This window comes from Rousettus aegyptiacus, unplaced genomic scaffold, assembly GCF_014176215.1.
Source record: "Rousettus aegyptiacus isolate mRouAeg1 unplaced genomic scaffold, mRouAeg1.p scaffold_m13_p_7, whole genome shotgun sequence".
Classification (NCBI taxonomy): Eukaryota; Metazoa; Chordata; class Mammalia; order Chiroptera; family Pteropodidae; genus Rousettus; species Rousettus aegyptiacus.
This window is the reverse complement of record NW_023416310.1, coordinates 90588880-90842882: the sequence shown is the minus strand read 5'-3', so window position 1 is coordinate 90842882 and position 254003 is coordinate 90588880. Positions and strand designations below refer to the sequence as shown.

Genomic DNA, 254003 nt, shown 5'->3' with positions numbered 1-254003 from the left:
TGAGACACACGTGGTGGCAAATCTGAAATGAGTGGTCCGTTCTGGATAAAGTCATTTCCAGGTATGTAGCAATTGTAACATCCGAGAGAGATGATGATGCCTTCAACCAGAGTGATAGCGGTGGAGGTGGTGAGAAACGCTCAGGTATTTTATATATAATATACATATTACATATATAATACATATTATTGATTAATTATATAATTTAATTATATAATATATAATAATATATATATAACTAATGAAGAATACATTAGTCAAGGTTCTCCATAGAAACAGAACCAATAGCATATATCTGGTTCCAGAAGGCACTTCTAAGGAGAAGCCCCACTAGTCTTCAGGAAATGAGGAACACGGTGTAATGTTCTCTGGTGTGTGACCAGACATTCTGATTTGTCATGGGAACCAGACATCTAGATTTAGAGGCGAAGTTTCCAAACTTTTAATTGCTTACAAACTAATTCATAAAATCTTCCCAAGCACTGCGTGGGCTAATACTCAAGGCAGACAAATATGCCTGCCAGCCAAATCCATCGCAAAAGCAGCCAGATTGCCCCTTCGGATGTAAAATGGAGTTGTCTTTCTTAAAAAATTTATAATCTAGATACACTCTTGAGCACTACAATTCAAGGGAGAAACTGAAAGACCATGTCATGAGTAGAATTGTGCTTCCCAAAAATGATATGTGGGAGAGTTACCCTCCAGTATGTCAGAATGTGACCTTATTTGGAAATTAGATTGCCAAAGATGTAATTATTTAAGTTAAGATGAGTTCCTACTGGAGTTCAATTAGGGTTAGGCCCCTAATTGAACAGGACTTGTGTCCTTATAAAACAAATGAATGAACAAATAAACAAACAACACCCTGTGAAGAGGTAAGTACAAAGAGAAACCCATGTGACAATGAAGAGGCAGAGCAGAGAGATGCATCCGCAAGCCGAGAACGGCGAGGACTGCCAGCAAGCCACGAGAAGCTAGAAAGGGGCCAGGAGGATGCTCCCTGCAGATGGCCTGGGGAGCGTAGCCGTGCAGACACCTTGGTTTTGGACTTCTGGCCTCCAGAATACATCACAATAAATTCCCGTTGTTTTAAGCCACCCAGTTTTTAGTACTTTGTCAGGGCAGCCCTAGGAAACAAATGCAGACCCCATGACAGATAAGAACATGTAACTTATTCATCCTCCACTGGAAACATAAACTTGGGACTTACCAGTATATAGAGATAATATTGGAGATATGAAGAGAAAGTGAGCACATCCCAAAGGGAAAAGCAAAGAAAGCTTCATGGAAGAGGTGGCATGTGACCGGGGGCCTTGAAACATGGAATTTGGACAGGAAGAAAGAAGTGCGAAGAGAATCCCAGACTGAGGAAAAGCCATTGTCAAAAGTGCTAAGAATGCATTGGAGACAAGTTTAGGAACAGTATTGCATTTGAATGAGCTGTAGGAATGATGTTGAATTAAACCAGTGGCTGAGAGGTAAGCCTTTTAACTTCTGGTTCATTCATCATTTGTCAATGTTTTCATCAAGCATTATAATAAAATATTAATAATAATAAATGCTTACTGAGCTTTTATTATGTGAGCATACGAAAAGCCTATATTTTAATCTTCACCCAACTACTTAAAGATAAGGAAACTAAGAGTCTGAGTGACTTGTCCCCAGCTCGCTCAGCTGACAGCATACAACAGAGTCGTCGTGGCAGCCCAGGCAGTGTGACACCAGGGCCGTGGTCCTTCCCACTGCAGTGAGTGACACTGTCAGGAGGGCCCATCCAGCACCTGTGGCCCTGTCACCTGGCAGCCGTCAGAAGGCGCAGATAACCAGGCCTGAGGCAAGGGGTTCTCCAGACTTTGCTCTGCAAGAAATGGGAGACCTGCCCCGCCAAGGGTCAGCTGAGGCACTGGCCCTGCAGCTCCAGGGGCGGAGGTGGGGCTGCTGACCTGGGCAGAGGTCACCAAGCTGCTGGCTCTGACCTCACCCGGAAGAGCCAACCGCTCTCTCCGAAATGTCAGCTTCCTGTGTCTTGGCTCCCACAGCAAACCCGGGGTCAAGAGCAGGCAAATGAAACCTCAGCCTGGAAGGTTAGCAGTAAAAGTGTCCTTAAACAGCAACTCGTCCCCTCCTCTACACACTGTTCTCCTCCCAACCCACTTTAAAGGTAAGGAAACCGAGGCTTATAAACACAAAGTCGTTGATTCACCACTTGTGGGCGATTGCATGGCAAAGCCTGTGTTAGAACTCAAACCTCAGGACCTCAGTTCGGCGCGCTCCACAACTCATGCTAACGGGTTCGTGTTCTAAAATTCAGTTCCCTGGTGAGAGGCCAGGATGGGTGTGCGTGTGTGTCTGTGCGTGTGTGTGTGTGTGTATGTGTGTGTGCACGCGTGCCTGTGTGCATGCACGCGTGTGCCTAGTCATGGATACTAGCCCAGGACTGACGCTCCCTGCCACTCCCAGGGAAAGGAATTTCTCTCAGCCCATCTTCTCTTTCAAGAAAATTCGGGTTTTCGGGCATCTGACCCAGTGAATGGGACAGGAAGGAGGAGCCTCCACCCAGCGAGTCCAGCTCAGCTGTCTTTCCTGGAGACGCTCTCGCCTGGGCAACGGGAGGCCTGGGCAAGCAGCATGGCTGGAACTAGTGAGAAATGGAAGGGACGTGAACACCCATCGCTTTGGGAGCGGTCGAGCGATGACGGTGTATTTAGTCAGCAGTGATAAAGAATAAAGCGATCTACTTACAGAGTCAAGGAAAGATCTCTAAGACATATCATGAAGCAAAAAGTAGAGAAATATATATACGGTACATACAGTATGGTCTCATTTATGTACAAAAGTGAACTATACACATGACTTTGAATTTATAAGGAATACCTCACATCAGCCTGATGATGGTGATGCATTTATCACACAAACTGAGCGCCCCCTCTGTACCGCTGGAGTGGGGCTGGGTGAGGGATCAGCAGAGAGCAAAGCAGACAGCATCCCTGTCCTGCTGCAGCAGGTAAGGGACGCGGTGGGAGGAAGGAACATGCATATATATATGGTGGTTTTATAAAAAAAAAAAAAAAAAAAGTGGTGTTGCCCCTAGACCTTTTAGGAAAGACAGGCCGTTCCCAGCAGATGCTTTTGAAATCATCTTCCAAAAACATCTGCTTAGCTCTGGCCCAGGGCGGAGAAGTAGCCCCCGTTGGGAAGCAAGAGGCAGTAAACATGTTGTTTTTTTTCCAAACGAAGAATTGGATAAAGAGGCTATGGAGAAGGCACTTGCCCAGGGTCACAGAGTTTGTAAGCAGCCTGCTTCTACTTGAGCCCCGGCTTCCAAATGACCCTGCTGTGAGCTGAGCCTCCAAGGGGCTCACTGGCAGACATGAGAAGGCCAGCACATCTAGTTGGAGACCCGAGGTGTATGGGACACATCTGATCCTTCCATCGCTCCACCCAGGCCACCCTCTGGACTGCACAACACCATGCTAGAGTATGGACGAAGGGGCTTCCAGAGCCACAATTCCGCTTGGTCCCTTCTCATCCCAGAGGCCTAGGGGCTTCTTCCTGAGTCCTCAGTTCCTTCCTGCCTTCTTCATCTGAAATCAGACATCTGGACTGGAGCAGACACCTGCCCCACTCTCACCTTTGAGCCTGAGCTGGTCATGGTGGTCCTTTTATATGCATTTAAAATGAGAAAACCAAGGCTCAGAGAGGTGATCACACAGCTATTAAGTGACCGAGTCAGAATTAAGACCCACAGCTGTCTGAAGTCTCTCAAAAATGACCTCTTCCCACCAGTTGAAGGCTGCCAGTTTGGTTTCTTCCCTGATAAGGATGGATGTGCAGATGGGAAGATGGAAGGGTGAGGAAAAGCATCCCTGAGCATGCAGTCTGTGCCTGGCCCTGGATTCACCGCGAGGATACAGAGAGATATGAAACATAGTTTGTACCCCAAGGAGCCCAGTGCTTCTCAAACTTCTGTACCCAACTACCGCAGATGACTGAACTTTCCCTACATAACCCCAAGGCCTTGGGGAAGCCTGTGCATTTGCCGCATGTGAGAAATTTCTCAGAAGTCTCCACTTTGAGCTTATAATTGACCTAAATTGTAGGTGTTATTCCATAGCTCCCACATATATATGTGTATGTATATATATGTATATATATACACATACATATATATATGCACACACACACACACACACACACACACACACACACACAGTGGTTTTTATAGTGTTTCCCCTGATCATTTAGGAAAGATAGGCCGTTTTCAGCAGATGCTTTTGAAAACATCTTGTGACCCTGGGCAAGTGCCTTCTCCATAGCCCTTTTATCACTTTCAGATTAAAGAAAAACAACACATTCACTGTCTCTTGCTTTCCAACAGGGGCTACTTCTCCACCCTGGGCCAGAGCTAAGCAGAACTTCTTGGAAGATGTTTTCAAAAGCATCTGCTGGGAACGGCCTGTCTTTCCCAAAAGATCTAGGAGCAACACCGCCTTTTTTTTTTTAAATAAAAACCATCATATATATATATATATATATAGGTGTATATATATACATGGGAGCTATAGAATAACACCCTCAATTCACGTCAATTGTAAGCTCAAAGTGGAGACTTCCGAGAAATTTCTCACATGCGGCAAATGCACAGGCTTCCCCAAGGCCTCGGGGTTATGTAGGGAAAGTTCAGTCATCTGCGGTAGCTGGGTACAGAAGTTTGAGAAGCATCGGGCTCCTTGGGGTACAAACTGTGTTTCATTCCTCTCTGTATCGTCACGGTGAATTCAGGGCCAGGCACAGACAGCGTTCCCAGGGATGCTTTGTCCCCCCCTTCCATCGTCCCATCCGCGCATCCATCCTTATCAGGGAAGAAACCAAACTGGCAGCCTTCAACTGAGGTCATTTTTAAGAGACTTTAGACAGTTGAGGGTCTTAATTCTGACTCTGTCACTTAATAGCTATGTGATCACCTCTCTGAGCCTCGGTTTTCTCATTTTTACATACATATAAAAGGATCACCACAACCAGGCCAGGCACAAAGATGAGGGACGGAGAGGTATCTGCTCCTGTCTAGACGTCTGATTTCATATGAAGAAGGCAGGAAGGAACCGAGGACTCAGGAAGAAGCCCCTAGGCCTCTGGGATGAGAAGGAACCACGTGGAATTGTGGCTCTCGAAGCCCCTCCGTCCACACTCCAGCAAGGTGTTGTGCAGTCCAGAGGGTGACTTGGGTGGAGCGATGGAGGGATCAGATGTGTCCCATACACCTCGGGTCTCCAACTAGACGTGCTGGCCTTCTCATGTCTGCCAGTGAGTCCCTTGGAGGCCTCGCTCACAGCAAGGGTCATTTGGAAGCGGGGGCTCAAGCACAAACTCTGTGACCCCGGGCAAGTGCGTTCTCCATAGCCTCTTTATCCAATTCTTCGTTTGGAGAAAAACAACAACTTCACTGCCTCTTGCTTCCCAGCAGGGGCTACATGTCTGCCCTGGGCCAGAGCTAAGCAGAATTTTTATGTGCTTCTTTGTTATGACAAGTTTTTCAATTTTAGTATATGTGCTGCCAAAGTAAGCACTGATTTTTCAGCTAGAATGTTTCATGATGATGTCATGATAAATACAGAAATATGTGAACACAGATTAGAAAGTGAAAGAAGGTAAAGAGGAGGAGAAATGCATAGTAAGCACACTATGTCCAGGATTCTCGGGGAAGGGTGCCCAGGTTGCCATTCAGGTTGTTACTCTGGGACTTACTTGGGGGATGGTCTCTTGCACCGAGTATTGCAGAAAGTTGCTACCAATTAGATAATGTCAGACACAATGTCTACAGTGTCTTAGACAGGAAGAAGGCATATTCCAGGAACAGAAGGTCCCACGCCTCCCCACAGTTTCTTGATGGTCCTTAGCGAGCACTGCCTGGAGCTGGTTACAGCTTCTAGAGGAGGCAACTTTTAACAGCAGGATCATCTTCTGGAGCTGATGCCACGAATATGGCTGCACTGTCTTCTGTGAATGTGGCCTTCCAGACATGACCCTTATACCCTCCTCCCCAGACCCAGTGCCTCCATCTGACCAGCGTCCTGTTTAGAGGAGGCCCTCACTCTTGCTGGGAATTCTGGGTAATAGCAGAGGAAGCCTCTTCTTGAAGGTGCCACATCTCCACTCAGACAGTTTAACCAAGAGCAGATTGCACAGTTACACAGGTTACACCAAAGGACACACCTTCCCTACTTCAGCACCTCCCAGCCCCTGGGCTTGTCTTCTTCTCTGGGCAAAAAGGTTAGCAAGACAAGCTATTGGCCAAGAGAGTAACAGAAATCTTACCACCACTCTGATGTGTCTCAACCTCTCAGTGGTCAGTTTGGGCATAGATTTGTGGTCAGAAGATCAGAGTTCAGATCCTGGCTCTTTTCAAGTTGCATGCTCTTTCTCATATTTCCTCCTTTGTAAATAACAATAACAATGATTAAATGAAGATACCAAAAAACTTCGTCCTCACAAAATGGTTGTGAGGGTTGACGAAGTTTTTATAAGTGTTTGTTTTTCTTTTTTCTTTCTTTCTTTCTTTCTTTCTTTCTTTCTTTCTTTCTTTCTTTCTTTCTTTCTTTCTTCCTTTGTTTAGTTTTATTGAGAAATAATTAACACATATCACTGTATAAGTTTAAGTCATACAGCATGATAGTTTAATTTACATATATTGTGAAACGATTACTACAATAGGTTTGGCTAAAATCCATCTTCTTGTATAGATACAATAAAAAAAAAAAACAAAGAAAAAGAGGGGAAAAATTCTCCTTTTGATGAGAACTCTTAGGATCTACTTTTTTAAAAATGTTATCTTATTAGTTTAAGTATATGGTACATTAGTTAGACGTTTATATAGTTTATAAAATGAATGCCCTAATCGCTCCTTTTCTCGTCTAGTTCTCCGCCTGGCCATTACATTACGGCTGCCTGCATTCCCTATGCCGTGCTCCCCATCCCCGTGACCATCTATCAATTTGTACTTTTTTGACCCTTCTAGATGTTTTTCATTTGCGCAATTCTTGCAAGTGTGTGTGTGCGTGTGTGTGTGCAATCTAGTCTTCTTCGTGCATCCAGAGCTTGCAGGACTCCGAGGAGGAAGGGGCATCCTAGGTGAGCAAAATGTGCCTGTCGGCCATGACAGAGACAAAATCTCAGTTCCAACCGGAAAGCCTACAAGGAAAGGTATCCTAGGAAAACGAGACCCGCTTGTCCTCAGAGGTAATCAGAAAGGCCCCTTTAGGTTTCCTCAGATGAAGGCATCCAGCCCACGCCACCCTAGCTGCACTTCCGTCCTTATTCCTCAACCGGCCAACAGTTTCAAAGACATAAGTTTTGTAACCTGTTTACTTAAGAAAGAAAGATGAAATCTCATGCTCAACCATTTTCATCATTACAGTATTTGGCTTCGTGATCTAACAAATCCGTTTAAAGCGACAGGAAATGCTGTGTCTCTCTTTTCTTTCCTAGTGTTTTCATTGATAAATGGCGCTGGGTGGCCTTTGGCAAGTCAGCCATTTCCCCATCAGCGTTTTCCCCTCTTCCTTACGTAATGTAGCTCTGCGTCCCCACACTATTCTCGTCTCGCTCCTGCGAAGGCTTTTTTGAAGTTCCTCTGGAACTGGGGTACCCAGATCTCCATCCAACTGTCCAATACAGCTGTGTAATCTGCTCGCAGCTCTCAGGCACCCTCCCCTCCTTTGTTCCACTTACTATACTTCTATTAATGGATCCCAACCTTACATCAGCCTGCTGAGTCAGGAGGTAGCTCATATTCTATTCACTTGGAGAGATTTATCAAAATTATTGCCCAGCCCCAATGACTCGGAATCACTGGAGGCAGAATCCTTGGAGGTCTTCTTTCATACCCATACCAAGTGATTCTAATCTGCATTCAGATTTTGGAAAATAATGCCCCAAAGGTTTCCTTTGCAGGGATGAGGGACAGGCCCAAGTGTAGATTTCGGGGGTCTAACCGTCCAGCTCTGCCTTCTTAATCTTCTGACCCACAGATGATTAAAAGCCTTAACCACAAGGGGGCAGCACATACAAGCACATTCCAGCTCTCTTAGTGAAAGGACTCTGAGATGTCTCTTTCATTCCTCAAGGTTCAGTATCCACAAATAACCAAATAATGACCTATAATTTTACAAGAGTTTCCTATTGATGAAATCCTTCATGTCACTATATCCTCACCCCATATCTGTGACATCAGAGTTGGACCCACCATTTCGTAAGTGATGAAAAGGTTGCCTGAGAGAAGTCGAGTGACTTCTCTAAGGTCTTGTCACTAGTAACTGGCAGAGGTGGTTTTTCTCAAACATTCCAGCCTGCACCAGCTTATACAGTAGCGTTTACCAGTTAAGAGACCCAGGAGGACATGAAACAGATCCGTACACACAGTGCCCCAATTCCCCACCCCGACCTCAAGCGACATCTGCCTAATAATAAAGATCGGAGTTATTTTAACCTACATGGAACCACACATGTTACCGCAGCATCTGGAGGCCTCCGTGGAGGTCGGCCTGCGACGGCAGCACTCATCCTGCAGACCTTTGACTACACCCGAGCATCTGCCCTGCCCAAAAACGGTGTGGACCTCTCAGCAGTCTCACTCTCAACATCACCTGTTCTGAGAGGCGGCCCTGACATTCCCTACGTCTGCCCCTGTTTATTCCCTTCACAGGCTGTGATCATAAATCTTGGTGTTTATTTACCGTCTCCCTCCCCGTTTCTGCTGCCCACAACTGTGTGAATCAATCGATTAATTAAAAATTAGAGAATCAGTTAGTTCCTTTTCGAATAAATGCCTACCAAAATCTCTCACACCTTGTATTTGTGCAATTGAATTTTTTTAAGCTGCATAATCCAAAAGTTTACATTGATCCAAGGAGATTAATCTTCCCAGACGGGACTCTATGTTCCAAGCAGATGAAATCAACCCGAATATTGATCTTTCCCATCCATGTTCAAGATTTCTCCTCAAATATGAAAAGCCTCCTCAGATACGGTTAGTTCCCAAGGAGCGGACTCTGAGGCGAAGATTTGCAGGCAAGAAGCTTACGGGGATGAGCTCCCATGTTACATTCATGGGGGGGGGGGGGGGGACTGTTAAATCGAGCTAAGCCAGGATAGAGCTCTGTGTCACCAACATGGACTAGGGGAGAACAGACCAAAGGGGCAAGAGAGAAGAACGATGCTGATGCAGAAGAGTCTGGAGGGAGGAAAACCAGCGGATTTGAGGCTGTTCTGAGGTGGGCCGGCAGGGGAACGTGGTGTGGGAAGGTGCAGAGAGCACGGAGGAATGCGGTGTGCACCTGGGGCAGGTCACGGGTCTGGGCCACAACGTACACAGGGAGGGAGAGGGGAAATAGAGGAACACAGGGACAGCGCAACAAGAAGCCACTCAGAAAGAAACAGGGGGATCGCTGGGCACGGTAAGGGACAGGCTGGACTGGCCGTCAGGGGTTCGGCAAGGTCCCGGTTGTGAGAGTTTCTGTTTTTCTTCCACCAGCCTCAAAACGGAGTGGGGACAGCAGACAGTTCAGAGCTGGCAGCGCAGGTATGGCAGGGGGACCTGGGGTGAGAGAATCCAGGGGCGGGTGAGAGAGTCCCTGAAATGGGTGACTTCAGAGTCAGGCTGGATGAGGCCACAGCGGCAGGGAGGGACACGAGAACAGGAAGGGACCCTGACACAAGGTCATAACGAGGCAGTGGGAGAGCGCAAGGTGGAGGGCGCAGGGGGAGTTTCATGCTTACGGTGGCGGGGGCCGCGGAGGAGCCCTGAGGAGGGTGGCGAGGGGAGGACTGTCCCGCAGGAAGGCCAGGTGTTCTGCTCGAAGTGGTGTCCTTACGGCAGTGACGTACCGCGAAGGAGTTCTGACTACATACCGAGTAAAAATGCACGTTGAATTCCAAACCGCTTCCCCCTACCCAAAGCTCAGGCCCCTCTCTGAAGGCAGCCACGGCAATTTGGGGTATCCTTCCAGAACTCTGGCTCTGCATGCCAGACACAGGTATATGTGATCTCATTTCTGTAAGAAAGATTACATATATATAATCACATACATATATATATATACACACACACACACACACACACACATATATATATTACATATATATTACATACTCTGGATCATATTATACATATATGTATATAAATATATGTGTGTTTACATATATAAACACACACACGCACATATAAACACATACATTAATTGCTCACTGCTTCACCCAACACCAGAATTGCCGCACATCATGAGGATGACAACTGTGACTTGGCCTGTTTCACTTGACTTGTGGCTGGATCTTCAAGTAAGAAAGGTGGGGGCTCTTGGGGAGAAAAGAGCCCTAGTGAGGCAGCCCAGGCAGCAGCCTGTGCCAGGTGAGGGGACAGCCACGGGTGAAGCTGGCCTCTCTCCCCGGGATAAAGGAAGAAGAAGCATGGCCCCTCAGGTTTGGCCACATGGTTTTCCAACATCTAGGAATTTTTTCCTGTTTCTGGGTGAGAGCTGTTAATCTTCCTTCCTGGAATCTAAACAAAGTTCAAAACAAACTTCTAAACAAAGGGATCCTCTGCTCCCCAGGTCTCGATTCCATTCCCTTAAGAGGAATGAGCCAAGATCCTAGTCTGACGACTTTTCCAGCCGAACCCCACAGAGCGCCCTACCTCGGGCTTCCTTCTGCACCCTCCCGGTAGCCACCGATTGTTCTGCACGTCCTCATGGCTGTAGCATTTCCTTTCTATGGACCCCATTCTTCATATTTTCATAATTATCCAAGGAAAAAAGATTATTTTCCCAATAGAAGTTATTTGGGGCTTTTAAATGGCCCAAGGTTCAACGGTCTCTCCTAAGAGTTTAATTCATCAGCATCCGGCTGGACAAGGTGAGAAGGATCTTAGACATAGAGAGATGAGGGGCTCCACATTCAAGCCAGATGCTGCCCCTGCCTCCATGTGAGGCTGAGAGGCTGAGCAGCTGGGCCCCGGGAGGTGCTCAACAGCTGTCAAATGGAAATGCAACCTGCCTTGTGGGCTTTGTAGACTGATTGGCAGGGGGAAATTAGAAATATCCCTGGAAGAATTTTGTTAATTGGGAGGTGCTGGGAGGGGCTGGGTGTGTTTCATCAAACTGAGTTCACACAACTGGGGGAAATGTTTGGTCATAGACAGGAAAATCCATCTCAGCCTGGAATGGAGGGAAAGGATGCAAGACCTTGTTGCCTTCGTATGTGAATTTATGCTGAAAACGCTTTCATTCAGATCCTCACAGGCCTTCAGAAGATATTGGAAACATCCAGAGTCAGATCCTCAGACCTGCCACTTTCTGCACTTCACGCTGGAATGCAGTTGGAGACCATCAACCCTTATTCTGCATGGCTGAATCTCATTGGTTCATAATGCAGACCCGCTCCCAAGTAAGAATTACTGTGACCAGCTCCTCAGTGCAGAGCCAGGCTAATTAGGTAAGAATGAAACCCCTTCTCCCCCTAGTTCCTTCTCTCATGAAACAGGGCATAGCCCTTTCCTTAACCCCATCCCTTGAGACTGCATGGCTCCCACTGTCATGGGAAACATAGAAGAGGTTACCATAAATGTAAAGGTTAGAGTGGGACCATGAAATAAAATTTCTTTATAGTTGGGAGATTTTAGCAAAAAATCTAGGGAGAGATGACACAATATTGAGAAATCATGAAGCCAAGCTGACTCTAGTCAGAAGGAAGCTTGTACAACTGACAACAAGTTCATTGTGAATCATTAAGAAAAGAATAGAATTGCTACGGGATGGGAAGTGGGGTTGATGGAATGTCAGGGGCTGGAAGAAACGGCCATAAACAATAGAGATCTTTATGCCCACCCTGCCAGGCGTAAGCCAGCTTGGCTAAAACTAACTTTCCCACTGTAAAGTTGACGTGGAAGTAAAGAATTTTTAAACTAGAAGTTCTTTTAGCAAGTATCCAGGCTAGAATGTAATAGGTTTTAGCCCCAAAGGTGATTTGCAAGAATTAAAAAATCAGAAACCATAATGAAGGAACAGAGCATTATAGGAAAAGGAACAGACAAATTTGAAGTATAACCAAGTAAAACTCCTGAAACACACACACACACACACACACACACACACACACACACACACACACACACACACACAGGACTCACTGGATAAGTTAAACAACAATTCAGCACAGGAAAAATTAATGAACCTGAACACAGATCTGCAGAAATCACCCAGAATGTAATACAGAGAAACAAAAAACTATGGAAGAATTAACCAACCAAGATGTGAGATAGGATGAGATGTCCAATATAATCTAATAGAATTTCCAGAAGGAGAGACTGAGAATCAGTTTTCACAGGGAAAATGAGAATATTCCAGAATCGAAGACATAAATATTCAGACTCAAAAAAAAGCACACTAAGTTCTAAAGAAGCTAAATAAAAATAATAGATTTTTTAAAACAAGATTTCTATTTTTAAAAAGGTTTTATCTGTTTAAGTCTTTCTCCTAATCCTTTCTTGATTTAATTTCTATTTCATCTAAATGTTCAATTTTATAGGATGAAAGAATTCAAAATATAAAAACAGAAATTTAAAAAACAAAAACAAAGAATCTAGAAAGAAGGAAATAATGATGCTGAATGACAAAATTAATTAAATATTTTTATGTTTTATGAATTTGTTTCTGAGCTGCTGCTGTAGAATTAGTTACTGACGCTGGCCTCCGCTTGCTTCCCAACAGACAGGCTACTTTCCCATGTGCAGATCAGAAGTCCGCTTCTGGGGTGATTTCACTCTCAGTATTCTTCTCTGTGGTCAGTAAAGCCTTCCAGAGAAGATATATCAAACAGGGAGGGATGGAGGATGGAGAAGAGGGTGGAGACTTCAGCAAATGCTGGACCAGCTTCAGAAACCAGATACCAAACAAACACAGACCAAGAGTGACACCCAGTGGCTGACCATTGCATAGCACACAGGAATGATTCCACACCTTGACTGCTGCTTGTGTCCAGGTTGTTTGGGGGTGGGGGGGTTTCCTGACTGCTGTGTTTTGGGGATGTCTGCAACCTGGAGAGTGCTTTGTGGAGGTGCAATGAGCCAGTTACTCTCTCTTCTCCTCTTCCACCCCTCCCTGTTTCCTGGAGTGTGCAATCTCTAGTGCATTGTGTCCCATAGGTGACCAAGTGTAAGCCAACAGATGACACTGTGGAAATAGGAGAAGGTCCCTTGCTACCACTCTGATTCAGAGGCTGATCCAACTAAAACAGGATAAGTTAATTTAATTTTTTAGTTAAACGAGCAGTTGTTCTCCCTGGGGAAGGCAGACGAACCGTTACCCACCACAGCAGTCTGTGCTCTGTGTACAGACAGCATGTACCCTAGCATCCTTCTGGGTAAATCCTGCAGCTGAAGCCTGCTGTAAGCAGATAATTCCCCCATTTCCTTCCCAGATCTGTGGCATAGAGTGTCTGGAAATTTTATACTTTGAACAGCTTCTTTGCTCTTATTCAAGACTAGTTTCTTATTTTTAAAAACCCATCAATTATACATCTATTTCAGTACCCTGCATTTAGTAAGTGACCGATAACTGTTTACCAGTTTTGTTTGGTTATCTAATAAAAGAAGGGTCTCCCTGGAGACATAAAAAAAAAAAGCCAAATTTTCCCATGGCATTTTGGAGCAGGTTAATGTTTGCTTTGGATTTGCAGGAAATTTGAGATATTTCAAAAGCCAACCATCCACGTCCTCTTCGGGGATTTATTCATGCAATTTTTAGAGCCAGATTAATTCCTTAATATCAAGTCCTACAGATTGGCTGAGCTGGGACGTGGCTGTCTCTTTACTTGCCTGCTCCATGCTTGCCCAAACTTCTGCTTTTGACTGTAACTAGCCATCGTCCAAATGTCCTTTCTCTTCATGGTGAGATCGTTTCAACGAGAATCAGCTAATAGAACCAGCACGTGATAAGCGACATTCACTGGAGCTCAGAAAAGAGAGGGCAACAGAGAGAAAGAGAGAGCAAGAACCTTCAGCTTTAGTGATTGGAGGATAGGTACACCATGAGTTGAACCTTGAAAGATGCAACAGGTTCTGAGTGAGGATGTGAAGGAGGGCAAAAAAAATAAAGTAGTGGGAAAGAAATGGATGAAGACTTGGCAGTCAAACATGTAATGTATGTTTGGCAGGTAATACAGAGTCCATATCCACTATGGCCCCCCAAAACTATATGAATAGAATATTGTAAGTCATGATAATGGGGGTGGTGAAAAATGGCAGCCGGATTATGAAGTATTTTGTATGGCGGCCTGAAGAGATTTAAATTAACTTTTTAATCAACGGAGAGTGACAGAATATTTGTAAGCAAATAAATGGTGTAGTCAAAATTAATGTGTTTACAAAGATGTATTTGGTTGTGGTGTCTAGACCATCTGCAGATGAGGTATGAGTTTAAGCATGGGTCACAGTCTTCCACAAATGTGGTCTATCTTGGTAAATGTACCACAAAAAAAAAAAATTTCTACTCTATAATTATAAGACATAATGCTCTATAAATATCAATTATGTGAAGATGATTGTTTTCAATCATTGTTTTCAGATCATTTTTATTTTTACTGACTTTCTGTGTTCTTTCAGTTGTGTGATTTTCTTGTTCTTTTAATTGCCAAGAGAGAATGTTAAAGCGCCCAGCTGTGATCATAGAATTTCTGTTTCTCCCTTTAAATTCTCTCAATTTCTTCTTTGTATATTTTAAAGATAGATTATTCCGCACACATATTAATGATCGTATGTCTTTTTTGTGTACTACTAGGGCCACTCCAGCCTTCTTGTGCTTAGTTTTACATTTTTTCCAATCCATTTACTTTTGACCTATCTTTATATTTGAAGCATATACCTGGTGAAGAGCATATAATTGGGTCTCGCTACTTTTAAAATCAATTCTGACACTCTCTCCCTTTTAATTAAAGTGTGGTTTTACAGTCTTCTGGCCCCCATGGTTTGTGATGAGAAGTCAGAGGTCTTTGGACTTGATATTTTTTTAAAGCTAAGTTTTACATGATACTTGTTAAAGATGATGAAGAAGACATTATTCAGTAAGGACTACTGCAATGGCATTTTGCAGTGGCAGGGAGAGATCAGGCTCAACTCAGAATACGACAAGGATAAGTGGAGATCTAAAGCCAAGGGGCGTGATGGGTATCAGTAAGTGGAAAATTACCAAGAGGAAACTTCAAGGATAGTAAGACTCTTGCTAGACCTGCTCGAGAGGATTCTTGCTGAAGGTAAGCAAGGGTGTTAAGATAGTAAGGATGTGGGGGGTGAGAAATTTGATCAGATATAAAGAATGATCAGATACTGAGCGGGATTTTTTAGCTAAACTGACTTAGCAGGATTCTTGCAAAAACTGGACTAAGTGGTCCACGACAGAGCCCAAAGTCGGGACCTAGTCAGAAGGAGGACTAGGAAGAGCTTGATTCAAGTTTGGTCTCACAGGGAAGAGGATGGAGGACCAGAAATATTAAAGTTACCGATGTGCACAAAAAGCTGGTCACACGGATTAGCCTCGTTTCCATTTTGGATAGTCAGCAGAGCAGGAGGATGCAGTTGACATCATAAACTGACCTTTAGAAAAGCCTCCATGAGATCTTACAAATACTATGAAAAAAATATGAACTGAATGCAAGTAAGGCTGGGCAGATTGATGACTGATAATGACCACGAATAATTTACGCAATGCTTCCTTGGATGCTATTTTACAAGCAGGTTCTCAGTCTCAGGTCTCATTCTAGTTCAACCCCAAATTTATTAAAGTCTTGGATGAAGCCATGAATTCACTCCTTTAAATAATACTAATGAGCACTAGTAACATTGCAAATGAAAACAGCCCCACCCTCACAGAACCCACAATGCACTAGGGACTTAGATGTCAATCCAAGTATCACACAAATGATTTTTGCAGTAAGGGCTATGCCAGCAAAGAAGGTAAGTAGTATCATAGCACATAAAAGAGGAGTTTGATCTAAGTGGGAAAATCAGGAAAGGCTTTCCTATAGAAGTGACTCTTAAGCTAATTTTTGAAAAATAAGTAGGAGTTACATAAACAAAGACAGGAGGTAAAAGAATTCCAGAGAGAGGAATCGGCTTGCCCCTCAGGGGCCCTGTGCCAGGAGGGACCAGGACTAGTGTGAGGGAATGAAAGGTCAATGAGCAGAGGGTGCAGGAAGCCACAAGGAGCTGCAGTCATCTGCTAGAATGTAAGCTCCATGAGGATCGAGAATTTTTATTACTTTGCTCACAGCTATATCCCCAGGGCCTAGAACTGTCCTAGCACATAGGAGGTACTGAATGAGTGAATGAATGCTGATGTATGAAGCTGGTAGAATATATAGGGGCTATGAACAATAGAAATGTTGAAAGGTTTTAGGTATTGGGATGTTGTAAACAGATATTATCTGTTTTGTAGAGATTCCCCTGGCTTTAGTGTAGTGAGAAGACTGGAGGGGTCAGGAATAGATTTGTAGTACCAGCTAAGGTGAGCATTCCATTTCTGGATGAAGGAAGCTCGAACTAAGCTGTGGTATTGCACAAAGAGCAAAGTGAAGAGTATCGAGAGATGTTTAGGGGACTTGGTGAGGGACTCCTGGACACATAACGGTCCATCATTGGTGAGGGAGGACAATGAGTGCATAGGAAAATAGAATCAGAATTCATCATTATCTCAAAAAGCTGGAAGGAAATGTAATAAATGGGGAGACAGTAAGACAAGCAAATGAAATAAATGGGGAGAATGGCTGAAAATAATATACATAAGAAATACATTAGAATTTTAGGCACCTTCAAGCTTCAGGCATGAATTATCCATAAATGAGGCTGCCACACACTAATGCAATTTAGGCCTTACAAGGAGAATTATTGCGTAAGAAAACAAGATGGCAAATCCTATTGTACTCTGGGTTGGCTGATGGGACCATGCATTCAGCTCTAAGTGACAGATATTAAAATAGACATTCATTGACTGGAACTCACTGAGAAAAGGGCAAGTAATAACACAGTAGAGCAAGTCAGTACATGAAGGAATATCTAAGTTAACAGAGGACATTTAGCAAACACCAGAAAAAAACTCAGAGGGAACAGTCACCTTTAAGTGTTTAAAGGCTCTTATGAGAATGAGAGATGGTTCTTCTGAGGACTCTGGGAGCCTAATCGAGGGTGGGTGTTATAGGAACAAAGTTTTCCACTCAGTGACAGAAAGAGTTTTCTAAATCAATCTGACCCGAAAGAGAAGCCTCAGCCAGCCTGGGGCCTCCCTTGGGGACAGTAAGCAGATGAAAGCCAAAGAAGTCAGGGCCAGGTTGTGAAACACAGGGCCTGTGTTGCCGCTGCTTTGAGACTGAACTTGATCCCCAAAGCTACGAAGCTTATGAGCATTTCAAGGAGGGCAGCAAGCAGCCTGATTCCACTTACATTCTGGAAGGACCTCTCCAGTGTTGGGGACGGCCTGGGCGTCAGCCTGTCAAGAGTGGTTATGAGAGTCCACAGCAGGCACTAGCTCATGCCCAGGTGCTGACACTTTGATTGGGATGGCACTGAAATCAATTTGGAAAGAATGTGATAACTTGACAAAACATCGAGTCTTTGAATCCATAAACACAGAACATCTCTCCATCTATTTAGGTTTAGTTCAATTTCTCTTGTCAATGTTTTATAAATGTGAGCGTGTGATTCTTGCATGCATTTTGTTAGACTTATCTCTGCGTATGTTTTTGGTACTGTTGTAATATGTTGTTTGTAGATTCTTTAGATTTCCTACATAATCATGTCATTTGCAAATAAAGATACTTTTTATTTTTTCCTTTCCAACCTATACACCATTTATTTCTTGTTCTTTTCTTCAGTACAATGTTGAACAGTAGTGAGAGTGGATATCCTTTCCTTGTTTCTGAATTTAGGGATAAAAGTCTTTCAACATCAAGTATGATGTTAGCTATTTTCATACATGACCTTTATTAGGTTGAAGAAGCTCCCTATTATTTCTAGTTTCTTAAGAAACTTTATTATTAATAGATGAATTTTGCTAAATGCTTTTTCTACATGTATTTACATAATCATGAGGTTATTTTCTTTTCTCGTCTGTTGATATGACTAATTATACTGATTAATTTTCAAATATTGAACTAACCGTGCATTCCAAGGATAAACCCACTTGTTCATTATGAGTTATTCTTTTTTTATATATTGATGGATTTGATTTTCTGATATTTTGCCAAGGACTTTTGCATTTATATCCATAAGAAATATTTGGGCTATAGATGTATTTTCCTATAATGTCTTTGTCTGGCTTTGTATTAGGGCAATATTGGTCTTAAAAAAAATGAGTTAGAATGTGTTCTGTTCTCTTCCATTTTTTGGAAAAACTTCTGTGGAATTGGTATTCTTTCTTCTGGAAGTATTTGGTAAAATTCATCACTAAACTTACATGGGCCAGGAGTTTTCTTTGTTTGGAAAGTTTTTTGACTACAAATTTAATTTGTCAATAGCTGTGGCATTGTTTGGACTATCTATTTCCGACTGAGTAAAAGTTGAAGTTTGGGGTTCAAGCAATTTATCTATTTCATATAAGTTCTCAAATTTGTTGGCATGAAGTTATTCCTAATAGTCCCTCATTAATCTTTTTAAAATATTTTTTATTTAGTTTCAAGTATTCAGTACATTGGTTATACATCTATACAGTTCATAAATGATCCCCCTAAAGGTCGTCTTCCTCCCCTGACCCTCCACTTAGCCAACGTATTAATGTTAACTGCATTCCCTATGCCATGCTCCCCATCCCCGTGACTACTAATTTGTACTTCTTTAGCCCTTCACCCCATTCTCCCAGCCCCCCAATCCTCCCTCTCCTCTAACACCAAATTGTCCACTATATTTGTGGGTCTGTTTTTAATTAGTTTGTTCTTTTTTTTCCCTTCAATTCTGCATATAAGTGAAGTAATGTAGTGTTTATCTTTCTCTGTCTGACTTAAATACCTTCTAGATCCATCAAAGCAATATCTTTTTCCATTCCCTTCCTTTTCATATGTAGGGGTCTTGTTTTCTTATCTTTTCAGCCACCCTATCTTTTAGTTGGAGCATTCAATTCTTTTCTATTTAAGGTACTTATTGATAGGAATGTAGTTGTTACCATTCTTTATTCCTGTTTTTGGTACATGTTTTTTCTTCTTAAAGAAGCCCCAACATTTCCTGTAATATTGGCTTGGTGGTGATAAATTCCTTTAGCTTATTTTTGTCTGGGAAGCTCTTTATCTGTCCTTCAACTCTAAATGATAGCTTTGCTGAATAAATTATTCTTGGTTGTAGATCCTGGGTCTTCATCCTGTTGAATATTTTTTGCCAAGACCTTCTGTCTTGCATAGTTTCTTTTTAGAAATCAGCTGCCAGTCGTATGGGTGTTCCCTTATCTGTGATTATTTGTTTTTCTCTTGCTTTTAAAATTCTTCGTATTTAACCTTTGGCATTTTAATTGTGTGTCTTGGTGTGGGCCTCTTTGGATCCATGATTTTTGAAATTCTCTGAGCTTCTTGGGGTTTTATGTCTATTTCCTTCATCAGGTGAGGGAAGTTTTCCATCATTATTTCTTCAAACAGCTGTTCAACATCTTGATTTTCTTCAGTTACGCTGATCAGTAGGATATTTGGAGCCTTAACAGTGTCCCATATCTTCCTTAAATTATTTTTATAGTCTTGGCATCTTTTTTCTTGCCATTCTGATTGAATGTCCTGATTGGTTTTCCTGTCCTCTCAATAGGGCATTTGATCCTTTTCTTTATTCACTTTGTTTATTCCATTTACTATATTTCTCATCTCAGATAATGTGTTCCTCATTTCAGATGGGTTCCCTTTTATAATTTCCATTTCCATTTTTATGTTTTTTATCTCTTTGCTGAATTTATCTACACTTCCCAAAAGTTCATTGAGCATCTTTACAACCAGTGTTTTGAACTCTGCATCTGTTAGATTACTTGACTTTATTATATCTGGATCTCTGTTCTGTTCTCTCCTATGGTTTCTGCTTTTTGTCTTCCCATTTTGGCTGCCTTTCTGTGTTTCTATGTGCTAAGCAAAGCTCCTAAGTCTCCCAGTCTTATTAGTGTGGGTTTGTGAAATAGGTGTCCAGTGGCACAGTCCTGAGAGAGGTTCAGCTGCAGGCCAAACTTAGCCCAAGCCTCTACCCCTCCAGGGCCACCTGTTAAGATTCAGCAAGCAATCCATAGATGCTGTGCTTATAGTTGTCTCAAAAGACCACACCAGACACCGAGGCCAGCTGCCTCCACCAGTGCATCTCAGCAAGGAGCACTTGACTCGCCAAGGACGCACCTGGATGTGGCTTGGCTGGGCCCAAGTTGGGGGAGGCAGGGTTTCAGGGAATCCTCTGGGCAGAGCGACCTCTGTTATGCAGTTTGATGACGTCACAGCTATGGCAGCACTGTATCCGGTGTGCTGGTAGCAGGGAGGGCTCAACAGGGAACAGTGGATTCTGCCAGCACTTCTGTACAGAGCGAGTCTTGCTTCGGCCCTCACTTCGACAATGTCTCCCTATAAGTCCCTGGTGCCCCCTGCATGCAGCCAAATCAGCACTGATGCTCAGAGCGAAAGGTCCGTCGTGACAAAAACCACTCGCGGACACAGCCCCTTTAAAAGGCATCGCCGCCGCCTCTACTGCAGCCTCCGTCTCACTCAGCAGCTCAAACCCGGACAGCCCCACGTCCTCGCCCCGTCCCACCTCCTCCTGTTGCAGGGCGCTTTCTTGGACTTCTCCCTAGTTGTATGGCTTGTTTCTCTAGATCCCAGGCAGTTTTTCCTTGCTGCTTGCTGCTCCTCGTTTCCATCACAACTTTGATTTGGTCGCCAGAGGGATGAACAGAGCCTCTGTCATCTACACCATTTTTTTTCTCCTCAACCTTTTAATTTCTGTAGAATCTGTAGTGAAGTCTTTTCTTTCATTTCCGGTATTAGTAGTTGGCATTGTCTCCTTTTCCGTGATTATACTGGCTAGAAATTTATAAATTAGAGTTTCCTCAATTTTCCTCTACTGTTTTTGTTTCCTATTTCATTGATTTCTGCTCTTTATTTCCTTCTTTCTATTTGCTTTCTGTTTAGCTTACTTTCCTTTTCATAATTTCTTTAGGTGGTAGCTAAGATCATTGTTGTGAGATTTTTCTTCTTTTGTAAGAAACTAATGCTTTATATTTTCCTCTAACCATCTCTTTAGCTATATAAGGCATATTTTTATATGTTGTTTTTATTCATTTAATTCAAAACACTTTAGCATTTCCTTTACGATTCCTTCTTTGATCCTTGAGTTATATAAAAGTGTAGTTTTTAAATTTCTAGTCATTTAGAGTTTTTCCCATATTATTCTCTTATTTATTTCTGGTTTAATGCTAGAATGATCAGAGACCATGCTTTGTATCATTTCAGTCCTTATAAATTTGTGAAGATTAGTTTTGTGGTTCAGAACATGACTTATCTTGGTGAATGTTCCATGTGTATTTGAAAAGAACGTTTATTTTGCTATTGTTCAGTAGAGTGCTCTATGCATGTTGATTAAGTCAGGGGGTTGAGAGCGAGCGCCCTTCAGGTCTTCAGCCACAAGTTGATTGATAGTGTCCCCAGTACGCTCCAGTCCTTCAGTGCCCTTCTGGAATTCTTCGGGATTTATATAATCATAAATATGTATGAACTCAATAATAGAATTTGAGAATGTGTGAAGCGAAACCGATGTAACTAAAAAAATAAAAAGACAATCCATAATTAAATTTGGAGATATCAATACTAATTGCTAGAACAACTAGATAAAGAAGAGAAATTACAAGAGAAAAGAATAAAAGAAGCAGAAATTCCACTCATATTTCTCCATCATTAGTGTTGTATCATCACTATCAAAAATTTATTGCTCCCCTGGTATATATTAACTGTCAGGGGTTACAAACTTCTAAGTCTACAAGGGCCAACCAGGAGAGTAAATAGTTGGAGGTGGCTGGGTAACACCCAGTTTTCAAGGGTGTCAGGGAAACAAGAGGGAGAGGTATAGCCCTGCTGGACAGGAGAGGACAAGCTTGGTCTAAGGAGGAAGGCCCCACTCAGCTGTTAGAGAATGAGAAACATGATGTAGAATGTGACTGGACCTTCTGATTTGGCATGAAACCAAAACGCACATCTTCAAGTGAAATATCTTCACGCTTTAATGTTGGAAAGATAAATCAAAATAATATTCGACACCCCATATAGGCCACTATTTTAGTGCAAACAAACTTGCCTACAGGCCAAGTGCAGCCAAGGGCCTCTGCTTTGCAACTTCAGGTATAAATGTTAATTCTTTCTCTTGGAAATCTCACAATTTAGTTGGAATAGTAAGATATGCACTTGGGTTACACATTTCAAGGGAAAACATGTTGGGATTCATTGACATTTAAGAACAAAATGGAATATATTCTAACTTTTATTCATTCAACGAACATGTACTTATCACCCACCATATGCCAGGCATTATTCTGGGTAGTAGAGATTCATCAGTGAAAAAACAGGTGGAATCTTTGCCCTCAAGGACCTTATAGTCTAGAGAAAAGATAAAGATGGCAAAAATCACAAATAAGTAAATAAGATAGTTATTTATAAGATGATAAATATTATTTTTTTAAAAAAAGATTGCAACTTTCAGGGTAAAGGGGCTGCAATTTTTATCAGGGCAGAGAGAGATGTGGTTACTGAGATGGTCACAACTGATCAATAAGGACATGAAGCAGAGATCCACGGACATCCAGAAGATGAGCTACCAGGAAAGGGAAGAGCCAGTGTGAAGGCCCTGAGGCAGGAGGGTGCCCAGCATGCTAGAGGAAGAGGAGCATGAAAAGTTTTGCTTGAACAGAGTGAGCCCGGGTGAGGGATCGATCAAGGTTGGGCAGGAAGCTAAGAGCACCCTACAAAAGGAGTAATCGAAGAGTGTTAAATAAAGAGACTATTTAAATCTATGGACAGAGTTAAGGTAAATCAGCAAGGTTAGGCCCTGGAGAGTTAACAATAGCTAGACATCTTCAGCACTCCTAAGCCAGCAGGGTCCAACAAAGAGCAGGATCACTGGAACCTGGAGAGAACTGGCTGAAAGGGAGGTCTGTTGACAAGAGATGTGGTCTTTGTTAAAGGAACACAGTCATGACCACGACCAGGCTTAACAAGGAAGAAAACAGAGGACTAAATATCCTGGTCTCTCTCAGCTCCATCTCCTCATTCTGTACCATCAACTGATCCAACTGCAAGCCAAAAGGCAGAGGAACATGTGGGAAGATTCCTGTGGCCAGTCCCCTGGGGAAGACAGCAGGATGGAAAAGGCTGGAGCATGCATCTGGAAGGACAAAAGGAGACTGTCCAAGACAGAGAGCTGTGGGAGATGAGGTCAGAGAGGTACGTGGTTTTGTAAAGACTGCCAGACAATTTTAAAAACATTGGCTTTTACTCTAAATGAAATGTGGAGCCACTGAAGAATTTTTAGCAGAAGGTTAATATGACTGACCTGTATTTTACAAAGATTTACTCTGGCTGCTCTGCAGAAATGGACTGGATGAGCAAAGGGCAGGGGTGGAGGCTATTGGCCCTGACTTGGAACATGGCGATAGCTATGGAAGTATTCTGATTCTGGATATATCAAAATAGATACTACAGGATTTCTGGCTGGATTAAGTATAGGATATAAGAGAAAGAGAAGCTTCAGGATGACTAATGTTTTGACCTGAGGCCCTGGAAAGATAAAGCTGCCTTTGGCTGAGATAAGAGAGTCAACAAATGGAGCTAACTCAGCTGAGTAGGTGGGTGGGCAGGTGGTGGATATATTAAATCTGAGTCTATTAGACGTCCAAATGGAGATACTGAGTAGATAGTTAGATATACTTGTTTGGATTTCATAAGATTTGGACTAAATTTAGGAATCAGCAACATAGAAATACATTGGAAATACGAGAAAGAAGCACTTCCAAAAGGGGAAACATAGAAGCCTTCATGGTGGAGGTGGCATGTAATTTGCATGTTAAAAGATGGAATTTTGACAGCAGAAACATTCCAGATGGAGGAAAAGCTACTAATACAAATGCTAGGATAGGAAAGTGGAGACAAGTTTGGGGAAGGCCGGTGAAGCTGGGAGGGGCTGTGAGCTTGCTGTTAAGGAAAGTCAGAGGCAGAAATGGAAGTAGAACAACTAGAACCATGTTCCTCAGTTCATTTATGCATTTGTCATTTACTCATCCAACATGTACTGACCACGTACTTAGTCTAGGGGCTACGCTCTGTTCTGAACATTAATAGTAGAAACACTTATTGAGCACCGATTATGCATTCAATGAAAAAAAAACTTCGCATCAACAACTTGAAAAGGAAATCTATGGAATGGAAGAAAATATTTGCAAATCATATATCTGATAAGGGGTTGATATCCAAAATATATAAAGGATGCATACGACTCAATAGCAAAACAACAACAACAAAAAACCCAAATAATCCAATTTTAAAAGTGTGCAGAAAAACTGAACAGACATTTTTTTAAAAACGACATACAAAAGGCCAACAGGTACATGAAACTTGTGCTCACCATCACTAACCATCACGGAAATACAAAACAACAAGAATAACAACACACACATACACACAACGTGACCTCACCTCACACCTGTTAGAAGGGCTATCGGCAAAGAGTCTAGAGATAGGTGTTTGAAAGGATGTGGAGAAAAGGGAAAACTGGCGCACCGTTGGTGGGAATGTAAATTGGTGCGGCCACTAGTGAAAAGAGTATAGAGGTTCCTCAAAAAACTGAAAACGGAACTACCATATGATCCAGCAATTCCGCTTCTGTGTATGTATCTGAAGTAAATGAAATCACTATCTCCCGTGGTCACTACAGCATTACTTACAATAGCCAAGACACTGAAACAGCTCAGCGTCTACTGATGGATGAATGAAGTTATGGAATATATATGTGATGGAATATTATTTAGCCATTAAAAATATATATATATAAGGAAATCCTACCACATGACAACATGCTTTAACTTCGAGGGCACTTTGCTAAGTGAAATAAGTCAGAAAGAGAAAGACAAATACCATACAATCTTCCTTATACATGCAATCTAAAAAAAACACTCATAGAAACAGAGAACAGATTGGTGGTTGCTAGAGGTTGAGGACGGCGGTGGGCAAAATGAATGGCGGCCAAAAGGTGCAAACTTCCAGTTATAAAATAAAGTCCTTGGATGTAATGTGCAGCACAGTGACTGTAGTTAATAATGCCATATTGCATATTTGAAAGCTGCTAAGAGAACAGATCTTAAAATTCTCATCCCAAGGAAAAAAGTTTTGTAACTATGTGAAGTGATAAATGTTAATAAGACTTATCATGGTAATCATTTTGCAATATATACATATATCAAATGATTATGCAGTATACTTTAAATTAATACAATGTTGTGTGTCAATTATATCTCAATAAAGCTGGAAACAGAATAAAAAAGATGGAGATTATAAGAACAGTGAAACAAACAAACAAAAAACCCCCCAAAACATTGCATGCTTGACACTGTTCCAGACACTAGGGGTAGAACAATGAATGAAATGGACTGAGGTTCCCACTCTTGTGGGACTTCCAGAATGAAGTTTGTCCAGCCTTAGCAAAGACCCACCTGGCAGGTAAGGTTCCCTTCTGGAGACTCACCTACTGCCTTAGTCCAAGAGGCTCTTAACTCTCACCCTATTTTCTGCTCTGTCCTCTATCTCATGACTCCCAGATGCCAATTCTTTGGTTTTTGATAACCAATCCTTTCTTTCAAATTTTACATTTTCATTAGGAATCTTCTTTTTATATTATGTGTACCTCCGGAATAAATTTTCTGTCAATGAAGTAAAAAACAAAAGAAAAAGAAAAGAACTCCATTTCATCCTTACAACATTCACTAAGGGCCAAACTAAAATTATCCCTAGTTTAAAGATAAGGAAACTAAGAGTCTGAGTGACTCGGCCCAGCTCGCTCAGCTGACAGGACACAGCAGTCATGGTGTGAGCCCAGGCAGTGTGACTCCAGGGCCACCGTCCTTACCACTCTGGTTAGTGCCTGACACTCTGTCCAGAGGACCTATCTAGCACCTGTGGCCATGTTTCCAACAGCCATCAGATGACCTGGCCTCAGGTCAGACTTTCCTCTGCAAGAGATAGGAAACCTGCCCCGCCAAGGGTCAGCTGAGGCACTGGCCCTGCAGCTCCAGGGGCGGAGGTGGGGCTGCAGACCTGGGCAAGGTCACCAAGCTGCTGGCTCTGACCTCACCCGGAAGAGCCAACCGCTCTTTCCAAAATGTCAGTTTCCTGTGTCTTGGCTCCCACAGCAAACCCGGGGTCAAGAGCAGGCAAACGAAACCTCAGCCTGGAAGGTTAGCAGTTAAAGTGTCCCCTTAAACAGCAACTTGTCCCCTCCTCTACACGCTGTTCTCCTCTCAACCCACTTTAAAGGTAAGGAAACCGAGGCTCATAAACACAAAGTCGTTGATTCACCACTTGTGGGCGATTGCATGGCAAAGCCTGTGTTAGAACTCAAACCTCAGGACCTCAGTTCAGCACGCTCCACAACACATGCTAACGGGTTCATGTTCTAAAATTCGGTTCCCTGGTGAGAGGCTGGGATGGGTGTGCGTGTGTGTCTGTGCGTGCGTGTGTGTGTGTGTGTATGTGTGCACGCATGCACGTCCGCGCGCACACGGACACATGTGTGTCGAATCATAGATACAAGCCCAGGACTGACGCTCCCTGCCACTCCCAGGGAAAGGAATTTCTCTCAGCCCAGCTTCTCTTTCAAGAAAATTCGGGTTTTCGGGCATCCGACCCAGTGAATGGGACAGGAAGGAGGAGCCTCCACCCAGCGAGTCCAGCTCAGCTGTCTTTCCTGGAGACGCTCTCGCCTGGGCAACGGGAGGCCTGGGCAAGCAGCATGGCTGGAACTAGTGAGAAATGGAAGGGACGTGAACACCCATCGCTTTGGGAGCGGTCGAGTGATGACGGTGTATTTAGTCAGCAGTGATAAAGAATAAAGCGATCTACTTACAGAGTCAAGGAAAGATCTCTAAGGCCTATTATAAAGCAAAAACTAGAGAAAACATATATACGGTACATACAGTATGGTCCCATTTGTGTACAGAAGTAAACTATGCATATGACTTTGAATGTACAGGGAAAAGATCACATCAGCCTGATGATGGCGATCCATTTATTCATCCCACACCCGAGCGCCCCCTCTGTACCGCTGGAGCGGGGCTGGGTGAGGGATCAGCGGAGAGCAGAGCAGACAGCATCCCTGTCCTGCTACAGCAGTAAGGGAGGGGGCAGAGGAGGGAGAAGGGAACTATGTCTTTTTTTAAAGTTCTCTGTATTATCTAAAGTTTTAACAATACCTTATTGGTGAATGTGCCATTATAAATATGTAACTATGTACATAAACCAAAGAAGAAGGTAAGGACGAAGAGAAGGAGGAAAAATTCCTGACCGAGTTCCCTGTGTCCAGGTACACACAGGAAGGAGGCTTGGCATGCCTCCTTAGGCTGTTACGTCACAATAGGCGACACCAGTTCCCGTGCACAATGGCCACAGTTGCCTTGGAAGGAAAAGGAAGCAAATGAAGTAATATTATATTTTCTGCAACAGGCGTATTCCAATGACTGAAGATTCCACACCCACTGTGGTTTCCTGAGGCCCCACACAGAGCACTGCCTGTAGCTGGTGACAGCCCTGGAGGGGCTCCGTGGACCAATCTCATGAAACTCTGCGTTGTCTTCTGTTAACATGTTCACCTGAAGACATGGTCTCCACACTGTCCTCTCCCTGATCATGCATCTCCTTCTGCCTACGTCCTCCGTAGGGAACCAGCCATTTAGAGAGCTACCTCCCCAATCTCCCATCTTGATGGTGCATTCTGCTGCCCACACAGACCCGTCAAAAGCAAATTATAGAGAATAACACAGATTCACGGAACAACACACCCTTCCACCCTGACCCCCACCCTGTCTTTGTACTTGTCTTCTGGTCTACAGAGAAAAACGCAACAAGACAACCATTGGCCAATAGGGTAGCAAAAATCGTGCTCCCAATTTGATGTGCTCTTTCCTCTCAGTACCAAATTGGATCATTAGATGTGGAGTCAGAACCCTTGGTTCAAATGCCAGCTTCAAGCTATATTGTCTTAGGCATACTTATTCCTATGTTTAAAAGAAAATTATTCCTATTAGTATTATAATTCAATGGAGAAAATGAAAAGACTTACTTCACAGAATAACTGTTCAAATTAAAAGCAGCATTTAAGGTGTTTTGAGTTTTTTAGCCGTGCAAAGCTTGCACACATGTGCGTGCGTGAGCATCTCCTGGCTCTGCCGGTTTTTAGGCCTTTCCACGCACCTGGAAAGTGCAGGGCTGGAGGAAGAGGGACCCAAGTGAGCAGAATGTGCCTGGCAAAGATAAAATCTCAGTTCCCACCAAAAGGCCTACGAAGAAATGTATCCAAGTAAAACCAGACCTGCCTGTTCTCAGAGATGATCGGAACTGGTGAGCTTGGCTGCCCCAGACCAAGAGCTCCTCCCTGGCTGAGTTCTCTCCCCTTGCTCCTCAACGGGCTGGCATCTTCAAAAGACTTGAGTTCTGAAAGCTATTTACTTTGAGTAAATGATAAATTTGTTGTCAATGATAAATTACAGAGGGTGACCTTGAGAAAAATCGAACATTTCCTCTCTCAGACTCTTCCCCTCTTCCTTACATGCCAGTCTTGCTCCTTCTGACTTTGGCCAGTCTGTCTGGAAAAGGCATGCCCAGGTGTCCTGTCCAATATGCGGTCCGGAGGCGCTGGTCCCTTTCTTATTTCACTCACTATCCTTCTACTGTAACCCACATTTACATCAGTCGATAACTCAGGAGATGGTTCTAGGATCACACTTTGAGAAATATGCTACAGATCACAGCTTCCGAAACCCAGACGCACACCCAGCTGCGCTTCCGACTCAAACAGATTTCTCAAAATGCAGATTCCCAGACCTTGCCTTAGCCAGTGAATCATCAAAGCCTGGAAGGATGGTCCCTGAAAATTTTTAAAATACTTCCTAGATGATTACCTGAACTTTTTGGAAATACTGCCCCAGGGATTCCTTTCCAGGGATGAGGAAGGAACAAGGTATAGACTTCAGGCGTCTTCAATGCCAGGCTCTTCTTTCTTAATCTGATCCACACCAAAATTGATGTAAAGCCTTAACCAGCAGGGGGCAGCACAGGCAGGGCCTTTGAGCTGGAGAGAAAATAACATGTGGTGACCTTTTTGATTCTGGTGCAGTGATCACAAGTAACAACCTATAATTGTACCGGAGGCGCCTGTTTATAGAGTTCCTCCAAAGTCGTCGACTCCCGGGACCTCTGTTCCATGCCTGTGAAGCAAGAGGCCTTTGTGTAAGGGAGAGAAGTCAGGTGACTTTTTAGGGTCGATTTCTAATAATCGGCAGAGGTGGGTTTTCCTGCACATGTGTTGGGCGAGAGGGGGATGACAGGGAAGGGGTCATATACAGTAGTTTCATTTCAAACTTAGACGAGAACAAGTACCAGACACACACATGCACACGTGCGCACGCACGCGCGCGCGCACACACACACACACACACACACACACACACAGAGTGCAACCTTCACTCCCTAACCTCACCTCCACTTCAGCAATTCTGCCTAAAAATAAAGTCCAGATGCTTCCAACCTACGCAAACCACATTCCTGCAGTGGTTAAGCAAATAAGTAGAACTAACTTACACATGTACGTACATATGCACAGTTGGCAAAAGTGAGAGTGAGTGAGAACCACCTAAACACATAGGCTAGCTCGTCTCAATCCTTAAAGTATATTTTAATACCATAGACTACTACCTCTCAACTGTTAAAGTGCTAACAAGCCACCTAGCGATCTTATTAAAATGCAGACTCCGATTCTGTAGGCCTGAAGCAGGGCCTGAGTTTTGTATTTTCTAGCAAGTTCCCAGGTGATGTGATGGCCGCTGGTCCAAAAACCACCCTTTGAGCAGTAGTGGCCTATGTCACTCGCTGCCTTTCCTTTCCATGGACGGAGGCCTCGGCGTAGCATGAGGAGGGAGCGACGGGGCTGCCACGCCCTCGGTTCCTGGCCTTTCGCTGTGTGCCCATCTCTCCCCCACCGGAGTAACTCGAGTGTCTAAGGATACATATTGTTCATGCACAGCCCCTAAAGCAAGCTCATCCGTTAACTTCAAACTTACGTGAACAAACTACGATCCTACCATAGGCCTAGGCACCTGAGTCCTTCCAGGAACGATGTTAAACTGAGGCGCTAACCTCTGATATGGTGTGAGTCCCACGCATGCAACACTATGTCGACTTGGAGCAAAGGAGAGGTTTTTTGTGAATGTTTCATTTGTTTTGTTTTAATTTTTTATCACTCAATTCCAGTGATTCTCAACCAGGGGCAACTTTGCCTCTGTGGGGACACTCGATGACATCTGGAGACATTCCTGGATTTCACATACTACCTTCTCATGCGTAGAGGCCAGAGATGCTGCTAAACATCTTGCAATGCATAGGACAGCACCCACGACAACGAATCACCCAGCCCCCAATTTCAGTGCCACCGTCAAGAAATCCTTGCTCTATATAACTCATACTGATCCGAACCTTTGGCAACTTATTGAATAATTATTGGAATATTTCCACAGATCATGAGAAAGAAGAATATTCCAGGCAGCCATTCAAATCAGACACCTTGCCTTCCGTTCACCGGGAAAGTTTAGTGGCCGAGGGGTCCAGTGGCTGGATTTGAATGCCCGTTCTGCTGCTGACAAGCTAGAGGAAAGTGAACAGGTTATACAAAACCTCTCAACTTTAATTTCCTCAGACAGCAAATGACCATAAGCCCCACAAGAGCAGGGACTACTTCTATTGGGGGCAGCAAAGTATATGCATCCTGCTGGCACATAGCAAGTACTTACTGTTTATCGAAGAAATAAATGGGACCTGACTTCCTAATAACAATCTTTTTTTTTTAATCTGACGTTGGTCGCTACTTTTAAAATCTTGATGAGAGACTTAAATGTTAGAGGATTACCTTGTCCTGGCAGGGCCAGGCTTGTGCTCCATGCCATGTATGGCGACCTGTACCACACATGTATCAGCACTGGTGGTGGGAAAAACTGTAGGCTCTAGCGACACACCAACTGGGTTAAAATCTTAGCTCCACCACCACATGCGCTTAGACATTTATTTGACTTACTCTTTCTAAGGCTTAGTTCCTGCCTTTAAAAAACAGGGGTAATAACAATTCCTATCTCACAGTGCTCTCAGAAGAATTACAGTTAAATGAGATAATGGATGCAAAGTCCTCAGCACAGTGCCCGGCACACGGCAAGCCCCCAATAAAAGGAGGCTTTATTATGCTTCTGGCCTCGAGCCTCCAAATCAAGGGCACCTGCTTCGGGGTTACCTCTCCGAAGTAGAGACACAGCACTGAAATCAGAACCTGGCCCCGGACACCAAGCTGAACAGGCTCCCTTCTGCTGCATGGAAAGCCAGGCGCTCACCCCTCTTACTTCACATTTCACATGCCTACCAGGGGGGCTTGCAAAAAATATTCCACACTCTTCTGCACACCCACTTACTCATATTCAGAATACAGCCCCAGTGACTAGATACACACAGCATTTTCATGCTGCTCAGGGGCCAAAGGACACCAATAAAGATGTCAAAGCTGAAAATTGTTTTGAGAGCGAAGAAACAAATGAGGAGAGAAAGCCGCAGCCTTTGATTCAATACTGAATTTTGCATAAAGGCTCTGTGTGACGGTACACAAGAGAACATGCTGCCTCACACTCTGTATTCCATTTTTTATAAGAAAGATGAAAATGGAAAAAAAGCAAACTGATATTAGCAGCATATTAAAGAGAGTGTATTCAAGCATATATCTTGATTTGAGCACACGAACCCATACCATTTATATTTTATAACGTAGTAAAAGCTTGGAGCTGAAAGGAAGCATCTAATCCAATCCTTTCATCTCTGAGATGAGCGCATTGAAGCATCTGGGCATTAAGTAACGGGGCCACACCTTCAGCCTCATAGTGACCAACTTGGGAAGAGGAGCCATGGGCCTTGTCCACTCCTTCAATTCTGGCTGATTCAGGGATTTGATCCCTGAGTGCAGGGGACCGACGGGGAAACCTGGAACCCTTCTTCTCCAAGAGCCCCCCTTCCACTGGCTTGTGAAGTTCACATGTTCATTCGAGCAATCCTTACTGGGAGCTTACTGTGCACCAGACACCCTAGTTCTTGGGCAACAAAGGAGAGCAGGACAGATCCCCATTCTTAATGCACTGAACTTCCGGTGGGCAACACGGCCAATAAACGTGCACAAATAAAGTGTCCAACGTGATTTGCAGCAGTCGTCCATGCTCCGAGGGAAATAAAAATGCACGCTGTACAGAGAGAGACTGACAGGGGAAGGGGAGCTTGGGAGGCCTCACTGAGAACCAGGCCTCACTAGTTCTGTGTCAACCGTGCTGCGTAGGCTCTTCGTGTTAAATCACCAGGTCATTTACGGGAGGCCCGGCCACACTGGCCTTGGCCACACTGTGCCTACTCCCAGGACCTAGTATGGGACAGGCCTCCAAAGGTCAAAGGAGCCCCCAGGAGCAGAGTGGCCAGACAGCATCAGAACGGAAAGCGGACCCCTCCCTTCCCTTTAGTCACTGTGATTCATACAAAGATCATGAGTCAGCCCTTCCAGCCCAGAGGAAGGGCTCAATACAGTCTAAGACTAGATTTTTTTTATCATTATTATGAATTTTTAATTACATAAACACACTCATAAATACTTTTTCGTTATTTAAAAAATAATAATAATAAAGAAATTAAATGAAATAAAAATGGTCCTTAAGGCTAATGTCACTTAAACTCCTCTCTTCCGATCTGGTCATTTGTCAGCCCCCTACCTCTATCCTACCTAGAGCTAAATACTGTTATTATTAATTAAGTGAACAGTGTTTCAGACTGTTTCTTATGCCTTAGAAAAAAACGGTGTGATTTTTATGGGTTCACCTTCATAAACGGTAGCATACTATATGTAATGTCTGCAGCTTCGCTGTGCCCTCATGAGACAATAGGTCTTGAGTAGCTTAACCAGGTGATTACATTTTGCTAATTGCTGTGTAATATTCCCTGATACAATATGCCACCGTTTATATCCCCATGAATTATAAAATGTTCGATTTTCTTTGTATTACGAAATAACACTGTGACGAAATCTCTTCCCTGTCCACTTTGTGAGTGTCCCGCTGTGGCGGATGAAGGACTTCACTCTTAGATGCCATTCCCAGAGGGAAGCAGCATCAGTCACAGGGCTCTCTAAGCACCTAGTGGTTGTCCAGACCCCAGCGCCCTTCCTTTATCATCACCGCCCTCACCATTGACCCACTGCACGATGTCAGGCAAGTCCGTCCGAATGCCCGTGGGACTCTGTGGAGGGAGGAACCTGTTTTCGATGACCTCCAAGAACTCTCACAGTGATGGCAGTCTAGAACTCCCTGATTCCAGGTAGGGAACCTGTGGGCTTTTCTCACAAGGAGAGGTTCAGTTCCCTCTCATAGGTTATAAGGTGCTTGCAGGAGGCCTGCAGATCGCCATGTGTCACCCAAGCCATGGAACACACTTCACTGGTGTTCCTGGAGAAATGACTAGTGCGCACATTCCACTGACTTCTGTTTGCCCTTCTCCATGCTCTTCCTGGATATAAGGGGATATGACGTCACTTTCTGCAAATTTTGCATGAATTCCTGAGTTTGAATCTCTAATTTTTCATGAGATGAGGGAAAAATAATCACCACCTACTTTGCATAGACTTTAGTTTTACAAAGCCACGGTTTCTCATTTCATTCCTGGAACAACCCCGAGATAGCCACAGGAAAGGGATAATTATAATACGTATGATAATGATGTTTAATAGACACTGTTATTCATTAGAGCTGAGTAGACTGAGCCAACAAGAATTAATTGGTTGCCTAAGGTCACATAGCGAGGAAGTGAGGGCAAACCCGGAGCCCAGGTCTTCTGATTCCCAGCACTTTCTCCCGTGTGGGGCAACTAACACCTGTCTTCCCGGCTGTGTGACTGCGAAGACCCATTTGAGATTCTAATAACTGAGAGAGACGTGCATTCTCAGCAGATCTTAGAGGATCTGGTGGAAGACCATACTCAGAGATAGATTTCACATTTTAAAGAGCCAAGCGAAGAGGGAAGGGAGCCAAGTTTATGGAAAGGGGGCATGGGAGTTAATTCAACTGAACTCTAATAAGAGATGAATAAATCCATGTGTCTGAAAGGCTTTTATTCCACTCATTAATTAAAGACACTCTCTGGGATACTTTAGTTAGCTGGTCATGGAAAGCCCCCTGAGGGAGGTGGCACCCAAGCTAAGATTTAGAAGATGAGAAGATTCTAACTTTGCAAAACAAACAAACAAACAAACAAAAAACCATAGGAGAAGAGCAAACCAGGTATAGGGAACAGCATGTTCAAAGTTGCCAAGCTGGGCAAACCCACCGGGAGGCCAAGGAATCCCCTGAGCAGGGAGCCAAAGGGAGAGGCGGCATGAGATAAAGGGGGCCCCTAATGACTGACCTGGGCAGTCAGTGCTAGAGGCGCTCAGAGGGTGTCCCAGAAGAGGATGGGACTTGAAGGAATCTTGAGGAAATGACTGGAAGTAAACAGCTTTCTTCAAGAGAAGCACGGCAGAGGAGGGCACTCTCAGCAGAACTGTAGGCAGGAGACAAATTATTGGTGAATAATGAGTAAGACTCAGTCTCCTAATCTGCAAAATGGGAGAGCAGGATAGAAGGCTCACTGGGGTCCCTTTTAGATACCAATATGGAAACTGAGCCAAGGGCAGCCTGGCCGAGAGACTGGCAAGGCTGAGCCCAGCTCTCAGATCTCCCAGATTCCCATCCAGAGCTGGCTCCACCCCCACTTCTTGCTTCTTCTGGCAGGGAAGACGGTCAGGAAGGAGGCTCGGGCTGTAGTCGGATGTGAGCGCAAGGCTCCAGCAGAGCCCAGCAGCGGGACGGACTGCCCGGAGCTCCCTTGCAGCCCCCAATACTCTGATCTCAAAGCCAGTTCCTTTGTTCCCCCAGGAGCTTCCCAAAGATTTTGGGAACCCCTTTGATTTTTTAAAAAATATTTCTCCACGAAACAATGTAAGGAACAAGAGGAAAAGCATGGCCCCATCACAAAGCTGTTATAGCCAGAAAAACAGGCCTGTGTCATGCGAATTCCATCTTGGTCTCAGGGCTTTCCAGGGAGGCCAGGGGTGCAGACTTGGAGTTAGGGAGCATCACGCGAAGCGCCAGCTCCTGGCGGGAAGTACACTCTTTGCCCAGGACCTGGGTTTCAACCCACACCAGTGGTGCCCTGAAGGATCAAAGGTCCCTGCACTGGCCTAGCACGTGGTCAGACCTCCTGCCAATCTTCAACCACAGGACACTCGGAGCCAAGTGAAAGGAATCTCGAGACTCGTATAAAGGAACTCGATCCTCCATCATAAATGTTGGAACTCAGGCCCAGAGTGGGTCACCTGACAGGCCAGTCATTTGTTCCAAGGCACATAATAGCTAAAGTGTATGAACACTTACTAGATGCCCCATACCGTACTCAACTGTTATCTCTGACATTACTGTTGACACTCAAAATGAGGTTGGCACTGCTACGATCCCTGCCTTACACGCGGAACCTACGGTCCTAAGTAGTTAAGTCACTTGCCTAAGGTCACACAGCTGTGAAGAGCAGAGCCAGGACTCTCTCCAGACCATGTCACCCCACTGTTCTGGGCTTCTTCACACCCTGCTGCCTCAGGACTGTCACAGGACCTCTGGATTCCCAGCCCAGCACAGCCACTTCCATCCTGGGCTCAATCTTGAACATGGTCCTGACTATCTGCACCCCACCAAATTCTTCCACGAAGGAGCCACAAGACCCAACGCCTGTGTCCGGTCCCACCTGCCCTCACACCTGTGATTCTCTCCTTGGCCACTGAGTTCTGCACCCTCTCCTTCCCCCAACCCCAGATGCCACGCCAACTAAGAATAGCTGTTCCTTCTTCTTCCTCAGCTCAAATGTCACCTGTTGAGAGAGATATCCCTGTTTTAGCGTCTTGTACTGCCCTTTCTTTGCTAACTTCACAGATTGTCATCACACGCCTATGTGTTCATTTACGTATTATCTCTTGCCCCATGTTTCTGCCAGGCACCACGCGTAGCATGGAATAAACACTCAATTAGAAGTTGCTGAATAAATGAACGAATGAAAGAATGTGCTAAAAAAAAAAACATTTCTTTAAAATAAAATAAATGTTTGCCAAAATCCTGTACTTGTTCAAGGGATTTTGTTAAAGCCTACATAATCCCGAAGCTTACCTTGACCCAAGGTAATTAGGACCGTGTCCTTCCTGGTCTTTTCTGTGCATTACAGATATAGGTATATGTAATACCCATGTGGGATCTCATTTGCAGCAAAACGACTTAACTATTTTATATACGTATTCTATACGTTCTCTCTGATATACTACATGGATTAGGTCGCACAAACTAATATGTCCACAAATACACATGGTCCTAAAGGATATACCGTATATATTTTTCTGCACTTTTCTTTCCTTAATCATGTACCATGAAAATCTCCCCCCACTACCACATGTAGATCTGTCTCCTATTGTTAAGAATGGCATATTATTTTTCAAATTAAAAGTACTCACTTTTGCTGGGATATTCAAATAGTCTAGGAATAACAGGTAGAAACTATGGGAACACAAGCATCTCATCCCACCATTCCCACGCCTCATAGGCCAGAAGGGTTTTGTATTCAAGATGAGGATGAGTGAGAGTGTATTCACGAATGGACAAGAGTAACAGGGGAGCGGGGTGAGAAGGGAGCAGGCGATGTGGAGGATAGAGCGTAGGATGGAGCTGGATGGGAACAAGAGAAAGGCAACTGGAAAGAAAAGGTGGGGAACTAGACCTGTTAGTCGATTATAGTAATGATGAGGGCAGAGAGTGGGGAAAAGAGCTAGAGGTGACTTCGGTTAGGGACAGGAAGTCAGGAAAGATGGGGGCTCTTTGCGGAGAAGAAAAACATCACGAGGTCAGCTCAACAGCAGACTGGGTGAAGTTGGCCCCTCAAGGTTTCCTCTTTCCCCTTGAAGAAGGTGGAAATTTAGCCCGCCTGGTTTTCCAACATCCAGGAGCGTTTGCCTGTTTATCTCCATTCTGGAGTCTTAAAGTTCAAAACAAACTTCCAAACAAAGGGGCCCCCCGCTCGGCTCCATTCTCCTACAAGGACAGAGCCAAGATTCTGCTTTTCTGATGACTTTCACAGCTGATCCCACTGAGAATCCCACCCCCAGCTTCCTCCTGCGTCTTTCCGTCCTTCCCGTCTGCCTACAATTGTTGTAGACATCCTCACGGGCATAGCTTTTGAAGCTTCTTTTAACCCTTTTCTTCCTATCCTTATAATTATGCAGATTGTTTTCCCCAACAGGAGCTATTTGGGGCTTTTAGAGTGGTCCAAGGCTCAATGGTCTCTCCAATGAGCTGAATTCACCAGCAGCCAGCTGGATTTATTATTAAAAAGTACCCTAGACAAAAAGAACTGGTTAATTCAGCTCCCTGTAGATGGAAATTCTGAGTCATATTTTCATGGACACCACTCAATGGAAAGGCCCACAAGTCTACACAAATAGAAAATGACAAGAGTGTCTCTGAGAGTAGATATAAGTGAGGGATGATACTAATAATTAGCATATGTCATTTTCATTCATGATACATTACATTAAGTATTTAATACACCTAACAATTCACGAGGTAGGTATCATATTATATCCATTTCACAGATGAAGAATTCGAGGCTCATAGAGGCTGAGTATCTTGCCCAAAGTGACATACCTAGTAACTGATGGACCTGGGATTGAAAATCAGCCAGGCTAGAAATCATTCCTGGCCTCTTAACCTGCCCCTATGGGGTTTATCTAATATTAATGCTTTGTTTAGTTAATTATTGTCTACCTCCTGCCTCTCCTCCCACCCCACCCCCAACCAAAATAAAACTTATGCTCCAGGAGGGTATAATCTTTGTCTGTCTCATTCATCATTATATCTCTAGCAGCCAGCACAGGGCTTAGAACTAAGTAGATTTCAATAAATGATTGCTGGGTGAATAAATTAATGAATGAATACTAAGCTTTTATTTGACTATGTCCTATAATCTTAAAGTTTCTGAACACTGAAGCTTTGGGTGATAACTAAATATGCTCACTGAACAGTCCTGTTAATTTTACATATTTAACTTACCCAAATTTTCTCCCAGAAAAAAAAATATATATTTTCCCAAGTGTTAGTACCTAGCAAGTTGCATGCAACAAGGGAATCAAATAAGAAACCCTACCCTAAAAAGGTAGGGAGGTCTCTAAAGAGATGTTTCAGAATGATTTAAATACTTATTAATCACTTACTATGTTTAAAAGCTAGTCTGGGCCTCTGCCTTTTTCAGTAGCAAAAAGTGGAATGCGAATCATCTGGGATACTTGTTTAAAAGGCAGACCAAGGAATCAGAAGCCTGGGAATCTGCATTTTTGCAGGTCTCTCAGGTGATTGTTGCACATATGAAACCTTGAGAACCACTGTGAGGAGGTTAGGGCTACTCTCCTTCCAATGGAAACAAATTTTGTTAAGCTATCAAAATGTGTTTCAAATGCACTGACCCTTCAATTTCTCTAAAGATTCTTTAATCATTATCACACCTTGGGGTCATGGTCTATCAACATTTTTCGCCCTGCATAAGGTAGAAACATTGTAATTACCTAAAAGATGTTCTTTCCGGGTTTTCAAAGGGTTACTGGCTACCTACTTTTTCCCCGCCATCTCAGAGTCTGGTGCACTGGGTCACTCTCACATTGGACAAGCTAGAAATGAGAAGATCTGGTCCAGTTCTGCCATGAGGTGCTGTGTGTCCTAGGGCAGGTAGCTTGGCCTCTCTGACTCACTGTTTCCTATAAGTTGGGGGTATGAGTGTTCACAGCTTTTGAGTCAACACATGCTCTAAACAGAGAGATTTTATATACAAGGATCATGTGTCCTCTCAGTCTTGTTTTTCAACACTCAAAAGTCATGCTTCTGCGATCACGAATTAGGTTCAGAAGATGACAGGGTAAGTAGCTGGGAATGTAAAGAACCCCACCCTACTGAATTAATCATAACCAAAATAAAATCAGAATATAGGTTTCTGTAATAAACACCTACAATAACTAATTTAAAACAAACAAACAAACAAAATGCAACACTTTTGGACAAGAGCTAGTTGCCCATACAAAAACTGGGTGAACCTGTGGGATTGAGTCATAAGGCCACATACCTGCTGTTTGCCTCAGACCAGGAAGTGTTTCAAGGTTGGGGTTCCTAGACCTTCGGCGCTGAGCACTGCATAGTATTAGACCCAGTAGAGACCTGGGGCATTCTGTCAACAAATATTTACTTACACCTACTGTTTGCTAAGCATTATTCTAATTATTGGAGGCTCAGTGGTGAGCCCTATTGGTGAACTCTATTGACAAGACCCATTCTTTCATTGAGCTAACATTCTAGTGGGGAAGAAGGGTGATAAACAGTTGTAACAAATGAATCGGTGACTAGGGGCCTAAAGGAGTAGACAGGGACTTACGTTAGGAGGCTGGGAGGGTCCCCCAATGTCTCATCCACTTGTCGGTGAGATGAAGCAGACAGTTGTGACCTGGCCAAGACCAAGCTAGTTAGAAGCAGGGTTGGAAGTCTTTCTACAAAGCCAATCCTTTCCCCACAGCCTCTCCCAATATTACTTTATTTTCCTGTCACTGTCTAATCTTTAGAGCCCAAAGCCGAGGAAGGGAGACATGAGCTCAAGCACCCCTGTGAAGGCCCCAAGACATGAAGGTCCCTCCACCTCCCCATCACAGTCCAGGACCCAGGGAGAAGCCCGGGCGGGGCGGGGCCTGGACACGTGTCGGCGCGTCCAGCAGGTGGCAGCAGCGAGCAGCCGCCCCCCCCCCCCCCCGCGCTGCCACCCCGCGAGCCCGCATCATGGATGTCGAGCTCTCCTATTTCGCTTTGCCCGCCTTGGAATTCGAGACCCCAGACGAGCATTGGGATTCATGAACCGTTCGCAGGGGCCCGGGCAGGGGCCTCTGGCTCCCGACGCTGGCCGAGAGGTGGGTCCCGGGGCTGGTCGCTGCTGCCCGAAGCCGGGCGGAGACGCGCTGCCCAGCGGAGCCGGCGCCCCGCGCGCTGCCCCCGCCCTGCCTCCCTGTGGTCCACACCCCCTTTGGGCTCCCGAGCCGCTGGGCTGGAGTAGTTGGGGGCGAGCGTGAGCAGGCGCTGCCAGTCCCGCTTCTGCCCCGGGTTCGGGTGTGAGGGGCAGCGGGACCGGGGCGCTCGTGTCCTCCCCGCCGCCGCCTCCTCCTTCCTGCTCTCACCTGCGCGTATTAGTCCACTCGCCTTCAAGGCCAGTGGCTACGACCCAGACTGAGAGGGGACAGCAGAGGGAGAGAGCGCACCTGAGAATACAGAGCTGGCACTGGACTGCCTTTTCACCCCCCAGGTGATGAGTGAGGTCGGAAGATCGGAAGATTTTAAAAGCAACCGGGGCTTCCGTATTGAATGAAAGACCCAGTGCAAAGGCATCACCATGAACACGAGCAGTAAGTGGGTCCTCCTCTCCTTTGCCATGGGAACAGGGTGGATGGAGGCGGAGGTGCAGGAGCCTGCTCTGGGGCTGCCTGAAAGGAGGAAGGAAGCCTGTCATCTGGGGGGACACATGGCCCCCAGGCTCCTTCTTGGTCCTTTCTGTGCTTCCCGGCAGAGGAATACGGGTCTAGCTTTTCATGATAATTTTGCTAATGTTTTACCGGCAGTGCCGCTCGCCTCTGCAGGGAAGGCTGCCTGTCTCCTTCTAGCTATGCCTGGCAAGGCCTCGGAAGCAGTAGTGTGGCCATTGTCTGACTGTGGGGGCTCTGAGGAGACCTCCCTGTGCACAGCTGGAAAGCCATGGAAGGCTCCACTTGTCCTGGAGCTGTGAGGAGCAGGCAGGCTGGCCCTCAGTGGGCGGACGTGTGTGGGCAGGTAGTGGGAAGGGAACCAGCAGTTTGATAAACAAATCATCACGAAGCCACCTTTGGGTCTGGAAATTGTAAAATAATCCTCTCCTTGAGCGCCTGCAACCCCATGGGCCCAGAGCTAATTTCTCCACATAGCTATAGGCTGTTTACCCAGCCATCCCTAGAAGGAGAGAAAAGAGACAAGCCCGTTGGCCAGGTCCCTTAACATGTCAGAGGCAACAACTGCTTTGCAGAGCTGGGACCAGACATTTTGCTGCTGGGCTGGGCCCCAGCTGCTGAGAAATGCAGTCAGAATATAAGGAGGCCCAGTCCATTTGTTTTCAATGTAGTTGGTCCTTTTGACCATGGGCACCTGCTGGGGCAAGTGGCCTAAGCAAGCTGTGAAGGGGAGCTCTGGGTCAAGTCACCCCTCCCGCTTCCTCGTTAGCTGTGCTTGTCTGGGTCATTCCAGCAGCAGGTGGGGTTGTTGAACTGGGGGACCCCAAGGAATATTCACTTCCTTGGGTCTATGACTTTCCCATCAGCCTCTTCTCTGAATCCCAGATTGCTCCTCTGTAAAATGAGAGGGGTTGGATTAGAGACCCTTCTAATCTGAGAATCGACAAGTTGGTTCTAAAAAAGCTAGAGCTGAGCAGCGAGGCCAGAAAAATCAGTACCTTCTGAGGCTACGTCCAGACCAAACCCACTATCTCCCCACCTTCCCTCCATTTCAAGGCTTTTGGCACGGAAGAAAGGGAAACAGCGAAAGCTACTGAGATGGAAATGAAATATATTTATTTACTATATATTTGTATGACTCATCTCTCTGCTGCCTTCCTTTGTGTATTACATAGCCATGCTAGGCAAGCGAGCGAGGCTGGACTCCCTCTGCCTCTTACAGCCAAAGAATTTGTCTCTTGATTTTGCCAGTCTGGAACAGTGCTTTGGCTTCTCCCCAGGCTCAGGGAAAGAGCAAAATTCTTAGTGGGCCACATGTTTGCATCTGGTGCTTTCAGACGAATAAAGATGTGAACAGCCTGTCATGTCTCACTATCTCTAGGAAAAAATTGTGTTTATCGGAGTCCTTTCTCAGTAAATGACGGAAGAGAAAGATAGCCCATCTATTTTCAACAAACTAAGAAATTAAGTAACAATGAACTGACCCTGCCTTTTTCTCTCTCTAGTATCATAAGGAACACTTGTTCTATTAGCAACACTGAGTATCTTGAAAGAGAGAAACAGGAGATTTTACTTTTTTTTTTTTTTTTTTAAGAAATAATGACCAGTAAAGCTGAGTACTGTAGAAGATAAGGACCGACAGAAATGTCATTCTAGCCCATACGTAGGGAGAGTGTTTTGTGTTCCAGGAGTGATGGAAAATAGAGTAGAACGACTTGGGCAGCCTTGGGGGGCCCTGAAGTCCCCATAGAGGAAGTGCTTCTCTAAAGGGCTACTTGGGGGGACACTGTGGAGAGACTCACTCAGGGGTTGGGGCTGGGCTCCATCATCACTGAGGCTCCTCCCAACCCTGAGATTGTGAAGACAGAGAAAGAAGAAATCAGACCACATGGGAGTGAAGGAATGACAGGGTCACCAGGGCATGGGCACAGGGCGTTAGCAGGATATCCCTGGGGCGACCTGATCTAAGCAGAAATGCTCTCCTCTTCCTCTTAATACATCCTCATGCCTGAGATTTAACCTGAGAAATTCTTACTCAATTTTCCTCTTACTTCCATCTAAACATTCCACCTGCACGATCTCCCCATAGTCTCACACCCAGCCCGTGAGATGGGCGTTATTATTCTGGTTTTATAGGTGACACCTTTTGGCTAATGTTCACTAACTTCTTCACGCCATGGAGTTAGTTGTTGGACTATGAAAGGCATTTGTATGCATACCATTTTGACAGTGCATGCCGCTCCTGATCCATGGTTCAAATGTCACTACCGAAGTGGGGGCAAAGCCTGAGCTTATAATTAATTTCCTAATCACTTCATGTGGAGAAGGGGAGCAAAGGGCTGCAGACCTGGGGCAGCGTGTAAGAGGTGACAGAGCTCGGGCCCTGGAACCAGGGGGTTCCAGGTTCCGGTCCTCCTTTGTTCACTGTGGTCTTCAGCATGGTTAGGTCGTCTGCAGCGTGGCAGTGGTGGGACCTCCCTCGGCGTGGACTGGAGAAACGTGATAACGCTGTTGTGTAACATACGGAGTGTGGCACCTAGGACGTAGCCGGCATCGCATCGGTGATGGTGGTCAGACTGTCGTCGTCACCGCAGTGGTAGTTGTGACTTGTCGTTGTTGACTTTGTGACATTAGCAAGCCGGTCACTCTACCTCTCTGACATCATACCTTCATCATAAATTTAGAAGAATTCCAGAAGCATGATTTCGAGGATTCAATAGGATTAGAGAAAAAGCTTTGCAAACATATGTAAATTGTTTTTATTAATAAGAAACACGCGTCTCAGATGGCAAAAACGAGGGAGTGCTCAGTCAGCAATGCCTCAGTGTGCATTTCGATTTCATCAGAATTCTTTCTTCTGATGAAATTTAGCTGAGCTTCAGAACACCACAGAGCAGGGATTTGAGAGAAAGGGGTAATTTGGGAGATGATGGAGTAGGGTGGTGGTTCAGACCTGGCAGAGTGTAACAGGTGGAGCCTGGCCCTTGGAGCCGATCGGGAGGGGAAGGAGAGCTCCCTGTAGAGACAGAAAGACAGCAAAGGCATGAGCAGGACTCCCGGGGCCCAGGAGCCCCGGGCTGGCACTGAGCCAGCATGCTCCTGTGGGCAAAGAGCTTCAGGGCAAAGGAAGGGGAAACAGCTCGGCCTCTGTGGGGCTGGGCCACCAGCCAGCCTTTCCTTCCCCCTGCCCACACCCAACTTAATTCCAAGAATCTGCCATTTGTCTCCTGACCTACCGAGGCAGCCCCCTAACTGGTCGGTCTCCCTTCGTCCGTTCCAACCCCCACCATTCTCCCCCATCCACCCTCTGCATCATGCTCGGCTTAAAATACAGATCCCATTGCTCTTCAGATGTGAGAGGAGACCCCTCAGCGAGGCCTGCAGTGCCCCACGTGGCCTGGCCCAGTCTCGCTCACGCCCATCTCATCCACACTGCACCATTCTTCCCGTTCCCATCGCATATGCTCCTCCCATGCCCTTTAAAGGCCCGGTCCTGCCAACTCTGCACGTGCTGTTACTTCCTCCTGGAAAGCTCTCTCCCTCCAGCACCAAACCCTCTGTGCACCACCCCCCTTCACCCAGACTGCCATCCTCATCCAACTGAGCTGCAGAAGCCCTCTCGCCCTCCCCCCGCCCCCAGTCCAGCTAACATCCCCCTGCCACAGGCTCTCCATGCACCCTGGCCTGGTTCCTTCACAGCCCTCACACTCATCCATGTGATCGCAGGCTATTTTCCTGAACCCATAAAGCAAGGAAGGAGCTGACCCCAGACCCTTCGCTCTCACACAGTCCCCAGAGCCACGAGGACGCCACTGCCTAATGTGCGTATTCTTAGACAACAATACATGTTTGGTTGTTCCCTGTCAGAGTCTCCCATTGCCATGCTGGCCCCGGCATTTCCCAGAGCCGGGGGAGACTGTGTTGACCCGAGCATGCCAAAGGCCCTGAGCACTGGAGTCAATTCTGTGTCCCATAAATGCTGTGCCCCTCATTTGGATCGGGACTCCCAGAGTTCCTGAGAGCTGTGGCTTTCTTTGGCACCAAACCCAGCGCCAGCTCACCCCTGAGGCTGGGAGCATCACGCGTACGACGTGTGTTGGTACCAAAAGCCATCCTCCCTCATTTCGTTGGCCTCCTCCTGCTCTCGGGCCCCCTCCTGGGTGCCTATCATGCACTGGCAAGCCAACAAGTTTTGTTCAAGACAGCACTGAGGGGTCGTACAGCTCCCACAAAGGTGTCATGCGATAAGCAACACCATCCTGGGGCAGTAAGAACCTGAGCTTTGGGGTATGGATTCCTGAGTTCAAATACAAGATCTGCGATAAACTCTCTCGAGGATCTTGGACAGGACGGATCACGTCTCCGAGCCTGAATCTTGTCATGTATAAATGTGAGCAGTAATGCCAGCGCGCAGGGTTGTTGTGAGGATTAAGTGAAATAACATGAGAAACTCCCTGGCACTAGGTCTCAGGGAATGGAATTGAACCTGAAGTTAAGTTGACCGCTGAGTAGAGCAAAGTTCTGGAATGACGGTTTCATAGGAGCCAAACCATCTGGTTGAAAATGAGCCAGTTTTGCTGGTATTGTAGCCAGCACAGTTTCTGTACGTAGGAAAGCCACAGCTTTCAGGAAGCCTTCAGGAAGATTATTAACCTAGTGCTTGCTGTCTGTGGCATGGGTCAAAACGGGCAAGACAGGAAGTTAGGGTCCTGGGGGAGAGACAATTACCCTAGTTCAGGAAAAGTCTGAGGGCCACAATTTTGATGGTTGTAAGAATAGAAATAAGGGGAAAGATCCTTTAGAAAAGAAAGTCTGCACAGCCTAGCACCTGACTGAATTACAGGATGAAGAAGGGGAGTCTATCAGTTAGGGTCTTGGCAGGAAACATGGGAAATTTGAGGGGAATTAAATAGAAAGAGTCTTTGCAAGTGTACAAGAAAGGTGTACAGAAATGAACAAGGAGAAGCCAGGATGGGCCAGCACTGGAAGGCCCATGACCACTCTTACCACAAATGCCCCCAGGCCTGACGGGCCAAAAATTAAAAAGTAACCCAGAGATGCAGTAAGCTGAAGGTTGAGGACTGCCTGCTAGGAGCTATGGCCCCTGTCTCCAGAAAGGCAGCCAGCCCATGGCAACACCCCAAGGAAAAATCCCTGGCCTCTCTCTACTCCTCCCTTGGATCTCTTAAGGTGCCCCCCATTGGCTCAATCTAGCCAAGAGCCAGAGAGCAAGGAAAGGAGTTGGCGGTCCATCGTGGTCAGCCTCCCGGGGACACTTCAGGGTAGGGAAGGGGAGCAGAGTGATCTGGAGAGGCAGGAGTTCAGCCCTGAAGAGACTCAGCTCAAGGAGCATGATGACCTTCCTCTGCTAACGCCGTCATCCAGGTCAGGAACTCTAAGAATTCCTTGAAAAAAGGTTCCATTACAAACACAAGCACAGTAAGATTCTAAATTTGCAAAGCAATTCTAAATTCGTAAAACGGATAAAGCAGATTGTATACTTTATAAGGACAGAGATTTTTTTTAAAAAAACATTGCTTCCCAAATGAATGAAGCAGTCGTTGACAAATGATTGCTTGAGGCTAGAGGGGGTTAGGGGAATAATGTAAGGAACAATTTAAAAACCATGTATCAATCTGATGACTATAACACAGCTCTGAAAATCGCAATGCGATTTCCAGAGCACTTGCGTTGCGTAAAGGAAGTGGTATCGGTTCTGAACGTCAGCTTTCCTATCTGGCAAACGCTTTATCTCGCTGAGATAACATCTGCTGTGGTGAACGGTCAACAACGGGCCGATACCCAACACCAGCCAGATACCATTGTACAAGAACAGAAAACAACCAGAAGTATGTAAGCGCCTTTTACTTTGTGGGTATCTCGCCAGTTAAATTGTTCTCCTGCAGTTCTTAAGGGCTCAGAACGAAACTAAACAGCTGGATTCAAATTCCAGCCCTGCCCTTTCCGTGCTATGTGTCCTTGGGCAAGTCACTTCCCTTCTCTGCACCTGAGCGCCTCATCTCAAATGATAATCACGAGGAGCGTGATAGCCTCTGTCATAGAGTTGTTATAATGGATAAGTAAGTCTGCAGTTGTGAATTGCTCAAAACAGTGCCTAGCATATGACAAGTATCTATATATAACCAGTAGAAATAGTGTATATGAGTTTGCTAGAGCTGCCGTAACAAAGTATGGCAAACTGGGTGGCTTAAACAACAGAAATGTATTGTCTCACAGTTGTGGAAGCTAAAAGTCCAAAAACAAGGTTTTGGCAGGATTGGTACTCTCTTAAGGGCTATGAAGAAACAATCTCTTGCATGCCTCTCTCCTTGGTCCACGGGAGACTGAGCTCACCCCAAGGTGCCAGAGGCCCTGAGCACTGGAGTCAATTCTGTGTCCCATAAATGCTGTGCCCCTCGTTTGGGTCGGGACTCCCAGAGTTCCTGAGAGCTGCGGCTTTCCTGGGCACCAAACCCAGCGCCAGCTCATCCCCGAGGCTGGGAGCATCACGCGTACGACGGGCAGCGGTACCAAGAGCCATCCTCCCTCATGACATCGGCTTCCTCCTGCCCTCGGGCCCCTTCTCGGTCTTCCCCCACTGTCTCTTCGTGTCACCTGCCCTCTTTATGTGTCTGTGTCCAAATTCCCCCTTTTGATAAAGACATCTGTCATACTGGATCAAGGCCCACCCTAATGGACCTCGTTTTAACTTGTTTACTTCTGCAAAGACCCTATTTTCAAATCCTTGGATACTGGGGGTTAGGACTCCAACCTAAATTAGAGGGGAGGAACATGATTAAATTCATAACATAGCGTTTGTCAAGTAAATGCCACCCCCTCCCCAAGGAGAAGACCTCCGCATGGACTGGCTTCCTCTAAATATCAGCCACTCCCCAGGGCTAGTGTAGGGTGCTGATAGTTGATTATTAAACGCACATGTCACAAAGGTGATCTGCCTAGTCTTGATGTTTAAACCCTAATTTCACCACCTCTGACCAGCGGAGATGGAGCCTCTCCCTGAGAACCTGAAAGGAAGAGTTCATACGTAGGGGGTCCCCACAAGGGAGAACTGCAGTGGCTTAGTAGCCCACGGTCGGTCTGCCTGCAGAAAACACTCCCCACCTGACCCCCGCTTACGCACGACTGTCACATATCAATAGCGTAATGGAATTTACAGTCATGGTATTGGTTTTCAATCTGCTCGGTTTCCGGGAATGTCCAACGTGGGGAATAAGAATTGGATTGCTCATTTGTTCATTCACTCGACAAATATTTACTGGCCAGAAACTCTTCTGCACTGGGCCTGATGCTGGGCACACAGCAGTAAATATAACGGACGTGGCCCTTGCCTTTGTGGATCAAACGGGCCTGGCAAAACGGGCCCGCTGGTGGCCAACATGATAAGACATGTTTTATCTGCCCTACACCAGGTTTTCAATGAATTTGAATTATTTGCCACTTGGGAAATTGGGAGATGAAAATTGGGATTTATAGCTTCTCTTTGAAAAAAAAAAAAAAAAAAAACCGCTGGAAGATCTTGCATCCCTGGCCCTGTTCTCCCGTGTGACAACAGTCAGGATCACCTGCTTTCAGTGGGGCAAGTCCTGGTCTCCAGTGTGCCACAGTGGCCGCGACTTCCTATTAAGTTGCACAAAGACGGCTTAATATTTTTAAGTTACCTTGCTACTGTAAGCTTTAAAATTTTAAACCCCTGTCTAGCAGATGATCAATATAACATCAAACATGGAGCAGTATATCAAACACGCAGATGGGGAAACTGCAGCATATCCGTCAATTATTTCGACAGAAAGTCCTGTCTGGAGTTAGCAATTGACGAACACTGCCATGCTATTAAAGTCTTCCTGAAGGGAGCAAAGCTCAACCACACGTCCTTTTCTGCTCCAGCTGAGCCATTGCCAGCAGGGAGATATCTATCCTGGTGGATACAGTTGGGTAAACGATGGTCCACCCCCATCTCCTAGAGGTCAGCTTTGCTTCGAGGGGAAAGTGGGTGTGTGGGTGGAGGCACAGACCAAAGAAAGGAAATTCCAGATCATTGGGCACCTTTTCCAGACCAAAGGAAGGTACCCTGGGAAGCTGAACTGTTCCAGAGATTGTTGTGGCATATGGCACATGCCTGGTGCAGTTGAGGCCATCAAGTCCAGTGGTCCTCAGCTTCTCTGGTATCAGGGACCAGTGTTCCTATGAGAATCTAATGCCTGATGATCTGAGGTGGAGCTGAGGCGGTGATGCTAGTGCTGGGGAGCGGCTGCAAATACAGGTGAAGCTTCACTCGCTTGCCTGGCGCTCACCTCCTGCTGTGTGGCTGGTTCCTAACAGGCCACGGACTAGTACCAGTCTATGACCTGGAGGTTGGGGAGCCCTGATCTAGTCAAGAGCATGCATCCTATAAAAGTAAGGTCAGTTTATATACCCACCCAGCTCAGGAGCGATTACTGAAAGACTACTCATTGAACCCATGTGGCCACTCAAGACCTCTCCTGCTTGAGAAAGAAAGGTAAAACATGGATAATGCCAACATCATCTCCTTCATTCCTCTGGAAGAATTCAGAGTAGCCAATACTTCATCAAAAGCAAACCACAGAGCCTGACACATAGTAGGTGCTCAAAATATATTTGGTGAATTAGTTTATTCATGAAGAACTTGCTCTTTTTCTTTACAATAAAGACTTCTCTACTAAACTCTAGGTTCATCTCTCTGACTATCTGCTAAATTTCCCATCCAGATATTCCAAGGTATTTAAATTCAACCTGAAATTTAATAAATTTGTTCCCTTTAGAGAGGATAAGGGGGAAAAGCTGCTTCAATTTTACGGTTTTGGCTGAGCACTAGAACCTCCATCTACCCAGTCACTTAAGTTAGTAACTGACAGTAGTCCTAGTCTACCTTTCCCTTTCATTCTCCCATGTCTAGTCCATGTCCACATCTGGTCAGTCGAACCTCCCAGGAATGACTTGAACTCTTCCTCTCCTCAATTGCTATGACTTCTCAATGTCTGTGACACCAGGCATGGCAGCCATTGGAGTAAAAGATTGGGGGAGGGATGGGTAGATTTCAAGTTCAGTAGGTAACAACAGAGCCATGTGTGATCCCGGATGATGTGACTCCAGGTTGCATGGACAGAAAGAGGTCGTAACGACACTCTGCAGAACGGTGATCAGGCTGCGTCTGAAGCATTGTGTTCAGAGTGGACCGTGATCGTGTGGCGCACGCTCAGGGAAGAGCGGCCAGAGTGGTGGAAGGACTTGAATATGCCAGGGAAGGAGAACTGAAGGAGCAGTGGGGGGATGCCAGAGCCAGCGCCACACGTTGGTTTTGAGTTCGCCTGAGAGTATAGGTGATCCCTCGACAATGTGCACGATGCTATTAGATTGTGACCTGCAACCCAGAAGTCTCTAGCCTGTTTCCTAAGTGTATCGCCAAGCAGACAAGGGCTCCAGACAGGCTCCACCTTGCCGCCCCCTTGCTCCCAGCGCTGTGGTTCCTACTGTGCGCTCCTGCAGCAGCCCCACCCCCTCTCCTGGCAGAATTCAGAATTCCACGCTCTAGCGCCTGTGTCATTTCCAAAGCTGCTTCTTCGCATCTGCTTAATTTTGTGCAAAGCACAGGTCTTTCTCCATGGGCTGTTATCTCTTGCCCTCACTGGCACCAGCAGGGCCAATGAAACGACTACGTTGCAATAGTCGAATGACACAGTTGATCTATTTTAAGCACCTGAAGCACCCTCCACGAAGTGCCAATCTTCCCACAGCAGGCTGCTCTCAGCATGCAGGAGCAAGGGCAGCCGGAGGCTTGTTTCTGCTTTTTGAAATCTGGGGAAACAGCCCAGGGATCCAGACCCTGCTCATCCAAGGACAGTCTAAGGCAACCAGAAAATTAGATATTTTCACAGTTAGCATATGTTGTTCTGGAAGAAGAACTGCCTGTGATGCCAGGCCGATATGGTGCAGGAACCTAAAGTGACCATGAATCCCACTTTCAAAGGGCAGAGACAGAGCCTGGGCCCATTACATGAAGGGAGAAGGGACGTAGGGGAAAGTATTTTAGGAACAAAGAGAAGCCCAACCCCCGTCTGAGATGCCCTAGCCTCAGATCAATTTTTTTCTCCTCCTCCTAATCAAGAGACATTCTTTTCTAGCTAGAGTCTATCTTAGTGTATAAGTTTTACATATATTATTTTTTAATTCTTGCAACAATCCTACCTGGGCCTTGCCGGCATTCTGTATCCAAGGAAGGTCCCCTTGGATACAGGGGGACCTTCCCAGAGCTTGCCACAGCGGATAACTGTTTTATCCAATAGCTTGTTTTCGTCGTTTCTGTCTCTTATCCTCTTTGACTGTAAGTTACATTATAGCTCTGTGACATGCTGTTTGTTCTGTTCACTGCTGAATCCTCCAAACACATTACGGGACTTATAGCAGAGTGATGACGGCTAATAACAGTTCACGTTTGTTGAGAATTTACTGTGTACCAGGCACAGTGCTAAGCTCTTTACAGACAAAAGCTCACGTAACCCTCACAAAAGTCCTAGGGGGTAGACACTAATATTATCTTCATTTTATAAAAGAGGGAACCGAAGCTCAGAGACGAGGTCGTTGGCCCTATATCTCACATTTAATAAGTAACGATGCCTGGAATGAATATGTGAAGGGATGAATTTAATGAGGAATATTTATATCCCCATATTGCATAAAAGGGAAATGAGGTTCAAGGGTAGTTACCCGGCCACAGTCACACCAGACGGGAAGTGGTGGGGCAGGTGTTTGAGACCACGTGGATTCGATTCTGACGTTCCCTGTCCCTCCTCCTGCTCCCCCCTTTTCATTCGTTCCCTAGTTCACTGTAATGAAGGTCGTGAGGGGCAGGGAAGAGAAGTGCGGATTGGAGATTGGAGCGGCTGGTCTCACGGTCTCCTATCCGATACTCCAGCACTGTTCTCCCACTCACTGGGGCAATGACACAAGTCCCTGTGCTGTGTATGACGACATGCCGGGCGCCGTGAGGTCGAAGCTGCACGGAACAGGGAGCGTGACCCCAGACTGCCTCCGTCCATCATCACCGAGGGGAGGGCACAAGTATGCGTGACTGACATTCTGGGGAAAACATCACGGGTATTCAGAGGGAAAGGAAGAGTAAAGCGGAAGACGGGCCACATTCCTCTGGAAGGCCCCGGGGGAATACTATGTGGAGAGGACCTTGAAAAGTGAATAAACTTTTGTTAGGTAAAGTAGAAGGGAAGGAAAGGGCATTCCAGATGGGCTTAGTCACTCGTTCTCCCAGGCAAGCATTCCACAAACCCTTGTTGCACAACTTCTGCATCCTGGGCTCTTGGCTCTGGTGGAGGGCAAAATAAACAGACAGCGAGTGTTTGGGGAAATGTCAGGAAGTCCAGCTTGTCTACACTCTCTAGAGTATGAGTAGGTGGACAGCGAGGAAATAAGGCTGGCGAGCTGGTGAGGATCAGATCTTTGAGAGTTTTAAATGCCAGGCTAGAGAGTATTTGTTACAGGCTATGGCCAGTGAGGAGCCATGAGAGGTTTTGAGCTGAGCAGTGACCCGACCAGAGCTGTGCATTATTTAGGACGGTCTCCCCGGCAACACACACCTGCCGGACTGGAGAGCCCGGAGGCAGCGAGAGGCAGGCTAAGTGCGGTGGTTGCAGGTGTGAGTGGAAGAGATGGGAGCGCGTCATGCAGAGAGGGAGGCGGTGGTTCTGGAACCTGCTGCCCACCACTGTCAGCATTACTGTTCTCCTGCCCACGGGCGGGCCTGGTATCCGATTCCGATTTCTGGGATCGTGCGAACTGATACTTAGAAAACTAGGTTACTAACCAAATCGAGATGCCTTGAGAGTGTATTTGAGAAGCACCAGAGCTGTGGAGTCGGGCTGTTGGGTTCAAATTCCAGCTTGGCCACTTACTAGCCGTGCGGCCTTCAATGACTTGATTTACCCCCAAAGCTTCAGTTTCCTCCCAAGATGGGAATATTAGGGGTGCCCTGAGTGAGGGAATGAACATAGATGCCTGGCACATGGAAGACACACAGTCATGATTAGTAGTGGTAAAATAATGAAATATATGAGAATGTGTTGGGAAAACCCCCTTTAAACATACAAATTAATCAACACGTGGTATTGTTAGGATACAGTGGCCTCTTGATCATTCCACTGGGAGAGGGGAACAGAGGTATGTGTTGATAACTCAGGACTTTTGTTTGGTTAACATTTCAGGAGTGCTTATTAGATGTCAGACTCCATTCTAAACTCGCCACGCATCGCCTCTTTTGACCCTAGATGTGCGTCAGAAGTGAATTTAATGTCGTGGAGGGCATTTCAGAGTAGGGAACTGTCATACATAGACCAGGGTTGGCTTTTCTGGCAAAGGGTCAAGTAGTAAATATCTTGAGCTTTCTAGGCCATACAGTCTCCATAGCATTAAAGTGACCCTAGACATGTATCATCAACTGCATGAGGCTGCAGTCCAATCAGAATTTATTTACACAAATAAAGGTGGAGAGTGACTTGGCCTGTGGGCCCAAGTTGGCTGAGCCCACTACTAGACGACCTCTAAGAGCTCTTCCAACCTTGACATTTCAGTCTAAAACAGTGACATGAAAATGCCTAATTCTTCTTTAGTTCATCTTTGTAACTACAAGGGGAGTTCACCTAAAATATGATAGAGAAGATGCACTAAAAAGATAGACTCAGCAAGGACTGTACAAAGCTGTCTGTTCTCTGTGTCGCCTTCACAGTCAGCACACCCCTAAGTCACACCCTGGTGTTATCTGACTCTTCTCAAGAGGCCACTGAATGCCAGGCTGCTCGGGCTGCCCTGGGTTCTTTCAGTAGACAGCTCTTGGGCTGCAGAGAATGATACTTGGGCCAGAGACTCTACTAGTTGGGAAAATACACACATTCCCGGCCTCAATATCCAGGACAAAGTCTCCTGCTTTGCTCACCATTCACATTTCCTACTCAAAGCCCACATTCCCTTTTTATGAAATACAGTAGCCATATTGTCTGTCCAGCACGTTTTATCACCCCTCCTGATTCTTTGCAAGAACTTCACCCCTCAATTCCATGTGGTACTAATGGGCTGTCAACTGTGGTGTCCTGCACCTCCCCCAGGATGGCACGTGACCTAGACTAGCCAATGAGAATTTCCTATTTACTTTAGCCACAAGGATTTGTTCATCAGTGGACATTAGACTCATGAGAGGATGTGAGGGCAATCTAGCTGTGACATCTGTCACCCCACTGATTGCCAGGATTGATTCAGCTGATCTGGCTGGCTAGGCGGGGTGTCCCCTTCCTCCCTTACCGTTCCATGTGCATCTCTCCCAAAGCTGTGTGCTCAGTCAAAGAGGACAACCTTCCCCGATAGAGGAGAGGACCGTTTTTCGGTCAAGGATATATGAGTAGCTGTGCTCCCCTGCTAGAACCTCCAAACAAGCTCTCAAACCCAAACCCTGAGTATTTCCTGAAATTGGATAGGGAGATACTGGAATTTGATTGAGGTTGCCCAGCTGAGGAGATGAGGGTTGGGGAATAATAGCGATGTGTGAGAAGAAGCTGTCTGACAGTAGAGAAAGTCATAGCTCTGACCATATAGTAAAGCCCTTGCATCCAGCCAGACCTGAAGCACCCTACCACACCGTACCCCCAGACCTCTCAGTCACAAGGACCAAAAAAATTCCCTTTTTGCTTAAACTAGTTTCAGCTGGATTCTAACTAAGGCACTTATATTTAACCATTCTTCCATTCGCAGTTACTTCCTATAATCAACCCCATTTGTCAAAATCCTAGTCATCTTTAGGCTAAAAGGCTCCTCCATTCCAACTTCCTCTCATTCACTCTCGAAGTGATGTTATTCCTTCTTCTGCAGTTTCTGGCCCTTGGTTTAAAACAGTCTTAGGGTTACGGGTCATTTGCTGTAAGTCAGCATGGTTTTTCATGTGCTTTTCCTAGCATTCTTCTTAGCTTATAAGCTCCTTGAGGACAGGAGCCATGTGTCAATGGGGTATAGTGTATTTGTTCCCCAACTACAAGCCACAGACCACTGGGCAGCCAAGGAATTATTGCTGGAGCTTACAAAACCATAGTGCACCAGACTTCAAATGCATAGTATTCTGTCAAATGCAAGTGTTTGAAAAAATTCAATATCGTAAAAAGCTACCATAACTATTATTGAAATGTAATACTAATACAGAGAGGTTACAAATATTTCTGACAGTCAGATGGAGTCCTCGAATGATCTCAGCACAGCTCCATGGATGTATACATAAGTAAAAAATTGTGAGCTTTACTCTTAAGATTTGTGCATTTGACTCGATGTACATTATACCACAATAAAAAGTAAAAATAAAGGAGTCCTCATACTTGACAAGCTTGTCCACCACTAGTCAATACACAAAAATTAATATAAGATGAATCATAGACCTAAATAAGCTAAAGCTAAGACTATACAGCTTCTAGAAGAAACTACGGGAGACTATCTTATGACCTTGAGGGACGCAATAACTTCTTAGAACATTTAGAACACTTCAAGCAGCAAAAATGGGCAAATAATTCTATCAGACACCTCACAGAAGAACATATACAAATGGTCAATAAGCACATAAAAGTGTTCAACGTCATTAGTCATCAGGGAAGTGCAAATTCAAACTACCTCTTTATAGCTACCAAAATGGCTAAAATTCCTCATACATTGTCGTGGGAATATAAAATGACATACCTTTGGAAAACTGTGAGTTTCATAAAAACAATATACACCTACCTATGATCCAGCTCTACTTCTAGGTATTTACCCATGAGAGATGAAAACATATATCTGCAAAAAGATTTGTGCAGGAATGTTCCTGGCAGCGTAATTCTTACTATCCCCAAGCCATAAGCGACCCAGTTGTTCATCTATAGACAAATGGATAAACAAATTGTGGTATATTTACACAATGGAATTCTACTCTGCAAAAAACAAACAAACAAACAAACAAACAAAAACTGTTGATCATGCCATAGAGTGAATGAATCTCAAAAGCATGCTGAGTGAAAGAAGCCAGACGCAAGAGAGCACATCCTGTGTGATTCCATTATCTGAAGTTCAAGAACAGGCAAAATTAATCTATGTGTATAAAATCATAACTAGAGTTTGCCTCTGGTTGCAGGAAGGAGTGATTGATTGCAAAAGGTGGCAGCAAATTATCTGTAGTGATGGAAATGTACCCTATCTTGATTGAAATGTTTACATGAGTTTATATATTTGTCAAAACTCAAGTCTATATATTTCATTGTTTGAAAATCATATGTGTGTATATATATATATGTATATATATGTGTATATATATGTATATATACATATACATACATACACACACACACACATTATACACACACATGTATATATATGTGAAAGAGAGAGAGACTAAGAGATTCCCAGGCTTAGAAACAGAACTGACTCCAAATCTCAGCTCTCCTATTAACTCCGTGACATCTGCTAGTATCCTATCGATTCAGCGGGCCCATCCTATCAGCCTTGCTTACCCCAAAGGGCTTTTTCAACTATAATAACACCTGGGAAAGTGCTGGGTAAATTTTAAGCATTGTACATTTCAAGAGCCTCCTTTCCAACTTGTATAGTTCAGGTCTCTCCCCAGTCCTGATGTTCCAGCTACACTGGCCTCCTTTAACTCACCATGCACTTTACAGCCTCAGGGCCTTTGCACACGCTGTTTCTCTACCTGCATTGTTCTTGCCACTAGGCTTCCATGGCTGGCTTCCACTCCTCTGCAATTTCGGCCGAAATGTTTTACTTTCAGATTTCCTGTCCCCACCCTTTAGTCCATTCCTTCATTCCACTTGTCATGGTGTGTAAATATCTAGTTACTTACTCACTGTGTACCTTTCCCACAGAATTGTAAATACCTGAAAGAGAGGAAACATGCTTATTTTATTTACCAGTGTATCCCTAGCACATAGAAATTAACCAGTAAATATTGCCGAATAAATAACTGCACCAATGACCATAAGCTTTAGTGCATGGACTTTGTTATCTGTTTGTGCTGACTTGGTACTTTCCTCTCGGAGCCAGGTCTTCCCTAGGGTTCGGTGGGTGCCAGAAAAGTGACACCAGGATAATGCTGGTACTGTGCTCACGCAGGAAAAACTTTTTGTGTCGAGGGACTCAGGGAACCCTAGAGTATCTTGTCCTCAGGAAGGCTGGTACACCTTCTGTGTATAGCTATGTTTCATGGTCCCTCTGCTGAGCTGTAACCTAGGAGTTCTGTATCTATCTCCAAATTGAAAAGAATCTGAAGCACAAACAGGCTGTCTAACGTGCAAGAGTTGTCCTCCATCTCGAGGGTCTTCCACATTTCATGCCCAGCGCTGGGCCCAAGAGCAAGTAGAATGAATGCCTGTGTCCATATCCATCTTCATACTGGCACTTTTCAGACCTCTGGCCTGTCATGTGGGCTTTTACCCTAATCCCCTTCCTCTCTCTCCTTCAAATAATCAAACCACCTTCTTTTGGGTGTTTTCTGGATCTGAATGCCATTGCCCTCACTGAGGCCATTTCTCTCTTTGGAGTTAGGCCCAGACCAAGCGGCTGCTCCTGAGCCCAGGGCACCCAGTCAGTCATCACCCACAACTAATCTGCCTGCAGGAACTCTCTGAAACCTTCTGTTTTACAACTGGAATATGCTGACTGGCCCAGATTATTTTGGCTTCTGTGACATCTGTCTTTGGGGAAACGCTCTTTGCCAGTTGCAAAGTCCACTTGAGGGTGTGAACTTTGGGAAGCTCTGGTGAAAATGTTAAGGGGCTTTGAAATAGGGAAGATGTGTACCCTTTCTCCCGCCTACTTCTTCCATAGCCAAAATTCTGCTTTCTCTCTGCCTTGCTGTCTCCGTTGAAATTGTATGCTTTCAACAGATAATGTCAATAAGCCCCTTATGTGAGTGGGATTTGGGGCTTCTCTGTTTCTCATCTGAGAATCTGTACTGTGCCAATGAGTTTGGGCCTCTGGCCACATGTTAATTATTGTACCAGGGTTCCTGGAGTCGAATGGGGACAGAATGCTTCTTTGGCTAGAAGAGCGGTATTCTGGTAGGATTTTTTTTTTTTTTTGAAGTATTAATCTAGCTTAGAGAGGCTGAGAGAGTGAAAATGCTTGTATGCTTCACTGATGTTTGCTCGTTCATGTCTGAGCTCCATACTTCACTGGGGTTTAGGAATCAAATGTTAATGAATCTCTTGAGATTTCTTGAAGTTATATTGGCAATCATCATTTTTTGCTGACATTAGTACCAGGAAATAAAAACAATATTTTAGGATGCAGAATGGAAGGAAGTCGTGTGTGTGTGTGTGTGTGTGTGTTTACAAGTGTAGGGGAAAAAGCTCATTGAACTAGGTATCAGAAGGCATGTATTGGAGTCTGGGCACATCTCTTCAGTTCCTTAAGCCTCAGTTTTTTCATCTAGAAAACAGAAGAATGATCCTCATCTGACTCATATGTTCAATAATGATCAAATAAGGCAATGAATGAGAAATCCTTTCAGTTAACCTGTTTTGCTAATTAAGTAAATGCCTTCCCATCTTGGCTATTCTTTAAAAGAGAAGACAGCATATATTTGAATTGGTTTCTTATGGTTGTTATTTTGTTTGCTGGCTATGTTTCTCCTAATCATTAAAATTTAATACAATTCTGCACAGAAATTGAGCACCAGGCAAATCCAGCTTTATTTGGGTTATAGGTAAATGGGGCAAGGTAGAAAGAGTCAGTTCATTGTGAGTCCAGTGTCCTTATGTACAACTGTCCTAATTTCAAATATTTCATCCCGTTGGTAGGCCGTGCATCCAACCATGCATTTTAGTATCTCATTCAGAAAGCATGGTCTCTATAATTAAATAATGATAAAAAAAAGAGATGCAGGACAGTGACCACAGGATAGAGGCTTTGCTCTTTTATTTGTGTCTAGAAAGGCAGTGAGCAGCCCAGACCAAAAAGAAAGAAACCTTTCATCATGCCCAGCAGAGCAGGTGACTCATTTTGGCCGGCAGGCCCAGAATGTCACCCTTCAGCTCCTTTTACAGTTCCCAGGTGAATGGTGCCCGTCACCAGGATCCACTCGGATGTAGTCTGGGGAGAGCATCCTGCATACCACTTGGTAGCTGCAACTCCCCTTGCTCACTGCCCTGACACTCTTCTGCTGCTCCTTAGACAGTTTCTGCCGGTGCTAAGCCAACAAAGGCAGGGGCATGAGCAGTCAGGGCTTCTTCCTGCTGAAAGCCATCTGCCTCAAGATACGTTTTCCAGGACATGTAACACATCTGAATGTGGAAGAACCTCTGGTATGTCTGTTTTCGAGTGGGAATCTCCCAGTGTTAAGAAGGAGCAGGATATATTTGTGGGAAAAGAAAGCAAGCCAGTGTGGCTGTCGTCTACTGTTGGAGGGAAGGCAAGTCTGAGAAGAGATGGGGGAAGCTTGCAGGGCACAGGCCATGCAGGGACTCATAGACCATGGCAAGAAGTCTGGCTTTGTCCCAAGAGCAAAGTGAAGCCAGTGAGTGGTGTTAAATGCTGCTGAAGGAGGTGGGATCAGGGTTAAGCATCCTAGGATTTGCATCATCATCGGATTTGCATTTGAAAGCATCACTCTGGCGACTGTGTGAAAAACAAGTGGGCAAAGGAGGCCAGTTAGGACGTGTTGGGATCCTCCGGGCGGGAGACGACTGGGCTGAGACTACGGTAGATGGGTAGATGGTACGAGGCATCTTCTACACCAGAAGCGCAGTATGGTCCTGAAGCCTTGGCAGCTTTTATACCATTAATACTATCGAAAATACTTATTTGGTGTCTATATTAGGGCTATTGTTACAAAATACCACGGACTGGGGGGCTTAAACAACGGAAATTTATTTTTTTGATAATTCTGGGGGCTAGAAGTCTGACGTAAGGTGTCAGAGGGTTGGTTTCTTCTGAGGGTCTCTCCTTGGCTGGCTTGTGGATGTCTGTCTTCTCTATGTCTTCACATGGGCTTCCTTCTGTGCTTATCTGTGTCTTGACCTCCTCTTCTTATAAGAACACCAGTCATATTGGATTGGAACTCACACTAATGACCTCATTGTAACAATTATCACTTTAAAGATCCTATCCGTAAATATAGTCACATTCTGATTCCCAACATACTTTGTTTCTTGGATTCCCTATAAAGAGTACTGAGATAACCTCAAGCATTTCTATTATTTGTTATTGTCCACTCCCCACCCCCCACCTCCCACACACGCATACACACACCCAATAACCGCATTAGGTATAGGAAAAGTTGCATAACCATTTGATGGATTTCATTTGGGTTTTGGTCTTCCACTAGAATGTTGAACTTGACTGTGTTGCGATTTCTATAACAGCATGGTTTAGCCACAGAAATTTCCTGTACTGTTACTGGTTACTTCTTGGGAATAAGTCTGTTTCATTTGCCTTCCTTGTGGGCTCAAGAAATACCTATTGTAGGAAATAGCTGTCACGTTCATTCTGACCAAAAACTTAACTCTTCATCTCATCCCATGGGGTGTCTAAATGTTTGTTGAGCGCCCCAAGAAAACTCCAGGATATACAGACATTGAGTAGCATCCCTCCTCAAGAAATTTACGATCCACTAGGGAAATAAAGCAAGCACAAAAGTGATGATATTATAGGGTAGACTATGTTCTAGGTCAGTGGCTCTCAAAATGTGGCACCAGACAAGTAGCATAGCATCACCTGGAAATCCAGCCCCCACCCCAGAGCTACTGAATCAGAAACCTTGGATTGGGGACAAGCAATTTATGTTCTGTCAAAACATCCCAAGATTCTGATGCATGTTCAAGTCTGAGAAACATTGCTTAGCGATAAGAAGTACATGCCATGAGGTTTCAAAGAAAGAGAGCTCATATTCGGAGGGAAGTAAGGGGAGAATCTGGAAATATTTTTAGAAGTATGTTGCATATGAGATAGGCCTTGAGGAGTGGGTTGGATTTTGATATTTATATGTACATGATCATATTTACTATAAATGCCATCTGTATGTTTATGTATTTCTTTTACAAATGTAATTAACAGCCTGGACTCTTACTCGAAAGATCTGCTAGCTGTCCCTTTCTCGCATTTTAACTGGCTCACTGTGAGTTGAGGCTTCCACCAACATATGCTCAGTTATAGAACTGGTAATTATGGTTGGAGGAGGCATTTTGTTGGAGGATACTTGTCATTCAAAACATTGCTTGAATTGGAGATGGAGATTCTACTTCTATATCCTGAGACAAAATCAAGCCAAAGCATTCTTGAATCTCATGGTGAGTAGGGATCATCTAGTCTAATAACCCAGCCATGTGACCTCTGAGCTGGCCTTAAAAGCTGGGTGTCATCAGGACACTCAGCATAAACACACACTTCTTCTGTCAATGGGGGTGGGGTGGGGGGGAGCGGCAAACTATGTCTCAAAGCTCAATTCTGGCCCACTGCCTATTTTTGTAAATACATTTTTATTGGAACATAGCCATGCTCATTCATTTACATATTGTCTCTGGCTATGTTTGTACTATAATAGCACAAAATTTTAAGCCTTAAGACTTTGTAAGAACTCTCAAATTGCAAGGGACCAAAACTCAGTATAAACTAGCTCAAGTTTATACAGACCTCTAAAGTTAAGGGAGGGTCTGGGTGGAGTAGCTGCTCTCAAGAGCCAGATGGACTGTCCTCTCTATGTATGCTGCTCTAGTCATGTCTACCGCACTTCCAGCTGCTGAGCTCTTTCCCTGTTCACTCAGTCCGATTAACTCTTCTGCCTTCACGGCCTATTTCCATTCCATTCTACCCAGTCCACTCTGCTAAGTACAGAACTTTGTTCTGGTGCAGTGGATCCTGCAGCCATAACATAAACACTAGACTTGGCATCAGAAGTCTTGGGTTCTAGTCCTCACTATGCCGCTGAATATAAAAACATGAGATAAGATGTTAAGACTCTGAAAATAAAAAATCCCTCAATAAATATAAGGGACTGCTTTTATTCTCTTAGATTCAAAGCATATTTTAGTTGGCAAAGGCATGAAAGGTCATCTTATCCTGGTTGTCTGGGTAACAAAATGATCCTTAAATCTATTTTATTTGACTCACATACTGTTCTTTTATATTTGCTTAATATTTGGACAAGCTATAAAAACTGGGAGATTATACTTTAAAATCCAGATTTCTGGTTTCACTGAGCTCATATCCATCCCCACATGGCAGGAATCAGTTGTAACCAAGTAGGGGCCATGCCTGTTTGGCCACATCTACTCTCTTTGTCTTGGCCCAGGCCTTTTACTCATTTGCATGACCTACTCCCATAAGCGCTGAGTCTGAGTTCCCTCATTTAACACAGTTATCTATCTGGTTCCCAAAGATGTGATTCCTATCTGTTGAGCCTGACGATCATGCAGCCCCCACCAGCTTCCCACATGTGGGGAGTTTGGAACATAGGAAGGCAGCCCATTTCATCTCTGGGCAGCTCTGACTGCTGGGGAAAGTTTTCCCTGTATAATCCATCCTCCTGAGCATCCTCAAATGGGTCAGTGACCTGCCCCAAGTCTCCCACTATGGTGGAGGATTAGAAATCAAAGGCATCTGTGGCTTACCCAGCTAATGATCTTTTTACCTCACCTGATGGAGGTATTTCTTTCTCTTCCTTACTCACTCACTAACATCCAGTCCAATGTAGGAGTGGGCAGGTACATTAAAAAAAAAAAAAAGTCATCAGACATCAAGTTTATTTTTGACTGAAAGATTTGCCTTTGTAAATATTCTAAAGAATGAGAGTTGGCAGATTTTCTCAGGAAAGGGCTAGATAACAAATATCTTAGGCTTTGCAGGTCATGCAGGCTTTGCTGGTGTAACTATAAAAGAATGTATGCTTCTGGTTTTTTGTTCTTTAAAAATTCTCAGATATGATTTCTAATGCGATGAATATCAATAGATGAAATTCACCTAAACAAAAGCCCTTTCATGTTCACAATAAAGTTTAAGTATGTTTGAAGAGTCCTGAGACTAAACAGTTTTACAGCTGCTGCCAATGCGCTTTTCTTATACGGTAAAACGCTTATGTTGTAATACGGATTTTTCGAGTAGTCCCTGCAAGAACGTAATTGTCTTGCATTCTATGCTAATTATTGTGTTTTATGATTGCACATGAATTTGTACAATGTACTTTTTAAAATGTTTATAGGAAACCTGCAATGGGCCAGACATAATGCTCGGCATTAGGACTAGTAAAGTGAGCTTACTAGATACCATCCCTGCCCTCATTAAGCTTAGAGTCTAATGAAGGAAATGGAGATTAAGGAAATAATCACAACTGATTATATCAGTATATACTGAAAAATGCAATCAAGGGAGAGTACCCAGAACTGTGAGAACCAGTAACAGTAGGGAAACCTGTGAAGGGCCTTTGACCTGAGACGTGTGGGATGTAGGGGTTCCATCTCTCAACCTGGGCACTGTTGACATCTCGGACCAGATTGGGAGAGGGGAGGAGCTATTTTTGTGCATTGTAAGAGGTTTAGCAGCAGCCCTGGCCTCTATCCACTAGATGCCAATAACACACACACACACACACACGCACACACACACACACACCCTTAGTTTTGACAAAAAAGTCTGGAGGCATTGTCAAATGACCCCTAGTAGGTAGGGTTAGGGAGGATAGGGAAATTGCCTCTGGTTGAGAGCCGCTAGTGGAGATAGAGAGAAAAAGCCAAGCTTTAAAAAAGAAAAACCAACTATCAGGGCTGAGTGAATTAAATGTGTGTTTAATCTACCTGTATTAGCACATTATTTCATTGCCAGCCAACTTTTAAAACATTTATGAAGATAGGCAAACACACTGGAGAAAAAATATTTTATAATACTCAGAAGGATATTAGTATGTTATCTGTGACAGCACTTTTGATACACATTTGTATGAGATACCAAGATTTCTAAAATTCTCATCTCTGTTCCAAAGACTGTATGAGCCTTCTGGTCACTCCCCCAAGGGCTCCCAGCCATTAGCGAACAAAAGACTTTCCATAGGAGCCTCTTTAAAATTTAAAGTCTGATTCAATAATAGGCGTGGGGTAGGGCTCAAGAATCTGCACTTTGACAATTCATACCTCCTCCCCAGGTGGTTCTGAAGCAGGTGGTTAACTGATCACTTTGAGAAACACTCATGCAGCAAAAGGCACCGCCATGAGGGAATTTGTTCCCGTTTTACTTACACCAATGAATCACCTTCTCACCCACCTCTCCTTGGCTAACTTTGTTCATTTCTAGAGTGGCTCCCCTAGCGTGGCACCCTTGGTTCCTTGGAGTGCCTGCGGCAGCAAGTGACTAAGAGCAGCTTAAACGATCTAGACATGTGGAGTTTACAGAATAGTCCAAAAGAAGGGTAGATCCAAGGCAGATTAATTCTGAGCCTCAGCATCGGCCTCAAGCACCCGGAACCTTTCCAGTCTAGGCGGCCCCCCTAAGAGTTATCATGGGCAGCAGGGCTGTAGCACCAGCATCCCTGGTGGACAGCAGCCTCCAGGGGCTGAGAAGAGCAAAGAAAACCCTCCACCCCATCTCCTCTTGTGTCTCATTGGCCAGGAGTGTGTCACATGCCTTTGCCTAAGTCGATCAGTTAGCAAAGAATGAGATTGTTAGAATCGGTTTCACCAATCAAGATTCCCTCTCCAAGTATAGGAAAGGTCACAGCCTTTCCCGAAAGACATGGCCGCTCAGGGGAGGTTAAAACGAGAATGAGTCCTCTCCACGCCAGGGCGGTCGTATTAGCAGGTGAAAAGATAAAGGGCTGTTGGGAAAGCAGCAATAGTATCTGCTGCCATACTCCTCTTCCTCTCTCCTAGCACTTTTCCCACCATTTAACCTGCTGGAGCATGAGTCCCTTGAGGGCAGGGACCTCTTCACCTCGTACATCACTGTGTCCTCAGCTAGATGCTATGGGTCCTGTTAGATACATGAGGTCCAGCATGAAGTGGTCCCAGAATATTTGTTTAATTTAAATCGATAGCAGATTATGATTTAGATGGAAAACTGTATTTAATTAGGACATAAAGTAGTTGCTCACAAGTGATAAAACCCCAACTCAAACTAACTCATTTTTAGAAAGGAGCTATACTACATTAGTTAGGAGATTAGGGAAGTTCAGAAGGGCGGGGGCTTCAGGCCCATCTGGATCCACACAGTCAAGTGATGCATTCGGGACCTATTCATTCTTTCCATCTCTAATAGACTTTCTCAATGTGGGTGGCAAGATGGCACCAGGCGCCCCAGACTACCTCCTTCTGGCTTAGAAACCCAGATGGCTTCTCCAACAGCTCCTGTAGAAACAAACACCCCAGAGAGGACTAGGTCACGTGCCTGCCAATCACATGGGAAGACTGGGGTTCTCAGATTGACCAGGCCTGGGCTACTCCCAATTCCGTGTTGGAACAGGGTCAGCCCACCCAAATCCCATGGAATGGTTCCCCACGGGAAAGAGAGGTGCTCTTGCCAGCAGAAGCAGAGAGCAGATGCTGAACAGGCAAAACAACAGATGTCCACTACATGTATAGATGAAAAAAGCTGTTTGCAGGGCATTATACATGGACCAAACAATAATTGAGAACTACTTGCTGATACACACAGAAAGTAAACATTTTCTCCTACTCCCCCAGAGTACACCAATTCAATTTCAAACTGAACGATGCTTTGTTTCCTAAAGATAAAAAAAGCAACTTTTGTCCTTTGATTTTTTTGTGGGAAGATCTTTGTTTTTTATAAAAATCTTTTATTTCAAAAGGAAGTGTGTTCATTTTTCTCCTATTGTCTTTTAGTCTTTTTATTCTTTTTTCTTGATTACTTATCATGTCTTGACTTCTTCGTCCCATATGTATCAAAAACCTACTAAAAAAATGTAAAAATGCCATCTCTCTATGGTGTTTTCCTCAACTTTTTTTCTTTTTTTTTCTCTTCCCCTTCGTAATCAGAAATAATTCATAAAAATCTTAGCACTCCATGTTTAGACCTCCTTGATTCCTTTACCAAACGCTACCTTAGACTGTTGCATTTAGGGATATATTTTCATCATTCATTCATTTGATGAGTATGAATGGAGTGCCTACAAGTACCAGGTACTGGGTACAGCATTAGAGAGGCAATAAAAAATATCCTGGAATTCCTTGCAGTAGGAGGTATGTTTATTTTATCTTTGTATCTCCACAATACTTAGCTTCCTTTTATTATTGTTGCTGTTGTTACTATTGTCATTATCATTATTATCATAGCAAGCTTTGGCATGACACTTACAATATACCAGACAATGTGCTAGGTGCTTTATGTACATTACTTCTGCTTCTTTCAAAAATTGTGAACGGTAAATACTATCATCTCTGTTTTACAGATGGGGAAACTAACACTTGGTGGCATGGCACGTTGCTCAATCTTATAAAGCCTATGAGAGAATGAATCTAGATTTGAACTCAGGTCTGATAGGTTCCATAGCCTGTTCTCTCTCCAGCTCACAGAAGCTGCTCAATAAATACCCCCTATGAAAACTTGTTCCTGCTATTCAGCGAGGGTTAAGGTTCTGATCCATTGCTTTGTGTGTGGAATGCAGGATATGGACTTTGAGTTGTGAATCCTGTAGTGAGAATAAATCTTCAAGAGCTCACTCTTCACCCTAATTCCTCTTGTGACCACTGGCAGACATCTTTGAGGCTACGTCCATTTGTCACCAACCCATACATCCACAATTTCAAACATATCTCTTTGAAGGGCCTTGGGCCTTGGTTTCTTCATTGGCAAAACTGAAGCTTGTTATAGATCAAGGATATCAAATAGAACATTTTACAACAATGAAAATGTTCTATTTCTGTTATCCAATGCAGTTGCCACTAGCCACATGTGGCTACTGAGTACTTAGAATGTGGCTAGTGTGACGGAGGAACTGAATTTTACATTTTATTTAATGTTACTCAGTTTTAATTTAAATAGCCACATATAACTAACGGCTACCATATTGGACAGTGCAACCCTAGATTACCATTCTTTTCACCTCTGATCTTATGTATATTATGGGGTTGCAAACAATATTTTTTAATGAAATGGCATTAAATATTTTGATGGACTTGACAGAAAAAAATATCAGGACATATCATATATACTAAGAATAAGTTTTGCTTGTGAAACTTTTGTTTCACATTTGTATACTAGATCATTTTGCAAAGTTAATTTCCAGTGGGTCATAGTCGAAAAAGGGTTGAAAACCATTGCCTGTCCCTGAGTAATGTCACCGAGGCCCTGAGAGTGACAAGCTTATAGGGTATTCTCTAATCTAGCCTGGGGCTCTGCAAGACCTCATTTCAGGAGTATTCTGTTCTTCTGGATCCTACAGGCATGTGGTGAGCATGTGACTTCTCTTAGATGGTAACTGGAAGTGACTCTGTGGTCATCTATCTGTCTAGATGCAGAGATCCCAAACCGGTGGCCCACAGGCAGAATCCAGCCCCCACAAATAGGCTTCTATGGGGCCTCAATGTGTTTTTGCAGGACATTTATCTGCCGAGGCCCAGTAGTTTCTTCCCCTTTCAGTGGGCCAGTCTCACCTGTTTGGTCCCCTGGGGTAGATTTTCCACTGACATTACCTGCCTGTCCCCTGAAAGTATTTTATGTTGCAACCACATTTAATGTGCATAGAATTTTGGATCTGAAAGGAAGCTGAAAGATCACAGAATGTGACCCCTTTATTTTATGGATGGGAAAACGATGACCCAGAAATGGGGAATACCCTGTCTGAGGCCACACAAAAAGTTAATGGCAGAGTAAAGACTAGAAGAAACTGGCTCCCTCTCGGGCACCAGGGAAGAACCAGATATTAATAGAAAACTTAGTAGGACAGAGCAGGAAAGAAGAAAGGAAGGGAGGGAGGGAAAGGAGGAAGGAGATGGGATGTAGTAGAATGCTGCTAAGCAAACCTCTGAGTCCTGGTGAAGAGAAGGCCTGGATGGCAGGTCAGATTTCTATGAGGCAAACCCCTATTGTGGTGTAATCACACTGCAGGAGCTTCCAGTGAGTGGGCGACTGCAGAGGCCATCAAGGAGAGTCCTGCAGAACTTTGGGCAATGAGACAAGCACTTTAGACACCAAAGAGCGGGCCTCCAGGAGACCTCTGCCCTCTGAGAATTGAGGCTGCTTGGGATGGCTTCGAGAATTCCCTGACTTGTGTCACCTATACCTCATTTTAGCCTGCCCTCAGGCAAACTGTCCGAGATCTGAAAAGAAGGTATTTTCCTGCTGGTCCTAGAGCGGCCAGCACGGTGGGAACCCTGAGCAAGTTTGTCCCCTCACTGGTCCTCAGGGCTGCATCTGTAAAGGAGGGAATATGGAAGAGATGAGTAGAAGGGGCCCTGATTGCTATTGTAGGGAGGAAGGGGGTTGCAAGTAGATGGCATGCCAAGCCCTACCCCAGGTCAATCATAGCATCTCAACGAGCTCTAGGCAGGAATCACAACTTCAGTGCCTGAAAGTGCCTGGCAGTCCAGGAGAGAAGTTGGCCAGGGGCGAGGCCAGAAGGAGATATAGGAACCATGGTGACCTGGAAAGACTTGAAAACAAACATTGGGCCACCCAAATAAAATGTGTCTGGGAGTCGCATGCAGTGCAAGCAACCCCAGTCTAGGGGACTTCCCTGAATGACCACCAGGTCATCACGTGTCTGCATCCCATGTGTGGGTCACAGCAGAATCAGAAGAACCTGCTGTTTAAACTGTATAACCTGGAATCCATATAACCTGAAGCCATTTCATCATTGCAAGAAAGGGTTCATAGCTTTTTAAAAAAAAAAAAATCAGAAACCTCTAACCTAGGTGCTTTCTATATTCTCTCCACTCTAATACTGAAAATGTGTAAGTCAAAAGGGAGCCCGGGTGACAGCTGATGTCTTGGATTTCCCCACAATATATCAGAGCTTGATGGCCTGCCAGAGTCTCAGGAAGAAAACATTGTATAAGTATTAAAACCTCTGGCTCAGAGGCCAAGGGACTGAGTCACTCAGCACAAAGACAATTGCTGGCTTCCTGAAGTTCCTCTATTTCCAACATGGTTTCCAGGGCCCCAGACAAAACCCAAATAGGATTTTTCAGATAAGCTATAGAGATGCTGGAAAGGGTGCCACAAGGCCCCAGTGCAAGGCAACCCCATTCTCCCTGTTAGGGATTCTTGGGAAGGTCCCCTCTTTTCCCTCAGGATACAGCGGGCAGGAGGAGGTCCCCTAGGACAGAGAGGGGAGGAGAGAAAATCTAGCCTCTCCTAGACCTACCGAAGCCTGTCCGAACCCTAGCTCTAACGTTTACATGTGGGTGACTTCAGGCAGATTAATTAACCTACCTCTCTGTGCCTCAGATTCCCCATATTTAAATAAGGATGATGGAGTGTCTGTCTCATAGAGTTATTGTGAAAATTAAATGAGATGATAGGTGTGAAGCACTTCTTGGCACGGGGCCTGGCATATAGTAATTACCCAATTAATAGTAGCTGTTTTTAACTTTTATAGCTCTTTCATCTGTAAGGTGCTGTCTGGGAGCTTTGTAAAGGACAGAGCAGTGACAAAAGAATTGGTGTTGATTGACAAGGGCCACTCCGAAGTGGAAGAAATGTCAAGACTGGCAGATGCCCTTGGATTTTCCCCTTCTCCATCAAATCTTGTCTACTCCTCAGCCATGCTTACACAGCTCTATGTATCATATTTTTAAAACCCCATGACCACATGTAGCGAGAAGATATTTTTAAAATATTCACTGGTATTTCCTTCACCCACCCCTCTCGCCGCCTTCCCTCTATTCAGTGAGTGAGGCCTCAGGGCTGGGATGGGCGGCAGATGACAGAGACAGAAGGGGGTCACTTCCTGGCTTTTGAGTTTCAAAAGTCTATGTCCTCAGAACAGGAAGGATTTATTACAAAGCTAAATTCTGGAGACAGCATAAATTAGAGAAGGCAGAAAGGGCTCCTTTACCAGCAGCTGACAGAAAGGATTCCCTGGCCCAAAGGTGGAGAGAAGAGCCCCAGGGAAACAAATGAGCGCTCGGATCTATCTGAGTCCCTAGAAAGAGACCCTGTGCAGGGCACAAGCCCAGGGAACAGCGGAGCGGAGGGACAGAGGGCCAACTGGCTGGAACTTAGTTTCTGCTTGTCCTGAAATAGGAACCAAGTTGAGTAATAAGAAAGAAATGAAGTTCTTTTTATAATTGGAAAGTCCTTCATTGATTACAATCAGAAATACACATTGTTTTTAACAATTATAAGATTAATATAGAAGTAAGTGAAAAGTTAATTCTATGACATATCTGGACCAGCTTTCTGAATTCGCAAAATGAATAATATACAGCTCTCATGTCATCAGGCGACTTCACTAACAAGTGCGAACACATCATTCCTTTCATGGACGGCAGCTCCAGCCTCCTTGTCCATGATGCCTGCTCTATCGAAGGCCCATCTGGGTTGAGCCCAGACCCTTCCTGCTGTAGTTGTAGCGTGGCAGCTGGCTGTCAGGCGAGATCAGTCTGTCTGGCCAAGATCGTGCCGTTCTGACACATGTTCTAACAACACATTTCTGGAGAAGGCAGCACAAGCCACGTTGCCAGCTACACGCCATGACCATGGAACAGGCTGATGAGTCTGGCAGAGAGAGGTTGTGGAGCAGTTTCAGTTGCAGCAAAGATTTTACAATACCGTCTTCGGGTGACAGACTGTATTACTGACCTGCTGACATGAGAAACTGTGGCCAGGCCAGGGCCATCTGTGCAGGGACCAGGGGATTCCCAGGGGATTCCTACCTCTGCTCTACTGCAGCTGCCAGCACCTGCAGAGCCTGCCTCTCTCAAGGGCCAGGCACACACACCTGTCGGGCTGTACCTGCCCATGCCGGGGAAGCTGCTCAAGGCTGACATGCCGGGCCCTGGTGGGCAGGAATCGCTGCCATAGATGCCGAATTACTGTTCCCAGCTTCCCAGTCTGTTCTCTAGTACCCTCCATCATTATTCTTAAATCTTTGTGAAACTTATACACACACATATGCACATGTACATTTTAAATCAGCTGGATAGTTGATTACTATTGGCAGAAAAATTAGATACCTTTCCTTAGTCTCCCCCAAGCTCAGTTCCTCCCCAGAGACAACCATGGTTGGCACTTTTGTGTGGCAGGCAGTAGAGCTTACTGGTGAGAACACAGGTTCTAGAATTGGACCTGGATTCAGATCCTACCTCTGCTATTCACTAACTGTGTGATCTTAGACAAGTGACCTCAGCTCTCTGGGTCTCAGTTTCCTCATCTGTAAAATAATAATAATAATAATAATAATCCCTCATAAGTTATGCAAACTCAATGAGATGACATATGTAAATTGCTGAGCACAGTTGCTGACAGAGTAACCACACTCTAAATACTATGTCTTATCCTTCTAGACCTTTCTTTATGCATTTACCTCACCTATTTCTTCATGCATGGCTTCATTAAACTCTACTACGTGCCTCCATCTTGGAACATTGACCCCCTAGCCTACCTACTCTAAAGCTAAACCTTAGCATGACTCCAGATCTATGGTAATGTAGTCTTTTGTGAATTCTGGCTCCACTTTTCATGACCCTGGGGCTCTGTCCCAGCCCAGCCCACCTTCCAGGTTTGCCCTCTCTTTCATCCTGTTATTGTAGAACAGATACTTCCATGCACTGATGTAAGCAGAAGTTGTCATGTTAGCTCAAGTGAATCCTTCTCCCTCTGGGCCTCGGCTTTCTCATTTGTTAACTGAAACCACTGGACTTGTTTTATTCATTCCTTTATTTATTCATCAAGTACCTATTGAGCGATTATTATATGCCTGGTACTGAGGGTGCAGTGGCAGACAAGGTGGACATGGTCCCTGCCCTCGTGTTGCTCACAATCTAGCGTGTGGATAACCTCCCAGTTCCTTCCTGCTCTAAAAGCCTGGTTCCAGGTATTCACACGATAAACACAGACGGAATGACACGAGATGACACATGTATGACCGTTAGGGGTTACCAAAAGCAGCTCTCACAGTCTCCCTATCAGAGTTTTAAGAAAATAGATTACTCATTTATTCTAAGTAAACACACACAACAAACATGTCCACCTAGAAACAGCAGATGTGCCCAAAATACACCACGCCGGGGTAACATAAATCATAGCCTCTCATTCCCACAACAGGAAACACCCAATTCACACATTTCTCTGCAGGATATATCAAAAGCATGTCAGCCACCCACCTCTGTAGCCCACAGAACACCATAAACAGAGAGAGCTCAGAGATAGGGGAAGAAAGAAGAGGTCGCTTAAGGTGGTGAGTGGGCGGCAGCCAAGGGTTATTTTCCTTGACAATCCACAAGGAGGAAAAACCAAAAAACCTTTGCCCAAGCTGGACTGGTCCAAAAATGGATCTGACAATGTTTGAACTAAGCTCAGTGGCAAGTGAAAGAATTCCTACGTTGCACTGGAGGTGGCGATGCGTGGCTTCAGAGATGCTTTAACTTAATAACCACTTATATTTATTAAGCCCAAGTTAGATGCTAAGCACTTTTATATAATTTAAGTCACTTAATATTTACAAATGACCTGAGTCATTCCCACTCTAGAGATGCTCAAACTGAGACAGGTGCCACACACTTAACTTGCTCAAGGTCACACAGCCAGCAGGCGCCAGGGGTGAGACACAAACCCAGCCCTCCTGGCTCAGGGTCCACACTATTGCCCTCTGTGCCTGAGCTTCTTGCCCCTCCCACTGTGGGGTCCTATATCTCTGTGCTCTTTCCACAGAAAACGGGATCCCTGTCATGGGCCCTGATTCAACCCCTAAATCAAATGCAAGGCCCCTATTGGTAACTACCAGATACTCTTCCATACAGACCCCACCCTAACCTTTCAGGCAGATGGCTTTCTACCTGCGAGATGCCTGGATCTCCTCATTGTTGTTTAGCAAATCCCTGTGAACACACTCAGAGTACTTTGGGCTCTAATGAAGCAGTGGGGAAGCTGACTTGTGACAGCTGCTGCACTCGCTTGCCTTCCTGGGCCCCGGGCTGTTGCAAGCTCATTGCTGAGTTGGTTGATTCTCTGCTTGATGTTTCACTGTTCAACCAGAAGCCCCACTGTGTTTATAACACTTCCAGCCAATTATTCACAGTTGTTATACTATCTCCAAGTTAGTTTTGTCACTCTTTTAATTATACCCCAGCATAACATAGGTGCTTCTACCTTTTAAAGACTATTTTATAGACGAGTCTATTAGATTGTGGGAACATTATTATCTACAAGGTCAAGTGACCCTAAGCAGAAGAAAAAAAATACTGTGTAGGCACCACATCAGTAAAGAGAACGTAACTTAGGTCATGTTATGACAGAGGAAGCTTGCCATTATCTGCTTTTAAAAGCGACTAATAAATCTAATAACACACAACACAGTCCAGTTTAAAAGTGAGACCAGGAAAGAAGAGAGTGTGGAAGGAGAGACAGAATCACAGAAAAGGACTCACAGAGCCTTTTTATTTGGAGATTGTTTTATAAATCGGTGTGCCCAAGCTCCTCAGGGAATAAAGAGGGACTTGAGGCCAGAAGAAGTTAGATGATTCATCCAAGACTATAAAACTAGGTAACAGCAGAGAGAGACTTGGAGCCTAGGTTACCCCAGCACCGTCTACCAGAGAGAAACACAGAAGATGAAGAACGGTGAGGGAGAACAGTCAGGCGGAGGACCTGGGAGCGGAATTCTTCATCCTTCCGCCTGCCCGCCCCCCCCCCCCCCCCCGGCCCCCTGCTTCAACTCACCAGGAGGCCGGTCAACCCACCCCTCCCCTTCCAATATGCTACTGTGCTCCAACCATTTTAAATTATCTCTGTAGTATTTGGAAAGAGCTTCACTTGCAAATTAATTATCGAATTAAGATGTATTTGCTTTTAGAATGCTAAAGATTTGATATGTGTACAAAAGAGGACTTAATGTTTCAGACCCTTAATTTTTAATCTCACGCATTGACCAGCTGATTTTCAGTCTTAAAAAATTATACTGACAGCCATTGCCAATTGATTTTCTTGCTTTTATTCCTGGATAGATTAAGATTGTTCAGTCTTGCAGTGCCTGAAAATTTATGAGATTTTTTTTTTAAATCACTTTATTTCACTGCTCAGAATTTTTGGTTTCCAGATCAAATTCAGAATGGGTGAATTGTGTGTAATTGGTTCCTATTGCAAATTAATTTTTAAGTATATCTTCAAAACTTCAGAGATAAAAAAATAATAATTTAAGTCTAAACTGGTATTTCTGAATCGACTTGTATGTGTTATTTTTATATAAATAGGAGTCGAACAGATTTAATTTATTTTCCCTCATTCTCAATGCCTTGTGTTTCATTTGTAAAACTTTAAGGTTTCAGTGTCCAATATGGCAGCCACTAGCCATATATGACCATTTAAATGTAAATATATATCAATTAAAATTAAATAAAATTTAAAATTAAGTACCTCAGTCATACTAGCCATATTTCAAGTCCCCAATGGCCACATGTGGCTAGTGATTATTATATTGTAAAGCGTAGGTATAGAATATTTCCATAAGTCAGAAAGTTCTATTGGATTGTACTGCTTAAAGACTAGTAACTAGGAATGTCTCTCTTGGGTGCCCTTTATTGGCCAAGTAACATTAAGCAGAAGCCAGAGACTCCCTGAATGAATTTTAGAAATATATCGCATGATCCAGGTGTCTAAACTTTTTAACTTCATAGATTATTTCACAAGAGCAGAGATAATGTCCTTGGAGGCTATGGCTGCTCTCAAATGTTGCTCTCAAGGACAGCCAGTTCTGAACACATGAGGCAGTTCAAAAATTCATGTGTAAGTCAATTTAGAATGCAAAAGACATTTGCCCATAAGACAAATGTTATAACTCATGTGACTGAACATTAGTACTTTCTGAGATAAAAATTAGAATAATAGCCAGTAGAAAATCAACAATAAAAGTTGAGTGTTTCAGAAGGTTGTAGATCGATGGGAGGAAATGACTCTCTATACACAACTCTACGTACACAGAATAAGATTAAATTGCTGAATTAGCCAAAGACACAGAATCTGATTGGAAATGAAGTAGCTTCCAGAGTAGGAGCAGATGTGACATATCCCAGCATAGCTTTCCTTGACCCCCAGAGTTCCTGTTGGTACTATCTGGATAGGAAAGGTATTCACGCATCCGAAAGCTCAAATGTTGCTACACCGTTGCCTTTTTTTTTTTTTTTTTTAAATAATCAGCAATATGGAAGAACTCACACCAGGATGCATTCATTTCTGCTTATGGGACTATCTACAAACATTAGACATTTGTGGATTTCTGGCCACAGTCAGCACCACCAAAGCAGTACCTTCATCCTGAGACAAGCGACAAAGCCAGGGCCGGGGGCCCCAACAGTAAATGGTCCCAGAAAGCCCATTTTCCTAATCCATCCCCTCACTCTGATTTATGCCTTTTTATCTGAGTGGTTCAAAGACTGAGTTTTGACCGAAAACCATGATCAGGAATTCATTTCCCTAGAAAGTCAAATCAGGAAAAAATCTAATTGATCTTAGAAGTTGGTTCTTGAGCAATAAGGCAGGTTCTAGAGGGACTTTTGTATACCTTTGAGAGTGATAATCACTGACGGTGATGATTATACTATTTGTTCTTATTTTATGTTCAGACTTACAGCTTTGTTGTCCTCAGCAGTAGCAGTAGATCACTGCACTGCTCATATAAACAGAATCTATATTTTTCTCACAAGTTGCAGGGAGAGGAGAGAATGAAATATTTTCCAGGGACATTGAGCAGGAACCAGAAAAAGAAGAAAATAAGACAGGACTAAAGAGAATGTGGATATTCTGTGGAGAGCATGTGATGGTCATGACATCAGCGAATATTTGTGGATCACTTAACGCACTTTTTGAAATGCTTTATATGTATCAATCTATTTAATTCATGATTTAGTTAACTAATTTATCTTTGATCTTAAATTTAAGACAGGAAAAAAAAAGAGTTAAATAAGGGGCATGAACTTTATGAGAGAAAGATTGTGAGAATGTATTCTCCCTCCTTAGATAGCAAAGTTGTCAGAAGCAGCAGTCTCAGGGCTAAGGAAGTAGCTCTTTGTCCTATAGCACACATATGATTCAGCACCCCTGTAAGTGGATGATAATCTGAAGTCCTACTGTTCCTTGTCTTTAAAAAGAGGGGGGTAGATAAAATCAGTTACAGAGGTCATCTTTGAGAATATGAAGAAAGCTATAGGGTAATGTACAAATGACAAATTTTATATTTAATTAGAGAGACGTATTAGATCCCAGATGTATCAGTCAAGATATGCTGCAGTAACAAAAAACCGTAGAGGCTATGACAACAAAAAATTCTTCCTTGCTCATGATAGATATTCATTATGGGTTAGATTTCTCTATGATTCCTTAACCAGGGATCCAAGCTGATGCATCTTGCATACCATATGGGGTATTACTGGATGCTGGGCTATGGGAAAGGCAACATGGCAAATCATGTACTGGCTCCTCGGGCTTCCAATTGGAAGTGACACACAATTTCCATTTATATTTCATTGCCAAGCAATTCGCCATCTGAAATCCTTCATGTGCCTAAACAAAGGTTCAAATTTCAGCGAACAGACATAACTACTATGACACTAGGTCAAGAACCCCTGAATTAGGTGATCTCTAAGTTCCTTTGCAGTTCAAGGTTCTTGCAAGTCCAGAATAACTTATAATGTGCTTATTCAAAGTTTAGCCAGTAAGCCTACCTGTCTAAATGAGAGATACCAATTCCCCCTAATCAGATGGTCATCTTTATAGCCAAGATAATAACGAACCTTCTCCTAATAGGGTATGAGCAGAAGTTTCTGTGCTATTGCTTTAACTTTGAGTGAGCTTTGAGAACTGAGTGATTCTCTCCATGGTGCCAGTAGAGCTTCCTATAAGAGAGAAGACTTGGTTCCTCACTGGCAGAGTTATATCAGCATCTTACACAGAGCTTGATATATTCAGCCTGGTAATGTATTGAAAGTACTTTGCCAATCATTTTCATCTTTTCTGCTTTTTCTTCCCATTGAGATTATTATAATAATGTCTTATGGCAGACTTCTTAAAGAATGAGGGCTTTCTACATGGTGATCTCTTTGTTTCTTTCTACAGTTCCTTATCAGCAGAATCCTTACAATCCCCGGGGCAGCTCCAATGTCATCCAGTGCTACCGATGTGGAGACACCTGCAAAGGGGAGGTGGTTCGAGTCCACAATAACCACTTCCACATCAGATGCTTCACCTGTCAAGGTAGGAGGCCCAGTTTCCCAACTTGGCCATGCTCTCACCCCAGGACATGCCACGGGACAGGCAGAACAAACACAGGCTATTGAGATACTTAGAAAGGCCTAAAGAGACTTCCCTTGAGTCTGTTACGAGAACTCTCCCTTGAGGAGTGTGAAGAGGGAAGGAAGAGGGAGGGAAGTGCTGAGGTATGGGGGATAGAGGGAGCCTGGCGACCCCGGGGTGGTAGTACTGGCCCAGAAGGAAAAAGGTAGCCCCACGAGCTTAACTTACACCTCTGAAAGACTCCTGCCTTGTGCCTTTACATCAGTTGGAGAGTGAGTGAAAGAGCTGTCCTGGCTAAAACTCAGCGTGGCTCTGAGATGAGCACACCTAGTCTATGACAGTGTGACAGTCCTCAAAGGTTAAGTTAAACAAAGGAGAAAGTACATCTGGACTTCAGTAAAGTTTGTAATGTGGGAGCATATGGATGGATGCTGGGTTGTCTCCAATTGTTACAGCTTACCCATGGCTAAGTTCTAGAACCCTGGTCTCAGCTGAGCTAAGAGTTCCTGAAGAAGACTGCTAGCAGCAGGAAGGAAGAGGGACTCAGCCGAAAGAATCCGAGAGCTCTCTAGCCCCAGTGGGGCAACCAGTGCCCCTGACCAACTCCTCTCCAGCCCCACTTCCTGAACTCATCTTTCAGGCTTCCTGTTCCACGAGCAGCCATTCTGATGTCAGGTTGCCCTATGGGTTCAGAAAATGTTTGACTCGAAACCTGTAACTTCCAACTGTTGGGTTTAGATTTGTCCTCATGAAGTTTGATGAGCACTTTTTATTTGCTTTTCCCTGTGGCTGCCATTCACAAACTTATGGCCAGGTCTTCCCCAAGCCCAATTATGTTGCAGGTCCTTAAATCCGGCCTTATCTGAAATGCTTCCAACTAATATCATCATCTTAGGATCTTCATCCTTGATCCAGTCTGGTTTGTCACTGTCATTCTTAGAGCATAACACCCAGACAAGACCACAGTTCTCAAGGTCTGCCAAACACAGCAAGGAATTGCATTTCTGTTAATGTGACTGATACCGAATGGGCTTCCTAAGGAGCCATTTCACACCATTGACCGACATTGAATTTAAGGTCAATCGAAACCCCCAGATCTATTCATTTTAGTAACTGCTTCCAACCTCAGCCTCATGTATCTGAGATTGACTTGCCCTGCCATTGCAAAAAATCCTGGATTTCTTTCCTCAGGATCTAACTGAACTCTGCACTGAGCAAATAAATTACATATTCCCTAATTTGTTTATGGAAGAATATATGGGATATATTTTAATTGATGTGATTTAAATTTTATACTGAGAATTTGCAAACCCCTTTAATGCAAGTTGACCTGCAAGAGTATCTTTGTGATTCTTACATCCCCAGAAACCGAGGTAGGGCAAAGGCTGAAGATAATAAAATTATTATTAGGAGGTTTGAATAATGACTCTGCAATTATAGTCGTAAGAGAGTATATTTGTTACTTTTGCTTATACCAAAATTTAATAGTTGAAAACAACAATCTGAATTGGCTGGGCAGTTCTTCCAGTCTGAGCTGGCTCTGTTTACCTCTTCCTGCCTCCTCCTGATGATGCGGTGGGTCGGCTGGCTGTGTGATAGGCAGGCTGTTGACCTGAGTGGCTCCACATGGCTTCTCATCCTCCAGCAGGCTGCTTGGACTCATTTGCACGATGGTCTCAGAATTCACGTGCAACAAGAGAGCAAGCTTCAATAAACAAGACCTTTTCAAGTTTTGTTTTGTGTCATACTTGTTAATGTTCCACTGGCAAGAAGAAGTCAAACGGGCAACCCAGATTCAAGGCGATGGAGAAATAAACTTAATCTTTTGTGGGAGGATCTTCAGCACCAGATTTCAAGGGTATGAATGCAGAGAAAGGAAGACTTTGACCATTTTGACAGTCTATCACAGGGAGGTTGCAGAATCTTTTTTAATGAAGATTTTAGGGAAAAAAGACTGTTCTTTTCAATGTCAACCTGCTTAGAGATGAAACAAATGAGAGGATTTTGTTTCCAGGGATTAGTTACCCTAAATAGCCTTGTCATTTGAAAAATCTAAAATCTCTTATGAATTTCTTTTACAACTCTTTGAACATGCACTACTGTGCTGACATTAAAGGAAGAACTCTGAAGAGTAACAAAAATAAAAGCGGAAATCCAGCTGTGAGTGCCAATGCCAGTTTTAATCCTGATGGTTTATGCTGAACCTTGAAGACCTTGACCTTTTACCTTGATAGCTACACAGATCATGAGAGCAAGAGGCAAAGCCTGGAGCCTGGTCAAAGTAAGAATCTAATAGGAGGCCTCTGAGTAAAGCTGATTCCCCCTACACACACATGCGTGCACGTACGCGTGTGCACGCACACACACACACACACACACACAATTCTTACTCTCAACGTATAGATGGATGGCTCTGGAGAAGGAGACAGCACCGAAACGTGTTTGTACCAACTTTGGCACTGCCTAAAAGAGAATAAAACTTGTATCAAAACGTCTGTCCATAATCCACCGTATATTGTTTGTGGATACATCACAAGTAATAAAACTATAAAGCAAGGGAATGAAAAACACACAGTTTGGGACACAGTAGGAGGGGGATGCTTTAGGGAGACGTGGACAGGCTTCCCAGGTGCTGGTAATGTTCTGTTTTGTAAGCTTAGCAGCAGATACCTGGGAGTGTATTCTTTAAACTGTACATACATATTTTATACATTTTCTGTATGCATAATATATTTCACAAGTTAAATATTTAAAATAATGAGCTAGATCACCCTCAGGGACCCTTCTAACTCTTTGATTTTGAAATTTCATAGAACTCAGTCTTATTTGAAAAGTTGAAAATCAACAGAATAATATGGTAGAATCTCGATCTCTCAGATCTGGATGTATCCTCAGTTACCACCTAGCCCCCTTATTTTACAAATGAGGCAACAGAGCCCCAGAGAGGTGAGGCAACTTTTCCAAAGTCCCAGAGCACCTGAGTGACAGAGGAACATGGACAAAGCTCCAGCAACCCCCAAAACAGTACATTTTCCACTGAAACATGCCAGGGCTGTGTGCAAGTCCTACTAGCATTATATTTACAGTGAACATTCCTTCTGGATATTTTCAAAGCAGTTCTAACTTTTCATATTATGTCCTATTGTCAAACCATATGATCTGTTTTTCTTTTAAATTAGTTGACTATATTTTTGATTCACAGAATAATGACTGCCCCATGTGTTGATTTCACATCCGTTCACCACTGCAGACCCTCCCCATAGCCTTGCCTATTATTTGAATTTCGGGCTCTGCTGAGCGTCAGATACATCTGTCTTGGGTCCAGCTTGACTTCCATCTCTGTGCTCCCCACTGTATTTCCAAGAGCCCCTGAGATTCTTATCAACCTTAACATCCTTTCTACCAAGAACTTCCTCCTTCAACTCCTTGGGGGAAAAGGAGGAACTGATTGTTCCGAGTTTTCTTGTGGCCTCCTGGTTTTCTCCACTGAGAAAGGTGGCTCTGGGGGTGGAGTTGGCAGGGGAAACAAAGGAGAAAAAAGAAGGGAAAAAACAGGAACTGTTTCCAATGAGGTCGGAGGCCGTGACCTAACTAATTCCACAGCCATGAAGTCAATCGATCCGCCACCTGCACACCCCAGAACAGCCTGTACTCTGGCCTCGCCTGCCCTCCAGACCCAGCATTGTTTGATGTGATGAATTTTCATGAAGCCTGATGGAAGAAGAGCCCTTCCCCACCTCCACCACTACTTCCACCCATTCGCCCTGCCTCTCCACAGGGCTGGTCTCCAGGGGCCTCCAGCTCTACCTCACACTGAGTTTAAAATGCTTGGCATATGGTAAGCCCCGAAGGAAGCTCTTCTTCTCCAAGATTCACAGGGAACACTGTCAGAAGAAGAGCTCAGTGCATTTTATGTACAAGTGAACAGAGGTCCCAGACGAAAGAAGGCCGTGTTTGTTGTCAGCCAGACAACGAATTAGTGGCAGTGATGCGGCTAGAGCCCGTGTGATCTGACCGCCAGGCCACTACGTCTCCCGCGGTGCTGCACTGGTACCCCTGTTGCTGCGACATCTGGGACCACCCTCACTCTCACTCGCCTTGACCCATCAGCCTGCCTCTGGCCTGCAAAGTGAACAAACACTTGCAACATATTTCTGGCATTCACCTGGAAGTCCCTCCTATTTTTAACCTGGCTGCTTTTGCAGAACAACTTTGGTTGTTCAAGATGAGGTGGTATTTACTGGGGTGATGTCACCCAGTGCAGGCTAGGTCCTCACACCTACAGGCTTGGAAACTGTCTCATTGGTTTCCCCACCATTGGTCACGCTTGAGAGAGCTAACATGTGCTAACAAAATCCTCAGGAAACCAATGTAGAAAACCAGAGTGCCTGTTTATTAATGTAAACAAGAGGTGCAACTCTCCATTGGACTTGTTCATGTTGCCCTGACCAGCTATTTCTCTCCCAAAGGCAATTTATGTAGAAAGTCAAACTATCAGACAGTGGCTTGGTGAATGCAGACGCAGAGCAGAACAAGGGAGCTGGTCAGAGGGTCTGAATGGTCTCTCCAGTGGCCTGCCTTTGATTGCTGACCTGCCCCCTTCTGGCTGGCCCATCCTTTAGCTGGATCAGTACACAGTTCTGGTGGCCCTGAGAGCCATTCTTTCTCTTGGAAGAAACATCGCCTTTCTCTGCTCTGCTCATTATGTGTTGATTTCGTAACTTCACTCTCAGAGGGAAACCTCATTTCCCACATTTCTATGTCCTCTGGGGGAGGATAGTCTCACACGACTCAGTTGTTCACACACCTATAATTATATCTACCTGCTCTTCTATCATCTGTCTTTAAGCTAGATTTGGGCCCTCCTCCAACTAGCCTGTCAATATTTTCCTGTATCATGCCTTCCACTCCCTAAAAACATCACTTCTACCCCAGGCAATCCCCACATAAATATCATTTACAACTTCCGGCCTCTATGCTTAAGCTTATCCTGTTCCTTCAAAGTTCAACTAAAGTGCTCCTTGTCCAAGAAGCCTCCGTGATCCTTCCCTTGCCGACAGTTCCCCTTTTTGTGCCCTACTCACAGCACTTGCTGCCTGTCACCCATGATGTATGTTCTTCTCTCTGCATACATTATTAGCTCTTCGTAGTTTGGGGATTGTGTTTTATCATTCATACCCGGGAACAGACGCACCCTTTATAGCTATGATGAGGGCAGATGTAATCTTCAAGTCATCCATCCCATTATCATCCTAAATTGTCTCCAGTTTGGGATTCGGGGCACATGGTCCCCACACTGGTCCTCACCTAGCCCAGAGTCATGCATGTAGGAAGTGCCCAGGAAATTTTTCACTGAATGATTCTTTTATCAGATTCATGATACTACCAGTTATGTGGTATTACATGAGCCGCAATGAGCATGGCCTTCAACTTTTCATTCACATATTGAGAGGACTGTACATTAGTGGTCTCAGTCAGTGTGCACCAGAACCAGCTGAGGAGTGTGTTAAAATGCAGATGCCTGGGCCCCAGCCCCAAGGAGTCTACTTCAAACCCAGGCATCTGCCCACCAGTTGATTCTGATGCAAGTGGTCTTCAGGCCATACTGTAAAGAATATTGGCCCCAAAGGCCCATGAGGCTGATGTGCCACCATTCTCTGGCACGTGAATGACCAAGTCAGATACCAGCCTTTAACTCAGTCTGTCCTTGTTTCCCTCCTTCTTTCCCCAAGTGTGCGGCTGTGGCCTGGCCCAGTCAGGTTTCTTCTTCAAGAACCAGGAGTACATCTGCACCCAGGACTACCAGCAACTCTATGGCACCCGCTGTGATAGCTGCCGGGACTTCATCACAGGCGAGGTCATCTCTGCCCTAGGCCGGACCTACCACCCCAAGTGCTTCGTGTGCAGCTTGTGCAGGTAAGCCGGTGGCCAGCAGAGGCCAGGACCCTCCGCCTGAGCCCCCAGAGAAGGGAGGAAATGGCCTTTAGGGGGCATATCTGGGGCTTTACAGGGCTTTATGCTGGACACTTGAATCCTAGAATCTCAGGGGTAGAGGAATCTGACGGGCCAGTAGTTTCCAAAATGTTTAGCAGCTGAACCCTTTCTGTCAAATGTAATGCAATGTAAAACACTAGTTTGTCCTATGATGAAAGCATAGTAAGGATCTGAGCCCCGACACTCAGCCTCCCATTCCCCATCGAAAGGCCCAAAAGAACCACTGAGTACCCTGGCCTCTCAGGACTCAGTTTAGAAACCATACAACTGGTCCAGACTCTCACACATCAGCCACACATGCTACAGGGATATATGTTTATAACCTTCCTCCATGACCCTGGCAAGTGACACCACCTCTATAAGCCACAGCTTCTTCATCAGTAAAATGGGCATTAAAACCATTTCAACCTCATTGTGTTTTTCATGAAGATCAGTAAGATGATGCACACAAAGACCTTAGCTCAGTGACTGGTACATTATTGCATCTGCTTTCATTATTCTTGTCATTATCATAATGATAATCATCCAGCCTCTCAGGACATCTGATAAGTGATGAAAAGCTCACCCTTTCCTTCCTCCCCACCCCCGCATCCCAATCACTTATTAACTTAGCAAATGTACATTAAGTTTCCACTATATGCCAAGCACCACATTAAGGAGATAAAAAATAAACAAAACCTCAGCCTTGCCCACAAATACGTTAAAATTTAATGGACCACTCTGATTAAGTCAGAAGAAAAGTATGATTGGAATATATATATATATATATATATATATATATATATACATACACACACACATACATATATATATACACATATATATATGCATTTTTAAATTGGAAAAGGAATTTATAGATTAATTATTCTCCCCATAGAATAACCACCTGTTAATTGCCAGTTAGAGAAACTAACCAATTAAAGTTTCTGATTGAGACCAATGGTATAGTGTGTAAAAAGTGGAATTCATTCATTCATCCATCTCTTAAAACCTGAGCTCTGTGTCCTGGAATCCCAGACCCATTGGAGGTTACCACAGTTGGGTCCATATGGTATCAGATTTTGTTAAGCCCCATAGATATGCAGTGCCTCCTCAAGGTCGTTTCATGTCCTTTAACCATGAGTCAGTGCCAGAACCATCACAGGAACACAGCTCCCTGGCTCTTGCCATAGACTCCCTTCATTATCCCGTGTTGCTAACACAAGGGCAGTGGAAGCCTATATCAAGGGTTATGCTCACAGTCTGTATCGCATGTATCCCAAACTTCCTGTGCAAGAGAAACTGCACGACGAGATCAACAATGTGAGGATTATGGATATAGTTTGTATTTAGTTAGGGAGGAAGGCCGGCCATGTACAAGCTTGAGACATCTGAGCTGTAGAACTCAAACTGCACAGATGCAGAAGAGAAGAGGAAGAGATTATTTGTGGACTTCTAAACTTCCTGGACAGTGACAGAAATTTTGGAAAATTTGGGAGTTGAATGAGTTCTTGGCACACACAGATAGATCAAGTTGGGGTTGAGAAAGTCCTTCTATGAAAGAGGAACAACTCAAGGAGGAGTTGCTAACCTCTTCATTCTACAGATGAGAAATGTAAGTTCAACTAAGTGTCATGCTTTTCCCAGTGTTAAATTCATGTAAAAAGCCCAGTAGGCCTCCAGTTCTAGTCCCGGACCTAAGTGAGTGGTTTAGTAAACCTGGCCCTGTGAATGGTGCTTGAATTTCTCTGGCGTTCTAGAAGGCATGCTGTGTGGGTTACCAAAGAGCTTTGAGCACAGGTGTTGTCAGGTCACCAGTAGACATGGAATCCCTTCGGAGAAGAGGTATTGAATTTCTCCCTCATCCCCCTTTCAGGAAGCCTTTCCCCATTGGAGACAAGGTGACCTTCAGCGGGAAGGAATGTGTGTGTCAGACGTGCTCCCAGTCCATGACCAGCAGTAAGCCCATCAAGATCCGTGGACCAAGCCGTGAGTCCTCCCCACCAGCACCTCCCTGTCCACAGGCACTACCTCCCGGGGCTCCCCTGTCTTCGCTCTGTTAATGGCTCCTGCAGGCCTGCAGGGAAGTGGGGGAGGTTCCCACCCTGGAGGACTCCTGAATCATGACCCAGTTGGCATACGGCCCAGATTCACAAGCTTCCCTAAGTACAAATGCAGGGAGAGCAGCTGCCCGACTATAAACAGCAATGGCCTGTGCCATTGGGCGGGCCTTTTCTGGGATGAGCTGAGCTCCTCATCTTATCTCCCTTCTCGAGCCATGCTCCCAGGGGGGCACCCCAACAGAGCTGATCAAGTATTTTGCAGCCAGTGGTTCTCGATTTTTACAAGCTCCACTAAAAAAGAATACTCAGACATGTCCCACAGAAGAGACAATATGGGAGCAAACCACAAGGGCTATACCACTATCTCTTATAGTGTGTTCCGTGGACCACTGCATCAGCTTCATGGCAGAACTGGTAAAGAGGCAGATCTCTGGGCTCGCTTTGGACTTCTAGGAACGGAACCTAGAAATGTCATTCTTAATAAGGTTCCTGGACGATTCATTCACTGCTCCTTAGATTGAGGATCACTATCTAGGGATAAGGGGGACCTCTGCCATGCTATTGTAAATGTTATGCTTTATCACTAAAGTATAGATTCAGAGGAAAACAAAGGATCAAGAGTGTACCTTGGAATGCTCATTCTAATTTGTGAAATGTCCATTCCACTCGAGTGTGTGTGGCAGGAAGATGTCTAAATCACTGTTTTCGGACATCCCTGTCAGGCTGCTGACGGCATGTGCCCGCACACACATGGACCTGGCTCCCTGAATCTCAGTAAGCCATGCTAGTCTCCAGTGTTCTTTCATGATATGTGACGCTTGTCAACAGAATCAATGAAAACCATTAGCCTCCTTTGCTGTATCACAGTGCCGGTGCCGGTGGCCGTCAGCCATGGCACCAGCAGAGTCAGCATGCTGGGACTGCATCCTCCTGAGGTGGGTGGGCATGGAACCACAAGTAAGCAGCATTTGACTCCCAGGGGCCCCATTAGAATCCAGCCAGTGTGGTGAGCTGGGAAGAAAGACCATGGGAAGGCTCCCTCCCTCTCCCTTCCTCCCTTTTTGATGAGTCAAATCTGCGTGCAGAGTATATAGAGTCCTTCCTTCAGTGTCCTTGGTGATGCTCAAGAACGGTTTGCTGCTCTGAGCAGGTTTCCATCTCAGGGTGGCTGAGCACACCCACTGTTATCTTTCATAACTCCTTGAAAGCATCATGCAGAATGACAGCAAGTTTGGGATGCTAGGATACAGGACCATAGCCCTGTGACTGATGCTGCTGAGGTACTCAGAGACCAGCGGGACCATGCATAAGGCAGTAGAGATTGGGAAACTGGGAATCAAGAGTCTGCGACCTTCTGTTTGATGCAAAGCAGTTCTGTAGCTTTCCTAAGGCTCAGTTTACCCAGCTTTGTAGGAAGCAAATGTATTAGTATACAGGATTCAGACTAACATAATTATAGTGTGTAAAATGCTCTCTAGATACACGGTGAGGAATGCTGTTGACATTAAGGGTTAATCTAGAAAGCACATCGAAGGAGAACTGAGAATAAGATTCCTGAATCTATTGTTATTTCTCTTAGCTTGTGTTGTGTGTAACTGTGTGCATCAGATCTCAGACAGGTGGCAGATTCCTCAGCTGAGTGTGGGAGTCTTGCATGTGAGTGTGTCCTTGAGGAGGGAATATTCAGTGACTTCACCATAATTCTGCAAATCAGGAGGTAGAAGAAGATGAGAAAGAATGAATAATGAGAAGCAAGTGAGTACTTGGGCAGTACATGTGAGGAGTATTCAGGATTATGACTCATCTTATTACTCATGAAGCAAAGACATCAGTCTGTGGATCCACAGAGCATATGTTTCATAGAAATGTTTTCTCCCCAAAGGGGGGGTCACTGTCCATGCTGCAAGTGACTAGAGGGGGTATTGGAAGGTCTACTGAGTTCCCAAAGGATAGAGGGAACCAAAACCAAGTTTTAGAGAGTGCTAAGATGAAGAACATATCATGGAAAAGGAAAAATAAGAGGAAAAAATGTGTATTTTTGATCTAGAGGACTGTAAAATCTCACCCCTGGAGAGTAAATATAGATTTTCTGGAAAAGCAGGATCAAGTATGTACTCAAAAGAGATCAAGAAGACTACTTGGGAACTGTTAAGAGAAAAGAATTGTGTTACTTTCCACAAGAAGAAGAAATGTTTCCTCACAAACTTCACTGAGAAGAATCAGCAGCAGTAGCAGCATCACCATCACATAGCCATCTTTATCTATCACGACCATCACCATCATCACTACAATAACTGCCAACACTGTCACCACCACCATCACCATTGCTAACGTTAATCGACATTAACTATTACGCTTGCCAGGCATTGCACAGACCTCACTGAGAAGAATCAGCAGCGGTAACAGTATCACCATCACCACCATCACTACCAATACCACCACCATCACCATCATCACCACCATCACCATCATCACCACCATCACCATCACCACTGCTAACACTGACTGACTGTTACTACTGTCAGGCAATACACCAAATTTTCTATATATATATAATATCTCATTTAATCATTACAACTCTATGAGGGAGATCAGAGAAATTGTTTTACAGATGAGAAAACTGAGCTTTAAAGAAAATAAATGACTTGCCCAGAGTCACACAGATAGTAAGTAAGGAACTAGGATGCGAGTCCAGGAAGTCTGGCCCTAGAGTCTGTCTATTCCATTAACACACTACACCAAAGACGTGATTTGCTAATTGGGAAGGGGGCTGTCTTCCTGGATTAGTTGCCTAAAACAAGATGGGGAGCTTGCTGTGACTCACAACCCCATTTCTGCTGATCTAGGTGGAGTGAATGACGTAGTCGAAAAAACTGAAAATAGCCGTCTGGGGTCATTAAAGACCTCAGTCGACTGGGGGGTTTGGGAGGAACAGGCGGTGGCATCATACTTTCTGCCAGCTGAAGGCTGTAAGTTTGGAATGTTGCGGGACATATGAGGAAGGGGCAGCTGGCTCTGCAGAAACCAACTCGGGACAGGGCGTGGTGTTCCTGACCTCGCTTATGACACGAGACTCACGGGCTCCTGGATGGGGTGCCCGAGGCTCCACTGGTGACCAAGAGCAAAAGGAGGAAGAAGAGGGAGAAAAAGGTCCTAATAAAAATGAGGCCAGGACAACATGAAAAGAAAAACCACGTGGAGAAGGCATCCCCGAGTTCTCAGGAGAGGTCAGCAGGCCTTCCCACAACAAGGATATTGCTTCTGGCCTCAGATCAGATTTTGGAAAATTCAGAGAATATGGGTTAAAAACATGAGAATGCGAAATATTATGACAACCACTTTTTGGGCACATATGTGCCAAGCACTGTGCTAAGTCCTTGCAGACCTGATTTCAATTCATCTTCACACCAGTGTTATAAGGAAGAGATTCAGATGAGGGGGCTGGGGCCTAATCATACAACTAGCAAATGGGGGAGCCCAGAATCTCCCCTCGGCTAGCCTCTCGCCCCTCACTCTAAGCTCTTAGCCCAACCTCTAACCACTATACTGTACTGCCTCTTAAATTTTAACTCAAGGTGTTAACTCATTCCAGATAGGTCATCACAACTTAGAGAGATGGGACTTGTTACTAGAACGTGGCCATGAAAGAATGCAGCTCTTCAAATATGTTTTATTGGAGCAGTAGAGAATTGTGTCGTTGGCCAATGACATCCTGATCTCCATGGAATCCACAAGCGAATTTGGTCAGTGCATGACCATTTCAATCAAGGAAAAGTGAAGTGTAAGAAATGCAAGAGAAGAGAGAAACTGTAGCTGTCTTTAAATATTTGAAGGCAATGTCATGTGGGAAAAGAGGTAGATTATTCTTGGTTGCATAAAATAGGGGGCATCACAAGGAGTTGGTATCAGCTCCATATAGAGATGGTCAGGCAGTCTTGCCTATCCAAAGGCAAAGTGGGCTTCTTCAAAAGAGGTGAGCTGCCCACCCCTGGAGGTGACTAAGTGGAGGATGGTGCCTATCTGTCAAGAATGCTATAGATTCCTGCATTGGGTGGGACTATGGGGAGGCCCACAGAGACACAAGTGCAGTTTTTTATATGACCTAGAAAGTTAGACCAGACACCTGAACCCTCTGCCAAGCATGAGCAAATCACTTCAGACTCCTATCTGTCTGTAAAAGGGTAGGGTGTCAGAACCTCTCTTAAGAAGCATGTGATTACTAGGACAGGGGGAACAGGTAGACTTATCCTAGGAGAAAAGGAAGAAAAAGAAATAAACCCCAAAACTATTTTCTCAGCCCCCCATTTGAAGGCCTGGGGCTTGAAAAATTTTGCACTCAAGACCTTCTCAGGCTCTAAAAGATATTAGAAAGACTAAGTAGCCAGAGGCACATACTGTGGGAACTCCCTTCCAGAACACTTCATCAGGGCTCAGACCCTCCCCACAGCCTGCAGGGGCACACCCCCATTCCTAGACATGCGGACTGCTCCCCCAGGACTGGCTCCCAGCTGGATGTGAGGGCTTCCAGCCAGGCTCTCCCATTGTGACATGCAGTCTCTTTCTCCCCGCTGCTCCGAAGTGTGTGTTTGTCTTGTGTCACCAAGAGGGAGGCTTGTCCTCTGGTAAACTTTGCTCCATGACCCTTTCCTCCTCCAGAGTGGGGCATCCGGTCGGCTGGGTCTCAATTCCCAGCATCTCCCAAGTACCTTGGACTCTGGCTCCATTTCCTGCCTCTCCTCAGAAGTTGACTGAGCCACATGCAGCTGCCAGGACCCACACATTCTGTGGCTCCAGTACATGTTCCAGGGTGATGGGGACGGAGAGCGAGGTCACCTTTCTGGTTTGGGACAGTCTCATAGGACTCTTTAATCTTACCGCTCGGGGATGCAAATGTTTTGTACAGAAGCACATTGTGGAGCGGGCAGGCGTGGTAAATTCTGCACTCTGCTTAGGTACCATAAGGCCTGCCCATTCATACTCATTCAGCAAATATGCTTTGAGTAGATTCAACCACAAAACATAGACGTGGTCCTGGCCATTGAGCTTCCAGCCTAAGGGTAAGAAAAAAATAGATACTAAGCATATCCCCTGGAGTAGTGCTTCTCAAACCTTACTGTGAGCCAAGATCTTGATAAAGCCCAGGGGGCCTGGGCGGAGCCTGTGGTGCTGACACGGTAGGTCCCCAGGTCATGGAGAGCAGCATCAGTTTACTTAGCTGCTTGAGGGCAGGCCGGGAGCTGTGTGGGGTCTGCTTTGGATGAAGAGTGGTCAAGCGGACAAAGGGAATTTTCTGAAGGAACCCTAGGGGGTTTCTCTTTCTTTCTCTCTCATGCCAAGACACCTTGCTGAGAGGCCAAGGCTCCGGCGGCCTTCTCTCACATCTGGTGGAGCTCTAGACAGGTGCTAGCGCCAAGGTGGGAGCAGTTGTGAGAAACTGGTGTTCACAGCGGGGTGTCCTTGACTTGGGCATGAGATGGTGGCAGTGGTCAAGGGGCCCAGGATGCTTTGCTCAGCAGTGTCCTCTTGTCTTTGCAGACTGTGCTGGGTGCAAGGAGGAGATCAAGCACGGCCAGTCTCTCCTGGCGCTGGATAAGCAGTGGCACGTTAGCTGCTTCAAATGCCAGACCTGCAGCGTCATCCTCACTGGAGAGTACATCAGCAAGTGGGTCTCTCCCCCTCGCCACCCTAGCTTCCCGGGCCTCTACATCCTCCCAAGCTACCTGCTCTGGCCCTCGCCTGAATGTCCGTCCAGTAGCGTCTCCTGCCATTTCCATCCAACTACCACACTTCAGCCACAAACAGCATCTCCCCTGCCCTTGGGCCCTCCTGCCGTGTTTCCTTTGCCTGAGATGCTTTTCTTCCTTTTTCACATGCTCCTTTTCTTCCCCCTGGTCTCGGGTCCCATGCCGTCTTCTCAGAGGGGGGCCTCAAACCGTTTCTTCCCACCTCCATTCCCCCAATACTGGCCCTCATAGTGCTCTGTTTGTTTCCTTTATCCAACCTGACATCATTTGCAGTTACATATTTATCCATGTTAACTTTTAAATAATAATACTAGCTACCATTTATTTTTTATTATGTACAAGGAACGTACTAACTGCCGTATATAGATTATCTCATTAAACCCTATAACTACCCCCATGAAGTATTTATCCCCATTTTAAAAGCTGTGGAAACTGAGGCTCAGGGGAGTAAATAACTTGATAATATTTAATGTCTGTCTTCGCCAGGGTGGGGACTTTGTTTTATTCACTGCTGCCTTTAGCACAGTGCCCGACCCATAGTAAATAATATAGTCATTGAATGAATCTAATGGAGATGAGAGGAGATGATGGTGGGCACACAAAGTTCTCAGGAGCGAGGGCCCAGCCCCCAGTGACCTGCACACTGCAGTACTAGACAAGCTCCCTCACCATCAGGCCTAGTGATCGCATGTGTATACTCAAGTACCTAAAAGAAATTACAGCCACAAACCCTCACAGCTTTGATACTTTATGACGCCAGACACTTCCTAGGTACCATTCTCCAGCCCAATGCTAAGGCATAGTAACCATGTAACGTACAACATACATCGTTTCTGCTGTCAGGGAAGTTATAGTCTAATAAGGAAGATAAGTTATATACATAATTATGACATTAGGGAATATGTGATAGGGAGTTCAAGAGAAGTTTTATTCTTTAAGACCTTTTTTGATCACAAGTGACAGCATCACCATGAATCCAACTCAAACTCACTTAAAAGCGAAAATGGGAGGTTACTGACTCATAGATTGGGAAGCCCAGGGGCATGCTGTCTTCGGGCATGGCCTAATCCAGAAGCTTGAAGATGTCATCAGCACTTCAGAAGTGTCTCTGTCCCTCTCTCTCAGCTCTGCATTCCTCTTTGTTGAACGTATTCTCAAGCAGGCCCGACCTGAATGGTGACCACCAGCAACTCCAGGCTTTATTTCTACCAGCTGAGCAAGCCCAGCAGAGAGAGGCCTCTTACCCAAGAACTCCCCCAAAAGTCCCACAGCTGCCTCGGACTTGGCCACCCTGGGGTCATACTCCCATTCTTGATCAATTGCTGGCCAAAAGGATGTAACCCCTAGAGCCAGAGAGCCACCCTGTGTGGCTCACGGTAACTGCGAGTCAGGAGGGGCGGCTCCTGAAGGAAACACAGGCGAGGTATCATTACTGGCAGAAGGGGAGATGGATGCAGGCCAGACAGCATGGGTCTGTGTCTGAGGTCCAAGTGAAGGGCTAGGAATATTCAGGGAAAGGAGGGATCGCTTCTAACTAGCAGGAAGTGGAATCTGGAATCTGTGAGTTCTTCAAGGAAGATGGTGATATTTGAGCTGGACCTTCATAAGAGGGAATGGGGGAAGATTTGAAAATGCAAAGAAGGAAAATCTAGGCAGAATGCCCAGCCTCAGCAAGGGCAGGAAGGTATCGGACAAGTCCATCCTGTTTGTGGGAGTTCAGGCATGTGCACAGGTGCAGCAGGGTCCAAGGCTGAAGAGGTGAACTGAGGTCACACCACTGAGAGCTTTGCGTGTCATGTTAGTAGGATTTTGGCATCCCACTCTGTGCCTGCCAAGTAAGGTGTGCCCTTAGTGATTCACCACCAGGAGTCCTTGACTCTGGAAGCCTAAGCCTAAATTCTCCGGGAGAGTAAGGGTTTGCTCAGAGCTCCTCTCGAGGTGGGCTCTCCAGCTGTCTGCCAACAGAGTGACAAGTGCCTATAGGAACTGGCTCTGGGCATCGATGCCAAAGTTACAAGCCCAGCTTGCATGGTGTTGGAATGAGACTTAATTACTTTGAGTCTCAGTTTCCTCATTTATAAAAATGGAGATAAGATGAGCTACCTCACAGGGTTATGTAAAGACTCGGAGATCTGTGCTTCATACCTAATAAATACTTAGTAAATTTTACTTTTACCATCTGCTTCTTTTTAGAATCATGTATATTACAAATTCCCCCAAAGCCTACCAACCTATGGGTCCAAAAGAGGTGGTGATGGGATTTATACCCAAACTTTGGTGGCTCATTGTCCCTACCTCCTGACAAATGACTTTATCCCACAGCAGAGTCATCCTCCCATACCTACAGAGTGTGGAAGGGTTGGACAGGGTAAGAGGCTTATCTCAAGGGCCCACAGACTTGCTGGACAGTGGTCCTCACTTCTGCCTCACCTTCTGGAAAATATTGACTGCCCTGCTGCCCAAGGTTGGCTCCTAGCAATCTAACATGGCGGCAACTTGGAAATGGAACAATGACATGCCTGTCCCTTAGGCTTTCTATGTGTGAGTCAGTTCTGTTATCCCCAAAGTGGGGGAAATGTTCCTCTCTCCTCACAGATGTCATCAGCACTTCAAAGAGATGTTATCAGATCTAGTCTTTAAACTAGGCCAGACCCAGAGCTGGGCTGAGCTCTCTGATGCCCCCAACTAGCTCCACATTGGTGCTAAAGATCCTCCTTGGAGACCTGTGTCAGAGAGCATGGGGATCCGTCTGGCTGGCATTTACCGAGTGGTCACTACAGGTCAGCACTGTGCTGAGCTCTAGGACTCACTGGAGCCATATCCTTTAACGCCAAGAAACCAGACCACCCGGGTGTGAATCCACCTCTAGGTCAACCGAGCTGAGTTTTCTCACCCACACAATGGGGGAACTGATAAGTCCGAACTCTCAGGGCTGCCATAAAGCCTAAATGAAATAATCTATGTAAAACACTATCAGTGGGCCTACCACACACCAAGCAATAAATGTGAGTGGCTATCAGTAGTAGGGGGTAGTATAATAATAATTAACAATAATCTTATTACTGCCTGATAACTTAATAAGTGCTGGGCAAAAAAAAGAGAGCACAAAGGTAGTCAGAGAAAGTTCTTATTATCTATTGATCCAGGAGCACAGTCAGATGATTCTTTCACTACAGGTGAAATTTTTAATTAGAAGAGGAGCCCTCTTAAAAGATATGTAAAAAATTGATCACATCGATTGCCTCCTGGTTTTCCTGGAAGAGAAACTGGGAGGGGCTGAGAGGAGGGTGAAGACTTTATCCTTTAAGCCTTTGTTTGTGCCAAGTGCAGATATGACCAGTGCTAAATAAGATAACTCTTAATAAGTTTTTTAAAATAATTTTTAAAAAGAGCCCTCTAGGGTAAAGGGAAGAGAGTGGGTCTGGAGAACCTGTGGGGAGGAGGAAGCAAGAGAATGGGGAAGAGAGAGCTGGCAGCAGCAGACCAATGGTTTCCAGGCCTGCTCAGGGAGTTTGCCAAGATGCAGATTCCCAGGCCTCCCTCCCAGAGATTCTTTAATTCCAGAGATCTAAGGGGTGTCTGGGGAGTTTGCATTTTTAACGAGCTCCCCCTGTGCTTCTAATTTTGGCCTAGTCCGCACTGGCTGCAGGTACTGGAACCTCCACATGACGCCCCCGCAGACCCCCCAACTTCCTCTTCCTGTGTGGATTTCCTCTTGCAGGGATGGTGTTCCGTACTGCGAGTCTGACTACCACTCCCAGTTTGGCATTAAATGCGAGACCTGTGACCGATACATCAGCGGCAGGGTATTGGAGGTGAGTGGGTACAAATAACCAATTAACCAGGAAGGTGTTTGAGTTGGATGGCCTGTGATTCCAAAAAGTCATCACTGAAGGTAGAGAAAAGTCACCCCACCTCCCTTTGTCCATAGCCTCCACCTCCCCAACTTCCTCTGCTCCAGCTTAGCTTGCTACTTGACCTTGAGCAGATAACCCAAAATGAAAAGCTGGACAAAATTATTCCTGGTTCAAAAATACTGTAATGGAAATATCAGTTACTTCTCTGGAATCAGACCTAGAGAGATTACTGGGAAATAACAATTTTGATTTTTCTTCCTAACCCTGCTGGAGGATGGAAGCCGTTTTTTATTTTTTAAACATTTGGTAAATGTGCTGATTTAAGAACCAGCTTGTCTAGCAGCCTGCTCCCTAAGCCCTTCTCTGGCTAGTCCGTCGCCATGGCAACAGCTCTCCTCCACCTCTGATGCATAGCTCGCTCTGCCAGTGAGAGACAACCTGCAGCACCCTTCCTGATCCCCTGTCTGCTGGCCTTCCTGGCCTTCCTTCCCACACCTGTGGGCCCAGGAAGCCATCTGTGCTTTGGGACCACCCACCTTGAACGGTTAAAAACAGTAAAGAGTTTGGTGTAAAGGAAAAACAATAGCCTAAGAGCAGGAACAATTGGGCTCTAATATTTACTCAACTGCTAACTCATGCTCAGATTTGGGGTGAGTATCTTTGCCTGTCTAGGCCTCACTTTTCCCATTTGGCAGTGGTTGGGAAACGGCAGACGACATCAGCTCTTATGAACAGAATCATTCATTCTCACGAATCTGGCCAGTCGGTTGTGGTTATCTGGAGTCAGTACTGTGTTGAGAAGGATTCTGCAACTACATCCGAGTTCAGCAGGAGAGAGTGTGGCAACCAGGAAAGGACTCTCTGAGGGATGCGTTGAAACTGAAGATGAAAAGGAAAAGCTAGAGGAAGAATGAGCTTGACCCATTCATGGAATAGAGAAAGGGCCAATGGGGCTGAATTATATAAATGGGGACGGGAGGAAGATGAAGTATATCATATAGAGCATATCACAGAGGGCTTTACAGGAGTTTGGATTTTATAGTAAGTGCAACGAGAAGCCATTAAAGAGTTTTAAACCAAGGAGCAACATGATAAGATTTTATTTTTCAAAGATTGTAGGGAGTGAGAGAAAATAAAATAAATGTGCAGCATTGATAAATTATTAAGCATTTGCAGGGAACAGTAGAGTGCAACCCAGATGATAAGGCATGAAACAGGAGCACAGGTAGGGTACTGGGCCCAGGTTACTGAGGCCCGAATAACAGGATGAGGAGTTTATAATTCACCGGGCAAAGGGGGGTTGTAGAAAGACATAGCAGAAGAGACCTGCTTAGAGATGCACTTTAGAGAGGATAACACGGTGATCTGGAATTATCTGATGTACACAAGCTAAGTTTGGAGGAAAGAAACTGGAAGTAGAAGACCAGCAAGGAGGCCATGACCCCACAGGAAGGACTCAAGGGGTACAGTTGCAGTGGAAATGACAACCACCATATCTCCATGATTATGGAAGTAGAATTCCAATAGCTTTGCAACTTTGGGGCAACTCGTAGACATGAAGATTCAAAGATAAGGAAGAGGCCAGTAGTTACACCACAGTGTCAAGCCTGGGTGAGAGGAAGTCTGGTGTTGACACCTGCAGAACTGGGGATGGCAGGGAAAGATGTTCTGAGCAGAAACACAGTGAGTTCCGTTTAGGACAGGTTGTGATTGAAATTCCAGGATGGTTTCAAGAGGGCTGTCAGAAATGTGGATCAGAGCTCAGAGGCAAAGCTCTCAGGCCTGGAGGGACCAACCTAAAAAAGTGCTGGTATTTGAATGATAGTCAGCATCACGGGAGTCATCAGGATTTCTGAGAGAGAGGAAGAAGGAGAGGGAGAGGGAGAGGGAGAGGGAGAGGGAGAGGGAGAGGGCACACACTGAAGGTGGCCTTAGGAGTAGCTGCTTACAGCTGGCAGGAGACGACGAAGGAGTCATCGGTTATCGCAGAATGAAGAAATGCAGCCTGGGGTGTGTGGGGAGATTGGGGGAAGGGCAGTGAGAAGACAGACCTTCAGAAAAGATGGCTGAGGACAGTGTTGATCAGATTCTGTAGAGCAGTTAAAAGCCGTTTGGGCTGAGGAAAAGCTGTGGGGTGTAAGGGAAAGTCACCTGCAGGACAACCGATTTTGGGGTCTGCAGGACTATGGGAGAGAGGCATCCAGATCGTAGTGGGGGGAAGGGTCGATGGGGTGGAAGATCATAAAAGTAGACTTTTCTTTCAAGAAGGAAAAAACTTTGATTACACACCGAGCCGCAGACAGGAATTTGTCCCAACATTTCCAAGCTGCTCTGAAATTGTGTCAGCGTCCGTGGTGGTTGAGTTTTCCCTGCTTCTTACTGTCTTTGAGTACTGCGGGAGCCTCCTGTTCTCAGGCAGCGGTTGTGACTGCATTTCAATTGATTCCATTTGTACGAGGCTCCATTAGCATCTTGGACGTATTGATTTTTTTTTTCTTAGACCTGGAAGAGACTTTTAGCAGTCAACTAGTTCACCCTTCTCATTTTACAGATGAGAAAAGGGCGCCCCAAGATATGTGATGCTTTTCCAAGGTCACATGCAGTATTTCTGGTAGAGAGAGAACAAAATCTAGGGCTCCACATTCCTATATCCCACATCACTGCCCACAGCTCCCAGCCAATGAGGGGTCTTTGAGGCAATATGATGTCATGAAAAAAAAAAACACATTTGGAGTAAAACGGACTTAGATCCCAATTTTACCATGTCTAAGCATGAAACCTTAAGCAAGTCACTTTCTCTGAGTCTTAGAGTTTTTATCTATCAATGAGAATACTACTATTATTTAACTCCCAATGGATATGTTAGTGTGAAATGATAGAAAAATATATATATTGGTCTCTGCCCCTAGGTCCTGGCACAAAGCTCCTAAAATCCCTGTAATTTCCTAAGTGATAAGTGCACTAGGAGCATCTTTTGTTCTAATATTTGGTTTTTGACCCCGGTTCCTGACACCAAGCTCCTAAATCCTTTGGAATTTCCTGGGTGCCTAGAGAGTCTTTTTTTTCTAATAAGGCAATTCTTGTCATAAGTCATAATTAGACACTTAAAACTTTCAGCCCTATCCCACATCCTCCCGGAAGGAGAGAGGGTCTGAATTAATGATGGATCTTGCTTATGTTATGAAGCCTCCAATATCCCAAAAGTACAGGGTGCGGAGAGCTTCTGGGTTGGTGAGCATGTGGACCTTGGGAGAATGGTACGCCACAGGAGGGCACAGAAGCTCCTCCCCATATCCAAGTACCTGGCCCTGCGCATCTCTTCCATCTGGATGTTTATCTGTTTCCTTTATCATGTCATTTCATAATAAACTGGTAAACATAAGTGTTTCCCTGAGTTCTATGAGCCATCCTAGCAAATTACTGAACCCAACGTGGGGGTGATGGGAACCCCAATTTATAACCAGTTGATCAGAAGTACAGGAGACAATCTGAGACTTGAGATTGGTATCTGAAGTGTGTGTAGGGACATGAGGGGAACGGTCTTGTGGGACTGAGCCTTTAAACTGTGAGGCCTGATACTTTATCCAGGTAGACAGTGTCAGAATGAAGTTAAATTGTAGGACACTCAGCTGGTGTCACAAAGAATTGCCTGGGGCGGGGGTGGGGGCGAGGGAGACTCACACATCGGGTGTCAGAAATGCTATGAATGTGGTAGTAGTGTGAGAGTTAAGGAGACACAAATGAGTGTGTTTTTCCTTTACAAATGAGTGTGTTTTTCCTTTATAGTTAGGACCTTTTTTGGTTGCAAGTGCAGAAACTATACTCAAATAGCTCAGGCCAAAAAAGGAAATTTATCAGTTCCCATGCTAAAGAGCCCAGGAGTAGTTCTGGCTTCAGGCACAGCTGGATCCAGTGCTCAAACAAATGCATTTGGAATATCTCACCATCTTGGCTCTCACTCTCTTTGGTTGGCTTTACCCTCAGGAAGGCTTTCCCCTCAGGAAGGCTTTCCCTCATGAAGTTGGACACCAGTCACTCCAGGCTTACATCCTTCCTATCGGCCAGCATCCCCAAAGGAAGGAGAGCTTCTCTTTTCTAAAAGCTCAGCAAGCAACCTAGGACTGACTCCTACTGGACAATCTCAGGCCCATCTCTGAACCAATATCTAGGATCAGTGTTGGAATCCGCTTATTAGTTAGGGTCATCCCTACTTAACCACGTGAACTGACGTGGGAAAATGGAAGTCCCACCCAGGAAAGGCTTGATGCTATTTCTGGAAGAAGGAGGAAGGATGTTGGTCAGGCCGAAATAACAGTTGCCCACGATAGGGCCCAGCACATTGCCAGGTACACAATAGGCACTTAATTAAATTCCATTTCCCTTTCCCATTCCCTCCCTGGGCCACCCCACACTTCCTCAGTGACAGAGCTGAATATGCTAAGTACCAGTCACACTCCTTCCTTCTTAGTCTGTGTGCTCACCAAGGAAAACCACAAACCTGGTGCCCGTATGCTGCTTTTCCTAACCTTGAGTGTGGTTCTTAGTCCTCTCCGATATGGCCCTATTTTTCAGGTACTAATTCTTTGCCATTTTTCCTCACTATTTTCTAGACTTCAGTTTGTTAACGGACAGGATGTCTCATCTCGTTGACTTGGTTTCTCTTATGCTGGTGCCAGCTGCTCTGGCAGCCTCCCTCCCTCCCTCCCTCTAGCTGTTTCAGGGCCATCTGTGGCCAGAGTGCCAAGGTGGGCACAAAGCCTCTGTCGGCTGGGGCTGAGTGGTGGGGCATGACATTTAGGAGGATGCCACGCTTTAGTTTTGCCAACGTGCTGTTGCCACCCTGGAAAACAGGTCTATAATTCCAGTGATAAAGAGACACAAAGTAGGAAGAGGCTACTAATTAAACTGATTATCCTTGTCATGGTGTGGGAGAATCAGTGCCACAGCGTCTTAGCTCGGGACAATAGCGGGTGCCTTCTGAAGTTTGAACAGTTTGCTTTGTGGTGATAAAGACATTTTATCACTGGTGGGAGCCCCGCAAACAACCAAGACTGAAAATAAGAGGTATCAGAGGGGGGTTTTTTCCCCTTTTTAAAAAATCTGCCCTTTCCACATTTTTGCTAAATTTTTTGAATAAATCAAGTATTTCCAGAATAGGCAAGGCCATGCCCAACCCCCTCCCCTGTAATAAAAAGGTTCAGAAATAGACCTTCGGCAACATGCAATTATACTTCTGGAATTGGAAGGAGCCCATTAGCATCAGGCCAGGTGATAGCTTGGGGGTTGGGGAGGGGCTTTAACACCCCTCTCCCAATATCCATCAGTTTCCCCTAAGCATAACCCTCCTCCATAAAACCTTGCCCTAACATGCAAAATATACCTTCAGAACAAGCCCCACCTTCTAACCCAATCCCTGCACTAAGCTAAGCTTCTCCCATATAAAATTCTGGAGCCACCACTGAAGTGCCTGACACATCAAGTCCCCTTGGCTGGGACTGTAGTGTCAGAATTGTCAGCACGGAAGTGATGCTGGGCCGGTGACTCTCTCACAGTGCTACTGGCTTCCAGTGGACCTTGAGTCACAACCTCTCTGAAGCTACTTCCGCAGCTGCAGATCACTTTTCTTTTTACTTTGAATAATGGTAGAAAAGGAAAGTGGGAATAAAGAAGGGGGCTCACCGAGGCCAGGCTGGGGCGAGCTGGGGATAGGGCAGAGGCACCCAGGTGCAACAATCATGGGCGTCGTCTTGGGGTCGGAGGCTCCCCAACAGGTAGTGGCGTTGCAGGTCCCTTCATTTGTCCACCGAGTACTAAAATTCTGTTCTTCACATGTCATTCTCATCATTTCTGCCATGTCTGTGAACCTTGTGTACTCATTCTTAACTAATACTTAAAATTGTCTTTAAGTTGGCTCACTAACATATAAGAAAATTTATATAACATAACAGGAAAACCAGGATCACTTGACATATTGCTGGTAACCAAAAAATAAATATAGTTCTAGTTAGATTCAATTGCTCGTAAAGGCTCCCGGCCTCACACCTGTTCTTATTCTTAAAAAGGTAAGTTTGTAAATTTTTAATAGATGTTAAAGACACACTGTACCAAGCTTGTATTTTCCCCTTGGTAAAAAATTGGAAGAATTGATAAAAAATTGAAAAGGAGATCATTTTTTTCACTAATGCAATTGTTAAATCCTGGGTCCACGTGCTGCTTAAAATCATCTCTTATACCACTAATGGTAAGGGTCCTATTTGGCGGAAAATACTAAGATGTCCTCAAAGCAGGATTATTTTCTCACTGGAAATGAGGAGGAGGGACCAGTGGCCTCCAAAGGGCTATTATACTGCCAGAAGAGAAGTGCATGTGTCCAGAGAAGTCCCCCAAAACTGCCATCAGGGACCCCAGGTATGGAATCACCAAGCTTCCTGGGCAGACTTTTACATGGTTCTGAACTCACCTGGGTAGACTCTCATCCAACCTAAGGGCCATGAAGACACCCCTGGAAATGTTCAAAACCAATCCCACGGGACAGCAGCCCCAGCTCTGACCTCCTGTGCTTTTTATTTCCATAGGCAGGAGGGAAGCACTACCACCCAACCTGTGCCAGATGTGTACGCTGCCACCAGATGTTCACTGAAGGGGAGGAGATGTACCTCACAGGTAAGCAAATCTGACCCTCTTTCAGGCATTCCAATCCACCGATGACTGGAAAGGAGATACAATCTCCTTTCATTTCAGAGTTATCTTTGCTTTTGGCTTTTCCTCAAAATTGCAATTACTTCGCCCCTCTCTGGGTGGATCGGGAAAGTTGCCGATGTGGTTAATATGAAGTGACATGTAATCTGCCTTCTGTCCCTGTGCACCTCCACCCGCTGCTCGGCTGGCCTGCTTCCCTGGCGGTGCTCCGAGCAGACTCCTCTGGCTCTGCCGGGGGGTGGTGGGAGGTTGGGCTGAATGAGGCCAAGGGGTCAGAGAACCTCAGAGGGACGCCTGGGCGGTAGAGTGTCTGCAGCAACGCAGCCTCTGCCCCACCTCCCTGTGCCCTCCTTTCTCCCTACGTCTCAGAGCATCACAGCAGACTACTTCTCAGGTCTTCTCGCAGACTCTCAGGAGGCACAAGGAGGAGTGGGAGGGAACCAGCAGTCTCTAAGAAGCAAAGCAGGGCTGCTTTCCCTCCTCCCCTTCCCAAGGTCCAGCCCTCTGGCTCCAGGATTCTTGCATCAGTCTCTAAGCTCTGCTCAGTTCTCCACCCTCTGCCCAGTCCATCTTCCTGGGCATCACAGTGTTCTTGGCACAGCCCTGTTGAGAGGTCTTTGGGCTCATCCCTACCCACCAATTTAGCCTAGCACTTAAGACCCTTTCACTGAAGTCTCAAACTGCCTCTCTAGCCTTGAACCAACCCAACACTTAAACTGCCAGCTTTCAAATGTTTTCTCATCCATTTAGCAACTATTTTTTGAGCCCCTACCATGTGCTAGTTCTGTGCCAGGGTCCATAGGGAGTTCCAGCCACAGCCCTACCCTCATAGCCCTAGTCCACTGAGGGAGGGACCAGTGTCTATAATTATGCACAAAACTGTCAACCACAATAAGTTTTAAAAGGGAGAGAGATATGGGACTGTGAGAGTACATAAAGGGGTATGGAGGGGCATCAGGGAAAGTTCCTAAGGAAGAGTTGGGAGCTGGGATCTGAAGGATGTTAACTGGGCACAGAGGGGAGGAATGAGATAGGCCACCCTGAGGGGACAGAATCTGCCGATGGGCAAAGAAATGGCAGGTGTGGAAGACTGAGGGGAACCAGCGTGGCCAGGGTGAGCAGGTAGGTGGGCAGGGGTGGACCCAGGCCTGGCCTTGAGACCAGGATGGTTTTCGGCCCCTCAAATAAACTCATGGCCCACGTGCCTCTGGGTTTTGTTCATATACCTCCGTTGCAAATCCTATCATTCCGTGCCCAGTTTAGTCACTACCCACTTTATAAACTCCTCAGGCAACCCAACCCCACCCACAACTTAACACACTCCTACCTCCCTGAGTCCCCACAGCCCTTTGTTTGCACCCAGTCCCCTCCAGCTTACACTCACGTCTTAGCCTGTTCTCTGAGAACTTTTGCTCCTGACATTGGCCCCACCAGTATTCAGTCTATAGTGATCATTGTTGGCTGAATTGCTATGATTAGCCATCCCCAGAGGTTTGAATAGCTGTCTTAGGGAGGAGTGAAGGCCCTTCCTTCCAGTTTCCCTGCAAGGCAGTTCTAAGGCCAGGGAGGCAGTTATAGGGAGTGTGTCTTCTTATCAAGATTGACATAGCTACAAAGGCCCAGGGCCAGGAGTTCCCATAAAATAAAATGAATAACTTTGCCTAGAGCAGAGTTTCTCAACCCTGGTACTATTGACATTTTGGGCCAGATAATCCTTCGGTGTGGGGACTGTCCTGTGCATTGCAGGGTATTTAGCGGCACCCCTGGCCTTTCCTGAAAAGATGCCAATAACATACCCCCTTCCCACTGTGACAACCAAAAATATCTCAGACATTGCTAAGTATCCCCGGGAAGTAAAATCGTCCTTGGTTAAGAACCACAGGTCTTGAACTATTTAACAGAACCTCTAACCATCTGCTCAAATGCTGGAGCAGGAATTCCTGTGTTGAATTGGGCTAGGCGACCATTTCTAAGATGCTGTGACTCTACAACTACTTATTTGTATGTATGTATAATCACACAGGTGTTCAATCCCAGAAGTCACTCTAAATTACAAGGTAACACCCCCCATTACATAGGAGGGAAAAGTGAGGCCCAGAGAGAAGAGAGTTACGTGAGAACCAGTGCATGCAGGGGCAGAGCAGGACTGGCCTTATGACTCTCACTCCAGGGCTCTCTGCCCCTCACCTCCTGGGGCCCAGGTCCTACCTGTTCCTCGGGTCCTTGCAGAAACTAGACCTTTCCCTTACAGTGAGCATCGATCCCACTGTGCCAGGTCCCTAAGTGCTTCCTGCTGCAGGACCCTGAGTCATGCGCTGGGAAGCCCGCCTGAATCTGCAAATTGCACGATGTCCTCATGGACCCTGACCACCTTGGGAATCTGGACTTTGCACTTGATTGAAAATATGTTGTACGGTCTTTCTCTCACCCTTCCCTGGTAAACACGTTTCCAGTGTTGAAACTGCCCTCACGTTTACATCTCTGGAATAAATCAACGTCTTTCCCTTCCTGCCTGAATTCCCAATCCTAATCTTTCCCCATTTGGTGCTTTCAGTCCTGGCTCCATTGCTTACTAAATTTTGACCTTGGGTGAGTCTCTTAACTCTCCGAACCTTGGTTGCCTAGCCTGTCGAATTGGCTTTTAATAGTCCCTATAATATAGAGAGTTAGAATAAGTCCTGGCACAGGGTAAGCTTTTAGCTCATTCACTTAACAAATATCTACTGAGCATCACCTGTGTGCCCAGTGCTGTCCTAACAACTGGAGAGGTAGCAGTGAGCAAGTCAGACAAGTTCCCTGCCCTCATGAAGCTCCTGTCCTCCTATATCAGTATCTTCTAAGCTCTGCTTGTAACCAGAACTCCACAGAAGGCTGAAAGAGTTAAGTGATGAAGTGAGTAGCTTTCCGATCATGAGAGAGAATGCACAATTAAACCTAGGGCACAAATGCCTTCAGGAGGTGGGAGATATTCTTGGTGATGAAGAAAGGCCTGTCACCCTCCTCCTTAATTATCCCCATTCCTACCCTCCTCACTTCTGGAAGAGTGGGAGTAATTGCAGGGCCTTTGGGGACCCGCCCTGAAAGATGCTGAGTGATTCTGGAATGAGGGAGACCACGCCATGCAATGCTAGTGTCATGCTGACTCGGGCTGTGGGTGTCTGTGGAGTGGCAGCCACTGGAGTTCTGCTACCAGTAAGAGCTGGGCCTGTGATTGCCTTGGATACCCTCCGTGGGTTGGGACACCGGAACTTGAATTGATATTCCCTAGAAATGGCAAGAGAACCGTGGTCGCAGGCAGTACAGAAGTGGTAAGAACTGGCTTAGAGCCAGGGTTCCTGGGTTCAAGGGTCGGCACTTCTGCTAATGGGCTGTGACCTTGAGAAGTGACTTCCTTCTCTGCTCTCTTCTTTCATCTGTAAATCAAGAGTAATTCACACTGAGGGCATGTTATGTGCAGGCTCTCTTTGATGTGCTGGGTGCTCAGAGATGAACAAGGCTGGGATGCTTGTTTCCGTGGTGTTTTACTATCAAGAGGGGGAGAACGACTTAAACAGAAGAGCAAACTTATTCAATGACAAGCTGTGATAAGCCTGTGAAAGGGAAGTTTGGGAACAATGGAGCGTGTTATAAGGCTCTTGATCTAGTCAAGATCTCAAAAGTGAGTAGGAGGTGGGAGGGTAAGGAGGGGAGGGAAGATTGCAGAGGCAGAGAGAACAGCAGGTGCAAAGGTCCACAGTGGAAGGAATCATGCACGGTGGAAAACCTGAGGCAGGCCCACATATTCAGTGCTCGGACACCAAGCATCCTCCACAGGAATATTCAAGGAGAGATGAACGTGAGGGTGCTAAGTGCCCCCACAAAGCAACATACACAAATGAGAGTGTTAGGCAGCCTGCAAAATGCATAAACCCAGCCTTGTCAGACAGAATGCATGGTGCAGGCAACGGGGGCTTGGGAGGTTCTTTTGGACAGTGTGTTTGTGTTCCAATTGCTGTGTGATGGCTTTCTGACGGGCTCTAATTGGGAGACGTCCGACATCTGTCTGGATGAGAACTTCCAAGGCCCCAGGAGATAAGAGCAAGTTTTCTTTTATTTAAGTTCTGTTGTGCATTCAGTCTTTTAACTTTTTTGTAAAGATGCCAGATTTCTAATCTGTTTGTTGTCCAAACCCTTCATTTGGGCTGTGCCAAGGAATTAGGTCACTGATTTTTGTGTAAAATAATAGCCAAAATGCTGCAAGTTCAAGGCAAAACTTATACTGAAATCACAACGGTTACAGTTGCTGAACCAGTGGGAGATTTTCTAAACCCAAAATGTGGTTCATGAGATAGATTTTGCTCTTGTTCTAAATATGCTTTTACCCAGGCAGAAAGAAAAGATAGACTTTTTTTTCCTCTTCTTCTGTCTACACTAAATACTCCCTGTTGTGACGACCTGAGACAGAGAATAACATTGTAAACACAGGAGTTTGACTGCACACTTTTAAACAGAGGACCGTTATCATTTGTATTTCACTAAACCCACTGGGCAAGAAATTATTTATGAAATCCTTGGACAAACCCTGTTCTGCTAAGGAATTACAGGACCTGCCAGTAATTAATTAATTGATGATGATGATATGACGATGATGATAATGATGATTATACATCCTACCAATAATAATAAATAAAATGCCATCGGCTGATATGTGTTGAGCACTTACCATGTATGCGCCAAGCACTGTACTGAGGTTTTAATGCAACATCCCATTTTTTTGTTACAACTCTATAAACCAAAAGTCATTGATATCTGCATTTTAGAGAAAAAGAAAGTTTAAAGAGGTTATGTCCCTGGACCAAGGTTAGTTAGTCTGTCTTGCTGGGGTTTGTTTAAGGTAGTTTTCCTCCATTTATTATTGGAATTCCTAACCTGAGGTTATTAGGTGGCCTTCTGAATTAGATGAATTCCCCGAAATTGTCTGCCAAAGTTTACATATAGGCGTATTTCTTTAAATAGAGAGTCTGTAGCTTTCATCAAATTTTCAGAGGTGTCTACAGTCCAAAGTAAAATGAAAAGCCTCAGTTCTGTGTTAAAGCAAATCCAGAACAGTGCCTTAAAGCTGGCTTTAATAATTACACCAAACCCTCCTCTTGTATAATTGAGTCTATTTCAGATCACATTTTTTTTAGTTCAGACAATACAGTGGCCTGATACCAGGAGGTGTGTCTTTCTGGCACAGCTGGGAATGCCACGATATTTCTCTGAGGCCTCATTGTCTTCTGACAAGTACCGTATAAGAGATGCACTGAGCGAGCTGATACACGTTCAGGAGAGGTGCTGCCCGCTGTATGAATTGTACAACACTAGCCCTCAGGCGTAATCTATGCATCTCATCAAACCCCACTTTAAAAGGCACTAACGTAATATTGGTTGCTATAATTTAGTAGTTTAGCATTATTTTAAATTGGATCTCTCTACTGACAGCTTAGGTTGTAGGAGTTATGCTTAAAAACTTTAAATCTTATGTTTTCCCAATCCTGCTACATAATTTTAGACTCTTTAAACATTTCCTGCTACTGTGCTAAATTAATATTTCCTAAAGTCTGATTCTACTAAGTGTATTCATTTTAAATAGAGTATATTTTAATTTTTGATGAGCTGCACTTTTTTTAGATTTTTAGGGTTACCAAACATCTTGAATCCTATAGAAATTATACTATAATAGTTTAAAGTTTGTATTTTAAATTCTGTTTCCACCTTGCTCCTCTCAAGTCACCACAAACTCAAGACAATGTGGCCATTTTCTCACCAGTTACATGTCACATCCACTTCACCAGCTAATTTGTCCATGTTGGTCCGAATTAGGTCCAGAGTAGCAATTTCCCTGGTTGCTTCCTCTATTTTCTGGGAAACAAAATTGCCTGCCAGGCAAGTCAAGAACTTGTCAGATACTTGTGTTTTAGCTCGGTGAGATGTTTTATTAGTCTGGACTTTTCAGGTGGCAGAAACCCAACTCAAACTGTATTACACAAAAGAGGATTGATCAGCTCACAGAACTGAGAAGGGTCGAGGAGCAGCCAGGCCGGACCGAGGGGCCCGCAGGTGTCAGCAGGTTCTTCTCCCTGCTGCTTTTCATGTGTGATCTCGTGCTCTTCTGCCCCAAACTGGCTGCCTCCGTATCGGGGGAAGGAGGTCACAGCCAACCCCAAGCCAACACAGGGACCGAGGGGCCTCGTTCCCTGCAAGGTTCAGCAGAGAAGTCCTGGAGAGACTCCAAGGAGCCTGACTTTAGTCACATGCCCACCCACGCCCAGGCCAGGGTGGGGAGATAGCAGTGGACATGTGGGCAAGACATCTAAGCTCCCTAAACCCCAATTTCCCCATCTGAAAACAAGGATAACGATAGGCCCCACCTCACCAAGCTGTTATGAGGATTAAAGGAGTGAATGCGTGGTAAAGGCTTAGCACAGAGCCTGGCACCACCGGCTCTGCCAGTCTGAGCTCATGATAAACACCCCGTAATGTAGAAATGGCCATTCCCCATGATGCCATGCACTAATAAATGCCGGCTATTGTAAATATCATCATCATTATTCATAACACTTAGCACTGTGCTCAGCATATGTGCTCATAAATGTTATCATTATTATTTATTATTATTTTTATTATCCTTATTATTATTAATCATCATTATTTTTAGTTAAGTAATAGTGTTATAAAGTGAGTAGCATAAAGCCTGGCACAGGAACGCTCTATTAATTACAATAATAACAATAAGAATAATTATAACACTTAGCGCCTGACACATACTAAGCACTCAAAGTATTTTCATCACTGTCCTGTTATTTTCAGCAGTTATTATTTCCCGTGAATTACCCAGCACCTCGGTACTGCCATTCTCCTTTCCTCGTCGCACTGATGTCCTCCACAGGAACCAGCTTCATGGCAGCTAAGCGCATTTGTCCTTCGCCCTCTGTAGTGAGCTTCAAGCCCACTTGTCAGGTCAGCTCTAGGCAAATTGGTCTTTTCCACTTCTCCCGAGGCGCCCTCTTCCCTGGGCACCAGCCCAACCTCCCAGAAGGGTGTGCTGGCAGCCACGCCAGGCTTCTGCTTAGTGACTCCACCTGCACAGCTAGTCCTCGGCTTACCGCACGCCCCACCCCCATCCAGGCGCAGCTCCTGCAGAAGAACAGTAAACACTACCCAGCCCCTGCAGGTCTCTCCTTACTCCTTTCGCCTAACCCAAAGCGCAGCATCCAGGTGAACGATTTTTTTGGTAGGGGATGGGAGATAATAATAATAACAAAAACGACTCCCCCAGTGAAGGCCTGAAATGACGGGAAGTACTAAATCCTGTATATACTATGTTTCTTCCTATACATACATATTTCTGGTAAACTTTATAAATGAAGCACAGTAAGAGATTAACAATAATTAAATAATTAAATAATTAAATAATTAAAAATAGAATAATTATAACAATATATTAAAATAAGTTACGTGAATGCAGCCTATCTTATTGTACTGTACTCACCCTTCTTTTTGTGATAATGGAAAATGATATAACACCTTGTTAAGTAGAGAACTTTCACCTTTTTGCTTAAAGGAAGTACTTCACAGCTTCTCTTTGGTATATCCAAATTGCCAGGATCACTACTCTTGTACGTGGAGCCATTACTAAGTAAAATAAGGGTTACTTGAATATAGGCACTATGTTACTGCTACGGTTGATCTGATAACCGAGACGGCTGCTAAGTGGCTAATGGACAGGTAGTGTATATCGCATGGATATGCTGGACAAAGGGATGACTCATGTCCTGGGCAGGACGGAGTGGGACTGCACGAGGTTTTATAACGATACTCAGAACAGCACACAATTTAAAACTTAAGGATTGTTCATTTCTGAAATTTTCTGTTTAATATTTTTGGACCATGGTTGACCTCAGGTAACTGAAACCGCGGAAAAAGAAACCGTGGATAAGGGTGATGCTGTATTAACTCATTAATCTTCACAACAAACCTGTGAGGCAAGTACTGTTATCATCCCCGTTATATAGATGGGGAAACTAAGGCACAGAGCGGTAACCGACTTGCCCTAGACAATGCAGCTGACAAGAGATATAACCAGTGATGGATTTGAACCCCTTAAAAATATTACATGAAATAATGCATAGATGGCCTTAATGTGTGGTGAAGACTTACCAGTGCCCAGGGTTATAATGATGATGATATTGTTCTCATTACATGTCAGATGTAATAGAAGGGCTCACTCTTCTCCACCCTGCTGAGTTTGGAACCTTTAGTAACAGGTAAAGAGTAGCCTGTGGTCTGCAGAAGCAGTCCACCTTCTGGTGGTGGGGGGAGGGGGGAGCAGAGTTGTTTAATTGAAATGAAATTCGTATAATGTAAAATTAACCATTTTAAAAAGAATAATTCAGTAGCTTTTAGTACCTTCACAATGTTTTACAGCCACCACCCCCATCTAGTTCCAAGACATTTTCATTACCCCAAAAGGAAACCCCACTCCATTAAGGAGTGCTCCCCATTCCCCCTCCCCCCAAACCCCCCCCCCTCCCTGGCAACCACCAATCTGCTTTCTATTCTATAGATTTACGTATTTGGGGTATTTCATGTAGATGGAATCATACAATAAGTGGCCTTTTGTGTCTGGCTTCTTTCGCACAGTGTAACGTTTTCTAGATTCATCCATGTTGTTCCGTGTATCCGTGCTTCATTCATTTTTTATGGTTGAACAATATTCTATGGATATACCACACATATTTATCTGGGTGGAGATTTTAAAGAAGCCATTCCAACATCCCAGCAAGTTTATATCCCAAAGGTAGTGCTACCAACATAAAGGCAGAACTCAGAAACCTCACTCTGCTGTGGTCAAGAGAAATCCGGAGAAGAACCCTGCTGTGAGAGAATGGCTAGGCTCAGGGGTTAAAAACTCAACTGCCTGCTTAAAATCCTTGAGTGAGAAGCGCTGGCTGGCAGGCAGGATGGGTCACTGGCCACCTGCAGGGTCTTAAAGCATTCGTATTAAAAAATACTTAAAAAAAACCAAAAAACAAAAAACAAACAAAAAAAACACTCTACTGCCCAAACAGAAGGTTTAGTGGGCCAGCTTCAATCACTGCTCTACCTGTAACCCTGGCTGGGCATTCTGGAATACTATGGCACCAGCTCCGGCTTTGGCATTAAAACCTCCACTAATGCAAAACAATAGAAGAGTTGGCAAACTGAGTTTCAATGTCTAGCAGAGAGGTGAGTGGGTTCCCAAACAATAAATAAGTCCAAAATGTTACAGGTGTGGGGTGTGCTGTAACCAGTCAGTTAAGACTGAATGCTGACTCTGCTAAGGATTAAAAACAGCCTAATACTCGGCTGAGGGACAGTTTCAGAGATTTAGATCTCTATCTCTGAGTCAGCTGATACAGAAATTGCTAATCCTTCACTTCCATAACCTTTACAGGAGGTTTTAACTACGGAAACTGGAATTGTGGGTGACAGTCTCAGAGGATGAGTGTGACTCGTGGAATCAGAAGTCAGTCTAACAAGCAAAGAACGTTGAATTTTTACAAGAAGTTAAAAAGTCCTGTCCTGTAAAATTGATTGCTTTATCCCATGACATTCCAAGGGAACAAATGTGGAGTGTTAACTGGTTTTTAACTCTCTGGTTCTCTAATTTAGAGTCATGAATCACCTGGGGAGCTTGTTAAAAACACAGATTCTTAGGCCCCACCTTCAGGAAATTGACTTCAGGAGTTCTTCTAGGGACCTAGAAATCTGAATTTTACCAGGCTGCTGGACAGGTGGTCCACAAATCACACTTCAACAAACCCCAATCTAGCGAAAATTCTTACACTCAATTTGAAACAGTAGCTGTCGAATCAGAGTCTAGATTCTACCACTTATCCAAATCTCTGAACCCAGATTAGAGAATTCAACTGGCCTAAAATAGAACAGCATGTTTCCTTTGTTTGTTCATTCACTCAGTGAGTATTAATTAAGAATCTGCAGTCCCTGCAGGTATATCTGCAGGTAAGGCAGATATGAATCCTGCTCCTTATAGAACTGACATTCTAGTCAAGATCATGGATAGGAGCAAAAATTATTTTTTCTATACAGAGAAGCCTGATAAGATGGAAATATAGACTTTCCAAAGCTGGGAGGAATAGTAAATGTTTGTGAGCGTAACCACCTCATGATACACCTCCTCGACAATATCCCTGCTGAGCGTTTGTCCACCCAGCATATGCTTTAATACTGCGAACTTCCTGTTAGGAAGCTCACCTGCAGAATGAGCCTATTCCATCTTCAGGCATTAAATTTTCCTTCCCCGAAACTTCTGCCACTGGTCCTTGTTCTAGTTTACAAGACATGAGGAACAAGTTACTCCCTCTCCGCACGAGATGCATTAAACTATTCAAAAAAACAAAGATCTTTTCACCTTTCTGTATGTGCGTTCCCTTCTCCACGGTGAAGCCCCTGCCTTACCCCCTCTCCATTCTGGTTACCATCATCCTCTGGGCACATATCACTCTGCCTTTTGTGAAAATACAAACGTGGGGTCCAACCAGTCATTCATTCATTTCTTTTATTAAACACACATGAGTCGGGAACTATTGTAGGCTCTGGAGAGAAAGCCATAGAAGAGAATAACCTTCCCCATCCGGGATGTTGCCTTTCTGTCAGTGACGCGTTGTGCTGTTGACTCATGGCAGCAGCACAGCACCATATTTCGTAGGGGTCTTCAAGAACAAATCGTCCTTCCTTACCTTCACTGATCTAAGTTTACTGCTAACTACCAACAAATTCCTTCCCTCTTTAAATGATATGCTGCCAATTCCCAAACATTAATATTTTTTTTCATTTCTAATTATATTTTCTCTCTCCCTTTCGATTCTCCCCCCTCACTTCTTATATAAATCTGCCTTCCTGTATGCAGAGTGCTGAAGCCATTTGTGTCTAAGCTTTACTTCAGAACAGATACTTCAATGGCACGGAGAGACCATCTTGTCTGAACCCCTCCCTTTACACATCATTTCCTCCCATGAGAACTTCTGCCTAACCCTTTACCTTTCCTATGCCTCTTTCACTTAATCTCATGATCTTCTTAAACATCCTACAGTGACCTGTAACATGTGCTTCCTGCCAGAGCCACAGTGGTAAACAACTCCTGGTGGATTCAGCAGCAACTCAGAGAGGACCCGGAAATGCTTTGATAACTCCCCAAAGCAGGGATCCCCACCCACCCGCTTAGTAGTGGACACACCCTGAGGTTGCTGGATCAAGCCGCAGACCCAGAGGCCCTCTACTGGGCTCAGAGAGCCATTGCACTTTACATGGAAGGAATTAAGCTTGTGTTGAATCACCAGGAACACCCACCCTGGTTATTCAGATAAAGAAATCGAGACCCACTGAGGGGAGGTGTTAAGAGCAGAGCAGAGACAAGAGCTCAGGGCTCCTTACTTCAGGCCCATCCTCTCTCTGCCAGGCTTTTGGGTCTAACTATCAACATTACACCACCCCCCTGCCAGTTAGCCAGTATTCCAGTCCTAGGGGTTCCAGGCAACAAACCATAATGGCAAGTATATCCTAAAAACAAAGTCAGACAAACAAATGCCATCTGGGTGCTCAGGAATCCAGCCATTTGCTGGCTCCTTTCCTTTTACAGCTGGTTACAAGAGGAATGGCACCAGAGGGATAATATGTTCCTATTTTTTCTTCTAATCCAGGACACCTGTCCCTTCTTTGGGGAATGTGTAATATTTGGGGCTCCTTCTCAACATGTGACCAGCCACCTGTTGCTCATGCCTTTCCAAATTGGCCTCTCAGTTTGGGGCCAGCCAACTGGGTTCCCACCCACAATAAAATGTGGGCTTTTACAATATACTAAATTTGAAGAGTCCGTAGTCTCTTAGGAATTAGAAGGTCAAGACAATGCTCTTAAGCAGAATATACACCATGACATTTCCCTTAAATGTGACAGCTCTGATGGACTGTCATAAGCCTTTGAAAAGAAAGCAAGGCTGAAGTCACCACAGTCTGTCATTTTATTTCACCTCCACTGCCATTCATTCATTCGACATATATTTATTAACCACCTGCTATGTGTCATTCACTGCCGATCATCCACTCATCTGTTCACCTCACAAACATGTACGGAGCCTCCTCTGAGAGCAAAGTCCCATGCTGGATGCTGAGGGAGATCCAGCAATGACTAAAGCTCGGCTCCTGCCCCGAATGAGCTCTTAATTTAGTTGGGGTGATAAATTCATAAGCTACTATGATTTAAAGTTGCATATGTTGAGATACAAAGAACTATGGATCACAGAGGAGAGAGAAGTCACTCTCAGCTGGCAGGTAAGAAAATCTGCAAGAAGATGTCATGTGCGATGTAGACCTTGATGAATGGGCAGAATTTTGACAGGCAGGAAAAGTGTATGGGTGTCGAATCTACGTAGCAGCAGAGAGCTGGGGAAACCAGGGGTTCCTCCTGGCTGTCGGGTAGAGGACAGCACATAAACTGCCCAGGGAGTAAATGGAGGTCGGAACTGGGGAGAGACTGTGAATGCTGAGAGGCGTAAAACGTCTGAGCCTTTGTTATTTTCCTGGCCCCCTAGGTTCTGAGGTCTGGCACCCCATCTGCAAGCAGGCAGCCCGGGCAGAGAAGAAGTTAAAGGTAAGCAAGCTGGTGGTGGTGCCAGCCCAGCTACTTTTTGCCAAAGGCCAGGGACACTGTGCTTTAAGAGGGTCATTCCTTAGTGTGCACATTCCCTAGTGTGTGCAGGTATCCTTGGATTTCCTTTATACTAACACCCGCCTAATGGAGTTTTTGAGGGGATTAAGACATCGGATGTGAGAGCACTTTCAGTACTGTACGGCAATGTAGTAATTTGAGTTTTTAAGTGTTCCTGGAGCAAGGCTACACATGCCTAACCACTGCTCACCAGGATGGTGGCCTCTCTGAGGTGCCCCAGCCTAATATCATTTATTAATAATAATAGTCAAGATTGTCATAGGAATTGAGAGTCTGCAAAGTATCTTCATAGCCACTGTCTGATTTGACTCCTTTAACCTCATGGGGCAGGTGAGGTAAGGAATTTTACCTTTGTTTTGCTTATGAGAAAACCAAGGGCTAAAGAGGGCAGTGATTTGCCCACAGTAATGCAACCAAACCAGGCAGTCTCCAGGCACAACACCGGACCAGCTGAGGGCCGCTTCCCTCTGAATCACTGTGCTCTGACTGTACCAGGAAGTAATGAGACTCTGGGTTTTTGATCCAAGGACTGCACTCCTTGGTCCTGGATGCTGTGGAGGGGATACTTGGGGTGTACGTTGCGGGCACTCAATGATCTCCAAGGTGACTCTATCTATACTCTGGCCCCTGGATATCAACTTGGTCCCTTAGGACTCTATTAAAAGTTACCTGCTACAATCTCAACCAAAAAAAACACGTGTACAATTTCTGACCAGTGGGTTAAAGGCTGTCTCCTTTGTTGTATCATTCACCTAATGTAAACATTACGAAAGAGCTGGTCTCTTGATGCATAATTTTGTTGAGCCATGAGGGTTTTTTTTCTGTTTCTTTTAAAATCTCTCCCTTTTAGGTGTAAGAAGACCTAATAGTCCTTTTCCTCCTCAGTTTCCTCCTCTTTAGTGGCATTTCTAAAATCTCAGTTATCCTTCTACAACCCCGATGCTTTTAGCCATACCTGTGCGCTACCTGTATCATTATATGCTTAATATTTTTCCTTTCCTTTAAATCGATTCACTACTTTTTACTTATTTTAAAATAAAACTTTATGTCACTAAGTGAAAAACTAGTATTACTTGCTATAAATAGAAGGTAACCATAAAATAAATTTGATGAAAATTAAATAATTCTTAAGAATAAATTTTAGAATTCTAGCTAGCCCACATTGCCTGCACTCTCTTTGTTAAAAAAAAAAAAGGGGGTGGGTGTGGGGGTATTGGAGAATTACCAGTCGTCAAGAAAGCTGTCTAAATGACTTAGCACCAAATTAAGACTTCCTCCTAGATCTGAGAGGACTGAAATAGAACTTCACATTTTACTCTCTCACTCTACAACTCAGTATTATCAAATGCTCCTCCTAAATTCATCTCCCCAGAGCCACACGAGTTCGCAATCCACAGCTTGGGAAACACTGCAGTTCAGCCCCACTTAGAAGGCTTTAAATTTTAGGATGAGCCATCCGAAAGGGAATTTAGCAGTCTCTAAGACCAGCCCCTTCATTTCGCAGACCAGGAATTCGGGATTCCTAAAATCACACAGTTCGGTAGTGGTCCTCGGTTCCCGGTCTGCTTCCTTTTCCACCACAAAGTGCCACTAATGTTGACAAAGCATAGTTCTGCTAAGGGAGCTGTTAAATCCATTGCCACTGTTTAGAGATTTTTTTTTTTAAGTTTATCACTTAGGTTGATGTCAATTTGCAATGGATACGCTATAAAGAATCAGTATATTGTACCATAACATGAAGTTTAACCCACTTTTATATTTTGCCTAAACAATCTGCTAAGAAATGAGTTCTAACCAATTTTATTCATTTAAAGTAAATACATTATTGACTGGGATAACCCAAAATAAAGTGTTTTATGAGTAATTCCTATCTAAAAGGCCAATTACAAATATGTTTTAAAAAATAAAATAAAGAGCAAACCCATATTTAGTGCAACAGCCTGAAGTCCTATGTATTTCTGATTTCATTCACACTCATTGATTTCAAAAGTAGAAACTACAGAAGTTAAGCAGGTTTGGGCCTGGTTAGTACTTGGATGGGAGACCACCCAGGAATACCTGGTGCTGTAGGCGTAAAAAGTAATAATAAAAATAAAATTTTAAAGTAGAAAACAAAGAGAAAGTACAGAAATAGCCAGAGAGTGCTTTTAATAGTATTGCTCATGTTTCCTGAGGAGTCGTGTTCTCACATCCCGCCTCCCCTCCCCACCAGTCAGAGGCGCGGCTTCTCACCCCTCTGCCTTCATCTCTCTCACAGCACAGGCGGACGTCTGAAACTTCCATCTCACCCCCTGGATCCAGCATCGGGTCACCCAACCGAGTCATCTGCGTATGTATCACTTTTCAGCCACCAGAAGGACTTTCTTATCCCTCTTCCTGGAACCAAAAAAGTCTCTAAGGACAGCCAAAGACAGCTGTCGGGTTTTCAACCAACCGGTATCTACTTTTATCTAGTGTGGCCTGTCATGTGCTAGGCTCTGGGCTAGTTCCTGAGGATATAGTGGGGGACAGGGCGGACATGGCCCCTGCCCTCAGGGAGCACACAGCTTAGTAAACACAGTTACATGGATAATGTCGAGTTCAGAGAGAGCATGAGAAAGAAAGTGAACAACAGCAAAAGCCCTCGACGAGCTCTGAAACCACTGCAGTGTGCACCTTCCCCGTTACTTAACTGGGACAAGGGCATGATAGAAATTGGGGATCAGAGTGGTATTCAGATTGGGTACTGGATGGGATGTCAATGCGGAGACAGTGGTGTGTGATAAAGAGGCAGAAAGGAGGAGAAGCCATATGAATGTGGAAACCCGGCTGTAGAAGACAGGCAGACTTAAAGATCACCTTTCTGATCACATAGTAAGTCCATGAGAGGAGGAAACCTTGTGCGTGTGTCTGACCTCCCATCTCCAGAGGCATTCAAACACAGGGATGCTCGTCATTGCCAGGGACATGACAGAAAGGGCAAGAGCTGAGTTAGATGACCTCAGAGGTCCCTTGGCTAGGTAATTTATTCATTTGCTCATTCATTCAACGAATGCATGCTGAGCATCTACTCTGCTCGGCGCTCTGCTCTACTCTGGGGAGATGGCGGTGGACTGCACTGACATGATGTGTAACGCTGAGCACATAATTCCATGGGTAGTCAGTTGTCGCTCTGATAAGTGCTAGGAAGAAAGTGCACGGTGCCGTGATGATGCTGCAGATGCAGAGAGAGACCTGACAGTCTTCAGCTGGGAGAAGACTCCGAGAAACATTTAAGCTCAAACCTGAGAGATAAATGGGAGGAGTAAGGTAAATGAGGTCGGACTGGCAGAGCCAGACAGGACCACAATGAGCAGCGGAGGGGACAAACGGTAAGCAACGCTCAATCTGGCTGACTCCAGACTGTTTTGGCCTCGAGTCAAAGGAGCTACGAAGACCAGAAATGTAGGGGGATGGTCTGGAGCTCGAAACCCTAAGAAGAAGAGCTAGAGACAGTCCTCTAGCCAGCCAGCCCTGGGTGGGTCCTGCCTGTCATTACTAGATCACTATTTTACTCCAAATCCACATCCAGTTTCCCCTTGATCTGTGGATAATGCCCATTGACAAGACTGTTTCCTTTCCTTTCTTCCTCTGTTCAAATGAAAAAAAAAAAAATGTAAGAATAATCATTGACTACAGCTTCAATATGGTCAATACAGCCATGTGGCTCCCACAAAAGATAAGCGATTTTGATCACAGGCTGTACTCATTGACACTTCCTGTCCAGAACAAGAGAGATGATAGTCCCCTGGTGATATGAATGGGGTCAGACCACAGCAGGATTAATGAGTTTGGTTTCAGGGCCTATACCATAAGAAGGTTATTGACAAAAGTGAGCTTGTCTCCAAAAGAGAGTTACCACGGTACGAGAGCTCAGGATATAGAGAGCTGCTCTCTAATGTCTTTAATCCCTGGCTGGTCTCCCCACGCTGCTGAGGGGCCTTGCTAACCTTTGTGAAATAAGGTAGGCCCTGGTGATGTTCACCCTGAAGTCCTGGAGAAAGCTCGTAGAGTGGCCCCTGTGAGGAGCAACTTGGCTACAGATGAAGGGCAGCAACTGGGGAGCCCTGTCATTGTGCCCTCTAGCTAGGGGAATTGAGATCATGAGAATAAATTGCATGTGTCTCCCCTTCTGTAGTCTCATGCTCTCCTCTTAATGCCACCTCACCTTCGGCTACTCTGGGGAATGACTACACCTGTCAACATCAGCCATGTTTTAAGTCAGACCATTCCAAACATGGCTTCCGCATTCAGAGAAGAATCCATCCGACCACTTTTGGGACAGGCAGGAATAACAGGCAGAAAGAAAGAGCACTGGTTTAATTTTCATAAATACAGAGGTTTTGTATTAAAATAGAATGATCCGTGGACCTGGAGGGGACAGGTTTTTTCATACTTTGCTCCATCCCCCACTGACTGTAAGAATCATCCTCAGGTAGTTTGACTTGGACCAGTCCCAGGTGGTCTCTTCCTTCCTTTCTGGCTAATTGTGTTAGGATGTCTCTGCCCAATCACCGTAAACTCATTTATAACCTGTGAACAAGGCAGCTATGGGAAGAAATATAAATTTGGTGTTTTAGAGGTTTGGAGTAGTGCTCAGATGAATATTAATGGATCGAGACAAGTTTGCCAGATGCCAAGAGCTCTCAAGGTCACGATCTAACATCCCAGGACAAAAGGCAGCAGTTACTTCAGCAAGTGGATTCTCCTAATAATAAATGTTATCTTTACCCACAGACTCCAAACTGGTGTAGATATGGGTGTCTGACATGGGCAGGGCCTGGCAGAAATGAGATGGCACACCTCAAAAGTTCAGCTGAGGAGGGTTTTGTGAAGGGAGCATTTGCAGAGCAGTGGGCAGGGTTAGGAAACCCACAGAGTGTGGCACCCAGGGACTACAACAGCAGGAAGATGTCACCACCCTCAGCCTAAAGGGAAGGGGTGTTAAGAGCTGGATCTGTGGAAGAGCAGCCCAGACAAGAGTCGTGCCCAACCATAGACAGGTCGGGCCCAGTACAAGGGGACAAGGACACAGTCTCTCCTTCACCTCCTACTCTGCAGCTACCCCAATTGGTCAAACCCATCTGAAAGCCAAGGAGCCTGTGACACAGTCCATGGGGCTCAGAGCCTAGATCAGGGCAAGGAAAAGTAGACAGTGAGTCTAAGGGCAGAGGGGGATGAACAGCACAGTGCCCAAACAGGAGTGGGTGGCGCAGGGATGGAAGAGTGGAAGGGCCTTGGAGCTGTTTAAAATATCCGCACTTCTAAGGTCTTTATAAAAGCTGCTCTCTCTACAGTAGTCTTGCCCCTGAGACTCACCTGGCCCCTGAGGCACTGGGAGAACCTCATGAGGATCACAGAGTCCCCTTGGATCCCCCATCCAGTGGCCTCTCCTCTAATGCACCTCACCTCAGGCCCTTGCAGCCACAGTAGTTACAGAGGACAGATCCTGGTTAACCACAGCAGAAACCGAGTCACAGAAGGAACAGCTGGAGGATGCAGACATGGGAAGGACATAGCTTCAGGAACCACAAGACGTGAACCTCAAGGGGAAGCTGTCTCCTCATCCATGTAGTTCTAGAGGGCTAACCTTAGGGCAACTCAGGTGGTAGGTGGAGGTTCAGTTCAGTTAAATGTAGGAGCGGCTTCCTGAGTACGGCCCTTTGACAGTTGTAAGCCAGGGGACTCCCCACCCTGGGGAATAGGAGAGGACACTGGAGAGGGCAGGCTCTCGGGTTAAACTGGCTGGGTTTGAATTCTGGTTTTGCTACTTAAGAGCTGTGTGACCTCATGCAAGTTAATTGATTTCTCTGTGCCTGTTTCCTTATTCAAAAATGAGGATAATATTAGAACCTACTATTGAGAGTTGTATGGATTAACTAAATTAATCCACATAAGGGACTTAGGACAGAGTCTGGCTCACCAAATGTTAGCAAATGTTTTCTATCATGATGATTTGTCTTTACTACCTGTGTCATCTTCTTCAAAGATGCTGTGAATGGGGTGTCCTCGCTCTGTGGGGTCAGAAGGCAGTCAGCACCCAGGCTGTAGAGTTCAGACTAGACTCAAACCTACTGACTAAGTGGTGCACACTGAAGAACATTTTGAGCCTCAGTTTCCTCATCTGAAAAATAGAAATAATACTGACACTTCACAGAGGCACCATGACATTTGGAGGAGATAAATCCTATAAAGCACAGGCCTCACCTATCATATACGCTCAATCAGTGTTAGCCCTGTTGGAATGGATGACCTCTAAGATTGTCTTATTCTAACATTCTGTGAGTCTTCCATCCTAAAGTTTTGTTTTTAGTGGAAACCGAAGAAGCTTGTTCCCCTGTGCCTGGATTTTGTTTCCTCTCTCCTTTCCCTCTTATCTTTCTGCTCCTTTCCTGTCCATTTCCCTCTTCCCCAGGCTAAAGTGGATAATGAGATCCTTAATTACAAAGACCTGGCAGCTCTCCCCAAGGTTAAGTCCATCTACGAGGTACAACGCCCCGACCTCATTTCCTACGAGCCTCATTCCAGATACACGTCTGACGAGATGCTGGAGAGATGTGGCTATGGAGAGGTATGGCATCTTGCTCCTCTCTCTGGGGCTGTTGGAGAAGAGGCACATGGGGTCACTAGTCCCCTCTGTCACAGAGACTTTGTCCTCCACAGTGATGGCCCCTAGACTCTTTGCAACTAGAATGTACAGTCAACATTTAAAATTCTAAAAGTTTTATCCAAAAGCCTGGCTTTTCTTGAAAAAATGAGAGCCGACAACACTACACTAGTGTTTCTGCAATCTGGAGATGGGGAGCATTATAGTGTCCATTACAGACTGGACGTGGGCTTTGAGTTCTCCGGAGTCCCCACTACTTCCTGAGAATCCCAACAATGAAGCCAAGATCCTAAATCTGCTATCACTTGACCTGTTGTTTTTCTTCTAGTGGAGAAATTTTATATATAGCCCATGGCTTTCATCCCCTGCCATGCTCAATGCCCATTTGGATTTATAATCCCTGGTTAGTAGGTTCTCTGGTTTTTGCACCTGGCCTTAAGCCCCTATGCTTAGAGCAAGAGAGAAACTCTTATAAAAACTCAGCATCATATGGCTTTTGAAATAATTGAATGGTTGCTGGACAAGAGAAAGTGATCTCCGAAGGAGGCAAAGTGGCCACTATCCTGGAGGTCCCGGCAGTCAGTGCTCCAGTAGATGTCTAACTCCATCCCAGACTCCTGAGCTGAGATCATTTGGAGCAGAAGGATCCCTGGCCTGGAGGGGACAGACCCAGATTCTCGTCCCTGCTCTACCACTGTCCCCTTTCTCGCTAAAGGGACTGGGTTCCATTTGGTTTGAGAGCCCGGCAGTAAAACCCTCTGGGTTCTGGCCCCTGAAATGGACCAGGAAGAAGGGACCAAGTCTTTGGTAGATGCTGATGATTCTCCTGAAGGCAGAGGTGGCACACTGGGCCCACAAGGCACAACCAGCCCCCAGATTTGTTTCACTCACAAAGTATCTTTTAAAAATGTAAATTCATTTTTAACATTTAAACATTGGGAGATTTCACCTAAGAATTTGCATTTCTGACTTGTCTTTGAAATTTAAGAAGCTGTGTTCACGTGGGCCGGGTGTCCTAGTCTGGCCTGATAGGCCAGGGCTGAGCAGCCCTCTGCAGATGGGACGGTCCATCTCCAGCCTGCCCTACCACCACCGGCCCAACTCCCGTGCTGATGGGTCTCCTGCCCTGGTCACTACCCTCCTGAACTACAGAGGGGTCATGAACTGCTAGAAGGACATGGAGGGATCATGAAATGACTCTGAGCTTGCATTTAGAGAAGTCCAGATCCAGACAAAGACCCTGCCACTGCCTCCCCGAGACCCCGAGCTATCCTGTTCCCATTCTGGGCCTTGGGTTTCCCATTGCAAAAGCAGGCCATAGTTTCAAGGTTTCCTACTACCTGTCAGCACTGCTGAGATTCTAGAAGGGAGGCTGTTATCTGGAGAGGGAGGCCAGGGGCAGCTGAGAACCTCTCTTTGCTGAACCGTTAACTGCTCTCTGTCCCTCTCTCCCGCCCTCTCTCTCCTTTTGCTCCTTCCACGACTGCCTTCCAACTCTTCGCTTCTAAGTCGCTGGGAACCTTGTCCCCCTACTCCCAGGTAATGAAGCTGCTTTGGGAGACCTTTTATATAATCGCGTCCCTTTACATGACCAAGCAGACCTTGAGCCCTTGTCCAGGTGCTCCCCTGACCAGGGCAGCCACAGGGAGACAGGAGTATGACCTGGAGGAAGTGGCAGTAGCATAAAAGGTAGAAATGTTTGGGGACAAACCTGATGTACCTTTGAACCCAGAGATGACTTCCCCAATGCTTCTATGATCCTTAGTCAGGATTCCAGGGACCTGACCTACAGGTTCTCGTCAAGGGCCTGTAAGTGATGGGTGGAGGCCCTAAAAATTCTCTGCAGCCTTCCTTGGGCTGTGGGTGTAACTCAGGGAGAGGGTCTCTGTATTCAGAAGGGCAGTGCCATGCTTCAGGCCCTAGTATCCCAGATTTCCTGTCACCTGCCCTTGGGCAAGAGGCCCGCCTACCTGCTAGCCTTATTCACGGCCTCCCTTCCTCCCCTAGGACATCTACGAGAACCTGGACCTCCGGCAGAGACGAGCCTCCAGCCCAGGATACATTGATTCCCCCACCTACAGCAGGCAGGGCATGTCCCCCACATTCTCCCGCTCGCCTCACCACTACTACCGCTCTGGTAAGGAAGGAGGAAGCCCCCAAATGGGCAGGAAGAGCCAGGGGCACAACACAGTGGCTCGATGTTCCCAGTTACAGGACAGAACAGGGCTTCCCTGAAATCTCCATCACAGTATGGCCCTCTGCTGGCCTTTGGCCATCCAGGTGACTGGCGGGGTCTCACTGAGTGCTTGCAGATGCCCTTGCAGGGGCGAGTAAGAGAAGCCATGGGAAGATGGGTGGCGAGCAGCCAGGAGAGGGAAGTGGCAGGCAGCTCTGCAACCCTGGCTGAAAGAAGACGTTTCAGTCCTCATCCTTAAGCCTACCCTGTCCAGAGGAGAGAACCAGAGGACCAGAAATGGGACTGTGGCCTGGCCTTCGCCCAGCGGCCAGCCCCACCCAATCTAGTCAGGTGTCCACAACCGGCCCTGAGATTAGGGGTAAAGACAGCAGAACAATTAAGGGAGGGGTCAGATGGGGAGGGTTGGGAGATAAGAGGGCGGGGAAAAAGACACCTTCCTGCGGCTTGGTGGAGTTGATTCTTACAACTCACAAAATCTGACTTTGGGGTGAAGCAAGAAAACAGAGTCAAGCCTGTTTCTGCAGACACAGCGCATGAACGCACAGCCACCTCCGCCCATCCCTGCTGCCATCACCGCACTGCTGCCTAAGCTGCCACCGCGTTAATGCCTGTTTTCTCTGTGCCTCTGTTCTCTCTGGGGACCACTGCCTGCGTGCTCCAGGGCCCGAGAGTGGCCGGAGCTCTCCATACCATAGCCAGTTAGATGTGAGGTCCTCCACTCCAACCTCTTACCAGGCTCCCAAGCACTTTCACATCCCAGGTAGGCTGCCAGCCCGGAATTTCCGACATGGGTGCATGCTCCATGGGGTCGCCAGGCAGCCTGCACCGGCACCCGAGGAGAAGCCGGTTCCTGGGGACCCTCCCTAACCAGGCGTCACACTAACCCATCTCCAGCCCCGACGCACCAACAGGCTCTAGTCCCTCCACCTGACAGAACCAGCCTTGGTCAGGACCGCCAGCAAGCAGCCCAGGAAGTGCCTCGAATGTCTAGGGGCTGTGATGGATGCAGCCGTAACCAAGCTGAAAGTCAGAGGCTCTTGCACCAAATTTCTTGAGATTGAATCCCGATCCTGCTGCTTCTAAGCTCATGACCTCAGGCCAGTCACTTGGCTTCTCTGAGGCTCTGTTATTCCATCTGTACAGCCAGGCACTGTTCTGGGCCCTGAAGTTACAGCTGTGCTCAAACCAGCCCAGGCCCTGCCTTCATGATGTTCTAATGTAGGGAGAGAGATCGTAAATGAGTAAACAAGTAAAGGGACAATTTCAGGTAATTGTAGGTACTGTAAACATAATACGACAGGGCATGTGATAGAACGAATAGGATGGGGGAAGCTGGTCTAGGTGAGATGGTCAGGAACGGCCTCCTGGAGGTGGTGATGTTGAAGCCAAACAATGAGAAGGAACTGGCCTTGAGAAGATCCCAGAGAAAAACATCCCGGCAGAGCAAATAGCAAGTACAACAGCCCTGAAATACTGAACTGGCAGCGAGCCAGTGTGGCTAGAGGTGCTGAGCACGAGAGAGAGTGATAGGTGCCCTTGTAGCTGAAATTTGGATAAGATCTCACCCTAAGTTACAGCAGAGCTGGGACTAGACCAGTCTCCCAACTCTGAGCTCAGGTTTCCCCTCCCTGCTCACTTCTCCCTAGGAGTCTGCCCTACGGTTTCATCCACAGCTTTCTCAGCTGCTCCGGAAAAGTCCCATCGTGTCAGTTTGTGAGGGAGCGGGAGGGGAATAATGCTGGACCGTGCGTGGCTGCAGCATTCTGGGGACTTTCACGCCGATGAGGCGTGGCCACTGGGTGGAGGCAGTGGGCGCTTTCCCGCATGGGGTCCTGCTGAGCATGTGCCCACTTCGCGCCTGCACGCCCGCCATTCACGCCCCAAGTCCCTTCCTCAGCACCATTTGAATCCATCCATCCCTCTCCCCTCACCTTTCCTGGAACCTGATGGTATGAGATTGGAAATTCAGCTTTAAAAGAGGAAGTCCACCAGGGGAAAGAAGGTGGACCCTTGGGAAAACTTCTCTCTTCTGAGATGAACTGACCGACTACTGTCCCTTTTCTCCTCTCTCTCCCCCTCTCTCTCTCTTTCCCCCCGCTGTCTCTGCCGGGTTTGTCTGACAGCTGGAGAAAGTAACATCTACCGGAAACCCCCGATCTACAAACGGCATGGTACGGTCGGAGGCAGAGAGGGCATAGCCAAGCAAGGGGAGGTGGCAGTTAACGTCGGTGCGGATGGCTCCGCACGGGCCACCCGGAGGGACACATGCAAGGCCGCACCTCGGTGCTTCTTGCCGACTGCATCACACACACCCCCCACCCCCCGCCCCCACCACCACTCTCTCCAGGTGACGTTGGAGAGGAGTTTGGTGTCATTTCAAAAGATCGAGAAAGTTCTCATATCCCCTAAATCCTTTGCCACCATTTCCCCGACCTCCCCCCTCAACCTTCCCTGCTGTCTGGTGTCCTAAATTCCATGGTCAGAGGAACACACCCCTGGGAGAAGCGCTCCGGGGCTCTGATACTCAGCCACTCGTCGCCGAGAACTGTTCGTTCTTGCAAAAGCACTTATTGAGCCTCAGTTGAGTAAGCGCATCCCTTAGTTCAGATGCAGAGGCACAGCTGCCACCTCATCGGCCTCACGTGCCTGTGGGCCTAGCTGGGTAACAGGAGAGCACGGAATTGGTGGAGCATGGCGCCGGCAGAAGCAGCCCTGGGCCAGGATCCGAACTCACTGAGCAGTGGGGCGGGGAGGGGCACGAGTATAAATAGTGGCTCTGGGTGGTTAAGACCCAGTAATTTAGACAAACATCCTCAGTTTTGGAGGGGGCTGGGCTGGGGTTCAGGCAAGTCTGTGCCCACGTGTATATCTATGTGTGGCTGTACAGGACACACCGTGTGCCCCAAGTAGCCATACAAACATACCGACCCTGACAAAGGTAGTTTGACTTTATATCCAGAAAAGGCCCCTGGGCCCCGAACCCCTCGGGACTGCGTGGGATTTTCCAGATGGCTCTGCAAGGCAGCACCGAGACAGGGAGTCTGGGGTGGAGGAGGACTGAGTGGATAGTGGGTAGATGAAAGGGCTAAATGCGACTGGCTGGGGTGAGAGGGGCTGCCCGGACCCACGCTGGAGAGCCGTGGAAGCAGGTGCTGCTGGGGGAGTGGGCACAGCCTAGAGCCAGCTGAGGGCAACCCCAGACCTTCTGCTGCCCCGGCTGCATAGAGTGTAGAGTATGTCCCTATAGTTTCTCTCCTGAAAAATTATCTGGAAGCCCTGCTCATTTCCCCAGACCTCTCTCTACCCTAGTCAGCCTCTTGCCAGTCTTTGGGACGTGCTGAAGTCGACTCGCTGGAAGGTTTTATGCCTGTGATAGGTTTGACAGTCACCCTATATGGTGGGCTTTACGTGGAAGCTTGAAGTTGGATGGCATCTGAGCCAACAGGCCAATTCTAATACAGATGAGGAAACCGAGGTAGAAAGGGGAAGGATTTGCCCAGTGTTACAACTGAGTCATGTGGCAGGGCTGGGACGAGAACTCAGCGTTGCTGGCTCGCTGCCCGGCACTCCTTCCTTTGGGTCATACAGGGTTTGGTATTTCGGTGCGAGAAGGTCGACCTGACATAACATGCAGCATGACACCCTCGCCGACTGCCACCCTAGATGTGGCTCAGATCCACAAAGCGGGCTTCCAGGGGGTGAGGAGGACAAGGGCAAGGGCTCACCCGGGACGTGTCCGATCTTACTCGGAGGAGCCGCAGCCTTAGTGTTCACTCAGCAGTGCACCTGGGAGCCCACGCGATGTGGTAGGAGCCCTGAGCTGGGGTCTGATCAAGTTCCGGTCTAATTTGCTGTGTGGTCCTGAGCAAGCCCCTTCCCCTCTCTGGTGTTCGGATTCCTAACTGTTAAATGTGGGGCTTGGCCTCAGTGCTTTTCCATCTCCCATGCTCCATGTCCCAGGCTGCCAGACTGTGGCCTTAAAGCAGCCTCACTCCCCTGGGCTGCTGCGTGGCTGAGACAGGGGAAAGAGTATACAGGACACACTCTTCTGGGACACTCTGGCTCCCTGAAGCGCTCTCTTTGGGTCCTTCACAGGTGACTTGTCGACAGCAACCAAGAGCAAAACAAGTGAAGACATCAGCCAGGCCTCCAAGTACAGTCCAGCCTACTCACCAGACCCCTACTATGCTACGGAGTCTGAGTACTGGACCTACCATGGCTCCCCCAAAGGTAATGTGCCCCACAGAGAAGTAAGACAAGAGCCACCTGCACCAGGGACACAGGAGGCCAGGACAGTCATCTGCTGCTTCACATGATCATTCATTTATTCATTCAACAAACATGTATTGCAGGCTAGCCACAGGCCCTAGGGAGACACAGGGGAGCGAAGTATACCAGGCCTTGCCCTCGTGGAGGAGACGTAGGTAACTGGAGAGGGAGGTGACACACAGGAAGTGGGAGAGCTGACAGGGGTAGGAAGTAAGATAACAAAAACCTCTCGGATGCAGAGACTTGGCTACCACAGGAAGGGCGAGAGGGAGGTCAGCCGACAGAGTGCAGAAGCACATCTGCAAAGATCCAAGATGGGAGGGTGTGTTCCACCGGGGGAAAGAAAAGGCCGTCAGCTTAACCTTGAGCTCAGGAAGCCGAGGTAGGGTGGTGGTAGAGTGGGGAGAGAGATGAGGGGCCAGACCTCACAAGACCTTGTGAGTTAAAGTAAGGATTTTGGTTTTTACCCTAAACAGGAAGCCATGAAAAGTGGTGACATGATCGGATTTGTGTTTTTAAGAGACCACTTTGGCCGTAGGGTGGAAAATGGTTTGAAGGATTGAAAGGGGAGAAGGCAGGGCGACAGAAGACTCTCATGGGCACCCTGGCAAGGGGTTGTCCTCAAGGAGCCATCCCACCAATCACACATCCCAAGCTACTTCTTTCAAGTATGGGGAGGGATTTTCACCAAGAGCTATTTTGATTCAATACCCACATTTACCAATTGAATGTCTATTCTGAACAAAGCTTCTGAGGAACTGAGATGACCCCTTCCCCACCCTCAAAGTTTTCTCCATGTAGAAAGGAGATTAGATACGAACACGGTAAAACCCAAAGTGGACAGTGATCAATGTCCCCAAGAAATAAGTGTTTGGAGGCTGTACAGGCAGGAGAGACTGCTCCCAGCAGGCATGGGGGGAGGAAGGGAATCTTAGATGAGATGGTTACAATCACATAAAACAAAACAAAAAAAAAAATGAAGAAAAGGAAGAAAAGGAAAACCAACTCCAAACGGCTTAAGCCAAAACAGGCATTTTCTGGGTCATGTGACTGAAAGTTTTGTGGTGTAGCTGGACCTAGCAGTAAAGAATGTCATCAGGACTTGTCCTGTCCCCTGGGTCGGGTGGCTCCATTCTCAGGCTGACTCTGCCCTCATCATGACAAGGTGAGCTCCAGCAGGTCCAGGCTTACTTCCTACCCCTGACAGAGAGAGGACTTCTCTCTCCCGCCAGCATCCGGCCAAGCCCAACGCTGGCTTGTTCGCTCTGTTTGGGCACTTGTGCAGGGTCACTCAGCTAGAAAGCGGTGGAGCCGAAAGGAACCCCTACATTCCTAGGCGCCACCGCCCCAGCATCCTCTCCCCAGAGCAGGCCAAGTGGTGAGCATGCATGCGCGCTGATCCGAGCTGTCTTTTGGCAGTGCCCCGAGCCAGAAGGTTCTCATCTGGAGGCGAGGAGGATGATTTTGACCGCAGCATGCACAAGGTGAGCAGGCCACACCACTGAGTGAGCCGCTTAGACGGTATGTCACCAAGGTGCTTTTCCTTTGCAAGTGACAGAAACCAAGTTCAAACTCACTTATGATAGAAAAAAGAAACGCGTAGCTTGGCTACACCCGAATTAGGTATACCTGAAATAATCCTACTATCTAACCAAAAAGTCAAATGGCAAGATTAACGCAGGTATAACTAGATCTAGCTGTTCAAAAAATTGCCATAGGCCCTCTCTGCCCTGGTGCTGGCCGGCCCTTGCAATGGCCACATGCTCAGGCGGGTTCTTCTCATTTAGTGGCAAGTGAGTGCCAGCAACTCTCACGCATTGCCGGTGGGAATGAAAAGTAGTGTCACTGCTGGGGAAAACAATCTGGTGGTTCTTCAAAAAGTTAACTGTAGAATTACCATGTGACCCAGCAATTTCACCTCTAGATAGATACCCAGAACCGAAAACTGGTACTCAAACAAATACATGTTCACAGCAGTACTCTTCACGATAGCCAAAGATGGAAGCAGCCCAAATGTCCATCATCTCACGATGTTGAAAAAATGCAGTATATCCATAGAATGGAATGTTATTCAGCCATAAAAAGGAACGAAGTCCTGATACATGCCACAATGTGGATAAGCCTCAAAAACATGCTTAGTGGAAGAAGCCAGACACTAAAGCCTACACACTGTTATGATTTCCTTTACATGAACTATCCAGAATAGGTAAATCCATAGACAGAACATAGATTTGTGGTTACCAGGGACTGGGGGGAGAGGGAAATATGGAGTAACTGCTTAATGGGTCCAGGGTCTTCTAGGGGGGATAAAAATGTTTGGGAACTAGATAGAGGTGGTTAGACCAAATGCCACTAAATTATTCACTTTAAAATGGTTACGCTTATGTCATATGAATTTTACCACTCTAAAAATCATTATTTCCCAAAACAAGGTGGGCGCTAGCCACTCTAATAGGAGTCCCAGGAGAGGCTCTCGCAAGAGCCACCTGCCCATCATCGAAGCAATCACTGCAACGCAATCCCGCCATTGGCCAGACCTATTTTATGCCCACCATCAGAGCCCCGCCCAGACCGCGGGGCTTTCACTCCTCCTTGTGAAAGAGAGATGGAGCCCAAAGGAACATAAGGGTGCTGCAAGGAAGGAGGGACACAGGGAAAGCAAAAATGATAAGAGTTCACTATTGAGAGTCTGATCACTCAGCCTTTCCCGAGCCTGTTCCATCCATCTCAGTGTTCTTTGCTTCCTTCTAACTTCTTCTTGCTTCTCCCTCACCCCCAGCTCCAGAGTGGAATTGGCCGTCTGATTTTGAAGGAAGAGATGAAGGCCCGGTCCAGCTCCTACGCAGACCCCTGGACCCCACCCAGGAGCTCTACCAGCAGCCGGGAGGCCCTGCACACGGCTGGCTACGAGATGACCCTCAATGGCTGTAAGCACTACCCTGGAGGCCTGCGGGGGGCGGGGGGACTTTCCTCTCTAATTTGTCGATGAATCTGAACTCCTACAGCCTCGCTTGGGTCTAGAATACGGACTTGGCAAGGGACTGTATAGGGCACTAAGAAGACCATGCTCTTCCCCGAGTGGTCATTTCTGCTTCTTTGGGACATCTGAAGCTGTGACTTCCAATCAGATTCAATGTTAATAAAAATGTCTTCTAATCATCTGAAGGGGTCAAAATATAAGGGGCTGCCTCTGAAGGAAGTGAGTCTCACTTCGCTGGAGGTGCACAAGCAGAGGCTTGGTTTGAGCCCTTGGCTCCGACAGTCTCACTGTAAGCCCCTCCGCATTCCTAGACACAAGCACGTCCTGGCTGCCTCCTCTCTTTCTTACTCCTGTGGGAGTCAGTCCTGCCAAGAAAGCCTATCTCAAGTCAATACTTGATGGATAATAACCTTGTCGTGGGTAATCACCCTAACGCTGAAGGTGGTAGTGGTAATGATGATAAAGCCAGTTTTATTTGGTGTTTTGTATGTCGGCCACTGCGCCAACACCTTTCTGCATTGTGTCATATATTCTTTACAATCACCTCATAAAGGAGACACTCTCTGTCCCCATTTTACATGTGAGAAAACTGAAGCATGATTAAATAACTTGCAGAAGTGAGGTATCGTCTGATGGCAGAGCCAGGATAAACAAATGAGCCTGGCTCTCTGTTTGACCACGGAGAGGCACTGTTTTTAATCTCTGCCTCTGCGCCTTGCGCAGAGCTGCCCAAATACAGCTCAAGATTCAACTCTATTCAGTGGCATCTGTGCAGCAAATATCACACAGTCCCAGGTGCTGGGCCAAGAGCTGAGAGGGAAAGGGAGGGTGGGGGCAGGCACAATAACCGAAAACTGACCAGTGGGAGAGGAGGAAGTGAAAAAGGCCCCTCCTCCCCACCAGCCAGCGTGGCCTGGGTGTGGGAGTCATGTCTGTCCCCATGAACTGTCCATTATGTCTCTCTGTGCCCATAAACACTAATCTCCGACTTTTCTCTCTTGCAGCCCCTCGGTCCCACTACCTGGCTGACAGTGGTATGTTGTGCCCACCCTACCTTCAGCCCAGGGTGACCTGTGAGGGCCAGATCTGACTCAGCTGCAGGTCTCCCATAGCTGTGATGACCACGTGACATGGATGTCCCAGCTCAGTCCTAATCTCAAATAGTCCGTCCCATTGTGTTTGTCAGATTAAGGGTCTCGATTTTTGGCTCCGGAACCGAGGGTTGCCATGCACAATAGCTCCCAGAGAGAAAGAAAGAGCATGTGCCTCTTCTACCCCTGTGGGAGTTTGCCTGTCTAGGTTCTGAGCTGGAGTCCAATTCCAGGGCCTTTGTCCAGAGCCACCCTGTGGCAAGGACGGAGGTCCATAATAGGAGCTAGATGTGTGCAGGATAAGGCCAGAAGACCACGAGAGTAGGTGCTTTGAGTGAGCCTAGAATTCTGCCAGAGCAAAGCACCCACCCTAAGATTGGCATTTGCAAGCCTAGAGAGCAATGGTGGCCTCCGGCTACTGCCCCTATGCCCAGAGTTGGGGAGTAATATTGGCCATCTGAAGCCAGGTCGCCTCAGGGAGAGGGGCCCCCAGCTCAGGCTCCTGGTAATTGTTTTGCCCCTTCTGTTTAGATCCGCTCATCTCCAAGTCCGCTTCCCTGCCTGCCTACAGAAGAAATGGGCTGCACAGGGTAAGAGAGGCTGTGTGGGACATTGTCCCCATGATGCACTAGCTCACTGTTATGGTGCTTACAGTGATTACTTAGGGGTGAAACATGGACAAAGGCCTTGGAGCTAGGGGTGAGCTGACTGAAGGAGTTCAAAGGCAATGATTGCTCTCCTCCCTGTGAGTCCTATGTGAAAAGGGGGTCCTCATGCGAGGGGTCGGTAGACACCTGTCACTGTGCTAAGCTTTACAAGCACTAATTCACTTATCCTACAAGGTAGTTACTGACCCTATTTTGTGGATGAAGAAATAGAGGCATGGAGAGGTGATGTGACTTGATCACGCTCTCACACTCAGTAAGTTGTAGAGCCAGGAATCGAGCCCACTGCCCACACCTAACTGAGCGCTCCACTCGCCTGACGTAGCTGGGAGCCGTCTGAGCTCTTTGATGGCCTGCAACATAAAACCTTCACAGAAGCAGTGAGCTGGTTTAAGGACCAAAGGAAATGAGAAATGTACCTTGTTAGCAAGAGGTCACAAGAGGAGAGGCTGCGCAACGGGGTGGGGGGAAGCAGGGACATTAAGGTAGATATTTATTAACTGAGCACCTACTGAGTGCCAGGCACTGTTCTAGGTGCTGGGGGCCCTGCGATAAATAAAGTTGCTATCCCCAGGGAGCTCTAGTTCTGGTTAGAGAAACAGACGACAAGTAAGTAAAGGTGTGATTTGAAGTCAGGTGGTCAGAAGTACTAGGATGAAACATAAAGCAAGGGAGTAGGGAGAGAAGGTCAGAGAGGGGTGGATTTAAGCAAAAGCCTGAGTGCACAGAGGAACCTCACTGCTCAAAGACCAGAAAATGCCATGTCAACACTGTGGGCAGGGAGGACGCGTGGCCAGCAAGGAGTGTGCATGTACATGAAGCCAGATGAGGATGTCAGTAGGGCCCTGAACACTGGGAAGGTGCTGCATGACCTGGCTCTAACTGCTGTATAGACTAGAGACTGCAGAAGGACAAGTGGAAGCCATACGCCTGTCAGGAGACTATTTTAAGGTTGAGCACATAAAGGGATCTGAGCGCCACTGAACAATGACAGCTGGTTTTAATAAACCTGTCCTGCTGAGGGACACACAGGCCCTGTCCTCTACATGCTGGGAGCCTGGACATTCATTCACGCAACAGATATTTATTGAAAGCCTTTTACACGTACAAGGCACTACTCTGGGTACCTGGAATAAATACATCAATGACCAAGCGAGACAAAGACTCCTGCTCCTTGGAGCTTTTATTCTTACGGGGAGAAACAGAAATCAAGTAGCACATAGTAAACAAGTCAAATTATTATAGAATGTAGAAGGTGGTGAGTGCCATGGAAAAGGGGGGGGGAAGGGGAGCAGAATACAGGGATTTGGGGAGGGGGAAAACTTGCATTTTTAGATGGGGTTGCCAGGGTAGGTCTCATGAAAAAAAAAAAGCACGATATATAATTCACCAATAAATGAATATTTATTGGGTGCCTATTATGCGCCAGGCCTAGGAACTAGGGATATTGCAGTGAGTTAAATCACCTCAACTTGAGGCTGAGACTTCTGCAAGGGCCCCATGTCCCACTGGTCCTGGTCCATTTTCTGGAGATGGGAGAGAAATTCAGGGAGGCAGAGGTGAGCACGCCCCACACCAGCCCTGGCTCTGTCTCCCCCGCAGACACCCAGCGCAGACCTCTTCCACTACGACAGCATGAACGCAGTCAACTGGGGCATGCGAGGTGAGTGCAGGCCTCCCCTGGGACTCACAGGGACTTCGGATGCGCTGCTCATAGCTGCAGCTTAACCCTCAACAAATGATTGCTACAGACTCTGGCCCCACGCTGAGCTCTGTCCAAACCCGAGTTCCTACTCCCTTTCACTTCCCACTCCCTCCCATTTTCCCTCCTCTTTCCTCATCCTCTCAAGCCCCTGGCCTTGGGTGATCTCCAGGCCATCTGTCCCATCTGGGTTCCCAGAGCCACTGAAGAGCACTGTTGTCCCAGTACTGCTGAGCTAGAGCTGCCTGCCAGCCCCAGGTTCAGGGAAACACTCAGAGCCAAATGCACATTGTTCCCAGCAAAAATTCCATGAGCTTCGGGCTGTCTGCCAGTGATGCTCGCCCACCAGCCTCTACCAGTGCCTATAAGCAGGTTCAAGCGGCAGGGCAGCCCACATCAAAACTTGGGGGATCTCCCCCAGAAGATGGAGGGACTAGCTCATGTGTTTCATGATCTCAGACTCATCTTATTTCTATTATAAATATCTCAAAAGTCAGTTTCCCCCCCTAAAACCATCTCTCTGGATCAGCCCAACCCCTCTCTCCAGCCATCCATGGTGCTTACACTAGGCTTGATTTGGGATGAAGTCAACAAGAACAGGGACTGTAAGACAGAGACCAGTGTAGGGATGCAAACCAAAGGCCGATGGGTTTCCATTGTGTGTGTGTCTCTTTTCTCTCTACAGAATACAAGGTAAAGAAGATACATAGACCTGGGGAGTCTCTGGGACAGTGGGAGCTGCTACATTGTGGACCAGCCAGAGGATGACAGCACTGTCTATGCAGAAAAGGGGACATCAATGAACAACCCCAAGGGTCCTCCTGAGACCAGCATTTCTAGTCCCTCCTTGGCCCACTTTCCCTGAATCCTTCCCCACTTTTCTTGCCTTCTGAAATCAGATAGTTCCCTGTGGGCCTCAGACTTTCTGGAGGCTTCCCAATCACCTCATATGAGACATTTATATTCAGGAGGTCTTATGTCCACGTTAATGCCAAATGTCACCAAGCTTATCCCTAGCAGTATTAGGGGACTCTGGGGCCTTGTCTGGCAGGAAAAGGTGTCTTGAGGCTGCTAGGCAACCCCAAGGAGGGCAGACCCAGCCCTTCCTGCAGGTTTTAATCTCTGGCCATTTGGGAGTGGAACAGGGAGCCCAGGCACAGCATGTGGCTGCAGGGCCCAGCCCAGCACCCTCGCCCAGCCCATAAAGCACCACCCTTGTCCCTTCTCCTTAGATCTACCCTTACGAGCTGCTGCTGGTAACCACAAGAGGAAGAAACCGACTGCCCAAAGATGTGGACCGGACCCGTTTAGAGGTAAGTATAGAAAACCTTGGGGTTCGAAGGGATTCCAGAAATTGCTTGGTCTAACCCAGCTTGGGAGAGGCAGGCAGAATGATTAGCTTTAAAGTCACACAAACCACAGGAAGAGCAGAGGTTCCAACTAAGTTTCCTTAGCCTGGGACAGTTCCATGACATTTTGTGCTGCCTCCTTGGTTCAACTGGAATCTGTGCTGTGCAGGTACAGCATATTCCACCTGTAGATAGGAGGAGAGCTAGATTTGGGCCCTGCTCTCAGACACCTGCAGTCTGTTCGGTAAGAAGAAATGCAGCTCTGGCTTCATGCAGGGCTGTACAGAAAAACAGTGCTTGTGACAGGGATGACAGGGAGGCAGAAGGTAAAAGCATAAGTAAGTCTCGAGTGACTCCCTAGGTTCCAGTTCTGATCCTGCCATCCCTAGGTGGTCATCTTGGCCAAGTGACAACCTCTCTAAACCTTAGTTCTCTCCTCTATAAAGCGGGGTGGCTATCATGCTTCCCTCAAGTTGCCAAGTGACACAATGAGGCAATACACAAAGAGCCCTTGGCATCGAATCTGGCAGCATCCTGAGTAGTAAGTACTCTGCCAGAGTGTGACTGCTGTTATCCAGAGAAGACCACTAAGGCTTGGTTGGATGGCACAGGCTTCCAGCAAGAAGAAAGATTTGGCTGACTCTGAAGGTGGGAAGGTTTGGATGGATGGAGAGAGGTGAGAGAGCATAGTGAGCAGTGAGAACAGCATAGATAAAGGCACAGAAGTGGCCTGAGTGTGCCATTGGGCTTTCAAGACGTCCAGTCCACCTGGCATGGAGTTCCAGTCCCTGGGCACTTCTGATCCAGGAGCACTCTCTGCCCTTTCCACCCCAGGGCCTCTCCCTGCCTCTCCCTCTCCTAGGAATCCCCTTCTCATCTTGCCAGCTTCCTCACTCCTCAGGGTTCTAGTGATGCCTGGGCCCCAAACCTCCCCAAGCCTTCCCCAGGATCTGTCACTAACCTCTCCCTCCAGTCTCCCCCAGCCCTCTACCAGAGTGCAGATCCATTTCCTCTTCCTGCCAAAGACTGTCTGTCATCTACCACATGGCCTGGACTGGGAGAGGTGTCAAGAAGTGTTGTTTGGAATGGAATGCAGGCTTCTAAGAGAGGAGGCTCGGGACTCCCTAGAATGAGCATATCAACCACCCTTGACATGACTGCCGAGGAATTCATCCAGAGTAGAGGGGAGGGGCAAGTAGGAGGGGAATGCGAGTGGTCCAGGAAGCTCTGTGAGTCCTCCCAGCTCTAGCATGCTGGGGTAGCAGCAAAGAAGTGTATGATTCTCCCCATATTTGTAATAAGGGCCTCCTTTCACTCTCTAGCAGTGTCTTCCGGTGCTGAAGGGGACAGCTCCCAGGGCAGCTCAGTGGGGCACCAGCATTAAAGGAGGGAAGTGTTCAGGAACCTGGTTCGCCCTGGAGAAACAATTACTCTCCTTCATCCTCCAGGACGCCCAGAAGTTCAGACAGGGAAGCTCAACCTTCCCTAAGCATTAGAATCACCCAAGGAGCTTTTTAAAAAAACCAATACTGAGCTCCACCCTAGACCGATTAAATTGCAGTCTGGAGAAGGAGCTCAGGCATCAGTACTGTTCGACTCGCAGGAATGTCTAACACGTAGTCTGGGCTGAGACCGCTGGGCTGAGACCGCTGGGCTGAAACCCTGCCTTAGGCCCTGCACCAGTTCAGGGCGGAGGCCCAACTGGCTCAATTAGCTAATATAATTGCTACCAACAACTCATCCCAGCGATTCCAGAAAAGCTGCAAGAATAATAAAATGAACATCAGTCTACCCCTCACCTAAATGCAGCAATTGTTAACATTTTGCCACATTTTAAAATGCCATATGTTTCTAACTAAAAAAGCTTTTGACAATGTATCACCTTTCAAGAGTGCTTGGAAAGGAGAGAGGGAGGGCAGGCAGAAGGGGCGCGGTGGGCAACCTCCCATGGAATGCAAAACAATGATTCATTACATGGCTTGCTTTCGTATGAGAAAGAGATGAAAGGACATTTCAGTGGGTGGAGAAATATGAACAGTAATTTTTTTTCATTGTCTTGCCTGAGGAACAGCCATCCAGGTCATTTGTAAGAGGAATTATTAATATTAATAAGAGGAAATACACCCTAAAATATTGGCCATGCCTCCTTTTACTCATGAAAGACAGGAATAGCATTAACCCATAAACACTCCTGACACAGAATGAATGCATGTAGCAGAAAGGTGAGGTCAACCAGGATGCATCGCAGGGCACGTAGGTGATGCATAAGTCCCATCTGAATCTTGAGCAGGGGCAGTCTCTCCAGCCAGACCAGCTCTAAAGGTTCCTCCGAGGAAACATTCATTCACGCATTCATCCATTCACCAAATACTCACCGCACACCTTCTGTGCGTCAGACACCACGCCAGGCACAGTACATCCAGAGGAAGCATACGGTGACTGCTTCTGCCTCCACCTGACCCCATCCTACACCTCACATCCTCAAGCTGTTGTTTTCTCTCTGTCCCTTCCCACCTCCTTTCAGCGCCACCTGTCCCAAGAAGAGTTCTACCAAGTCTTTGGCATGACCATCTCCGAGTTTGACCGGCTGGCACTCTGGAAGAGGAATGAACTGAAGAAGCAAGCCCGGCTGTTCTAGGCAGAGGCGCTATAAATATATATGCATTTATATAAATATATATATGTAAAATCTCTATACTGAAGCTCGGTATAATCCTCTTGTGTTAACAGGACACGCTGCCTGCCATGAGACTTGCTTTTCTGTACTGTCGGGCAAGCCCGCGTCATCAAGATATTTTTATGCTACTTACTTTCTCTTTTCTAAGTGCAATGGGGTTTGGGAATGGGATTTGAGAGGACTCCCATCCTTTTACTGGGGATCCTTTTGATACTGAAACATCTGTCCTGACTTGAGTCCCCCAAGGGCCAACCCTCCTTCCTAAAGGAGGTGCCTGAAGAAGTCTCCTCTCTGCTTCCTGGCACTTTTCCCCAGCCTCCAAGGCAGATGCTGACCATGCAGTTTTCACGTCTTTATTGGCCCCAGAGGGGCCCTCCCATGGGAGGATCCACAAGTGATCTCCCAAAGTCACTGAGCATCTTTGAAAGCCCATGCAAGATTTTCTCATCACCCCCAATTAGGAGCCTGGTGCTCTCTGGAGATGATTCAGTTAGAAGCGTGGGCCTCAGATCGACTCCTTACAGCAGTAAACAGAAGTGGATAGGGCCTGGCCTCTCATCAGCTCTTCAAGCCTCCTCCTTCTGTTCTTGATCCTAACCTCTCCCTGGTCCAAATTTATGACTCATGGTAGGAAAAGAAGAGGTGCATGCTTTCCCTCCACCACTTCCAACCGACCCCTCTGCCTGGTCCCGATGTGGAGAACCAGAAGGAAGCCGTGGGAGCTGGGAGTGGGAGACAGGGCAGGGCGCCTGTTAGCATCGGAGCTGCAGGGCATCTTGAGACCCTCTTCTCTCCCTCACTTCTCTCAGCACCCTGACCCTTCCCCCTTAGAGGAGCGCCCTTTTATTGCAGCCTGTATTCTTCAGCCTTACTACAATCTATGTGCCTGACAACTCAACACACCACAGGGCTAACGTTCCCACCGTACTCCAACTGGACAACTAGACAGACAACCTCCAACACCCTCTCAAGGTAACACAGGCCGTGTTCCCAAGAAAGGTTCCTGGTCTATGCTTGCTGGTCCCTAGGTCGGTAGGGCAACCCAACCAGTCCCAGGCTCCTTGTGCAAAGTTGGCCAAGTTTCATAGGGGAAACTTTCCGAAGAATGGCTGCTTATGAGATTCCAAAACGAAGCACTGACCAACACCACTCATGACCACCCTGGATTTCCCCAGTGGCTGCTTTTCCTGCCTCCCTGCCTTCTGGAAGAGGAGTGAAAACTTAACTTTCTCTCCTCCCCTTTCCAAACCTTCTAACTGAGTTGGCGATGTTTGGTGGGGTCTGTTCCTTCCTGGAGATGCCTTGAGTCAGACAATTTTGAGGTCTTGGAGGAAGGAGGAAGAAGTAGAAATGACAATTATGACTCTCAAGAGGTTGGTGATGTGACGTGGCAAATGCAGAACTGACTTCAACAAATCCTCACTGAGCACTTACTGTATACTGAGCACTGAGCGGGGGAGGGAGATGGGAACATGGGGACGATCAGCTTGGGGCCTGGTCTGGGGGCATGCCTCCTAACGGGGGTATCACAAGGCATGTACTCAAACATGATGGATGGCAGAAAGTGATGGGAGGTGGCATGAGAAAGTGTCTGTGACTCTACTGAAAAGGCTTATGCAGTTGGTGCAGATGAAAGAGAGAGCTTTCTGGAAAAGATGACATTTGAGCAAAGTTCAGGGAGGACCTTTGTAAACTGGGAGGAGACTGTAACTTGAAAGGGTGACAGTGTGAGGGGCTGGAAGGGAGGTCTGATATGCTCTCATTTAAAATATCAACCCTCTCTGTAACTTCTCTTTTGGGCCAATGTCTTTCAACTGCCCTGACCCTTTAGAAATGTCCCCAGCCAGATGCAATCATTGAAACTGCCTCATTATCACTGGTTGAGAAGTTGGCAAGATTTGAAGGGCTTTTGTTGTTGTTGGATATTTTTGTTTCCCATAAAGCACATGATTTCAACTCAGACCTGTGTCCTTCTGTTGGTATAGTGTGAATGGAGATGAGTGACATGGGAAGAGGCTGAACTTTTTTCAAAATAAGAGTCTAGAGAGTAGCTCTCCCTTGGCATCAGTTTCTCTTTCTGTAAAAGAAGAAAATCTGATGAGGTAAGCACCACCTAGACGGTTCCTGCACAACATGGGATCCTGCAAGATGGCAGAGGATATTCCAACAGCAAATAAGATTCTGTGATTAAAAAATAATAACAATGACAGTAATCATTCCCATTATTAAGTACCAACAATGAGCCAGGTTCTATGCTGAGGGCTTTACACCCATCATTTCATTTGAGCCTCTGTAACAACCCAAGAGGCGGCCACTACTCTGATCTCCATCTCACAGATAAGGAAACAGTTTTGAGGAGGACACAGTCACTGCGGTGGTGCCAGAAACCAGTTCTAATCTTTCCTACTGGAAAGGTTAGCTTACCCACTCTTATCAGTCAGGATGTTTTCAGCTCTACGTAAAGAGTGCCTTCCTAAAAGTGCCATAAACAACGAGAATGCAGATTTTCTTGTACAGCCAAGTCTAAGGTGCAGAGCTAGTCAATTAAGCAGTGATGCCATCAGCAGCCTGGGTTTTGGGGGGGGGGGTTGTTTGTTTGTTCGTTTGTTTTGCATTTCTTCACTTCACCATATTCAGCATATTGGCTTGTGTCCTCAGGTGTGACCCCTCCCCCATGTTTACGAAAGGCTGCTGTGGCTCCAACTATCATGACCTCACACAACCACATCAAAAAACAGGAAAGAAACTTCCCTTTGTGTATCCCTTTCAATCAGAAAAACTTTCCCAGAAGTCCTCAGTAGACTTCTCTGTAGCTCCCACTGGCCAGAACAAGGGAATAGGCCCATGACCTTGCTGCAAAGAAGGCTGGGAAACTGGGAGGCAGGAGCCCTGCTGACAAAGAATAGAAACAGGGCGGACAAGGAATAGCCTCTGGATAAGTAAATCACAGCGTCCCTGCCACAGCCACTGCCCCTCCTCTCAGAGACTCACAATGCACATTGCCAAAAGTCCTGAATTACCTTCGTTTAATCCAATGTTTCATAAACTACTTTGACAAAACTCTGTTTAAGAAATGTTATTTCATCTATTCTAAGATATATGCTTTTTTCACATTTTGACATCTCTGAAGATGAGCCGTGGCTCAAAAATGTCTCTTTTCTTGACCTCTCATCCTATGATTTCTTCTAAGTATCATCTCCACCACGACCCCGCCAAGACAGGTGGCTCAAATGTAGAAAAGTATACTCAAGAATGTTCCTTTTCTCCCTGCCTACACAGGCACCCAACAGATATTTACTTATTGAACATCTGTTGCCAGGCAGGAGCACTTAGGATACAGCAGTGCGTAAGGCAGGTGTGAGCTCTCATGGAGCTCTGGAGAAAACAGGCTGTAAATAAGTAAACAGAAAAAGAGATGGTACATGAAGATAACAGCTAGAGACGACGAATAGGGTGCCGGAGAGAGAGGAGCAGAGAGGAACTTACGTCCTATACTAACTGAAGGTTGAAAACAGAGTACCCAAGACAAAAGTACGGGCGGGAGCATCTAGGTATATGCAAAGGCACCGGGTGGACCTAAAAGTGCCGGTGAGGACAGAGTAGAGCGAGTGAAGTAAGTGAAGGGGGGAGAGTGAAATTGGAAGAGGGGGAGCAGGCAGCAGGCTCCAGAACATGCAGAGGGGCTAGAAAGGCACCTCTTATTCACTCAGACACAGTGAGCACTGGCTCGCGCTGTGGTAGTCAACATGCTGGATGCAGGGAGAATCCCTCCAAGCCTTGCTGCTGAAGCGTGGTCCCCAGCCAGCAGCACTGGAGTTACCTGGGAGCTTGTGAGCAATGCTCTGTCTCATGCCGCACTCCCAACCTACTCAGTCCGCATCTGTATTTTACTTTAATAAGACTGCCAGGTCATTCCCACACATAGTGAAGTTTGAGAAGAACTGCTCTAAACCACCATCCTTTTACGGACAGACACAACATTTTGTGTCTGACTTTCTGAAGTTCTAGAAAGGAACCCTTTCCCCGTGCACATAACCTTTTTTGGACACTGGGGGGCAACCTTACATTAATAAAGCAGAACACAGCCAGCATGGGAGGGCACAGAAACCAGAAAAGGTTAGAGCGTAATGCCAATACAATGGCCACATTTTGCAGCCAAGGAAACCAGCCCACTGAGTGTTTGAGCAGATGAGGACAAGCAGCCAGCTTTCCTGCACCCACAGCGGCTCATCCTCACCAGGCACCTGGCCCAGAACCAAGGGGATGGGGTTGTGGAGGGTATTAGCAGCTGCTGCTAGCCACCGAACAGAGCCAAACACAAAGCAGAAGGGCTTAAAATTCAACAGGAACAAAGCACTGTTAAAATTCATAGCAATTAACATCACAATATTATGCCAACTCTGTTAATGCCCCATGTAGAATTAAGTTTCAAATGCTTTATTCCACATCAGAATTTGAGTAGCTAAAAACCTTGACTGCACAGTGATAAACATCTGCTTTTACATACACAGCTATGAGCTATAGCCAAGCAGTTCAGAAGCCCTGGAGTGAGACTCTAAGTAAATAAAATCTGAAGCCGTGAAGATGAGGGACAGCCTCTCATTACTGCCCAAGAGCCCACCTGCCTTCTCACTGGGCCTGGTCCGACTGGCATAGGGGCACAGGCAAGAGACCAAAGGCCTGCAGTCACCCTCATGGCTACTCCTTGGAACAAATTAGGACAAAGTATACAGATGAATCAGGTTAAAAAAGTAAGGTGACATTTATGCCCATGACCGAAAGTGTTTCCCTCTGAGTGGGGAACTATGCCCAAATTTCAGTCACTCGAACACCATCTTCACACTTTTCATAAGACTATTTACTCAGTGCTATTCACATAATATTTTTCTTTCAACTAACTCTCATACCTGATGTTTCTATTTTAAACAATATCAGTAAAATGATGGGTTTGTAAAGACTCGTTATATGTTTTAAATACAAATTCAATTAATCCATCACTCTTTTAATATCTGAGTTTATCCCACAAAGTCATCAACAGTCTCAATCCCACACTCTGGGGAGCATCGCTCCTTCTGACAGAAGTGGGAGAGGAGATATATATTCCCTCAGTTTCTTCATGAGGTCTGGTCTTTGGGGAACCAAAGGGGAAACCAGCTGAAGATGCTGCAGGGAGAAGGAAACACAAGCTACTCTGACAACCGAGCGGGGCCTGACGACCCCCTGCCAACCTCAGAGAGACAAGCCCGTCATATACCACCAGCTGGCTCCTGGGGCACCATGCCCACAGGAAGACCCTGGGCCTTGCTCAGGTTTTCGCTGAGTACAGAGCCTTCTCCTTGCTGCTTGGGTCGTAAAGCCTTTGACTTCATGAGCACTGCCATGAGCCGTGTGGCAGGGACATTACAGCACCATGGTTAGACTCAGCCTATTTACTAGGCACAAGCTATGGGCTGAACTGTGTCCCCTGCCCCCAAATAAAATCATGTTAAAGTCCTAACCCCACTATCTTAGAATGTGGCTGTATTTGGAAATAGGGTCTTAAAAGAGGTAATTAAGCTTAAAATGAGGTCACTAGGGCAGGTCTTAATCCAATCTGACTGATGTCCTTATAAGAGGAGGAGATTAGGGTACAAGGAGAGACACCAGGGGTGCCTGTGCATAAAGGAAAGGCCACAGGAAGAGGCAGCAAGACGGCAGCCAAGCCAAGGAGAGAGGCCTCGAAGAAAACCAACCCCGCTAACAGTTCTAGCTCAGACTTCCAGCCTCCAGAACTGTGAGAAAATAAATTTCCATTGTTTAAGCTACCCAGTCTGTGGTATTTCATGACAACCCTAGCAGGCCAATACACAACATGCACTCAGACTTGCAAAATAGGAATGAGAGCACCTGTTTCATAGGGTGTTAAGGAAGGAACGATGTGCTTCAAGAACAGTACCTGGCTGCAGGGGGAGGCGTACCTGACCCCTCAGCAGCACCCTCATTCTCATGTGGTTTACCAGACTAGCAGTGCCCCCACTGGGCCACCGCTGGAACTACAGGGAGAGAGGCCGGGCTCCTCACCCAGAATCCCCACTGCAGAGGTGTGCGGTCCTCGAGCCTTCGTTGCCACAGACCGGGAGAGACCACGTGAGGTGGAAGCCTCCACACAGGAAGGTGGAGTCAGGAGATGGAGAGAAAGTAGCGACTGCGCTGTCTGCATTTCTGGATCCGAGTTTCGCCCCTTCAACTCCTGTTACCCTCGAGCAAATCAATTCGCTTTTTGGTTTCAGCCACTTTGGGTTGCGATTCTATCACTTGCCACCAAAGAAGCCATGACAAACACACTGGCTTCCAGAGCGAATTGTCACTGACGCTGGAGTCTCGCCTGTGCGCCTTTGCTCTCCACGTGGGGGGGAGTGATGACAGTTTAAATAGCCAGGCATCTGCCCCCCTGGGAGTGTGCAACGGGACATGGGGCTCGACAGGATGGCCGAGTGAATACACAGGAAGAGGTCATAATCTGTCTCCGTCAGTCACTGAAAAGTGCTTGCAGGGCCTGGACCTAAAGGCATTTTTGTTCCCAAAGCCCTCTTGTGGATGAAGAATTTATTTTCATACAGGAGTGTGAAGTTAGAGACTTCCTCTCTGACACACAGGGTCTTGCCCACTTGGATCAGGAGAAATCATCCCAAGCAATGTGTCCTTCTGACAAAATAATAGCAGTATTTAATTTTATGCATATACACACACAAAATACCACCCCTTAACAGACTCTGGGTAACAGAAGCTGGAACCCGAGCAGCCCTCCTATCTAAGAGTAGCCGGTGTTCTGCAGAGGAGGAACCTGGCAGAATCTAAGGGTTTGATTTACAAAAAGCTACCCGCAGGGGGCAGCCTGGGCCTGCGGCTGCAATTTCAATAGCCTTTAATATCTCCATAAGCATCTGACAACGTCTTCAGGGGAAACCCACAGCGATTACAGTAACGCCCGAGGGTGGGTCAGGGCCTGCGCTAGGTGCTTTACATGTCTCATTTAACCCTCTGCGCACTACTTTTATCCTCATTTTATAGATGTGGAAATCAACCTTTGGTAAGTAGTTCATTCAAGGTTTCACAGCTGTACGTGACACAGCCTAAACTTGAACTCAGGGATGCCTCACCCCAAAGCCCATGAGCTTGGCCAGTGCGCAACAACTACCTCCCTAAAGAGACGGATTTGGAGAGCGCTTCTCCTGCGCCAGGCAAGGCGCCAAGCACCCTATATACATGGTCACACGTAAGCCTCACAACCACCGTGTGAGGCAGCTATTATTAGCTCTAATTTTTAGATGAGGAATCTGGGGTTCAGAGAGGTTGAAGACCATGCCCTTGACTGGGTATCAAACTCAAGTCTACCCCGTTGCAAAGTCATGCTCTTCTCCAGTGCCCCACAAACGGGAGAGAGTGACATTTGTGGTGCGGGAGGACTGTGGTTCTACAGCCCTGGGCACCACTCTTGGTTCTGCATCTAAGTTCTCCTGTAATTTCAGGCAAGATTTCTTCCCCTCTCTTGGCCTCAGTTTCCTCATCTGACAATGAAGGGACCAGACTGGCTAATCTCTGAGGCTCTTCCCAGCTCTAAAGTTATTTCCAGTTTCAGTTTTAAGAAATTCACCTTGGACCTCTGCAGCCTGGCGTCAGCCTACAGCCTAGAGGTGAAGATGGGGCGTGCAACCCAGCCTTTCAGAAGGGGGTTAGTCCATGCTGCAGTCTTAAGGGTTGGGCATCACCTCGGCCCTCAGGGTGGAGGCATCCAGCTGGACAGATGCCCCAGAAGTCTTCACGAGTCCATAATTTCCATTGCTTAGGGACTCGAGGGTGCTCTTTTCTTGAGGAAGGACCCAAAGGAGGAGGCAAGCTTTAGGCAGCATTCGGGCATAAAAACCAAAGTTTCCTTTCCTCCAGACACAATCAGTGCATGGGGCGCTGTTGACCACTGAAGCCAAGCCCTGCAGCCTGGGTGCAGACAGGAGGCCTGTGCCCTGGAACAGAAACTGAAGGTGTGACAAAAGGAGGGATTTTCATCCATCTGTGAAACTCTCTTTCTCCCAGCAGCCGCCATTCAGATCTCTATCTACTTTCCGGGGCCCAGGGTAGACCAGCGGGCATGTGTCATTTCCCTGGATAGGAGCTATAATAGCAACATTGTGCTGAGTGGAACAAGAGAGGTTTTCATACAGCGACCAGCATTGAACAGACATTCAATCAAGGGACTCTGGGGGCTCGCCCTGCACAAAAGAGCTCGAGAGAGGGGCCCTGGGCTGAAGAGAAGCCCAAAGGGCTGGGCTGCATGTCCACAGCAGCATGCAGTGGGGGTGGGAAGCGCAGAGGCATCGCTCACAGAACACCTCATTGCGATCTCATTTCCTTCTGCAGATAAATAAGCAAATAAATGATCCCAGAGGCTAAAAGCAACCCCTCGCCCCATGGCACATGCATTCATAGAAGCCTTCTGAATATTAGAGCATTCAGTCACTGATTCACTCCACTAGACTCATTACCACTTACCAGGCACCAGGCACTGCACTAGGGATGTAGCAATGAGTAATACATAATCCACGGGGCCAGGGGAAGGCAAGAAGTAAGTAGGAAATTCTACATTGACGACCCAATGGAAGAACCAAGAGTCATACAGTGACAGAGTCAGTGCAAGAACTCAGTTCTGAACCCCCAATCTGTGGTTTTCCTTACTCTTCTCAAGGTCTCCTGAGATCGCTGCTTGTCTACTCTAAGGAATGTTGGGTAGAGGCTCAGTAAAGAAGGCACCCGAAATACCATAATAAGGAATTTGGACTCTGAGGACAAAGGGGAGCCATCGTATATTTTTAAGGGAGATCCAATTGAGATCATAAAATGGTCACTCTGTTGGCCAAGGTGGAAGCAAACCTGGGGTCAAGGTGACGAGTTAGAAGGCTAGAGCATGTTTCTCTCACTTGGACAAAGAACCTTTAGCCTCAAAAATTTTCTTTCCCAGGGCTTCCCAATTCCACCTGATAAGCTAAGAATGAGGCTGGGGAGTATCGTTTGTTTTCACAAGACCGGGAGCATGAAGGAGTTGAAAGTTTTCTTCCTGGAATTGTTCACTGGGACTGAATTTGATATCTTTTTACAGAGCTAAAGCAATTCACACAGAATTCTTCAGGCAAGCACCAAGCAAACCTGGAAGACTTGGTACTGAGCAAGAAAAAGGAGAAGATATGAGGTCAATCCTAACAATCCTTTCCAGAGAGTTGCACCCCAACAGGGAAATGCAAAGGGGAGGAGGAAACCAGGCATCCGCGACCTCCCTCCTCATCCTCTCCTTGGCGCTTCCCACCCAACACCCCATAGTCCAGCCAAACCAAACGGCACTGCAGACACATCCTGCAGTTTCCTATCTCTGTCTTCGCTCGTACTGTTTTCTCTGCCTGTGATGTTATCTTCTCATGCAGACTCACCCAAATGTCTGTTAACCAGCACTGTCTCCGTGATCAGGAAGAAATTCTTGCTTTGTCTTGATAAACTCCAAAAGCATTTTTCTCTTCTCTTGTGTTTTTCATATAATAACTTGTAATTAAATTATTTTCTACATGTTCATCTCCTCTACTAGATTGTGGATTCCTTGAAGGCAGAGATTATTCTCCCAATAGGAACTTGCTCAGAGTGCAATAAATATTCCTAAGTGAACTGATGAAAAGGGGAGATGGATTTTAGGGTAACTATAGACCTCATTAAAGGAAAATTACAGAAAAAAAAATGTATAATTATTCCTTGTCCAAACCCACAAGTAGCCTCCTCATCTATCCAGTTGTCCTAACAACCAAGCTGCAGTCAACTTAGTCAACAGTGCCACCTAGTGGACACTATGGGTAATGATCTGACCTACTACCACTACACCTTCACAGCAACTTTTTCTTACTGCATAGACTGAGTTCTTTCATTTTTACATCTTTTCCAGACCACAGCTCAGTTAATGCATTCATAAATACTTCTACAGATACACATCAGTCCTTCTTAGCCTTTTTGATCTTTCTGTTCCAATTCCGTGATAAACTTCCAACGTCCTCCAAAGTTGTTGAAAGTTAATCTACCCAAGTCTCCATCTGTTTTTGTGGTAGTCATGTTCTCTATTTTAAAAATTATTTCAAAAAAAATATTTTTAAAAAATATTAATGGGGTAATCTGGAAACTGAACTACAGTTTATAGCCTTGACTCTAAGTGTTTCAGAGTTCGAACAGTGAACTTTTGGAACTTCATCCACTTGTAAATTGTTGGTTGCTTTAGAATTTAAATTGCCCTTTTCATATTGGAAAAGTGGGCAAGAATAAAGAGGAACTTGAAAAATAATAATAGCTCACATTTTTATAGCTATTTATGGTTTATAAAATGGGTTTTTATCATCATTTGGCCTCAAAACAGCTCTATGAGGTCAGTATGAGGTTTCCCTCAGCACAGATGAGCAAGCAAACCTCTTAGTAAGTAGTGAAGCAAGAGCTCACACACAAGTCTGATTCGAATCCCAGTTTTTTTCACTACACCACATTTCTTCTGAGTGCTCATACACGGGCACACTAAACTACCCAGGCATTTCTGCAAAGCGACCATTAATTTCAACCTATGCGTGCATAAAAGCAATAGAGAAAAAATCCCCAGTCCAGGAAAGTGCAGGATGCTCCTTCCCAAGCCCTTCCCTGCCTCTCTGCCTGTGCTGTTCCAGTGTCAGAGTGTTCTAAGCAAAGGAGCGGCCTGACCACAACTGGAAACCAAGACCTGCCCACCTGGGGAAGGAGAGGCATACAAAAGGAGAATTGAGCCAGGACTCCACTTTATGAAAGGTCTTAAATTTAGACATTTCGTATTGTCTATAAATGAGACATTTTCATAAAGATACAGGATGAAAGAAGTTGACATCCTTCTTACAACTTTAAACTTAAACCCTATTCCAGGACCACACTGGCCATAGCAATATTTTTTTTCTACATCCTGTAATTATTTTGGGAACAGCACACTTATATCACACTGTATTTTGTATGCTAACTGTTCATTTCCATAACTTTAACACTTCTTTTTTTTTTTTGCCTTTCTTCCCGTTTTAGTATACCAGGAATCTCAAAAGTTGGAAGTACCCAAATCATTGCCCACCTTTTAGCAATCTTGTCTGTTTCTCTTTTCCTACATGGTTTTCTTTTTGAAGGTTGTTAGGTTTTTTTGTTTGTTTTTGTTTTCGTTTTTTTAAATCATTATTACTTCACCCTCTTTCACACCATATCGACACCAAGATAGCCCCCGGTCCACTGTCTGGCGCTAGAAGGTGCTCAGGAAGGACCTATCCGATGGAGACGAGAATTTTCCCAAAGCCAGGAAAATTCAGGTGGCAGCTGCAGTGAAATAGGTTTTGATTCCATCGCGGAGAAAAATACGTTCTAACAGCCTTGGCAATGCGAAGATGGAGTGGGCTGGTAGATGCGTTAGTGAGCCCCCGATCACTAACCGAGCACAAGCACAGCTGAATATCGCCTTGGTCGGGACTGGGGTGGGACGCATGGGCGGGGGAACGAAAGAAAGCCTGTGAATCGGCAAGTGGGCCCCCCGGACCCCGGGCCCCAGCGGGAGAGGAGTGGACGGCAGGGCGTGGCGCGGGCGTGTGCGGGACACGGGACACCGGCCGGCGGCCCAGGGGGCGAGGCGTGCTCCGGGTCTATTCCGGGAGCGGCGTGGAGGGGCGGGCGGGGGCGCCGGGCAAGCATCCTGTCTGGGGGAGGGGACGCGCGGAGGGAGGTCCCGCGGGGCAGACTGGAGAGCGCGGCGCGGCCGCCGCTGCCAGCCCCGCCGGAGCCACCGCGCCCTGTGCCGCGCGCCCCGGGATCGGCCGGCGCCATGGACCGAGGCCGCGGTAAGGGGAGCCGCAGCAGCCCAACTTGCTGCTGCGCGGGGAGGGCGAGGGAGAACCGGGCGATCTAGAGGCCACAGAGGAGGAGGGAGAGAGGGCCACGGGGAGAGGGCGGGGGAGTGGAAGGCCGGTTGCTGTGTGCGCAGGTGTCTCCTGCTGCTGGGGCACCACGGTATCTGTTAGTCACTCTTGTCCTGGGGCTGGGTGGTCCCCTGTGTGTAAAACCAGAGTTTCATACACTCAGAGTTCTAACTTCATTTTTAAAAAATCCCCCATAGGATTCCCGAGACCGGTGAGCTCTCCCACCCCACTCTTCTCAATAAGGGTAACAGTAAGGATTGCCAGGTTACAGTCTGCAATACCCCCGTATGTGATGCCCCCACTGTGCAACTGGCGAGAAGCCCCAGGAGACGAAGTCTGCAGGCGCCTAGGGCACTGAGGGGAGGAGGTGCAGGCGTGCATGTGCGTGTGCGTGTGCGTGTATGTGGGTGTCTGAGCCCTGGCTCTGTTCCTGACAACCTACGTGACCTTGGCCCAGTCCCTTCTACTCTCTGAGCTAGTGACAAAGTTGGACTCGATGGCCCCTCAGGCCCCTTCCTGCTCAAACTCACTGGAGGTGAGGGTATCTGACAGAAAGCTCACAGGAGTGGTGGGGGCTTGCAGACACTGTAACTGACCTAAGAGAGCAGGGTCACAGCGGGCTGTGCTTAAGAAAAAGCCTAGACATCTCAAAGGGCATGCGTCTGTAAAAGAAGTGGCCTGCTCGGACATGGGGATAGTGTCTAAGACTGGGACACAACTGTCCTAACCCCCAACCTCTGGGATCCAAAGAGGTCAAGTGTGAATGCACTTGGTAAACTGGTGAGTGCTGCTCCAACAGAAGAAACATTATTATTCCTATTATTAATGGAAAATTCCTCCCTTCTCTACAATAATCTTACACCCTTCCTCCATCTGCCTGTTTGCTGTGCTGAGGCCCTCCAGGAGGGGGAAAAAGGAGTGAGGAGAGGTGTGGAAGCAGGTAGGCGGGCAGTGGGGCAGGCATGAGTGCACGAGATGTCATGGTTTATAAACGATGCACTCCCCTGCACTCCCATTATTAAGTCAGAGTTCAGAAGGCTATAGGGCACCCCATGCTGGGGAAAGCTTCCCCACCCACCTCTACCTCCAGCACAAAATTCTGCATGCACCCTCTCCTTCCTGGGCCTGGAAGGGCAGGCAGAAAATGGAGGGGGCTTCTGTCTGGCTCTTTGTGGATTGATGCTGTGATTGTAAAGCAGTTGCCACCTGTTAAGTTTGCCAAGAGTATACACACTCTCCCAGGAGCAGAAAGAGAAAGAGAAAGGAGCACTTTTAATATCCTGCCACCTCTGTCACCGACTCCCACATCGTACATCTAAAGCAGAGCAGTCCCCCATCCCATTACCCACCGACACACACGAGGTGCCAAATTCCACCTTGTCTTGTACAAAAACCCATACCTAGCCTATACAGAATTATGGAAAGCAGACTATGTCCTCCTTAGACACACTAAGGGTGACAATAATTCATTTAGTTTTAAATACTTAACGACCGACACCTCCCTTCAGAAGGCTGTCTCCAGAGCACTCTTCCTAGGAAGCCGGACTTCCTGGGAATCCGTTAGGACTCAGAATGTTCTGGGGCTCTGACTCTCTCCCGCACTTTCCAAGCCTACTTTTCTTCCCCTTCACAGCTCATGTCACAATGTGCCATTACTCTAAGAGTTAGTTATCCAACTACCTGTTGGTGTCTACTTCCCTTGCCCTAATGTACGCTTCTGGAAGGCTGGGAGTGGATCTATGTGGTCACTCTGTTGGCACATGTCTGGCGCACGGCAGGAGCTCACTGACAGTGGTTCAATTAGTTAATCAGTAATATGAAACATACTTTATAGTACAGCTCGGGTTAATTGTAATACTAACTTAAAATATATTACTAAATCCTCACACCAGAGCAGTTCTTTGTGATCTGCACGAGTTTTCTGAAAATGTGAGTGGGGCACACGGGACCAGGTTATTTGCCTAGATCCTTAGGTGTAGTTGTCTCCTATGATAAAGTATTGCAAACACTTTATAAATTAGCACAAACATGACTAAATTATTAATTAGAATGCAAAATCCATACCTAGCCTATGCAGAATTATGGAAAGCATTTTTAAAGTAAAACATGACACTTAAAAATCATTCCCGCACACCTTTCTCATGCCTCTGTGCCCAGGTCCCCAGGTGGGTGTGTGCACACTTTCCTGTTGTCCGGAAGCTTTCAGAAGTGCGGATCTTGTTTCAACCCCATACTGACCATGTGGGGAGTGGGCCTGTCATGCCCAAGATACTGGGGAGGAAACCACGCTTAGGTATATAACAGTAGCAACTGAGCTCATCAAGCTCTTACCACGTGCCAGGCACCATGCTTAGCTTTTTACACAGCTTCTCTTGGAACAAGGGATGGGATGGGGACTATGAGCAGGTACTCTCATTAATCCCCACCCCACAAGAAAGCAGGCTTGGCAGGTTTATTAGGTGTATTTGCCATAACAAAATACCATAGGCTGGATTGCTTAAACAGCAAAAATTTATTTTCTCACAATTCAGGAGGCTAGAAGTACAAAATCAAGGTACCATCAGGTTGGTGTCTGGTGAGACCTTTCTTCTGAGCTTGTAGACAACTGCCTTCTCACTGTGTCCTCACGTGGCTTCTCCTCTGTGCACACGTGAAGAGAGAGATCTCTGGTATCTCTTCCTCTTATTAAAAAGACACCAGTCCTAGGGGTTTAGGGCCCCACCCTTAGGACCTCATTTACCCTGAAATACTCCCCAAAGGCCCTGTCTACAATGCAGTCACATTGGGGGTTAGGGTTTCAACACATGAATGGGGGCGGGAAGGTGGATACAATTCAGTCCCTAACATCAGGGTTAGGCCACCGACATTAACTTGCACAGTCATGCACTGTGAGAGAAGCAGAACCGGGTTAGAACTAAAGTCCTGGTTTTAACCTTGCTTCTTACTGCCTCCGTGGTGGCAGGTGACCTGCCCAAGCCCTTTTGCAGGGCTTGGACACCAAATCTTCCTGCTCCAAACCTGGGGGGGCCTCCATCGCACCGCAGCTGCGCTGTTCAGATCTTCAGTAGCAATTTCAGCATCAAAGTCAACTGACTGGAGACTGGAAACAAACCTAGGAAGCAGGATTTCTCTTCTAACAGGATATGTGTCATCCCATGCATAAAGCAGAATTCATATGATGTAGTAACGGACTTAGAAACCACTTATATTATAATGAAATTCCTTCTAGCAGCATTTCCCAATTCATGAATATCATACAAAGAGAATCAGCCATTGGTGAAGGTAACCAATGACTAATATACCCCCTTCTACAAGAGCAGTAATTAACTTTCCTCATACGAGGATAAAATATGAATACTTGATAACACCTATTTCTTGGAATTGTTGTAAATATTAAATGCATGGAAAATACTTCAAACAATGCTTAGCATGTGGGACTAATAAATGCTGGCAACTACAATTATTACAATCTTTAAAAATAAGATTGAACATAGCAAAATTGCTTTATAGAACTTTGCTGGGTCCCTCAAACAGCTGGTCTGACTCTGACGACACTTTTTGAGTCCCTACTCTGCCTTAAGTATTGAGCTAGACAGCTTTTGCACAACTCAAAGATGGCCCGTGTCAGAATCTTCTCCATATCCCAGAGCCCCTTCATGATGGGTGTCTCTTGGAAATCCATCTCTGACCTTCAATAACTGGACTACACTCCAACTGACATTTCTGAGTGACTGATAAAATACTAATACACATTCAATGTGTCCATTTTCTCTTATTTATTCTATTTATCCATGCCTGCCGACTGTGGCTGTGTCTTCACAATTTTGCTTTCGCGAACTTCCAATCTTCTCAAGCCACCTCGTTTTTAAAGTCTCGGGTCTACATTTTCTAAATTTTTCTAACTTTTCTCTAAATTAAATATTTTTCAATATGCTTCCTTAATGTCCAAGGTTAGGTCTGATCTGCCTGACTCATATGAAGTACTGATTTCCCCAATTGCCTTTCCTTTCCACTTTGCAACTAGTTCTTTTTCCACTAATAGAAGTCAACCCAAGACAAGAGTTTCTTCTGCTGCGTTCTATTCTTTCAGAGATCATACTGTCTACTGGGCAACTCGAGAAACAATGTGAAGGCTCTTCCTTTCATTAAATGAAATTTTATTGTTCAAGAAACAATGGAAGAACCCATTCTAACTGTGGTTTGCCTTCTGTTAGGAAAGCCACAGCTTCCCTATCCATAGCCTCTATTGGCCAAGCAGTCTGCAGCTACTCCTATAATGAGCCTGTCCCCATGGCTGTGAATTCCCACACCTCTTCCCTGACATCCAAGTTCATTCTCTATTCCTTCTGTCCGTTACTGTCCTTCGGAAAGGAATGCTCATCTATAGTCATCTTTTCTATCCAAACATGTTCCATGAGGTCGTCTTCATCAGCCTAGAGACTCAGTAGAGCTGAATGGTTCAGAGAATGGACAAACTGGGGTTTGAGGTTAGACTGAACTTTCTAGCTGTATGATCTTGTATGAATTGGGTAAATTACTTAATTTCTCTGAACTGTAGTTTCATTTCATTTGGAGTGTCAAGGGAAAGCTAGCACTCAGGAAACATTCAATAAATGAGAGACATCATACTTTTCAAATATAATCACCTGGATTTTAGCCACACTCTGCAACAGGTATATGTAGTCACGCGGGGCCATGGTATTTACATTCTCTTCCCTGGAGAAGCTTCTGCTGGTCACTCTGGCACCACTTCCATTTCCTTGTACCACTCGGCCTCCTTCGTTAGTGTTTGGCTTCACCATTTTAGTCAGGGTTTTTTCTGCCTCTCCCTCAAATATCAGTTTCAAACCCCCTTCTCACATGGGTGAGCACTCTGCCAAGTGAGTTCCTCCCTCCCTGCCTTCTGCCAAGAGCCTATCATTATTCCATTCTGATATCTTTGGTTCAGAAAAACAATCCTGTTTTTGGATACCATCAGATTCTCATACCCTTTTTACCCTTTAAAAAAAACAACTTGCAACTGAACACAAAATTAATCTCTCTCTCTCTCTCTCTCTCTCTCTCTCTCTCTCTCTCTCTCTCTCTCACACACACACACACCATCGCTCAGCATTGCCCTCCTTCCTTTCCTAGCCAAATTTCTCAAAAAAAAATGGTCAGCACTCGCAGCCTCCCGTTCCTCCATACACACATCTTTCACTCACTGCAGTCTCACTTCCAATTCCACCTTCTGCTGAAAATCCACACGTAAGGGTTACAGATGGCTTCCATTTTATCTAATCTTTCACCTCTTCAAAGTCCCATCTCCTGGAGTTCTCTGTAGCCCTACTTTTGAAACTCTACTTTTTTCTAAATGTATTCTCCTACCTTGCAGAAATGGGAAAATGTGGATTTTTGGAATCAAATAGGTCAAACAGATTAAATAGCCACCACTCCATCCCTCTAGAAGCCTTTTCTGCCTCTCCCATCCCCCAGTCTCACTGTTAAACATGCTCATAGCCTCTGCTGCTCTTGCTCTAAGGAAGTGACTCAACTAAGTCTTGTTCCCTCAGTTGTAAAGCAGCACAAATGATACCCGGCACAGAGAGGCTGAAATGTGGTAATATTTGCCCAGCACCCTGGGCCTGGGCCATGGTGAGTGCTTACTAATTGTTATATCCCACCTTCCCCACTGCTTGCTTGCTTTTTCTTCTTTTATGGCTCTTGCCCCTCTCTCCCCTTATCTCCCCATCATCTCAGCCCACTCTCTACACTTACTCCTGTAGAGAACCCAGCCCCTCTAGGAGGGGGACTCTCAATATCCATCTTCAGCCATGAGCTGGACCCCACTCCCACATTGCCTCCTGCCTGCAGTACATTTCCATTCAGAGGGCAACTCAACCTCTGAGTGACCCAATTCTGAACTCATCTTATTCACCACCAAATCAGATGACCCTTCCTGTTTCTCTTTTTCTGTTAATAACACAACCACGTGAGGAGCTAGTGAAGGAAATGGGGGTTTGTAAATGAGACTAAACTTGACATGGGGACATGGGATCAGTCCTGCAGAAGAGGTAATAGAAAGACTGTACAAGAAGGCTGTATAAGAGGTTAAACAGAGGTCTGTTGGGGCTCGATCTCGGAGAAGCGGTATTCAATATAGAATTGGAGTTGCCCAGGGACATCTTGAAGCAGAGGTTGAATGGCCACAGATCAGAGAAGCCACAGAATGGCTCCTATGGGGACCACAGTAATATATAGCTTAAGAACAACAGTCACTTAATACACAAGATGTTTCCATAGACATGACACTTTTGCAAATTACAGAGAACAGGACTTCTAGGAGTGCACACTTCAACCTAAAGTATTCATCTTTTAGTTAAATATACACTGTATCATAGATTTTAACAGGACTTATGAATTATCTCTGCCTATGGATGAAATTTAAGAAGGAAAGGTCCTGATACAATTAAAGACAGTTACTTAAAACTATAGATCTGATCATGCTTAAACCCTTCGGTAGTTTCCCATTTTTCTTAAGAAACAGACTCTAGTACTTGTGGTGGCCCCTCAAGGCCCTGCCTTGAGTGTCACCAACTTACTCTAGGTCCCTGTCCACCTCTGTGGGAGCACATTACATTGACCTTAGTACTGTCGCATGGTTAACAACCGCTCACCCTTAGCAGTCTGTCCGAACATTACTCCCTCAAGGCAATCTTTCCCTGTCTCCCAAGCTACATTTCCCTTGTAAGGTGCTCCTACCACCCTGTACTTCTCGTTGGTTGCCATTTTCACAGTTACAATTAATGATGGAGTTGAATTAACTGTTAATGTGAGCTCCATGAGGGCGAGGCCCTTCTTAGCTGTTCACCACTCCATCTCCAGAACCTAGTGTAATGCTCGGCACATAGTAGGTGCTCAAAAAAAAAATGTCTGTTGAGATGATGAATAAATGAAAGGAAAACAAACAAACTAACAAAATGCACAGAAGTGAATGAAAGTTGGATATGGCCACTTTCAGTTCCTGCACTTCAATAATTCTCATTTTAGGAACCAAAACATAGATGCATCATCATTCATCATTTCCTTTGCCTTCATCCTTTAACGATAAGACTGAATCCTAATAACTGCTATTTAAAAATACGTCGTTCTTCTCCTATATCCTGCCCTCTCCTCTAGGAGCTTCCTCTCTCTACTCTCACCTACTCTAACCTGCCTTAAGAACCACTCCTAATTTTTGTCTAAAGCAGTGGTTCTCAAATCCAGCTGGGCTCAGGGTCATCTCCTATGGAGTCTACTGAAAACATATCTCCAGAGATCTGATAAATGGGTCTGCATTGAGATTTGAGAATATATCTTTTGCAAAGCTCCCAGGTGAGCCTCCTGTGCTCACTGTTCTAATGCACTGCTTTTCTCATGACCCTTGACCCTGCTCAAACACCTTCTGGAAGTCTCTGTGCTTACTCTAACACTGCCTTTCACACTTTCCAATCAAGTGGGACTCTAGGGTCTGGGTCTGTTACCCAAAGTAGCCTTGTGAAACATCTCATTTTAGCTTTAAAAAGCCAAGCCAACTTTCTTTTATAGTTCATAATATATCTGAACACACACCTGCTGCCAAAAATCTTTGTGCAATGGACCTCCAGAGATGCATTGTGTTTATTTATCTGGGGGCTTCTCCTTACCTACTCCACCCTGTCCTCTGCCATGGACTCCCAGGGTATGTGAACTCTAGCCTGAGAAGATGAACCTCCAATAAATGTCCCAGCACACAGTGCCAGAGTGGAAATGGGTCTGGACATGGAAGTAGAAATCCCAGATCCCAGCCCTGGCTCAGCCACATGCTTCTGCAATATGAGAATATACAGATTTATAAAGCTTTTAACTTTTAGAAGCATTTTCACATTCGCCAGTTGTATCCATTTCAGATTAGTGTCGGGGATGTTAAGCATCATGGCGTGCTTTGTTCTGACACTGGCAACCTCTGGCCGTCATACATGCTCTCACTCCGCAGTTATTCGCTGGGCGATCGCTCTAGGCAAGAAGGAACCTGGGTAATAGGAGGGATATTTGGAAAGAGAATGGACCACCAAAATTCTTTATCTACGGACCCTTCTAGCCCTGAGTTTCTCTTCTGTGGCTTCTCTCAACTCTGGCAAAAGCCCTGTGAAGTGGACGGCTGAGACATTCTCCACATTGGACAGATGCAAAAACTGAGGTTCAAAAAGACTGTGCTAGTCACCCTCTCTGAAAGAGACCACTTGGCACCACCTCCCTGTGAAAACTCCCCTGCCACATCCCCCCTCTGACCACCTCTCCGATTCCGAGGATTCTGAGTTACCTCTACCCTTCTCAGTCGTGGCTTTTAGAAGAGTTTACCCCACTAACTTAGGTGCCTCTTCTATGTTCATATGAGTCCTGTGGTCAGGGGCTGTCCTTTCATCTCATTTCCAGTGGCTGACACACAGCAGATGTTTAATAACAATGGCCAACAAGCGCTCATCATGACTCAGGCAGTTTACATGTATACATGGAGCCATTTAATCCTCTCAACAAGCATGAAGTTGATGCAGTTTAGCCTTCATGTCCATAAAATGTGCCATTAATTTTATAGGGGGGAGGAATTCCATCCAAAAATATTGCCTACAGCTCTAGGTTCAGAGTGTCTGTACGGTGTGTAGTTTCAATTTTCTAAAATCACAGCTAAGTAAGGAATGTACACAAATTATAAATATATAAACACGATTTTGTATTAAAAGTTTTTAGTTTATGGCAAAATCTAGTTCTGTGATAGGCTAATGAGTACATCCCTGTCGAAAAATGTTTGTGGCTCATGTCAGTGTGTGAATGTATAGACTATTTGAAGTTTTTTTATATATTGGTGATATTTATCTTCCTTCAGCACTGCAATCTCATCCCCCAAGGGAATTCAATCAAAATATTTATCGTGACTTTGTCCCCTGTCCACTTTAAAGTTATTTCCTGTTATTTATTTTCATTACATAATTATAAATTTGATATATATATATTTATATTTTAATATCCCCATTTTATAGGTGAAGAAACTGAGGGTTAGAAAGGTTGATTTATTTACCCAACCCTGCCTACCTCCAAACCTAAGTTCTTTACCACTGATCTCCACTGTGTCCATGCATGTTGGAGAGTCATTCCCAGATCAGGGCTTGTTAGATAAGCCAAAAGGATTGACCAGGTAAAAATCTCAAGGTGGAAAAAGGAAGCCTGCCGAGAAAACAAGGGAAAAGGGGTCTGAACAATTCCAGGGGACACACTCCATCAATGAATGGTATGGCCAGGCATCTGACATGACGTTTGATTTCTTAACTTTCACGCTCCTCCTCCTGAGGTCCAGGGAGTTCTGCTGTTTAGAATTCAAGAGGCTCTCATCCTCCTGGAGTTAACAAAGAGGCTGCCTCAGGAGGGCCCAGGCAAAGTCGTTCCTCCATCTAAAATTCCATTCAGGGAATCCTAGCCACACCCCATGTGGGAGTGGAGGTGCAGAGCCAGCCAGGCAAGATTCTTCTCCCTGTCACAGCTGTCAGGCTGCAGCAGGGGCAGAATGTGGCACATTGCAGTCATTCCAGCTCTGGGGAATTTACCAATGGTGTCCCACAGGAGGCAAGCTCTGGGCTTTTTATAGCCCTCTAAGAACCTAGGGGAAAACTTATCTCCTGAGAAGGAGAAGTGGATTTTCCAGGCACAATTCCCTCAACCATGGAGCCCCAGGGAAAGTCATGGCTACGGGAGCAGTGTAGAGGGGGGAAAGTGTGCTCACTATCCAGGAGACAAGGATCCCAAACATACCCGGCTCCTTGAATCCGCTCTTTGGGCTTTAGCTTCTTCTCCTGTTAGGTCAAAGAATTATAGTGCAAGGATCTGCACACCTCAGCCCGTGGACTAAATCCAGCCTGCCACCTCTTTTTGTAAATAAAGTTTTATTGGAATACAGCCATGCCCATTCATTACGTATTATATATGGCTGCTTTCTCACTACAAGGGCAGAGTTGAATGGTTGCAATATAGGTCATATATGGCCTGCAAAGCCTAACATACATACCACCTAGACCTTTACAGGAAAAGTTTGCTAACTCTGAGTTAGACTGTAGAGTTGAGAGTGTCTGCCTGGAGCACTGTGGTGAGAGGGATTCTGAGGGTGTGTCCAGACTGAGGAATGAAGCATACAAGAGTATGTATTCAAGAGCAGTGTTGGAAGAATGCCATTTACCAGTGTTTTTCACACTACTTTTAGCCCCAGAATCCTTTTGCAAACAAAATCTTAAGCAACAGAATTGCTTTGCGTGAAGTAGAAATGAGAACGCTGAGTGCAGCCCAGTCCATCCTTCCTATGCCCAAGGCAGCACCTAAGGAAGCTACGCAGGTCCCACAGCTTCATCAGAACAGCATTCAAATACCACCTATCTAATCCTATGCCCCTCATTTTACAACTGGGGAAACTGAGGCTCGAGGAGTAGCATCTTGCCTAAGGTCACACAATCCACTGCCAGTTGGTTTTCCACGGAATCACTAATGTGGCCATGTGCTATCAGCAGAGCATGGACATCTCTGTCCTTGGGAGAAAAGCTGTCCATCACCTTTGAGGGCCTCCGGGCCTCTATGAGTGCATGGCCAGCCATGATGCGCCCTCGCTGACCCGGCAGCCCACAGGGTCCAGGGCCGGGACGTAGCCAGGACACAACGCTGACACCTGCCCATGCATCGCAGTGGTTTGGTCAAGGCTTGTGAGACCTTTTTCTGAGACCACCACAGCCAAAAGAAGAAAATAAAAATTGAATTGGATCATATTTTTAAACTTCGTTGATAACAAAACACATTTTTTAAAAATTAGGACACATCTTACAATTGATATAGTAATTTGTTCCTTTTTCTCTGTTTTTTTTTTTAAGCTGTTTTTTGATAAATAAAACATGTTAAAATCAGAGTCATCTTAGAATGGAGAAATTATGATAATTTATACTAAAGCTTTCTTTTGAAGATGAAATCAGATTTATTCATTTGTAGAATAAATATTTATTCTTCCTGCCTATTCTTGTTGAAGGGTTTGCTGAGAGCAGATCCAACTGATATGAAACCAAGGGGAATTTTTTTTTAGCTCCACTTGAACTAAGAAGAAAACTGATCTAGGAGTGTGCTGGGATGCCAGAGAGACCGGTCACATTTCCTCACCTCCGGCCGGCAACCAGGTGCAGCTCTGAAGGGTCACAGATGAGAAGCTCAGGGTCCCTGCACCCCAGAATCTCCTAGTGAGGCACAGAAAGTAAGACTTGGTCACCACTGTCCATGATTAGATCATATCTGGTCACTGTCCATAAAAGAGAACATACAAAGGACCAGAGGGCTCCAGGGACACTTTCTAGCCAAGAACCTCAGAAACACTGTGGGGGTGGCATTCAAGGTGCCGAAAATGGCAGAGTGGAAAGCAGAAATGTGCTTAGGGCACAAATTGGGTCAGCATACTACAGCCCAGAGAAGCAGGCAGAGGTTAAATGAAACCCCAGAGTCCTTCCCAAGAGAGGGGCCTTATCCTCCAGGTCCCTAACTGGGTGTGTCCCAGTCCATGAGAGGCAGTGTTGCTCCAGATTTGTAACTAATAATAGTGGCGGCATAATGTGGAAGCTGAGTGCAGTAGCTGTGGTGTCAAATTGCCCGGGGTTTGAATCCCAGCTCTGCTCCTTCCACTTAACCCCATGAGTCTGAGTTTCTTCAACTAAAAATGCAGAAAACGATTCCCTGACTACCCATGGGAGATAATTGGATTCATACAAGGAAAGCACTCAGCACACAGGAAGCATTCAATTGAAGGGGTAGGGGGTGGGGGGAGGCGGGGAGCTAATGCTTAAAATACAGGTTTGTAAATGATCACCTTCCCTAATGAATTACAATGGAATGCAAGCTCTCTGTAATACTTTCCCTCAGCTTCTCTCTTCTCGCCCGCCTCTCCCGGGAAGGCATGGAGTAACAGAGGAATGGGGGATAAACCACAGGGAGCGCTTGCAGCACGTGGAGCTCTCTCATCATCTGTGTCATAAAGGAAACTAGTGTTTGGCCCTGGGGAGCTCTGGATGAGGCATTAGCATGAGGGGTTTAAGCTAAGTGTTGCCATTTGGAGAAATACTTAAAGCCAGCAACAAGCTCCTGTCAGAGTGAAAGGGGGGAGATTGGAAAGAGGTGACCATGCGGGGGCCGCAGTAAATTGCGGGTGAGCAGCAGACTGTATAAGATTACTTCACCTTCATGTTTCAGTTAAGAACGGGGACATATGAAACTTCAAACACTGTCCATTTTCAATAGAGTTAATTGTGCAGAATTGTTTGTCTAATGGGGGAGATGAGGGGACATTTGTCCGGGGCTCTTCAAGACTCAAGGCATTCATTCCCAGAACATTCAACCATCACTTTCTTGATCCCCATCCCTCCTCCTTGAGGCAGGAAACACCCCAGGGTCTTCCAAAGCCTGCCCCGGGGTGGCTGGGCTCCTGGGATTCCTGGGGGCGCGGCTCAGAACCAAATCCAGGGCTAGCACTTTTGCAGGCCACGGGAAGGAAGAGAGGGAGGAAAAAGGAGGGACTTCCTACCTAGGCAGAAGTCAGGGCAGCCATTCTGAGCCTGACCTTTAGCCTCTTACCTAGAATATCTGGGCTAACCCCTGGGTGATGCTTGAATCCTGTGGCTGCTAATATCCATGGTAGTGGCCAAACTTTACAGGACTCCTCTGTGCTTGACACAATGCTGAACACGCCAAACATTATCTCCCTTTCTGTTCACCACAAACTTCTGAGGTGAGTGTTCCCTTTATCTGTTTCACGGGTGAGAAAACTGAGTTAATGTCATCTGCCTAGGGTCACTGGGCTAGGAAGGGCAAATCCCAGGTTTCATTCTGGGTGCTTTTCACCCCATTCGCCCAGTGTCTCAACTACCCCCGGTACTGATTCACCCCTTAAAGGGACATCAGCCTCTCTTCTTAGATTTCTAGAACATTCTTCTATACAGTGAACCTAATATTGTGGTCTTGGAGCTGCCACCCACTAGTCCAGGTCCGCCCTCCAGTGCCCCCAGTGGCCCAGAAAACATGCCTGCTCCATTTTCCCTTTCTCCCCACCCACATGAGCCCCTCTGCTCTTAGAGACAGTTGTCATAGGCAGGATTTAGAGCCCCCTCCCTAGTCTGTGCTCCTTCCTCTGAATTCTGGGTTGTCTGTTAATCCCTCCCCAATCACCTGTTATGCATCCACTACTGTGCTGAGTACTGGGCAACAGTGGCAGATATCACAGTTTAATGGAAAAAGGCAATGAACAATGCTCTGGAGGGCGTAACAGGATGACCTCACCTGTCCAGGAAAGCGAGACAGGCTTCCTGGAGGAAGTGGCATCTAAACCAACTCAGAGGATGAGTGGACACTATTTGGAGAGCAGGGGAGATTTTAAATAACAGTCAACCTGGTATTCATTAGAAACTGCTCTAGGCACTGTACATAATACCTTACTGGATCCACTTGACAATCCTATAAAGTGTAGGTATTATTATCCCCATCATGCAGGAGACACAGAGAAGTTAAGTAACTTGCCCAAGGTCACACAGCTAGTAGTGGGTAGCAGTTGAGGAGAACAAGTCATGCACAGGAAATACCATGAACAAAGAGTGCTGGGGTGGGGTCTCAGTTATTGTAAATAGGTAAGAAATAATAATAATTAAAAAAAACATTAAACGTAACAAAGATAAATACCTACTAAGTTCCTGTTAGTGCAGCCTGAGGCATGTACTGATGATTTTCTGGTTCTTTTATCACACTGATGTTTCTGTGGGCTGACTGGCAACCTAACCCTTTGCCTTTCAGAATAGGGACACTGTTCAGTCTCATCTCCTGAATCCTACACAGGTTCTGTTGTTTGGGGAGAAGAGGAGCAGACAGCACATATACTATTAATCAAAATTTACCAATTTATAAAACTTCAGGGTACAGAGTGTTCTCACTTTTCACAGTCATTGTCAGACGTGAGTCTCAGAACAGGCCTGAGAGGTGGGGTGAGCAGTTATCATCACCCCACTTTAATGTTAAGGAAAATGAGGCTCAGAGACATGAGCAACTTGGCCAAGGCCATACAGCAAGTATGGAACTGGGGCTTGAGCCCTGGAATTTGGACTCTAGATCCTGTGTTTTCTTCTCTCCACCAAAACACAGGGTACAGGGCAAAGCCAGAAAGATTCAAACATGGCACCTGTGACCTTCAGGAAGTTCCTTAGCCTCTCTAGGCCTCGGTTTCTTGTCAGGAAAACTAGGATAAGAAGAATTCCTACCATGTAGGCTTGCTATAAGAGTAAATGAAGTAATAGAGTGTTAGACACAGAGAATGTTCCCCAAGGGAATATCACACAACGCAAGGAATAAATACAATGATAGACAACAAGATGGATAAATCTTAGCAGTGTAATAGTAAAGAAAAAGGTGACAAAAAATTACCTATAGCATTATACCCTTTTAATAAAGTTAAAAACAGCTAAAAATATATATATGGGTACATCTAGTTGTAATGGCACTATACAGGGAAAGAGAACGCAAGGATGTGAAGAATACAGCATTCAAGATGGCAGTTAGGTTAGGTGGGGAAGGCAGAAGTATGGGATCATACTGCGATGTAAGGTATCGTCCAGATCCTGGCTTTTGGTAGATCTGTAAGTGGTTACTACACTAGCACTGATTACATATATAAATAACTGAAAGTGGGGCATGCATGGACCAATGATGACAGTATCTCATGAAGCGAAGTTTAAAATTAACCCAATTTTTATCTACCTGAAGTCCTTTTTATAAAAAGAAATAAGAGTATTAGGCACAGTGCCCAACTTGTAGGAAGTGTTCATTAAATGTTCTCTGTCATTCTTGGATATCTTTATTATTATTTGCATTATCTGCATACCACTAGCCAGCTGTTCTCGATGTCTGCCCAGGTTATTGGTAAGATGGGTCCTCAAACTCAAACTTCTCAGAAGCAGAAAGCCCAGCCCCATCTAGGCCTCAGGCCAGGCACCCATACTATGAATGGATACCAGTGGGGAGTGGTCATGAGGTACACACTGTTGGTTCTAACAAGCTTTGGGAGTAGGGAAACCCTCTTAGAAGAAGGCCAGAAAGTATTATAATGCAGCGATAAGAAGCTTAGGCTCTAGAGTTAGGCCTATATTTGAATCTTGGTTCTGTTAGCTACACGTCTTTAGACAAACAACTGTGCCTCACTCAGCCTCACTTGGTTCATGTGTAAAAAAGAGGGTAAAAATAGTATCTACCTCACAAAGTCATTACGAGGATTAAATGAGGTAATCCATGCAAAAGGCTTAGCACAACATCTGGAACATCACTTAAAATCTCAAAAATACTACCTGCTTTTATCATTGGGTATCCAAGGCTGCTCCCCAAGACTGCTTCTGTTTCCCCAAGCTTTGGGTGAAGGAGATAGTGCAGACTACTCAAAACGGAAACAGCTGCCATCTTGTATGTGGGGGGTGAATGTGTGTGTCACAGTTTTCCACTTCCTCCTGGAACCATTTCCTTTGTGAGCTAAACAGGGAGGAATCTGTAGACAAAGGAACAATTCTGGGAGAGCCCAGTACCACAGCCAAAAGTTATTTCCTTAGAAGTCGATGGCTTGCCTCACCCCCTCCTGTCTGGAAATGGCTTGTTGAGAGGGAACTACAGCTTCCCTGATGGCCCTGGGCTCTGCTGGTAGATGACAGGACCTGGGCAGAGCTGCTGCTAAAAAGGCCAATAGGATGCAAATATACAGATGATGCATGCATTGTACACTTGAAACCTATATAATTTTATTAACCAATGTCACCTCCATAAGTTTAATTTTTAAGGGAAAAAAAAAAAAGGATGCAAGGCTTCAATAAGCCTGACTCATGGGAAAAGAGTCACCCAGAAATAACCCCACGACCTGCTTCCCCACTGACCTCTGACCTTCCTGACCTCTAGCCTCCCTGCCTTCCTGAAATAACTGTAGATCAAAGAATTGTGCTACTCTACCATCCCTAAAAATAATCCCCACAGTGTATAAAACCTTTCCCAACCATTCCCCATTTTCCCCTGGCACAAACTTACACAAGAGAATTCTAAACCCCTCATTACAGAAGAATAAAATGACACTCAGGGGGGTTAAATGAGTTTCCCCAAATTCCACACAAATAAGTGGAAGGAGTTAGAACCCAAACCAGATCCTCTCATGCCAAATCCCAAATCTTCCCACTTCTTTCCCACCTCCGTTCCTCAGTATTCTATGTTTCTGTCCCATGGAGTCAAACTTGGACTATTCTCTTCAACATAAAGGATATTCAGTTTCCTGCCAGAGCTGTAATTAACACACAAAAGCCTTCCAAGGTGACCTCAATCCCCCTTGCCCTCCCTCACGCCAGGGCTATATTTAACTCCTGGAAAGCAGTCCGCACTATGGCACTGGCTTTGAAGCTGGGATTTCTTTGCTACTCTTTTTTCATTCTTTTCCAGCCCGCATGAACCATGGTCTTCCCTGTACACTCTGGGACAACAGGAAGTGCTTGTTTTAGTGATCAACAATGCTAGTCTAACCAGTGCGGTCCCCTCCATGTTCTGCCCACTGTTTGGCCTTCAGTTGGATTCAGAGAGAAATGCTTGTAAATTCAGAGGAAGGAAGTGAGATGTCCCCATGGCCCCACATGGGTAGATTGCAGTAACTTGGAAAAGACCGTGGGCGGAGGAAGAAGCAAAGGAGCAATTCTACTGGCCTCACCTGTGTTGCCGGAGGCCTCCCTGCAGGTTAACCCAGAGCTGGACATAGACAGAAGTAGCATCCTGAAGGAGCACTGGGGGAAGCATCATTAAGTATCTCCTCAGTATTCTTCCCATTCAGAAAGCCTCAGTTATCATACCTGAAAAATGGGACTAGCCCACCTTGTCATAAGAATGAAATTATGTAAATAATACATGTAAATCTCTTAAAGCAGGGTATGACTTACATGATAGTAATGGAAGAGTAATGTAAATAGCTAACATTTATTGAGTACTTACAATGTGCCAGACACTGTTCTAGGCACATTCTCATCTATTAGGGCCCATTCTCATCAATGAGGTGGATTTGTTCATAGGTCACTGATTTATGTACGTGAGGCATGGAGCAGTATGTAAGTGTTCTAAAGGTGCACAGCTAGGAAATAGCATCGCTAAATAATGGGCAGTCATATTCACACAAGGGATACAAGTTCAACCAAATAGGGTTTGGTGAGTTCAGCTAAATAAGAAATTGGGTTTCTGGTTCCTTTTATTCCCTGGGGCTTTTTGTTACTTCTTTTTTGTTTCTTTCTTTCTTTCTTTTTTTATAAGCACCTTTTTACTATGTTAAGCCACTATGAAGACAGACATGGTTTTAAAATCACATACACTTTATCTACTCAGAAGAAAAGTTTGCTTCAAGAATTCATTCATTCTACAAATACTTAAGCACTTATCTGTGTCAGGCACTAGCAAAAGCTGGCACTATTCCTGCCCTCAGGGACTTCAGGCTCATGCGGGGGAAACTGACTTTAATCAAAGAAACACAAAGGTAAATAGAATATTTCACCATGAGAAGTACCACACAAAGAATGATGCTGTGATAGCGTAAGTAGGGGGAATGGATGTGGTCAAGAGGATAAGGAGAGTTTCCCTGGAGGAGTCGTGAGTGAACGGAGAGCTAAAGGGGAACACTACTGGTTTCATGAGAAGGAAGTTCGGACAGGCAGAAGGAACAGCATATACAAGAGGCTGAGGAACAGAGCTTGAAGGCAGCCTGGAGGGACGTCTCTTTGGATGAGCCTGCAGGGTTGCAAGACCACAAGAAAGGTTCTTCTTCCTTTCCTTCCCCCCATCCGAACACTGAGGTCACACCTGCTAAGTGTACTGCTTTCCATTCCAGGGTGACCTGCCTCCCCACTGCTATCATGGGTTACACCTCATTAACATGCTAGCTTGTTAAAACACAACATACAGAAAGTCATCTCTAAAATCGTGCTCAAAAATTTTTAAGGTAATGCATTAGTTCTTTCTCTAGGTCAAGAGCCTTTATGAGATGGAAATTGGATTAGTCTGCTGTTTGGAAATGAGAAAGGAAATCTGAGTAAACCAAAAGAAAAATTGTAGGCCCTTCATAAAACCACATTCTGACGGCTCTTCCTATTTTCCATCTTTAATTCGTGCTAGTTGCATTTCCTCCTACTTTGAAAACAAAAAAGGATGAGTTATCTTTGTCCTAAAGAGACTTGTCAAATAGTGAGGTGGGGAAAGGGGAAATTGTGTTTTCAGACTGCTTTGCAGTTAATGAAATTATAACTTACAAACTGTTTCCAAGCATTTTTGTAACTTCCAGAGTCTAAAAGATGACCAGGAATGAGATCAGAAGTCAAAGTGCCCACTGAGCTGACCTGGTAGAAGCCAAAACAAGGTTGTTATTCCTGTGGTTTGCTGAACTTTAATTTATTCCCTTCTCTTTTGTCATGGAAATTAGACTCATTATCATTGAGATCTCTAAATATATCCAACCTTCCCTGAGCTAGAAATCAGACTAGTTGTGCTGAATGCCTTTTGTTTGAAGGTTTCACTAAGGCTACATCAGGGATTTGGACCAGAGCTGTGGTCCTGGGAGCAAGCAATAGTGCTTTTTGCCTGTGGCTTACTTTCTGCCCTATACCTTTCCATTTCAATTAGGAGGGGTGGGTGGAGAAGTAGAGAGAAAATTCATTTCAGTCTTAGTTGGGTATTCACCAGAAATAATAAGCACTTTGTGTCTAATCTTAGATATATTTTTAAATAGGCTTCCAATTTTATTTGGCAAACTTTTTTGCATCTCAGAGAACAATTATCACCCATCTTGGGTTTCTCTGCTTCTCTGTCCAACACAGTGAAAGATTGAAGACTTATAAACAATGATTAAACCATTTCTTCCTGTGTTTTTTCCTCACTGGAATTCACTGTACCTCCCTGAGGTTTGACTAAACCAAACAAGATCAATGAAATTTATTCGTGGCTCTAAATAAACTTGAGACATAAAAGACAGTCCTGTCCCGATGTCCCAGGCTGTCCTCAGAAAGCAGAAATGAACTGGACCAAGACTGTGATGTAAGATATCGGGTTAGGAACTGGTAAAGATCTTTCCTGACTGGAGATGGCAAGGACAAGATTTCTGAGTTGCATTACTGCCCCTCTAACTAGAAGACGTTGTTTCCCCACCTGACATGAAGGGGGTCCTTAGAATGCGAGCACCCCGAGGGAAGATCCACTACCTCCTACCGCCATGAGCACCCCAAGCTCAATGTCAGGCCCAGAACTGTAAACACTGCACACGATGGAGCTTGCGGAATCCTATGAGTGCTCTCACCCCCTCCCTTGTGCCTGTGGCTGCACCTGAACCTGGAGGGTGGTCACATATGAAAGAACAAGGTACCTGTCAGGTGCACTGAGCACCACACATATCGCTTCATTTCATCTTCGTAACAACCATGTGAAGCAACTACTGTTATTACCCACACAGTCTGCAGATAAAGAACTGGAAGCTTAGCAAGGTTAAGACATTTCCCCAGGGGCCCGCAGCTGGAACATGGCAGAGCTGGGAGGGAGGCCCGGTGCACAGCCGGGCTCTTCTATGACTCATCTAAGCACCAAGCTTTGTGTGATTTCAACACTAGATACTTTTATTTTCAATTTGTTGTGTGACCATAGCTAAGTCAAACAACCTCCTTTATCCTCACTTTCTGCATCTTTAAATAGAGAGTTAGAACCGTGCTCATTGAATAAATGCTTGTTAGGCTTCTACTGTGATTGGGATACAGTCCCTGTCCTCGTGGAGCTTGTTACAACAACTACAGCAAATCTATTGCTAAATACGAATCTGGTCACTACTCTGGAGTCTGCATAGTTCTGGGGAGTACCAGGAAAAGCAGCAACAACAATAATGCAGCCTTCACTGAGTGAGTGCAGTTTGCAAGCATGGCTTGACCTAGTCCTATTATTCTCACTTTACAGATAAGAATACTAGGGCTCAGAGCTCTCTAACATGCCATCTTTGCACAGTTCAGGAATGGCAGCATAGGAATTCCGATTTGCACAGGTCTGACCCCAAAGCCTAATCACTGTACTCTTCTAAGCAAGACTCCAAGCTCTAGCTAGTTACAACCTTTTGTAGGACTCTTATTCTCCCCTTGACTCTTGGTCATTTCAGAAGAGGATGTCTAATGAAAACTTTTTAAGGAATGAGGGAGGTCTTCCTGTGTTCCTTATGTTCACAGACATGTGTTTTCCAGTGCGGCATTTTTCACAGATCGAACTTTGGACTGCCCGCATCACAATCACCTGGAGTACTTATTAAAATATAGATTCCCAGTACAGGGTCTACTGAATCAGACTCTCTGGATAGGTCTAGGAATCTGTGTTTCCAACAAACCTCCTGGGAGAGTCTTATTATAAAATTTGAGGCTGCTGTCCTAGGAGTATATATGAGCCCTGGCAGAACTGTTCATCATATGTATTGTATGCATGTGCTTTCTCTCCAAACTAAATTCTCTGATGGTTTAAATCCCTGTGGTTTCAATTCTCTGGAGTTAAAGACAAAGCTGCCATCAAAGGCACTTCTGTATTCACTATACCTAAAAGCTAGCTTTTAGCGGGGAGTTCTGTATTGTCCTTGAAGAGCCCAGTGCTGGCTGACAGCTTTCCTGTATCCATAATGTATATGGTTCTCTCTGGAATGAGGCCCTGCTATTAAGTTAGGTATACGCTTTGAGTCACTTGTTTTTCTTCTGTGAGATCCTCATAGTTAAAGCTCTGAAGTTCAATGGGCCAGTGGGCAGAGACCCACTGAGCAGGAATTTCAGGCCTACAATTTCAGTCTAGTGAGGGGACCCCCCCCCAAAGTCAGGAACCCCACTGAAGTCCCAGCCCAGAGCCCTCAGTGGGAGGGTGTTGAGGGGCTGCCCACCCGCTCTCCTCCCCAGCCTGGCCTCTGCTGCTCTGAGCCAAAGTCTTCTGATAGAGAATTCAGGAGCAGGGGATAAAGCTTTGAAGTCAGACAGACCTGGGCTCAAGACGCAGCCTTACTGCTTATTGGCTGGGTGACCTCACCTATCTGAGCCTCTGTTTCCTCCCTTGAGGGGCACAGATAGCAATACAATGTACCTCTTGTGGTTTATGAGGACTGAATGAGATGATGCATGATAACTGCCCAGCACACGATGACTGCTCTGTACCAGGGAAGGGCTCTTGCCTGTTCGCTGCCTACAAGCTCAGCTTCCCACCATGGCTCACACTCCCTCGCCAACTGCACTTTGAAAATGCTGTGTGACTCTCCCTCTGCTGCCTGCCAGGTCCTTCCAGGCCGCAGAGACCACCACACGCGCTGGGCAGCTCCTCGCGCCACCCAGGTTCTTCACTCAGTTCCCTCATTGTCCTTTGCACTGCTTGGACTTTGGTGATCACATCGCAGTTAAACGAAAACACACTCAGAAGTCAAAGTCCCATGTTAGAAACTCCACCAATGACGAGGGAGAAAAAACCAACAAACAGGTGTCACAAAGCTCATCCCTTTAAATGCAAAGAACTCACTCGGAACCTAATTGTTCTTACTTTCGAAACTATTATAACAAACCTTAAATTAGAAGCAGAAGAGTTTTAGAAGCAGGAATGCTGCCACACATAGGCACTTACTGATAGCAACATGAAGAAATCTCTGGAACCTCACACCAAAGAGAAATAGAAGACAAAAAAGGAAGGGAGAGTTGAGAAAGAAGGAGGGATGGAGGGTACGACTGGTTAAAATGATTTTAAACGATTTCCCACTTCAAAGAGGGACCCGCCCCATCCAGAAGCCTCTATCACATGGCGCTGCAAGGGCACAGGCCCTGGAGGCAGCGGGTTCCCCTGGGCTCGAGGTGCGTGGTGCCCCCTGCAGTTGTAGAACTCGGCAGCTCTAAGAATCACACAAAGTTAGAATCAACCTGGCCTCACCCCTTTCAAGCTGTGCAACCATCCCATAGTTTCCCTCTCTTCTAGGACATAGGTATCCCAATAGGACCTACTCACAGATATGCTGTGAGCATTAGATGAGACATTGCAGAAAAGCCCCTCCGTGCTCTAAGCGAAGTAGAGAGAGCTTACGAGGTGACAGCGGTCAGTGTCAGCCTTGAGCTCGTTTCCAACGAATCTGAGGTGATGACAGAATGCCACAGAAAGACTGCAACATCGCATTTTTCCAACAAGTATCACCATCTATACCTAAGATTTCCATTTTTTTAAAAAAGTCCTTGTGTGGTCATCTGATTGTTCCCTCTCTCATCAAACTCATATAAAGCATCCACACTAAGAAGTCCCCCAACTAGATGCTAAAGAAGCTGAGATTAGCAATATGGTCTACATTTTCTAGAGCCTCACAGCCTGCTGAGGGAGACAGACACTCACAGAGATCCTCACAGCACAGATCAGTGCAGTAGACACTATCATGACAGTAAAAATAGCTGACTTGGGGTGAGCATTTACTATGTACGGGGCAAGGCACTTTTTGTGTTTGGCATAATTCATTTTCACAATAACCCTAACTGGCAGGTGCTATATTATTACTGTCCTTTACAGAAGAGGAAAGAGAGTCACAAACTTAATAACTTGCTAAAGGTCCCACGGCTAATGAATGACGGAGACTGAGCTTGAACCCAGGTAGTCTGGCTCCCAAGTCAGTTTTCTTATGCACCATGTTAGAGCCCCCCTCTTACCCACCCAGACCCTATAGCTACAGTCAGAGTCTCACTGTTCCCTCAGGAGGGCCCAGGGCGGGGAAAAATACCTGAAAGTGATAGTCTAGAGACTAGATCTGAAGTTCTGGCTCTTTTGCTTGCCCCTGTGTGACTTCAGGCAAGTTACTTACTTCTCTGAGACTTGGTTTCTTTATCTAAAAAGCAGGGATGATCATGGGACCTATCTCAAAACCTGTCGGTAGGACTATAAAATAGTACAAAGCAATATGGTGCTGTGGTTAAAGGAACAGAGTGAGGGAACCAGGTCCAGTCGAAGCTCTGCTGGCTGTGTGACTCTGGAAAAGTTATTTAACTACTCTGAATCTTAAGTTTCATCCTTCATATAATGGAGATAATAAAATGCTAAACATGATATTTAAATAAGACTATGAGTATGAAAGGGCTGACACAGCTCACAGTAATTGCTCAGCACAAGTTAGCTTTTATTATTATGTGCAAGCGGTTGGCGGGTTACAAAAAATGCTACTGCTGTAATGAGCCTGGTCTTTAGCTCTAAGGCAAACCAAGTCTCTGTCACTCTGAGGGACAGGGAGATACTCATGACATCATGGTCTTGGCATGCTCCAGTCTTTAAAAGATTCTATGCTCTAGATTTTGCAATCAACTGCAGCGGCTGGGAGCTTGTCAGAAATGCAGACTCTCAGGTCCCACCCCAGACCTCCTGAGTCAGAATCTGCATTCCGACAAGCTCCCCAGCTAATTCCTCTATATACTCAAGTTTGAAAAAGCTGGGATAGCGTGGAAAGTGTGGTGATGGTAGTCTGGGGCCTGGGGTGGGAAGGGTTAATGTTTCGTTTGGCTCCTGCCAAGGCACCGGAAACAGAAGGTTCCAGAGATTGAGGTGTAGGAACTGATGGGACAGGAAGGCTCCCTTCCTGCCTGTGTCCTGGATGGCCAGGGGCTCTGGCCTGGGACCTGCACTGAACCTGGAGCTGCAGTGAGGAAGGGCCCCTGGGCCTGCAAAGCAGAGGGCACGCTGGGACGAAGAGAGGCCTAAGTGCCGCTGCTCCAGCTACCTGGGCTCAGCGTTGCCAGAGTAAGCCTGGGCCAAGGCCGTGTGAGGTCTCAGGCAGAGTGGGGAGGCCCGGAGGGACGTCACAGTTAACTGAGCAGGGCTCTCCTAAGGGAGGCTGGGCAGCCAGCACTGGGACAGCTGTATGAGGGCCTTTGAGGTCTCCCTGTATACCCGGCCCTACCCTCTGGCCCCTGCTTCCCTGGCTTCTGGTGGGTGGGGCTAGGATCCCAGACACAGAGCCATGACCATGCTTCCTCCTCAGTGCTGGAGCAGCTGCTCCCCGAGCTCACAGGGCTGCTCAGCCTCCTGGACCACGAGTACCTCAGCGACACCACCCTGGAGAAGAAGATGGCTGTGGCCTCCCTCCTGCAGAGCCTGCAGCCCCTCCCAGGTCAGCCATCAGCACTCTGCCTAGAGCTCCTCAAGAACCTTCAGTAATTCCTCAGGGCCCGCTGGCAGGAGGAAGCCTAAGCCTCACAGCATGGCATTCGATACTTTGCATGGCCTGGCCAATGTCCTCACCCCCCTCGGCCCTTCTCCGCCACAACCCTGGCTGTGTTCTTCGTACTCCTCTGTTCTCAACCCACTGCCAACACACGCACAATGCACATGCCACACATACTCACATACACAGCGCATGCCACACTCATGCACACAACACATTCTCACATGCAACTCACGTGCATAGCACATTCATAACAAATATACACTACAGAAGACACTTACCACCCACACGCAGCATGCTCTCACCAACGGCATGTGCTCACACACACAGCACGGCACACGACACCCTCACGTGCAGTCTGACATACACCAGATAGACACAGCACGTACACATCACGCTCTGCTATACACACGCACTCACGCACTCATCTCCGTGAGTTGTGCGCCGACCCACATCATTACTCATGCCCGCCCTCGGCTTCCCACAGCTTCTCTGCCTCACAGTCTGTCCCGAGGCAAGACGTCACCTGCGCCTGCCTTTTCTCTACACCCCAGTCAGCCCACGAAATGATATGTGGGAATCAAGAGCTCAGTGAACTCTCATGAGCTGTGTCCATGGCCTGCACTGTGGGAGGAGTCCGAGCGATGTAGTAGGAAGTCACTACTCAGTGACTCTCGGGCCTCACTTCCCAGTGATAAAACAGGTCAGTGCCATCGGCTGCCATCACAGGACTGTGGGAGAAAGAAAGGGGCAGTAAGTTTGCCAACTGTCCTTCTGGAGGCCCTGTCCCCTGGCTATCTCCAGAGCAGCCCCTGTATTCTGTTTTCTATACCGGGCTCTGGGCACCCTCTCTCACTTGGAGGAGGAGATCCTTGGTAACGATGCAAACATGAAAACAAAGTTTGAAAATTAGGGAAATCATTTCAGGTGTGCACATGCTTTGCAAGCTGAGTGCTGTGTCCTGTGTGGGACAGAAGTCTGAGTGGGGCAGGGGAGACCTGGCCCCTCCTCACAGTCAGCAGCCGCAGGTCCCCTCTGTCCTCACTGCTGGCATGTTCTCTTCCTTCTTCACAGCAAAAGATGTCTCCTACCTGTATGTGAACACAGCTGACCTCCACTCTGGGCCCAGCTTCGTGGAGTCCCTCTTTGAAGAATTTGGTAAAGAGATCCTCTCCCAACCTCTGTCCATGGAAGGGTCCTCGCTGGGCAGGAAATACCTGCACCTGGACCTGACGCCAACACTACAACATTGAGCCACGTTAGGCATGTCCCTGGGCCTCTCTGGGCCCTGCCGGGTCTGAAAGTCTAGTCAAAACCTGTATGGTTATGGAAATCATCCCCAAGATTTGAGGAATGGGAGGGCGAAAGCAAAGGCCAATGAAGGCATGGCACATAGGGCTCTGTCTCTCCTGCTACTTGCATCCATTGGTGGTGGCCGCCTGGGACCCTGGCTTGAGCGGCCCAGCAGCTCAGCAGAAAATGAGGTTGTGATGGACTAGCAGTGGCACCATGGGCGTGGGAGTAGCCGAGCTGGGCTACGTGCAGGGTGTCTACAATGCCCGCTCTCTCTTGAGGGAAGACAGCACTATTCAGCACAGGGAGAGAGCTATGCGTCAGGTGAGAGAGTGTTAGGGACTAACAGACTTAGGGAATATACCGTGCTTTCATAACATAACCCTTGAAAATTTCCAAAGCACTGTACCAAAAATCCTCTCAATAACTCCAGGAGATAGACAAGGCCAATTTACAGAAGAGAGTCTCAGAGATTATTAATGGAAGAGGCAGTAGAGGCCTTCTGACCCCAAATCCAGCCCTCTTCCTGCTCTGCCATGCTCATCCTCAGCTTCTCTGCCCAATGTCTTATGCTCCTTAGACTGTGACCTGGGTGACCTCCGGGACATGCCAGAAGATGACGGGGAGCCCAGCAAAGGAACCAGCCCTGAGCCAGCCAAGAGCCCATCTTTGAAACATGTGAGTCACAACCTGGGTTCCCAGAACCTCAGGCCCTCGGTCCCTCTGGAAGGGTCAAGGGAAGCTCTCTCCCGAACCCTGAGGACACACCTGGCTATACAGGACCCTGTTCTCTCTTCCGTGTGGTAATTAAGGACAAAAACAATGCCATGAGAAATTTTAATGACTCGTGCTCATTGTGCCCATGCTGAGCGGGGATAAGGTTGTGATCTGACTTGTCCCTTCAGGCCCAGAGGACGTCCCCACCCAAACTTCTGATTGCAGTAATACAGGTGGAGTGATGGGGAAAGCCCTGGACCAGAAGTTGGGTGGCCTCTGCCCTCCTCCCTGCTGCTGAGTGGCCTTAGGCAAATCACTTCCCCTTCTCTGAGCCTGAGTTTTTCACCTACAGAATGAAGGTTTAGATGATATCTAGAGTGCCCAGCCTTGGCACCATGGAATTAGGGGGAAGTTTCCCCAGCCCCAGAGCCTAAACTCTTGGCCTTGCTAAGTAACATGTTTCACATTTACTTGTCCTGCTGTTCTTCACAAGTATGTAGCCATGTTGCAAAGTGTTGCAGAACTCACAGTAACTTTTGATAATTCTGCATGTCCTCACTCAAGTATAACTATTTCTTTGCGGCAGTCTACAAAACTTTTAGACATCTCAGAGGAGCCTTGATGCTTAAATAATTTGGATAAGAAACACAGGACCAACCAAATAAACTTAAGGTTTCCCAGCTCTGCCCTCTGCAAGCCTGTCAGATGTTATGGCTTCACATTCAGAGACTGCATCCTGCCTCTGGGAGCTCCTGTCTCCCTTTCCCCAGCCCCCTTCCTATCACTCTGCTGCTCCCCTCTGCTCTCCTGGCCCTCCTGGTCTCACACACCTCCTTCGTTCCCCTCCAGGCAGCCGACCTGCCTCCACCGCTCCCCAACAGGCCTCCACCTGAGGACTACTATGAGGAGGCCCTTCCCCTGGGGCCTGGCAAGTCCCCCGAGTACATCAGCTCCCACAGTAAGTTCTAGACCCCTGGGAGTCAAGGGTAATGGGGTGCAGGCTCCTCTTCTGAAGTTCCAAGCTTGGCACCCACCCAGCCATGCCTTCCTCCTGCGGAGCTGCCCAACCACCTGGCCTCTTTAGTGACAGGCTAGGCGGGCCAATGTGTGTGGCCCCAGGGCTCAGGGGCCTGGGTTCTAGTCCCAGTTCTGTGTGGCCTTGTACAATCCCCTTTCCCCCTCTGGGCCTCTGTTCCCCTGCCCTTAAAATAAGAAAGAGGGGCTAGATACTCATATGTAAATGTGCTAGGCTGGAAGCGCACAGAGGACCAATTCAACACAGTCCCTAGCACTGAAGCTGGTACTAACCTAAATGCTCCCCCTTCAGTGCACTGATGAAATAATCTGTGTCTCGGCAGAATCACATCTTACAGGTGGATTAGGTTATAAAGTCAAGGCATATGACAAAAAAGCACATGGTCAAAGTCAGAGGTCTTCAGAGCTAAGTGTGGGCACCGCTGGGACTAACGACATGATGTAGACAGAAGTATTAGCTAGATTTATATGTAGCTCAACACATCTTTTGAAAATTAATGTGTGAATGTTTATAGTATTTATAACCTAATAATAGCTTGTAATTAGTTTATGTATAATTATTATACATGCAGATATAATTTATACATGAATATAAGTATATTTCATGATTATACTATTACTGATAGGTGAGCACGAAAATAAATAATTTAGAGGGCAATGGTAAAAATTACCTTTGAAGAGCTCTTAATTGGCTACAAAAGAAGAGTGTTGGATTTTGACTTGTCTCTCAGTTGGTTCCCTCCAGTGTTGTAACAGATGGCTGGCTGTTCCTCAGAGGATCAGTTAAGTCACTGGCTTGGGTGTAGGTACTTAACGCTCCGGACAAGGAATTATATGATGGTTTTGGGGTGACCCACAAGTTGACCTTGTGTAAGATAACGTTTGTGTGCTCCTATCCTATTATTTAGCAATGCAGTGGAATATTGTCCGACCACAAAAAAAAGAAATAAAATAGGTCTGTCTGTGCCGATCACTAATGAATTCTAAGAGATATTCACTGAAAGTAATCAAATACAGAATATTACATATAACATGACTCCACTTGTTTTTAAATGGGATACACACACACGCATTCATCTGAACAATTTTTCTAGGATATGCAAGAAACCATGGGAAATGAATGAAAATCTGGGTGAAGGGAACACACATTCCCATTCATATTTTTTTGTGCTGATCGTGCTTTTCACCATGGGCATATATATTTTTTATTGTAGTAAAATACATTTAACATAAAATTGACCATTTCAACCATTTAAAAACGTCTAGTCACTGGCATTTAGTAGCCTCACAGTGTCATGCAGCCGTCACAACTATCTAGTTCCCAAACATTTTCATCACTCCCAAAGGAAATTCCATACCCATTAAGCAGTCACTCCCTATTCCCCTCTTCCCTAAGCTCCTTCCAATCACCAATCTGTTTTCTATCTCTATGGATTTTGCCTTTTCTGGATATTTCTTATAGTAGAATCGTAAAATATGTGGCGTTTTACGCTTGATCTTAGCCAAAAGGCTGAGAAGTAATATGTGGCCTTTTGATTCTAGCTTGTTCCACTCGGCATGTTTCTAAGGTTCATCCACGACAGTGCCTGTATCAGCACTTCTTTCCTTTTAATGGCCAAATAGTCCATTGTATGAATATACCACACTTTGTTTATCCATTCATCAGTTGATGGACATTTGGGTAGTTTCCACTTTGGGGACACTGTGTTATATTATTTTTATGATTACTAAACAAGTTAAAACAAAGTGAAATGGTGGGTTGGACCAGGTGATCAGCAGCTATCTTTAACCTTGACAGTCTTGGGGTCTAATGTCACTGAAAACAGTTGTGTGTATATAGACCAGGTGGCTTTATTTCATCCACTTAAGAACAGGGTAGGAAGGAGAGGATGAAGTGCTGCTGGGCCCTGAATCCCAGGTCAAGACCTTCAGCTAGATGAGGCACCTCCGCCTCCCCAGGGAGCTCGGTCCCCTCTCATCTGGGGCAGAGAAGCCACCTCTGGGAGCAGAGGGGATCTGGGGGCAGGAGGGAAGGGAGGGCCTCAGGAAGGGCCAGGGACCTTGTCCAGGGAGAAAGTGCCAACCCGACCATGGAGTATCCTTCCTCTTACACACAGCGTCCAGCCCTGCCAGGTGTCCAAGCACTTGGCCCGGGTGCCCCCTTCTTTTTCCCTATTATACCTCCCCCCACCACCACTTCTGGCCCTGACTCCCCCAGCCCACCTCACAGGGCGTATCACCAGCATCTGAGGCCTCAGAGCGCCTGCTGGGAAAGGCCAGCTCCGAGCCTCAGCTGGGAGATAGAACTGGATGTCCCAGTTGCTGAGAACTTTCCTCCGGAAACAGATGGACAGCAGGGGCTGGGAGCCCAGAGCAGTGCTCTGAAGAACAGTGTGGTGTGAGAACGAGCTGGACTGGGAGAAGGAAGGCTTCCTGGAGGAGGGGTTGTGCCTCTATCTCCTAAGCTGGCAACCTCAGTTCTCATTCAGGCTCTGTCACTAGAAAATTGTGTCTGGCCTCAGTTTCCTCAACTGTAAAATGAGGCTGATACTTATATCCCTTCATTATGGAAATCAAAGGAGACAATAATGATATTTGAGATTTTTCTGGAACATTCCATGTGTCGTGCACTGTGCTGAGAATTTATATGCATTATATAACTAATCCATAGTGACAACTGTTCATATCACTTTAAGGTAAAGAATCTGAATTGCAGAGAAACTGGTTTTCTTTCCAAGGTCACTCAGTAAATGGTTGAGACAGATTTAAATTCAAATATGATCAATCCCAAAGCCCTTAACCCACTGAACTTCAGAGTGTGCTCCAGAGCCCATCTCATCAAAATAACCTTAGATGTTTAAAAAAAAAAAAATCTGAATCCTTGGAGTTCAATATATTTTCTATCTTTACATATGTTTTTAAATGTCCTATTAAATAGTTGAGGGTTTTTTTTTTTTAATGCATATTCCTCAGCCCAGCCCACACCAGTAAATCAGAACGTCTGGGGATACAATCCAGGGATCTGTATTTTAAAAAGACACCTGATAATTCTGATACAGAATAAAATCTGAGATACTCCCCAATCCCTATACTGCGCTACCCCCTGAATGGGAATGTGTTGTGAAAATTCAGCATAGGCAGCTGCTGTATTCACTTTTATATGTATTATTATTACTTCCTTTAGTGCATTTCCTCCTTTGTAGTTGCAGAGGCTTAGGAGAACCATTTGATGAGAGAGAGAGATGTATTAGGAAGTGAGCGAATGGGCTGAAGTGGCAGAAAATGAGGCAGAGGGAGAGCAGGGATGGGGTCTGAGCCCAGGTGCAGGGATCAAGCTGTAACCAAAACACACATGTGCACACAGCAATGCTCTGGGGTCACTGAGGAGGGGTGCACCACTCTGCCTGGGAAGGACTAAGGGAAGATCTTTGAGCTGGGCCTTGAAAGATAAGTAGAAGTTCTCGGGAGGAAATAAGAGGGTAAAGAGAGTAGCATGAACAAGGCCTGGAGGTGTGACAGGGCCCACCAGGGCAGTTCCTGGTGACAGGAGCACAGAGGGAGCTAGAGCAGACGAGATGCAGAGGAGACCCCGCGCCCTGACCAGGATGTTGCAGGGAATGCCGCTCTCTGTGCCCTGAGCAAGGGCACAGCATCTAGGGCCTTCCTCAGCCTTGGCCCCAGAATCTACCTGCACTTCTCCGAAGTTTAGCTCTTTCTGCCAAACCCACAGATGGCTGCAGCCCAGCCCACTCCATCATGGATGGCTACTACGAGGATGCAGACAGTAGCTACCCCTCGACCAGGGTGAATGGGGAGCTGAAGAACTCCTGTAAGTACCAGGTGGGCCTCCAGTCAGGATCTGTCCTCAAGAAAGGGGCCTTGACCTGACCCGTGGCGTGCACCACCCCCTTAACTCCTAGTGTCACCGTGGAGGCCCCAAAGCCCTTGTTCTCAGTGACCCTGGGGTTCAGTAGAAAAATCACTGGCACAGGAGTCAGGAGTTCCCGCTGGGGCCCTTGCCCTGATTCTTGATGACTGAGTTTAGCTGAGTCGTTCATTCTCTTTGCGCCTCATTTCCTTATGTGTAAAATGGGGTTATGCTGGACTATGAGAATGACCTGAGACAACAGATGTGAAGATGATGGGGTAGTGACAAGTGCTGGTGTTTACTGAGCACTCGGCGAATGTCAGACACTCGGCTAAACACTCTGCATTCACTGATCCTCACAATGGCCTTATTAGGCAGATACTATTATTCTTTATGACCATTTTACTGATGAGGAAACTGAAGCTCTGAGAAGTGAAGTCACCAAGGTCACAAAGCTAGTGGTAAATCTGTAAAATTCAGCATCCATGTGAGGGTTTAGTCATTACCGTGACCGCACCTCACACCCACCCCTTCATGGTCCTGGAGCCCCAGAGCAGGGATGCCTGCAGAGGGGCTGCCTCCCGGGTGAAGGCACAGAAGCAGGTCCTTTCCCATGGCACCTGCAGACAATGACTCTGATGCAATGAGCAGCTCCTACGAGTCCTACGACGAGGAGGAGGAGGAAGGGAAGGGGCTGCAGCCCACGCACCAGTGGCCCTCAGAGGAGGCCTCTATGCACCTGGTGAGAGACTGCAGGATATGTGCCTTCCTGCTGCGGAAAAAGCGCTTTGGGCAGTGGGCCAAGCAGCTGACCGTCATCAAGGAGGACCAGCTCCTGGTGAGTAGGCGTAGACAAGTTCCTCTCGGCCTCATGTGGACTTATGCATGCATGTGTATGCCTGTGTGTGTGTGTGTGTGTGTGTGTGTGTGTGTGTGTGTGTACAGGTATGTCTGCTTCGGTTCCTCTAGGCTTACTTTGTGCACAGAGGCTCAAAGCCTCTTCAAAGCCTGCTGCGTTGAAGACCAGTGCTCTCCCACTGTAGTAGAATTTTTTAAAAAAGGAAACTTGAAGACTTGATATACTTTACCAAGATTTTGTTTTGCCAGAGACAAAATTTTTATCACTTTAAACAGTTTATTGTTTTTCATTATGCAAGTAGATGTGTTTATTTATAAAACTAGAGAAAAACAAAATGAAAAATGATTTTTAAAAACACCACCTATAATCCCATTGACCAAGAGCTAAACACCGTTAAGTTTTAATAGATATTTCCACCCTCATTTCTATAAATCTGTCTTTTCCAAAACTGAGCCCATGCAACACTTGTTTTCTTAAATATTTTTTAATTTATCATCTCTCATCACTATTATTTCATAAAAGAAAATGGACCTTTAGTAATGAAGTAGGAGGACGGACATAATTCTAGGAAAAAAAATAATAGCTCTCTACCCAAAAACCCATTGACAAGCCTCGTCTAACATATATTCATTTGAAACATGACCTTTTCTCACCCTGGGGCAGTGAAAAGATAATCCCAGGCCAGAATCAGTCCAGGGCCATGCCTACTCTTTCCGGTCCTTAGGGCTTCTATTTTTTTCTTGACTTATTGCATTAGCTAGGACCCCCAACACAATGAGCAAGCATCCCTGTATCAGTCCAGATCTCAAAGGAAAAGTTTCAGTAATTCACTATCAAGGCTGATATTTGCTGTGGATTGTTTGTACTCCTTATTATCACATTAAGGAAATTCCTTTCTACTAGTTTGCTAAGAGTTTACGCTATAAATAGGTACAGAATTTTATCAAATACTTTTTCTGTTTCTATCTGAGATATGTAGTTTGTCTTTTTTCTGTATGAGGAGTGATATGATTACTTTTTGAATACTAGCGACTCTTATGTTCCTAGAATAAACCCTGCTTGGTCTTAATGCAGTATGCTTTTTCAGATTCTATTTGCTAATGTTTTGTTTAAGGCTTTTGCAAGGGTTATGAGAGAGATCAGCCTACAAATTTCCTTTATTGTGATGTCATTGTCAGTTTCTGGTATCAAGGTAATGTTGGCCTCATAATAAGAACTGGGAAGTGAGAATCGTTATTGATAAACTATTGACTTCCCAAACCCAGCCCTCGATCTCTGCTAAACTTCTCTCCTACGTTCCTGCCATGTAGCCTGTTAGTAGCAGAGAGCTGACTTCCTTCCAAGCCAGCCTGTTTCTTCTCTTTAGAGAAGTTCTTTAGAATTGAATGATTTTCCTAGTATCGTACTAAAACCTACCTCTTCCTAATAAGTAGTTGTGCCCCCTGGAGCCCCTTGGTAGCTCTGAGATCTGAAGATTGCCTAAAGATACCCTCTCCCAGGCTTCTCTTCTCTGGGGTGAACAGCCACAGCCCCTGTCTTCATGCAGTGCCCACAGCTGCGCTGGGTGGCAGAGGACTCTGTGGTGTAGCCCCCCTCCCCGCTCCCTGAGCCTTCGTGTGAGGGTATGTCTCTCTTCCTCCCTCCACTCCTGGAAGCCCTGACCTCTTCTCTTCCTCTCCAGTGTTATAAAAGCTCCAAGGACCGGCAGCCACATCTGAGGCTGGCGCTGGATGTCTGCAACGTTATCTACATGCCTAAGGACAGCAGGCACAAGAGGCACGAGCTGCGCTTCTCCCAGGGGGCTACTGAGGTCTTGGTGCTAGCACTGCAGAGCCGGGAGCAGGCTGAGGAGTGGCTGAAGGTACGGGGGCCTGTGCCCTCCTCCCGCCTGCCCTCCCTTCCTTCCTCTTTCCAAGACTCAGCCTTTAGTGGGATGGACTCCTGTCTTTGGAATAGGCTTTGCTCAGGAGAGGGGAGTTAACCCCAGCACATGGCTAGGGCTTATGTGTGGAAATGGGCCTCAGACATCTCCAGGAGATAGACCTCTGGCTGGAGGCCTGTGTTCCTTCTCCTTGTCTGAATCCCCTTCCTAACATCCCTACTGTGGGCTTATCTAGTCTGCACTTGTACACCTCTTGGAATGGGGAACTTCATATCTAAGAAGGAAGCTGATTTTATCATTAGATAAGCTAATCCTGTTTTTTTGCTTTTAAATAACAAAACATCCCTTGTCTTAGGCAAAATGTGCATTCTTGTAACATCTGGTCCAGCTTCTGCATCTCACAGCTACACAGAACACTTAGAGCTGTCCTGTATTGAGCGCTTACCTTGTGCCATGTATTGTACTAAGAGCTTTACATACTTAACTCATTTACTCTTTGCAGTGGGTATTACTGTTCCCATTTTACAGATAAGGAAACTGAACCACAGAGAAATTACATGACTTGCCAAAGATCACACAATCAAGTGATCAGGGCCAGGATTAGAAGCTAACAAGGAAATCTACTCCAAAGGCCATAGGCAGGGTGGCATAATGACGACGAGGGAGGACTTTGGTGACATGCAGACTTGAGTTCAAATGTCATGACTAAGTGACTCTGTGATCTTCTGCAAATGACTTTGTCTCTCTGTGCCTGTTTCCTCCTCTATAAAATGGTTCCTGTAAGGATTCTAGAGAGCTCTTGACTTCGCGCCTGCCAAGCAGTAAGTGCTTAGTAATTGTCAGTGATTACCGCAGTGCGGTAAAGCCCCCATCCCCAGTCCCTTCAGCAGGCCCTCCACCCTGCACCCACCCTGCCTCCATTTCACTCTGACACCTTTCTCCCTCCAGCTCTGATGTTCCTGCTGAAACAAAGAAACCAACCCCTCCTCCCCATCCTCCCTTCCTTCCTGTGATAACCAGCTCTCCCACTGGAATGTTTAGTGTTTCGCATTACTGCCTTTGTCTTAGGAAGGAAAGGAAGGGAAAGAACCTGCCTGCTGGGGGAGCCTTTGCCCTCAAGGGAACCAGAGGGTCAGAGAAAGGAGCCTTAGACTCCAAGTTAAAAGGCCTGTTTTGACATCCTGTTCCAGGGGGTCATTAACCCAGAGGTTAAGTACAAGCAACAACGGCTCATCCTCTTGGAGCCTCATCGTCCTAATCTGTAACCTGGGGACCACAGTTGCCCCTGCTCCACAAGGCTCTGTAGGAATATAATCAAATACTCCATGTTAAGCCACCTAGAAGGCGAACCACAAATGGTGGCTGTCATTTCATACGAGCTTATGCCGTGTGACCTTGGATGAGTAAGTTAATGCCCTAGGGTCTCGGTTTCTACATCTTGGAAAGGGAGGAGATAATCTTGGCTGCCCCACAGGCTGCTGTGAAGGTCCAACAGTCACAGAACTGAGTCCCTCACCCTGTGCAAGGCATCCTGGTTCATGCGGCCCTTCACACCCATCATCTCACTGGCTCTCAGACAACCCAATGAAGTTATAACCCATGTTACAGATGGGGAAATTGAGGCCCATAGCGAGGAAGTGGCTTTCCTCAAGGCCACACAACTAATTAGCAATGGAGCCAGGTCTAAAAGCCAAGTCTCTTAGTTTCCAGCCCCATATCTTTTCAATTCAAGGGACAGATATGGGAGGAAGCCTTGTTAAACCCTGATATGCCCCACACATGTGGCAGAAGGCCACGTCAACTCATCTCTTCTGTCTAGTGGTCCCAAACCCTTTGCTCAATAACCCTAATCACACAGGCCCCATTCTGCCTTTTGCCCCCACAGCATCCCTGCCCACCTGCTCACAGCTGTACATCCTCTCCACAGGTCATCCGAGAGGTGAGCAAGCCTATCACGGGCGCTGAGGGGGTGGACATGCCCAGATCTCCAGTTCTCCTGTGCAAAACGGACCAGGACAAGGTACATCTATCTCCATGAGGTTTCCTGTGGGCCAGGCAGTGGGGACTTAGCATAGGCTTCGCCCTGGGGAGACGCTCAGCTGGTGATGACGCAAGCATCATTATACAACTATGGGGTCATACAACTATGGGTGGTGCTGTACAACTATGAGTGCCCAGCACAGAGCTGGCACAACAGCAGGTACTCAATAAATGTCAACTGAGTGATGAATGCCCATGTCCATGACATAATACAAGCCAAAAGAGGAAGTGACTAACCCTGCTAGGACAGGAGTGCTCACATTTGAATGAAGCCATGGAAAGTAAACTGGAATCTGTCGATCAGAAGAGTGTGCCCCATTGGGACATGAGTGAAGCACTCATTTAGTAGTTGCTCAGGCCTTTGGTAAATACGGGCTAGTGTCTATGCCTTGCCAGATGAGAAAGGGACTCAGCCCCAAATCCTATGGGGACTCACATGCATAGGTTTTACATGTGTAATAAAAGCTAGTAGTTATGGAATATGATTGTGAGGCTGGCATTATTCTAAATGCTTTGCATGTATTATCTAATTTATTACCTAATGTATTACGACAATTTTGATGAATTACATTTTCAGATGAGGAAGCTAAGGCACAGAGATTTACCTCAAGTCACATAGTTAATGAGAAAAATAACTAGAAATTATATCAGGCGGCCTGGCTCTTGGTGACTTTGCCATCCCACCTGTCAAGGAGGCGGGGGCAGGGTGAACTCCACTTGGTAAGCAGTTAGTGACCATCGGCAGCATGCCAGGCGCTGTGCTAAGCACTGCAGTGCAATCCTAACAGGAACAGACACAACCGCTACCCTCCAGAGGAAGTCAGGTATGAGTGGAATCATCACAAAGGTTTAGAAATGCCAGGCCATGTAGGCGCTGGGAGGGTGACCTGGGAGCGCATGCCAGGGGTCTGCTCTTGGCTCAGGGCTCGGGGATGGCTTCTGTGAGGGAGTACATTTCTAATAGGTTGAAAAATTGGCGAGAAAGGGGAAGTGAAAGGCATTCCAAGCAGAGGGAACAGGCGCTGGAGCAAGGAGGCAGCACGGAATGGAAAGAGGCCAGCATAGCTGTGCTTGGAGAGGAGGAGGCGCTTCGCAGCCTTAGTAGAGTGGTCCTGGAAAGCTGCGGTGAGGGGGGCAGGAGCTCGTGCTGGCTGGAGGGGCGAGGAGGGTTAGGGAAGATGACCCCTATGTTGAGCCTTAAAGAATGCACAGGATTTCACTGCGGCAGAGGTGGGCCACGGGACAGGGGCTGCAAGGGAAGGGAGCAGCAAAAGCAAAGGTCAGCAGCAGTCACTAGGAGAGGAAGGGTGAGGCGCTCTTACGCCCAAGATGCTGGAGAAGTTCAGCCCTATCCTCACTTAGCCTTTGCTGTAAGTGCGGCCTGAAAGAAAGAAAGGTTGATGGTGTGAGTGAGTGAGTGAGTGTGTGTGTGTACACCTGCAGTTCAAAGGGTGTGTAGAAAGAAAAAAGAGGCAAGCTTGTAGAGATGAGTCTTCCTATGGTGAGGATACAGGGGAGGGTAGCTATAACATTTAGGGTGGTATTTTTGGAGGGGAGTGGGCGTGAGGATGTGGTACTGGTGAGTCTGTCTCACCATGGAATTGTGTAACTGAAGTGCCACCATCATCATAAACTCAATTCCAAAGTGCTGACAGTATTTCTTTGTATTTCTTCCCCTCTTGACGAAAAACTTACCATGTGTTGCAGAACATAGTCTGTTCATCATTTATAGGAGTGATTCTTATGCTTTTGCCAGTCTATCCCACATCTCACTGACAGTTGCTAGTTTTCCAGCCTTTGGAAATTAAGGGGAGCACACAGTCTCTCCTATCTTCCCCGCCCCTAGTACCATGTTTATAGGGAAGCATCCCTGAGCCCGGTCTGGGAGGTCCTTGGCAAGAAAGGTTTAGGAGCTGCAGAGCTCTGTAATTCCACCTTTTTAGGTGGATGAGTATCATTGTATCCTGTCCTGAAGCTGGCTGGCACAGTTTTGCTTCTCAAAGTGAGATGGCAGCACACCACGTAGACGATAGAAATGACATTCCATTGACCTCCCAATTTCACTTGGGCTCCCTGGTACCTCACAGCTGCCCACTGGAAAGAGTGTAATTCAGGTGAGAAAACCAAGCCTTGGGGAGATAAAAGGATTTTGCTACATTCCCACAACTAATAAGTGGTACTAGAGATGTGGCTACCCTGAGCCACCTCCCATAGTACCCAGTAGGCACTTAATTGATCTATCAGGACTATTTTGGAAATGCTGACTCATCTTTTTCTCCATCTTCACCATCATATTGGTTTATCTTGTTACTGAGTGTCATCTTACCCAGGATGACACTTGATTAAGTAGCTCTTTTGCTTCCAGTCCTGCTCCCTCTTGTCTGTCCCCCATGATGCCACTGGAGGCAACTTCCTAAACCAAATGCATTACATTAGTTTCCCTCTTAAATATCTTCCCAGCTCGCTGTCACATGCCAAATACAGTCCAAACTCCTAGGACATTTAACTCAGTGTATTATAATTAACTCCCTCACTCCCCAAATCAACTATATCTTGAAGATACGACCATCTCGAGTCATCTTTGTCCCTCCCATACCTGGTATATGAAAGCTGTTGACAAATATTTGTTAGCTGATCCTCATGTGCAAGGGTCAGGGGGAGAGTGAACTGACAGAGGGGACTTCTAAGCGTGTCCTCTCATGTGCAGCTGTCTGTGTTCCCCTCAGAGACTGTCCCAAGAGAAGCAGACCTCAGATTCCGACAGCCTGGGCATGGGTGACAACTGTTCCACCCTTGGCCGCCGGGAGACCTGCGAACATGGTAAGAGCCTCAGGGGGCTCAGGCAAAGGATGCCAGAGCTGGGAGGGGCCATGCCATAGGCACGCAGTGCAGAGTAAGTCCTAAGTGAGGTGACGACTATCCACACCTGGAGCTGTGGGCAGGGCCCTCTGTGCAGGTTGAAAGGGCCACTGGGAAGGCTAGGAATGGGTGGATCTGGAACTTGGGGCTCCCTCCCCTCCCCTGACCCATCTCTGCAGCAACTGGCAAAGGGAAGAAGAGCAGCCTGGCAGAGCTGAAGGGTTCAATGAGCAGGGCTGCAGGACGCAAGATCACCCGCATCATCAGCTTCTCCAAGAGGAAGGCACTGGCGGATGACCTGCAGATGTCCTCCACTGAAGCGGAGGTTCCATGCTGTGGTGGGTACCAGACATGCAAAGGAGAAGAGCTCAGACCCTGTTGACGGGCCCCTGGGGCCGAGCCAGGAGAGCCTCCAGGCCTCATCCACCTTGCCCCCAGGGGTGAGGAGAGAATCCTCCCACTAGGTAGCTAACCCCCAACCCATCAACAATCCATGCCCTTCCCTCACTTCTCTCCCATGAGGCCGATGCTCAGCGGAAGGAAAAGCCAACTGACTCCCATATTCCTGTGCTCCCTGTGACCTGAACTCCAATCACTACCTGTCTTGGGCCTCCGTTTCCTCCACTATGATGAGATAAGAGTATCTTATTTCCCAATACATAACATGCCAGGTGTGTAAGTTCCTACCTAGTCTTATAAGAAAATTTCTTGGATAAAAATATTTAAGTACTTTTCATTATAAATGTATTCAATGCGATAAAGTGGTTTGGAAGGGAAAACATATCATCCCTTTAATTTAAATGCAGTGTTTCATATACTGTAATTCAACAGAAAATGATATATTTTCGATATGCAGTAACATGCTAACCCCGAAGAACATTATAAAGGCACATGGCTATCCGGAAATATTCTGTAAGCAATGAATCAGACCATATTATGATGAAAAAAATTTTTTAATCTAAAATGTTGAGGGAATTCTAAACCCAGCAGTCATCAGACTATACTTCACTCATTTTATAACTCTTTTATCTGTTAGATGTTTTTATTCCCACATGCTGCCACTAGGTGTCAGTACCACCCATTATTTTCTATCTTTCGTCAATAGTTGTGCTATTTTAGAGGGGAAAAAAGGCATGAAAGAGAGTTGTGTCATTTCTTCATTCTATATAGTAGCTCCTGCCCTTTTCATCAAGCTTGGTATGGTCCAAAGGCTGTGTTGGAACACAGAAATGTGATTATCAGTCCCCATTTCACTGACAGGAAACAAACTCAGAAGAGGATGCCTGAGGTCACAGGCCAGAAAAGAGCTGACCTGGGACCCAGCTTTCTTTCTAGCTGAAGAACAAGGGCTGTCCAGGTGTTCTGTCCCTGGGGTACGGACTCATGTACCCCAACGTGCATCCCCTGCCTTGAGTTTCCTCGGGCCAGGCTGTCGGGAGGTCACTCTGCTGGTCTACCCTCTCCCAGGCTACCTGAATGTGCTGGTGAACCACAGCTGGAAGGAACGCTGGTGCCGCCTCAAGTGCAACACTCTGTATTTCCACAAGGACCGCACAGACCTTCGGACCCACGTGAATGCCATTGCCCTCCGAGGCTGTGAGGTGGCGCCAGGCTTTGGGCCCAGACACCCATTTGCCTTCCGGATCCTGCACAACCGGCAGGAGGTGGCCATCTTGGAAGTAAGAGGGGAGAATCCAGGTGGTCCTTGATGGTGGAAGCTAAGAGGAGCTCTGGCCTGGATGTTGGCTTTTGTCTTGGGGCCTTGCTACTGACAACACAGGGACTGAGAAAGAAGGGAAAGTAAGCCAGCTGATTGAGTAGGGTTGCCAGTTAAAATACAAACCACCCACTTAGTTGTGAATTTCGGATAAACAACAAATAATGTTTTTAATACAAGTACATGCCATTCAACATTTAGGACATACCCATGCTAAAAAAATTTTCATTTTTTATCTGAAATTTAACACTAACAGAGCATTCTGCTTTTTATTTGCTAAATCTGGCAACCCTAGAACCAAAGCTCTTTTCTCCCTTATCTTCAAATTCTAAGGCTGAAAGGTATCCAGTCTGATCTAACCCAGACCTGATTCCAAAATCCCCTCTAAAACCTTCCTACCAGTGGCTGTCCACCTCAGATAAACTACTGCCCTTTAAGGTAGCCTGCCCTTCCCACTGAGCAACTCAAATTTTTAGAAAGATTTTCTCTGATTGGAGTAGAAATCTTTAAACTCCATTAAGGCGGTAAGTCTGTTCTGCATTCTTTTGTTTTTTCCAGAATCTAGCATGATGTCTGGCACAGGGTAAGAGCTCAATTAACATTTGTTGAACAAACGGCTGAATGAATATGTGATTTCACTTCACCCATTCATTGTGGGCCCTACCCAGTGGCAATAGCCCTCCTCTCTGAGGTCATACAGGATACGCTGAATCTCTCTTCTATATGTCAATCCCTTGGCTATTTAGATTTTAAAATGTTAACAATGGAGAAAAACGTAAATAACTACCCCCTCACATTACAGATAAAGAAACTGAGGCCAGAACAGACAAGTGCTTTGTTCAAGGCTCCACAGAGGGTCAGTTGCCTCTTGGTTTTACTCTAAAACTAAAGCCCAGCCTCTTGGTCTTGTTTTCTTTGTCTAATACCCACCGCCTCTCTCAGTTCTTACATTTCAGGAAATACTAGCTCAGTAACTCACTTTTATTTTTGATAGTTTGAGATGTGTCTGCTAAATTAGACATAGAACTGTCCAGCAAAAAGTATACTTCTTTTATTCAAGTTTAGCCTTTGCAGGCTATCGATTTTATAATAATGCTCTTTAAATGAGAACTAACATAAACGTGTTTAGTTGACCAATACCTTCTTAGAGATTTTCCTATAAATAATACTATAAGTAATTGGCAATTATAACAGAAACAATGTGAGAAACTGCCTCCTCTAATAAAAAGTAAAATATTTTAAAGAATTCAGGGAACTCCCAAACGTGGTTTTCACATCTAAATGGTCAAAAAGTTTCTGAGGATAGTGAGCAGAGACCTGAACGGAGAGAAAGTGGGAGCCACTTGGATTTCTGGATGTGTGTTCCAGTCTTGTTCTCTTGGATCCCTAACTGTTGAGTACATAGCAGGTACTATATAAATCTGGGTTTGGCTGAAGTAAGCAGGTAGCCAAAGGCCCCAAGAGTGCCAAAGTGAACTCGGCATGTGCCTCCCCTCTCTCAGGCAAGCTGCTCAGAGGACATGGGCCGCTGGCTTGGGCTGCTGCTGGTGGAGATGGGCTCCAAAGTCACTCCCGAAGCGCTGCACTATGACTACGTGGATGTGGAGACCTTAACCAGCATCGTCAGTGCAGGGCGCAACTCCTTCCTGTAAGAGTCGGCACCTCACAGCCCACAGCTGCCCAGGGCTTGTTCTGTCTTGGCTCGCTCTCAGAGGCTCTGAGTCCAGCCTTGGGCAATGGGAGGGAAGGGAGGAAAGGCTGAGGACGACTCTGCTCCCTTGGGAAGTCAGAATGGGTACCTTCCTTTTCCAGCAGGCAGGAGTGAGCTGGCTAAAGGAGATAGCCCAGACCAGGGTCAGGGGAAGCTGTGGAGGGAATGAGGAAAAGTGAAGAAGCCCTTTTGCATAGTGGCCTGGGTTCTGCGGTCCTGCCACCAAACCTTAGGCTCTCACACCCCTGAGCATCTGAGCAGGCACAGGGCTGATATGTGGAATTTAGCACTGGAAGAGCTGGGTTCAAGTCACAGCTCTATCACCACCAATAGCTTGGGCTGCTTGCTTGCCAGCTTGGATCCTCTGTTTTCTCACTTATAGAATGGAGGTGATGAACTGCCCTTTTCCTGGGTTGTTGTGAGAAGCACATGGCTCCCTGCCCATAAAGCCCTTAACACAGCACTGGCCCAATGCTGCCTGGAATGGCTACTGTCACTAACCTTCCAACATCCATTATGAGCCGCTGCTAGAATCAAATGAGAGAGTGGACGGAAAAGTAAGCTGCAAGTTGTCATTGTCATTGTACCTTGTATTTTCTAGATATGCAAGATCCTGCCAGGATCAATGGCCTGAGCCCCGTGTCTATGATGATGTCCCTTATGAAAAGATGCAGGTATGGCCCCTTGGAACTGCTAGGAATGTGCAAAGGCCCTTCTTAGCTCTCCCTTCCTCTCTCCCTCACTAGTCATGTGCCACTTAACAAGGGGGATACGTTCTGAGCAAAGTATCACTAAGCAATTTCAACCTTTTGTGAATGTCATAGAGTGCACTTACACAAACCTAGATGGCACAGCCTACTATACACCTGACTATATGGTATAACCTACTGATCCTAGGCTACAAACCTGTACAACAAGTTACTGTACAAAACACTACAAAATTAAATCAAGCACAAGAGAAATCAAGAGATGCAGTAAACGTGAGATGTAAGGGGCTGCTGCCGGTTAACAAGGCATACTATTTTACAGCAAACTTTTTTTATAAGTAAGAAGAGTACATTCTAAAGTAATGATAAAAAATACAGTATAGTAAATACATAAACCAATAACATAGTTGATTATCATCATTATCAAATATGTACTGCACATAATTTTATGTGCTATACATTTACATGATTGGCAGTGCAGTACGTTTGTTTACACCAGCATGATCACAAACATGAGTCATACATTGCACTACAACATTAAGATAGTTGCACCATCACTAGGCAATAAGAATTTTTCAGCTCTGTTACGATCTTATGGGACCACTCACCTATATACCCTGACAGAAACATCGTTATGCAGCACATGACTGTACTCTTTTTTTCCTTTGCCTCAGAAAGATCATTTTCACTTAACTAGCAGCTGGAGGGGGAGAGAGGACCCTTCTCATCACAGTCAAGGCTCAGGAAATGGAATCCCTGGCACAGGAGGCTGGGTGGGACAGTGAAAAGCTCAGGAAGGGGAAGAGCTCTGTAAACTGCAAAGCACGATATTTCAATTTGAAATGGGTTTTGGGCTTTCGGCCTATTTAACACTCTATGAACTAATCCTGCTGATTCATTGGTATCTTGGGGGTGGGAAGGGATGTTAACTGGCCACCCCCATAGGACTTCACTGGGTCGCATCCATAGTCTGAGCTTCAATTCCCAGGACAGAGTCTCCCTATCTTGCTTACTAAACCAAGGAGATGCCAGCTCGTTAATTTACAGTGAGGCCTCTGGAGCTATCACATGGCCTAGACTGTTTCTGGCAGTACGTTCTATGCCTTCTCCTCCCACAGGAGAGCCAGAGGACCAGATGCTGGGGGGTGAGTCAAGCTTCACAAGCTAAGGGAGAGAAGGGATCAAGCTGCCAAGGAAAGCAGATGTGTCTGCGGGCCATAAGCTCACACCTCTGAGACTCCCTTTTAGAAATTTCCCCAACCATCCTTCTCTGTTAACATGGTCTTTCTTCAGATACAGATGAACCAGTGGATGCAGCTTGAGATCTTTCTCAGTTGCAGAGTTTAGTAGCAAGACAGCTTAGTACTTAAGGGTGCAAACTTTGGACTCAGAGCTTAATCCAAGTTACCCTGGGCTTCACATCTCTGGTCCTCACTTCCTGGCTTCAGATGGATATTATAAACTTACCTGAGTGGACTGTTGCAAGAACTAAATGACACATTTTATGTAAAGAACTTAGCACAGGGCCTGGACGCTGGAAGGTCTTACCCAGAAAAGTAAATCATAACTGCTGTTATTAATATCATTATTATATCACATTATTATCATTTCCACTCATGGTTTCCTGAGCTTTTACAGGATTTTGAGTGTTCTTAATATTCTTCATGAAAAAATGTATAACAAATCTAAATTTTGTAACTTCCACCATTGTCCGATCTCACCATAACTTTTTTTTTTTTTAACAATTCAGAAATCTGAAGGACACTGTGAAATGAGGCGAGGACAAAAATATTTATGGACGAAAAAATCAAATATGGTCACCCACAAACTATTAAAACGTCCTCATTTTCCTCTCAGCAGATATTCCAATTTAGAGTTGCCTTCTGCTGCCCCCCATAGGAACATATGAGAATCAAATGATAATAATGCCAGTAAAAGTAGTTTAGAAACTGCTGAGTGCTGCGCAAGTCTACAAAGGCCACAATCTCAGAGGTCTTCCAGCACTCGCCCACCGAGCACAGACCAAGATACACCCCTGCACTAGTAACTCCAGACCTACCTGCACTTCATCTCCTTCCTCCATCTCCCACCCAGGATGAGGAGCTGGAACGTCCCACTGGGGCCCAGGTGAAACGCCATGCCTCCTCCTGCAGCGAGAAGACCCATCGAGCAGATCCGCAGGTCAAAGTCAAGCGTCATGCCTCCAGTGAGTTCTGTGTGGGAAGAAGTAAGGGCGGGAGACAGTCCCTGAGGTGAGGGAGTCTCAAAGTCAGATCCCTTCGGGGATCCTGCAGGTAAATAAATGAGCGAAGCGAGGTGTAAGAAAATACTCTACCATAAGAAAAATAACGTGACAGGCACAGCAGTAAGAGCAGCCAGCACGGGACCCCAGAGGAGAAACAACAAGGAGCGGGGTGGGGAAGAGAGTAGGAAACCGGAGCGCTTAGGCTCCTGCTACAGGGATGGCCACTAATCGGCTCCAGGCATGGCCCCCATGCTGCAGTGCCAGCCCAGACTTGCCATTATTCAAGGGAGACTAGAAAACAAAGATTTTATATGAAACCTACTTATTTTTTTAATATTAGCAACTAATTTAAAAGTTTTTTAACACCAAATAAGGCCATACATATAAATACATGTTTAAATATTTATAAAGTTCATCCTCAAGCTTTGTCTGTTCCAGAGGCTAACAGTTTATAATTTCTGATCTGGGGTAATAAGTGGAAAACTGAACTCTGCCAAATACCTTTGAGCCAGCCACCACCAAAGGTGTGGCTCACCTCTAAGTCTCAGCTTCAGTTCTGCCTAGCACTCCATCAGGGTCAGCTAATTGCCTGATTGCCACACTGCACTGTAATGACTAAGTCAGCCAGACTCTCCATGGTAAGCTCGTCTCTGCTCCTGTGATTTATCTTTATGAGCAAGTCAGCTTCCTCTAGGACAGCATGTTCCAAGAATCTTTTATTTGTTGCTTTACATTCTTCCCCATGCACCTGAACAAAGCCAAATTCTTTGCTTTTTGAATATTTGTTTTTTAAACTCCTTCTTTTATTATAGCTCCATTTCATTATAGATATCTAGTACAGATAATCTCTTCTGGAGGTCAGGAGACCTGTATTCCATTCCTCGCCTGATCACTAAATTACTATGAATCTTTGGAGAAGCTTCTTCCCCTCCCTGTATCTGAGTTTCTCCCTCTGAACAATTAGAAGGTTGTTGTATAACATTCCTTATACTCTACTCTCAAGGGCACTGGAAATACAGGGCCTTATGGAAAACCCATTTTAAAATGGAAAACAAAACTCAAAAAAGCATGTAAGATTAAAGAAATCCCAAAATATGCTTTTAAAAACCTAACAACAAAGATGAAAAAAAAAAAAAAAAAAACACTCTTTCTTCAAGTCAGATCTTATGCTGAAGCTCAGTTATAAGATACAAAAGTGGAGTTGCTCTGGTCAGAGTCGGAAAGCCTATTTGACCGACCCCGTGCCCCATACAGTAGCCTGTTAGCCCCCCCTGTGAAATCAGAGGGCTCCATGCAGGGCAGCTGGAAACCACAGGCCTTATCCAATCACATTTTTCGGGTGAAAAAACTTAACAACATAAAATAGAAGGGTCTCACCCATGATCGTGTATTAATTACCTATGGCTACCTAACAAATTATCCAAAATTTAATAGCTCAAAAAATAAGCATGTGTTATGTCACACATTCTGTGGGTCAGGCATCCTGGAGCAGCTCAGTTAATTAGTTCTGGCTTGGGGTCTCTAGCGAGGTTGCAGTCTAGGTGTCAGTGATCTGAAGCCATCTGAAGGCTTGATATGCTGGAGGAGCTGCTCCCAAGGTGGCTCATTCATATGCCTGGCAAATTTGTGCTGGCTGTTGGAAGAAGGCCTCAGTTCTTTGCCGTGGAGACTGCTCTACTGGGCTGCTTGTCCTCGTGACAAGACAGCTGGCTTGCCCCAGAGCAAGTGACCCAGGAGGGAGTAACAGGGCAGTAGCTGTAATGTTTTTGTTATCTAGCTTTGGAAGTCATACTCTGTCACTTCGGCCATATCCTTATGGTTACACAGGTCAACCCTATCTAGTGTGGGAGGAGAATACAAAAGGACATGAACAACAGGAACCAGAAATCATGGGGGCCACACAGATGGCTGAGAAAAATAGTGGCATGATAAGCGCCACAGACCCAGTCTCCAGCCAAAGTTCATAACTGGTGAAATTATTAAAACGAATCTCAATCTAAAGTCTCTGAAAGTTTTTCAGGGCATACAGCAAATGAAGAAAGATTTATTCCAGAAAATTTACTAAATTTCAGTAAGAACAGTGAGTTTGTGGTGTCTGAGCCACAATCTACTCCTTTAGTCTTCTCCCCGCTCACTGTGACAGAATATCCACTCTAGGGAGGGGGGACAAAAGAACAGGGAGGGCTCCCTTTCCCCCCAGCTACCAGTCAAAGACTATGATATCTCCCCAGTGTGGGCAGGCCGAGAATACGGGGGCCCCAACTGCCTTCACCCCAGCTTACTCATAGGACAAAGGTTCCATACTAGGAGAAGCAAATCAAGAAGACCAGAGGTTGCCACCCCTACTCGGCACCCTGCTCATAAAGCAGAGATGTCACTCCAAGAGAAGCAGGCCATTGTTTCTACCTCTAGATTCAGAGCAGTGACTCAGATTTTGACCAGGGTAAAAGACAGGCCATAGAATAAAGCACATCAAAGCTCTCCCTCAAAAGAACTGACTTTAACTGGAACAGAGTGCAGGGAAGTTCAAGCCAAGGGTGCTCTTAAAAACAATGGAGATTTGGTGGTCACCAAGTAAGGAGGCTAGTAGCTCCATAAGAGCAATAAACTAAACCATAGTTTATCAAAGAGAATCAGGAAAAGAGACAGCTGAGGAGAGCTCTCCTGGGGTCAGAACAAGACTGACCTTCAAAGACTGTCCTCAAAAATTATCCTGTAAAGGAGCCGAATTAATTTAATGAGACCACTGAGCAACTGACACCCCAAGGCATTGTCAAAAACAGCAGGGCAATCCACTGACAATTAGAGGAGCCTAACAACTTGGTGTAATACCAGCAGAGGCAGACAGCTTAACAGAGAGATCAGGGAGACTCAGAGCTCTGTTAAGACCACTGTCCTCCCAGGGTGACTGCGCACATGCCCAAGGTCGCACCCTCTGAGGAGCAACATCAAAGGCATCACATTGCAGGGGAAAGTAGACGTCACTGAACAAGCCAGCTAAGTCACTAAACAAACAACCTGAAGTGGGGGGATCAGTATCCAGAGATGCTACGTGATCTAAAATGTCTACTATTCAACCAAAAAATATGATACCAAAAAACATGAAGCATGAAAGTGTGAACCGATACAGAGAAAGAAAAAAGAATGAAAAAAAAAATGAATAGAGCCTCAGAGAAATACAGAACACTATTAGTGCACTAACATATGTATAAAGAGAGTAGTACCAGGAGAGGAGAAAAAGGAGCATAAAAAATATTTTAAAAAATACTGGCTGTAAACTTGCCAAATTGATTCAAGAACATTAATTTATACATCCAGGATACCAGTGAAGTTCAAGTAGGATAAAGGCAAAGAGATCCACAAAAGATAGATCATGGTCAAAAATGCTAAAGCCAAACACAAGGAGAAGCCTTGAAAGCAGAAGAGAAAATCGATCCATCACTTACAAAGAATCCCTAATATGATTAAAGGCTGATTTATCAGAAACAACAAAGGCATCCGCAAGATCTCCTGGAATGTTACTCAGCAATAAAAAAGACATGCTGATATACACTACATCAGTGCATTAGTTACATTAGTACCTCGGACACTAAACATTCCTTCCCCACCCCCACTATGGCAGCCTAGATTTTTCTGGAAGGTGCTTGAGCACTTCTGAAGCAAATATTTTATCACTAAAACTATGAGGCCCACAAAATTATAGCTCCTTACAACAATCTAGTTTGCTTCTTCACCACCACCTGAATGACAGAAGTAGTACAGGATGGGGGTGTGAGATAAGCTGCTCTCCGTGGTGCTGACACATTAAAGCAAACCAGGACAGGGGCTCCCAAAGGTGAGTCCACTCGCTGGTTCGGTCCCTAAGGAAGTTTTCAGTCATCTGCAATGAAATTAAAATAATAAATATGGTGCATGAAGTTTTTCATAAAGCTAAATTTATTCAATGTAAATAACTATTCTATTCTGCATTTGTGTCCTTCCAACTCTAGGGATGTTAAAATATTATCTTACAAAAAATTGAGAAGAATAAATGGTAGTTGGAGTTTTAAAGGACTGTATCTGATATGATGACAACCTTTTGTTGGTCTAGACTAGGAGCCAACTCCCCTGGGATGCCACTGTGTATCTGGGAAGTTGGGGAAGGTATGGGTTCCCTTCTCTGCCCTCTATGCTTTATGATCTGGCTTGAATTGCAGGGCAGTTATAGCAGGAACTGATTTTTGCATGGGTCGTTGGGTAACCAGTGCAATCCCTACAAGAAAGGGAGAGACAAGACCCACAATTATCAGTAAATCATGGGACTCACTCCACATTCCACCAACTTACAAAGGACTGTGTGGCTATCTCAAGAACAAAATAAAACTTTCCCCGAGAGGTTGGACTATATGGCCTTGCCCCAGCTACAGCAGTACTGATTGCACAGCATGGAGCCTGAAGTTAGATAGACATGAGTTCAAAGATGGCTCTACCATCATTAGCAATAAGATCTAACCTCTCTCTGCCTGTTTCTTCAACAATACAGAGCTAACAATAATAAGTTTTTATGAGGATTAAATAAAAATGCATATAAATAGCCTAGCGTATAGTACTCAATCAATTTTTGCTATAATTATTTGTTGTTTTTGTCCATCATCAGTGCAGAGCCCATAATAAACTACTAGATCCTCCTCTCCCTCCCCCTCCCCCATTTCCCAATAATAAAATGGGCCATGCCTGACTTTAGCACAAGGTCTCAATTCTCTATGGATCTGAGTTATAATTACCTGTCACCTAGTCTTATATACACCAGAGTTTACTATAAACCATGCCCTTTTAAAACCAAAGAATGTTATACATCACAAAATGTACTTTACATTATTATTATGATCTGACATTTACTAAGCACTTAATATTTCCCAGGTAAAATACTAAGTACTTTTCATTTAATTATCTCATTTAAACCCTACCACAATGCTAAGATGTAAATTTGATCAATATCCACATTTACAAATGAGGAAAGTAGGGTGGAGAGGAAGGCACAAAAACGCCACCAATCACTTTTGCCTACATGTCACACAGCCAGTAAAGAGCACAAGAGAATGCAAACCTTGGTCTACCTGAGTCCAAAGCCCTTGTTCCTTGTCCCCATGCTCTACTATCTCCCTTTTGTCCCTTGTTTCCTTAGAAGAGTCACACTAAATATATCTAGGGGTATAGATCTAAATATTCCCATTTTGTAGATGGAGAAATTGAAGCTGAGAGAGTAGCTAACACCACCCAAGTACCCTAATCAGAGATCAAAACTGAGGGCCTTTTCCTGCCTCACATCTCTACAGGTGCCAATCAATACAAGTATGGTAAGAACCGAGCTGAGGAGGATGCCCGGAGGTACCTAGTAGAAAAAGAGAAGCTGGAGAAAGAGAAAGACACAATCCGGACTGAGCTGATGGCACTGAGGCAGGAAAAGAGGGAACTGAAAGATGCCATTCGGAACAACCCAGGTACCTACATGCGTGTGGTCCTGAGTGCTCTCAGGACTGGAAGAGGCTCAGCCTTGACACTTCCCCTAGCACTGGCCACCTGGTTTCTTACTCAAGACAGGTGTGCTCCTTCCTTCCTCCCTTCATCATCATCATCATCATCATCATCATCATCATCATCATCTTCATCCTTTCTGATTAATGGAAGTATCATCAACTTAATAACTGCTTTTTGGGGAAAAGAGATGAAAAAGTATCACAAAAATGTGTACACTTAATGTGGTACGATGCAATCTGATTTTAGAAATGTTAAAGTGTGAAAAACAGAGTACGCCTTCGAATCAAAGAAATAATAGATCATTTTGGACCTCACATTAACTCATTCATTCACAGACAGGTGCTGAGCACCTGACTGTGTGAGACATTGGTCCAGATATTGGAAATGATGGGCAGTGACACTCTGCCAGGATCCTCTTCTGAAATCCAGGGCCATGACCTCCATAGGCCCTGCTTGCTCTGGACTCTGCTCTGCCCCATTTTCTGCTATTTCATTTGAATTCTGATAGTTGTAGTTCAGCACACTTTCAGTGCTGTAAGTCACTGATCCAGGTGCTGGAAATGATGGACAATGCCTGGTACACAGCAAGTACTCAATAAGTACTTACAGAATGAACAAACGAATGAAAAGGATCCACCATTATGAGAAAACCTCCAGTGTGGCCTCCCTCAGGGCAAATAATGGAACAAATTTTTAAACCCAGCAAGGCCTAATATAGCTCTTGTCATGAGGAGTGTTCCAATATAGGTGTGCTGGATTAAACTGAATAAGCAGCAAAATCCTAGTAGAAACTCCTGATTAATGTAAAGCCCTGTGTTATAACTCTTGCTTGCAAGTAACAGAAACAAAGTTAAACTGTCTTAGAAATGAAAAAAATATATACAATTAAAAAATTGAAAAATCAAGTACAGTGAGGTCCAGGAACTTAAATGATGTCACCAGGAAGCTAATTCTTGCTTCTGCCTTCCCCTACAGTGTTTTCATTCTCTGACCCTTACAGTGGCAAAATCGCTGTGCCAGCTCCAGCTCTCAGCCACCCCAGCAGATACACCTCAGGATTCACTCTGAACAACTTTGATCCCTAAACAAATCACTCTGACCAGAAAATGAGATGATTATGGGCTGTGACAAAGCTAAATGAGGTCAGCCCCATTCAAACTACAGAGAATGAGAGAGGAAAGGTAGTTTCCCAATGGAAAATCAGGGTTCTATATCCGAAGACAGGGAAATGGGTATTGGGCAGGTAAAAACCACACCACCCAGCATGGAGCTGGAACTCCAGGCCCAACATCCATCTCTTAATCAGGACCGGAAAGGCCCCCTAGGAGGGGCAGACTAGGACCTGAGGCCCTGCCAAACTCCTTGATGCTTCAGGCCAGGTTCAGCTGTTTCTCATCAATGTCTTTGGACACAGGAGCAAAATTAAAGGTTCTAGAGGAGGCCGTGGCCACCCTGGAAGCTCAGTGTCGGACAAAGGAGGAGCGCCGGATCGACCTGGAGCTGAGGCTGGTGGCTGTGAAGGAACGCTTACAGCAGTCCTTGGCGGGGGGCCCGGCCCTGGGACTCTCCATGGGCAGCAAGAACAAGAGTGGGGTGAGTCCACTCCCTTCTGTGCCAGGGGCAGCTGCCCCTTAATGCCCTCACATGATACAGATCTTGATCATTCTTTGCGGCTAGGAGTTATGCTCATTTACAGATGACAAAACAAGCCCTAAGGGACATGCCATAGATGGCACAGGTAAGTTCTCTGGTCTATGGTCTCTCCACTGATGCACTGCCATTTGACTTTGTACCCTTGTGATCTTAGAAGTGACCTTGAGGTTACTGATAATAATAATTGCCATATGTTGAATAACAAACTTCCATTCACTAATTACAATAGGCCAGTACAGCATCTTAACTTGTTACTATCTCACATAGCCTTCACAGTAGTCCTATGAGGTAGTACTATTTGTACTCACCCCATTTGACACACAAGGAAACTGAGGTTCAAAGATGTCGAGTGACTTGCTCAAGGTCATTCAGCTAAGTGGGAGACAGGATCCCAAACCCAGGAAGTCTGACTCCAGGGCCCTGCTGTAGCCACCTTGCATATGCCCTCTCCTAGGACTCCCAGTGCACCAGGCCCTGTCCTCAGGGCTTTCATCCATTACCTCTAACATTCCTAGCAACCGTGCAAGGTAGGTACTGTCACTTTAAATGAGACTCCCTCACAGAGACCTCGCTGACCTCCGTTTATATCAGATGTATCTCAACATCAGCACCACTGACATTTGGGAACAATAATTCTTTTTTACCTGGGATTGTTGTGTGCACTGTAGGATGTTTAACTGCATCCCTGGCCTCTACCCACTAGACGCCAGTAGCTCCACACTCCCAGTCACGACAACCAAAAATGTCTCCAAAAATTGCCAAATGTCCTGAAGACGGCAAAATCACCCATTTGGAACCACTGGTCTAAATTATCAACAGTCCCATCTGTTATTCTTCCTCTTAGCACATAACTACAGTTCGTGTACACACACACACACACACACACACACACACACACACACACAATTTGTATTCTTGTCTAATGTCTATCTCCTCAAATAGATGATATTTTTATTAAGAGCTGGAATATATCCTTTTTTTTTCATGATAGCCCTAGCCCTTTATAGAGTCTGAAAAACAGCAGAAGTGCAATAAATGTTTTTTGAATAAATAAATGTTATACTTGCTTTCAGATGAGGAAAATGAGACTCAGAGACATGAAATAACTTGTCTGATAAGTGTGCTTTGTTAATGACAACTGTAAATCTTATTGTTGTCCAAGTTCACACCACCTGGTCACACCCCATGACTGGGAAGCCAGGGCTGTTTCTTACACCCTACACTTCCTCTCCATGGGGCAGTTCCGACCTCATTTACAGATGAAGAGTTTAAGACCAGGGACAAAACAACTTCACAGTGTCACAGAGGGCTGGTGAACAAGCCAGAAGTGGTTCACTCATCCCAGCTGCTTCTTCCTGCCAGCATGCCCTGATGTTCACATTCTAGAAGACTTTTCCCTCCATTTTTGATACTTTCTATACAGACTTTGTAGATAAAGGGAAGTCTTCTCTGAATTCCCCCACAGGTTTAGCTGTTAAGGTCACACTTAATGAACTACATCCAGTAAGGTATTAAGTAATCATCTGAAAATTTTAAGGGGTAAGGGCAGTACAGAAAATGAGAAGGAATAGAGAAGAAAGAGCAAGAGATAGGGATCTGAATCCCAGCTCTCCCACTCACCAGCCATGTGACCTTGAGCAGTAACCTGACCTTCCTTCCCATTTTTCTTATCTGTAAAATAAGATGACTAATAGACCTACTTCATAAGCTTAAAAAGGCTAAATGAGCTAATCCGCATAATGCCTGGTACATAGTGAGGGATCAGTCATTTTAGCCGTCATTATATTTATTCCAAGGCCCTCAAGTGTCTTCCTCCCCTCACTCTGTTTGATGCTGGCATGTTTGCATAGGAACATCTATTTGCATTCTTTTCAGGGCAGGGCTGTGTGTACTTCGCCTATGTAATTATTTCTTGTCATCAACAGGAAACTGCAAATAAACCCCATAATAACGCCCCAGAGCAACCTCTCCCTGTCAACTGTGTTTCTGAGCTGAGGAAGAGGAGTCCATCCATCGTAACCTCCAACCAAGGAAGGGTGCTACAAAAAGCCAAGGTACAGCAATAGCTCAGCTAATCACAATTCAGAGATCTGGCAGCCTCCTTTCTATGGAACCTCACCAAGAACTAAAAAAGTCAGCTAGTGAGAAAGGCGAAGAACTGCCAACATACCATGCAATAAAACTCCTGAACTTTGCTCAGAGGGAAGATCTTCAAATCTCATTCAGAACCTATTTACTCTTTTTAATACATAGTCCTAACAAGCTCGAGTGTCTGAGCCTATGTTGTATTCTGATACAAGAAAAGCCCATTTCATAGGTAAGGACACTGAAGATAAGGGAGTGAAGGGACTTGCCTGAGGTTGTACAGAGGACCACTATGAGATCTGTCTTGCAAACCCACCTCTTCCAATTCTAAGTCCACGGCTCACTCCATGATACTGGTCCACAGTCCTGTCTCTGAAACTCTTGGGACCACCTGTGTTTCAGAATGTTTTGGATCTTAGAAAGGTAATATGACGCATATACTATATATGATGACAAACCCCAACAAGTTCTCAGAAGGTAGCCTATATGCAAACACATTAATAATTCTACAGCAAGACACATGAATATTCACATCACATGAAATAAATAGATTATAAACAGCCTCATATCAATTCAGGTCATGTTTTGCCACCAAATTAGTTTATACCAAAACACTTGAGAAAATCTTTATTGTCAGAGCTTTCTGGATTTTAGAATGGCAGATAGGAAAGTGTGGTCCTGAAAAATACCTGAGCATTAGAGAAGTAACCATCCAGAAGCCAGATCATCCAGGCCAGACATCAGCAAATTTTTCTGTAGAGGGCCAGTGAATATTTAAGGCTTTGTGAACCATACGGTCTCTTTCACAACCACCTGACCACGTCATTGTAGCAGGAAAGCAGTCACAGACAATATGGAAATGAATGATAAACATGGCTATGTCCAAAGAAAACCTTAATAATGGACTCTGAGGTTTAAATTTCATGTAATTTCCACATCATGAAAATTTTTTCTAATGATGTTTTTTTCAAACATTTAAAAATGTAAAAACCATTCTTAGCTGATAGGTCATACAAATCTGGCCTACTGCATGTTTTTGTATAAATGTGACCCTTGACCTTTGTAGGCCATTGGAAGAACTCTGGACCTTGCTCTGACATAATAGAAAGTCACTGGCAAGTTCTGAGCAAGGAATTTTTTTGGATATATATTACATTTTTTAAAAGACCATGGTGGCTACTATGTTGAGAATAGATGAGGAGATAAGAGAGACTGGTTAAAAATAGATGAGATGGAAAAGGTCTAGTGGAGGTGATATGAAGTGGCTGGCTTTGGAGGTAGAGCTGAAGGATTTGCTGAGGACGTGCAGGTTGAGGAAAAGAAAGGAATCAATGATGACTCCTAGGTCACTGACCTAAGCCACTGTGGTTCAGGTGGCAAAGACTGGGAGAAGAGCATGTTGGGACTAGAGAATCCTTCCACGGAGAATTTTCTAATCTCCAGGTTCTACCCTCATTCACACCATCACCTCCCAGGCTAGCTAACAACCTCATGCATTGTTGATGGGTAAACAGCAACCAACTGTGGGCCATGACTTCAGTACCCCTCCCAGATGCACTACTAGACAGCCTGAGGAGAAGGAATGGAGCCCTGTGGGCTGCCTTCCCTCACCCTTCCGTACCAAACTGCTTTGGCTTCTCTCCCCTCAGCCTCTTTCCCCACCCCAAGTTCGTATGGAACAGCACTTGAGCCAGATGCAATCCCTGCTTCCCTCCTTCTGGGCATCAGGATTCTTGTCAAACAAAGGCAACTCTTGTAATATTTGAGCCCCCTTAGAGATGAAACCCATTGTGGAGAAATGACTTACCCACAGCCAAAGAAAGAGAGTAGGACTAAGACATATTTCTATTATGGCCAGTGGAGATCTTTATATAATTAGGTGCAGTGGAATGTTTTTATCCTACAAGTCACATTAGAATATTCAACAAACTGATTTGTCTTGTCTTTTTGTACCTCAGGAATGGGAAATGAAGAAGACCTAGAAAGAAGATGAGGATTTTATCCAAAAGAAATATCACCTTGTTCATCTAAGGCGGAAATGCCTTTTTCACGAGGAGACACCGGAAGTAGCCCCCACTCTCCAGGGCACCCAAAAGACCAGCCTTTATTGTCTGCATAATTATAGCGGGTGTAGGGAGGGACGAAGTAGATGGGATGAGGGAAATGGAGAGTATCCTTATACAACTTCACAGAGGGTGGAAAATGGGGGTGGAGGGAGTCAGAAATCTGCACAGTTGTAAAGGTTTTGTTAAATGTTTTTGCCTTCCCTTCTGAAGAAATGAAAGCACATGTGAATAAGCCATTCTATCCCATTCTCAGCATCCCATTCCCACACTTTAAGGCAAAGGAAGGAAGTGCTAAAGCATCAGTGATACAGTACAGAGACTTGATCATCCAATCACACTTGCATCAACTGGATTTGTGTTGGACATTACTGACAACCTCTGGGCAAGATAAATTGTCTGAAAACCAACAGAACTATCCTATCTCTGCCTGCACAAAGGTGAACAAAAGCTATTGAGAACATACAAATTCCATAAGCATTCCTCATCTGCTTTAGGCAGAGGCAGCTACCAAAACCCCAGATTTAAACTGTTTTCAAATCAGAGGTCTGCTATGCAGCAGGCAAGGAGGGGTTCCACAGCTGACTTATTTTAAGATCAGAATGATACTTAGTGACAGGAGCATGGATTTCTAATGTCCACAAGATGTTGCAGGCTTTGTTGGGTGAGATCATTTGCTGTCAATCAAGTCCTTTATCTATTTTATACAACACTGGTTAGAAATCTAAGTGATACTCTTCATGTGTTTATCCTTATCTTACACTCAGAGGCCCACCAATCTGCTCTTCCATATCTGCTATCAAGTAAAACAATCAGGGAGAACCAAGAAGACAGTGGCTCATTTCTGCTTTGTGAGTGCCTTTTACAAACACTTGAAACTTTTATAGACAAGCGAAGACCTCAAATCCTGAGTAGTCTCCTTACTGTGTTACTCACTGCTTTCTAAACACTATAGGCACTTTATGAGGCTTTATCACATTTCCCACCGATAAAGATAAAACCATTTAACTGTATGAGCCCAGAGGTTAGCTCAAAAGGAAAGAGAAATCCCTGAATAATTTCTGGACGCTTTGCTAAAGGTTTCACATTCTTTACCCTGCATAAAGCTTCACATACTTGAGCTTCATCCAAACTTTTCCTCCTTCTGAGGTAGATGGAGACCAGAGCAAAAAACATAACCTTACCAAAAGCACCCAGCTGGTCAGTGGCAGAGCATAAGGCTTAGGGGCTTATGAGCTTGAATTCACACAGGCTAGATTTAAGCCCTGCCTCTGCCATTTAACAGCTGTGACTTTGGGAAAGTCATTTGACCTCTCTCATTCTTGTTTTTCTTAATTTATGAAAACCAGGTTCACAATTGTGCTTTCCACGCAAAAGTGTTAGGGGAATTCAGTGAGATAATAATACATGGGAAGCCTCTTGCACAGTGTTCAAGAAATGTAAATGCCCAATTAATAGTGATTCTTACTAACTAGATATGTCTGACTCAAAATCCTGTGTCCTTTCCACTGGAGAAGAAATGATTTTCACATGATAATTACAACCACCAAAAGCCATAAGACAACCAATCTGTAACTGACAATTTTCATTCCAGATTCCACCTAAGTGCCTTCAATGACCAAGGTGATCATATGATTGGGATTGTCAATGTCCTTTTTAAAATGTGGATCATGGAATGTCACCTAACAATCCACCTGTGTCATTTTTCCCATGCTGTTATTTTGAGACTGTGTTTTGTTTGTTTTTTTTTTTCACCAACAGATCTTAGACTCTTTAAGAGGTGGGACCCTAGGAAACTAAAAATTAACATTTATTGAGCACTCAACATGCATTGGGCTATGTTAGCTAGGGACAGCTTCATAGGCATACGACCTATGAAGACACGCTTAGGAGGACTGTGCTCGGTTAATTGCTCTGCTGTTGCTCTATTAGTAAGTTTAGAACAAGGGGCTCTACATTTTTCTTTTGCCCTTTAAATTACATAGCTGGTCTTGGGCTAATTAATTACTTTTCTAGGCATTATCTCTTTAGTCTTCACTAAAACCCTGGGATAGGTTCTGTTATTCCAATTTTCACAGTTCAGGAAATGGAAGGCAAGAGAGGTTAGCTAACTTGCCAAAGCTGACAATTAGGAAGTGGCAGAGACTGCACTTGAATACAAGAAGTCTGACCCAACAGCCTTTTCTCTCAGTTCCAAGGCTCATTTCATTCATTCCCTCCTGCTGTACTGCAGCATTCAGAAGCACACTAGCTCTTAATAGGTGAATGAATGGATGCATGTATACAACACATTTGGTGTAAGTTGGACAGCTAAGAAAAGTGTAAAGAAAATGGCTAAAGCCAAGGAAGTTAGTTCTCGGTTGTTAAAATGCCTTGTTTGGTTGTTTTTCAAAGTACAGGCTCAGGAGTCTGAGGTGAACTTGAATGAAGCTCCACCCTTCCCAATACTACGAGATGTTTGGACTCTCAGATCTGTAGTGTCATTGGATCTTCAGTGGGGGACCTTGGACAGGTTCACCAACCTCTCTGAGCCTCAATTTTCTCATATGTAAATGGGGATCATAATCCCTCCTTAAACCATGTTGTTCTTCTCCTAAGGCCAAAAGGAAACATAAGGTGTTGGCTACAATACATCTGATTAGGCCTTGGATAGAATATAAACATGCAAGACTTCCAGGTCTGTCCTCATGGAACTCACAGAGAAGCAGAGAGAAAATCTGACCCAAATAGCTACAAGTAAGCCATGTTATGGTGAAAATTCAGAAAGATGAAAGCACACTTACCATCCCTTAAGTTTTTTTTTTTTAACCTTAAGGAATATCCAGTCAGTAACTATCTAGTCTGGCGACTCCAAATGCCCTCAACCACAATCACCAGTCCATCTTCACATCCTCTCAGTTTTCCAGACTAAAGCTCTCTAAAATTCATCCATTTCTTCCTTTCTCCACTAACTCCATCTACCTTCATTAATTCAACAAATTTTTACTGAGCACTGTGTCTACCTTATGTACTAGATGTCAGAAATCACAGCTGTAAACAAAACAGACACCCTCGTGAAGCTCACACTCTAGCTTAGGGGCGGGGGGTGTGGGGGAATGAAACAAAACACTAAGATGGAAACAAAAATGTGCTGGACACACTTAACATAGTAACTACTTTAGATAGGGTGGTTACAGAGGTCTCTACTGTGACCGCAGGACCCTTGTATGGACTATTCCAACAGCTTGTCTCCCTCCTGTTTCCCCACATCCTGCAATCTCCTCCCTATAACTGTGACTCCCTTAAACATGTAAAGGCTTTATAACATATTCCCACTACAATGAGAATGAGACTCAAGTTTATTCAACAAAAAGATTTTGACCTACATTAGGGCACTGTTCGCTGAAAATAAAGACCAAAAAAATCTCTACCTAAATGAAACTCACATTTTAGTGAGGGAAATGAGAAAGTCTGAGAGAAAAGCAGGGAAGGGTGATAGAGATGGGGTCAGAACCAAGGGGCTTTTAAATTCAAGAGATCTGGCCCTGCCTAACCAGACATCTTACGTTGCCCCTCCCCTTCCGCCTGTATTTCAGTCCCTTATTCGCGACACTCTCCCTCTTTACTGGATCTCTGCAGATGCTGTTTACTTCTACCTGAACTACTTTCCTGTTTCTTTAATCTACACATTCTTCAGCTTTCAGTCCAAATATTATTTCCTTTAGGAAAACTCCCCACACTCGGCCATATTGTATTCTAGACTTCCGCAGCACCATACCCCTCACCTTTAAACCTCGGTCCTATTTTGACTTTATATCGCGTTTGCATTTGTTTGTTGCTTATAAGTTCACATAAACTCAACGAAGGCACAGTTGACATCCTTGTTCGCCACGGATTCTGCGGCTAGCACCCAGCATACATTGTCGCTAACAGAAACACATCCTACGCGCCGAATACACTAGAGACGGGAAGTGTTGCGCCCCGGACCACCAGCACAGTGCACTACACGAACCGGAAGAGTAGCATTCACATCCGGCAACCTTGAGAGGGAAAACGCCCGCGAAGGCTGCCGGGAAGCGTGGTTTTTTAAGTGAGCCTGTCTCGCGACTCAGAGCAAGTGCGCGTGCGCTGTCTCCGTCAGCCTAGGTCGGGAACATGGCCGCGCGGTCCTTGTGGGCGGTCCGGTGGCGGGTACAGCGCCTCTTGTCTTCGAGTGCCGCGTCAGATGGCAGGTAAGTAAGCGAAGCAGACCGCGGGGTCGTGGACGTGAGAACAATGCGAGACGAGCGACCTGGAGAGACATTTGCGGGCGAGAGGACGCATCAAGCCTTTTGGCCACTAGGATCCGGCTCTTACGGCCCCATTTTACAGAGGGACAAACTGAGGCCGACAGCGGCGCATCCTTGCCACACCGGGGAAGGTGGGATGATTCGAGATGACGTCCTCGGAGGTGGGAAGTCTCTTTAGCCGCAAACATAGGTGGAATTGGGCAGGTACCTCTCCCAGCCCCTTTTCCCAGCTGTTGTGTCTGCAGGTAAATTGGGATTCTCTACTCTGACGTCTGTGTGACGTTAGGCCAGTCTCTTCCCTGTTATCCAGGCTTCACTTGACCTGTTGGGAAAAGGAGAGCGTTAAGACTTGGTTTCCATTCAAACGGCGCTTTCACTTGCCTTCGGGAGTCTGTGAAGTTCCAGTTGCTGCCTTTATTCATCGGTTGCGGCAGTTTTTATTGATTACTTATCGTGACAGTTGCAGAACTTTGGAAAAGTTGAGTAACTTCTTCAGATGAGACTCGGGAAGTGGTGGAACCCAGACTGGGAAGGAAACCAGTCAGGGTTCTAGAATCGGCGCTTTTAGTCAGCAATGTTAATTATTCTTAGGAACAATTCCCTGTTGACTGTTTCTTCCTGGGAAACAAAAACTGGCTGAGTAGGAAGATGGGTAAGGTTGGACCTCTGAAATGTAAATTAAGCCGTGGGAGAATCAGGGAATTACTGTATGCATAACTTTTTCACCTTTTTATTTTAACAACACCTGCCCTAACTAACACCTGGGTGAGAGGTTGAATTCAGGGTTTCCGGCTTTTTTTTTTTTTTTTAAATCACGTTTAATTTTTTTAAGTCTCTTTAGCAGTTTGTGATGTAGGGAAGTGACTAGACCAGAAGAAAAATATTTCCTGATAAAATTCCTCCCACCCAGCCACCGCCGCCCTGACTTCATTTCTGCAGAAGTAGGAAGTGAAGGGCTCAGCCACAACTCCACTCTTTCACTACTTGAGCCCTGGCCATTTTCCGTTTAAACTGGCCTTAATATTCTGACCTGCTTTCTGTTGAATAAATGTGGTTTGTTTGAAGTTTAGGAGGAAGGAGGTTTTTCACCCTATGTGATTTTCCCCAGATCTGTGGTGACCCTATTTTCTTACCCCAAAATTTAGAACCTGTGTATAATCTGACACTGGATCATAATCAGTGAATTCAGGACTGGCTTGGAAAGTCTGGGAGATAAAAGTTGTCTTGACTACATCCTATTCTGACTGTCACTCTTCTTCTTCTTTTTTTTTTTTTCTTATTTAGCAAACTCCTTTACTCCCCTTTGAACCCTTATTCAGTTGTCACCTCAGTAAGCACGTTTCAGTATATGGCAGTTTATATAAATAATTATTTTTTAAAAAGCTTTTGTGCTCACAAATTGGTTTTCTTGATTTTACTTCTCATCAAATTATGAGGACCCAGGAGGTGTATTAGAAATTTCATTGAAGGAGGCGGGGTCAGAAGTACTACCACTCAAGATCTACAAACTAACCCCTACTCCAAATTTCTTCCTGTGTGAACTGAACTAAATGTCAAAACATTTTAGCTATACATAATTGTAGATTATAAACATAATTGAATACAAAAATATATTTTATTCACCAGTTTACAATTCATAGTCCATACATATAATGTTTTATGCATATTTAACTGACTTGATTTTGTATATAGGTGAGTTACCATCTCAGAATCTTTCTTGTTCAGCACATGTTCTCCTTTCTAATAGCCTTACTTATAGCTTAGAATCAAGACAGTTTAGAATTCTAGGCCTAACTCCAGTTTGGTAAAATCCTTTTACTGGCCTTTATTTCCCCCGCTTGTGAAATGAAGGATTGAACCAGAACTATATGTCTTTGTGTTTTAAATTATGCCTGCTGATATTGCCCTGCTGGTTCTGAGTGTCAGGACTTGGTTTTCTCTTCCTAACTTTTGTGTCCCCACTAGTTATTTCTGTTGTCTGGTGCTCAGTATCCTGGCTTAATAGAATACTATCCATGTGATCTTGAGCAAGTCTTAATCATCTCTGAGCCTCAGTTTTCTTATTGTAAAATGGGGATGGTAATAATACTTATCTCAAACATTATGAAATAAAAAGATGATTTAAGTAAAACCCTGAAACAGTGTCTGATACTTAGTAAGCACTTTATAACTTCATAGCGTTACTGTGACTGAAAATACTTTGTCTAGAGTTCAGTATGGAAACTTCCTGGTCTCTGAACTTTGTTGTAACTTTGGCTCTCCATGATGGCATTTCTTCATTATGCACCACCTCCCTCCCACTTTAGGGGATGTCTGCACCCTTTCAGCACCGCCACCCAGAGAACTGCTGGTGAGGACTGTAGTTCTGAGGACCCTCCCGATGAGCTTGGGCCCTCTCTTGCAGAAAGAGCCTTAAAGCTAAAAGCTATCAAACTAGAGAAGGAAGTCCAGGATTTAACAGTGAGTGGATTTTATATTATCTGTTCTTCACGTTCTCCCTTTGGTTTAAATATCCAATAAAGTTTTTTGTGTCAATTTTTAAAATTAAGTTTTCTGTAATTGTCTCTTTACCTTTCCTTCTACTTCCACTCTTGCTAGGTATACTAGGAAAAATAATCTGTAGAAGTTCAAAAATATTGCTAACTAAGCATAATCATCTTTTTCATTGCCCTGTTGTGTTACACTGCTTAGGTATCTGACATTTTGGTAGCTTCAAAGGAAGTACAGTGCCTGGCATATGACAGACACTCAGTAAATATTTGTTGAATGAGTGAGATCATTTATTACTGTACTCTACAGATCAGACTGCATTTGGCAAACTGTGCCCTGTTCTGGGTTGACAGACACACTTTCAGGAAGATAGATATTAGAGTAATTACAAAGCAAGACTACCCAGAATGGTAATGAGGTTGGAAAGCATGTTTTATGAGAGCAGTTTAAAAAAAGGAAAGGAAAAAACAGGGATTATAAGAATGAAAGAGAAGACTGAAAGGACTAAAATAATTGCCTTCAAATAGTTGATATATTTTTAAAACATACTCTTGGTTGTCCTAGAGTTCAATTCAGTTAACAAAAGTTGGAGGGTGGCAATGTTGGCTAAATGTGAAAAGAAAGCTTTTTCTCAAGATGAGCTTGAAAACTTGCTAAATGACAGCTTTTCAGGGCCACTATAAAGAGTAGGTTCCTGCTTTGACTGGGGATTTGGAGTAGCTGATCTAAGATTTCTGCAACTCCCACTAATTTTTTTTTTTAATTAAAAACCTAGCATGAGGAAAACGTTTGTAAAGTAAGCAAATACATTCTTTTGTACCAAAAAGCATTTGTTTTCTCATCATTTTGACTTTGCTTTTGATGGTCAGGTGAGATACCAGAGAGCTGTAGCTGATGGTGAAAACATAAGAAGGCGAACTCAGAGATGTGTAGAAGACGCCAAGATATTTGGTGAGAAACCTATTCACAATAAAAAATACCTTCTACTTTAAGGCCACTTACTAACAGTTCTGCAAACTGAACATAGTGAAAACACATCTGGGTCTTTAACTGATCCCTACCCTACCCTCGTATTATTCCCATAGTCTTTCTGTGCTGCTTGTAGGGAATGTTGTCAAGTGAACCATTTGCTTAAATAATGCTTGTGTTTATTTTGACCAAGCCTTTTATTTTATTTTTCAAGCATGTGCATTTAACATTCTAGTGCTTATACAAATAATTCTGTTTTAACACATAAACCAACAAGTGAATCATTAAGACGTTCAGAGGAGAATCCAAAGAACAGATGCATAAGCCAATCAGGAATGTTGAAATTGCTTCACAGAAGCAAAATTGGTCTGTATCTATAGTGCAATAATCAATTGCATCTCCACTAGACGATTTTTACTATTATGGACAAGAATTATTTGCATTACTCTCAGTGTTCTACAGTTTGCTAAGTTTTAAAATAACTCAAAGACAAAAGCTTGGACCACATAGAAGCAGATAACCCTGGAAGCTATGCTTTATTACATCTATTTTTTCATTAATGATGTTGAATATTTTTGGTCTGTTTCAAAGCCTTTCAGAAAAATTTTTCTACATGCACCACATCTTGTTCCAGGTGTGTTCACGAAAGTGTTGATTGAGTAATAGAAAGTCAGGAGTAAAGAGTAAATCTGTGATTACTTGCTGTACTCACAATTTAATATGGAGCATTGTACTTTCGCCACACATGGAAAGTGCTTGAGGGGCCCTTGCATCCTGTTTAATCCAGTCTTTTACAAGTAAGCTGGAAAAAAAGTGAATTGGTGATATAGACATGAGTCCATTGTCTCCTGACCTCTAATCACACTACTTCCTGTTCTCTGGATCTTGTATGTTTGTGCACAGATTGACTTCATTCCTGTCCTGTCTAATCCCAGTGCTTTGGCATAGCATTCTGCTTTTCATTCAGTGCTGTAGACATCATGTTTCAAGGCTCCAAGTACCAGTTAAGTCCTGACTCTCAGATTGTATCCCTGATATTTCATCCAAGTTTTAGTTTCTTATTTCCCACTGTCAGGGGCCAAGCCAGGCCTCTTAGTCCATAAATATAATTTTGAATTTCATCATTAAAAATGTGTGGAAATTTCTCTTTTGTTATATAATCACCTACATTAAAATCTTTGATTTTTGCCTCTAATCCCACAAAACCTAAAATATTTACTATATGGCCCTTTGCAGAAAAAGTTGGCTAACCTCTGAGCTACAGGGAGTTTCTGTAGTAGATAGACCAATTGTGACCGGTTGCAAAAGCAAGGGAAGACTTCTTGCCCACTTAAGGGGAGCAGGGTTAGTTGGCTTACTGGAAGTCAAGCTCTGAGGTAGAAACTGGCTTATATCTGTTTCCTTAAGAATTAATAAATTCCCCATGAACAAGTACATATTAATTAAACTCAAAAGATTTTAATAGATAATGAGATATATTTGTTTACAGAGCAAAGTGTATTTAGCAAAACATGCCGTATGAGTCATTTCCTTAGGTCATTTCTTCCTGTGGCCAGGAATACTTAGAAAATTGAAGATTGCTAGTGAGCATGGAAGTATGAAAAAAAGTAGAATGCTTTTAAAGGTTATAGTATGATGACTATTCTAGGGATAAAATTTTGTCTCAGTAATCTACCTTCTCTTAAATAGTTCACAAAGGATCCTCCCTCTCCACCCCAAGAAATGATGCCAACAAAACTACTATTGAAATAATACAATAATTAGAAGGAAATCAGAGACTGAACCCCTCACGGTATAGACAAGAGAACCTAGGCTTCTGTTTACCCAAATTCACACAACTTTACTAACTAAAAACTGGAGCTCTTTGTACCCTGGCATTATATAAGTCAGCCCAGAAGCTTACAGCATTCAAAATTCTGTTAGAGTGTCTGTCTTTTGACTCACCAGAGATGCTTTTGATATTATTGATTGATCTTTATAAGACATTCTTTTCTCTTGGTTGGAATATGACTCTTACAGGCATACTTTTCAAGCTTTTGGCTAAGGTTGTCTACTTTCACAGTTGATCTCATTAAGAGCCATTGACATTTTCTGACTGCCACCCCTTAATGGGGGTCAGAGAGATATCTTCTGCAACTTTGATCACACCAAGTCTGGTTCTCTGGAAATATGTCTTAATTTCACTCTTTCTTCTCCATTACCTTCTCTTCCTGCCTATCTGTCATGCCCCCGGCACCTTCAAATCCATTATATATGTTATTATTAGACTAATTTGAATCCCATTCCACTTGTTTGGCTCAAGAAGCTATAATGGATCTCTGTTACCCAGAAGTTAAAGGTAGAATTTTTACTTCTGTCAGTCGTTCCTTCCTCTGTCATCTGTTTTTATTGTTTGCCTGTAGGTGATCTTCCTTTTTACCTCTGAGCACAGTTGAGGTGTCTGCCTATTTTGGCACAGATCCCTAAACCTGTCCCTGGATTAAAGCTGGATCAACAAAGACCTTTTTTCCCTACCAAGGCATTGGTGTTATCATAGACATCTGTAATGGTGACATCTCTTATCATTTTTGTCAGAAAAATCAAAATGCAGCTTTGGGAATGATGAGATTTCTCAACAGCCAAGTTCACCTTTTTCGTGTGATCTATAACAGTTCATGTGATTCTAAAAAGATAAGACTAGTTTTTGGCCCATCTCTAGCAATTACATGTAACTTCATAGCAGGCAGTTAGAGACTTCATTTATGGTTGTGGCTTTTTGTATTGAGCCAGTCCTTAAAATGAACCACCTAAGCACAGCCTTGTCAACTGTTTTTTTTTTTTATTACTTCCCTCTATGAAATCTTAACATCTTGCTCCTATTGAGAATGGATGCCTCAGCACAACTGAGACAGGCAAGAATTTTCAAAATGTACGTAACTTCAATGTTAAAAATAAATAGCAACAAAAATACAAGAAACATAAAAATGGTCACATTTTTAAAGTTCCTCAGCCTATTTTTTATAGTCTTACCTAGTTCTTGGCTTCTGCCCATCTTCCCCATTTCCTAGTATGCCTTCCAAGAGAAACTGGCTTGTCATTGGGTAAGGTGGTACTTATTGATGATGATCCTTGAGTTATATGTGGCAGTCTGCTCACTTCCTGGGGTGCCCAGTATACTAGCCACCTATCTGGGCCTTCCAAGGGCAGGCTGATTTGCTCACAAACAATAAAATTATCTGTCTTCTCTATAGGAATTCAGAGTTTCTGTAAGGACTTGGTAGAGGTGGCAGACATTTTGGAGAAGACTACAGAGTGCATTTCTGAAGAAACAGAGCTTGGAGACCAGAAGCTTACTCTAGAGAAGATCTTCCGGGGGTTGTCACTTTTAGAAGCAAAGCTGAAAAGCGTATTTGCCAAGCATGGCCTGGAGAAGATGACACCCATTGGTGACAAATACGACCCTCATAAGCATGAACTCATCTGTCATGTGCCAGCTGGTGTTGGGGTGCAGCCTGGCACTGTGGCATTAGTAAGGCAAGATGGCTACAAGCTTCATGGCCGCACCATTAGACTTGCCCAGGTGGAAGTGGCAGTGGAATCTCAGAGAAGACTCTGAATGGGCCATGAGGAAGCGAACGTTCTTCCAGAGCGCAGTCACCTGTGTTTCCTTTATTTATTAAACTAGGTTTGTACATGAGGTACTTCATGTGATCTGTTTTGGATTTAGTCATATTGGCTTTATTTCGAAGATACTCTATTGATTTAATGTGACCTGTCTGGTCTCATCAGAAGTCTTGCCATTGGGCATTTGAACAATGTGACAAGTGTTCCTATGGCCTTTATGTTAAAGAATTAGTACTCTGATGACTGTCAATCCAAAATCTTTTTAAAAGGTGGAAATGAGTATATGTTTATGTATTTTGGACTAATTGTTCCTTTCTGATAGTCCCTATAACAGGTATTGCATAGGATCTTGTGTACTTTGTGGGAAAAGGGATTGGTACATTTGAGTACTTACGTGATAATCCTTTATAGTTGTGCAAATGTAGAACATTTGGGTTGATTTTTATACACATAGATTTTTTCAGGACTTTCTCTTTTTTTTTTATTTTTCTTATAGCCATTTTTTGTCCTCGTAGTCCCTGCCAAGTAGAATTCATATTCATACTTATTGCCCCTTTCCGATTCCCATTTACAAGGGCTAAAGGCCCAGGCTAGACTTGGAAGACAGAGAACATCAAGAAATTCCAGATACCCAGATCCCTTTCAAGCAAGGAAGCAAGGATGGTGAAGAAACCTTGTGCTTTCTTTGCTGAGTTATCTTCAACTTATTTGCAGCCTCCTTGGTATATAATAATTTCAGGGAAACTGAGGCAGCTAGTGACCTAAATTGGTCTGTATAGGTAATTTACCTACAATTTCTCTTTTCACCAGCCTTGAAATCCTCTGCCACTTTGTCAAATTTGCATTATGATCCTTTATTAGATTATAGAGGGATGTGGTCAGGGCAAAGACGTTAGGTTCCCATCTCCTTTCATTTAATTATGCTGAATTTTTTTTTAATTGATACAATTCACTACCTCTCTTACATTGAAAAGTTTTGTTTCCTAGTTTTTGTATCTGTCATACATTTCGCTCCCCTTTTACATATTAACCTAGACTTTTGAGCCTCTGTGTTTTTGATTCTTTCAGTCTTGCTTCTTGTAGCTAGTGTTTTGTAAAAGATTTGTTCAATAAATGAGTTAGTGAATAAATGATACATGAGACTTTAGAAAGGAGGTCACTTATGCCTATTTTAATGTTAGAAGAGGCCTTAAAGATGATATAATCTCACCCCTTCCACTTCTTCTGAAGTATGAAAACAGACTTTTTAGATTTGGACTCAAAGAAAATGTCTAAAACTAGTGAACTAAATTTCAGTGAGAATTTGAATAAGGAACAACTAGATATTAACTTCAGTCATTTAAGATTCAATAGTTCTTTAATGAACTTGCGAAGATGTCCCCTGCAGACAATTAAATGTTAGCTGTCCAGATTGCATAGGTTTAGGTTTAAGTTAGTTACCCATGAAATAAATCGATTTCTACAGGTACAGGAACTCGACCCCTTTCAGTAAAGTGGTAAAAATTATTCTCTTAGATATATATAATTCTAGAACACTACACAGACTTCAGTCAATAAAGCCATCCCCCAGTGGGCCCTACCATCGTCACCAGATTTAGACACTTAAAAAAAAAGTACATGCTTTTAAAATGCAAACAACGCTGCTGGCATTTTAAAACCAGAACCTCTTTTGTCATTCCGCTGAGTGCGTACTGTAAGTTTAATGAGCAGTCAGTTTCACAATAGGAATTTTTGAAACTTATTTTGCCTGTATTCCTGAGATTGACAGATGGTGACAAGAAAATGAGCCAATTATAATTACCCATGGGTTCTTAGATTACTAGCTGTCATTACCAGTGAATTAGAATAACCATAATTTTACATATGAAATGTTCTGATTACCTGAAGTTTTCTAATATTCCTTGGAACCTCCTGTTTTAGCAAGTAGATTGAGAATAATTTTTAGATTTTTTTATTAGTAGCTTTGTGGACTTAAAATTGTAAATTTAGAAGATGGAGCTATAACAGTAAGAATCTAAATTCTAAGGGCTTTGGGGAGCTAGAGCAGCATAATAGAGCAGAGAAGCTTGGTAGGCACACACTTGAACACGAATCCCAGCTCAGTCATCTGTGTAACCTTGGGCCCCAGTCATTTCACCCTTCTGAGGTTGATTCCTTATTTTTAAAATGGTCATAATAATTCTCCACAATATCGTGAGGATTAAATGAAATATGTAAATTGCCTATTACAGTAGGTCTTCAATACAGTGCTCTGTATTATACACATTGTTTTTCCTACATTTTTATAGCTGACTAAAGTCTAGGAAAAGGGGAAGACTGCTTAACAGTTGCTTAACAATTAAAACTTATAAGCTAATCAAGGTGACTTTTTTCCTTCTATCTTCTGGTTTGGGGCTTTTTTTGTTTGTTTAATCAAAATGCAAAAAATCCATGTTTTTAGGTTGAAGGAACAAGAAAATTGTGTCAGTGCTAATTATCTTCATCTTGATGGTAAAGTGAAAAGACACTATTGGCTTGCAGAAGATATGTAGGGAGCTTTGGCTCACTTGAAGAGGAGATCTTGGTTTTTTAGTACTTGGATTCTACAAATCTTACAGATTTTTCTCACTACCATAAGGGAATCAGTAACATTTGGTGCTTTCACGGTAAAGGATTTGATAAATAAATAAAGGTATTTAAACGCTAAAGCAAAATCAAATAGAGAAAACTAAGGATGATATATGGTATGCAGAAATAACTTTAATAAAACCCAACTTGAAATAACTGCAGTTCACGTTTAATGTCTTTGCCTGATTCATGTTGTATATTGATATGGTCACTTTATTGACTGCTGACCCACCTCGTTGATCAAATCAGCACGTAAGAGAACTTTGCACAGTTATCAATGAATGCTTTGTTAAAAAATTCAGGAATATTTTGAGTCTTGGAAAGTGAACTTAAAAGGTTTTGCATTCTGACACATCTCCAAAAAAGATTTTTTTTTTAAGATTATGAAGAATGCATGTTTACTCATCTACCACTTCACTAGTAATCCAGTTTGGCCCTGTTAAGACTCAAAGCTGATTTAGGACCCCAAATATACACTCTTTTACTGTTCTCTCAATTCCTTCAGCTTTTTCTCTTAGCCACAATCTGACTCAGTAAATATAGATTTTATTTATCCCGAAATGCATCCTCGATTTTATTTTCTGCTAGAGGGAATCTTTCAGTCTCAAACTAGCCGCATTAATCTTGTCTCCTTAAACAGTGAAAACAGGAGTTTATTCCTACCTTTCCTCTCCTCAGAGTGGATGAGACCCCTTGTTTTTTAAGTAGAAGGCATAGATAAACTGTAGACGCTGCAAATAAACGTAGATAACAATCTCAGAAGCATCTGGCCTTGTATCAGCATATGCATAGGGTAACCCTGACTGCATGCTTGGTCAGCAGTTTCTAGCTTTGGGAGACATTGGTAAGCATTTTCACATTCCTTATCTCGTGATTGTCACAACCACTTAGAGCAGGGAAACCGAGTGGGACACGGAGCAAACAGGTTACAGAGCTAGTAACTCTCAGAGGTTGGACTTGAATCGAGGTCGTCAAAGCTTCGGTTCTTTTTCTTCCGTCAATCCCCTATTTGGCTCCCGGTCCTGGTCCTGGTCCTGGTCCTGATGCTGAGCACCGGAGCGCGCACACCTGCGCCGAGCAGAGCCCTCCAATGAGGAGCCCTCATCCAGGAGGCGGGACAGGGAAGCTACCAATGACAGAGTCTGCCCGAAAAGAGATGCAGCTAATGAAGGCCTTGTGCTGGAGAAAGACGACTACTCGTCCAATGAGAGGCTGTGAGCAGCGAGGGTGGAAGGCGGACCGGCCAGTGGGGCTCCGGGGCGGGGCGGCGAGCCAGCGCCAACGCGCGAGCACCCGAACTCTGGCGTGCTGTCTGCGTCGCCGCCCGCCATGGCCCGCGCTGCCCGGCTCCTCGCCGCGCTAGCCGCGCTCCTCGCTGCCGCCGCTACAGGCGGAGACGCCCGGCCCAGCAAAATCGGTGCGGGAAGGACGGGGTGGGGTGCTGAGTTGGGGAATGCTGCGCGGGAAAAGGATTCTCAGCCGGCAGCAGCAGGGTGGGGGATGGGGAAGGCAGCTGAGCGAGGCTGGGGTCCTCTGGGGAGGAGGTGGGTGGAGAAGAGGCGAGGGACTGCGACTGGGCGAGGAAGGGGACCGCAGTAGGCAAGGCGCTGATGCAGAGGGTGGCATGGGCATGTGTCGAGGGCTTTCTGGGGCGGAAAAGAGTCTTGGGGCAAGACTGGCCACATATCTTGCCGAAAGATCCAGAAGCATTGAGCATCTGCCATGGACCTGACTTTTTGCCAGGTTCCCTGATGACGGAGAAGACAAGGTCTGGGCGATTGTCATTCACAAACGTTTATTGAAGGCCGTCTGGGAAGTAGGTGCTCCATAGTTCCTTTCCAGACAAGACTGCACAATACAAGGAAGTTAGTGCTAAGGCTGTAAGTACCCTGATATAGAGGAAGGGCGCTTCACCCCAGACTTTGATGGCTCTGGGAGGGTGTTGGAGGGCTTCCTGAAAGTAACGTCTAAGCCAGAACCTCAAGGAGAGTAGAAGACAGAACCCGTGGTAGGTCTGCTGGAGATAGATTTACTGAATTAGAGTGGGGAACTTTTAAAAGCGGTCTTTTTTTCTTTTTTTCAACATTTTATTTTGAAAATTTCAAATGTACACCAAAGTTGAAAGAATTATGCAATGATCATCTGTATACCCAACACCTGGATTCTGCCATTAACAAACTGCTGCTGTATTTACTTGCCCTATTACATACCTGTCATACGGCCATTAATCCATCTTATATTTTAATGGATTTCGAAATAAATTGCAGACAGGACGCTTTGCTAAACACTTCATTGTGCATATTATTGACTAGCATTCCATATATGCTTAGTTTTTTTCCTCTTAACAGTTGTCATTTTAACATGAGTTAAAGATTTTCGAGTCCCTCACATATCTAATTCCCATAGGCAGAGCTGCTGGGCTTCTCGTGTGGGTGAGTAGGCATTCCTACTCCACTGTCTGCCCTCTTGTGTAACCCTCTTAGCAGGGAGGGATGTCCCATGGGAGCACCACAGACTTAATAGAGTCAATGCAGTGCTAAGGCTTCTTGGTTTACAAAACCACAGCTCAGGCCCCAAAGGGTTAAGACATACTGAAGCATGCCAGAAATCAGTTTGGGATTGAGAGTTTAGAGTTTTCAGAGGAAAGAAGGCCAAAGTGATCGAAGAGGACCTCATGCAGAAGATAGATTTTGAGCCAGGCTCTAAAGGATGGGGAAGAGTTAGGCAGTGTCTGGAGGTGCTGGGTACTCCCTCATCTCTTGGGACTGGGAAACAGCTGGACATTTCCTGCTGCCCACTCAGGGCCTCCTCCCAGCACTACTGCTTCTGGCAGTGCAGAGCTTGCTGCCTGCCTCGCCCCCGGAGTCATCTAGAGCAGGACACTTGGCAATGCCAAGCTGCCCTATAGTTTCCTGTTTGTCCTCACGCCTCTGACAGGAGCCTCTGTCCACCCTTGGTGATGACTCTACCCACAGTGAGAATGAGGAGTTTCCTCTTAGAATGGCTTACCCCTCGGACTACTGCAGGATCAAGCCTGAACACCTGGGTGTGGCATTGGACCCCTTAAATGCCCCCATAGTTCCATGTGCTGCCCTGCTCATCCTCTTATTCTGTGTGTGTGTGGGGGGAGGGGGGAGGTTTCTGTCCATAGGCAAAGCCAAATGTCCTCCAGGATCCTGATCAAATGTTCCTTCCCCTGTGAAACCTGTGTTTCCACACCCTCAGGCAGGTAGAACTCATCGCTTCCTCTTCCAGAGTCCCTGTTGTTGTATTTAGTCACACATTGTCATGGCTGATTGTGCATGAGTCTGTCTGCCCACTCCCTGCCTGAGCTCAGGAGGGCATAGATCCTGTTTGATTCATCTCATGCACCAGCACATCGTATCATAGACCAGAAGAGTGAGTGTCAGTTCATGGGTGTCAAGTGAGCTGGTTCTCAAAGAGGTGAGGTCTTTTGCTTCCCTGTAGCCCTTGGGCAGCTTCCAGGCCTTGTGATAGCAGTTTTTCTTTTGTAAAATGGGTAATTTGGAGCTCTGTTGCAAATGGAGGCGAGGGGAGCACACTGGTTTAAAAAGGTTAATGACATTCTTGGAAGTGGCTTTGTGAACACTGAGATGGAGGAAGTTGTTTGTTTTTTCAAGTTGCAACAAAACTTAACGAACTCTCCTGCCTGCCAGGATCTGGAGACATAGTGATCTGCTCTCGGTCACTAACAGACCATTTGAATAGAATGTCCTAAAGACCAGGCTGAGGGTAAGGAGAGTGATGCGGAAATATGCAGGAGGGATGCCTGAGTCGTCTTTAGGTGGGTCAGGCAAGCTGAGCAATGACACATGAAGGCCATAGAAGTCAGCAAGGCAGAATGCAACAGTAATACCATAAGGGAGCAATGCATGCATGAGAGAGCAGAGTCACATGCTCCACACCAGAAGCAGTCGAGACAGACAAGAAGGTGGAGTATTGCAAGGGTGGAGCAGCGAATGGAATAAGTGGAGGCCAGATCATAAAGCACCTTATATTTTTGCCTTCTTGACAGGAGATAGTGGTCTTAGGGTCCAACATGGGTCCAGGAAGGACAAATCACACCAGATTTATCTTTTTTCTTTTTTTTTTTTTCTTTTTTTTTGGATAGGGTTACTAGTTTATCAGATGAGAGGAAGCTGTGTCTCAGATACATGGTAGACAAAAATGGTAGGTAGCATGGCAAGCAAATTCAGTAGCTTCAGACCTGCTTTACTGTCCTTTTACAGTCCTATTTGGTATTAGTGTCTACATTAATATCTGTCTGGACAGTGGTTCCGAGTAGCACCTCACAGCCCTGCCTAGTGAAATGTTTTTATCAGTGACTCGAATGAGAGTACTGATGGTGTATGAACCAAGTTTACAAATAACAGGAAGGTGGGAGGTGTAGGAAAGACAGTGGATGATAAGACCCAAAAACACTTCGACAAGCCGAAACTTACAACAAGAGTCCAAGCTGGAACAGAGTGCCTTATACGGCAATAATCAACCTGTCACAGTATGCATTCCAGTCTTGGCAAACACCGATGTAGAAATGATTTAAGTGTCAGGTGATAGGTTGGACTAGACCACGGGTTGGCTGACTTCTTCAGTAAAGGGTCAGAGAGTAAATATTTTAGACTTTGCTAGCTATACAGTCTGTTGCAACTACTCAACTCTGCCTCACATGAAAGCAGCCAGAGACAATAAGCTAAAGAAAGGGTTTGACTATATTTCAATAAAACTTTGTTTGCAAAGACGGGCATCTGCCTGGACTTGACCCAGAGACTGTAGTCTGCCAACCCTTGAATTAAGGAGTAGTTTCCAAATGCTGATCTACCTAACAGTACCTATCAATGACCAGGTTTTCATAGTGAAATAAAAATAGAGACAAGGTGTCTTTTTCTTTATAAAATGAGGGTAACAGTAAATGGCTGTTTTCAGATTGTCCTTTGTTCTTTATTAATAAAGACTAGTCTGCAGGGTTTTTGTTTGTTTGTTTGTTCGTTTGTTTGTTTTTGAGGTGTTATGAGTATGAAGGCAAGTGCCGGGGAACCCCTGGCGCAGGAGTTCATGAAGGTGTGACCTGCAGTCTCATGCCCATGCTCTGTCTCTCTCCTTGCCTGCCTCTCGGGCCTGCTGACAGCTGTGGTTGGGGCCGGAATCGGAGGCTCTGCCGTGACCCACTTCCTGCAGCAGCACTTCGGCCCCCGGGTGCAGATCGATGTGTTCGAGAAGGGGACAGTGGGTGGCCGTTTGGCCACCATCTCGGTCAACAAGCAGCACTACGAGAGTGGGGCCGCCTCCTTCCACTCCCTAAGCCTGCACATGCAGGACTTCGTCAAGCACCTGGGTGAGTGTGACCTCCTGAGGCTCCATCGTCCAGCCCCCAGGGCTGACAGCAGCCATCAGGCCCTTCCTAGATTGCCCCTGTGGTCAAGGCCGTAAGGTCATGCAGTCCAATCTCCTCATTTTACAGATAGAGCAGCTGAGACCAGAGAGGGGAAGAAACTTGCCCGAGGTTTCACAGTGAGTTAGTTGCAGAGCCGGGATTAGAACTCAAGTTTGACTTCCAGGCCAGTTTCTTTCCCTTTCAGTTTGCTACCTCGTAATAATCATAACTGTAATGCCTTTCGCATGCTATGTGCTTGCCAGTGTCCTAGCATCCTTGTAGGTGGTATGTAGACACGACTTCTAATCCTCCCTACCAGACTATGAGAGGCGGGTTATATCTCCTCCTGGGGAAATTGAGGCTCAGAAAATGTATACACCTCAGCTAAGGCCATGCAGCTAATAAGTGAGAGAGCTGGTATTCAACTCCAGCAGCATCTATCCAAACCGCGATTAACATACACTGTTTGACACAGAAATTCCACTTCTCAGAAGTGGTCCTGCAGGTATACTTGCACTTAGGCAAAGTGGCATACACACAAGGTTATTCATCACAGCATTGTTTGTAATAGCAAAAGGTTCAAAAGATCCTACCTGCCCACCTGCTGTGATCTGAGGTTAATAAATTATTGTGTAAGGACAGGCTATTCAGCAGCCAGATGAGGACGTCCCCTACACCCAGGTCTAGAACGATCTCCAAGACACAGCATGTCAGGTGCAGAGCAGTGTATAGTATGTGGAGGTGGGGAGAAGAATAACATAGAGATAGGCACATTTATGAGTGTTTCACAAAATATCTCTGAAGGATGCTGAAGGAAGGAACTTACTGCTTGCCCCCGGGTAAGGGAACTTAGTGGCTCAGGGATGGGAATGGTGACTTGGCACAGGGCCTGTAACCTCTAAGCCTCAGTTTCCACATCTTTGAGTGGAGATGCTAACACCTGTCCTGCCTCTTCCCAGACTGTGAGAGGATGGAGTGAGATACGGAAGTCTCAGTGCTCTAGAAGTTGTAGAGTGTAGGTGGTTTACAAGGAGTCATGATTCTTTCTTTCCACGTGGTCTTGGTGCCCAGCCCTCCCAGAGCGGCACTGCAGCTGTCTGCCCCTGGATATTCTGGGATGACATCTGAATTTCCCTCACTCTGCTAAGTGGATCCCTGTTGAAAAAAAAAAAAAATGTAAGCTGGTGCATTATTTTTATTTTTATCTCTATTGATTAGCCAGGCTAAATATTCCCCCGTGTGTTTGTTTACTATTTTTAAACAAGCAGCTCATATGAACAAACCAAAGTGTTCCTATTCCCTTTGATGGAGCCCTGAATTTCAGCTTCAGGCAGTAGGTCTCCTGGGGGGCCCTCCGAAGGGGACCTGAGGGCCTCCTCCATGTCTCCTCAGGGCTGAAACACCGGCGAGAGGTGGTGGGCAGGAGTGCCATCTTCGGTGGGGAGAATTTCGTGCTGGAGGAGACTGACTGGTACCTGCTGAACCTCTTCCGCCTCTGGTGGCACTATGGCATCAGCTTCCTGAGACTGCAGATGTGGGTGGAGGAGGTCATGGAGAAGTTCATGAGGTAGGGCTGGGCAGAGCTGTGGGGTTTCCAGAGGGACAGAGGAAAAGAGGTAGGGGAGGAACCGGCCTGACTGTAAATTGTTGAAAAGTAAGGGTACTTGTTGGGTGTGAGAACCCAGCACCATTTAGTCCAGGTTCCAATCAAGCCCCAAGCGCCAGGACTGTACTGGCTCGGCGAAGGCATGGGCTCCGGTGCTGTCACTCTGGCATCCTCTTTCCCTCCACTAAACTCAGCATGAGCTATAAACTCAGGCACCTAAGAGGACCTGGGATATGCAGCAGCCAGATGGGAGAGAAGGGGAGGGAATGGGGCGCCCTGATGGGCAAGGCCACATCAGAAAGGGTCAGCCAGTGCTCTGAGAGCCAACCGTAGCCTCGTGGGAATGCCAGCCTCGTGTGGCTAGATCTTCCCATTTTTCCAGAGTTATATGTGAAATCTCCCAGTTTTACATTGTATGCGACCAATTCATTTTATAAGCCTAGCGAAACACATCAGTAGGCCACATGCAGCGGGTGGGCCGCCCCTTTACAAACTGCTGTCCCCTAGTTTTCCCATCTAGAACAAACGCCTTTCTTCACACTTCTCTCCTCGTTGGTTCCCATTCCCCTTCCCTTTTCCAGGTGACGAAGACAGGTGGTCTGTTGCCACCGTGTCCACTTCTCACAGTCCACTCCCTTGCCAAGCTGGCACTGCCCCAAAGACGCTCCCGAAGATTCTTCCTGCTTCCTGGCCCAGATGCAGAGCCCTCACTGTCAGGCACTCGGCATGGCCTCCAGGCCTTCGTCCTGGCCTCTAGTGCTTTTCCACTCTTTCCACTTTCATAACTATGCTTTTTATGGCACTTCCTCCTTCTATCCTCCAGGTAGCCCCCAAAGGTTATATCCTTACCCCTGCTTCTCATACTTTTCTCTCTTGTCAATTGGACTCAAACCAACAATGCTGAGTTCTTCCTTTCATGAGCAGTGACCTCCACCTGTCAGCCTGTATCCCCTTAACTTCCAGACCCACATTCTAACTGCTTTCTGGACACCTCCATCTGGTGTCCCGCTGATAACCAAACTCAACATGTTTACACAGCATGCCCGGCAGAGGCAATATTTCAAAGGCCAGCGCATCCAAAAAATCCATGTGGTCGCAGGTGGTCACAGGCACATGAGATTGTGGGAGTTGTGGAGGAAGGGACAAGGCGTCAGTTCAGTGGGAGGCCTGTTGCACTGAGCCGTGGGAGAGGACAGGCTTGGCTAGCAGAGCGGGTGACCACATTGGCATGAAGCAGCTGCCATCAGGCCCAGTGCGGTCCTAGAATTCAGGGCAGAGCCGAAGCTGTCAGTGGGGTCAAGGCCTGCTGCCTGGCAGTCCCAGCTGGATGAGAAGAGGGCTGTGACCTCAGGCAGGGAGGAGCTCAGAGGGCTTTGTAACTGTCATTCAGTAGAGCCATAGTGTGAAGCCAGGTGCAGTGGGATTCCGGGCATTTGCCCTTCTCTCTGCGCTGTCCCTCTAGGTGGTGCAGGCCCACTTCAGCCAGCGAACAGGCTAAGGGGAGTGTAACCAGCCTCTTCTCCCCACCTCTACGTGGGGAGGAGAGTGGGTCCCTGCTGGGCTTCTCAGGCACAGCGGCCCAGTAGCGGGCGGTCAGCCCAAAGGTTTCTTTCTGCAAAAGGGCTCCAGTTCCGTGTGTCTCCCAGGATCTACAAGTACCAGGCCCACGGCTATGCCTTCTCCGGTGTGGAGGAGCTGCTGTACTCACTGGGGGAGTCCAGCTTCATCAACATGACCCAGCGCTCTGTGGCCGAGTCCCTGCTGCAGGTGGGGGTCACGCAGCGCTTTATCGATGACATCGTCTCCGCCGTCCTGCGGGCCAGCTATGGCCAGTCGGCAGCAATGCCCGCTTTTGCTGGTGAGCCTACGGCCCTCAGCCTGCCCACCTGCCCTTCCCTGGCCCACGGTGCCCAGAATGGGCTGGTCTCCCCATAACCTCACATTTACCCAGCTCAGTAAGGTTGCCTGAGCACTTTGTTGCCCGTGGTTGGGAGGGATCTTGGCCTGGAAGGGAGGCCCAGGTAGGAGGGGGTGGATTCTCTAGCTCCACTGCCCCGTGGTTCTGAGAACCCACCAGCCACACTCCGCTTTGCCCAGGGGCTATGGCGCTAGCCGGGGCCCAAGGCACCCTATGGTCCGTGGAGGGAGGCAACAAGCTGGTGTGTTCCGGTCTGCTAAAGCTCACCAAGGCCAACGTGATCCATGCCACAGTGACCTCTGTGACTCTGCAGCAGACAGGTAAATGGACAGAGCCGGGAGCATAGCCGCCCCATTCCTACACAGTGAACACTTCCCCTCTTCTGTCCCTAAACCACCCCCCCCATCCCGCCCCGCCCCCTCGTGATCTGCCTGGGAGGATTCCAAAAAACCAACGGGAAGCCCCACCATTGCCGAGTGACACCAGAGGGCACTGTTGTCCCAATTCAGAAATTAGAGCCAGAAAATAGCTCTGCATTCATCTAGCCCCATTTATTTGACCACTGAGAATTTTAAGCTAGTCAGCAGCAGAGGCAGAGCTGGACCTCAGGTCTCCTGACTCCCAGTTCAGTGCTTGCCCTGCCGTCACGCTGGCGTGGAAAGAGGGGGACCCACCATCTGGACAGCCCAGCTGCACCAAGGGCCTCATACCCTCAATGCTAGGCCCCAAATGGGAGATCAGAGTGTAGAAGCCAAGAAATAAGTCGGCTTTCGTGCTCTTTTCTCAATTCTTCTAGAAGGGAAACCCTTGTACCTGGTAGAGTATGAGAATGAGGTAGGCGTTGGCTCCGACTTCTATGACATAGTGGTCATCGCCGCCCCCCTGCACCTGGACAACAGCACCATCACCTTTGAAGGCTTCGACCCGCCCGTTGACGTCATCCAGGACTCTTACCAGCCCACTGTCATCTCCTTGGTCCACGGCTACCTCAACTCTTCCTACTTTGGTTTCCCCGACCCTAAGCTTTTTCCCTTCGCCAACATCCTTACCACAGATTTCCCCACCTTCTTCTGTGCCCTGGACAATATCTGTCCCGTCAACATCTCGGCCAGCTTTAGGCGGAAGCAGCCTCAGGACGCAGCCGTGTGGCGAGTCCAGTCCCCCAAGCCCCTCCTCCGGTCCCAGCTGAAGACCCTCTTCCGCTCCTATTATTCAGTGCAGACGGCGGAGTGGCAGGCCCACCCCGTCCACGGCTCCCGCACCACCCTCCCCAAATTTGCACTCCACGACCAGCTCTTCCACCTCAATGCCCTGGAGTGGGCGGCCAGCTCTGTGGAGGTGATGGCTGTCGCCGCCAAGAATGTCGCCCTACTGGCTTACAACCGCTGGTACCAGGACTTAGACAAGATAGACCAAAAGGATTTGATGCACAAGGTAAAGACTGAACTGTGAGGGCTCTGGGGTGAAGCTGGGACAGTCCATCCCCTGCTGAAGGGCGATCTCCACCACAGCGGCCAAGCCTCTGTCTGACCCCTCGTGTGTCAAGTGTCTTCTCCCAGGGTGGATCCAGGCGGCCTGCTCTCTGCCTCTCCTAAGGATTCTCAGAGTGGTTGTTTCTTTTTGAGGGAGGGTGTAAGAGAAGGGAAGGAAATTCAAGCCAGTGTATGTATTTTATTTATTTTTTTAAAAGAAATAAAAATCCATCTTCTCCAGCTGCTTCTGATTTGGTTTTCTAACTAGGAGACAAGATAACTCTGGGGGCGGGGAGGAATAGAAGACAGAGAACTCTGCATCTAACTTCTTTATTGTTTTTCACTGCCAACCGCCAAAATGTACCTGAGGCAACACCAACAATGAAACATGTAGCCAGATGGTTACAAATAACATAGAAGGGAAGATCTGAAAACTAAGACATAATAATAGCTCCTATTTACTTTGAGCTTGCTAGATGTGAGGTACCTAGTTAAGAACTTATTAAATACCATTCATGTCTCTCAACAGTACCACATGTTAGGGGAAATGACTGGTAGGATGGTTACCCCAGCAGAACTGTCAGTATAGCGCTGAGCTTCCTGGCAACCAGTAGGAAAAGGGAAAGCAGACCCTAGAAAGAGGAAAGCTTTGGCACCTGGAAGAACTGACCATTCTGTCTATTATGCAAGGATTGAGGAGTAATGTGATGATCTGTCTTGCATAGAGACAAGTTCCAAGGTGGTGGAAGGCAGTCATACCTCTCCCCCAGACATTTACCCCAGTGGAGTAAAGGAAGAAAAGGTGTTGGGATAGAGCTCTTTGGAGGTTAACCTGATTCAGATGCCCAAGTGCCAACCAGACCTGCTAAGTCTGGCCCAGGAGGACACACACTGCCAAATGACACTGATATTGTGACTATCCTTTGGGATGGCCCCAGAAGTAATTCAGCTAATTTCCCTCCTTTTGTAATGATGGAGATAAAAGTCCAAAGTGAGGAAGTAACTTGCCCACGGTTCATAGAATAGAGCCTAAATCTGGAGCTTCCCCCTAAAATTCATTGAATTGGGCATGGGGCACAATACCCCTCAAGTAGGAGGAGGCCCAAATTGGCTTCGAAGTCGTTACCATGCTACGGCTATGGTAATGGTGGTGAAAGAGAAGATGCCTTTAAAGAGCAAGATGCATGTAGCTGTTGGTTATTACAAGTATTATGACTGACACATCTGTAAGAATGCTTTTGGTTGATGTAGTAGAAAACCAAGCTCATACTGACTTCAGCAATGAAGGGGTTTTATTGGTTATCATAAAAGTCCAAGCACAGGGCACTGTGCAATACCAACGCCATTACTTCTCATAGTCAAGGATGACTGCAACAGCTCCCAGAGTGAGAGGGTCTGCTCCCACGACCCCTGAACCAAAGTCTGGGCTCTGGGCCAGTTGGGCCCCTGCTTAATGGATTCCTGTGGCCAAGTGAATGCCACATGTTGATTGGCTTAGGACACAGCTACTGGACCAAGGAGCAGAGGTGGTCTCCTCCAAGCTACAAGGTCAGAAAGGTGGAAAGGGTGTGTAGCAAGGCAGAATGTCAGCCACACACAGGATGGAGCTGTGCCCTCCCCCCTCCTCAAGTCCAGTGAAATCAACATGTAAAAGCATTTTTTCATGATCCGTATTTGAAATGAAGATACTACAGGCTGTCATGGTGTAACTGATGACCACTGGTATTGAGCCAGGGGACCAATGCCAATACCAAATTCGTCCCTGAAAACCACCCCTCCCCTGCATCCCTGAGGATATGCGTAGAAGAGGCAAATCGGGCAATTACGCTTGATCTTTAGTCCTTGGCCAGGGCTTCGGCTCCATGTCCCAGCCTGACTGCAGTGGAACTGGCCAGTTCTTCAAACTTCCTTTTATCTGGTAGACAGGCCCGAACAGCTCAGAACCAAACCAGGCCAAAATGCCTAGAGTGCCTGCTTTCCCAAGTCAAAACCTGAGAGCAGGATCTCACCACCTCCCCACCTACAAGGAAGGGCCACAGATTCTTGAAGGCAGGGGAAGGGAGCATGGGAACCAGTAGGAAGCCTTTGCCCCTGGGCCCACCCTAAACCTCTCAGGCCAGGACAGAAGCCCCCAGGGCCCACAGCCCTCTAGGAGAAGAGAGAGCACTTGCAAAGACAGAGCGCTATAATCTGCCAAACAAAACAGAAAAGGGCTACACTCATCCTCAGTAGTCCTGGGGGGAGTGTAGTACCCAGTGAGAACTCCTTGAAGAAACAACTCTAGAGCAGATGACTCGAGCAAGATTTCAGCACTTCGTGGGGAGGGGGCTGTGGAAGGTAGAGTTGGGGGTGGGTAATGGGAATGCCTTGTTCCTAATTCAACTTTGAAAAGGCAACGGAGGGAGTTTGGGGCAGATCTTAGGCTCCCCCTAGAGGCCTTTATGCATGAATGCATGCATGCCTTCACCAAGCCCTGAACCCCTATTTTGCACCTGGGACTGTGCTAGGTGCTGGGGATGCAGCAGTAAAGGAGACAAGTGAGGCTCCTACTCTTACCCAATGAGGGTTTCTCATCAGATAGTAGAAAACATAAAATATTTAAACTCAGACCAAAGGAGGTTAGGGGCACATTGTAGACCCAGTTCTCTGAAGGTCCTGAACTCTCTGCTGCCGCCTTTAAACCAGGAGGCTGAGAAGGGCCCGCTGCCAGCCCAAGCTCATGAGACCAAGCTCTGGAGTCGCAGAATGGTAAAACTACAAAAGACCCTGGAGAGCCCTGGTTTCACAGATGAGAAAACTAAAGCCCAGAAGGAGGAAAAGGCAACATCCATATAAAACTAATAAACTAACCAGCATTTATTGAGGATCTCTGCATGTCTAATGCTCTGGTAGGAATAGGACAGCCCAATCCTGGCCCAATCCTTATGTCCCTGGGCACCTGGGGTCTCCTCCCAGGACTAGAGCAACCCTCTCGCTGCTCGGATCTTCCCATGCCCTCACCCCACAAAAAGGCCTTGGAGGCCATGGGCCCTTCATGTGCAGCTGGAGTCTTAAGGCCTGGAGAGCAGGCTGCATGGCCCTCAGAGATAAGCAGCCCCCAGGGAAGAGAAGCGGCTGCTGAAGGCATCAGCTTGGGCTGGCACAAGAAGTTTATTTTCCATGTGTCTGGAACCAGGCCGAAGCTTCCTGGGGTAATTTTAACCAGTATCCACTCTAGAACAATACCAAAAAAGGTAAGTTACTTACCACCCCAGACAGACACATACCTAACCAGTGCCCTTTCATGAATTCGACCCTTAAAACATTCAGAGCTAAAGCTACTTTAAGTGTTGACGTTACAGCAGCCAAGTATTCCTCCACTGGCGGTTGCTGGCCGTCTTATTGAAATTAACTCTAAAGTGCCAGCTATTCTTACCCTCAGAAAACAGCCTGAGCCCCTCAGCTGTCCTGGGGGAGGGAAGGTATTTTTAGACCTAACAACAGCTGATTTAGGCTTTGTTGCAGGGGTTAGGGGGCAGGGGGAGGATCGAATTGCAAGAATTGCAAGGGGCCAATGGGGTGGAGCAGGGGGAGTTAGCATCCGGAGAGAAGGAGCCAGCAGGGGCTTTAAGGCAAGTCAGAGCGCGCATTGCCTTTTTCATCAGCGAAGTGTCTTGATGTAAGCCAGAGTTCTCAAAATGTGGTCCCCAGACCAGTAGCAGCCGCACCACCTGGGAGCCACTGTGTTGGAAATGCAAGTCTCAGCCCCCATATCAAATCTACTGAATCAGAGCCCCTGTGTTTGAGGCACAGCAATTTGTGTTCTAACAAGCCCTCTGGGTGATTCTGGTGCCAGCTAGAGTCTGAGAACCACTAATATCAGCAAATCATCTAACCCAATCTCCTTGTGGATAAGGCTGGACGAAAGAATGATCTATGATGATGCTTCTCAACTCTTGAGTGTTTGTTCAAACTCAGGGGTCTCCAGTTCATAAAAATGCATTTCCGTATGGAAATTTCAGGGGCTCGTTGGCACAGGTTAAAAACCCCTGTTCTTTGGCACCCTGGAGGCTCTTCTCTGGGTCTAAGGCTGACCTGCAGGGAATCTCGGAATTGAAAGAGACCTTATGGAGCACATAATCCATCCAGAGCAGGAATCTGCTCATATAATTAAGAGGCTCAGCCTTAGCTGGACCCTTACAGAGACTGGGAGCTCAAGCTTCCAAAGAGCTCATTTGCAATGGTCCTTGACTTAATGGCTTAGTCACTCCTATATAGGTTTATACTAACCAAGCTCCAATAACATGGCTGAAATAAGGCTATAAACCCAAATTAAAGGAACTATGTGACTGTTCTAAACGGTAGAAATGAATGCAGTATTTTTAAATAACCTATCTCAATGATGGAGAGATGTGAGTGATGAAAAATCGTCCTTTATACTGATCTGAAATCTACCTCCCAGGATCCTTCTATCCCCCACCCTGGTTTGGCTTTGAAGCCACAAGGATCAAACCCAAGGTCTTGCTTTGGGAAAGACAGTGTTTACTTTTCATTGGCCTTGCATGGCATGGGAGTGCAGGGAGGGCGGCCTATGGCTGCCCGCAGGCTCTAGGCCTGGTGATTCAGAAGATGCAGGTACAGCCCACTGCAATGGTCTCCATGACCACGCGCTGGCGGCAAGTCCCCGTGCGCGGAGACAGCGGGCAGAGGCGGCGGCGCACCGGCACCTGGCTGAACACAGGCACGCTCACCACGCTGCGGTCCTCCTGCATGGTGAAGGGGTTCACGCAGCCCAGACACAGGCATCGCGCTTCCGGCAGGTCTGCAGGGATGCGGCTGGGGTCGTGGTTGATGCTGCGGGAAGGCAGGAGAGAACAGGGGGCCAAGGTGGTGGGAAAGAGTAAATCGGCACCCACCCACCACACCCCTGCTTTTCCTAACCCGCTTTTCCTAACTCAGATTTTCATTCCCACTGCAAGACTGTGCTATGAGGGAGGAAGGGCAGTAATCAGGTCTGTTCCTAGTGAGAAAACTGGCAGGTCAGGTGCCCCAGGGTTATTCTGGTTCAAGGCCACCAGGAACCCAGTTTTCTTTCATCTAGCAAGATGCCCATCCTAGTACTAGATGGTGCTGTGGGGTTGCAAAGAAGCTACAGACCCTGTTTATAGTTGAGAAATAATATATGAGCACATTGATGCCTGATCCTCACTGGAAGAGGAATCAGGAAGCCTGGGTTCTATTCTGACTTAGTTTCTATTTATGCAACAAATATTTTTCACGCACCGCCATGTGAGTGAGTTGTCTTTGCTGTTAGGTGTCCACTGATGGACAACATAGACACATTTCCTCCTAGAGCTAAGAGTTAAGGACTTGTTTTTGACCTTTCCTTCACTGTGCCTCAGTTTTCTCGTCTGCTAAACGTGGGAGGTTAGTACTTGGATGGGAGACCACCTAGGACCTGCAGCGTCAGCATCACCTGGGAGCATGCTAGCAATGTGGAATCTCATCCCTCCCCTCAAATTCCTGAATCAGAACCTGCATTTTTATGAGATCGCCAAGAAAATCAAGGGCACTGTAGAGTGAGGAGCCCAGCTTTGGAGGATCTGTATGGACTCTTCCAATTGCCACATTCCAGATATGGTAGATACTAGTGACATGTGGCTATTTAAATTTATGGACATGGTTAGAACGACTGCTTTATACGCAGAAGATCCTGGGTTCGTGCCCCAGTGGAGCCACAGTCCATGGTCTATGGCCATGCCACCCTGAACAAGCCTGAGGTCTGTCTCAGAAGCTAAGCAGGGTCAGGCCTGGTTAGTACTTGGATGGGAGACCACCTAGGAAGACCAAGTGCTGTAAGCATAAATAATAATAATAATAATAACAATAATAATAATAATAAATAAAATAAATAATAAATAATAAATTTAAATTAATCAAAACTAGCTCCTTGGTTGTGCTAACCACATTTCAAGTGCTCAATGGCCACATGAGGCTAGTGGCTACCATGTTGAACTTGACATCATCACAGAAAACTCTACTGAACATGCTATTCTAGAATTTCAGGACATAAGTTGCATGGCTAGAAAATCTTTGGTGTGGGTTTGTGGGTGAAGAAATAAACTTCGGAGTTAGTTTATGTCTTCATTATTCATTGAACACACATGCCTGGGGCCCTTTCTTCATGCCAGGCTCTGTGCTAGGAATCAGAGCTACAGCTAAGGTAAGACATCGCCTGGAGGCTTCGATTAGGTGTGGCATGAGAATCCGTAGAGGATTCTGGTGCAGGCCTCAGGAGGGTCATAGTCTAGCATGAGATAGATGCGGACACAGCCAACTCCGTATTGCCTGAAAGTGCTGTAATTGACAGATGTATATGAGGCACCCTGAGCTGAAGAAAGTGACATTCAGGGAAGGCCTTGCAGGCACTTCATCAGGGACTTGGAGAACAATAACGGCAGTGCTCTACATGGTTATTTCATTTAATAACAAGCCTATCTATGAAGTAGGTACTACTAGCACCTCCATTTACAGTTGAGAAAACTGAGGCTCAGAGAAGTTAAGCAACTCGCCCAAAGTCACACAGCAGGTATGAAGCAGAGCCAGTATTCAAATGCAGACATTCAGGCCTCTGCATCCAAGATCTTAACTGCTACAATTATGGGGACAGCGGGCAAGGTATCCTCCACACCCCCACACACAGTTTGCCCACAGCTGCCCAAGCCAGCCTACCTGTAGCCCCAGGGCGACAGGCTCCTCTTGTTGGACAGCCACAGCTGCAGATTGACTTCACACTTCCTCCTTGCTGGCTCGGAGCTATTCCTCAACTGGGCCACCATCTCCCCAAGGTTCCTCTCATATTCCTCCATGCGAGCGTATGGCTTAGCCCGCGATACCAGGTCCAGCGGCACTTGATGAGGCCCAGGGGTCAGGGGCCCAGGCCTCCCTTGCCCCTTCCTCTTGCTTTTGGGATTCCTGGGCTGGCCCAGCCCCAGGAAGATGAAGATAGTGAGAAGAAACAGCTGGGGAGGAAGGCCACAGGTCAAAGGTGAGAGAGCCAGATCTCCCTCTGGGACAGGAAGGGAAAAAAGAAGAGGAAAGTCATGGGGACAACCCTCACCTGCCCTGCTCGGGCCTGGTCCCACCAGCCCAGGTACCACACAGGTACCAGTACTCGTATGCAACACACTTATCACTAAGTCCTGCCTATTGCACCTCTTAAAAATCCCCCACCCATCCTCTTCTCTCTACCTGCACCAGCATCCTCACTTCCCTAGGCAGCTCAACAGCCTCCTACCTAGTCTCCCCAAATGCTCCTGGCTTTCTCCAATCAATTCCCCACACCGGGGCTAAGAACATCTGCTGGAAATACAAATTCGATAATGCCATCTTTCTGTGGGCCTGAGCTCTCCCTCCTCACATCACTCCCGGCTTCCTCTCATACGAATACTTCAGCCTCTGACCGTTCAATCCCTTCCTCTCACCATGCTCCTTCCTGCCACAGGGACTTTGCACAGGCTGCCACCTGCAGAGCCCTGCCTCTCTTCACCTTCCAAACACCTCTCACCCCTCCAGCGTCACTTCCTCAGGCATGCTCTGGTGGACCTTAGTGGGCTCTAAACACCACATGTCTCTTGCGCGACTACAGTCTTACAGTTCGTATGTGAGATTTTTTATATGTCTGTCCTTTGCTAAGCACGAATTCCATGAAGGCAGGCGCTGCATCAGTTTCCACACATTGTCTTATCCCCTGTGTCTGAGTAAATGAGTGGCTGTCACCGTCCCTGCCTTCTGTAGCCTACAGTCTGGGAGAAAGAACAGATGGTGAACAAGAAAACAAGCGCCTAAATCTCACTAGAGACGAGTACAATGATGGGCCCCTGCAGCGCGTGATTAGAGAAAAACAGGGCCGCCACTCAGCCAGGTGGGAGTGGAGTTGCCCTGCAAAGCCTCTCTGGGGAGCAGGCATGTGGTGCATACAAGGTTTGAAGGATAAAAGGGAGGCAGATGCGGGCAGAGGGAGCCTAAACATCTTACAGGGAAGGAGAAGCGTGTGAGTGGAGGTTTGAGTTTGCTAAGAGCTTTGCTGAAAGGAGACAGTGAGGCTGAAATGGAGTGAGCAGAAGGAGGGGCGGGAGACGAAGTTGAAGAGATGGGCAGCTCTCTGCCAAGGATCCCTGTTGGATTCCATGACACCCGTGTTCCCCTCCTCCATTCCCGACCCCTCTGCTGTCCCCACCCCTCACCCACTCCTCACCCACTCACATCCACCCTCGCCTGCCGCCATCCAGAAGCAGAGCACCAGGAAAGCCTCTGGCTCACATGGGGGACCCAAGGGCTTGGCAGAACCTTGGCTTCTCAGGAAGCCGGGAGAGAAGGGCCAGAACTTGAATGGGGACCAGGGCTGGCCAGAAGCAGGGAACCTTCAGGGGGAGTTTCATCTCTTCATCGAATCCAGCCAGGCTCCTACCTGCCCTGTGTCCCTCACCCCGCCACCCACCCGCATGGAACGCCCCTGACTTATCCAGGCTACCCAGCATCTTGACCGTTGCAAACACGTTTCGGCATAGCCCCTCTTGGAAGAGCAATTTCCTGGCACAAAATCCATAACAGAGATTCAAGTCGCTAAATTCTTTCTCACTGGTCCTAGATTGCAGTGCAAAAAAATGTCTTCCTAACAATAGGCTGTCTCATCTCATTTGAGCTTCCCACTCAGTCTTCTTAAACTCTTGCTCTTCACTCAGAGAAACCCTGACTAGAATCAAAGTCCCCCTTCCCTTGTGTTACAGGTGGGAAACAGAGACACAGAAAGACTGGCCCAAGGTCACACCGTCTGGCTCTCAGGACCCGTGGACTCTTTGGAAAAAGCCTGATAACTGAGTTTGCCAGAATCTCCCCAGATGCCTTTGGCCTGTAAAGGCTTCCATGTACATGAGCCGAGCCCAGTTCAGGATCCTGAGCTACTGGCCATGGCCAAAGGATCTGAGACCAGTCTGTTTCTCTCTCGTCCTGGGGGAGAGGGCAGAGAGAGAACTTGCCTCTGCAGGTTCCAAGCCAAACAGAGGCAGCAATTAATCAATGGGAAAGAAGTAACAAAACATTCAGGCCCAAAGAGGGGGTGGGGGTAGGGTAGGGAAGCGCCACGTACCAGGTTGTACGGCCAGTCCATCCCGATGAGCCAGGCGGTGGGCCTGCAGCTGCCGCCCGCCTGGAACCCCAGATGCCTCCGCCAAGAGAATGGCAGCAACAGGATGGAGCGAAGCAATTATAGCTCATCAGGGGGCTGCTGGGGGTGGGTGGGCTCGTCATGGCTGGGAGCCTTGGGCCCCCAGCTGGCTGGGCCTGGCGCAGTGGCAGGCGGTGAGGGGAGTGGGGGCAGGCCAAGAGCCGGGCTGAGGTGCCCAGGGGCTGTTGACTGAGGGACAATGCCCTGTGTGTCTGGTGGGGCTCTGGCGGGTGGCACCTCCGCCTGTGGCCTGCGGCCTGCCAGCCAGCCAGCACCCACAGGACCAACTAAGACAATCAGCTTCGTTTGCTTTGGGGATGGCAAGGGGGTGAGGGCAGAGGAGGGATGGGCTGTCCGTTGGTCAGGAGAGCAAATGTTCTCGGAGTGTGCTGGCCAGGAGCAGGACACAGGCTCCCTCTCCCAGCAAAACAGCCTCGAGCACTCTGGCCTCAGCCAGTCTCAGGTGAGCTCAGCAGCCCTTAATGACCAGAGAACCAATTCCTTAGTTCACAGGCAGGGAAACTGAGGCTGGAGCAGGCAAGGACTTTTCCGGGATTACACAGTGAGTTACAGATGACAGACCTGAGGTTCATGCCTGGTCTTGTGCAGGGATCTACCCACCAGCCCAGGCTGTTTTTCTTGGGATATTTTCTGTGCAATTCTGGCCTGCTGGGAACACATTTCTGAAACTGTGTTCTCACACAGGCCAAGTCTCGGATCCACGCGGACTTCATGGGTGGTTGTTCTGGCCTTCCTGATGCAGTGCTCCCCCTCACGTACAGGTCTCCACTCCGGGGGCCTGGCCCTGTGTGACTGTGACTTTGATTCTCCATTAGCCCCAGTTTCCGTCTCTGTAAACTGGGTGTCATGCCCAGGAATCATCAGCGGCCTGGCCCATTTCTCCCTGAAATTTTTCTGACACTCAAGTCCCGCATCTATAGAATGGGGATCATCAGAGCACCTACCTTTTGGGGGCTGTTATAAGGAGTAAAGGAAATAACGCACGTTAAACGGCTGGCACAGTGCTTGGCACATAGTAACTGCTCAATAAACACAACTGTTTGTTATGAAAATTATGATAAAATAACTTCATAATCATTTTTATAAACATTAGCTGTTCTAATCAGCCTTAGAGCTAGCACAATTCACAGTGGTCAGCCAAGTCTCCTTTCTACCACCTCAGGCCCATCCTCCTGGCTGAGAGAGCTGTGAGCTTCACCTGCTCCGGGGACAATGTTGTGAGCTCAGGTGACCCCAGGGTCTACGTGTGTTGGAATCACACGCTGAACTGACCAGCCCCAGCGGGTGAGGTCTCTCACTCGAGTGAACAGCCCAGCCGATTGTGAGCGAGCGAGCGAGTCCACCCAGGGAGGCGGAGGAGGAGGGCGTGGAAGGGAGCGTAAACGGGACAGAGGAAGGACACTGTGAACCAGCGTCCAGGACTGCGCCGTCTTACCGAGGGCCACTCTTGGCCATTTACAGGAATGGGCTGAGGGGAAGAACGCAGGGTGCGAGGCGCTCCTGAATGTCACAAGATTAATCTGTCTGGGGCAGGTTTCCACAGCATAACTGAGAAACTGGCTGAGGCTCGAGCTCATCCAGAGATACCACCATATTTGGTCAAATACTAGACAGGGCTCTATTCTATCACTGGAAACTCCAGAGGGAGGAGGACTCTGAAAATACCTCCTCAGACAGCAAGAGCCCCCACTCCCACCCCAGGCTGTCCCAGCCTCGCTGCCACTGTCCTTTGAACCAGTGAAACAGCCAGCGTGAGGGGGCGGAGGATGGGCGCAGCCTGGTCGTGTCCTGTGCAGCCTCACTGCTACCCTTCTGCTGCTGCTGGCAGCGGGGTGGGTCCAACCGGCAGCTGGGGGGACCCCCCCTGCCTCCACAGAAAAGTGGGAAACTTAAAAGATGGGGACTGGGCGGAAGGAAGTTCCTCTGCTTCTCAAGACCCCCGAAACCACGGTACTTTCCTCATCATTTGTGTCCGTCTCCCAAAGACAGGAATTATCAGTTTCCCCAGCTTCCAACTTCAGTGTTTGTTGATGGAGATTCCACGGTCCAGGCTCCGAAGTTCGAACACAGCAGGGCCCAGAATCTGCACTTTAACAAGACCAGTCTGCTAAGGTGCAGCACAGGGAATATAGTTAACAATATTATAAGAACTATGTACGGTGCCAGGTGGGTACTAGATTTATGGGGCCATCACTTTGTAAGTTATGTGAATGTCTAACCACTATGCTGTCCACTGAAAACTGATATTGAATGTCAGTTCTGATTGAAAAACTAAAAAATGATTTTTAAAAAGCCCCATGGGTGCCACAGAGGTTGTCACCCATCATATAGCTTATCCCCCCGCCACAGCTCCATTTTACCACAAGAAGACCAAGGCCCAGGGAGAGGACAGGCCTTACCCAAGTTCACACAGTGAGTTAGTGCCAGGACTGGGTAAAGCTGGTTTGAGCACAACTCAGTCTCCTAATTCTTACTTCTCATCTCCAAAAGTTTATTCATACAGCTCTGGGCCAGGCTGGGCTGGAGGGGCCCAGAAGCCGGGCCAGTCCTTCTGGGAACCCCATGCCCGTCCCAATGGGGAAAGAGAGCTGTGGGGTACCCAAGCATGTGTTGTAGAGAGACAAGGGTGCGCCTAGTGACCATCACTGAATTTCCCATTCTTGGCCAGCTCAGGCCAGGAAGGAGGCCCCTTCCTCCAGCCTTGATTTCTAGAAAGCGCTGAAGGGTCATTTGCCTCTGAGGATGTCCCGAGTGTGAGTTCTGGCAGACCGCCATGGGACCCAACCCCACAGGTCAGACAGAGCCAGGCCTGAGAGGCAGGCATAGCAGTTTGGACTTTGGGGGCTCCTGCCCCACAGCAAAGTCAGGGGCCTTAACGTCTTTACACATGGGAGGTGGTCGGAACACAAGAGCAAAGGGAAAGGGGGATGCTGGGATTGAAGAATGGAGAGCTGGAAGCAGAGGGTGGTCACACACAGCCACCAGGGCCCTGGCCCTAGGCCTGGCCCGAAGCAATGCTGCGCTCACCGCCAGGTGGCACCACCAGAAAGCGAGACATCCCTGAAGAGCATGCAAACCCTGACGAACTGCCGGGCTCGCCGCTTCTGGAGTGGGCCCTCAGGCTGAAAATGAGGGGACTGGATAAGTGGGTGCAAGTCCTGTGCCTGCCCCTGGCTGCCCAAGTGACCCTGTTGTTGACAAGGACACCTTCTACCTCAGAGCAGGGATGTCACAGCTGGCCAGGAGTTGGGGGGTGAGCAGAAGGGTCTCTGTCTGCTGTGTAAGCAAATCTCTTCATGTGGAGCATCTACTATGTCCTAGGCCCTAGGCCCTGGCACCTGGACACCATAATTTTTAGAAAATAACAATTAGTAATGATAATAGCTATTGCTTAACAGCTACTTACTGACTGCCAGATAGTAAGCTAAGTCCTTCAGGTGCAATGTTTCATTAAATCCTCCCAACCGCCCTGTGCTGAGGTCCTAATTTTCTCCTGAATCTAGAATGGGGAAACTGAGGCTCGGGGAACCAAAATCATACAAGATTCAAAGCAGGTTTGTTTGGTTTCTGCACATGCCGTTCCCTGCAGTGAGGGAAGGAGAGAAGCATTGCAGCCAGGACAGGAGGGGAAATGTCCAGTTGGTCGCTTGGTCATCGAGGGAAGTCTATGCTTGCCTCAGCCTCACCTTGACACCCTCAAACAAACTGGACCCTGTTTGTTGTGGAGGTCACTGAGTCTGAGCCCAAACAAGGGTCCTCAAGGGGATCTGAGAGCCTCCAGGCTGTGGGCACAGCACCCAGCAATGTCCCCAACACATAGTAGGCATTCACTAAATATTTAATGCATTGACTCACACCAGCTATCTGTCATACAAGGTGATGAAGCTGGGATGAAGAATGGGAGGCCAGAGGATCAGGGCCTCGGAGGAAGAGGTGCAGCCCAGAGGCTAAGAGTTCAGACTCTAGAGTTGACAGACCTGAATTTTAATCCTGCCTCTACCAGTTCACAGCTGTGTGACCTTAGGAACGTTACTTGACTTCTCTGAGACTTAGTTTCTTCTGCACAATGGAGGTAATAATAATTTGGCTCTCAATGGATTGTCGTGAGGATCAAATGAGATGATGCGCATTAATGTACTTAGCAGAGTGCTTGACAAAAGTAGGCGCTCAATGAATGGGGAGCTGCAATTGTCACTGTCATTGTTAAAACTTTTGAGTTGGGCCTTCAAGGATATTTCTCGAGGGTTCCTAGGCACTGTTAGGTGGGGACAAGGATAGAACCAGCAGAATAATGCAGAGACCCTGTCCCCATTGGGCCCACCCTGGAGCCTTGGCTGGGCCAGGAAGACCAGCAGGATTCAATATAAAGGCCTATCCAAGCGGACCCAGTAAGGTTGGGGGAGGCGGGAGGAGACTAGCTGGCGCCTCTGCTGCAAGATGGAGGGGGGCTGTGGCCAGGAGGGTGCATCCTTCACAGGAGGTCTTGGCTTTCCTGCCATGCTGCCCACCCCACCCTCCACCCTCCCGGGTAGGAGTCTTTCTCCCAGGCCCATATTTGCACAAATGCCTGCCTCACTGCTCACTCCAGAGCCCCAGCCAAGAGGCACTATTTTAAGCTCCCTGAACGGGAACACTGTTGGTGGGAACAGACCCAGCCAGCAAGCTCCCAGTTCTCAAAAAAGGGAACAGCTTGGGTGAATGGGCGGCCCCTGGGATGCGCAGAGGGGCTGCCACATCCACATGACCCTCTGCCCAGGCTGGGTGCCAGTGCCGCCTTCCCAATGTGGTGGGGCGGGGTGGGGGCAGTCAAGGAAGTATGAGTCGGGCTAACATTCCAAGAGGTGCACTTGTGCTCCGGCAAGGGCTAACCAAGGCCTCCCTTCTTCTCAGCATCTAGCCTTGAAAACACTGAGTTTGTTTCTGGGTTGCATATTGACTTCCCACTGTACCTAGTCTCTTGTTAGCACTCAGCACTCACAGAACCTGGTGGATATCTCGTGTAGTTCCTCCCAGAGCAGGAACCCCTTCTAAAGCAACTTTGCCAAACATCTCCAGTACAGGGAGGTCGTTTCTCACAGAGGATGCCCATCCACATGTTCAAGCTCTAGTTGTTGAAAATTATAATTATAAAAGTTTTCTCTTGCATTATGTTAAAGTCCCCTCCTCTGATGCAGTATTGTCCAGTGGGAGACTGCAGACCGGAAATGGTGGTCAGACACTCTCTATGCCTCTTCTAATGTGACCATGTCCACTTTTCCTAACCTCGAAGAGCCTCCATTTTCTCATAGGGTTGTTAAAATGGATTCGACACAAAAATTATCATTTGCCTGGCACACGACTGGTATTTAATATTTGGCAAGTTAGGGCCGTTTTTATTGTAATTTGGTTGGTTTCGTGTATGCCTGTTTATCGTATGGTGTTTTTGCGGATGCGTGTACTATTTTTGCTTTTGATTGTGAAGACCAAGCATAGGCTAAGATTTTGAACACAACTGAGTCACCTTGGGCAAGTGACCTAACCTGCCCGAGCTCCAGTCTTCCTTGAAAGGAGGGGAGATGAATGAGGTAATGCATGTGAAGTGCCTGTCACAGAGTGGTGCTCAATGAATGGCCCCGCTATTCTTTTGGTGCATCTGTCGTTTTTAGTTCTGCTCAGTTAGGTCACACAGAACAACTTTAACCAGCTCTCTTCGAGAACTTTCTAACCGCCAGGTCTCAGTTATCGAATACATTGCCCTGGAAAAGAGTGAGCTCCCCATCCGCCAAGGTGTTTTAGCACAGGCCAGAAGACCAGCTGGGAGTGCCGTATGGGAGATTCAAGAAGAGGAAAGGGTTGGGTTTGTTGGGCTTTAATAAATAGTTCCCTTCTGGCTATGCGAGGTTCAAATCTTAGGTCCAAAGCCTCAGACCCCCATCTGGGGCTGTCCTACCTGCCTCGACTTGCCCAGACCTGGGGCAGGAAGGAGCCCAAGAGGGCCTGTGACAGATGTGGAATAAACAGCCTGTCCCCGGAGCAGACGGAGGCGCTGGGCCCCCTGCCCACCGGTATATCCTCCCCTCAGTCCCGGGGGATGTTTATACTCTGGTTGGAGTTTATAGGATGTCTGGACTTACAAGATCCAGAGTTCTGGCTTTCCCCTCACAGCTGTCAGCCCCTCCTCTGGCAGGATGGGTCTGCATCTATTTTGAGCGGGAGGCTCCGCCCTCCAGTGGAAACAGGAAGAGGGTACAGTATGAAAAATGTTCTCTTCAGACCCCCAGAGTGTAGACCGGGGTGGAGGAAGAAACTTGGTTTGTGGAGGATGGGAGAAGAAGGGGGGTTGATGTCTTCTGGCTGTTAATAGGAGAGGAGTCCTGAGAGGGGGAGAGGCATTGGGGACCAGAGAGAGGGGACTTCTTTTGCAGCTTGGATTTAAAGACGTGTTCCCCCAAAACAAAGCTAAAAATGGATGGGACTCATACTGGCTTCTGTCATTGCCTCAGATAGTGCTCTTTGTATCATACCTGAGGTATCTCTCTTCAAGTGCGAATTTGTGGACGGGATCTTGTATGTGTACATTTTGTTTTGTAATGGTTTTGAACAGTCATCCAGTGGAAGGAAGCCTGTTGCAAGGAACGAGCATGTCTTATGTTTCTCAGTGCCTGGCTCAGGGGCCTGTGACCAGAGCAGGATTTGCTGAGAGAGCAGAGAAGCCCTGAGAGCTACTCACTACCCACCACTTAGGGGACAGGCAGCGACCCCGAGATGCGTCAGATCGCACTTCGGCAAGGAGTGTTGATGGCCATAGCAAGGCCTCTGACCCATCCTGCTTCCCCTCAGAAAGTCGCCTCAAAAACTTACAGCCTTTTAGGGCTACAGTGCATCCCAACCCCGGCCTCCCTGCAGAAGACTTGTCTCTGTGCCTGAACCGTTAGGAGGTGATTCTGAGAAGCTGCCCCTGGTGGTGGTTTAAATATCATGCCTAGGATGCTCTATAAGTTTCTATGAACCGTGACCTTCAAGGTATAGCAATGAGGAGCATTGAGGCTTCTTGAGGAGGGTTCATTCACTGCATTTGACAAATATACCTTGAACATCTGCCTTGTGCCAGGCACTGGGCATACAGCTGTAAACAGCTAAAACAGTTCCTGAGCTTGTGTTATAGAGAATGGACGATACAACAGTATTGACATTTTAGAACCAGCCTACAGTTTAGAGACTCTTGCTGGGCCCCTCTCCTCTCAGTCTCCTACACCTCCTGCATCCTTGGGAACTATCAGATCTCCCGGGAAGCCCATGACCTCAGGCCTCAGGGCATGTGGAAGAAGGTACAATGTCTCCAAAATGGGATAGCTTGCCAAATTTGCATCGGAAGATTGACCCTCTTAAATATTTTATTTGTGAGAAAAGAGTAAGAAATGGCTAGTATGGAATCTGACCATTTCCAAATGGAAATGGCTCCCAGGAAAAAGCTTCCATAATTGTTCTAATGTTAGACAAACTTTTCAAGGTTTCTGGCCTTGGGAGACAGAGGTGGTCCAGTCCAAGGACCCAGGCAGATGCTGCTGATCATTGCCTGGCGGTAAGAGTGATACCTCTTACATGTGTATAGCACTCTACATTTTATAAAACATTTTTATGTCTGTGACATTATTTACATTCTGTATCAACCCCATGCGAATATAAAGATTTTTACAGAAGAGGAAATTGAGGCCCAGGGAAGGGAAATAACATACCCACGGTCATATAGTATAGAAAAAGAGGCAGAGCCTAGGATGAAAGCCTGGGCCTCTGAGGCCGCTTTTGACCACCACCCATCCTAACCTTCGCCCCAGTTTAGGAAATGAGCTAGGAACTAGGCAGTGATTAGAGGCGGGTGCCCTGTCATTAGGCAGCATACACAGAGTGCCAAAGGCCATGCAAGTTATTTCTGACATGGCCCGGCTGTGCTCTATGGACAAACCAACATTGGAGAGAAATGTGCCTGGCAAGAAGGCTTGGTGTCAGGGGGACATGTTTTCTGATACAGCTCTAGAGAAAATTCAAGAGTCAGGGTGGCCCCAATCTCTTCCCCAGTAGTGTGCTCTTAGAAAAGCTGAGATGGTTTGGCTCTTCAGTCCAATGATCATACAGCTAGGTCCATAATTTTTATTTTCCATGTTATGATTCCCTTATATTCTATCCCATTATCTCAACCACAGAGCTAGCTCTGACATCATCATTCCAGAATCGCAGATTTTCTCATGTTTTAGAGCCTTTCTTAAAGTCTCAGGCTCAATGAGACCTTACTGATCATTTGCCAGCTTCTCAATAATACTCTTGTTCAATGCTCCCGAGTCTCTTTTTAGTTTCTATTTGTTTTAAATGTCTACCTCCCTGCTTCTTCCATCTACTGATGACAAATTTGCTCTTTGAGAATATAGAGCAAACTCATTCCTTCTGCCTTAGGAGGAATATGACAGGCAATATCAGTCAGGATGGGCCATGTTGTGCTGCAGTAACAAACAGCCCCCAGATCTTGGAGATTTAGCCCAGCAAAGGTGTCTTTCTCATAAATCCTATGTAGGCTGCCAGGGAATGCTCTGCTCATCAGACTTACTCAGGGACACAGAGTGATGGAAACTTCACCACAACACTTACTTCCACAAGCACCACAAGAAGATGAGAGGTTTGCAAGCAGTGGATTTACACATTTGGAGAATGGGTCCTGGAGTCTCTGTTTCAACTATTTACTTTCTTTGGGCAAATTCTTTCATTTCTTTAAGTGTCAGTTTCTCGTCTGTAAAATGAGGATAATAAAAAGCACCTACCTCACAGATTTGCTGTAAGATTAACTGAGAAGATGAATCTGGGCCCTCAGCACAGAGTCTGGTTCATAGAAAGAACTCAATAAATGTCAACTATTATGATGTTAATATAATGTTAATATGATGATGTTAACGTAATACTGTCTCTCCAGACAGTACAATCCTGGTCCCTTCCATTGTACTGTACATTGACCAGTTTGAATTCCTTCGAAGAGTTAAAGATTTGTTTGTTTTATTTCTTACAGTCATTTTCACATTATTTTTTATGCATTTTGTCTCATGAGAGAGGCTTTTAGGGGTTTAAAGCTGAGGGAGAAAAAGGTATATTTATGTCTCTTAACAACCCCAAAAGATTTACTTAATTCAATATTCATTACTGAGTCCTTTTGTGGAGTCCAGAAAAAAGAGGACAAATTTGGAGAAGAATCTCTGCTCGAAACAAAACCCAATGGTAGAGAGACACAGAAATCAAAACTGCAGAATGTCAGAGTTGGAAGGGACTTTTAAAACAAGCAAGTCTCATCATCTCTTCTCTTTTCCAGATGGAGAATCATAAGTCCAGAGAGGGAAAGAGACTGATACAATGCCACACAGCAACTCAGTGTTGGAGTTGGGGCAGAACCCCCTTCCTTTAATACCAGTCTTTGGGCTTCCCACACACCACATAAGGGGACAACATTCTTCACCCCTGGGACAGGGTAGGGCAGGGCAGGGGTAGAGGGAATCTCCTAGGAATGATAGCTTGTCCTCAGAGTTGTATTCCAGCGGAGTTGTAAAGTTAAGAACTTTATAAACATTACCTTATTAAGGCTTCTTGGAAACCCAAAGTCACAGCCCCTCTAGGTCATGGGACATGCATTGAACATCCAGTGAACAAACAGAGGGTAATGTTACATTTTTCACTTCGTTTAGGAAACCTGGCTTCTAATTATAGGATTTGTTTAACAGTCCTGGGTGGTTTATGAAGGCTCGGAGTCAGCCTGCGGTCCTGAGGGCTGGCTGACGAGTGTCAGATGGGAAGACACAGGCAAGTGGGGGCAGGGAGGCAGGAGGGGACCTCAGCAACGCAGGGGGGAGATGGACAAGCATACGTCAACTCAAGTCAGGCCTGGAGGGAACACTGAAGTGGTCTCTCTAACCCCACCAACCAGCTTGCTTCCAGCTGGACATTATCTCCAATAACTCCCCAGTGTTCTCATAACCCTCTCACACATGGGCAGTGAATGCGAATTGGCTCTACGGGAAGCAGGGGAAACAGTGATCACACCCTGCGTGGGTTCTCTGTCGAACTGAATCCCCTGCGATAGCGATCATGATTAGCTTCCTGGGGGAAAGCGGGCTAGGGGCTGGCTAGATCGCCACGTTTATTTTAAAAAATAAATTTTAAGTAAGTTATTTTTAAAATAATTTTTTTATCAACTCTGTAAAATGTTATACTAATATATTCTATTCCCTTAACACACACGAAATAGAAATTAGAAAAGATAGAAGTAAAAAAAAAAAAAGTCCCTAATGTTAATGTTATATGTAGCTATAATATATCGCTAAGTCCCTATAGTTAAGCTCATCACCTAAGGAGCCAAAGTGATTATCTAAGGGGACACTGAAGGTGGCGAATGGGATCGATATGAAGCTGAAAGACCTCCCCCTACCCCCAACTCATGCAGCCCAACTTGGGATGCAGGTGTCTTGCCAAGCTGCTCCCAGGCCAAGACACTTAAGGTCCAGCCTATCTGTCATATAGCCGTGGCCCCCAACTCACTCAGGGCTCCCATACAAGCTCAGCTCAGGCCTCTGCCACTCAAGGAAAACACGCTAAACCCTTTCCATGTTCCAAGTCTCCCAAATCTCCCAGCACCTCCGTTCCCGAGTTGGCACATGCGTTCTTGTGCGCACACACGAGCACAGACACACACCGCCCTCTAAGTCCCTTGGACGACCCAGATCTGTGCTTTCTCGAAGCTAGGTCCATGTTTTCTAAAGTGAAGTGTCGTTCTAGACTTAGAAATAATATTAGGAACTTCTATTTTTGCTTCTATCTTTTCTAACTTCTATTTTTTATTTGTGTATCCACTTTCCCTGTACCCTGTACTCCACCCAGGTTCTCATCCCCTTCTCTCTCTCTCCCTGAGGCTTCCTGGAGAGACTAAAAGGCCTTCCATCCATGCCTGGTGGGAGGACATATTGGTTACAGCCTCCGTGGGGGGGGGGGGGGCGGGGGGGAGGCAAGAGACAATATATATCAGAATGATAAATGCATAAGACCTGCAATACAACAATTGCTCTTCTAGGCCTTCTTCCAACAGAGACGCCCCCATGTGGAAATTACACAGGTACCAGGACAGTCTTTGCAGTACTGTCGATAATAGAAAAGGATTGGAAACCTGCTAAGTGCTTGTCCATACATGCATGTGAGACAGGTGGCCTGGATCATGGCGCGTCCATCCAGTGGGACACAGCCATCTATATAATGATAGGCTACAACATCTGAGATATGTTATTAAGTAAATGAAGTGAGGTTCAGAACAGTGTGAAATAACATGCTCCTATGTATAAAAAAAAAATTACAGGGGTCATATATGTGTGTATGTGTAAGTGAACTTGCTAGCATTTGCCTGGACTATCTCTAGAAGTATACACAAAAAAATTGTAGCAGTGATTTCCTCTGGGGAGGGGAAGTGAGTGGGTAAGGGGGTGGGCTCAGGAGAGAACTTACTGCTCATAGTACACCATTTATACCTTTTTGATGGAGACTATGTGCAGATATTATCTATTCAAATAATAAATACTATTTTTAAATGAAGAAATAAATGTTTGTTACTGTATTATGTGGATCATTTCATTCCCTCTCTCTTTCCTCTGGGCTGGGTCCAAGAGACCTCATTTTTATGAGTCAACAAAGTCACCTAGAGGTCAGTCAGGTCTCACCCCTCCGAAGCAGGAGCAGCCGCCTCAGAGTGAGTGATTCTTTTCTCCATCCCTTCCTCAGTCGCAAGTTGTCCAACCCCATTATTGTACAAATGGAAAAAACTGAGGCCTAGCTTGGGGAAATCGGTTACCCAAAGTCCCCCAGCAAGCAGTGGCAGGAAATTGGTCATGATTGGGAAAGACAATTATCTTTTTTAAAAAAAAAAATCCTAGGATAGCAAGAAAAAATAAACAAATCTGGGTGGGACAGCCTCATGGAAAAAAGTTACGAGGTTATTTACCAGCATGTGGCACAAGGTTCTAGACAGTGGTGATGACTTTGAGCACTGTAAGTATTTGTTGAATGAGTTATGGACAGCGGGACTTTCTGTCAGTGGGTTTTGATTAGCTGTGGCTGCCACTCTGAAAATTAAAGAGAGGGCCAGGATTCTAACTCCGATCTCCTGATTACTGAGGGTAATGCCGTTTCTAGTACCCCGAGTTTATATGCTCAGTGGTGTGAATTTTTGTCAGCTGCAAAATGACCAGGGGCGGTGGGTAGAAAGCGTTGGATTTAGGTCGGGGGTTTGGTGGATGGGCAGAACATTCATTCCGACCCACTCCTAGAGCGTCTTCATTACTGCAGAGCCTAATAAGCTAAAAACATTTCCCAGACCTCCTAAGTGTTCTGGATCAAGGTCATATCCCTGCTTCTTCATTGTAGCAGTGTTTCATTGCTCATTGCTCATGTCATGGGCTGAATTGCACTCTCCCAAAATTCATATGTTGAAGGTCGAACCTCCAACATCACATAATTTGACCTTATTTGGGAATAAGGCTGTCACAAATGTGATTAGTTAAGATGAGGTCATACTGAAGTAGAGTGGACCTTAATCCAATATGACTGGTATCCTTATAAAAAAGGGAAATTTGGTGACGGACGCACAAGGGCAAACGACTTGTGAACATCAAGGCAAACAGCAGGCTGATGCATCTGCAAGCCTAGGAGAGCCAAAGATGGCCAGGAACGCACCAAAAGCTACAGGAGAGGCCTGGAACAGATTCCCCCTCACAGCCCTCAGAAAGATCCAACCCCGACAACACCTTGATCTTGGGCTTCTAACCTCCAGCCCTGAAAAACAATACATTGCTACTATTTAAACCACCCAGTCTGTGGTACTTGTCACAGCAGCCCTAAGACATCAGTATAGAGCCGTTGCTGGCTTTGCGGGTAAGACATCAGTATAGAGCCGTTGCTGGCTTTGCGGGTATCGAGGGGCAAAGGTGAGAGCGGCTTCCTGACCCCTGCGTGCAGCACAGCAGAATGTTCTCACAGTCACCAGCAGAGCTGCCTTTTCTGATTCCAGCACTTGTGATGGCAGCAGAGGGAGCAGCTGCCCCAGAGGGACGGCTCTGTCGTGTTGTCAACCAAGTCATTTCCAGGGCCCGGCTGGAGCTTCTCCAGCCTTCTCAACAACCGTGTGAGCACCTCATTCCCTGTAGTCAATCCCTTTCTTTTGAAAAAAAAAGCAGGAATGGTTTCCTACAGCTGAACAGTGACTGGAGCCGCTTCATCGGACATTTGACACCGTGTTAAATTCTCAATTTTTCACACTCGACATACATGAGTTCTAACACAAAGTAAGTTGTCAAGGACCTATTATACTTCTTTTTTTTTTTTTAAGCAATAATTGCCTTTTTTTCTGATAGTCAAAACAACAAATGTTCATTGTTAATGAGGAAAAAAATCACCATGCAATATACAGATGACATATTATTGTACACTTGAGACCTATATAATTTTATTAACCTATGTCACTCCAATAAATCTAATTTTTTGAAAAAAGAAAATGATAATGAAGTAAGCTAGAATCACCCCAATTCCTACATTCCTCCAAACATTTCGTAGTGCATTTTCACTCATACATGCAATCACATGCACACACACATGTGTTAAGGTCAAATTATGTGTTGTTGGAGGTTAGAACTTCAACGTACGAATTTGGGGAGGGTACAGTTCAGCCCATAACATGAGCAATGAAACACAGCTTAGGGTGCGATTACTGTGACCCAAGAGCTCAGATATTCAAGGCCCATAGGCCGGTAACAGCAGGAGGTCAGACAGGAAGTGTGCAGCCCCTTTCCGAGGCTTGAACCACCTCCCTCTTGCACATCGAAGGGTTTTGGGTGGGGAGCAGTGTCCAGTCCCACCTGGCGCTGGTTGTGGGAGGATGTAAATGTCTCGGCAGAAGCTG

General features: G+C 45.9%; 5 protein-coding genes, 1 long non-coding RNA gene and 1 pseudogene across 16 annotated transcripts; 5 read left to right on the top strand and 2 right to left on the bottom strand.

Moving 5' to 3' along the window:
- Positions 1 to 20929: 20929 nt before the first annotated feature.
- On the bottom strand, positions 20930 to 39933 carry LOC107513547. 2 transcript variants are annotated; one of them, XR_001597571.2, is made up of 4 exons: positions 39835 to 39933; positions 29190 to 29359; positions 22545 to 22626; positions 20930 to 21795 (listed from the first exon to the last, which is right to left on the bottom strand). It is a non-coding gene; the product is annotated as an uncharacterized LOC107513547 (long non-coding RNA). The 2 variants fall into 2 exon arrangements; XR_001597572.2 differs by lacking the exon at positions 39835 to 39933 and adding an exon at positions 34753 to 34904.
- A 264-nt stretch (positions 39934 to 40197) lies between these two features.
- ABLIM3 (actin binding LIM protein family member 3) lies at positions 40198 to 139970 on the top strand. Of its 9 annotated transcripts, XM_016150335.2 has the most exons (24): positions 40198 to 40357; positions 40747 to 40846; positions 77195 to 77332; positions 83104 to 83287; positions 85221 to 85333; positions 90943 to 91069; positions 94873 to 94966; positions 101584 to 101671; positions 114319 to 114377; positions 116713 to 116784; positions 120889 to 121044; positions 122590 to 122619; positions 123088 to 123217; positions 123939 to 124037; positions 125401 to 125448; positions 127373 to 127507; positions 128966 to 129030; positions 130326 to 130473; positions 131531 to 131560; positions 132149 to 132207; positions 133885 to 133945; positions 134670 to 134677; positions 135217 to 135297; positions 137858 to 139970. In XM_016150335.2, exons 2-24 carry the CDS (start codon positions 40834 to 40836, stop codon positions 137969 to 137971), a joined length of 2052 nt encoding a protein of 683 aa, XP_016005821.1. In that variant the 5' UTR covers positions 40198 to 40357; positions 40747 to 40833; the 3' UTR covers positions 137972 to 139970. The 9 variants fall into 9 exon arrangements, with proteins under 9 accessions (XP_016005821.1, XP_036080204.1, XP_016005824.1 ...); XM_036224311.1 differs by lacking the exon at positions 123939 to 124037; XM_016150336.2 differs by lacking the exon at positions 122590 to 122619 and having other exon boundaries at positions 40208 to 40357.
- Positions 139971 to 149840: 9870 nt separating this feature from the next.
- On the top strand, positions 149841 to 206779 carry AFAP1L1 (actin filament associated protein 1 like 1). 2 transcript variants are annotated; one of them, XM_016150343.2, is made up of 19 exons: positions 149841 to 149901; positions 174071 to 174199; positions 175328 to 175411; positions 176127 to 176224; positions 177113 to 177221; positions 181029 to 181127; positions 181793 to 182004; positions 183707 to 183886; positions 185835 to 185927; positions 188674 to 188767; positions 188986 to 189144; positions 190274 to 190485; positions 192026 to 192171; positions 192836 to 192908; positions 195036 to 195147; positions 200502 to 200666; positions 202118 to 202296; positions 204282 to 204410; positions 206400 to 206779. In XM_016150343.2, the coding sequence occupies exons 1-19, from the start codon at positions 149886 to 149888 to the stop codon at positions 206421 to 206423; spliced, it is 2313 nt and encodes a 770-aa protein (XP_016005829.2). In that variant the 5' UTR covers positions 149841 to 149885; the 3' UTR covers positions 206424 to 206779. The 2 variants fall into 2 exon arrangements, with proteins under 2 accessions (XP_016005829.2, XP_016005830.2); XM_016150344.2 differs by lacking the exon at positions 149841 to 149901 and adding an exon at positions 155057 to 173829.
- A 3812-nt stretch (positions 206780 to 210591) lies between these two features.
- On the top strand, positions 210592 to 220602 carry GRPEL2 (GrpE like 2, mitochondrial). Its single transcript, XM_016150347.2, has 4 exons — positions 210592 to 210715; positions 213079 to 213232; positions 214132 to 214213; positions 217462 to 220602. The coding sequence occupies exons 1-4, from the start codon at positions 210639 to 210641 to the stop codon at positions 217824 to 217826; spliced, it is 678 nt and encodes a 225-aa protein (XP_016005833.1). The 5' UTR covers positions 210592 to 210638; the 3' UTR covers positions 217827 to 220602.
- A 1104-nt stretch (positions 220603 to 221706) lies between these two features.
- Positions 221707 to 231069, top strand: PCYOX1L (prenylcysteine oxidase 1 like). Its single transcript, XM_016150346.2, has 6 exons — positions 221707 to 221858; positions 225588 to 225794; positions 227226 to 227400; positions 229086 to 229297; positions 229537 to 229677; positions 230154 to 231069. The coding sequence occupies exons 1-6, from the start codon at positions 221771 to 221773 to the stop codon at positions 230807 to 230809; spliced, it is 1479 nt and encodes a 492-aa protein (XP_016005832.1). The 5' UTR covers positions 221707 to 221770; the 3' UTR covers positions 230810 to 231069.
- A 4270-nt stretch (positions 231070 to 235339) lies between these two features.
- IL17B (interleukin 17B) lies at positions 235340 to 240021 on the bottom strand. Its single transcript, XM_016150312.2, has 3 exons — positions 239957 to 240021; positions 237541 to 237830; positions 235340 to 235662 (listed from the first exon to the last, which is right to left on the bottom strand). Exons 1-3 carry the CDS (start codon positions 239975 to 239977, stop codon positions 235431 to 235433), a joined length of 543 nt encoding a protein of 180 aa, XP_016005798.2. The 5' UTR covers positions 239978 to 240021; the 3' UTR covers positions 235340 to 235430.
- Positions 236556 to 236670, top strand: LOC118605765 (annotated as a pseudogene).
- Positions 240022 to 254003: the final 13982 nt, after the last annotated feature.

What these genes read in the sequence shown, in the direction of transcription:
- ABLIM3 (XM_016150335.2), top strand. An exon ending in TTGACCGCAGCATGCACAAG is followed by an intron (nt 129,031 to 130,325) that starts GTGAGCAGGCCA and finishes CCTCACCCCCAG; the next exon opens with CTCCAGAGTGGAATTGGCCG. An exon ending in GAAGAAATGGGCTGCACAGG is followed by an intron (nt 132,208 to 133,884) that starts GTAAGAGAGGCT and finishes TCTCCCCCGCAG; the next exon opens with ACACCCAGCGCAGACCTCTT.
- AFAP1L1 (XM_016150343.2), top strand. An exon ending in TCAAGGAGGACCAGCTCCTG is followed by an intron (nt 182,005 to 183,706) that starts GTGAGTAGGCGT and finishes CTTCCTCTCCAG; the next exon opens with TGTTATAAAAGCTCCAAGGA. An exon ending in TCCCTTATGAAAAGATGCAG is followed by an intron (nt 192,909 to 195,035) that starts GTATGGCCCCTT and finishes TCTCCCACCCAG; the next exon opens with GATGAGGAGCTGGAACGTCC.
- GRPEL2 (XM_016150347.2), top strand. Translation starts at nt 210,639, where the DNA reads ATGGCCGCGCGGTCCTTGTGGGCGGTCCGGTGGCGGGTACAGCGCCTC. An exon ending in AGTGCCGCGTCAGATGGCAG is followed by an intron (nt 210,716 to 213,078) that starts GTAAGTAAGCGA and finishes CTCCCACTTTAG; the next exon opens with GGGATGTCTGCACCCTTTCA. An exon ending in AGGAAGTCCAGGATTTAACA is followed by an intron (nt 213,233 to 214,131) that starts GTGAGTGGATTT and finishes TTTGATGGTCAG; the next exon opens with GTGAGATACCAGAGAGCTGT.
- PCYOX1L (XM_016150346.2), top strand. Translation starts at nt 221,771, where the DNA reads ATGGCCCGCGCTGCCCGGCTCCTCGCCGCGCTAGCCGCGCTCCTCGCT. An exon ending in AGCAATGCCCGCTTTTGCTG is followed by an intron (nt 229,298 to 229,536) that starts GTGAGCCTACGG and finishes CGCTTTGCCCAG; the next exon opens with GGGCTATGGCGCTAGCCGGG. An exon ending in TGTGACTCTGCAGCAGACAG is followed by an intron (nt 229,678 to 230,153) that starts GTAAATGGACAG and finishes CAATTCTTCTAG; the next exon opens with AAGGGAAACCCTTGTACCTG.
- IL17B (XM_016150312.2), bottom strand. Translation starts at nt 239,977, where the DNA reads ATGGACTGGCCGTACAACCTG. An exon ending in TGGACTGGCCGTACAACCTG is followed by an intron (nt 237,831 to 239,956) that starts GTACGTGGCGCT and finishes CTTCCTCCCCAG; the next exon opens with CTGTTTCTTCTCACTATCTT. An exon ending in CTGTCGCCCTGGGGCTACAG is followed by an intron (nt 235,663 to 237,540) that starts GTAGGCTGGCTT and finishes GCCTTCCCGCAG; the next exon opens with CATCAACCACGACCCCAGCC.